Consider the following 245,615-nt stretch of genomic DNA (forward strand, 5'->3'; position numbering starts at 1 on the left):
TCTTCTAATCTCTTCACACAGAACATTTTCAATTTGGGCTTTTTAGAAAAGATGTTGTAAGTAGAGGAGCTCCAGGTCTGATCTCACATTTCTCAAAGAAAAGAGCGCTTCAGAATTTCTGATGTATGTAGATTAGGGCTAGAGCTAATGATGGCTCGTTTAATTGTTATTTCTACAAATTTAGCCTTATGTGACAACTTCAAATAGCTTCTTTTTTTTTTTGTCCAACCAACAGGAAGCTTTTATATATTTTTACATATATATATATATATATATATATATATATAAAACAAATAAATATATATATAAAACAGAAAAAAAAACAGCAAATCTTCACCTCTGACAGGCTGAAAAAGGCAGAAGTTGAATATTTGTGTTTGTTGACACACCCCATCAGTCCCTGCAGCTTTAGAACTCAGAGGTGAGTTCCCTAAAAGGTCATCTCATAGATTTAATGTTCAACAAGTTAAATTAAGAGCTGTTTTCGGTGTTGCAGTGCTAAATGAATGGGTGACAAGAGTTAGTTGTTTGATAAACAAACTGATAAGTCAGGCATGAGTGATTCATTTTTCCCCAGACAACTCGGCACCATTATGGTTACTGCTCATTTGGTAGTGTCTGTTCAGTTGTATTGCAATGCATTCTGTTGTTATTCTTTTTAAAACGTGTTATCTCCTTATTCCAGAACTGGTGCTACGTTGTGGAAGTAAACAGTTATCCTACAGCCTATTAAAATAGTCATGAGTGAAATACACTGCCAGTCATTGTCAAGGTGTATTTACTCCTCATTTGTTAGGGGATATGAAGCAAAATTGTAATATCTGAACTTTCAAATACTTTTATTCAGAAAGTCCCGGTTCACTAAATTGTAATGAGAAAAAGCATGCATGTTTCATTCCAGTTTCAGAGTACCTTGTGCAAGTGATTGTTGAACGTGCACTAGCCTACTAGCCTATGTTCAGCCATGGCATTGTTCATTAAAATCCCGAGAAACAATTAGAATTTTGGAAAACACTGCAGATGGATTTGGGGTTACTTTCCCGCTCATATTAAGGCAAATTTTGTGAACGCAAACATGCATTTATTGGACCATGTGAGTTCAGTTCAAAAGCAGTGAGGAGTCAAACTGCAAAGATGTCACATAGAGAAGTCTTATAAGGACTTATTTTGTGTCAGCTGCTGCCAGCGGTACTTTCTTTTCCCAAGCTCTTTTTAAAAGTACTCCACCTTACCTCCTTCTAAGGCCAATTTTTCCACCTTTAAGCTGACACATTTTGTGATTCAATGCAATCAATCGGAAAAGGCAATAAGATGTATTCCAGCAATGGGACAAAGGTCTGCATCATCCCTATGCAGTCAGTCCGACCAAAACAATTATACAAATGACCTTTGAACGCATTACCTTATTTACTTCATTAGGTTAAGTGGTTCCTGTGAGGTCCACGGCCAGATAATCTCCACTTGCCGCTGACTTGGCGACTTTTGCCATGAGCATTATTTAAAGGAAATGCAGAGAATGGAAAGGTCAAATGTCATCCCACAACGTATATCAGTCAGCCTACATCCTCCACAAATTGCCTTGCATTCATATATTCTCATTGAAATTGTACCTCGATGTCAGCAGAGGCTTTTAGTCACCTTTTTATTGGAAGGCTCTACAGATGGAAGGAGGAGGAGTGCAGCATTTTGGGGGAAAGTGGTTAGTCGTGAATATGGACTGTCACTGCTGGGAGAGCAAGAGGGAACGAAATGAGAGAAAACAGGTACATCTCCCCCAGGTCTATAATCCTGAGATTACTGTTTGCTCTGGGGCCTGTCTGACTGCACTCCCGGCCGCCTGTGCTTCACTTCTAATCTCCTCGGCCCCAGCTGTCCAAGAATTGATTTGAAGATTCTCTGAATCAATTACTCTCCTGTCCAAGGTCTCATTGCCTGAGAGATATACTCACACATGCACATGCACATATGTACACATGCACACATGAAAAACAAATGCAGAGAAAAATACACACACAGGCACACACACACACCAGCCATCATCCCTCTGCAGTAAACACTCATTCAGAGAGGTTAATTGCACAACCTCTGACAGACTAGTCTTGAACCGGACCTTGTACCTCTTTGTGATACATTATACAGTAGGGTAGGTGGCCAATAACTGGCCTCAAATGAATTTTGATCTTTTAGTTAGTCCATATTTTCCACTAATGATTGTCTCTCTTCACCTTCATTTTTCATTGCTTGAACATTCTACAATTTTCTGGTTTTCTCTTGCCACAGTGTGAGAGTGTGCAGAACTGAACATTTTGGAATATTTATACTGAAAAAAACAGCAATGCTACTACACTATATGCTGTCATGCACCATATTGCAATTAGTACTTAAAACTTCCCCTTTCGACTCTGGATTTTGCACAGATTGTTACGATAAGATTACACCAAAATGCTGGTGTTTCAGTGTACCTACTGTAATCTATGTATTATTTGTGTACAATTCCCTTTCATCATTGTCTCCAATCACACACTTGGATTCCTAAATGTATGAATAATGTATGTGAGCAGGGAGGTTTGTGAGTAAGGGAGAAGAAGCTGGAGCATGAATGTTGACCAAGTGCCTTCAGTTGAGCTTATTATTTCTTCATCTATTTTTTTATTGAGTCATGGAAGCCACCGACAAGCCTACAAATGTATTATTATTATTTAAGAAGGGAAGAGTAAATTGACTCCTTTTAGATCAACTTACCTACCCCCTGAGCAGTAATTATTATCACTCCGTACAGGACAGAGAGGGAGGAATGTTGGGAAGCTGGTGCAGGCATTCTTTTCATTTGCTAGTCCAACAGTGTATGTAGCAGCTTAGAAATGCAGTTTGCAGCTGCAAAAATAATTGCAGTTTATTGCCAATTAAACTAATGAGTTCTAAAATAGCCTCAAGTGTGTTGTCTGACAAAGCAGCGTAAAACTACACGGTGAAAATGGACAGTAATTTAAGAAATTAGTGGGAAAATTGGGCAAAGAATGAAGCTTAAGTAAAGTGAAGGTCAACTGAGAACACACACACACACACACACACACACACACACACACACACACACACACACACACACACACACACACACACACACACAGACTTCTCCTTCCTGCACGTCAGTCTGGACTGAAGTACCCGAACGTAGAAAGAGATGTGGTGCTCTTTGACAGCATCTTTGTCATCCTCAGGCTTAGCCTCCAAGTGGCGTGTTATTAATAATGCAGCATACTTTTGCTCAAACCTGCCTAACAGATGTGCATAGTTTGAGCCTGAGGTTCCCCGCTGCTCATCAACAGACTGCTGTTACTTTTGCAGGCAGGTTGTACTACAGCTGTACACTATGTTTTTAGATGGAGATGACTCAGTCTAAACAATAGAGCTAACAAATTTGTCATTTCCCCTGCTGTGCTGGAGATTCAGACAGCAGTGGGCAAGCAGAAGCTACAAGAAAAATACCAAAGAAGGAATAAAAAATCAATTTAAAAAAAAAAACAGACAATGAATTGATCAGGTTAAGTCTCTCCTGTTTGTATTTTTCTTCCTACAGCGAATTCAAACAGCAGGTTTGTCCATTTTGTAAAACTGTTAAGACAGTTTGAGTTTCAGCGTCATTTGACAGAGATGTTGATATGGGTCATGTATATGTAACACCAGTTAATCTGCATGTGTCAGATCTCAAACTTGCTCACATCAGCAGGATTCTGCTGACTGGTGAGTCTCCCTAAAACAATCTGACTTAATGCCATTGGGGGGGAATGCTTTATTGTGTAATACAGTAAATTTTGTCTTATTCATTGTATATATCTTACAGTGACACATTATATATAGAACAATATCTGACAGCTGTAAACGCTTCTGTGTTTTTTTTTAATAAAAGATAAGATTCTGAGAAATTACAACTGTACCAATGCTGCTGTATTTACTCATGAATGAGAATGGGAGCATGTTACTACACAAACAGCATCGTAGACCTGTTATAAATGCCTTAGGCTTAATTCAACACGCTACAAACTACAGTATGCATGCTTTTATCATCTTACACAGTTGGTTTGTCTCTTGAATAAATGTAGAATTCAGCAGCTGAAAATGACGAACAAACTCACTGCATATAGCTGCACTCCACCAACACTTTATACAGTGTTCCCATTAAACATCAAGAACCTTAGAGCACAGCCATTCTGCAATTCTCATCAAATTGCACTGTAGAGTAATACATTATTTATCAATGGCCAGTCAATAGTCAGTCTTTTCTCTACGGAGCTCTGCATTTCACTCCTTAACTGCAACATGATGTGTAATGGAGCTCAAGTGTCTCGGTATGCTGGAGGTATTGTTTCAAATATAATCTCTGGTGATTTAAAATTATAATTTTTTTTTGCTGAATTTTAATCCAGACAGGTTTGTCCCAGCACTAGAAGCTTCCAGGAGTTGTTGAGGGAATGATTGGTTATGTTACGGCAAAACTACACAGCAGTGAGTCATTGGAGCAGCACAAGGATGAGCCGAGGCAGTGATTCATAATGCTAATGAAAAACGAGCATGACTGTTTACATTAGAATTCAATGTGCTGCTCAAAGACAAGATCAGTTCACATTAACGGTCTGCGGTCAGTCTTGGCTCTTACTGTAACTGTCAGTGAGTCTGTTAAAGCAGCTTTGCCGAAGCTTGTGAGATGTCAGTCCAGCTGTGGGGCTGAGCTTTGCTGCTTAAGATAAGTAGCTTTGATCTGACATCAACTGTGTTTACTTTAAGGCTCCATATTAAACAGTAATGAATGAATTACAAAAAATGAATACAAATAAATTGTATTGCATTCTCTTCAGGACTGGTGGATTAACAGTGTTCAAATTAGGTAACCTCAAAGGAATGCAAACTTGTGACCAGACATCTGGCTCTTACATTTAAATCTGACCATATGTAAAGGAGATATTTACATTTCAAAGCAAACAGAAAGAGCAAATTCCCGACCACAAGTGCCCCTTCTACCATATTGCCATTTTTGTAATGCTAAAAAAGATGTTATCACCTTTGCTGCCTTACAGATGTGACAGCCAAGAAGGCACAACAGTGCGTTGTCCCTCACTGGCACCCCTGTGTCTGGCATCACTGCTGGGCTGTGGTGGCACTGAGGTTATTAAAAACACAGTCTCTCCATCTGTCAGAGCATGGTGTGTTTCTGGCCTTTTGTCACTTTGAAGATGCAGGCTGTCAGGCTTTCCACCCTATGAAGTGATTGGAGATAAAAAACAAAATCCTTTATCAGCATGTCTGTCAACTATCGACAATCCCATCTGTCTTCCCCGATAAGACTCGTCTCGCATCATGTCTTCAGAATTTTCGCAGGGCGTGTACGATTCTGACTGATGCTTCGAAAAAGGGAAATGTGATAAAATTAGAACCAGTCTCATTAAAGATTAAATGCGGTAAATGTTGAGTCTAATAGAATTTCTACTCACATAGCATTGTGAGGGCAGAAAACACAAGTTGGAACTCTGAGTTCTGTGCAGTATTTTGCTTGTGAGAGGTTGTAATGTTTTTGTTATTTTGTACAAAATCACTGCTGCCTCGGAGCCTACAAACTCAATATACTGAGAGTAGGGGAAGATGACGAAAAAAACATCTTTTACTAACAAAATAAAATACCCTTGATTAATTCATTGCTGTTTGTGTTTTCTTCTTCTGAACAGTCTCTCCTCAAGATCAGTTGGACCCTTTCCTTGCTACATGATGGCTATATTTGTTAGCCATGATTACAGCATCACTTATGACATGAACATTTATTACTTTTAGTGACATCAGTTGCCTCTAAAAGTGTCATAATAACTACACAAGGATCTAGACAGTGTATAAGATTGTGGACTCGGATTGCAACAAAGATCACTGTGACATAACGCCACACGTGTCAAAGTATCCGTGTCTGAACACCAGTACAAATTCTAAATTCAAATAGAGTCAAATGAGTGCTGCCATATCGGATAATCAAATGAGAAAGTGTGGAAATAAAAGCGGGATTAATAATAAATGAATTTGTCCCAGATTTTCCGGCTTGCAAACTGTCTGCAGCCAAAACTAAATATCTTCTGTCGGAAAGAAATTAAGTTTTAATTTCATCATCGTGTGTTACAAGTAGTTTAGAATTCTTGCATTCATTCTGGTGTTGACATCAATAATGAAAAAAGTTCATTTCCAAAGTGTTGTATGCATTTTTTAAGTGCAGTTTCTACATTCATAAGTGTCCTACTCACTGGTATAAAAAAAAAAAAAAAAAAAAAAAAAAAAAAAAAATTAGAACAGAGTTTGTTCTTTTTTATTTATTTTAAGTGTTTTTTTTCTTCAAATGTTGAATATTTTGCTAAATCGCAATTGATGCTGGCGGAGTCAACAGTGAGATATCTGCACACTGCCATGCATTTCCATTTCACTCTGGAAATTTACAAAATCATCAAAAAGCTAATGTTTTATACTGAGCTACATCTTGGATGAGGAGAACAGGGAATCATTCAGAGATGAATATCATGCTGTAAGTCTTCAGTTAGTCCCTCGGGATGAATAGTCTATAAAGCATCATCTAGGATTCACAGTGACACAGCTTCTGTTCAGAGTCACCTTTATGCAATCACAGCTCAAGATTTTAGCTGAAAATATTATAGAAATGTTTGATTTGTTAGTGCGTGTTCCAGTTCACATTCAGTTTTGGTGTTGGAGGAATCTGGTGGTCTTACTGTTGGTGCCCACGTTACCTGGACGGGTATTCAGACTGAACGTGAGATGAGTTTTTGTATTTTTTTTGTGCATCTTTGTTTCAAACAGTCAAAATAGTGACTGTACAGATGTTAAGCTAACTAGCAACATACATGGAGAGTCGGTCATCAAGCATGTTTACGATCTGTTTGTATGTCAACTCTTGATCTCATAACTCACCACCTACTCAATTTCTTTCTGTTACTTCCTTCCAGCTGTTCTGTTTTTCTCCTGGCTATGTATCTAAAGTAGTTTTGTTAAAAATCTACTTCACCTTTTTGGTGAAGTTGAACAGTTTCTGTTTGTCTCAATCTGTGGTAACCTAAAAACTAATTTGATCTTTTTTGTGTGCTTATAGATACCACTATGGTTTAATAAGCCACCTACTGAACATAAACAGCTAGTTTTTTTTTATTTTTATTATTGTAAGCACTGCAGGCAGCACTCCAGAAGCCAAAGTCCATTACCTCTTTTTTTACCAAGCCAGTTCAAGTGCTGGTTCGGGGTTGGGATCTAATCAAGAAACAGTTATTTGTGTTTTGACATCAGAAAACTCTTGAACTACTTGCAATCTTGTAAAGACAAACAACAGTGGTTGGTGGAAGAGAAACAGTGGTCCACGAGGGAAAGCGTCTCTCTTGCTCGTGGACAAGCAAGCCGGTTCTTAGAAGGTTCGCAAGTTAAAACAACCGTGCACTTAGCATCAGAACTTGGTATGCTTTGTTGGAAAAGGGGTAAACACAATTTTAAGTGCAAGATTCACACCCCCTCCAGCTTTAAATAAAACCAGCTCATTCCACAAGTCAGTTAACCCATAGCTAATCATAGCAAGCCAGCTATGAACATACAACATGTACAGTGAATAACTTTGTTACCAGGAATCTAATTTTGCCTGCTTTCATTGATACTAAGCACGTGCACAACTTCACCCCTTGTGCCAAGCCAACACTTATTTCCACCCTGATCTAACTTCTGGAAAGACACCTAGAAAAGAAAATCAGACTCCTAAAATGTTGAATTAACAAGCATTACTTGGATGTGTGGCCATAATTTAATTTCACATGATGTTCGATTTCTTTGCACTACCTGTTACCGTAAAAATAAATTACATTAGGATGCCAATAAGTAATGCACTACTCCCAATATTGGTTTTGCACACACTTATGTTTTAGCATTAAATTAATTGCAGCTGCTTCACATCTCAAATCTGTTTTATGCTCTTCGCAATATCTCACATTGAACTGCAAAGAAACCTTCCAACGATGTTTAAATAATGACTAATGACATATTGCTATGTGCTAAAATGAAAATAGCTGTTAATTGATCTGTTAATTGCTGGTATGTTGAGTCCTTACTGTTTGTTACACACATTTTTACACACACGATTCAAGACATGAAGGAACTGACCTCCAGTTGCATCTGCAAATCATCTGGATTTGAGATTAAAAGTCCCACATGATGAAAATCTCTAATTTGTGATATTCTATACATATTCACCAACACTGATGGAATACATTTGAATTAGAATCAGATTTACTACTTCTTTTTTTTTTTTTAAGTATCACTGCAGATTATCCAGAGTTCAGTGCCTCCAGTAATTGGTGTTTGACTTCAACATACCCTCTTCCACCCCCACATCTCATGAGGTGGGGCACGTTTTCAATCATGCTCTCCCACTAGTATAACATCAGGGGCCTCCAGTGTTCCTTTGAAACAGAAGTAGTAATGACCCATTATTTTGATGCACACCAACTTTAGCATTTACCACAGGCTGTTAAAGCTAAGACTGCAATGGAAAAAATGGTTGAGAGGGTAGCTCCTGTCTGTCGCAAAGGATCCACAGTAAAAATCTACATTTCCAAGAATGGTGCAGCTGACCAGACCATTGTTAGCTCTGCTTTCAGTGTTTCAATGTTTTTTGTTTTTTTCGTTAATGGCTGGTTGTAAACCTCAAGTGCCCTCAAATAAGTACAGTTAATAGCCAGAAAAACGAATAACAACTAGTCAAATTAGCTGTTTAATATGAACTTTAGATATTATGTGAAAGCAACTTCAGATTCAGAAGAGGGAGAATAACCATGCAGTCAAGAGAAAGTCACAATAAACTCAGAATGAGAGGAAGGATGGGATGAGGGTGGAGAGAGTGAGGGTGCTCAGTAAATTAAAAGCGAGAGAGAGTGAGGGTGCTCAGTAAATGAAAAGCAAGAGAGAGTGAGAGAGGACAGTCACCAACTGACTAAAAAGTGGGCTTTTATCATTTATTCATTTGAAATGCAAAAGCAGGGAGGCAGATACTGAACATCCCCAGCTAAGCCCTCCTCTCTCTTTCTCTCTCATTTGCATTGAAAGGACTGCAGGGTTTGTGTGAAAGCTGAGGCTCATGAGTTTCACGGCACTGTGTGGGCCCCCTTGAGCCAGTTCACACTCCCACATGTTGGCACATGTAAGAGCTCTAAGCAAAGGCAATGGGTAACAGCACTCACTGCCCCCAGTCACTTGTTTGGCAGCTGTGCATAAGATAGACACGGAAACTCAGGTAAATATCCAAGTGTAGAGTACACTGTCATGTTACATGGTGTTGTACATGCTACATATTTTACTGCCACCCTGAACATAGTTAGATTTCACTCTTGCAATTTAATCATTTGAGTAGTTATGTAATCATTGTTATTATTAATACATATTAAAATTATAATATTTAATTTATAGTAAAGCTATCATTAAAAAAATTACACATTATTTTGCTAAGAAATCATGTACAGTACATACCTCAGGTGTTTGACTTAAGTGCTTATTTTATAAAGACATTACACACAACAAAGAGAAGACATTTAAGTTTCAATTATTTTTCTACAGTCTAAGAGCCACAAGTGTTCCCGAGAGGCAGTAAATTTTTGAAACAACAATGCCAATACTGGCAATTCCATTGGTCCACTATCTCTGTAATTGGGTGGGCTATAAAACTGGCTGGTAATATAATTTCAATTCCAGCAGCCACACATGCAGTTAGCCAGCTGGGGCACTGAAATTATTAGCCGTTGTAATGTCAGTGAATTTGGCTCTTTGATTCTTTATGTTACTCTATGCCAAAATTCCAATCGCATAGAGTACACAGTTATAGGATGTTGCTTTATGTGACACGCACTCCCAAGTGTTGCTTGTTGCCTCTTTCTGAGTGGACGCTAAATAACTTGCAAGCTTTTTTGATTTGAAACCAAACATAGGAAAAGTGATGAAAGTGAAAGACAGTTGTCTTAAATTGAAAATAACCAACACTGCTGTGGGAACGCTCAACCAGTCAAAAATATGAACAAATATCCACAACTAATTTGCTTTCATGTATAATTGTTTACAAGTCACATTGAATGTTAAAGCTCATTGCCACAAAAAGTGGCATTGCTATATAGAAATGATTTGCCAAAATGTGTTTCTCTTCTGCATAACATGGAATCAACTTTAGAAATATTATTAAAACAGTAAGTCAAAGAAATGATTGTAAACCTGCAAACCCCAGACTAGAATGTAAATTATGTCATACCTTCATGATCTAAATTAAACCTAGGAGCCATTTAAGCCTGACTCACTAATACAATAAAGATCCAATCCACTCTCAGCAGGAAATTAAATCAGAAAACTCACTAAGAAATTAGAGCTCTGCAATACTGATGGATAACTGTTCTCACAAGAGCATATCTCGTTTTTCTGGAGGATTTAAATATGTAAACAGAGTGGTTACAAAATGAGTAGGCACTCCAAAACCTTCACAAACATCAATAAATGTATTTTATAATCTTGTAGTTTAGGTTTTAAATTTGTTTCATGTACTTCATATTTTTGGGGTGTTCCACTTAAACATTTAGTTTTAAATCCCACTGTTCTGACTGAGACTGCTACAAAAAATATTGAAAGAAGAGAAAATGGAACAGATTTAGCTACAACCCTGCATAGTAACTACAAAAGGATGCATTTGAGCATAACTGCAGCCACTGTGTTGTGATCACTTGTATCCAGCCCCAGCCAGACTTTCATTTGGCTCCAGACACGCTACTAACTACAAAGAACTTTGTGTCCCACAGTGAGAATTGTGTGTACTTATGTGTGTGTGTGTGTGTGTGTGTGTGTGTGTGTGTGTGTGTGTGTGTGTGTGTGTGTGTGTGTGTGTGTGTGTGTGTGTGTGTGTGTGTGTGTGTGTGTGTGTGTGTGTGTGTGTGTTTGTTGCTGTGTGTGTACGTGCAAGTGTGCAGACATACAGTTGAGGCTGCACTGGAGGGAGGGGGCAACATGCTGACCATCGCTTTCCCTTGCTGTCAGGACCAATCAGTGTCTGGCAAGTTAATGGAGAACACAAAACCTATTTAAAAGCTACATTTACCACTTGGCTGATTCCATTACATTGTGTAATTTCCAGGTGTCACATTTCCCCTCCACACGTCTGTCTTAATGCTCTCCCAAGCACCCTCTGATTAGTCAGCCTCGGCTGGCTCCCCCAAATCCACTCTGACAGAGCACCCCATCCGTTTACATCCTCCTTGAAGGGAAAAACTCCTTACTGCACATTTTATTTGGGTGTTCAGCAAGACCAGATAATACTGGACAGTGGCCGCGGTGTAAAATGCTAAATGGTGCTGTTCTTTGGAGGTTCAATCTGTGCATGTTTCACCCAGAGTTGCAAAAGGCAATAGCCTTAAAATGGCACCATATCAATTAATAAAGTTTTTGCCTCACCATCCCCATCTTTGTTGTTTTAAATGTCCAGAGTTTGAGTCAAATTCTGGGATTAGAAGCACCTGTCATGGGCAGTTAATGCAGATAGGTACAAATATTGTTATCTACTGAACCAGAGTTCAAATATTTCATAATACTTTCAACTGCTGTTTAATTTTACTTCAAACGACAGAATGGCTCTTTTATTTAGGGCAGAAAGGGCCAAAAGCACAGATGATGTGAATATTTCAAAGCCGTAGACAAGAATCACGTATTACAGATATCACTTAAGCTGGAAAAAAAATATTTAGTGCAAATCATACCCTTCATGAAGTTATACTTGCCCAGGAACTTTTTTTAAAATTGTTTTAAAGTCCTGTTTTTACCTCTTATTTGGTCATAAAAGGCTGCGTCTTGTCTTGATTCCTGATTCATTGTGCTGGAGTTATCCGATATACTTTCTATATCAGGGGCAGTAGTTTAAACTTTATAAATGTGAATCTGCAACATTAAAATTCAACCTTTTACATCATTAATCAGTAGATTCATAGATCCATGTTTTGCTTCTGATTGCAATTGTATCAAGATGAGTGAAAGTCTCCCTCAAGTCAGAGGTGGCTTGGTTAATAAGAAAACCGCTCAGTGAGCTAACCACTTAAAAATCATCACTGTATTCCCAGTGATACCGATGTCGGGCAGGAGATAACCTCCAGTACTTTGTCAAACATGTCGTTGGTGTTTAATCAGGGGCCAGGCTTTGAATTGTGGTCATCCACAGACCCAGAAAATCAATGTTGGTTGAAGATGCAATCGAGAGCTTTCATTTGATTTGTGACCTGAAGTCTCCCTGTTCTTAAGAGTTTGGGGGCCACAAGGGAGCTGCCATCACTAAACGTTTGGGCCCATAGAGACATCACTTCAAGAATAGACAACCTATCGATTCATCACTTATTTTTATTTTTTTTAATTTTTTTTATGTCAAAAATAGTGCTTTCAGAAAGCATGTCATATTCTCCATCATTCTGAGTTCATAGTCAACGAAGTGTAAGCACTTCCTTCTCGTAAAGGTCACCAGCCTTTTAGAGAGTGTGTGTGGACACCCACTTTAATGTGACGTCTTACTGCCCAAGCGGAGGTCAGTGCTGCTTTACACGTTTTCCTTTCTCTTTTCTCTTTTTGCACCACTAAAATCGAGGTCATTTGAAATGCAAAGCCTTGCCACCATAAGGATCCCTGTCACTCCTTTTAATTACATGCAATCCCCTGAAGTTAGAAGATCTATCAAACTGCCAATACTACAAGTGGGGAAATAAGGACATAATTGATTTTCGGATTGTTGATCATTGCTATTGAGCCATGGCACTCAGTGCGACTCCCCAGTTCATAACGGATCAACACAACTTACAGTACTGATGAAAGGCAGGCAGACCATGAGAAACACAGACAAATGTAAATGCATGGTAATGATGACTGGGCTTGTTTTATTTCATTTAAAAAAAAAAAAAATTGGAAACATAAATGCCTCTTCAATGTAGCATTGGGGGTTGGGAACAGTGCCCATGGACCGGTTCCCATTTTCAAAAAAGGGGACCTGAAGAGTGTGCTCCAACTATCGGGTTATCATACTATTCAATCTCCCAGGCAAAACCTATGCCAGGGTGCTGGAAAGGAGGTTCCAACCGATTGTCAAACCTTGGATTCAAGAGGAGCAGTGCAGATTCCGTCCTGGTCGTGGAACAGTGGACCAGCTCTTTACCCTCACAAGACTACTGGAGGGGTCCTGGGAGTTTGCCCCTCCAGTCTAGATGTGCTTTGTGGACATGGAGAAGGCTTTCGACCAGGTCCCTTTGGGGTTTTTGTGGGGGATGCTGCGAGAGTACGGGGTGCCGGAGTCATTGCAACGGGCCAACCGGTCTCTATACAACTGCAGTAGGAGCTGTGTTCGCATTCTCGCCAATAAGTCAGACACGTTTCCGGTGGGTGTTGGCCTCCACCAGGGCTGTCCTTTATCTCCGATACTGTTTGTGACCTTCATGGACAGGATATCTAGGCACAGCTGGGGGGAGGAGAACCTCAGGTTTGGGGGTCCCAGGATGAGAGTTAGCACCTCCAAATCTGAGGCCATGGTGCTCTGACTATATCGCGTCTACAAGCAACTGAAATGAGTTTCCTCTGTAGGGTGGCCGGGCTCAGCCTTACAGACAGGGTACGGAGCTCGGACATCAGGAGGGAACTCGGAATAGAGCCGCTACTCCTTCGCTTCGAAAGGAGCCAGCTGAGGTGGTTCGGGAATCTGATCAGGATGCCTCCTGGGTGCCTCCAACTGGAGGTTTTCCGGGCACGCCCAACTGACAGGAGACCCCGGGGAAGACCCGGAACACGCTGGAGGGATTATATGTCCCAACTGGCCTGGGAACGCCTTGGGATCCCCCAGGATGAGCTGGAAAATGTTGCAGGGGAGAGGGACTGCCATCGCGACCCACCCCGGATAAGCGGAAGAGAATGGATGGATGGATGGAAACATAAATTTACCAAAGCATAAAATCTACAGTTATTCAATTATCAGTTATTTGTGTATTGTAATTTTATTAAACATTTCTTACAACAATTCCAAATAGCTAATGTAAAAGCTATAGCTCTTCTCAAGGGAGTATCTCCTTTTTTTTTAGAGCAGCTGATATCCAGCCCACAACAAATTACAGGTCAACAAGGTTGATTTGCGGGTTGGGTCCTCCCACTCAAGTCACTGCCGATGTTGCCCACTGTCGGAAGAGTATATTAAAAGGACCCAAAGGGCCACTAATGATCTGCTTTCCATCAATGTGCAGCTTGCCAGGAAATGTCCCGTGCTTTAATTAATGATTCTGAAGCTACCAATCAATTCACACGTATGTTAAAGGAATTAAATCTGTCCCCTGCAAATGTACCCATTTGGTGGGTGGACGTGGTAATTGTTAGCATTACTGACAGTCTGGCATGTTGTTTAAAAAATATAGAGGAAAAATAACAACAGGGCAGGCTGCCCATCTTTCCTAGGGTCAAATGGAGTGTGTGGGTAGGATGACATTCTTCATGTGAGCTGTGAGCTATTTTCTGTCTGCTGACTGACTGGAGGCGATCCTTCAGGAATTTATCATTTATCAAACCGGGTGATATCCCCTCAGGCAGGACGGGAGCGGATGAAGTCTGACACCGCCGGCTCTGCCCGCAGAGAAGAGGGCCAATCGGGATGCATTAGCTTCTAACATAACTACAGAATTACTACCACTTTCATTAAACTGGACTTGCAGATGATAACAAATGAGTACTCAGGCACCCTGAAATCTACTGCTACTCTCACTTATACAAACAGGAAGATTTTACCCCCGCTTTTTTTTCTTTACTCTTCTTTTTCTCACATTTATACACGGATCAGTGCAGGCACAGAGAAATTGTGGACATTGTGATACAAATGAAACGGTTCTCTAGATTGGATATTGAATTAATATGTATTTATATAAAAGAACAAATGAGATTCAATTCCAAAGATTTGCTTTAGCTTGAAAACGTATCTTAAATTTTTGTAGCTTCTAGAATGTTTTTTGGTACTGCGTGACCTTATTTTTTACCAAAAGGAAAAAAGGCTATATCACATGTTTTATTGTACAAAAAGCACACTTGAACTTGATTTCTTACTGCTTGTAAAGTTAGGTATTCCATGCTCAGAATGAAACAATCATTGTGTTCATGTCTAACTTCTTTCAAACAAGGCTTTGGTTCATGATATTGATGTATACTGTATAATAGAGGAGGCTAACTAAATTGTAACATATTACACTAAAAGTAAATGCTTTGCCTCAACAAGGTTGAACAAAATAATTGTCAATTGACACAAAAGTCAATACCTGGTCTAGGACATTGCAAATAAAAAGCAATTGATAAAATGTTACACATTGTAATCGTAGTTCTATGAGCATTGCTCTTGAGCTCTGCAGACTTCACCACGTTCTGCTGTATAACTGTACAGTAACGATTGCATGAACTTGTGCAGCTCATCACAGTGATGTGTACCTAGTCTACCTCCTTGTACCATGTTCCTGTGTTACGATTCCCAAACCTAGCATTCTACCATAAGGAGCAGGTGGGTGAATCTGCCATGTTCACAGAATCAATAGTATAGTGGCTAATTATTGGTCTGCTTCAACAAGTGGGGTTGGGCCAACCATCACACCCCTGTTGGTAGTTGCTTATATAGGCTTGTGTGATTCCACAATTCACCGAAATTGAGGAAACTCTCACCTACAAAAAAAAAAAAAACAGAAATATCCCATAATCGTGCTGAAAAGCAAGTAAGCATTTGGAAACTACACCACTTCAAAGAGTGAAAAATATGTCTTTAGAGAAGCAAAAGCATACGGTGTACCACGTACACACCTTAAATCTCACCATGCTTTCTGATGATGTTAAAAGAAGGAAATGCCACTGCTTATTTTCTGTCAATGTGGGCAATAAATGTAACATAACAGGCACCAAAGCCTAACCTGCACCACAGCCCCCAAATTGGAAGAATTTGCCACGCCAGCACTGATCATGCAGTAGGAACCAAACTATACAACAGCTTCAGTAAAAGTGAATGAAATTAGCGTCAAATGTATTCCCTGGTGCTGATATCATATGAAAAGACACGTGTCAACGAAAGCCAGCCTATCAGAGTTGACTGCAGCAGCCCATGCTGAAAATGTCCAGTTGGACTGATCTGCTGACATCAGCAACGAGGACGGTTGCTGAAAAATGTGTTCTGATGCTGTCAAAACTGATCAGTATGGCTGCTTCTTAACTACTTGGTGTGGTATGAAAAATGAGGGAAAGTAATGGGGGATGATAACGGGGGAATAAAAAAAAAAAAACAGATGTACACATCTTCAAATCCTGACAGAATGAAACGGTCAGAGAGAAGGAAGAAACAGAGCAGAAGTTTAGTTCAGGATGGGAAACATGATTACGATGGGTCGACTCAATTCTCACTCTGTTGATACTATCATGAAACAGAAAAAGAGATTGTGCCTAAAGAGACTGACACCCCCCACTGCCCTGTCTGAGAGCGAGGAAGTGAACTATATAAGCCACATTAAATGGTCAAAAGAACAGAGAGGGTTTTTTGTTTTTTGTTTTTACTTCATAAAGTGTATTGTAAAATTATCAATATATAATTGCTTAAGTATGGGAATTAAAAATGGTGCTGTGATGCCCTTTCGGTTGCTAAACATCAGTGGATATCAACAGCCTCCATATGGACTGTATGTCAGGTAATATGGGAAAGGCAAGGCTCACTGGCCAAGCACGTACTGTACACTGCACTGGAGAATAGTCATAGCTGTATAACATGACTGGTAAATAGTTTGAGAAAGTAAAACGCGTGCAATATATTCAGACATCATTTAAACATGCTTTTGCCAGAATACAATTTAGTATTTTTAAATAATGCAAAATACCACACAGTTTTATTTTTTTTTAAATGTTAAATCCTCATTTTCATCACAATCATTTTGAAAGCAGAATCTCTGTGTTTCACTGAGTTAGACTTAACTGATTTTGAATCTTATCATTTGTACAGCACACACAACAAACACACACTCACACATAGAAAGACAAATGTACATATCTGTTTATAAGTACATGGCATGGACTAGTAATGAAGGCCCAGTGGGATGACATGAATACACATGACCTCTTGACCTCTGGATGCGTGTAGTTACCATTTTATGTGCACAGCATGTACTAGTAGGTCTTTTAAAAAAGAAATTGTGATGTCAATATTTACATTTTGTATTAGCCAATCTGCACTACTTGGGACCCAATGGACCGCTGAGAGTCCATCAGTTCTTGGGGCAGTTGGTGGTGTTGCCCCAGGCCTTGCCTGGTGATCGCCCTCTGCAGGTGATCTGCAGGGGGTGTTGCTGCTGTGGCTGCTGGGTCCATGCTGGTCAGTCCATTCTGTTATAAGGTGGTGTTGGAATGGACCCAAATGCAAAACACATAGCAGATGACTTGATCAATGGGAGCTTTATTGTCCACACAGAACAGGGGAAATAACTACCGACCCGGGATGAAGGAACTCGGGCAGAGTCCAGAGGGGGAGAAGGGCAGTGAGACCTGTGCAGGCTGGTGAGAGTGTCCCCGTCATTCTCTTTGGAGCTGAGCCACATTTAACATATAAATCATGTTTCCGCCTCTTTAAAATCTTATTTCTAAGAAACTGGTTCCTTGAGTGAAAATACACTTACAGATAGAAATGTGTAAATATATATACATTTGCAGATAGAGGTATAAAGACAGGACTGACACAGAAACTTCCACTGTAATTAGATTAGTGACATTATAGTGTAAGAACCCAATTTACATGGATACTCGTGGAATATTTCACACCAATTGTGACAAACACAGCTGTCTTGCGCTTCATTTTACCCACTGACATCTATTCTTTCTTAAAAGGCTGCCTTTGACTTTGAGTGCCTCTTGCACAGTCTTTACCCAGACAACACCTGACACCACAGCATGGTCACAAGACTTCACGCAGGGCCATGCTCAAAAAGATAAAAGCTCCACATCGTGTCATTTTGGCATGCGGACACTCACAGACGATGGAGCACATACGTGCAGTTTCTTCATGTACACTTGCTAAAATCAATAAAAAGAAGAAAGACTATTTTGTTTTCTACAATTACTTCATTGGACAGGGGTGAGGCTAAAAAAAATAAGCTGCTTTGTTTAGGGGAGCATTTATCTCCATGTGCCATGCTGGGAAAGGGGACCATGGCTGGATGATGTCAGTTTTGCTCCACTGGTTCGGTACATTAAGCTGACTATTTGCTCTATGCGAGAATCAATAATGGGGCATCTGTAGAGGACTATTAGAGCCATAATCTTACATGAGGCAGCATCCTCATGATTTACAAGAAGACTAGAAGAACACCTTCTACAAGGGTAATGTCAAGAGTGGGAAAAAAGTAGAGCTGTAAAAGAGGTATTAGAAGGGAGAAAATCTCATGACCTAAAATAGAAGGCCACTGTTGCAGCGCTGTGCAGTATTTATACTGTGTTTTCAACAGAAATAAGCAAGACCACATTACACAGCCAGTATCAAAATCCTGTGAAATTTCAGACAGAAGTGCCAAAAGGTATAAAGATGGACCAATCTGGTCGGTCAATCAGACAAATCACTAGTGATTTCAAGACATTTGGGAATTGCTGCTCCACCATCCATGTTTTTTTTTTTTTTTTTTTTTGGTTACATGGAACCTGACTCACTGAGCCATGATTGTACAGTGGCCCCTACCTCTCATCAAGCACTCTTCAGTGCAGGCAATCATGTGTGCCCTCACCTGTGTTCCTGTAGCAGTTGCTATGACAACAGCCTCCGCTTGATCAGCCTCCTATTCACAGAGTGACACTTGAATGACCACTCCATGGATCAGTGAACGCACCAATATGGATAAAGAAATACAGCCAGGTGTAATAATTGGGTCACAGAAATGTTGATCACTTTAAAGACCTTAAAGTTTCAGTTCTGCCTCATTGCTCTAAATCCGAATCAAAGAAAGTTGCCTGTCAACGGATCCAGAGAGACCCACTGGTCCACATGTGTACTTTTGGCTCAAGGCTAAACTAAATTGGTGCATAGTTAATACAACTATGAAGTGATGTCAAACCAAATAGAATCAGGATTTTGTAAGGATTTGGGGATTTTCTTTTCTTCTTTCTGTTCCATTTTCATGCGCTTGCTGAAGTTCCCGTCTATTCTGCTGAAGTCTGTACCAATGCCTTAAAGATTTGCTTAAATTCATACCCCAATTTTGATTATATCTACAGTAAGTCCTGTGTTTTTCAGCAATAGGCATAGAATGCAGTTACACTTTTCGACAGTGGTTTTCACAGTTTATTAGAGCTTTTTCAATACAAACTGAACATTTCCTACTGCTGCTATAGTTCACAATGAAGCTGTAAACAGCATGAAATCAGATCGCATTTGGAACTGCTTTTACTGCTTCCTGTAAACAGGCTCTAAAAAGATACTCTAGTTGCTCTTTAGGTCGTATTTCTTACCTCATTTACATATATTATTAACATGAGATCTGTGCCTGGATGACTTATCTAGATAAGGTAAATAGACATACCAATGCAAGGTGTAAAAGCAGGCACAAGGCATTGGGTTTAGAATGCAATCAGATTAGTTGGACCACATGTGGAAGTGGTCAGGTTCGCATTTTGATTAGATCGGAACAGGTATAAATGCAATCCATACAGCGTGAGCACAGTCTTAAGAAAAAAACATCACTCCCACAAGTTGAAAGGTCATCTGACTCTCATCTCCTCCTGCTAACTTAAACATGCCAAACAAAAGCAACAGGTAGTAGCAGTAATGTTGGTGCAACAGAAAAAAGGAAGCTGTATTGCTTCCATTGGCTCGGGGCATGCCATGTTTGTTAATAAATCAGACAGCCCAACTTGACTAATTTGCATTTTGAGATTGGATTATAATGCTGACACAAATGAAAAAAACAAGAACACATTTTAATACCTACAAAGACCCATGCAAGTGTCCACAAGTGTCCAAATACAGATCACATGTTAATAGCAGATATACTGTAAATGGGGCTTCTGACAAACCAGCTGCTCAACAAGTGTTTTCTGTAGTATTATTAACACAAGTAACCCTGGTAATAATTAATGATCAAAAATATTTCGCGAAGTTCATAGATATCCTTTTTACTGTATTCACTGGAGATGTGATTTGAATGTTTTACTTTTTCTTGTCCAAATTGAAGATATTATTGTTTTGGAAGCATACGGCCCTCCTTCACAAACATGCTATTAATATACCAGACACTGATTACACATAATAACGGATCCCATTTCTTCCCATATCTTAATGATATCAAGCAGCTATATTTTATTTATTTTTATTTATTTGCAACTTCTGGACTTCAACGAGTGTCAGTATTAATTAGTTCAGAATAATATTTGTAACAATTATAGGGTAACATTAATAGTAATCTTTGAATTCATATGATTCATTTTAGGTTTAAGCAGCATCATGTAACTTTAAATGAGTATAATATTTTCATGACCTGCTGTGCAGCACAAATGCCACAAACAGCTGATGTGAAGTGCATGCTGATGCGAGCTTTTCATTCTGCTTGACAAGATGGCAGATCAAAGATTCAAAAGACTCTCTCCAGCGTCATTTGGATAAAAAAAAATCAACCTGCTCTGACTGGTGGCCATTCAATCAGAGCATCTCTATCACAAGTGCCTTCATTTTCATAGAGAGCTACACCTGAGGGGCACCTCAGGCAGAAAACTGACTGACAAATGTATGTCTATTAGTAACAGTGAGCCACAATCTAATGATCATAGGCCATACATTTGATCTTTTAGCACCTGCTAATAAATGTTTCAACCCGAAAAGCTAATAGGCAGTGCTACACCCAAAATGTAAAAGTCTAATTATATTTCCCAAAATCTTCTCTTTGATCCCTGATAAGTACAGATCTCTTATTGTACACCACACAGAGACGGGTGACTGCAGAGGCCTATCGCATCTTCACAATGTACAGTATAACCACTTTCCACCAAAACCATTTACTGTCAAAGTAACAAGTCGTAGTGGGAGTCAAAGAGGGAGATTATGAAAAATACATACAGTACTAACACTTCCATCCTCATTCAAAGATTAAAATGTGTGTAATGCTGTCGTCGAACAAGGATTACACACGCACCTTGCAGCAAGATGAATGCTTAACTGCTGTCAGCGGGGTTGTGATGCTCCGAAGCTCCGCCGAGTGCTGCTGATGCTGCTCACAGCATCGTCGGGTGCATATTATAAAGCAAATTAACCCATATAAACAAAATCCTCAGAAAAATCCTTTTTCTATTTCAGCTGTGTGTCATCAAAATAGTTCTGGTTAATGACTGAAAATTGGTCTGACCCTCACTAAACCTGTTGTGCCCACTATTACCACACGGGCACGGTGGGTTTATTGAATGCTTCAGAGTGATAATATGGCACAGCTCACTCCAAGCGGTTTACGGACAGCTACGTATTGATTTTCATGACAAACATTTCTTAGTCTGAGCAGAGCCACACACAATACTCAGGGGAGACGAGCAAACAGTGTCTTACATGAGATTTAACTAGCTGTACAACTCATATTTTAGTTCAACAAACAAAGATACTTCAAAGTCTCTCAATACGGAAGGCCCAGATGCATTTGCTGTGTAGCTGTAATGTTGCCTCGAGAGCTGAGATACAGTAATAGATTATGACAGGGCCTTTTCTCTACCTGCCTTCGGGGCAGTTAGTCATGTGTGGTTGAAGTCAAGCTAGCCCTCTCAGTACCTCTCCAATCTGAAGCATATTCTGTCAGCAACCCCCCTCCCCCTCCCCCCATCTCCCGTACAACATTATGTTCATGTCATCTATCAATCTTTACCTACGTTTATTCACTAAGCCCAGAGTAAGGCCCAGAGATGACAGTGACTGCGGGTGCTTCTGGGGCTTCACAACTCCTCCCTCCCTCTGTTGCATGTTGGCAGAATGGGCCATCGAGCAGTAGACGGCCAATCACAAGTGACAGTATGAGGACCGCAGACCTTAGGAGGAGGCTGTTTGTGGCGTAAACAGGCTCTGACAGCAACACTGACTAACAATACACACAGCTACAGAAAGTGGCGCTATTTATAACAGCTAACCCCCCCCCCCCCACCCTGCCCCCACCTCACCCAACGACAATAACCAGGTGACAGTGCAGAGATGAAGCATGCAGGAAACCAAAGGCACTGACATGAAAAAGGAAACAAAACAAACCTCTTTCTGACAAGACAATAAGTGAATATGAGCAGTCAGCCTTCGTTTAACCAGAACACCTTTATGCTGCTAAGATGTCACTTCAGCTTTTTTTTTAATGCGAGGCCTGCCTGCTACAAGCCCCTGTCATAAAACAATGATAGAAGGTTAATTAAAGGTGAATGGACAGGCGTATACCTACATATCCAATTTAACTGATGATGCCAAGTAGCCTTTTATGAAGGGACATTGTCCCATTTTGATGGAGTGCAGTTGATGGCAATTTCTCACATCTGTCACGTAATGGCAGTTCAACAGTTTGGCAAAGCCTGATTCAAAGCTGACACAACTCCCTCTGCACACAAACCTTTTCTCACCTTAACAATGACGTCTATATCTGTGCAGGTGCACATCAAAATGTGTAAAATGCCATCTAAAAATGACAAATTCTATCTAAATATTTAAATATTAGGCCTTCTGCAGAAACATTTTCCTTCAATGTCTGTTGTTTTTTTCTTTGAGACTTCTTTGCTCAAAATCTCTTAAAATTCACAAAGTCGTCATAAATCTGATGGATGCCACCTGTTCATGAGTAAATTCACAAGATTTGAACATTTGTATAATCGGTGTCCCTAAATTGCTCCATTAGGCTGACTGCTCTGCCTTATTTTTTTGGTAAAGTTACATTCACAAAAATGCTACTCAAGATTTCACATTCATTGCGGAGTTATTACATTATCTGCTGCTTGCATAACACCCCAGAATATCTGACCAGACTGTTAACAGTTGGGTGTCAATGTGGGTTTTATAGGCATTCAAGATCAAGTTTTGACAAGGAAAAAAGAACGTGGAATAAAAATCTCTTTTACTGCAGCAATTACTCTGATCTGTTTTTAAAAATTATTCTTCTCAAGACATAAAATGTCTTGAGAAAATCCCTCAATGTCTGTCTGCATGGAGGAAAAACATTGTTTGTACATTAATGAGCCCAATTGTTTGAAATGAACAAGTTTTAAAAGTATTTTTTTAATATTCATTCTTTTTAAACTTCTGTAGTATAATGCAACAGAGCCTGGAGCCTATCCCAGCTTACTTTTGGGCAAAGGCAGGGTACACCCTGGCCAGGTCGCCAGTCTATCATAGGGCCAACAATTATAGACAGACAGAAACAAAGACCATTCACACACTCACGCACCCCTAAGGGCAATTTTGTAGAATCCGCAATTAACCTGACACGCATGTCTTTGGACGGTGAGAGGCAGCCTGGAGAGAACGCAGGCACAGGGATAACATGCAAACTCCACACAGTAAGGCCCCAGACCAGGATCAAACCCAGAACGTCCTCGCTGTGAGGCAAATGTATACACAAACAAACAAAAATAATTGAAGACAGTAAATAGCAGTTTTGTTGTTTTTTGGAAATACAAGAACAAAAAAACTTGCTAATCCTCAAGGGTAATAGGGCAATGCAAAATGGGGAATGGATTAAGAAATTAACTTGTTTTCATCTTGCTGCAGTTCACTATTTCAAAGAGAATACAACATTAATATGTTCTTTGGATAAACAAAGCCTGATTAATTTCCATGGCAAACAATGTCTAATGGTTCCTGTCTTGTTTGAGATTATTTTTTAATATCTCCACAACGTACAAAGAAGCCTTTCATGCAGCATTTCCCCCCCAATTCAACAGTTATTAAAATAAGACAACTAATGACACTGTAGTTGTCAGAAACAAACACAGAATCCCGGAAGCACAAAGAAGTACAAAGACTGTATTTGAAGTTCATGTTTTTTCTTGTTCTATCATTTTACTAAAATGTCAGCTTGAAATCCAGAATTAAAAACATCTGATTGTCATCCAAGAAAGGATGTGTTTTTGTTTTTTTGTCAGATTCCCTCTCAGCTTTGTGAGTGTTAATAATTTATCAAGTACATATTGTTTGTAAATTCAGACAGTGGTATTTAAAGGTACAACAATGGTTGAATTCAAACAGGTGGTGTTCCCATAAGGACAAAATCAGCCTCATTACTGGCTCCAAGTTGTCAGCTACATCAAAGAGGATTCACTGCCTCTTTCCTTTTCTGGAGGGAAAGACTCTGTTTATGGCCAAGCGAAGTAAACAGTACTGATAGGGGATTTCTCTCTGATCATCACCGGTCTCTACACTTATTCCTTTCTGTTTTACAGATATTTAAAGTGCATGATAAAGAGAATAAATTAAATTGTAATTCCAGGAGGAATCATCAAGGTGTTGACTTTGCATTTCACTGAGCAGATAAGACAAATAAAAACTCAGTGAGGCCCGTACCCTCCCACTAAATTGATACAAATTAGGTATTTATGTGTGATTGACCCCAAGTGGTTGAATTATTTCAAAGGTTTTTATTACTCAGCTGGAACTTTTGACTGTAATGAAACTTTTTTTTTTTTTTTTTTTATTAAATGGATAAAAGAAGGGCTGGGATTTTGTTACACTTTTATTAAAGGAGATTTTTCCGTTTTATTGTTGGTTCTTTAAAGGAGTTGTTTGACATTTTAAGAAATCTGCTTTGTTTTCTTTGAGTCATATTAGAAGATTAGTACCATTCTCATTTCTATATAGTAAATATATACACACAGGAGACAGCCAGCTTAGCTAAGCTAACCAAGCTTTGTCCATCAGTATCAAAATCTACCTACCAGGGGACAGGTGGTGACAGGTGGTTAGGCATGGGGATCTTTCTTGGCTAAGCACACTGACTTCCTGGATTGTTCTTGTCACCATGAGACTGATGCACAGAAAGAAGACATTTTAGCTTTAAAGTTGCTCTTCATGGCTGTTGTTGTGTTATGTTTCAGGAATCTTGTGTGTTAATTGCTGAAAGGGCATAAAGAGGTCAAAATGGTTGGCTGTCCATCACAGATGCAATACATACATAATGTTGTCACTTCCTGACCATCTCATACTTTTGACAGATGCCATCATTAAGATAGAACAGACGCACAATTGTTGTTGGTAGCGCTCTTTTTTTATGTAGCATTTAACTGTATAAAATCGTATTGATTGAATTAAGAGGAGCTGGTGTCTACTCCACACCGGAATCCCGAGCAAGCAACACTTACAAATTGTGATCTATGGTAAGTAAAACTCCGCACATTGGCGAGCTGCCCTTTCATTTATCATGGTGAGCGTAATCACTGTTTATCTGTTTCGCATCATGGCTCCTACCTGCACAGCAGTCACTTTTCGTGGCATTAAGTGAACACGTGGAATTCACTGTGTCTGAGAATATCACCTCCAGCACGTCCCTCGTGGACTTTAATCGTAATATATTCAGATCCACATTCATCACCGCAAGGTGATCGCAATATTTCAAACACAGAAACGGAGAGACATAAATGAAAAGAATTTAAACGCTACCGGGTTAAGGGTTCAGTAACTGCAAGGTAACTTCTCTTAAGTGCGACTAACGATCATAAATATAGGAAAGTTTATGGATTGGGATGATGAGCCAAACAAGGTGTGAGGAAAATCCTGGGGGGAGTTAATGATAGAAAGGCATCCAGAGGAGCTGCGTGTTCGTGATTAGATCTCACCACATGGCAGATGAGTAATTCATCTGCTCTTAATGTGCTGCAGCTGCAGTCTAATGAGAGAGTCCAAGAGAGGAGACCCAGGCAGTATGACTCTGCAGTTAGCAGTCAGCTCAAATGTGTAGTGGAGCAGGAAAGCAGACCAACAGAGACACTTTCTTAGGGTTATTATATCTTCAATGTGAGACTACTGGAATAAGTAGCTGTTGTTTATTTTTGTGTGTAAAAAGCTGTGCAGTTTATTGTTTTGGAAAAATGTGTCTTACTGTCAGACAATGTGGATACCTACAAGACCAACACAGAGATATATGTATTTGTATATATTGTTAATAACACAGCAAACTATGACCAAAAAAATACCATTAATATTGTATTATTTTCAATTTAAAAAAATATAAGTTTCACAGGTAATTTTTTTGTAAGGCTGGTTTCCAATGCATCAGTATTTTTGACATAAATGCTCATCGCACAGATGCTAATATTGCCTTTAAGTAGAAGGATCATGTTCACTTCAGTCACAATAATCCAAGTTCCAAGAGTTTTAGCTGTATGGTGTAATATTCACAACTTTGAAATATTATGCTAGATCCCAGTTCAAGAATTGTGAAGTATGTTGACATTTAGAAAAGAGGTCTGGCCCCATAGAAGCAACTTTTCATTCTATCACGTTTTCCTTTTTTTATTATATTTAAATGAGGGTACAGTTTTTGTTGTAAGTCATGTGGAAAAGATGTTCTCACGACTTTCCGCTTGAATACCGAGCATATTGCGCGGGGAACTTCCTGTGTCATGGTTTTGTTTTTAAAGGACAAACACAACAAACAAATGCAACAAATCCATGAAGGGACCTTCTAAAACATTCAGTGCTACAACTCTCACATCCACTTTTATGAGACTTACATCTGCAAGTTTAAAAAACAACAGTTCTCCTCCATATTTTTCTGTACGTTATAAAATATGTTTTAAAATTGCCCAATCTGGCTATTCAAACAGCTTTTTACATAACAAGTGCTCTACAATGTCCTCATTGTTATGCTAAGAGGGCTGGATTTGTATGTGAAGGGTTTGAGAACTCATGAGTAATAAAAGGATCTACAGTGAGTGAATGGGTGAGAGTGCAGGGTGGGAACGACGGAGTAGGCAGCTATAGCAACAATGTAGAGCTAGCAGTTGCGGCTTTGCCTTCCAAGAAGCTTCTCATCCGACACAGACATCGGCATAAGAACCACTAGCCCAGTCAGGAGAAGCCCTAATAAGGAACAGCCTTATGAATTATTGATTATGATGCCCCCCCCACACACACACACACACACACGCACACGCACACACACACACCCTTCCTTTGACGCCCAGCATCCCTTTAAGATACAGATTCCCTTTAAATCCAACAGGCTTTGCTGTGCTCTCAGCTGTGGCACTCTGAGCACAGCAGCTCTTCAAGAGAAAGGGAGCAATGGATGTTCCAGAAAGAGAAACCAATTAGGGGTGGCATGGTGTCCTCTACCCTCCTTGTTCCACGCACGCTGCTATCCCATGATCCTTTAACTCCTCTCCATTGGTTGGAGTCAAATCTCTCCCCAAGCAGTGCCCTCCTAATGTTCGGCTGCCAGTCTTGATCTGAGGGCCAGGCCCTTCTTCCTATTCCCTGTGGTCCACCAACCAAACCCCCGATGGTCAGTCTCTACCACCTAGATTGACAGTTTATGAGTCTATGGCGAGACCACACTGCTTGTTTTTGAAAGCAACAAGCAAACCCACAAGTCTCTGGAATCACTAACCATCCACTCAAATGCAATAAAGATGAGGAGTTGGGGGTTTTCTTTGGGATTACGCGGCCAGTGTTTTCCCCAGTCTCATTGCGCATTCTGGAAACATGTCAATCACCATTCAAGGACAGACAAGGCTATGTGCTTAAGATGCAGGGACTACATGTATGAAATTACCACTTAAATGGTAATATATATTGACAAGTAGGCAATCTTGTTTGATCGTATTTGCATTTGAGTGCAGTCTGAAGAACAATTAGTGGAGACTTTGCAGCATCTCATGAAAAGATCTGCAATTTCCAAACCATGAAAATATCAAGACACAATGTTGAGATTGTATTGTGTATCTGCTTTAGAGCTGAAACAACGAGCCAATTTACAGACATTTTATGAAATTTATTTCATACAAAATTGGAAAACTTCTGTAGATCCTCCTTAACAAATGGGAATATTTTAGGGTTTTCATTGTCTTCTTAATTTGAAAACTTTATATATTTGAATTTTAGATTGAAGGACAAACAAAGACATGTTTAAGGTGCCACAATCGGAAGCAGGCAAGGACCATTTTCTTCAATGATTTGTAGATTAAATGATAAGACTGTAAATAATGTTAGTTACAGCCCTATGACTGCTTTGTGTATATTCACAGTAGATTACTAGACGGTATTTTGTTCACAGTTTTATTCATTCCCACAATCAAATGACCTCGAGTCTCCATCTCAAGAAGCCCACTTCATGAACCAGGGGTACAATCATTTGTGCTGAAAAGAGCACCATGATTGTGACGGTCCTGGACTGTGCAATATTTTAGTCCAATTTCTTATTCCCTTAAGACTACTGTAATGAAATTCCCACACCAATAGAAAAGAAACCCAAAAACATTTACACTCATGGCTATTTGACTTGCAAAAACAGAGATTTTTGTTTTTGTTTTTTAACAGAATCCAGAAAAAAATAAAATCCCAAATGAAAGCTTGACTTTACTATTTGTTATGGAATTTGGGATCCGTCTACACAAATGAGAGTGCGGGGAGATCTGGTATTCATGTGCTTGCTCACCTCGAGGCAAGTTCTTCACTTATATATGACTGTGTATAGTATCCATTCCACAGCTCGCCATGCGAATCTCTGCCTCTCCCTCGCTCATCCAGGCAGGTCATAGGGGCCGACAGATAAGCAGAGCTATATTGAAATATTCAACACCAGTCAGAGACTAGACCAGGGTGTTAATGCTTGGTGTCTTGGTGTGCAGGAGAGAGAAATGGGGGATGATGGAAGAATGGATAGAAAGGGGGAAAAGAAGAATAGGAGGAAAACAGTAGCGAGGACGGTGAAGATGATGGCAGGCCCATAGAAATTTAAATCATTCTGGATCCTGACATTTACCACTATGAAGTACCCCTGTTAGATTCCTGACATCCAGAGCCCTCTCCTGGCCAGATGGATTCCCTGTTTGCCATTTTGCCTCCCTCTCCACTCATTCATCAGATCTGCTCCGCCAGACCCTCATACCCCTGCCCTGTCATTACAGATCAGTACAGCTGATTGTTATCGTGGGGCGCTCTCAACACTTTGAAGTTGTAGTGTGGAAGCTACAGCAATTGAGGTGGCTGAGAGCATATTATCCAGCCTTACGCGATCACTCACAGTGACTTTAAGGTTACAGAAAAACCCTCATACAGCACGATTGGAGTTTGACAGAAGTGCCCCTACTAGGAAAAGAAACGAGACAAAAAACAAAAGAAATAGGAAACTTAGAAAATAATGGTTTTTGAAATTACAGTGCTGATGTAAAATTTTCCCTTTGTGTAGACAAGAGCCCTGAACCCTGTGACCCATCTTATAATCAGCCACAGAAATAGATTCAGAAAGAACAGAGTGCAGGTCTGATGTACTCTGAAAGTAAACAAGCACATAATAACCCTGCTCTATTACTTCAGCTGGAACATGGTGTACAGTATAACTTATCGAGTGAATCGTGTTCACAACCCACTGCTGAAGTCACATAGTATATTGAAGATGAAGGGAACTTATGGTATATTTGGCTGTCATTTCTTTGCATTTTGTAGCTGACCTAATAAAGAACAACTCGGTCCCTTGCAAGGGAATGAAAACACTCAGAAATGTTGTCCATTGTAGGTTGTTTCCTGGAACTTTTGAGCTCTTTCAGCCATTTCAAAGATAAGTTTCTCAAGAAAGTATACATCTTGATATCTCTACTAATGCAAGGGTTCTCTCTTTGTGGAAAAAAAAAATTTTGACCTCTTTTTTTTTTCATTTTTGGAATCATGAAAATTCCTTCATTGAAAATATTACAGTATAATAACACAGTGATGTGGCATATGAAAAAAATACCAAGTGATTATAATTTTAAATCTGATAAATGCAAATCAGTGGTCATTAATGTACTATTTTATAATTATGACAGCCCTAACAGGGGCTAAACAATACTTCCAGCTTCTATGTATGCTATTTTGGATTGTCTTTACTTATTTTAACATTAAAGTAATAGGCAATAATCTCTCTTTCTCCCTCTCCTTTATTTCCTGTCATCTCTTTGTTATGACTAAAGCTGTGAACCCCAAAAAATACATCATAGGTCTCCATATGGGTGCAGAATCTCTGAACATATTTTCCATATCTCTTATATAGTGATTTTTAACCTCAGAGCAGAACAAAGCACTTTACAATGCCTCTCCTCTGTGTTCATATTCTCTCATATTCAATTCCTGCTGAGATAGGCTGCAGCCCCCCTGCGATCTTCAACAGGATACGCAGGTGTAGAAAATGGATGGTTATTTTCTTTTCACAGCACCCAAATTTGCCAAATGAGTAAACACAGTATCGATTTAAACAACATTTCAGTAAAAACCAGTAAATAAGATATGTAGATTTTTTTTTTTTTGGTACTTTTACTTAAATTACATCATCTGCACGTCTTTCACTCAGGCAGCACATCCCTCTTTCTAAAAGTGTGGAACATTCCGTGTTTGTTGCTTTTTTTTTTAAGTCCTTCTTTTACCATCAACATTGTCAGTGAGCCCAGCAGTGTGCATTAGACATTAAAAGCTCCCTATATCTAAAATAGGCCTCTGAGCATTAGAAGGAGCTGTGCTGCTTTTAACTTGCTCCAGAAAATGAGAGCTTGTGCACCCCCAGTCCTTTGTTTCCTGATGGTTCCAACGTTACACTGCATCAGCTCTGAGGAGCTTGGGACTTCAGAGGACCCTCTTGAAGCCATAACATCAACCATGCAGAGAGTAACACAGAAAGTGTTACAAAAGTGCCCTGGGAATTTGACTTTTTGGGGATAATAAGTAGAAAGAGCTTGTGTTAACTTAGGAAAAAGTCGATTGAGAAACCCACATGTCACCTTCCCTGCCAGTTTTATAAGACCACTGTATGAAAAAGGCAATTAATCTGGCAATATAGGTTTAATTTAGCCATCGAGCTCGGGGTGGGGGCCTGGGTGGTAGGATAATGTCGAGGCAGGCTAAAGGTGCATTGCGCAGTTCAACTGTGTGGTGCAATTTGAACATTTTTTCCCCACAGGGACTCATCTAACTGTAAAAGAAAATATGTTAAGAAAAGTAAGAGAGTGAGAAAGTCAAGTAAAGAGTTAGCCAAACAAATCTGAACTGGCTAACAAAATGAGTGCAGCATTTTCCTTGGTTGTGTTGTTTGTCCTATCAAACTAGAAGACAGCAATGCATAAATAAATGAAATTGCCTTAACATACTTTCTACATGTGCCCACCTGGAAGATGAAATATTGATGCTGTTGGAAGGGGATGCTTCCCACTTCTTCTGCTTGGGGTCCACTGAGCCCTCAACTCAAGGTCATATTGAGTTGCCAGCAGTCTCGGAGGAGGATGTGAAGGGGTCAGAGGGTTGGAAGCATGGGAGAAACCACACTGAATGTCAAACTGAGGGTAGGACTCAGTCGGCCAGCTGAGGCAGCCACAGCTTGCACTCAGTGAGCAGCCCAAGCCTGTTGACTGAAGTATTTGGCTCTTTGTCCGACTTCTGCTGCATTGCAGACAAAAGTTCAAAACAGGTCAGATCAACAGGTGAGAGGGCTACCAAAACAACACAAACAACAGTACATGTCTGTCTCGACATCTTTTGATAACCAACAATAGGAAGATTTGGTCAAGGCAGGGTTAATGATGCATACAGGAGGAGACTCAGCTGGTGTGCATACTGTGAGCATACACTTTTACATAGGTGCCCTTTTACCAGATACGGCAACAGTAGATGTCCTTCTGTGAACAATAAAAGACAGGAAGGCCAGTGGTCTCAAATGAATAACAGTGACATAAGTGCATTTGGTTGTTCCCAGATGCACTGTAGACAGCAGCATAGATGAACTACTCCTTCCCACACAGGTATCTAATCTGATGCTCATGAACATTGTTGACATTGTATTTCAAGGACAAAGGGCATAGTGGCATTTAAACACACTCACCGAAACCCCAAATAATATTAAATGTAGACCCAGAAACAATTTTACATAATGTCCAACCAATATTAGTCAGTAAAAGCGCTGCAACATATCTCTACCTTTACTGATAAAATGAATAACTTGGGGAAAGTATGTTAATTTTCTTCTTGCCCAATGTTAGATGAGAAGGTTGATACCACTCTCATGTCTTGTTTGAAGCTGCGTGGGGGAAACAGCTCTGGCTTTGTTCATAGGAAAAATATCTGTTCACTTATTAACACATTTTATCTCCTGCGAAATCTGTACCAAAAGCAAAGTGTAAGAACAACAATTTACTGTTTTATGTGGCGCTACATGCCGGATCATAATGTCTTCGTGAGCTTTGAGGTTCTCATAGAGGGATTTTGTTTCCTTTGGACTGAGCCAGGCTAGCTGTTTCCCCTAGTTTACAGTCTTTACAGCATCCACAAATAAGAGGGCTGGTTACAGCAACACAAAATACGGGCATGAGAGTGCTCTCAGCCCCTTCACTGGACTCTCACGAAGAAATTTTTATTTCCCAAAATACCAAATTGTTATTTTTACTTAAGATGATAAACTGTAAATTGATGAGGCATAAATCCTGCAATGTCCTGTGTGCTATCTCATAGTATTACCAGTTGAACTCCTTTAAGTTATATGTCATTTAATGTTTTAACATGTAGCTGGCCAGCTGGGAAAAATAGTCCAGATAACTAGTGACTGTGGGTTGGTGATGCCTTAACTAGTACTATTTAATCACTGTGTTCGTACTCTACTGTTTGTTCTCCTTCCTAGGAAATTTAAATCAACATGTAAATAAAATCATCTCACAAAATTAATGAGTAAGCAAATGCGCAAAAATAAATTCATTTTATGATTATTGTTCATGAGGTGGGCACTATAAATGACTGACGATGGACAGTACTGACTGGAAAAACTTTATTTTTAAAAAGAGCATAACTGCTGGATATTCTGACAAGTCCGTGCAATTGTAGAAGAGAATAGTATTGTTAAGAAAATACACATTTTACACTTCACTGCCTTTTCAAAGTCTCATATGTGATAATATTGAGAGAAATAAAAAAGTCTACCACTTGAAATCTCTTTTTATACTCAGTATCAGCAGGATTGAGAACTACACTTTAAAAATGCAAAATGTCAAAATATAATGAAGAATCAAAGGTATTTGTAATGACTTTTAAATAAAATCTTACATTTGCAAAACTAGTTTATGAAGTATAAACTTCTGCATCATTTCTGCCTAAAACCAAGCAGTCCCTTAAATTCAGACAGTTTACAGACTCATTTATAAGGAATTAATTGAAGGTCTCTGCCGTTTGCAAGTCATAATTCAGTTTTCAAAATTAATGGAAAACATGTGCTATTCAAAAACACACACAGCAGAAACAACCTTGATTAGATTTTTGTCAGGGGCAAGTTATATTATTTAATTTAAATAAGTGGATTATTTTGGCTCCAGAAAACCCATCTATTTAGTCAAAATACCTTTAATGAAGCAAACAGGGATGTCAGACAATTTCACCACCACCCTCCATTCTTTGAAAGCTGCCTTTGCCTTATTTTGATTTATTCAGCAAACAGATTTTGTCAGCCCATCACGTGTCTAAACACAAGTCTTTGTAATACTATTACAATTCTCTGAATGCTTTTTTGACTATGAAGATATAACCGACCCAAAGTTGTGCTGCATTGTGCACAAGTGGTGTAGTCGTGTCTTGGTAATTTTAAGTTGCTGAAGATGAAAAATCCCTCTTTTTTTGTATGAGAGGCACGGGTTGAATAATTATTGCAACTGCCCATTAACAACAGGATGATTTGCTTGCCATAAAAACCAGCGTGCACATTGTGTGCATAGCAATCTGCTCCATACATTTCATGTACAGCCCTCCACATCCCAAACGGAAATGGGAAGAAGAGGGAAAACTAATTAACTTAATTAACTCCAGGTCAGCACTGTAGCATAGAGAAATGAATGGAAGAGACACTGACAAATGAGTGTCAGGTAACCATCAAATAGAGAAACAAACTGATTGGTCCAGATCAGAAAGTGGAAGAACTATGTCTGCACACAACTTGTTGAGTCACGTTTCTACACAAAAACCCGTCAGTTAAGCCCATCGACTTGCATGTAACTTAGTGTGTCAGTAGCAGCTGTGGAGCATGCAGCAATACTTGTGGCTATTGTGACACTGAGAGGACTTGATTCCGGATTGACTCTCTTTATACTACAAACTAGCTAATAAATTGGGTTATAAGACAGTATTTCCTTTTGGAACAAATCAAATCCTCAAACGTTATATGCATAATGCTTCACACTAATAGACACCTCTGATAGGGGCCTTGGAAATCCAGGAAAATGACAACTGCAATTACTCGGTAAGCCAAGAATTTACATCATTCAAAAGATGAAAACATTTGCAGGTTTAGTCATGAAATAACGATTCATGTTCATATCCTCAAAGTGAGTACTCAAACGGAGGGAGAAATGACATAAGAGCAGCGCCTCTGCATTGATAGGGCTGCTGGAACACCTTCAGACCTGTCATTACTGTTCCTCATGAAATGAGCATCAAAAGAGTGGAAGATCCCCCACGGTGACATTTAAAAAGATGCCATACTACTGCTTTGATATTTCAAACAGCTTAAGCTTTAAACATGCCTTCTTTGAAGACTCCCAGATTCAAGAGAATGTCAAAAATAATACAGTCACTTTGCAGAAGGACGATTTGCTTAGGGTTTATCAAACAGTTTTCTCGATGAAATACGATTTTGCCAAACATACAGTACAAGAAGCCACAAGCTCGAGGAGAAGAAATCTGTTTTCTTCTTGGAGCCACATGTATGCAGCTGTCAAATTATGACTGAAAAAAACACAGTGATATAGATGTGTTGCAAGGTTTTTTCAGTTTTGCATGTTGTCGGTAAAATGTCAAACCACATGCCAAGGAACAGAAAATCTATCTACACATTTTCTGTATCTGTATTTACAGTGATAAAATCAGAACAACAATGGTTACATTCACACAAAATAATTCATGCAGGTGAATCAGTGCACATTCCTGCCATCGGATTTACACTTTCAGTCGCGTGAAACTGATTGACAGTGGGTGGCAGTGCAATGCAGAATGAATTGTAGCAATGGACCAACAAAAAGCAGGGAAGAAGATAACCGCCAGAGAGCAAACAGGGATGTAAACAATGTAGGGTTTAAAATATTCAAGAATTTGTCTTTGCAAACTATTCATGAGAAACAAAATGTGGATTTAGGGACACTGAATATGAATGGAAACTTTATTTATTCACAAGTAAATTTGACAAGCCGCCTGTAATGACCATGTAAAAAGAGACTTTTGCGTAATCATACAGAGTAAATTTTTTTTTTTTTTTTGGCAGCTTTAAAAAACCCTTTTTGAGGGGATTGCAGCAGTGTAAAAAACAAAGATTTATTCATAAGACTCCTGTAATTGCAAAAATAGATATTAATTGAGCAAATTTCAGCAATCTCTAATAAAACTGAAATAGCCTATTAACTAACCAAGCTGTATCCTTTCTAAATTTGTCAGTGAAACAAACTTGCGGTAACTTAAAATGTTCCATTATTCCTCTCTTTTCATATTTCTAATAATATTATGTCTTAGGAATTCTTTCTCAAGTTGTTTTTTGACAGATTAGGACCCAAAGGGAGTTTGCTATGCCCGCTGTCCATGACAACAGGCCCTGTTCAAATTAGTGCTCCTCCCCACCACCTACAGCAGCCCAGTAATGGTTTGTTATGGCCATGCCTTGAAAAGTGATGATACACCACTTTGGCTGGTCATACTTACTCACCGTTAAATAGGGATATCTCTTTTTTTTTCCTGAACACCTTGCTCCACTGCTCTGTCCATCATAATAAGAGCTCTTGTATCCCGGCCGTGGCTGTGAGAGAGTAATCGGTGTGAAGCAGGGAATAACATATCACTTGGTATGCCTAGAAGCCCCTGCAAAGCCACAGTCCTAATGAAATATTAATCTGCAGTTCCCCGCTAATGATAATGCACTATCAAGCATGAGTTGGTCCAACTGAGGCAGGCAGTTCCCTGTCACACTTGTGTTATGAAAGGATATCCCGGCTATTACAGCCCACAAATGAGATTTGAATCTGTAAATTACAAAATGGTTAAAAGGGTGGATCGCTGCCTGTATTAATTCTTTACAGCCCCTGATTTTCTCAGACAGTTGCACTATAGACCTCTCACCCAGTAGCCTGTAATATATAGTGTGTGCCCATTAAACTGAGAAGATACACTGATGGCCTGTGGATTTCTTTCCCCAGCTCTCTTTCTCACTTGTCCCCCATCGTCTTTACTCTTTTCATTTGAGACAAATTTACTTTTAGACACATATTTTACTGCATACATTCACGTAATGCAACACATTCTCCTACAAAGTATGACGCTATTGTGTAACACCTGTGCCCTAGAATATTAAGATCCCACTTTCAAAACTAAGAAAGAAAATGCTTTACCTTTTTTCTCACGTTATGCTGTAGGTATCGAGCTAAATTAATATGAAATTAAAATGATTTGCACATAATGAATTTCCATGCTAAAAGACAACAAAACGCATTAAAATATTCACAACTTTGAAACTAGGATTAGACCATGCTCTGTATTTCTATGGAAAACAATAAATTAATCATCAAAACTTTTCTTAGGCTGCATTTAGGCTGATTTGACAGGCTGTATGTAGCCAAACGTATGTTTAATATTACAGCTGCTGCTATGCCACAGTATTGTCAGAAGATTCACAGTGATACATAGCGCTGTTATTTTGGGTTGTTTTTTTTCCAGGAATTTCCATCAGAAAGTTTTTGGAAGAAGCCATTACATAAAACATCCACACATAATAGCTTTAAGACACACGTTGTGCTGCCCGCTTGTGCTCACACAGGTTTGTTCAAACAACAGCAGATTAGATGAGTAAACCCACAGAAAGCAGAAGAATATTTTATGTTCCACTTTCCTCAGAGCTCTCAGATTATTTCTACCCAGCTAAAGTGAGACTGTCAAGCAGTCAGTACTGTGTGTCTTCATGTTTCACACATGCCACTATAAACACAAAGGTATCACCCACACAGAAGGGGCTTTTGAAATACTAGAGATCAAATCTATAGAGAAGTTTTACTGATTGACAAGCAAGTTGAAAAGGAGTATTTTATCACTTAGCTTCAAAAGGCAGTATGTGGCTGTGTCCTACATTGAGGCAACACAAGTCTCTTTCAACTGAAAATGAATTTAATTCTGGCAAGGAGAGAAACATTTTAGTGTAAAATAATAAGCCCCCTTCTATCAATTTTGCAGGAGATGCTATCAGGGCCATCATAATGAAATTGGAGATCTAATCCAGGGAGAAACTCTGTTGTCAACAGTGATTTAAAACTCACAGCAGAGGCACCTCGCTGAGACAAATCCTCTTAGCCAGTGAAGATGAGAAACACTGTTCCCTGAGCAAGAGATGGCAAACAGAGTTTCATGTCATCTTTGAATAGTTTCAACCTTGCTTGTGTGAGTGAATTAGCACATAGCACCATATTTACCATCAAAAGCAGATGGTTGTTCCCTTTTTCTGTTGAAAGACTGAATGTTGCAGCCGGTACAGAGTCACTGCAGCACCACTGGTGCGGAGGTCAAAAGGTCAAGGACAAGAGGAGGACGGAACGGGAGAAAAATGAGTTCTTACATTCTCTGACAAGCGACATCCCGCGTGCAATTTTCAATTATAGCTGTAGAGTGTTTGTGTGTGTATATGTGTGTGTGTACTGTATATCTGTGTTCATGTTTGTTTGTGATGTGTATGGCATATGTGTGTGAGAGTGTATGTATTTCCAAGAGGAGAGGCAGCCAGCAGGAACCTGGCACTGGGATTCCTGCCCATCAGGACTTGATGAAGAGAACAGATGGAGCTCTCTGAGGTGTGCTCTCAGCTTGGAGTTTCCCTGCTTCAGCCCTACTAGCTCTCCCCCACACCCACACCCTCCCTACACACACCCACACACACACACACACACACACACACACACACACACACACACACACACACACACACACACACACACACACACACACACACACACACACACACACTCACCATTCCTATCACTCCGTCCACTTCATCCACCACAGCCAGCTGTGCACAGCCTGTGCAATTTCATCAAAGCAACTGGTCATTCTATTATGGTAAAACCACAGACCATGATTCCTTCGGTTTCCTGAAATGCAAGGCTGCATGTCCAGGCAATACAATTACAATACTCAACAATAGAAACAGAGTAGATCATCTGAGCAATATGGAATATTGGTGGTTGGCCAGCCCCACTGTCCCTATTGCTACAACTGCTATAATTGTGCTAAATTAAATGAGTGTTGTTAAATTATATGAGTCCTGCCTGGCCTTGGAACGAGCTAGTTCCACTTCTCAGCATGATTCATTTTCATTGTCCACACAGGATTACTTACTGTACCATGCTTCACATTTATGAAAACTTTATTTGAGGACTGAAAAAAAACATAATCAATATTTTTATAGCAACAATTGGTCAGATTACTACAAATAGGGAAGGGTATTTCTCCTCAATCTGCAGTTTCCCCTCAGCTCTGTGGATAATCCAGCCCACTGATGGTTGTTTAAAGGCCTGAAACTTGCTGCTGATTTGGCTCACTGTCATCAACCTCATTTCCAGTAACAGCAGGCAGCTGTTTTGAGGGAAAATAATTCTCAAAATCCACTGTACACTACCTGTTCAACACAAAATGGCAGACTGACAACATCAGCAGCTAAAGTGAAAAAAGGCCCCTTCGGAGTTAGTTGAGACCAAAACCGAACCGAATGTGGAGTGTATATTGGATTCAGTAGGTGACCATATCAGACAGAAAGCCTGAATCCTAATGTTACTCTGTGTTTGTGTTGTGGATGTACATATAGGCTGACTTTGTAGCATGATTATTTATCAGCACAGTGTTTTCAGTGTTCAGCAAAAAATTCTTCAGTTGGTACTATTTTTGTGGTGAGTTGCATTTATATGTGAGCTTTGATTAACACACTTTTCAATGTAGATTTGCATTAGTCAGTTACCCTCTGGCTAAAAAGTTGTTTCTAGTTAGATTTCTAATGATAGAATACTAAACGGATGAGTACAATTAATAAAGAAATTACAACAGTAATCACCTGTCAAAATTGACAAAGGCTTTATTCAATCAGGCATTGTGAGCCAACATGAGTTTTGGTATTGCGTAATGTGAGTAGTGGGGCTGGCAGAAGTTTTAAAATCAGCTCACAGTGTTGTCAACAGAACGATTATGATTCTAGGCACGTCCACTAAATACTGGTGTGTCCCTGTCCGCACCTCCTCTTAAGGCTGTTGCATGAAGATTAACTCTCTTTTTTAGCTATCGCCATTCTCACCTGTCTGTTAAATAACTCTGAGTTTGTTTTTGTCAAAGCGTGAGAATTTTCTTGAAAGGGAACCAGCTGTCTATTTATTTGTCCGTAGTGTTCCACAGGCATATTCTAATCAATACACTATAAGTTTTTAATTAATCTGCAGACAGCGTCTGTATGTTTTCTTAAAGATAACGAAATGCAAAGGCAGGGGAGGTGTGCTTTTTAATTTCCGAGCATTGTTTGTGCCGATGATTGCATTGCCACTAACCAGTTCTGTATGTATTCAACAAACTTTCAAATCTGGCCGGTCGCACAATAACTCGTTGTGTTTCAGCCTGTTTTGTGTCAGTGCTGCTGTTGTTTTCTTAGAATGTATTTACCTAGAAAAGGCCGAGCACTGCTATTGACACATTACAGGCTTACACCTGGGAGATGTTCCACGCTGCACCCTTGAGTAGATACACTGGAGCAGTTGGAGGTTGAAGACCTTGCTCAAGGGCACCTAATTAGTATTTGGGGGCAGGAGATTATTCGCTCTTTTCCTGCTCCCAGAGAAGTTCAATCCGGTGACCTTCTGCTTGCAATCTGGCTTCGCCAACCTTGAGGCTACAAACCATCCTCTACTGCATAAGAAAATGCAGAGAACATCCTACAATAACAGCAAAGGCCAGCATTACCACATTAAGGTGTTTTCCAGGCTTTTTTCTCCCGCCATGTGAGCTAAAAGGACAAAGCCTGTCTTTTTTCACATCCTAATAACCTCTATAATCTGCCCAGTTGTTTCTCATTTATTATTCTTTATCGATTTTCATCATCAGTCCTAAACCTCCCCCAGCCTCCTCCCAATGAATCATTTTCCCCTCTCTCTCCCCCTCCCTCTCTCGCTCTCTCGTTCTCCCTGACACATGCACAGACACACACACACACGTACACACACACATACAATCTCCAGCTGATGTTGCAACTCCCAATCGATTCAGTGCCTCAAGCGTATGAAGTATGGTGCTATTTTATTTTCAGTATAATGCATCACAATCATGCATGCTAATGGTTTATTGTTTTGCAGACTGAGCTAGTAGAGTGCATTGTGTGGTTGGGTTATTGTCAAAAGTATGAACTGCTGTTTGCTCTACTGCGATAACTCGCAGTGTTTGACAGCGAAGTAAAACTTTGACAATATGGAGAAAAAAACCACTTAATATATCAGAAGAAACATGCTACTTTCACCAAAAAGTAGAGTTAAACCTCAACTGAAAACTAAATAAAGGGCAGAAAGTCATTAAACTGAATGGATGGTTGAAATGAAGATTATTATTTTGTTCATAAAAGGCACTTCTGTTTAATAAGATTCATCTATTTTTGGTAAAAATTCTAATTCTTCATCCTTCTTTTTGGTTATCAATGGTTATTATCAGAGGCAATCTGTTTATTTTGGTTTTGATAATTTGATAATTGGTTTACTAAATGAAATGTCAGACAATCACCACTCCAATTCTCTAGAACCAAAGATGATATGCTCAAAATCTGTGTTTTGTATCCACCTGAGTGCAGTGCAAGAAGCTGTTTGTTAATATTTACACATCCAGCAGACAAAGACCAACACTAGCATTCATTTTAGGAAAGTTAAGTTTTGAACCATAAAGATGTGCAAGTAATCAGATCATGTTTGCGTTGGCACTTCTTGTACTTTTGGTCGTTACAACACTTGTTCTCCTTGTAAGAACATGGTTACTCCATGAAACGGATTGGCATTGCATGAGTAGCATGTTAGCAGAACAACAACCAAAACAAGCTGAAAGGTGCTACAATGTTCTGTAGAGCTGAGGGGAACGACAGAGTCCAGTGATGATTCTCTGAGTTTGCGTATGAGAAACCATTGACATTGACATTGCACGAAGCAATTTGACCCATTGTTAATACAGAAATATTGATCAACACAGCTTTATGAATATACAAGTCGTTATATACAACATTTCTGTCATCATCCAATTGTTGCAGCTCTATTTAGTCTTAATAGTTGCACAAAAGAAAGTTGGATAGGTTTTTAATAACAATGACACATGGGTACAGAAACCTTTACTTTAAAACCAAGTAGATATGTGCAGCAGTGATCTGGTGCCAGTGGGTCAGATCTACTCACTGAACTTTCCGTCACTGTCTTTTCTAATTTCCTTTGAACAGACTCTTGTGCCGTTGTGATCTCTATCTGTGAAAGCAATGCCTTAAGGGATTCATAACTTGGGAGATGGAGGCAGTGATAATGATGCCTTGATGGTCCTCTGTCTGAGACTGGACAAATTATCTCCAGTTCACTTGTCATCATTTCTCTCGCTTTTCTATTCTGCAGTTAGCCGCTCCATTATCGTACCGTGCCCTCCATTGTGTTTGATGTTCATCATGAAAAATACATATTTGAAAACAGCACGTATCCTGAAACTATAAGTGTTGGCGACTGACCTGCCAACAAAAAAAGAGAATTCAAGTTTCTTTATGACCGGGATTTGCCGACAGCTGAAAATACACCAATATGATCGCTATTGATGCTCTGAGGCACTCGAGAGTGAAGGGTTTTAATATGTTGATATGATAATGTGAAGGGATGATTTGGAACAAATTTAATGCTTTAAAATGCTTCTCAGAGTTGTAGTAATGTCGTCATCATCCATTCTGATCTTTGTCTCTGCCAGAAACAATATCTCGATAGCATTGAAAGACCTTTAACAATGTCATAAAAAATCCTAATGAGATTTTCTGTAATGTTGATCCTCTGGGCAATGAGAGATACCTGTACTATCTTAACTCAAAATTATTTTCTTGTCCTAATTATTTGCCAAATTGTGACAGAGCTTTAATTCTTCTACTTCATCTGCTCTTTTTTTTTTTTTTTTTTTTTTTTTTTTTTAGAGGACCTCCAATTTATTTACTGTTGAGGCTGAGCTTTCTGTCCTCAAATATAAGTGATAACACAATAACAAAGGCAGATCTAAAATATTCTTTAAACAGTGGGTCGTTGCTTTCAGACAGAAGTAGGCAGCAAGTAAGTAAGTAAGCAGGATTCTCTTATTAAACCTGCAGCTGTCAATTTTCTCCCATTGAAATGACAGCCAATGGCAGATGAAGCTGGTTAGTTTTGGTTTGTTCTTCCTTTGGTCAGTTAAGTATAGCAAGTTAAGAAGATCATTTTGGCTCCGTGTGTTGATTGTTGGTGTCTCCAATACAACAAACGTGCACTAAGCAGTTCACCCATTCTATTCACGAGGGACTTTGCAAGATGCACCTATTCATTGTCACGGTTTTGGTCTGTCTGATCACTTTTGTTCGGTTTGTTCTTGGTGTCACTCCCTCTACCCACCTGTGGTCCGATTTGTGTGTGTGTGTGTGTGTGTGTGTGTGTGTGTGTGTGTGTGTGTGTGTGTGTGTGTGTGTGTGTGTGTGTGTGTGTGTGTGTGTGTGTGTGTGTGTGTGTGTGTGTGTGTGTGTGTGTCTCTCTCTCTCTCTCTCTCTCTTTCTTTCCTTGTCAGTCCCTGCGTCACTCACATCTCTCTCATTCCACCATTTAGGAGCCAGGACAGCAAACAGTCTTCATTTTGTAGAGTGTTTAGCTCGCAGTGAGGGAGTGACAAGCCGACTGGCAGATGCAGAGCGGAGGGAACGGGCTGGGATGTAAGGTTGGACCATGTCCTGGATGTAGACTGGACCCGATCTGTTCACAGCGCGGTACGCAAGTACCAATGTCTTGAAACGGATGCGGGCGGCTACTGGTAACCAGTGAAGGGAGCGGAGGAGGAGGAGGAGTAGTGGGAGTGAATTTAGGGAGGTTAAAGATCAGTTGAGCTGCGGCATTCTGGACGAGCTGCAGAGGACGAATGGTACTAACAGGTAGACCTGCCAGGAGGGAGTTACAGTAGTCTAGACGTGAGATGACCAGAGCCTGGACCAGAACCTGCACCGCCTTCTGAGTGAGAAGAGGACGTATTATCCTGATGTTGTGCAGCATGTATCTACAGGAACGCGTTGTTGCAGTGATGTTGGCAGTAAGGGAGAGTTGACTGTCAAGTGTAACACAGAGGTTCCTAGCAGTCAGGGTCGGGGATAACACAGAGTTGTCCAAGGTAATAGTCAGGTCAGGCACTGCTGTGCTCAAATGGAACTCGTGAGCTCGTGTTTACAACATGGGAAATAGTATACACTGTATGCTTGATGTTGTTAAGCAATGGCAACATGGACAGGGTCCGGAAGCCACAGGGGCTAACACGAGCAAGCTAACGGGGGAACAACATAATGCAGGAAAAGCAAAGGCTCAGAGAGAAAAGATGTGGCCGTTGGGAAAATCAACATTTTCCTCAGACGCAGGCTATTATCTAAGTTATGAAGATAAACTCTGCATGGCTAAAATTACAATATATTAACTAAGCATCCATCACAAAATTACCTTCCATGGTTTTTACTATTTCCATAAATGGTTGACTTCCACACGGCAGAGAAATACAACAGACTTGAGTTGATAGTTGTTTGTTTGTGTAACTCCATTAACTAATGTTGTGAGTTAATTACGTATTGCTTGGTCGTGGAAGTAATGCTCAGTTACGGCTGTAAGTAATATGCTAGTTTGCCTGACATGCTGATGACTACAGCTCACCCAAAGATGAAAAAAGTTTAATTCACCACTTTAATGATGACTCCATCTGATAATTTACAAGATATCAGATCAGATTTGTCTGTCATATCAGAGGATAATATCCCATTGTTGTCCAGCACCTCAGGGTGCTGCAGCAAACCAGTAACATGGATTCTTTGTCTGGTTGAATTCATGAGGATTTAGGATTGTGAGGCAGAACTCATTTGTTAAAACAAGCATATTTGTGAAGACAACCAAACTGTCTCACTCCGTCTCCGTTTGTCATTCTGTGTGGGTTTTTTTTTTTTCATTTCTTGTATGATACAGGTTGACAAAAAAAAAAACTCAAAATACAATTTCAGTGGTCGGCTTGAATTGGACTTTAAGAGGTAATCATAGAATCAGATTTCGAGACATTTATGGTTTCATCTCTTTTGAATATGATACTCATTAAATCAATCCACAGTCCACTATGCAGCTTTTTAACATACAGCAAACTGTCAAAACTTTCAAATCTTAAACATGAGCTTGTTTTGATCATTGCAATTTTCTCTAACTTCAATCAAAAGATTCAAAGAGTATAATATCACTATAAGGTCCATTTCGTATAACACTGTGGGGATTTAAGTCATAACCATTGATATGCAGAAAATGCAGTTTTCTGAGGTGGGCAAACTGTCTTAGATTTTTCTTCTTGTTCGTGTTCAAATTTTGTTCTTGATCTTGGAAACAGCAGTTGAGCAATTGATCAAACACTCCAGAAAAGGTAAATGAGCTTTGTAATGAGAGAACATGAAAATCCCTGGCTCATTCCCCGTACACGAGTACAAGTAGAAATGGTGGAATGTGTTAAACACTTTCATTTTTACTGTCTCGTCCTTGGCATAATATATTTTTACAGTCATAATGTTTAATGCACTTATATCTGCTCTACAGTTTTTGAAAATCATCCATTAATGGACTTTAAAGCTGCTGAGTTATGGGCTCTTGAAGCCACACAGAGCTGTTCACAGCTCAGACTATAGGTTCAATGAACTATTCAGTGGACTACCACTAGAAATATTCATGATTTATCAAAGATCAAATAATGATATTTACCCAGGAGTAGTCAGCAGATTAGAGAGCCTGAGTGTGTAGGAATGACTCATGATGGGGTTGTAAAACTGCAGCAGAGTACTTACTCGCCACACAGTTTAGTGGATTAAGGAGTGCCACAGTCACACTCGCTTAAATGCTTGTGTCAACAAGGAAAGCATCTCCCAAGTCACTGGCTAAATCAATGCACTGCACGCTCTCTTGGATGCTTTAGAGGTTATGCAAATGAACAAGGCTGGGATGTGACATTTTGAAAGCCCTGGATGGATCACCCCTATTAGCGAAGGCTTTGACGGATCTTTAAAGGTACTTTCCCCTCCCATGATAGCAGTTTATTTTAGTCTCCCACTCCTCTTTCAACAGGATTTGTGGTCAGCAGGGTCAGTGGTGAGTTCATATAAAACAAACACATTCCCTGCTGTAGGGGAGCCCACCTGTGAAATGGAAACTCACAGTGAAGAAGCTGTCAGGATTCAGGAAGCAGAGAGCACATAACTGATTCTATGTTGCATCACCCTGAGCAAAAGTGGCAAAAAAAAAAAAAACAGGCTTTACTGAGACCAAAACTGCTCTACATTTTTCCATTGCTCTGTTGTTTCACAATGGTGATTCATGGAGATGAGGCCTGTTGTAAAACAAGCTGTCCTTAGCTACAGAGTCAACAGTCGGGCTTTCCCAGAACAGCAATCAGAGGCAATAATTGCTCATAAGCAAAACATTCACATGGCAAACAGACATTATAAAATGAGAACAAAATGTCACTCTCACTGTGCCCATTATACGGTAAATATAGTTTGCCCAGTGCCCAAGTGACATGCTAACCTTTATGAAAATTGGCTGCAGCACATAACTGATGAAATGACAATAGCAACCTTGCAAAAAGCACATTATGTTAGATTAGACTGCAATCATTTGGTTGAAAGTCCTTAAACAGAATGGCTGAGGGAAGAATGGAGAGGTTGATTGAATTCTGACATACACAAGCCCTCAATTAGGAGTGGGATGGAAAATCACCTGCAATTACAATACACAGTCATAGTTTGGCAGGCTTCTTCAGGAGAGAAAGAAAAATGATATGATCATTCACTCCTGCATCTGGTAGCACATTATATGCCTAATCACAGGGAAATTGGACAGTAATAACTTGAAATTTGCTTGTTTTTACTCAATGTTTCACTTACATATATTTTTTAAGTAGTGAATTAGTGAGAAAGAACATTCATGTGAGAAAGAATTTCAGTATGTGGTATAGGGGCTGTAAACGTGTTATTAGCAGCAAACATAAACAATGAAGCTAATCACACTCGATTGGAGAGAGTGACAGTAACATCCCCCAAAAGACACAACCTCTTCTATTATGACAAATGTTCTATTTGTCATCCAACCACCAGCCACCTTATGGCACCCTAAACCATTTAAAGTGCTAGAATTGTGGAAAACAAGACAAATGAGCTATGGGTTGGATTAGGGATTATTCATGCCATGAATCTTTAGTATACTTCCCCCCGACGTCCAACATACAGTAACGTCTGCAGTCAATGTTCGCATTGAAACCAGTCAAGACGGCAAGCAAAGCAGGACATACAAAGTATGCTATAGCTGGTTGGTCAGCTGTCAAAAAATCTTTACTTAGGCTTCCAGAGCACGAAAATGTATATCAGGATTTCTTGAAATTCACGTTTGGAAAAAATCCTCTCTTCGCTATTTACAAACCTGAACCAGCAAACTCTGGCTATGTTGGAACAAATTCCCTTTACTTTGTTTGATAACTCGACCATGAACTGAATTGTGAAACATCCTGTTGTAGTCTCATCTGTGCATCTATCCAGTTCCTCCCCTTCCTATTCTGACCCCACAGCTGCCGCCATTACTCGTAGTAAAGACGCACTGTAAGGAAATCTGTATTTGTGACGTACTACTCCGATTGGCTGGAAGTGAACCTGGGGGTTACATTCCCAACCACCAAGAAGTTGGTCGTGCAAATTTTATGTAAATAGTTTCTCAAACAGGACGAAGTGGAATCTGGCTTTAGGGGAAGATGATTTTAGAGAAATCTAAAAAAGTATCGATGAATAAAATGTCACAGCTGTTTAACATTGACTTCATATTTATATCTAACAGCTAGTCAAAAATGGCAATTATACAAAAGCCTCATGGGAATATGCCAGCCAATGAAACATCTTCAATTTTACAGGCAAGGACTAACCCTCAAAAAGAAAACACAGTCTATTGACAGGAACATACAAATTAATTAATTGTTTTTATGTATTTAGCTTTGGCAATTACAGCGAGGAGGAAATGGGATTTTTTTTTTTTTTTTTTTTTTTTTTATGACAACCCTGATGACAAGAGAAGATCTACTGGGGCCAGTATGGAAGAAAATTTAAAAAATTTAAGTTTTGAAACGGACTTTCAGAATAGATGGTATGACTGTCCATTACTCAAAATCACGGTAGCACCTGCTAGCAGACTAACAGCACTAATATGTACAGTAAAAATATTATTATTCCAACAGCAAAATTACCAAAGGCCAACATAATGCTCACCTATTTTTCATATTTAATTTTTTAGTCACTGAATACTGAATTAGAAGAGATTATATTTCTAATGTTTCCATCTTTGACAAATTTTGAATACATGAATAAATTAGTATGTCCTTAATAATGAAACAATGTACATGATACCATCTGTCATCAAAAAATAAACAATGCAGGGAATACACTGATCAGCCACAACATTAAAACCACCTGCCTGATATCATGTAGGTCATCCTAATGCCCCCAAAACTGTTCTGACCCATCATGGCATGGACATCCTAAATATGCTGGAGTCCAAGTCAACACCTTGAACTGTTTGTAATGTTAAAACCATTCATGACCAATTTTTGCAGTGTGACAGAGTGTAATATCCTGCTGAACGAGGACCTGCCATCATATTATTGGCATGAAGGGGTGTACAAGGTCTGCAACAATGTAGGTGGTGCATGTCAAAGTAACATCTGCCCAAGACCCAAGGTTTCCAGCAGAACATTGCCCAGAGCTTCACACTGCCTCCCCTGGTGTGTCGTTTTCCCCTAGAGCATCTTGCTGCGATCATCCAATTCTAAAACTCACACACCTATTGTTGGCACTTTACAGGGTGGCCAGGGATCAGCATTGGCAGTCGGACCAGTCTGCAGCAAACCGTGATGCACTGTGTGTTCTGACACTTTTTTATCATAGCCAGCACTTAGGTTTTCAGCAATTTGTGCTACACTCACTCTTTTATGGGATCAGACACATGGGCCAGTCTTCATTCCCTACATGCATCAATGAGCCTTGGGCGACCGTGACCCTGCTGCCAGTTCACCAGTTGTCCTTCCTTGGACCACTTTGGGAAGGTACTTATTGCTACTGAGTAGGAACACTTCACAAGACCTGCTATTGTGTGTATACTCTGAATTTGTCATCTAGCCATCACAGTTTGGCCCCTGTGAAAGTAGCTCAGATGCAAATTTTTCCTGCTTCTAAAACATCAACCTCAAAAACTGACTGTTCACTTCCTCCCCAATAATTTCCACCCTTTGACAGTTGCCATTGTAATGAGATAATCAATGTTATTAACTTCATCTGTCAGTAGTTTTAATGTTGTAGTTAAATGCCTGATCTATGTATAAATTATGTGTTGCTGCTTTCTAACATGCCATCACCATTCAACAGTGAAGGCTTTTTCAGGTGCTTAAATCTGTATTAAGCACCTGGAAGAAAGACAGGAAAAGTATGACAATAGGAGCAGAATATTCAGAGACACAAACCATGCCATTCATAAATACCAAGGGACATAGTGTAAGGAATCACGGAAGATTTTCTCATTCTTGAAACAAAGGATCACTGCTATGAATATTTAAAGTGGTATCACCAAATTAAATATATAAAGTATGGCAGGTAACATCAAAGTTTAGATGAGCAAAGTTTTTATTAATCCCAGGACACTTTTCTATATACAGTATCTGACGTAGATAACCGCATACCGTCCTTTTCATTTTGAAGACGAATCACTGAATCTACATAAGATGTTAAAATATCGCAAAATTCCCCGTGTGAGCCTTTTTTAACTTCAAGAATGTTGCCCTCTATCGTCTATTGGCTTGACTACTTGTGCTGCTCCACAGGAGACAGATCAAACCAAAGTTATTTGTGATTCAGTAACATCATTCTTTATTGAAGTATGAACTTGGCAAGTTGAATTCAGGAGTCCAAGTTCTTAAGAATAGGAGGACACTCAATTTGTAATTGAGACAATGATGTTCATGATTCAGGAACCTTGCAGGCTATGATCTCAACTTAACTGCCTAGATGGTTTGTGTGATAAAATTATGTTAACTTAAAGGTCCACAAATTATTTTCTTTTTCGAGGGGAAAAAAAATCCTGAGCTTTTGACCACAATGTCTGTGAAGTGTCATCAACAGTTACTGTACACCTTTAAGCTTTAAAAGTGCAACTTTACTGTAAAACGTAATATTTACTACAAAAATCAACACCAAAAGCAATACAACATTTTTAATATGCCAAACTGTTAATGTTTGTTTTCATTTATACAAATTGATGTTCTTTATTAAACTCAGGTAAAATTTATTTACAGGAATCTTTGATTATGGCAGATCCTCTCCAATTAATAATTGTTTTGTCGTGAAGTCTTTAGTCTGGCTCACATCATCTGCTACTGCTGTTAACTGATGTGAAATGTCAGCTTGGATCATAATTTACCTTAGGACACCATTAAGTCCACAGCACCATGGATGGCTCCATGTCTTTAGCGCCATGTCTTCAGCAACATGGATGGCATTATGTCTTTAGCACCATCGACAACATCATTTATTCAGTACCATGGATGCCACTAAGTCTTCAGCATCATGAATAGCATCGTGTTGTCGGCATATGGACAACACCATGTTTTCAGCATCATGGACAGCATTGTATTTTTTAGCACAATGGACAGTGTCATGTCGTTGGTCAATGGATAGCACCATCTCTTCAACACCATGGACATCACAAAGTCTTCAGTACCATGAACAGCACGATGTCATTGGCACATGGACAGCACCGTGACTTCAGCATAATGAACAGCATCATGTTTTTAGCACCATGGACACCACTAAGTCTTCAGCACCATGAACAGCATCGTATCATCGGCACATGGACAGCACCATCCCTTCAGCCCCATGGACACCACTAAGTTTTCAGTATCATGAACAGCATCATGTTGTCGTCACATGGACAGCACAATGTTTTCAGCACCATGGACAGCATTGTGTTTTTAGCACCATGGACAGTATCATGTCCTTCGTCAACGGATAGCACCATCTCTTCAGCACCATGGACAGTATCATGTTTTAGCAGCATGAACAATATCATGTTGTCTACACATGGACAGCACCATTGACAGCACCATCTCATTAGCAACATGGACACCACAAAGTCTTCAGCACCATGTACACCATTATATCTTCAATACCATGTCTTCAGCAACATGGACAGCACCACAGAGTGTGCAAACTCTCCTGTGTTCAGCCACAGACTAATTGTTTTACCTTAACATTGCGTTGTGTATTGTTAATTATTTACAGTACTGATCTGCAAGGAGCAGTTACAACTGCCTGGCCCGGCACAGTATTTTCTTGCTGAGTAACTTGATTGAAGCCATCAGGGGGTTCTTTGATTATCTTGTTTATCAAGGGCACCTGGGAGGCATTTGTCGAGGGAATTGAGAGCACTTCCTATTATACTTCCATATCCAGATATTTCTTCCAGCCAAAATTCAAACTAGTGACCTTGTCGAATGCTCACTTCTTTATCCACTAGGATGCCGTTGTGCCAAAAAATGTATGACTACTACAACCACTCCACTTAATGTTGTATCATTATGTACTCTTATATGAAAAAAAAATATTTTCATTTTTCACTCCATTCATGAATAGATCCTCATGTCTCCAACGCATATTTCAATAGAGGACAATGGAGTCACACAAATCGTCACACAAATCTGTATTGGCAATGTCTGACATCTCATCTAAAACTGTCCTCCCTCCATTTATTTTCACTGCTGGTTTAACAGACTGTTATGTTTTTAGCATTTGTGACTTCCAGTGCACAGACCCTTCTCTATCTTATTGAGTGACTTCTCATATAGGCAGGATACTTGGTGTGCCATGGCGATGGGCATCAGGACGCCTCATAAAGCTCAAACGAGTAATTTAGGGTGGCTATCCAGATTCTTTACTAGATCAGAGCTTTCTAAGGACTTCAACAGGCTCAAACAGTGTTACAAGGAGGAACAATTTGCTCTAAAAATGACATGAAAAAAGAAAATGTGTTAAATCATCACTGATTAGAAGCTTTATCTTGTGTCAAGACAGCCATCATGCATATAGCATGAGAGGTAGTTCTCTCTGAATGTGGATGTTTTAGGATTTAGTTTTCTGGTGGTGTATCTAGCAGTCGAACCAAAGTAAAAAATAAAATATTCTGACTTCTCTTTTTATTCCGATATTCTCCTCTCTTGCTTCAGGCAAAGACAGCAATACACCAAATGCACACCCACATGCATCATTTCAACAGCATCCCCTTTGGTGACAAGTCCATTCCCACAAGCATTATCTAACATAATATTACACTCCAAAATAGCAAGACTGTCAGAGGAGGGATAGAATAATGTAGAATGTAAGAAAGAAAGAGCAGAAATTTTAATTGCCCATCATCTGATGCAGTTAATTACATTTACAATGTATTCTTCTCTGTCTCTTGGTCCCACACAGCCTGCTTGAGAGTCTTTATTGTGAATTTTTTTTTTTCCCTAAATGCAATGATTAATATTACGCTGCATTGTTGGCTGTAATTTTAGAATTATTTATTGATTTCAGTCGGGGGTCTTTTGCTCTGGGTGACATATGAGTCTGAGCAACAATGCAATACCTGTGGTACATGGATGATGAAGTCATGCATTCAAAATCGCATTAGCATGGCTTTGACCAGTTTTACATAACGTATCCCTGGGTACTGCAGCTCCCATCGGGACGTGAATAAAGAATAAGGCCTTGTGCAGTATCTTCCTGTGTTCTAAATATCCGCTCTCAACTTTTTATAAATGTGCAGTATTTATCATTTGGAATTCTACCACAAAAAGCCTCTGTGTATCACTGGGGGTAGGAGAGGGAAATGGCAAAGGGAGTACTGGAATAAATTATTCGCAGACAAATCTTTTATTCCAACACAGAGCGCAGAAAACAACTGTGCCAGCTCCCCCAGTAATTCAAGAGGTACTTTTCTTTTGTTCTGCCCTTTGTTTTCAGTGTGACTGTGGAAATAGAAGTTGATAAATAAGGCCCCTCCCATTTCCCAATTCCCCCACGAACTTCATCTGTCTTTGTCTTTCACTTTGGCAACCTCTCTTAAGCCATAGATCATTACCTTTTGTTGGTTTTCAATAACTTGTACCTCGGCATTAGGTCCATCATTTAAATTGCAAGTGACAAAGTCCACACTCGGAGCTGGCGGGAGCATCCCCTCCAGTGTTTATTAAGTTTGCCAATTGAATAAATTACCTGCGGTAGCCAAATAATTGAGTTGACCTTATAAAATAACAAGACGGATGGCTCTGATGTGGCACAATGGGCGTCACACTTCCTCCCTCCCTGTATGACCCTCTCTTTCATTGTTTGGACTACATCCCTCTTATTAAGACTTCATTACTGCCACACTATCAATATCTCATCCTCATTCTCTCCAGCTGCTTTTGGTTGCAGGGTAGATGATAGTCAGAGAGGAGGAAAGACTTGGTCAAAGGAATGAGAAGGAGGGAAAGGGAGTAGAAGCTCTTTCATCATGCATCACCGAATGAAAACTTTAAAGCAAGCGAGGTTCTAGGATGGGATATCACATGAGGACTTGCACACCCATATTAATGCGTATGCTCAAAAGCTCATTATTAAAAGTTTTGCATGATAAGTGGAGCTCCAAAACAAGACATTCTGCTTTCAAGCCCTTCATTTTGTTAAAAACTCAAAGGGTCAAATTTACAGCTTTGAACAGTTCACACATCACTGGATAGAGACCGTCTAATAATGTAGGTAACGTCTGGTTATAAGATATACTTTCCCACAAAGTCTTGCTTTATACTATATTATTCACACCTGCATGCATCTTCGATTCGTATTTCAGGGTCCATCTTTGTAGTGTTGGAATTTATGAGCGTTCCAAACTGTGTTTCCACCATCAGTTCAGGGATTCAAACTGAAGCCTTTCCCTCACTAGCTCACCTTGTCTAACCTTTTGCTTGCTACCTCCTCTCCTGTGAATGCTGAGGCTCCAAAAGATACGGACTATTGCAGTAGCCGAGGACTGCACTCTGAGCTGTTTCTGGGTAAAACTCTACAAGTCCTAGAATAACAATTCCGTTGTTTCTTTAGTAAAGCGTGCTCACTCTGCCAGCTCAGTCTCTTGATCATGTCGAGTGTTGCGTCAATCGGAGAAGTGCTGCGGTTTCTCTAGAAGTGTTTCAAGGCCTGCCTCGTTCTTACACCTGGGGTTCAAGTGCATGCTTGAATTATTGATGCCCCACAGGTGCATACAGTATGTTAAATGATGCATAACCTGAATTCTCCAACTAAGCAGTGTATTTAGAGAGGAATATACGCTGCTGGAAGATTTTATTCACACTAAATGACTATTGAATCTTATAAATTACCACATCATCACGTTAACAGGTAAAATTATCATCTACTTGTAGTGCAAAAGGATGAAGAATTGCATCATCTCTCAGCTTCCACCAGCCAAAGTACTGCAGTGATGCAGATGTTTTGTACACCAAAATGTGTTTGCTTGGGTGTGTGTATGTGTCTGTTTTCTCCATGCTTTAGTGCATGAGCTGTGTGTTTATCTGCTGTATTCCTCGTATGATACTGAATATGTGTCTGCCTGCATGTGCGTGTGTGTGTGTGTGTGTGTGTGTGTGTGTGTGTGTGTGTGTGTGTGTGTGTGTGTGTGTGTGTGTGTGTGTGTGTGTGTGTGTGTGTGTGTGTGTGTGTGTGTGTGTGTGTGTGTGTGTGTGTGTGTGTGTGTGTGTGTGTGTGTGTGTGTGTGTGAGAGAGAGAGAGAGATCCTGAGATACCTGGCATCGTTGATGCCTCTGTTTGTTTGGCTCCAGGCTTTCAGACTGTCAGTGCGAGGGCTGTGTACTGAAACAAAACATGCTGTCATCTCCGTAACAAGTCTAGCCGCCGGGACTCAACACACACCTCAGTGAGACAAGATGCTATGGCACAGCCTCTAACTCTCCACATTCTGGCTCCAGCAGTTGACACTTAGGACCACAGCTGCTCTGGGGATATTGTAACGCTATAGAACACACTTCTGCTGCCGTGTTTCTTCTTAGTATTTCTTTTAAGCTTCGTGCAGTTCAGTTGTTTTTGTCTAAGTTACATGAGGCAAATGTGACAAGATGTTAATCATTCATCTACTTGGGAAATCAGCCTTGGTTTGAGAGATAGGGCATCACACGGACTGATATCTGGAGACAAACGTGATCATCTGAGAGGAGATGAAAATGCTCTCTCTCTCTTTGAATTGCTTTTTCTTACCCTGCAGTTCTGAGTCAACTTTCATGTTGTTTGTCTTTATCCATCTGTTGTCTAAACACCATGCTCCTTGGGGCACATCAGCCCCGGTCTGTAAGCTGTTACAGACGGGAAGTCAAGCGCCTCTTTCAATTACTCTCTTATTGGCTTAGACCTCCCTCTGGACAGGCCAGGCCCAGTGTCAATCCTGCTAGTAATGAGAGGAGATCTCTCCCCACGGAAGAAGTGTCTCTTTGGGTTTATGTTATGTGTCCTCCTGCTCTAACCCGACAAATAGGACGTGCAGTGGGTGGGGATTGTGTGTTTGACCATATGGGTGCACTGCATGTGTGGGCATGAGTGTGTTTTTGAGTTCCCTCTTCGTCTTACTCTGCATTTAACATTTCCTACAGTAAAAATCACTTCACAGACATACAATCCTTTCCCCATCTCAATCATTTATCCGAACACAATCTTTGAACAACTAAGCACCAGTATTTGGAACCAAGTTTGACATTTTGTCCAACAAAGCAAGCTGCCCTTTTGCCTACCAGTTAGTTATCTGCTGTAGCCGGCCAGTGCAATAATGCACATCAACAGAACCTCTCGCTCAACTAAAACTCAAATTACTGCTCTTCCCAAGAGATTGCATTTGTGGTGTGTGTGTGTGTGTGTGTGTGTGTGTGTGTGTGTGTGTGTGTGTGTGTGTGTGTGTGTGTGTGTGTGTGTGTGTGTGTGTGTGTGTGTGTGTGTGTGTGTGTGTGTGTGTGTGTGTGTGTGTGTGTGTGTGTGTGTGTGTGTGTGTGTGTGTGTGTGTGTCAGTGGTGTAAGTGTGTGTTTGCATTTCCCAGCCAGACAGCTGTACACCAGCCCAGTGTGAAGGTCAGGGTACAGCCCGACTAGCAGCAGGAGATGTCACACCAGGACAGGCCATGGCAGCCATGCACAAAATTGCCTCAACAGATCACAGACCTCCGCCCATCTGCTGTGACGCCAGATTGGGGGGTTGCAGAAGGTTGAATTCAGTGGTCGAGCTAATAGCTCTCAGTGAGATTCACCACGGTAGCATGGACCGATTTGTAAATTAAGTGTTTGTTCCCTCAGAGATTTGTGAATTAATGAAATACCATTGAAATGCTCTGTGATTGTTACTGAGGTTGCAGCACCGGTACAGTGATCAGGTGGTTGTGTGACCAATAATAACCTTTCAACTAGTCTTAAATATTTTATTTTTTGTTTCTTATTGAATGTCTAGCAATATTATTTGTGGCTTTTTAGCATTAGTCCTTTCTTTTAAATGTTACTGGTAACCCAACTACACACCAGGTTTTGAAACCACAAGGTGACAATATGACACCCAATGTCATGGTTTAATATACGTGTTTCCCCAGATGTGACAAGATGATGACCTATGCTGTTGATAGGTAGCTCTTTCAGAACAGCAGCCCAGTCAAGAGATAGCTGGTACACCTAGTTTACTGCCCGAAGGATCTAACAATGAAATCATGTCTTGCTAACTTTGACAATATATAAATGTGTCTACCTGACAGACTACGTCACATCAGCACCATTGACTCTGGTTGAACAACACCCAAACTGTCAAGGTAAACAAAACACAAACAAAAAAATTGCTCAGCTGTCAATAACAAGGAGCTCGTGGAAATATAAAGGCAAATAAAGAGGTGTTTATGTTTTTCTAGCCTGTCAGAGAGCAAAAACACACCTCAAAAGCATAAATATAGAAGTTAGTCACAAAGTGTTGCGACAGAAGTGGGGTGAAACTATAATCCAACAGCACATCATCCACTTTCTAGAAACTGACAAAATTAGACATGTGTAAACAGCAGCATCATCTGGGACATGCATCACAAAAATGATTTGGCTAGACTGAAAAGGAAACGAGTTAACTGACACGTGCAGAGCGGTGACAAAATTTCTGTGTCAAAGTTTAATTACATTCTCATAGTGTGGAAATTATAAAACTGCTGACCTGTGGGAGAATTTGATGGCTCGCAGTCACACTGCATAGAATATGTATTATTATTATATACAGTTTTGAGATTGGTTTGGAGGCTGAACAGAAAGTCTGTGAGCAAACGCCTTTCTGTCTGCAGTTTCTATTTCTGTTTCCGTTTCTTGTGGCTGATGTGTCCCATCTTGGAGGAGTCAATCTTCCTCACAAAGGAGGAGCCTGCCTTCCCCGGGGACATTTATTCATGTATCAGATTTATTTTTTGCTGCCATGGCCTCCCAGGATTCACACCGCATTTATTACGGGAGGGGTAATGGAAATTGAATTCATATGGTGAAGCCCCACGTGCATTGTGTGACTTGGGTGCAATGTGAAGGTCTCCTCCCTCCACTATAGCTGGATGTAACCACAGATCCAAAGTTGAGGTAGAAATTTTAACTTAAAAAAAAAGTTTTCAAGGAGAAAAATCCTGATTTGCAGTAAAAGAAGAAAAATGTATATTTAAGGATGGAAAGTTTTGTTTGTGTTTATTTTTTTCTTGTGCAGTTACAGTTTTCTGGGGAGAGAAATTGAGCTGCTGGCAGAACTGAGAAAGAAGTCTCAGCTGCACTTTGGAAAAGATTATAATATCAACTTGAGACAACTGATTGCATAGATGCACCTATCATCTTATGTTTATTTTATTTCAAACTGCAGTTATAAGATTCTTTGTTCAAAAAACATAATGGACTGCATTTTTCCAAACAGAAAAACTTTCTCACCTAAGCTGTTTGGTAGATCTATTGTATACTTGAAACAAAATTCCTAGTTGTTGTTTTTTAATGTACACCGTATTCACAGTAAGAAATGTCAGTTGAAAATTAGTTTGATTTCCGAGTGTGCTGTTGAAGGATACTATTTTCCCTCAGAACTGTGCACAAAGGAACAAGAGCTGCTCACAGTGGGAAAAAAATATAACAATTTGGTAAATATGAAGAGACATAGAGGAACATCTCTGAAAGTTGAAACTGAAATATTGCATCTGGGGGGAAAAATTCTTTGTCTTTGTTGTGTTTAATTGACAGCAGCTTTTTAAAGTAGGAGGTTTTTTTTAAAGTAGCAGTTTTATTGATGCCTCTGACGTCTGTGAATATATTGTTTTATTTATTGTCAGGAGAAACTACATTCCTGTGAATGAAATTAAATGACTGTGGACTATGAATATTATGACATATTAAACTATGTAGTGTCGTATTGGTGTGTACTTAGGGTTAACTTAATGTGTTTTCATGCTGTCACTGCTAGCCGTGTCACAACAGACAAAAATATCAGTCACTTAACAGAAAGAAACAGTGAGATTCCATAAATAGACTAAAGTAGATTATCTGAAGAAATTCATGTGTAGTAAGGAAAGTGGAAAGAATGTGTCTGAAATCAAAACCCTATTCTCTCACTCACTACCCTATATAAAAGACTTAATATTATGACACATTTGTTGTAAGAGGTGTACATGCCATGCTATCTACTTTTTTTGTTCAATCATATAAGGAACTACTTTTGGATTTCACATACTAACATAAAATGGCAGGAAGTATATGTAGCCAGGTGAACTGGGGGTAGGAGGTGTTTATGGCACTGTCCCTAAGACATTTGATTTTATTGTGCATTTATCAGAGTGATAGCTTTTTATTTGATTTTGCTCGCGCGGCCACTTTAAGAGCAGCGAAGAGTAGGACGCGCGAGTGAGATGTTAGACGTTTAGAGCGGCAGGACTGTAGCGTGTGCGTGTAGCATTCCCATTGCGCTGAAGGAGATACTTCAACGACAGGTAAGTGTAAGTAGTAAAAAAAAAAGTCACTGATTACGGCAGAATCACTACATAGTTGGGCTAGCTGTGAGAAATTGTGTTTGTCTGTATGTGTCTGCCTCATTTAGAGGGGAGACTAAAGCGGTCGTGAGTTTGAGGTGAGTGGGTCCCAGCACACAGGTTGCGCACTGGAATACAAGTCCATAATTTTCTTTGGCAACTTATGTGTTCATGTAGAAGTTACGTTTTTCCTCTTTAAAACTAACATGCTCGTCCAATGATGTTCATGAAAATGTAGTGTTCCCGAATGTTAATTAAAGTGATTTTAGCTATTTCAAAAGTAATTGCACAGTGTGATTTCAGTGAATTTATTTTCTTGTGGTGTATTCCTATTTTTATTTTTATTTTTTGTATTTAGAAGAAAGTCACTACCGTTGTTTCTTTAGAGTATTCTTTCTTTCTAGTTTTTTTCTAGTGTTGTTCCTACTGTGGTCTTCAGAGTTACCATCGCTGTTGTCTCGAAGAGCATTAGTGTATAGTAAATAAATGAATTGGCACTCTTACAATTTGGACTCTAAATAAAAAGGAGGAAAGTGCTCTCAACTCAGAAGCACTTTATTAAAACTATTTGTACAGCTGCTTATCTGTGCAATAATCCAATCAGCCGATCAGATGGCAGAAGTGCAATACATACAATCATGCCGACACAGGTCAGGAGCTTCAGTTAATATTTGTATTAAACATCAGAATAGGAAAAAAAAATTTGATCTCAGTGACTTTGACTGTGGCATCATTGTTGGTGCCAAACAGGCTGGTTTGAGTAATTCTGAATCTGTTGAAAGTGTTGATTACGTTGTGTCAACAGTCCAGGCTGATGGTGGTGTAATAGTGAGGGATGGGATTTTTTCCCAGCCTCTTAATAAATCACAGTTTGAGTATTGTTGTTGACCATGTGAATCCCTTAATAGCGTCTTCTAATTTCTCCATGTCACAAGGCAAAAGTTGTGTCAAACTAGTTTCATGATAATGAAAATGAGTTCAGTGTTTTTCAGTGTGCTGAATATGTGAATAGACACATTCAGTAAATTGCTCAACTGCTGAGCTCTAACTCCAATGCTGGACTTTAGATTAGCCTATAGAAAAAGGATTTTGTCATGTTATGTATTGCATATTTATCTGCTACTGACGGTAAAATATAATAATTAACCTGACAATATTATAAATGTTGCATTTTGTAGTCTATTAGTGGATGAATGGATGATGGATTGACTTATTAACTGAATAATCCACTTGCTTATTTATGATCTTAAGTAAAAAGGATTATTTCCACTGACATTCAAGCAGATTTAAATTCACAGAAGACTGGCACACTTAAGTTTTCTGATAGCTTTAAAGTGAATTCAGACTCGCTGATATGAATTCAGCAGCATGCAAAATAAACTGACTAAAAATAAAGCAAGACTTCACTCTAGGACAGGGAGTCAGGAAGTTTCAGTCTATTTCCTCTCAGGAGTCTTCATCTCCAGCTTCATCTTCGCGGCTTCCCGTCCAACTCGCCCCGATCGTTTGTCTCCCTTACCTTGAGTACATTTTTCCTTCATCTGTCTCTGCAGTGCCGTCTGCTATGTGCTGTCTGCCTGACGGGTTGGCCTTTTTAAATGACCGTTTGTCATTGAGGGCGGTGTCGAGTTACTTTGGAGAGCTGTTTGTCCTCAAGTATGAGGCAAAAGGGGACAAAGGGAGGGAGAAAGAAGTAGAGGAAGTGGTGGAATGAAGATGAGATGAAGGGAGGAAGGAAAGAGGTGAGGGATGGAGGGCGCACGGAGAAAAGGAAGGATGATTTGAAGAAAGAAAATAAATCGTCCCTTCGCTTTATATGACTGTGAGCGAAAGCATTTTTCGTGCCTGACATAACACCAAATTATGAAAGGTAATCTGTTGTGTGAGTGTGTGATACAGTGATAAGTTGGCCAGGTGGAGAGGAATCCTACATACTTAGACCAGAAGTAAAGCCAGCTGATCTTTTCAAATGTAGCTGATGAGGCCTTTTTCCGGAGTTTTTTTTTCTCTCTCTCTGTGCCTCCTCCTCTCTCTCTCTCTCTCTCTCTCTCTCTCTCTCTCTCTCTCTCTCTCTTTCTCTCTCCTTCTCTCATTTCTGTCTTACAAGCTCACTAGGCCGATCCTGCTGACATGCTTCAACACGACCACTAAGCACAACCCCACCGTTGGGTCTAGAGTTCACACTGCTGACAGTGCCAATTCATTAGTGTCCACTGACGCACAGCCAAACTCGAAGTCATAATGCCACAAGGCATTCAAAAAAAAAAATGTTTTCGGGGGGGGGGTTGTTCTGTTGGAATATGCGATTTAAAAACGATGTGCTGCCTTCCTTCACATCAAGAACCTGAATCAATTTGGTGGAGAAAGAATGAGATTGACAGTAAATGCACCCGAGCATCTGAAGCCACAACCAGGAAAAATAAAATACGCACACGCACACACAGGCTCATTTATGTGTGGCTGGCTTCCTCTGAGCCTTTTCAACACTTTAATTAAATTGGATCTGCCTCTTAATTATTCTAATTGATAAATTATAACTTGATTATGTCACATTACGCCTCAGTAATTCTAAAATGCTCATTTGCCTGACAAATACAGAAATGACTACAACGCATTTGAAGTGAACATGGGATGGCCTTGGTCGTACCGAGGGAATGCACAGAGCACTGAAGAGCCTGCTTTTTTTTCAGTTGCTGCTCAGGGTTGGGTGATAATTTGTCTCCTTTAATCAATAGAAGCTCAGTCAATTAGAGCCCTTTCATTTTATTTCAATAACGAATCTGAAAATTGGAGGTCTAGACCTTATAATACACATGCTGTAATTATATCCAAAATATATTACCACATTTTTTTTTGTGTGTGTGTTTACTTCTGGCAAGGAAATGATATAACCCATGGGCTGTACCACTGCTGTGCCTTCTCTCTGAACCTCATCACTGAGAACATGATGATGTTGGATTTGCTGAACTAAGAACGCAAAGGGATTTCCTTCATGTGAAAATATCAATATATGTAAATGGAAATCAGTGAAGACAGTGGTGTCACTGCTCAGCCACTACAGGGGGAAATAAACCAGGTAAAGAAGAACAGATCAATTGACGGTCCAATCAGCAGTGTAGCAAAAGACAGTAGGCGCTGTTGGGCTGTTGTCTTCTGCGAACATCAATTTACCGAATGAACAATAAGCTGGCTGTTCATCTTGCAGACACCTTTGACCCACAAACGTGACCCACTGCATGTCCTCTAAGGCCTGAAGCCATCAAAAGCACCCTCAGGAATTTAAGTGTGGTTAGCAAGTTTACGTGTGCGTATGTGTGTATTGGAGAAAAGAACACCGAGGGAGGGAATGCAGTTTGGAGGTTATGAACCCTTTGAGACCTCATTAACCAGAGAGTTTATATTTGTGTCATCTGACAGGATCTGCTTGGTGATGCTCAGCAGCCAGCAAGAACTGCAGAGCACGCTGTAGTTTTAGTCATTTCAAGTTCAGTCAGAAACATTCTTGTCATACAGGGGTCGGTTTGGTGTTGTGCCTCAGTTAAATGTACTGCAAGTCAAAAACTTTGAGAATTAATTAACTAGATCCTGAAACAATTGAAATTAAACAACATTAATATTCTGACTATGTTGCTTGGTTAGTGAATAGCAGTTAGCAGCAGCAGTATCATATGGTATGCAGTAATTCTTATACGACTGACTGTTTCACACATAGGAAGATCAGCTGATGATCAGGTCAGATCAGTGACACAAATGAGTTAATGTTCTTGTTCAAACAGACCTCCATTAGAACAGGCAATGTCACTGATGAAACATATTAGATACAGCTGAATTTAGACTTCTTTGAAACAAAAGCCCTCCCATAGATATCTGGAAATTGGTTTTGAATGATAGATAAGTGTTGGATTTCACCCAATTAGAGTATCACTGCAGCACTAGATGAATGTGATGTACGTGATCAGGCCGTATCATGCTTTGATTACATTTCTCATATTGATTGAGTTTGCATTCTTTCATTTTCTTAGAAAATATATATTTACCTTTATTTCATTGAGCGTGATAGAGAGCATTGATTGCGGTCAGCAGTTGTTACAGCAGAAATGGTTTTCTTGGAAAAGTGTTTCTGAAAGGGAGCATGTTTTTTTCACCATCACTAGCGCACACTGGCATCAGAAACTTGTTAGCGAAAACACAAACACACTTGCACAGTTGTTGCAATTTTCATGTGATATATCCATAATCGGCATAGCCCCAACTTGTAGGTACATTTTTGAGAAAAAGCTTTTCAGCATAGCTTGCATCAGATCTAAAGCTACGCCATAACCCTCAACACAGCACTAAGAATCCCCTTGAAGTCCCACAAGGATATATTGTGTCTGCTAAATAGTGAACAATCAAAGTGCATTTGCATTTTATATCTTGTACATTTTTAGGAAGCAAAATGTCTGACAAATAAAAAACATTGGGACAGTGCAAACTGGAATATTCAAATATAATGAAAAAACAATAAAAAAAATAAAGCTGGAATAGAAAACGTGGTCCTAAATATTGATATCATGAACAAAGAGCCTGGGATTCTTTTTAGATTTTTTTTTTTTGGAGGGTCCTTGACCTTTTGCTCTCTACCTGGAAAAAGCAGCTAATAAAAACACTTCTCATCAACATCTTTGAACAAATAGTGGAACATTTAACGCAGAAAGCCAAGAAAACCCTTCGCATTTGATCAGCAGCCATGGAGACAAACAAATTAATAGAGATTTCACAAGGCTGATGTTGTTACCAGGATCTGTATAAAAGAAAGCCCCATAGAAACGAATGCATTTACAACAAATTAAGCAGGGTTAATTTAAAGTTATGTAAACATGGCAGTACATACTCAAGACTGATGATGGCACTCAAAATATTCATGCCATACTGAAAGCTGAACCAAGTGAACGTGTTGTGTGAGTCATCAGCGACTTCATCTATGCTTCTGTTTCATGTTCGGTCTCCGAGGAAATTGTATTTTCCTCGTTGCCATGAGCTGTGATTTTTCTCGGAGAGGATAGTTTTCATGTTAATTATTCTTCCTGCAGATTTATTGAACTGTCTACAGTGCTGATGACAGTGAACAAAGTGATTGCGCAGGATTTAAAAATGTTTTGGTGTGACGACATGATTTGTATAAGGCTGTGTATCGAGCTCACAATTTGGAATTTCTCACGGAAGACTTCTGAAAAGAAATTGTAGAAAAGATGCCGGGATGCAGTTTCCATCAGTGAAGTGATGAATTCAAGTCAGGAAAATCAAATGCCTCCGCAGTACTTTGGGTTTTGATTTCCAAGCTTTCCCGTGCTCACGCTGACAGCATAAATCTCACTTGGTGGAGTTTGAGGCCAAGGACAATATTGAATAACCAACCGCAGCAGAGTGGCAGATTGCTCTACCGTGAACATGATACAGATGTAACCACACTATTCATCTTCTCATTCTCAGTGTATTAAGATGCAAGGTGTGCTTGCCATGCCCCGGTAAATAAGCTTTTATTGTGTCAAAGCCTGAGGGACTAATCTGAATATTTAAAATCTTTGGGCTAACACACTGATTTAGTAGGTTTGAACATTAGACATAAGACATAAGACAAAATGAAAAATGACAATCGATTTAGAATGAAAGAATATTAATATGTAGAGAAATGATACTTTTTTTGGTATTATTTCTGAAAGTTCTATGATCTACCCCAAAAGCCAATGAGTAAGTATAGGATATAATTTGATGGTATTCGAGCAGTTTCCAGAAATGGTTCATTTTACATGTATATTTTTTAAAGCAAAGTTGATGTCATAAACTCGATGTTCTGCTGACTGGCAAAATATCAAAAATGAATTTTCCAGGGATGGGGGGTTCAAAGTAATATCAAAACCTCAATCCATCATCAGTACCTTATATCTCTGAAAAGCCCACATGAACTCAGGTGGATATTGATCATGATACTAGCGCACACCAAAAATCGGTGTGAGGTCAAGAAAAAAGAAACCCTCCCAGGGACCTCCAATTCCCACAATCCCCTGTTAACCCGAACATCAGCACAAAGTGAAGCAGCTCTCAAGGTCAGAGGAGACGCCTATACCTACATAAATCATGAGAGGAGTCATCACAAGAGGAACACGAATGCCCATAAGCGTCACTCGGCCTCAGTGCGTAAGCATTTTTATTTATTTATTTTTGCCTCACGAAGGCATCCATTAGATCTCTCTTCTCGGTTTTTCATGATTCATCTGTTTTGTCTTCATGTTTGTTGCAAGCTGTCCAGTAAAGGTAGATCTGCAGACCTTTGTACGCAGCTGCTTTTATCTTTTCATCACCTCTTTGTATTTCTACTGTATTAAAACCCTTCAGAGTGAATATTCACCTTGCCTAAAGGAACTCCTACAGAAGTCAGTGACTGTCTTGAAAAGGAACATCAAGCAGAATAAATGTAAAACATCAGTATTTGCTGTAGAGTAATACTGATCTGAAATAGATTTAGCAACAGATGGTTGCAGCTTCTTCTAGATCATGTTTGTGTGTTTAAGTTCTTCACTGCCAGTTTGCTATATCAACATTTATTGTTATCATTAAACAACTACACCCACTCAAATCTGGACTTTAAATGTGATCTTATCTGTTGTAAAAGTCACCCTGATGGACAGATTCACATCTATTAGCAGATTGAAGAGTAAAATGAAGATTTGTGTTGATAGCACGTTACTTCTTCAAATGATGAGTAGTGGAAATGTTCTATATTTGTCTCAATGTCAACAGATCCAGCAATATTTGGTGTTAACTTTCTTACTTTGTTTCTACTACAGACAAAAAGCTTTGTTACATTCTGGATACACAGTTGTGGAACCAGGTCGTTGATGTTTTTGGGCTTTTCATGGGATTCAAAGACAAAAGGAAAATATGGAAAAGGAAATATTCTTTATCCTACCGTACTTGTCTTGAGAATACACATGAACATGAGTCATGATGAACTTCATCTCGTGCACTGAATAAGGCAGTTGGTCTAGTTTACAATGACGCTGTATTTGACTTTGATGACTCTTGCATGACTTCTCCTCTCTGTCCTGCGGCTCATCTGGACATTGTAGTCCAAGTCTTTTACAAAGCGCCTCTTCATCGCAAGTCTTTGATGCACCTTTTGAGAGAAATGGCTAATTAAATAGTCAATACCTCTTGCAATTTCTGGAAATTTGCTTATTATCGATCCACTCGCCACCTCTCCTGCTGTGAGCCAGATGCATTTCTGTATTGATCCCACATCAGACTGTGCAGTGTACCGGCACAGTATTTTTAAATCTCAGGCTATTACGTATTGATCTAAAAAAACTTTTCATTTTTGTTCCAAAATACATACGAGTTCAGTTTGAAGGGGAGTCATTTTCAGCTCAAAAGCAATATCGGGCTTGCTGGGGCATTAATTGCTACACTTATAATGAAAAATGTATTTGTTTTCATTACTCAATCCCAGGTAATATCAAAATGTTCTGTGCTTCATTATTACGAAGGGCGTTCTTGGCTTCCTTGACTCCTTTATAATAAATCCTTTCCTCTGTCATTGGCAGCATCATCATTTTTCTGAAGGTGTTTGAAATGTTCCAAGTCAACAGCCAACTCAGTGTTAATTCATGTCTGATTTACATGATTTCTATATATGGCTCCTACTTCAAGGTACACCCATTGCGGTTTTGATACAGAGGTGCTTTGTTGTTGGGAAACAGGGAGTGGGGAGACCAAAAAAAACAAAAACAAAAGTCTATTTCTGTCGAACGACAACCCTCCGCAGTCTTGTGGGTGTCAGAAGTTGAATTTACAAGACAAAGGCGGTGAGCGCACTGTCGACATGCTGCGACTCTCTCCTGACAGATGGATGAGAAATAAACAGCAGCAGCTCAAAGGGATATACATTCCCCTTAAGATGAAGACGCTTGTCCACTGTTTTCAAATGACAGTTGAGGGTCGGTTACTTTATTCTCTCAGTAGAATCCATTAGTTGTGTGTTGATTACAGATTTGCTCTCTTTTTCGTTTCTACTTTTTAACTCTGACTACCTACGGTGCACTGATCTGTGCCAACATTTGTTTCACACTTAATTTCCAGCCAAGTAAACAACAACAGCATTTGTTCAGTCTATAGTAATAATGTTAAAGGAGCTTCTACAAGATTAAGACATTAAATCCAAGCTTTTTGTGTCTCGGATACATTTAGGGAAATTATCTTGAAGTATTTGGATTGTAATTAGTCATTTATCTTTAGTTTTCAAGAATGCACTGACCCCTGAACTTCAAAGGGAATTCCAGTTTCCGTATATTCCCTCCCCTAAATCCCCATTAACTCAATATACTATAGAGTTAACAAGTAGTTTAACTTGTGTATATGAGAAAACTCTCTGTGAATATGTAATGAAGTTCTACCAGCCTCAGCCATGATTATGTCTTATGAATATGCATGATTTAAATCTGGGAGACTTTCACACTGTTTGGGAATTTTCCAGGCAAAGGGTGTCAAGCCTCGCACTGTCACTGCAGCAAACTGATGGAGAGACAGTCCTAATGTATTCAAAAGAATAACAAGGGAAGCATTGTCTGTGATGCTGCAAGTACGCTCACTGCCTTTACAGGCATCAGTATCACCAGGTGGCCACATAGACAGACACAACAATTATTAAACTGATTACAGATCTGCAGTTGTCTTTCAGCGCTCACCACTATATAACTGTAATATTAGGCTGTAGTTTTAGCTTTTGTTCAAATTGTTGTCCTCATGTTGTTGCAGAGTGGCTTTGTGCTGCTTTGGTATCAAAAATGCAGCCCATGCAAGTCAACAAGGGTAATCTTTGATGTGGAATGAGAGCATCATGTGATAAACAGCAACACCGGGTTGTGCCAGTGTCTTCATATTTCCTTGTGTTTCATAGCCCTCAGTCATTCTGTTGTGTGTTGGCCTGTATTATATTATTTTATTTTGAAGCTCATATATTTCATATCTCTAATGTTTAACCAAGATTGAATCTTTTGAAGATTTAGTTTACATATTTGTTCTTTTACAACTACTAGTATGTAGCCATGCAGATTCTGCTCTATCTGTCAAAGTTTCGGCAACATGCATCAACGATTTTTGTCTCCACCTACATACTACTGAGGTAAAGGAGAATTTGTTTGCACATTTGAAAAAAAAAGAAGAAAAAAAACCAGCATATATTTCCTGAATATCCCAGCAAAAAAAGGGTAATCTACAAGCATCAAGAGTTTTGATTGGAACTGAAATAGTCCCTGTGAACAAAGGGTTAATTGTAGCTGTGTCTGAAATTTGTTTTGCTTTGGTAACTCCCCATTCCCTGTACAACAGACACTCAATTATTATAAGTCTATAGTGAGAGGTAAATTAGGATTTCTGCCTCATTATCATTTTGCAATGTCACTGGCAGGTGCAGTGTCTCATTGCTCGTCTGTGCACTGTGGGCTTGTTATGAGAAGGTAATGTACATGTCGTGCATAATACTGTTTTATGTTGCATTATCAGGTTTTTTGAGATTACATTTCATAATAAGATTTCAAACATAAAATAAAACAGTATTTTCAGCGCATGGTAAATAGGTCCATTTTTTTGGACACAGCAAGTGAGTTCTGTGGAGTGTATGTTGCTGTAAATGTTAGGTTTTTTTTATGTTTCAACCACCATTAGACTTATTTGATTAGTGTACACTGTATTGATGTGGAGGCAGTCTCTCTAGACCACTAGAGATTAGTGATTTCATCTTTTAATAAAACAGATTATCATAAGCAGCCATTTAGTTTAAATGATTTTACTGTAATCTCAGTTTTTCTTTCAAGTAAAATAGTTTTAGGCTTTCCCTTCTTCTAAAAATATTTTTAAAGGCATTATCATTATTTTTATTTCTGTAAAAAACTGAGTGAAAAGTACCATAAGGGTCATGATTTTTGGACCAACATTGTTATATCATTGACAGAAGAAGACCTGGAGCACAAATCATCTATGAATTGTTATATATACTTTTCCTCACCTCTCAAAAATACCTGCATCTGCTTTCTCTCTCTTTCTCTGCATAAGTGAGTGAGGGACTGTGACTGATACTGTGCCCAGGTGATGAATGACCAACAGTGGATAACGTACACAGCAATAACCTCCAGGCAACCCGGAGCACACTCGGGTACAGGCCAGCAAATTTATCATTCAATTGTCAGAGGATTTTATGAAGTGTGTTCTCTCTCGTGTCTTTTGATTTTTTTTTTTACAATTTATAAAAGTCACTCTGAGTCAGCATTCGACAAGTGTCATGGCTGCCAATGCACAACACGGCGCAGGAAACATCTAGGAGCGGATCCAGAATTGGACAGTCACCCACAGCAATTGGACATGGCATTTTGAAAATGTTTACAATTTAACAAATAATTGAAAACAGAGACGAGCATGAGTAGTGCTGGGCCCATCAGTATGCTACAACTGAAACGGACGACCTCGCTCTCTCTCCTCTTTCTGTTCAGACGAGTGGAATGCGTGGGTTTGGGCAGCATGGTGTAGGAGGCGCAAACCCTGCTGAGCCCCGTGGGCTATGAACACTCATCAGCACATGGAGTGCACTTCACTATCTTCAACAGAATATACATGCTCTCCTGCTACACAAATGTGTCTACTGTAGCGGAGAAGGTGTCTCAGCAAACTTTCTTTTTTTTTCTTCTGTCCAGCAGGCTAATTGTTAATTATTTTCTTTTTAATTGTGGTGGTGGACCTGGCCTCTCAATCTACAGTGGCAGGCCTCCCAAGGCTTGCCACAGCGTTAATGTGATGTTCGGGCTCATGCGTTTTGTCTTGCAGCGGCAGTCTGTCCCCCAGCAGCCACTGAGCACAGCATGAAGGCAGCCCTTGAGGGACATTACCAGGCCAGCCTCTCAGAGGTGTAATATGTAAGCTCTGGAGGCAGGGAGCCTGGTTCTCTGTCTTGCCCGGCTCTTGCATCTCTCTCTGGGGGCCTGGCAGTGCCTATGTGGGGGTGGCAGTGATTGATGATGCCCACTCCATTTAACACACTGTGGAAACCTAGCAGCAGATGGGCATCTACAGATGTATGGTTGGCTGCGAAGCCACACAGACGCAGGTCTAAAGGAAGTTAGATTTGCCACAGTATGTCAGTGGGCTGTTTTACAAGTGCAGCAGCTCATGTTGCCAGTTTTCTGCATTAGGATCATCCCATTGAACATGTATCATCCAATATGGCACACGTCAGGAGATGTGTAACTAATGATTCAAAGTATTATAGCACTCTTAAAGGCGTAAAAATATGGAGCCTATTTAAATATTATTCCACAGTGTGAACTTTTCTCACCCATTTTAATGCAGTAAGTAGGACATTTATTGTACAAGTATTTTGTATGCATGAACATTCATATTATGCAGTTATTGGGCTGTTATCACACAGTGTTCACGTCATTCGGTGTATGTCCAGAGAAGTAGCATTTGTGCCGCACTACTTGTTCATACTGAAGAAATTGGAAACTCCCCCCTCCCCCCAGTTGCTCCACCGATTTGATTTGACGTATTAATCTCATCGACTTTACAAGAGTGCAGATGTGAATAACTTAAACATTCTGAAGTTATTTCCATGTGAAGGGGAGAAGAGGGTAGAAGGAAGTTATTTGTCGGTCTGGTGAAGTGGGAGGAAGTTCCATTTAATTGGATTTTGATGTGCCCCTGTTGTCATGGCACCCAGATCCCAATCTTACACATGTGTATGCATGGGTATGCGTGTGTGTGTGTGTGTGTGTGTGTGTGTGTGTGTGTGTGTGTGTGTGTGTGTGTGTGTGTGTGTGTGTGTGTGTGTGTGTGTGTGTGTGTGTGTGTGTGTGTGTGTGTGTGTGTGTGTGTGTGTGTGTGTGTGTGTAAGACAGAATATGAGCAAGTAAGAGACAACTTGGAAGAGAAATGAATCAAAAAGGGGAAGAATTATCCAACACTGAAAATGAGCTTCTTTAAGGAGCGTTTATTGAAGAACGTATACACAGAGATGGCGATTGAGAGAATTCAATGTATTCGGCCATTTATCACAACGGGCTCAGGCTACAGCTGGTTAAGTGGCCACGGATCCCTTTCACCAGTGGCAAGTGAAATCACAGCCAAAAGGTTTGGTGCATGTGTAATGAAGGGGCACAAAGTCCATCTGCATCCCAGTCTGCTTTGATGCTTTGATGTGGCATGTGCTCTATCTCGATTTATCTCCTCTATCAAACCTCAGATTAGCAAGACACATACATTATTTGCCTTTGCTGGATATGTAGCACAAACACAACAAGCATTAGCTGGTAGAGAAACAAATCCTTTTTAAAAGAAACGAGTTGGGGAAATATCTATTTACAAATGCTTTATTAGTGCCTAACTCTAATGGAAAGTTTTGAGAGATCAAGTGCTTTGCTTTAGGGCAAGTCATTGATACTTTGAGTTCAACCTTTGAAGCACTCCATTTGAAATCTTGGCCTCTGGCTAGCTCTATACAATACACAAAGATAATACAAAAAAAAAAAATGTAAAAATGAATTGAAGCTGATTTGGTGAACATGTTAGTGATCAGTTGCTTATTTACACATCCAACAGACCCACGGCAACATTCACATTCATTTGAAGCTATGTTTCTGAAAATGACTAATTTAATTTAAAATATTCACTCATTATTTGGCTGGATTTTAGTCTCCACCAGCTCCTGAGCAAAATATCCTGCATCTTGGTGCCAGGCAGGCGGTGTACAGTAGGATTTTTAGAGCTTTTTCACTAAAAGGGTTGTTGAGAACAGTTGAAATGTGTGTGAGTGTGTGTGTGTGTGTGTCTCTCCTTGTCAGTCCCGATGTCACTCCCTGTGCCCACCAGGGGTCCTCAGTCAGTCTCTCTCTCCATGCCTTGGTCTCCTTCATGCCACACCCACCTCACTTGCTCTCAGTTCCCCAATCAGCCACAATGTTAGCCCTTTGCTAATCACTCAAACCAGTATATATAGTCCCTGCCTGAAATTACTCATTGCTAGATTCAAATGTTTTTGCCAAGTCTTCTCAAACAAAGGACTTTCCCCTAAGAGGCAGCAGTTTGCATGCCGTGTGAAAAGTCAAATTTGACTTGAAGACAGTGGAGCAGAAACGCTGCTGGTAGTCACATACAGAGGATCTTTGATTAATTCAGGTGTGTTGAGCTTATTCTGTCTTTTTAGGGGCTCATGTATGGGTGAACTATGGTCTCAATAAGGACCCTTATGAAGACCTATGTGGGTCAGATATTTTAAATACATATTTTCATGTAAAATAAAGGTGTTTTATTTTAAAATAAACTCCACAGTGTGCCTTGAATCACATTGAGGGAGACTTGGATTTTACATTTTTGACTGAGACCATAACTCACCCATGCCATTAACCCATCATAACTTAGAATCAGCGTTTACTTATTTAACTTTCATCATGTTTTTAACTTACGTCATGTTCATAAGGTTACTTGCGTAACAAATATAGTTATTTTAACTAGAGCGATGATCTTTAATTTAACCTAACCAAGTAGTTTTTGCACATAAACCCAACCAAAAACTGCAACTGTCTCACATGGTTAATCCCGTGCCAAATATTGTTACCGTGACAACAAAGATTCGGTATGCCTGTCACCGCTACTCTTTAATAGTCCAATTACCTATTCTGTTGGTTAGGTGCAAGGAGATGTTGGTCCTATAAAGCAGGGGTCCACAACCACCGGGCCGCGAACCGGTAACGGGCCGTGGGTGATTTGGTACTGGGCCGCACAGAAAGAATAAAAAACTTGTATTTATTTATTTGTATTTCATTTACATTACTCTGCATGGTATTTTATTTTGAAAAATAACCACTTCCGTCCACGCCGCTTTCTCACAGTTGTCTCAGTCGCAGTTTTTTTCCATGCACCGATAAGCCCACAAGTTAACCCTAGCAAAAATGAGCAAAAAACAAACGTCTCTGGAGAGAAAAAAACGTGAACACGAAGGACGGAAGCAATTATTGAGAGCCACCACTTCATCAAATGTGTGCACTGAGAGCATCATTCTTATTGGCTCACCACATTGCTAAAGCTAAGAAGCCCTTTACTATTGGTGAAGAGTTGATCCTGCCCGCTGCTAAGGACATTTGCTGTAAACTTTTAAGAGAGGCCGCAGTTACAAAGATAGCACATGTCTCTCTCTCTCTCTCTCTCTCTCTCTCTCTCTCTCTCTCTCTCTCTCTCTCTCTCTCTCTCTTCCTCTTTCGGCTAGCACCATAACTAGACGAATTGATGAAATAGCAGAAGATTATTGTGTTTTGTTTTTGTTGCTGTTTGTATGGAAGAGATACAGTAACAATTGAAGAGACTTTGAAGGAGGCAAATTGAGTCTCACTGCATATAATAATGGACTGTGACACTTCATGGTGATGAATTACAGCTTACTTCGTATCAATTCATTTCCATCAAAAATAGATAAGGCAGCACCACAGTGTTGCATGCAAGCCCTCAGATCCCACGACAGTACTGACGAGAATCTGGAGCATCCAAATTTAGTCGAACAAAATCCAGGGTTAATCACCCAGGATACGGCGCAGACACTCAAACATCTGTTTGGGAAGAGGGCGCACGGTGGCTTGCACGGTGAATTAATTTTTTTCCTCAAATAAAGGAAAAAGTGAAACTACTTGTCAATCCCTGAATGGAAAAGAAATAGTAATTATTTATTTGTTTTTGTTTTTTTTACCAAGCGAGAACTCGTTTTCTAGGAGGCATAGTGGTATTGTCTACAGGGCTGCCTGCCTCCAAACAGCAATTAGTGTTTTAAATAATCATCATCTATTATTTCCTACAGGCTGGCATGTCATTAATCATTAGCTTTAGAGAAATTCATCAGTGTACTTACAAAATCCAAATTGTAATTGGTGCTAAACCCAAAATCCCATTTCAGAGGTGTAGTCGACTGAGCACACAGAGGTTTGGCTAGGCAATATTAATAAGGTAAGCTGTGCAACTGTAGTAGATATTTACCCCCATCAAATGAGCGTTTATTGCTGGCCAAGTTGGCTTAAGTGACTCATAAAAATCACAAATATTTGGACTCCAAATCTATGAAGTGTGGACATAAGATATGGTGATGGTTTATTGCAAGACCATGACTCAGTCACTAACCCTGCACTACAAAAAGCTTTTTTCTGTCTCTGGGGAGCTGGGGGTTTCCATCCCATGTGAGTCTGACACTCAGACTCTACTCATAATAACTTGATAACGGTTTCTTGAAAGTAAAATTATCGAATGGATAGTTTTACTCACTGTTAAACTATGAGGAATTTTTTTTGGCTGGATGCCTCCTAAGCGCTTGCTAATTGTTGGGTAGGAGTTACCTTGAAAACATTCTTCAACTCTCACTTTGCATTAAGGCTAACCAAAACAGAGAAGAGAAAAGAGAATGGAACAGACATCACACACCCCCAAAAAAAACTTGAGAGGATCCTATGGGAAGATCCATGCCCATTCATCTTTAATGCATCTCAACTTGTGCTCCGAGGCTCCGAGAACTGACAATGGAGAACAGACAGAACGAAAGAAGAATGGCAAAGGGAAAGAGAGAATTTGGAAGGAGAAACGGGAGGACGAGGGGGCAGCTTACTGGGGAATAGGAGTACACTGTGAATGATTGATGAGCAGGCAGGCCTGTTGGGTGCATTCGCCAAGCAATAAAAATGGACTAATCCATCCTTTTCACTCCCCGAGGATCATATCACCACAGCCGTCACTGAGGGTCTGGAAAACCTTTCACTCAATGACCAGTTTTCAAGAAACACTGGATGGGTTTGTGCCAAATGGTATCCAGCCCACTGCAGTCTCTGCATCACATCCCTTTTTTAATCTAGTTTTTTGTCATTTCCATCATCTTTCCCCTTGCTTCCTGCTCTCAGTCTGTCCATCTGTCTTTCTGTCTTTCCATATACCTTTCCATCTGACTGTTGTTTGGTTAATTTGCCTGGATCAATCTGGTCTCCCCCAAATGTCTACACTCATCTCCTGTGTCATTTCCCCCTTGACCACCCACTCTCACCAGTGTAATTTTCCCTCCAAACTCACCTTCATTCATGCTGCATCCTGATTACCCTTCTCTCCCTCTTGTTACTATTTTTCCCACCAGTGGCTGCTCGTTTTTGCTAAACACAGAGTGACCCCTGTTGGTGGAGAATATACTTACAGGCAGTAATGACACATCTTTCTCTTCTCTGGGGGACATCAACCGTGAAATCAGCCTGGCATTGGCTACACTGTGACAGACCTTCTGTCTTGGGGCCATATTTGCCCCCTGCTCTCCGTCTTCACTTGTGAAGTAGCACCAGTCAGCAGGTGGGGTTAGTTTCCTTACTTTGTGTGTCTTCCCAGCGTTTCTTTAAAAGCTACCTTACAGCTGACCAAATCATTAAAAGGCTCTAAGTCTTGTAGCTGGCAATCAGTACCTCCTCAATACCAACGCAGAGTGTATGCAGTGAAATGTGAAATGTTGCTTTTTCTTTTGTTGACTCATGCGTAAAATGATCTGTATTTGTTAGGTAGAGCAGTGTGCCGAGGTGTTATCTGCACAAAATACAACACCACTGTCAGGGTTTCTGAAGTGATCAGTAAATTAAATCTAAGTCATTTAAAGACTCTTGATAGCACATTAAATGCAATTTAGTGCATATTTTATGGTCAAAACAGGGAAAATGAAACCTTAAATTTATTAAAAGTACATGAATGTATGGACATTTACATCACATTTTTGTCAGTACTTCCCAGTTGTAACAATAAATCCAAGTTCCAAGGCATTTTAAAATATTAAAAACTAAAGTTTTTATCTCTTCACAATGGTTCCTTTGATTTATCCTCTATAGGATATTAATGGGTTATTTTTATTGATGATAGTGAAAAAGTTTTTCTATCCAAAAAAGCAAAATGAGATAAACAAAAAAATTTAAAAAAATTTAAAGTGCAATTGAAACACAAATTTGTATGTGAAGCATGTGTGTTAAAACTACCACTGAGGTTTTCCATTTCACTGAAGAGAGGAAATATGGTGGCAGACAGAAATGTCAGCATGTCAACTCGTGTTCTGATCACAGTGTGTTTCAGTACTTAAATAATTGTAGGTATTTCCCTTCCATGACAGACACTGCATGCAATAAATTCAACGTCATCATGTTGAATCACTTGAATTATGAAGTACATTGTATTTAACAATCTAAAGACTTTTAGTCTTGGAGAAAAAGTTCAAAAAGCAGATACCTTATTAATTTCTCAGGATCTGTTTTAACTTAGATAGATAGATAGATAGATAGATAGATAGATAGATAGATAGATAGATAGATAGATAGATAGATAGATAGATAGATAGATAGATAGATAGATAGATAGATAGATAGATAGATAGATAGATAGATAGATAGATAGATAGATAGATAGATAGATAGATAGATAGATAGATAGATAGATAGATAGATAGATAGATAGATAGATAGATAGATAGTTACTTTATTAATCCCACAAGGGGAAATTTTTTCACTACAGTAGCATTATAGGTAGATAGATAAAGCCTGTGTTCATATGTACAGGTACAGTAAGCATGCACTCTGTGTGCTTCATCATCTTTCCCCAAACAAAATCAAACAGATTATCGATTTTGATATTGAAATATCTAAGTCACTTATTCACTCTGTGATACAATAGCTTTCCAGGAAAGTCAATATCACTGCGAGCTATTTATCTCTGGAGTTGATCTTGGAATTCAAAACAAAGAGAAGTGAATCATCTTAAATTTGCTAAAAAGCTTACGTTATGACACAGACAGCAGAGATTTCCTTTGAAATGTGAAGTGCACTGTGCCAGACTGTCGATAGCAAGTGGAGCGTAATTGGGTTTCAGCATAGAAAAATTTTCTGAATATGACTTCAGGTTTAATTTGCTGAGGAGTGGAGAGAATGAGTAAGATGTATGCAAATGACGAATATCAATATGAATTATGCTTTCTCTTTGCGTTCATGACTAAAGGCATAATGACAACGCCGAATTTGCTTGAGGAGAATCAGCTTTAAGAAGTGAAATGGATATGTGCTTGAAACAGGTGAAGGGAGGATTTGTCGGAATCACTTGGTCTTTAGAATAAATTATGCTCAATAGTCCTTGTATTTACGAATAAATCAGAGATGCGATTAATGATTGTTTCATTAGTGATTAATCTGTCAATTATTTTCTTGATTAATGAATTAGTTGTTTGGTCATTAAACTGTCAGGTAATGGTGAAAAATGACAAACGCTGTTTCCCAAAGCCCAAAATGTAGCCTTACATGTCTTGTTTTGTCCCGAACAATAGTCCACAACCAGAAGATAAGTTTATTATCATGGAGACCTAAAGGAACCAGAAACATTTACATCCACATTTAAGAAGCTGGAATCAGAGAATTTTAGAAGTGTGAGATTTAAAAAAAAAAAAGATTACTCATTACTGTCAATCAATTAATAGACTAATTGCCACAGCTCAAGAAGGAATTACTCAAAATCCCCAAAGTTACATAAGGAAACAGACACCAAGATCTTGTGGTTTTCAGTTGTAGCTGACTTGCCAGCAGCCAATCACGTTCGACTCAGACAGCATATTTGGTCACAAGATGTGACTGGCCTCTTTAACACTCTCAATTACCTCAATCATTTATTTCAAATTTTATTTGATGAGGTCAACCTTTGGCCCCAGCCACAGAGACCGACTTATAAATGTCAACCACCAGATTCTGATTTCAAAAGATCCAAGTGATTAAAAGTTAATAGTTGAAATGTGTCATGGTGGCTTGTTTAATTATGGCAAACGAGGCATTCATTTGGGCTTGACTTAAAATGGCGCAGCAGGTAACTAACACTGCAAACTCATCTGTGTCACTGCAGCACGGTTTTATTTACTTTGCAGAAGTCACAGCGATGACCCCCGGGGAAGATAATTAAGGTGGAATCAACATTTCATTCTGTACGTGATGAGCATATCAAGACAATTATGTTCCTCAGAAAGGGGAAGGGGGGCTTTAAGCAGGAAAAAAGGCTGAGAACCAATGCTGTGCAGGTTTAAATTGTTAGGTATAACAGACAGTTTTGAGTATTCAGATGCGGCTTATCCTCAGGCTGCTGCTTACATGGGATAATTAGGTCCACTGTAGTAGCTGGAGGAGGTAGCTGGTGGAGTGGGAGTGCATGGATTCAATCAGCTTGTATATTTTACTGTATTGTTAAGCACTTGAGCTATTCCCCAGTCTTGTCACTGGGGAACTAACAGAATGCTTTACCCATCTCTTTTAGATTTGTCAGGCACATATTCATTGCCACTGATTTATGTGTCAGGTCATAGTTCTCCATTGGCATTAATGTATTCCATCATTTCCACCGTACTCGAGGAGCTCTGAAGAGATTTCTTGCCTCCCGCGAAGTTTGAACTGGGTCATGGTAAAGACCCTGCAGGCCATTTCTCTTTGCATAAGTATTCCTTTCATGTCATGCCAGTTACACAGCAGATACTCAAGCAAAGTTCATTTTCATATAAACTACTGGCCCTTTTCTCTCCGTTTGAAAAGAAAAGTGTATACTAGACCATTAGTCAACCAGTGCATGCAGTGTCATTGAAGCACAAGCTATTAATATCCAGTTGGAGAGCTACAGCACACGCTTTTTACAAATCTGCAGTTCCAAAAACAGCGCCATCTGCAGTGAGTTTGTTTTTTTTATTCCTGATGCATGTGTTTCTATGATTTTTATATTTTATATTTTTATGTTTTATATATATATATATATGGCGGATGGCAACTAACAACTTTTCTAATCAATTAATCTGTTGATTATCTGATCGGATAATTAATCGTAAATCAAATATCTCCAAGATTTCTGGCCCTGTTTCTAGCCAGATGAATTCGGCAAATTAACTTTCTATCTCCTCATTGATTAATCATCTAATTGTTGCTTTTCTAATCAATTAATCTGTTGATTATCTGATCGGATAATTAATCGTAAATCAAATATCTCCAAGATTTCTGGCCCTGTTTCTAGCCAGATGAATTCGGCAAATTAACTTTCTATCTCCTCATTGATTAATCATCTAATTGTTGCAGCTTTGTAAAATATGTTCTGCTGAATCCTGTGAAGAGGCTGTTGCCTTCTTTGTTACTTCTGTATTTGTGCTCCTGCAGCCCTTTCCACTGAATTTCCAACAGGCAACATGTGCTGTGCTACATTAAATAATTTCCCCGTTTGCTCATATTTAACTAAATCCAATACACGCTAATCACAACAAACACCAGACGTGTAACACATCCATGAGAGTGTATGATTTTTCTGCAATTTTCAAGTAACAATCATGTATGAAACCTGATGACGCCACCGTTCGCAATCTGCTCGTAAATTAGTTTTGTGAAATGAGCTAGTTAAGGAGGGATGAAGATGGTTTTCGCTAAGTTTTCAATGGAAAGTAAGTTATCGCTGTAATTCTGTGTTGAATGTGAGCATGTTGAAACGGTCCAAGAGGTGCTTACATGGGTGTTCACGTTAACAGGGGAGTGTAGAATTATTACTTATTGGTTTGTGTTCATTGTGTGTCAAAACACCCTAAAGGGGGTATCTGTGCCAAGACAGTAGGTGTATTTTGTAATGTACTGGCTCATATTTATGAATGGCTTTTTATTTTTAACGTTCCACTTGAGTGAATTGAATTGGATCATTTATGCCACACCTCACCAATGGGTGGATTTTTTTTTTTCCCCCTCCAAGACCATCGGTAGTTGTGGGCCCCTTTCTTTTTTCTCACTGTTATTGTGAGAAAATTTGCACTTAAGCTTATTTGTCTGTGCTTCAAGTCTGATGTTATGCATAGATGTTTCAAATATATAATAAATCGCATCATAAAAATAGAACCCACCATTAACGTATTATTTTTCCCGTCTCACCAGCATTAAAACCCAAATGCACACATGTACACACTCCATATAATTGCACAAATAAATAATGGCGGCCATGGGGAAATACGAATTATTTTATGTGTGCTGTACTCATTTCATGCCTGATTGACTCTCACCTTTAACCAGAAGGTGTATTTCTTTTGATGCCGTTTCAGGCCCGAGTATTCTAATAAAAGAATAATGGAAGCATTCTCCCTTTTTAATTGGACATTGTTAGAATGACATATCAATCCTGCTGCAGAGATACCCTTTCCATGTATACTGTAATTGAAACAGTCCCTATTTCCCCCTCTCAACTGCACTATACAGGAGATTGAGACCGCTTGTGGTTGTCGTATTTGGACTGCCTGGCTGCATATTGTTGACACTGCTTTACTGAGCATCATATCAATTTATATATCTTGATGTTTGTGTGATTTACTGTCTATCTTCAGGGTTATAAATTCTTCTCGTGTACAAACACATTATCATACAATCCACTTTGTATTCTCATTATTGATATTAGCAGTGCTATCACTACTGGTGATTCATCCGCCTCAATGGTATTTGTTTTCTGCAATGTTACATTGCAAAAGCCCTGATTTCCATTAGCCTTTTTGCAATTATCCAGAAATTCCATTAAAATTCTTGGCAATGAAATGACAAGAAATGATCACCCTATTAAACCCCGGAGCTAAAAACAATGTAATGTGCATAATATTGTATGGTAATAATTTTCATTGGAGAAAAAAACTGTGAATTACTACCTGTGTTTAACCACTCAAAATTCCATTTTAGGTATTCATGGCACGTGGCTGACAAGCAGACTGAAGCCGAGCAAATAAGAACTGGCAGCCGCTGGATGAATGGCTGCATGTTTGGGTCATGATAAAGAAGAATTACATTTTTACACATCACTGAGGAGAGGAAAACAAAAGCCTGGTGTGGGGTTAAAAGCTCTATAAACTGCTGGAAAATAACCCAATACAAAAAAAAATGAAGCATCGTTCTCTCTTCGTGGTCAAAGCCTTTTCCTCAGTGGAAGATGTAAGTGATTTACATGAAAATTTGTCATCAAAATCACACAGTATGGTCCCAAAAGCACTTATAGTAAAAAGCATGGTCCGCGGGGAGGGGGGTAAGGTACTGTATCGGTCTTTTGGGGGTGTTCCTAATGGAGTTATTACAGAGTCAGCTGTCATATCTGAAGCACTTCATTAATCATTACAAGAGGGACAATGCATCCTCATCTAACAGGACAACTTCCAGATTCTCTATTTGCTATGATCAAATCCAACATTTTAAGAGCTATTATGGATTCCTATCTGTCCATCCATCCATACATCCATTCAGGTCTGACTCATAACTCCCATCAACTGCTCAGCACCAACCTGTCCTTCAAACTTGAATTTGAATTTAATGTATTTCTGGGAATCAAACTGTGGATCTACCCGCATTAAGAAGCCAATAGCACTGTTTACTCAGACACTTGGACCAAATTGTACTATGGATGGTAGTAGAGTGGGTTACATTAATGTGGATAAAGTGTGAAAAGAATAAGAATAATACCTTTATTTTTATAGCACCTTTGAAAGCTAAACTGATTTACAAAACAGAATGTTAAAAGAAATAAATCATCTGGAGGGATGTTCTACATAAAGAAAGAGATATGGTAGGGAGTGAATTTTGTGTATCGTCAAAATGCCTTGCCCAATTTGGAAGTAGCTATTTGATTTAGTTGTACTTGTTGATTTTTCAATGTTTGCTGTCTGTTATCTATTTGTTTTTGTTTTTTTTAGTTTGGTTTCTTTTACAGCTGAAACAGTTGGTTGATCAGCTGATTAGTCAGTCGACACATAATTAATCACCAACTGTTTAAAAAGTCAGTTCATTGTTTCAGTTCTCTGTTGAGAAAAACTGTTTAAATTACCTTGATCCAGCACAATGCACATTTGTGTGTTCTGGGACTGAAGATATTACATTGGTCTCCAGAAATTGTTTTACTATTTTATGGTGTTTTTATGGACCAAACCACTCTGCAATTAATCAATAATATTCATAATGGAAAAATCTTTGGCTGCAGAAAGTAGAGATGCCGATTCGGTTCAGTTGGAAAGGACGAAGCAGGGGCACAAGGCCTATAGTACGTTATAGTACGTTGCCAGCCAGTTGGCAGCTTCGCCCCTGAGAACTCCCACTGGGTGCGAATCAGAAATCTAACAGCTAATGGCAACAGTCGCCCCATGGTAGTGCTACTGACAACAAACTATTGCCCACACATACAGAGTGGAGCTCAAGAGCTGTCAACACCCCACTATGACCCTGTGGGTATAAACCGGCCAAAAAGAAAGGAGAAAGAAAAATCACCCCCAGTTGAAACTGATGACTATTATTTCTTTTTTTAACGGCTCCTAAGCACATTTTAGCCATTTACCACCAAGGCTGGATTTCCGTCTTCAGTATTTTCCATTTATCAAAATGTTGAATTACATTCATCTCTTTATTGTAACATTACTAAATGGGTCGGGGAAGAAATATGTAATCTGTATGTGGATATGCAAAAGAGTTTCAACCACATAGAGATCAGATGACAAATCAAAAGAAATCTGAACATTACACCTGGTTTGACTGTTGTCAGCACCATTAAATAAGTGTTTATCATCACACATCTGTCCCTAAAATATGGACGAGTAGGGGCCTAGCATAGGTCAGTACAGGAGGCAGTTATATGATGGTCAGACAGTATCAATGGCAAAAGTAAAATATTACATTGTTTTTGTTTTAACATGGATGCAGTTTGGTTCAGTTTAGGCACCAAAATTACTTGGTTAAGATTGGTAAAAATGTTATGGTACTTCAAAATGTTACATACATTAACGTACAGTAGTTGTGTGACTTTCCAAAAAAGTAAACATTGACTTTTGTTTTCACACAAGACACAAGTAGGATGCCAACACTGGTCTCTTGGGTGACAGGCCTGTGTTTGATTCATCCAACCTGCCTCTATGACTTTGTTGACTTTCTTTCGAATCTTTAATCTTTCTGTGGTCACTAAACCTCTAACTGAATGGAAATTTTAAGTTGCTCAGCTACTTAAGTTGTCTGCCTGATTAAATGTTTGAGGCCACAAGACATCAATACACCCTCATTTTGTTTGACCTAAGAAAGAGTAGGGCAATTTTTTTATTACATTGACCCGAATTAGTGATTTATTTTTGTAACATATTGAATGCTGTTGTTTCCACTTGTATTTTTTAAAGAGTATTTTCTTTGATTTTTGAGTACTATTCAGCCTATGAATACAGTTGTATGGGCTTTTGTGGCTCTGCAGACAGCTTCCTAAAGTCTGAGAAAATAACTCTGATGGTGTCCTTTAAAATACAAAATTAGCAACAGATAACCTGCCTACAAACTATTAGAATAGAGTTTGTAAGAGATGAGCATTAAGCAGGCAGTGGTGGATCGCATTCAATTATGCTGTTGTATTATGGGTGCTTTTGAAAGATGACACATTCTCAGCCTCTGCTTCTTGGATTTTGATCATTCTTTTGAAAATATTCTTTTGTCAGCCCCCCAACTGGAGCTCTTTAATTATTATCTATCAATTTTATGTTACATAAAGAATCACCTAAAAAATCCCCATTTCCCTGTGTATCATGAGGGTACACGGAATTAAAACTCTTGAATCTATTAATGCATTATTCTGATTAATAACAAAAAGCCTCCATCAACAACCCCTGCAGGCTGTTATAAGTCAAGAAGGAATCGCTGCAGAGCTGCACTCCCTGAGATGAGCACTATCTCCAGCGTTCAGCACCTCCACTAAGTCAAATCAAGTTTGTGTTATCAGTATACAGCTTATACCACAATTTGGAGCATCGTCAGCAAGAACAGGAGCCCTGAGGGGAACAGACTCAAAGTAATCAACCAGTGAATGCATGAACTGAGAGTAGCTGTCACACCATGAAACTATGTTACCTTATTTTTTTCAGCACAAAGGAAAAATTCGCCCAAATAAAATCCCTACAAAGCAAATCATTTTGCCGCTACCACCATGATAAACCAAAGGGAATGATGCACAGTGATTTTTTTTTTTTTTTTTCTGCTTTGCTCCTACGGGCCATAACCTGCTTGATTGATAAAGACTGGTTCAAGTACAAAAAGATGAAGCTGAAAAATAGCAGCACACTCCAGACAATATTCTAAGTAAACAGGCATCAGCTTAATTCGTCTTGAGCTGCATGGTAGTGCAGACATGGCAGAATGTGAGACCGTTACGATTTTCAATTTTGATGCAGTTGTTTTTCAGCATTGCTCCACACTGAAGATTTTGTGTGACTGAATCACGGCAATATGAGCAAAGCACTTCAGCAGGACTCCAGGTTCTTTCCCCGAGATCCCAGCAGAGAGTGCATTAATCATCACAGTCTCCCCTCCTAAGTGAAGACAGAGAGCAACAGCTGGGGGAGAGGAGCTCGACTTTAAACAGTACAGACTGCAGGAGGTTCAGCCATCACTTCTTGTTGTAGATTCTGACATCAGTAGTAATGAATACCTTGGAGCTTTGCCTGACTGCCTGAGCATGAATTGCTGTAACACATGAGCCTGGGCACTGGAATTTTTGTTGTTGTTGTTGTTGTTGTTGTTGTTTGTGTGCCTCTGTGTGTGCCGGTGTCCATGTCTGCGGGTCTGCGTGTGACCATGTGTACAATGAGCACCTCTGTGTACAATGTGCACCTCTGTGTACATGTGCATCCCCATGCATTGCTGTGCGTGTGTGCCTTTTGTTGAGGCAGATATGAGTAATATGCAGAATAACAGGTAGGACAAAATGACCTGGGCTGACAGGAACAATTAATCAGAACATTATTGGTGCTCTTGGATGAGGCTTCATGCTGAGGTTACACCTGCAAGGGCTTGAGCTGCACTGGGATCACGTTCACCTACACACAATGATCTTTAAATGATCTATGGCCGCCTGGACCACATTAATTTCAAGTATAGAGAAGCTTGTGTTTGCATGGTTTTTGGACAGTTAAAGGCTTAGTTGTAAAAGCTACTCTTTCTCCTTTGTTTCATTTATGCAAATAGAACAAAGCTATCTGCATGGCCAGATACATGCCATACTAGATAGTGCTTGTAATTCCACACAGTCGATCCGTATTGCACAGGTTTTGGTTATTTTTGGCTTCATAGTGTGTCAGACTTTATGCTTTTTTCTGACTCACATGTCTAGAAGGAATTCAAGAACCCTGTAGTGAGCTATGTTTGGTGTTCTCCAACTTCTGAGGGAAATATCTGTCTCTCTTGCTGTAAAAAGTAGGGATGACATTTCAAGCTAAAATACTGGTTGTGATAATTGTGTGTGCCCCCTCCCGCCAGCATACGAACAAAAAGAGAGAAAAAAGTACTCACTTACGATGTAAACTCAGGCTCAACAAATGCTATCCAACTTCTAAAACCATTGCCTTGGACAGAGCTGGTGAGAAGCTTGTCTTTAGTGTCATCTAGCTGCATGTCCAACATCAAACTCACTTTATTTGTCCAGTAATTATTGATCAGTGAATGGACCATTGCTCTTTAGTGACTGCGCATAGCTGTGGTAGACTGATGATCTGCTAGTTTTATTTTGTAGAGTTTGTGCCGTATCTCATGTTCGCACAGTGGCATGTAATCTCACATCACCACACAGTTTTACCTGGCAAAGCTCTAGAGCCTGGTAGCAATGTTTTCTAAGTCATATATAGTCTGAATGTGAGGCATTGAGGAGACCTAAGGAACTTGTAACTAAATATTTGTGCTGTAGGGTTTAATTTAATTTATATTTCGTTAAGATGGATTTGAAAGAATTGGTACAGAACAAAAAATAATGCCAGAACCGGGTATTGCAGTAACTACCTTTCTTTAGTTTCCTAATTGGGTAGCATGACCCCAAAGGAAGGTTCAATTTGTACGATAGAATGAACATTTTAAAGAGTCAAGAAATTCACTCTTTAATGGATTACTGGCAAGTAAGGTTGACAAACTCGTCCTATTAAGAGAAACCATTACAAATTCATGATATCTAGACACAATACAGATGCTTCCAGCGCTTGGCAAGTAGGTGTCCATGAACAGCCGGCTGAGGTACTGTAGTCGCTAAACTGCAATTGTCTGCTCAAATCCTGTTGAGGGAATTCAGTTGTCACTAATCAAACCAAATCTAATTAAACACAGACTTAAAACCTGGGCCTTCTCCATTCTACTTCTCTTTTGTCTAATTTTCTATCAATACTGTAGCCTCCTAGACAGTGTTAATGCCTAACCTCCTCTAGACTCACACACAATGCCAGGAGGTCTTTGCTTGCTGATCTATGTAGGACAAGTAGTATGGTGTCTGAGGTAATAAATGAACAAGATGAATGTGGGGGATATGTTCATTTGAAAGCTCTTGTCACTGAGGGTTTGCCGTCCGGCTGCACAAAGGGTAGAGCCGTCCTGCCTGATTTACTTTAGATTCAAACCATGGCTAAATTGGAAATCGTGAATCACTCTGACACCATTGGCGCAAGATGGATTACTTCAGTTAAAGGCTGCCTTTTCTTTACTTTGGATCTTTTAAAAGAAATCATACAAAAATTAATTTTTCTGACAGACGGCTGACCCGGGCAGTCAGTGAAAGGAATAGCAAAAGGAGGCCAGCACTGAGGCAGTTCAAAGCTGGTTTTATCAGCACGGCACAATCCCAACCACATTCAAAAGCTCTCAGCAGCACAATGAGCCTGACTGAATATTTGATCAACTGTCTCAGGTTTAACAAGCCTTGCCAAACTACACCTGCCTGGAGGAAAAAGATATGCCTTTGAGCAGGGCAATGCCTCCCTCAAGATGTTAAGGAAATAAGCGTTTGATGTTCACAACACCCAATCTGCACTAAGCTTATCCAATCTTGGGCACTTGGATTCTCAGCAAGGTTCAAGATTTGCATTACTGAACAATAGGTTTCTGGATGCCAACAATGCCTTCCAATGTAACCTAGCCATAAATTACAAAACAATACACTCAACCAGAGACTTCTATATTCTAAATAGGGCTTTTACAGATTGGATTCAATAACATACCATACAACTCTCCTGCCTGCCAAGTGTCATACAGCAGATGTTCCTTCAAAATGCACTTGGAAACACTCCCACATAAAAAGTCATAAATAATCCACTTGTGCAAAAGTGTAAATTTATGTGTGCATGTGCTTTCTAAATATTTATGTGCGTGCGTGCATGTGCGTGCGTGTGTTTGTACTTGTTGGAGAGGCAAAAGTCTGTTTACAGAATCATGTTGTGGGGCAATAAGCAAGTCAACACAACTTAAATCACAAAACATTAGGTTTAAAACTTGGTTTAAGTTAGTGTAAGGTAATGGTTAGGATTAGGGAAGAAGTGGTCAGGGTAGGTCTTCAGAAAAGAAATGTAAGTCAATGTAATGTCCTCTGATGTGATGGAAACATATCTCTGTGTCTATATATATATGTGTGTGTGTGTGTGTGTGTGTGTGTGTGTGTGTGTGTGTGTGTGTGTGTGTGTGTGTGTGTGTGTGTGTGTGTGTGTGTGTGTGTGTGTGTGTGTGTGTGTGTGTGTGTGTGTGTGTGTGTTCGTTTATGCCCCAACTCTATGGTTGCTGGCTGCAGCTCATTGCCTTGCAGTAATATCAGGCCTTGCAGACACCTGGGACCAGTGGTGTGGGCCCTCAGAGGAGGCAACCGCCTGGCAACTGGCCCTGATTACTTTCTCCACTCTCCGGAACTCAACTCTGTATATGCCATTAACCAGCGCCACGCAGTATGATCCCAACTCGACCATGCCATTAACCCTGTACACAAAGGCTTGTTTACAAACACACACACACACACACACACACACACACACACACACACACACACACACACACACACACACACACACACACACACACACACACAGTGCTCAAAACTTCACAACTTAACCAGCAGTCTACCAAAGCAACAACCAACTGCAGCCTAACATCTTCCATAATCTCCCCGGTGAGAGCAGAGGCTGTACAAAGGGCTAACGTGAAGCAAGGGGGACCTCTAGTGGCCAAATTGAAAAACACAAAGACATGCAAACAGCAATTGCAATTGGGGAAGGCGGTACAACAGAAATATACAGTAACATACAGGTGGAGATGGCAGAAGAGGTGCTTATAAAATCAGATTTATAAACAAGTTTTAACAAGTAATAAAAATGGTAAAAGTGATCAAGTATTAATCTGACAAAACAATGTCCTATGCAGGGGCCACATTAGTTTTAAATGTAGGTGTTACAGAAAAAAAATATGCATTCAATCCCTTGCACCCTTCATTTAGGGGACTAGTTTTGATTTTATGTATTTAGAGACTTCATTACTCAATAAAGACTATTATCTTACCAAAGCTATTTGATTCGATCCATTTATTATGTACACTAGGCTATGTAAATACAAATAAACATACCCAACAAACCAAGTTCATTTAAATAGGCTAATTCAATGAGGATTAGCTTCAAAGTTTAGTTGACCTATGGTGGAAGAAGTATAATTTTATGAAATCACAATGAAAGAAATCTTTATTATTTCAATGGAATATTGCAATGCTTTGGTTTGGCAAAAAAAAAAACATTATTTTAAATATTGTATATATTGTTGAGTATAGTGATCAATAGAAGTAGATCAAATAATTGCAGCAGAGTGAAAGGTGTAGTATAAAGTATAAAAAGTATAAAAAAGTATGGTGATGGCTTGGTGGATTTTTGTTACTTGCCACCCAAACCACTGGGGGGCGCCCCGACACATACAATATATATATATTTAATAGCAGGATATCCACGGATATTTAACAAATCCAAAATAACTTTTCATTGGATCATCAAATGTATTTATGTTCCAATTAAAACGAAACATAAAAATGAGGACAAACAATGCTGGAAAATAACAAATAGTTCCAAATAGGGCCTACATCTAATACATTCTAGACAGAAAGTACTTATTCTGTAAATGAATGAAGGGAAATGCTCGACAAATAAAATTACATTTTGATCTTTTGTGTAAAGTCCACAAAACAGAGAAAAGTGGGGTAATTTGCCAATAACAACCATTACAGCAAGTAGACAATATACCCAAATATAATCCTAATGCAATTTTATCAAGTTGAAATTGGGTTGATATTGTCTTGTACATACATGTGCTGTATAAAGAAATTCGCTTGAATTTTAGATGGAGTAAAAATGCTGCAATTTTTGCAATTGTAATTTGCCTAGAAGGAAGGAAATGTGAAAAGGGAGAGAGAGAGAGAGAGAGGGGGGGGGGAGAGAGAGAGAAAACAACCTGAAATACCTCTGTGAGTGAGCAGCTGACAGGCAAAGGAAAAGGAACAACTTATCTTATCTCTCTTATGCAAATATTTCATGGCTCGGCATGCCTCCTGTCTGGAGGAACAGAAGAGGGGAAGAAATATTTTTTTTTTTCCAAGGGGCGGTGCTACGAAGTGGGAACTGTGTCAAACTTACAGAACTGCGAAACATTAACGGGAGTTAAAAGTGACTTCTGTCCATAAATGGAACGCGAAGGCGAAGAGGCGAACAGGAAAGGTCAGTTCTACCTCTGCGGTGAGATATCTGTTGACGACGAGTGGTCTTGTAACGTTGATCTGCTCACCGGTTAAGCAAGGGAAGTGGGCCAGCTGGTGTTACCTGTGTCAGGTAGAGGAATACGTTCTCTGTGTCGCGTTTCCAGCAGGCACGCTTTGTTACTCGTTTCTCTGTTCGTGTTTGGCAACACGTCGCGTAGATAACTTTCCTCTCTTGTTACGTTGAGCCGTCATTATTCGCCTACTTTAACTCGTGAAGCTGAGTCGGAAGTTTACAGTACGTCAGGAGCGCAGGCCTCTCTCTACCTGATGCTGATTGCTGGGTGAATCATTTATTTGATGCATATTCCTCAAAACGTGACACAGCTGACAATGATTACTACATGCGGTAAAAAATTAAAAAAAATAAAATAAAAAACCGCTGGTGTACTTTGGATCTCCGGATGTCTTTTTAATAGCTTTATCAAGTTTAGCCAACGTTATATAATAACGTATAAATAACAAACAGGCAGCTCTGTCAAATGTGAAAGCGATTGGTGAATGTTACGAATGAAAAGATCATAACCTTAAGGCAATTAAAGCTGCTCTTATTTCTGTTATCTTTTACTGCGCCAGTTATTTCCTTGATCAGTTGTTTAGTTGATAAAACGTGATAAGTACCCATTTGAATATCGTAGAGCCAATGCTGACATCTCATAATGTCTTGTTCAGTTCATGTCATAGTCCAAAACCTCAAATTATTCCATTTTCTGTAACGTAAGACCAGGAAAAGAATCAAATTCTCAAGCATGAGGAAGTGCTTAAATGTGGCCATTTTTCCTCAAGGATTGACATAAACAATTAACCACTTACAAAAGTTGTTTAAGTAGCTATAAGGTCAGTCCAAGTCTAGTATATACCATAGAAAAATCAGTTGACCTCTGACTATATTACAAAGTCGTGGTTTCAAACAAAAATTCTGTTGGAGAATTCAGAGTTTCCAACACACCAATTTTGTATCTTTGAATTAAAAAAAGAACATGAGAACATAACACAAGGTCAGTATACAGATTATATATTGCACAGCAAGAGAAGAGCCAGTGAGTTGTTCACATTAGACAAACCAAAGACACCATATGTCAGGCTGAATTGTGTTAAAACGTGTGTAAAATGATACACACAATACCCACAAATATTTCCATTTGATGGATAATTATTGGGGTTTTGTATTTGACTCACTGTAAACATTGTACAATTTCCTTGAATTATGGAACAAATTAGTTCAGAGTACGTCTATGTCTGTGAGAGAGTGTATGTGAATAGTTAAATTATGGATGGATGCCTGATTAAGTACATTTTCTTTCAGGATTCTCACCCTGAGGTAGATGTAAAACGTCTCCTATGCTGCTGAAAAGAAGTTCAGATGTGTTCAGGATGGAACGGGCACCTCCCAGCCAGAGCTCAGCTTCAGACCAGCTGGAAGCAGACAGTGAGGAGCTTCAGCTCCAAGTGGACTTCTTCAGGAAACTGGGTTACTCCTCGGCAGAGGTGAAGGCGGCTTTGAGCAAGCTGGGCCTAAGCACAGACACCAACTCGGTGCTAGGAGAGCTGGTTGGTAGCAGAAACAGCACTGCACCCTGCATTTCCAGTTCTGACGGTGATGAGAGAACCACGAGCCAAAAAGACCCACTGCTGCCTCCCAGCTGGAGTCCCGGGCCCTGCAGAAACCCACAACAACTGGGGGACCGAAAGAATGCCGACACAGAATTAAGGCCTGTGGTTATTGACGGCAGCAATGTTGCCATGAGGTAATTTTTCTCGGATCGTGGATCATAGCTGTTATGTTTTGCTGCTTTGGACTGTTTAACCGTGTTGGATGGTAAAATAACTGTAAAATAATATGTTTCAAACTGACATTACTCATCATCATTGTGTCATTCAACTCTGACCCTGAAACATACAGTACATGTTCCTCCACTGTCATGCCACTTCGATTTTTAAAAGGGCGTTCACCACATTGCCCGTGCATGTTTTTGCAAAGGCCACTTACACAATATGCAAATTTGAGAGAAAAACTACTCCAAAATCTCCACTCCTCAACAGATAGGAAGTGTATGACTTCACAGTGACTAATAGGGAAGGTTGCCTCAGTCAGACCATTTAAAGACACGTGGTGTTTACCCAGATCAACTGAATTTATGGTGTTCCCTTTCAAATTATTTATAGTCAAATCATTTGAAGTCATGTTCTCTCTCCTGCTTCTTTTTACAGTCACGGCAACAAGGAAGTGTTCTCATGCCGAGGCATACAGCTGGCAGTAAACTTCTTCCTGAACAGAGGTCATAGTACCATTACTGTCTTTGTTCCCACTTGGCGGAAAGAGCAGCCCAGAGCTGATGCCCCCCTGACAGGTGAGAACACAAGAAACATAAAACAAAGCAGAAACTTGAATAAGAGGTTGGGTAGTTTAAAACTTAATGGAGCCAAAAATCATACTTTTCTAAGAAGGTGTGAATTGCAGTCACAATCTTGAATGGCTTAATAACAATTAGAAAATGAACTAACAACTCTGCACTTACGTTACACAACACTTGACAAGCATATTGTAATATTTTCATGTGCCTGTAAGGTACACTCATTGATTCCCAGCCAATAAAAAAAAAGCGGTCTTGCCTGTGGATTTTTCATATTGAGTATTTTGAAGAGTGGTTGTAACATCTGCTAACTGTTGCATTTTCCCATTGTTACTAAGTTTTTATGTCATGTTAAGGCTCATTCCAGCCAAGAAATAACCAGCACATAGCTACTTTGTAAAACAGAGATATAATGTGTTGGAATAATCCGTTTTAGAGAAGCTTTCCACCTACAAATGTGAATATACAATAGTAGATATTTCATAATCCTGAATCTGTGACTCATTCTTGCAGCAGCCATAAGATAATGGTGCAATGTTGTCCGTGGCAAAACTGCTGCATGTAGGCCAAAGGCATGGTGCAACACAGTTAAAATTGTGAAATATAGGTTAACTCACTTGTTGGCTAACAAATAATATTTTACTATGAAGCCATGACAAAAGCAAAAACGGGCATACATTGAAAATGAATTGAGTGGGTGCATTATCATAATCTCAGGTAATAGCACACAATAAAGGCTCTACATTTCTGACAGCTGAGTCACTAAAGTTTTAGGGTGTATCTACAGTACATAATCCAGATAAATATCTGGTGTCATTGAGTGGAGAAGCTGCCTTTTATTCAGTCTCAAGGCATCATGTTTTCAAACTAAATAACTCCCAACGCAACAACTATATAATAAAGGGTGGACTATTCTTTTGTAGCTGGTGCATCAATACCTTGTGGCTGTGATGATTTAGTAACTGTGCAGCCTGGGTGGAGCAATCCAAAAGTTCTACTTTCAATCTGTGAACAAGGAAGTATAAATCAGCCCAGAGGCGCCTCTTGGGAAAGCCCCACCAGGAAGTACACGTGTTTTTTTTTAATTTATTTCACACCAAGTGTAGTTCACTTGCAGAGTGTAGTTAAAGGCTGACAACCATGTAGTTAGAGGTTAAGTGAAGGCAGTCACCTTGATCAAAACCACAAGAACCTAGTTAAAAGAAAATGACCTTTAAGTAAACATCACATACCCTGGTCCCTTGTTCATTCATACAGAGGTCATGGCTCATTTCATTTCACTCCTAACTTGTTTAATAAGGACTAACAGTGACAGTGTATATTATGTTACTTTGCTCAACTTGAAAGTAGTTTAATATGACATAATGTGCATACAGTTAGTTAAAAGCATTGTACACATGTTTTAATACCCTCTTGATGACTGATTACTGGGGCTTTGTATAATGCTTATGGCATTGTTCATATTTCTTTTGGTGAATGTTCAGGTCTCTATGAGGATAAATGTATGTTGCATAACAAAGCTATGCACTTTATATACAATTATCAATAAACAATGTGACATACAGCAGTGAAATACATTATAAAAGGCTTTAATACAATTTAAAAGTGTCCCTCTTTTACAACACTGTATCTCTCCATAATTATCTGAGTGTTGATTGATTTTACTTTCAGATCAACACATTCTGATGGAGCTTGAAAAACAGAAAATAGTTGTCTTCACACCATCTCGCCGCGTTGGAGGCAAGCGAGTAGTTTGCTACGATGACCGCTTTATTGTCAAGTTGGCATATGAGTCAGAGGGAGTGATTGTCTCCAATGACACCTACCGTGATCTCCAAGGAGAAAGGCCCGAGTGGAAGAAATGCATTGAGGAGAGGCTGCTCATGTACTCTTTTGTGAATGACAAGTAAGCAATTAGCCTGTTCTGTCTGCCCGAGTGTGCAAGTCGTCAGATTTTCCTTCCAATGCTATTTAATGTGGTTCCAGAAGGCATATTGCAGTTTAAAGGAAGCATAATTATCTAACACACAGCTGAGCTGTCACGAATCAATGAGTAAATTTCTGTTTTTCTCCAGGTTCATGCCCCCAGATGACCCTCTGGGTCGCCATGGCCCAAGCCTAGACAACTTCCTCAGGAAAAAGCCTCTGCCCTCGGAGCAAAAGAGACAACTCTGTCCATATGGTAAGATATGATCAGGAAATTTAACTCTCCATTTCAACCCGTTTCTATTGTCTCCGCCAAGGAGTTTATGTTTCCAGTGTAGTTTGTTTGTTTGTTTGTCTGTGTTTCAGCGGGATTACGGAAAAACTATCGGCCCGATTTGTAGAAGGATGTAGCATCGGCCAAAGAGCAGCCCATTTAATTTTGAAGCAGAACAGAACAGTCATTATTGAGTACCAGAGGTGTAGTAGGAAATAAATTTAGCCTTGGACTAATCCACCAGGACCGGACCACCCATGACACGCTTTCATGCACACCCTGAAAAACAGGCAGACAAAGAAATCCCTGTAACGACACACACAGGGATGGCAAAAACATAATGTAGTTGTTGACGCTCCACCGGCCCACTGAGGCCACCAAGATTTGTCCAGGTATTCCCAATGGACAGTCCACTGCTGTGGAGCACTTGGGGACATTTGTTTCATAGGCGAGAACTGGAGCCGGGCAATTGTATGTCACTACAATTGTATACCCACGCATATAAAGTAGTTGTTGTTGCAGATCTGCACTTCATTGAAGAGTGGACTATTGACCTCGTTGGAGGTCTGCACAGTGTCCTTCTAGTATTACAGACGCATTGTTAGGCTTTTCGCAGTGTCATAGCTGTTGGACAATACACAGGAATGTAGTTCCCAAATGAGATGACTTTTGAATGACTTTTTTTGTTCGTGTGTCCCTTTTTATTTCCCTCAGACAAAAAGTGCACTTACGGCATCAAATGTAAGTTCTACCATCCTGAGCGGGTAAACCAGTCTTATCTGTCCTTGGCTGATGAATTGAGGGAGAAAGCCCAGATTTATTCTGGTAAGGAAGAGAGAAATGCCAGATTATCACCCAGACAGTTTCAATCTGATCCTGGACTTGCTCATAATGCCTGTTCCCATCCTCGAGACTCAAGCACAGAACCCATAAAAGACAAGCAGAGTTCCTCACCTTCTGGTCAGGTTAGTGAAAATAAACTGCTGTTCTGGGAAGACCCTCGAAACACTCCCAATCATATGCCGTGTTCTGCAACAGGAAACCACTGTCAAAAAGAGTGGCCTGGGCTGCACCTGATGCCAAATAATTACTATGCCAACATGTCTCATGAGTACCTGGATTCTGGCCTTGGCTCATTTGAGAGCCAGTACTCTGACATTTCACATTGCCACAGTGGCTCCCACAGGCACAGGCCCCAGCATCAGAGTGCCCTCGCTGGACATGCCTCAGTGCATTTAGAGAAAAACAACACCACGCAGTCCTGCAGATGTTATTCCCATGCAGCGCCCTCAAGAACTCATCAGCAACATCATGGAAACATGGATGCCATGGGTCAACGTAACTATGACACCTATCCTCCTCAAATGTTCCCACCGGGTATACCCCACCAACACAGTCTCCCCAGCCATTTTCATTACGGTGGAGCCCCCCATCTTCAGCAAAATTACTGGTCAGATCCCTTTCAGGCCCTGCCCCAAGCCAGGACATCAAGCAGTCTCCCCTCCTCGGTTCATTCCTCACACTCCCACGACTCTTGCTGCTCCTATGAAGGTCATCAGTACCATTCCTGGGGCCAACAACAACCATTTTCTGCTGCATTTGACACACAAAGGTTAGAACTCCGCAAGAAACTGCAAGCCATCTTCAACCCACAAGAGGTGGATGCAGCCATGGAAAAGCTGCCACATCTGATGGATGCTGAGAAACTGGCTGCGGAGATACTCAACCTGAAGGCTCAGAGAGGGATATTCTGACTCTATTATTCAGTCAGAGCTAACATGATACTTGTGTTGACCACAATTACATTCAGTGTATTTTGTCACAGGAAACAGAGAATCTGTTGATATGCTTGTATAGTGTCAACATGGTGGAGTGATCTGAAAGCTAAATGTAAAGATGCTTCATTCTGCACAAAGTGCCATTATGGAAGCGAAATTTGCCTTCCTATTTATGAACAGTTTATCTAACCTGTTCTGTGTTATATACACTTGTATGACATTGTAGTCAAATGTGAACTTGTCATCCATGTTTTGGATGAAAAGTCCCTCCAGACCAAAAATAGTTCTGTTTCTACAGTTTTGACTGTTGATGCATATTGTATCAAATAGGATCTATTTTAAGTTCTCATGCAATCAGGAATTGTACAAATAATACTGTATAAAGTGTATATAAATGTATAAAATGTTACTTTCAGTCTAGTTCTCCAGAACAGCCTGCTGTTCAGTATTGCATCTTTCTGGGAAAAGGAAACTGAGGAAACTATTAAAATGACTTTGACCTCAGCCAAAGGAATTTGCTGTTGTGTCATCATCCTTTTCCTGTAAATGAGCAACAGTTTCATGAAACATTCTATGAACAGTTGTTCCTGTAATGATATTTGTATAGTACTTACTATGGGATTAATATGGAATTTGGTTCTCTTAAAAATGAAAATTTGTATTATCTTAGTAAATTACTCACTGTAAATGTTTACTGTAAGATAAAAAAATTAAAAAAAATTAAAAAAAATATTGTAAGCATGTATAGGACAAACTATGTCATTAAAGATTGATTCACAATTTGATGTGTAACATTTGGAATTATTTATGTAGCCCACCTTCTCAAATTATAGTTGAGGGTCTTCATGCCATACCCCTTTGCATTGGAGGTGAATTGGAGTAGCTCTACGAAACTATATATTTTAGGATGTGTCTACAAAAGCCCAATTTAACCGTATGACTCTGACTAAAGTGCAGAATGGCCTGGTTATCTTAAGATACAGCTATACGGTTACCGTGAGTTTAAACTTCCATGCATTCATATGTAGCCCAATTTGAGCCCTTACTTTGTAAGTTGAAATAACATTACTTTAACACACGAATCTTTAAACTACGCGCATTGAATGAAATAACAGTCAACATTTATTACCAAACAAAGACGTGAATCACACCGTTAAAGTGTCGTTGTGACTCGCAGAAAATACAGGGGGGAAAAAAAGGTAATAATACCCGGGATTTGATTAGTCAGTGTGGTGGTACCATAACGTTGGCGCGCTCGTTGGAGCTCATTGAAATCCTCAAGGAAAGGTGTGGTCGGTACTCACTGTTCCTTGGTTACTCAGAAAGCTGTATGTAACGGTCTTTGCAAACCCTGTGCCCAGCGGTCGGTTGTGTGATAGGCGATTGAATGAGAGCCTATTTAAAAAAAATATGTTAAGGTTGCACAGAACTGACCTGTGAATTTAAAGTGTTTTGACGCCATGTCGGTCTGTCCACTTCTTTGGTCCAGATTGAACAACTTGACAACTATTGTATGGACTGACATTAAATTTGGTACAAATTTCATGGTCCTTAGAATAGGAATTGTAATCTCTTACTCTAACACAGCCACTAAGTAAAAATTAAATTTTTATCCAATACGTTTCTATCTGCCTGTCATTAAAGTGAATCAAATGTGGTTGAGGATGTTAAGTTGCCTGTCACAGTTTAAAGTGTTGTGTAATTACTTCACACCATCATGGAGTTAAATTGTCAGTGTCAAGACAAGACAGGCCTATCATAATTTGAAAACGCTATGTTTGACGGATGTGAAATATGGCAATGACTTTAAGTCATATTGGTATTGATTGCAAATCCCTTTGGGCTAATATTTGAAGGGAACAAGTTTTTTTTTTCGCAGTGCTAAAATTGTTTGTAGACCTACAGTTATCATACTTGAAGTTGTTTACTCAAACTTGACCTTTTGCTGGATATTCAGCATTTCTCTGTGGGTTTAAAAGACATTTTGCTTGTTTTGTGTGCAGAATGGTTCAACAACTCCAACATTATTAACCCCCAAAGCTTCACACAATGCCTTGAACTATGTTTATGAAAATGTTTTTTTTTTTTTTATTATGAATGACAATTAAATTTAATTAAAAATCTTTTCACAGACAAGACACACATGTCAAACATGTTTTTATGCTTGTGCTTTGACACATACATTTTAAATTTAAAATAAGATATCAGATCCGTGGGAAGAACTACTGGTCTGCATTCACTTGGTCCTCTAGTCCATGGGCAGCTCAACCTAACACAGGTCATTTTGTTATTCCCAGGCCATTAGTAGTTTGTGGAATGGTACGAAGGCACCATATCCTGGCTTGCTGCAAAGAACAGAAATCAGATTAAAATTTGAAAAAGGAATAAATGGAGTAGACGTGAGAAAAAGTCACAGAAAACACACACATGACATTTATAATTACGCATGTTCACCATTTCTTGTGTAGGGTAATTTACCTGTTTATTTTATTTCCCAATCATGAGGAAAAGATCAAATTTAAGCCCCATTTCTAATTAAATTAAGACAAATTTGTGATTGCTGTAGAAAAGGGAATTCAACTTCGCATGTCAAGTTCACACCTCCCTGTAATTTGAGCCTTCGACTTTTGCCTCCAATTTGTATATTCAACTCAGCCACTGCTTGCAGAGAACTTGATGAAGTATGTCTGAAGGCCCCGTTTCAGTTTGTTTATCAAGTATGATGTTGTATAAGTGTTCCTCCTATGAAGTTTACAGATTTGTTACTGCCAGAACACCAAAAGTTAATGTACTGATGTCATGGGTAAATCTGATGTGATTTATAATGAAAGAATGGCACCTTAAATAAGCACCAAAAGACATTATACAGTTTGGAAGAATAGGAATGACCTTTTTTTTTTTTTTTAAAGGAGTGAAATAATAGCAGTAACAGTGAACTGTAATGAGCACCAAAGAATCACAGTGCAGCACTAAATGTGAGGCCACACAGCCTGAACCTACATGTTGCTTGTGTTCACACTGTAGGAAAATGAGATCAGTTACCACTCAAAGTAGCTGTATCCCATGTGGCTGCCGTTCCCAAGGCCTGGATCACCAGAGTGCAGCTCCACCCCAAGGTGGAGATCTGCCTCCCCCTGCAGGTGGCCAAGAAAGCGAACCGTTCCTGTGCTGATCCTTCCAGATGGCAGCATGATCCTAACCCGGTGACCTAGCTGCAGGTCCATGGGGGAGTGGGGAACAAAAACTCGATGTGGCCCTCGGGACGACCTCCATGATTTCACACCAGAGGAAGAGAGGGTTCAGTTAAACTGCCTTTGCTTTAACTGACAGGTTTAGAACAGTCTTTGACATTATATGACATGTTTGGGGGATTACAGAATGTGCCCATTATGAGTTATGACTATTTCTTCGGGCACGTACTCAGAATAAACAAACAAATTTTGAACTGGACGTCTTTAGAGGTGCTGGTAGACTGACAGTCATGGTAGCTTTTTCCCCCTGTTTCCACTGTTTTTGCTAAGCTAAGGTTGTACCTTCATATGTGTTGTATTCAGACGTGAGACTGGGATCAATCGTTACATCTAACTCTCTGCTGAACTACTTCTTCAACGCTTGTACCTGGAGGCAGACGATAAGGAGGAGGCAAGTCTTGAGCTCAGTGCAGATGACGAGGATAACTGACTGCCAGACCAACTGCATGCAAAGCTGTCACTTCTTGATGACACTGCCGACTTTCTGTTCTGTTGGAGACCACCTAAAGATTAGAGGATAGCAGTAAACATCAACATTCAATTCAAAGGAGCGTAGGCATGATCTCAGTGTGTTTTTGTCATCTACACTAGGCTTCTGTGCTTTATCACTGTCATTTACTTGAGTCCTCATCGAAGACTTCTTCGTTGTCCACTCCTGACTCTCCCAGGTCATCATAGCAGGCCACTTTCACCAACAATCCAGCCTCAGAGATCAGCTGAGCAAAAGGAGGCAAGTTATAATTCATGAAGTCATATACACAACCTCAACCAAACCCACACACATATTTACAAGCATACCTGATTATGAAGCACTTCCTGTTTCCTTTGCATCTCTGAAAACCTCCTTTCCCATGATGCTCTCTCACAGGCGATCCTAGTCTTGAGAGACAGGATGTCTCTCTCAGTTTTGGTCAGTCTTTTATGAAGGGAAGTTGTATGGTCAGGGCTGCCGGGTATGGCCACAATCCCTTTACTCTCAGAACCTGACAAAAAACATTATCATATATCAATTTATACTTACACATCAAATTACATACATTTTCAACAAAAGGACCGGTGAAATTTGAGGTAAAATGCACCAGTCAATCTGAATATAATAAAACAAGCTTAGTAAAGTCTTTCCAGTTAAAAGTAAATATTTTGATGGAAATTCTTCGATTTTATAGGATCCTTACCCACAAGTTGTTTCAACTGGCGGCTGTGTTTGTCCTCGACAATGTGCTTTTCCCTTGGTAAGAATTGTATTGCATTGTATGGGCAGATCTGCAATGCAAATGAACCTGGCTTAGTCACCATTAAAAAAAAAAAAACCTTATCAAAATGTTTCATTGAAATTATACTAAAATGTCAAAGCAATGGCATTTTTTTACAGAGCAGGCACTCACCCAAAGAAACCGGCAGGTGCAGAGTATTCCCTTGAAAGTCCATGTAAACACAGTCCACAGGATATACTGTCATGTTGAAGCATGGTCCTCTCACACTGATATTCTGACTGGAGAATGAATAGATGTTACTATGGTTAGCTACGACTAAAGGCAGGAAGTAGTGCAACTAAAATGATATTGAATGTTTAGATATGATGATGTGTTTTTTTCTGAACTGTGTTCAAATGAGTTCAAATAATTGGGTGTAGGCTCAAGATAGGTTTTCTGCAGGTTGATGTTAACATGCTATATCATACACAAAACAAACAGACATTAAAACTAAAACAGGGATGAAGGCTTACTATTGGAAAACGTATTGACAGCGCTGGACACTGACCTTTTGTAGAGGCTCAACTGTAGGATGGGAGGAAACTCCCATGTGAGGTCATAAGGAAACAGTAGCTCCCATTCTTCTCCGCAGGCCTCTGTTCTGGTCTGGGGTAAATGTAAATGTGGTGCACAGGGCTCACTAACCTGTTGCTACGCACCAACACTGCATGAGCAGCGCTGCTGACGACTGCTGTGTCGGTAAATCTTGTCTAATCTTCTTAGTCATGCAGTTAGCAGACCAGTCGCATGCGGGCTGCTTAAATTGGTCGAGTTGAGCTTTATATAGCAACAATGTGAACAAGCCTGCACGAGCAGTGCAACTGTTACCCATGTTCCTGTCTGTCTGTTGGCTCATTGGAGAAATAATACAGAATTTTGAGACTTTACTGATTTTATTCTTCGACAATAGAACTCTGTGATCTTCTCACATTACCTCCTTCTTTGACCTTGATCCCACGTGGATGTACTTTTCACGCCTCACCGGTGTTAAATGTGACACGGTCTCCTCTAGTGGACTAATGGGTGTATTACACACTTTGGTGTGATACCTGGCTGGCCAGGCTGTAGCCTCACTTCTCAGCTGTTGTACTGCTTCTGGTTCTCCCCTGAACCGCTGTCGCAGAGTGCTCCATTATGTCTGCTTATTGCATTAAATTTGAGCAAGTATAAAGAGGATTACTGCTACCTGTGAATGCAGATTGTCATTTGGAATAATTTTTTTCTGGTGTGGCCTGTGTTTTCAGTCACTATTGAACTTTACTACCACCCACTGGATTTTAAGATGTAAGGCATTTAGTTGGCTCAATGCAATATATCACTGTATTCATGAAAGTGAAAAATAATTAATGGATCTGCCTCATTATTCAGAAGAGATCCAAAATGCTATGGGTTCTTCCTTGGCCCATGCTTACACTCTCCCTCAAGGTTTCATAAGAAAATGGGCCTGTACCTTTTCTGTAAATCTGCTGCCAAACAGACAAACAAGCAGGCAAACAAACAAAAAACATAACCTCTTTGGTAGAAGTAACAACATTGGATCTGAAACAAAAAATTAAATTGATTGGGAAATGGTTTTGAATCATTCGTGGATCATGCCTTGGTGCAATTTCCTCCATTTTCCCAATCAAGTCTTGATTCAAGGAGATTTTTGCAGTTAAACAACTGAAAGTGAAAAAGGAGGCACATTTCTGTCCACAAACAGTCTGTACCATAGTTACATCAAATGGCTTCTATTACCTATGTTGGTTAGTTTTGTTGTTTGGATATTTTTCCTTCGTTCAAGATTTCTAAGAGAAACTATTCAGGCAAAGAATATTTTTCAGTCATATTCGTCAGGATGTGGACATCATCAGTTTAATGAGGAGCATAACAATAACATTGGGTTAAAAATGTAACACAGCTAAGATTAATCCACACTAACATTATTGTTCTAGACACACTGTGCAGTATAAAAAAAATTACACTGTAAGCCAGGCTTTTATTACACATAACAAAAATACCTTTAAACCTCTAGACCACTGTATTGTGCAAATAATAGATAGCAAATAAAGTTAACTTCTGCAATTATACAATGTTTTGAGAGTTCAATAAACTTTAATTTACTGTAAATAAGGCTACATTACCTTGTGTATATTTGCTGGTGGTCAGAGAGAGGATAATTCCAAAGATGTTTGTCCAGCTTTAATCATTGCATTATACATTTCTTTCTCTGGAAATCAAGTGGGAAAGGGGACAGCATTTTTTCACTGGTTATTCTGATGATTATATAGTACAAGTGTCTTATGTTTCAAAGTAAAGCCTGGCATTCAAGTGAAATGCGAGCCCTCGGGCTATCTCTACATGGTTCATTGTTGTGCTTGAATAGATTATACATCAGTTCAGCCGATAGACTATTTAGGCCTGCATTCAGAGACATAGAAATACCTTCATCTCACATTTGCAAGCAAACAAACGGTTCACAGCTTTGGACAATGACAATGATATGCAATTATTGAACTGTAAGCTCTACACAGTCACTCCTTTATCTGAGCTTTCAGCATGCTGGCTATCAGTCAAATTTAGTTTTTGAGGACATTTTGGAATGCAAATGACATGATGATATGGGATACTTACATAATGATACTTAGCAAAATGATTTGTATATTTGGGCAAATATAAAGATATGGAGCAGCTCCTAATTAGTGTGTGTGTATATTAGTCATGGAAAAGGGTCCAACAACTGTCAGAGCAGCCTTTACTAAAATGACTTGTTGATCACTCTAAGTGTGCAACCGTATGTAAATGTTTTTGTAAGCCAGGAAATAATGTCTAGTATGTATGAATATGTGCATACAGTATAATGGGTCTGTCTGTGTAATTTTAATGTGCATGTGCAGGCTGTAAAAACAAATGAATAGCTAAACATTCAGAATCATTTTCACTGACCACCATGTAGACAGGATATCCTTACTTTTCTTTCCAATTGTTGGAGAAGTTATTGATCAAATAAATAGTTTGGTACCTAACGGTTGTAAATTGCATTGGCACAGAGGCACTAAATATTAATAGTTAATTTCTATGTCCTCTTAGTGTGAAAACTGTGTTGTTACTGTAACATCGCATACACAATAATTTGGCACTATTTTGATAAACAAAATTATAAATTTAATCTCCTGATCTGCTGCATTAGTTTTTAGCTTTTTTTTATTTAAACTGTCCATTATGAGTTTGACAGTGTTATAGGAGTGCAGTGTTACATTTTTAAGGGAACTTTTTATGAAGGGATGTCATCACAGCCAGTACAGACAAGAGGACAAATTACAGCCACTGACTGCTCTTTCAGTGTATGGACATGTCACTATTGAAAAAAAATGTACTTGTCATTGAATTAAATCTTACAGTAGGCAGTTTTAAAACTGTTGTTTTGCCTCACTTAAAAACAATAATAATTATCCATGCAGTGTTTATCAAAATAATTTAGAATTCATTAAATAACCATCAAACTCCTGCACATCTGAGAGAGTACTTTGAATTATTCATACCCAGTAGACAGAATTTTATGTGTTTTTAATGCGGCTGCTATGAAAAAGGGAAGGACTTCTGTCACCTGAATTGCGCAAGTCCCTTTTGTGTCGTGCCCAAGAATTCTACGTTCTTTTGGCCACAAAGAGGTAATTGTAGTGTGTGGGGGCTTTATGGCTGGCAGAGAGAGGGGCTCTGATTTCACATTGTGTTGAACAGAAACCAGGAGGCTCCCTATACAATCACCCCACAGGGCCCTGAAACCTCACCTGTACTCTTATAGACTAGCAAAGGCTTAATCCAGTTATTTCAGTAAATCTTTAAATGCTGGTTGCACAGTTTTAATTAACCTTCATCAGAGCCACCCAACACTGTACAGTACTGTAATGTAATATCTTCTTTTGTAGTGGACTGACACAGCAAAATGGTATTCAAAGATGTTTTGACAGGGCAATGTAGAAAAGGTAAAATATTTACCAGTTATGTCAAGTTGTTTTGATAAATGTCTGACTTTTTAAAAATGTTTTGATGCAATTACACTGAATAAGAGTTTGAATAACACACATAACGTGATCTCTCAAGTGGACCACATTCAGGTCTTCATCAAAACTTGTAACCAGTCATGAAGGGGTATGAAACAACAATTGTAACATATCTTGTTTTACCTTAACAGGCTCACTGTGAAAATACCCTAATTAGCTTTAACCTGAAGTCATTATCAATTCTTGGGCATTTTTAGACCCTCCCAGCAACAGCAGGCTTTTAGTCTCCTCCTCTCACCTCAATGTAGCTGTACAGATGAGAGTTTCCACTTATTAGGTTGCCAACAGTGCTGTCAGCAGGAAGCGAAGGGGGGAGGTGACAGAGAGCAATAGAGAATACAGAGAGTGAGCTCATTCACTTCAACTACAGCTGACAAAAAACATGCACACTGCACAACAGGTGAGAGGACCTTTTTGATTTTAAATGAGCATTATTTAATATCAGCTAAATAGAGCTTTGATGTGTAATACGGGGCAGGTTGCAGGTGAACAATAGCGGTGCTAATATAGCCAGCGAAAAATACAGCAGGATGATGTCGTGTAGATGTTATGTTTTAAATTTTTCCGCAACAAAACGTATTTTTCATATGCATTATAAATGCCAAATATTTTGAATACATCATTAACTAAAATGTATTTAGATAAATATGAGTAAATCTTGACAAGTCACTTCAATTCTATTTTATTTTTTCCATTTCCATATTTTGATAGTATTTACATTTTTGTACACAAACAGTTGTGATAAATTGTCATATTGTTTTTCTATCTCAAAAACAGTTTGTTGTGTTGTATTTTGATTAGAACAATATTCACAAGCCACTGTCAAATGTTCTGTCTGTAGAATGTCCTTGTTTCTAGAAACATGCAGGCTCTTTTTTATTTACATTACATTCAGAAAAATAGTCTATTATAAAGATAATGCCTCTTCTGAAATTTCGAACTATTTGCAGCAGGTGATACTGTTTTTGGTTCCTTTTGTTATTATTTGAACTAGTACAGTAATAAAATCTGATCTGATTTACCAATACAACATGAAGATGTAAATTGGAAGTTTATGAAAGGAGAACCCCAGGAGGGGGTTATTTGTAACACTGCATCAACAGGTATGTACCTGTTGATGCAGTGTACATCAAACTAAGAAATCTAAACTTCACTTTTTCCAAATTAAACCCTGCATTTTGACTTGAAAACCAAAATGGCCACTGTTGTTATTCAGTTTCCAGGGTGGAGAGCCCATAGGAGGTCACATTAGGATCCAAGGGAGAAGGGAAAAAAACAAGCCATGACTCAGAGCGGCTCTCCCGATGGGATTGATCAAGGAACAAACACTTTTTAATTGTGTTCACTGATAAATGACTGCAAACTGAGTAACTCAAGACATAACTGTGCGTCACTATGCAGAGATAATCTTAGTAGGAATGACCTCATGGGTAAGGGTGACTTGCACTACTAAAACTTGCTAAAAAAAAAAAAAAAAAAAAAAACTTTTGTTCTATGCCACTAATGTGAGTCACTGTGAGTAAAAATATGAAAAAAGGTAAATCCCAAATTATTAAACTGCTTGTATTGCGACTCAACAAAACAATTATGAGATCAGTTTCACCAGAACAATTAGAGGATTGTAAAAAGGGGAGACCATAGATGACTTCACTCCCACAGATCAAAAGAACTACCCAGGTGGGTTACAAAGGCTGAAAAGGGCTGTAACTCAGAGACCTATGGGTAAATAGTCTGAATCCACATTGCCATCTATCATAAAGACCTTTTGTCAAGAGACTTGTCGTCTTTTCTTAGTTTATTCTACTAGCAGAGATTTGTTGTTATGTCTGTGTAAAATATTGTTACATTAAAAGCAGAACATCCGGTTGCTATTCATTCATGTTAATTGTACGTTTACCTAGAATTTGACACGTATTATGTAATTACAGGCCGGACAAAGATCTCTCCCCCTTCCGGGCAGTGGAATGATGGTCTCTACCACTTTTATAAAAGACACAGGTATGAGTGTGTTTTGTTTTTTTCTTAAATTTCATGTTATCAGTCTCAAAAGTACAATGCAGAATCAGTAAGTTCCACCAACCTTGTCTGTCAAGTAAATTTTAATCCTATCCCCAAATCCTAATGACACAGTTGTCTTTACAGCCTAAATCACCCTCTTTCCTTAGACTATTATTTTGTATAAGGAAAAATACCCAACAAATTATAATGATTAAAAAAAATGTTATGTGGAAAACAGACAAAATAGACCCACAGAGGAGGGGCCCCTATGCCAGTACAAATAGGCATCAAGTAATAAATCAGAATGACAATATTAACGCTGTCAAAGCACTGGAATATTTTCTTGGTAGGGATTTTGTTGTTTTTAAATGCAGTACATGTACTAAAATGCATCCAGACAAAAGACATAGAGTTACAAGTGTTAGTCAAGAAGTCAAGCAGGTAGAACCACTGAGACTCCACTGACACTGTCCCTGAATCAAAGATGTCATACTGCTCTGTAATGAATAAAAAGATGATACGTGCGTGTTCATCTTGTAGCTCAGCGTTGAGTATAATTCCATATTATTTAAGCACATCCAGTAGTTCATTCTTAGTTTAGCATGTTAGCATGTTGCTGATGTCTGATAATTAGCACTGAAACTGATAGCAATATTGTTACAAATTAAATCTTAAGTTCATCTAGACGGTGGACATGTACTGTATGTGTGTACCAAACTTTAAGGCAATACAATTGATGCAATATTGTCCAAAACCACAAACGACAATAACCTTGTACTGGTAGAGCAAAAGTCAGGGGATCACCAAACCGAACATGCACCTTGAAAGTCTGCACTTTGTGGCAATTCATCTAATAGTTGTTGTGTAGACTACTTAAGTCTGGACCAAAGTGAATGACACACTGGTAAACATATCTAATAGCCTTTCATTACAAACAAAAGCAATAAAATAATAATATCTTAAATAGATGTTCAAAAATCCGTGAAAACTTTGGCAGCTGATCACCAAAGTATAAGAGTCATTCTGTTACCACCATGTTTAATAATGGTTATATGAAAAGTGCCCAGATTAACTAAAAAAAAAAGCCCACAATTTAAACACGTTTTCCTGTTGTTTCCCAAAATCCCTCCCTTTACAGGTATTTTGCGCCTCCTCATATTAGGACTACTTTTGCCATCAGTATTAGTGTCGGGTCTTAAATCCAGCACCACGGCGCCGCTCCCTAATTCTTCCAATACTACTGCCTCCACTTCGAACACAACAGACCGCACCAACACATCCACAACTATACCAGCGACCAACACCACCATGCAGACCCCCACAGCATTCAGTACCCAAGAAGCCTCAAACACACAGCCCCTCAACACCATCTCTGTAAGCATAGCAAGTACTACGCAGACCTCCACCTCCGGGGCTACAACAACCTCAGCTTTCACCCAACCCTCCATGATGACCACAGACAGTGCAACGACCACCTCCATCACCCAGTCCACCATATCCACCCCTTCTGGAGGTACTTTAATCACCACCACCTATTCTCCCACAACCAGAGGGTCACCAACCAAAACACAGTCTGGCATCAGCCCAACAGACATAGCCAATTCTGCATCTTCAATTCCTATGATATCTTTGAATTCAGTCAGTGCTACTAATACAGGAACTTTGCCCCCTCTGCAGTAGGTTCAGCAACCAAGTCCAAGTCCAGCACCACAATGACAGCCTCAAGTTCGTCTTCCTCCATGTCTCCAGGCTCTGGTTCCTTAACTTCGATGATGTACACCAGTCAGTCATCCAGCTCCATTGGTATGGTTTGTTTTATCACGGAATAAAATGCTTCAGTTAACTACTCAGGCTTAATTTTACCTTGCAAATCAAAGTTCAATTATTAATACATGTTATATTTTGTCTTTGCACATCCAATAATGACCACTTCAAGGAACCACTATGCCAAACCCAACTTCAATGAGCATGGTAAGTCCACCTTAGTGGAGAGAAGTATATTTTTGTGTTGGCTTTTAGCCTTATCTCTCCTTCCTCTTTATCCCTTTAGCCTCTCATCTTTATCATGTGGTTCTCACCTCTCTCAAACACAGATATACTGCCCTTCATTCACCTGTAACTACTCTGAGTGCTACTCCATGTACACCAGTCAGAATACCACGTTATGCACTGCTGGTGACAGTTGTCAGGTAAGGAGGCAAATGACACCCACAATCCCTTATAAACCATCTAATGAAACCATTCAATGAATTGTCTTAAATTATAATAACATGTCTAAATGTATTATAACCTCTTGCATGTGTTGACATGTAGATACAGCAAAATATGAGTCAAATGCTATACTGTGTTAGTAATTGATAGAAGCAACTGTGATGTTAGATATTATTTTCAAAATTAGGGAAGGAAAAAAAGGCAATTAAACCTTTCTTCTCATATCATCTCTTCAATGTATCAGCTATTCAGGCAGACAGATATGTGCTACAATGCCAGCTGCAGCACCTATTGCACTGATAAATGCCTCAACACCACTCAGACCAACTGCTCAGTGAAGTGTTGTAACTCTACTGGCTGCCTCAATGACACTTTTGCATCAATGATGATGACGACCACAGGTAAAGAGATCCATCTTACCCATTCTTAACCTCTTCATTTAATGACTGTCATAAATGTTCGATTTATTTTACCATCCTCATATTGGCCTTACAAATTATTGCATTTCATGACATCTTATGAGCCACGACTGCATGTTCACAGGTGTGCACTTTTACTCTTATAAGCTTGCAATTTAAAAAAAAAAAGGTTTTACTTTTACTCACATAATTTTAGTTAATGCAACAACAACAACAACAACAACAACCACACCAGTCCCAACAACTACCGCCAGTCAACCAACAACAGCAGACAATGTAAGGATAAAAGGCTGCATGTGTGTGTGTCCTGGCATGCTTTAGGCTAGAAGGCTATTGTGTGTATCAAAAATTCAACTCACTCTCTTTTTTTCCCCCAATCATGTTGTCTTAGATGACATTTTGTCTTTGTTTCTGAACAATTATTTGTACACTTTATTGACTACTCACCAATTTAGAGTGATTATATTAACTGCCTGCCAACGATTTACCATTTTATTGGAGTATAGAGCAAGCTAACAGTCTGTCCAGCAGTGTAAAGTGGGCTTGGTGTGAGATCAGTATCATCCTTTCTTCTGTGGTGTTTTTTCAGGGATACAAATGCCATTATGGGATGTGTACTGGCAACGATTGCTACACAAGTTTTAAAAATGCAGCGCTCCAAACGTGCTTGCCCTCACAGCCACACTGTCAGGTGAGAACTGCCAAAAAAATGATGCTTCAAATGCAACAACTTCAACACAAATGTCACCACTTCAATAATGTTCATGCAGTTCTTGCAACAATTAATATTATAGTAATACATTTTAGATTCACTAAAATGGTTGATCTTGTTGAGTTTTGGCTCAGTTTGTGTCTTTTGAAGATTTTCTACTGTTTTGACTCCAAATGCATGTTATCATTATTTCGGCACAAACTCAGCTCTCAGTTTGTTGTCATTTTTAAAATTTAACAAAATGTATACAAGAAAAATTATCCGGGGTTGTAATAATGTAAGTAAGAATCATTCAAAATGGTATTATGGAACAGTTTAAAGTTGTAAAAGATGTGGTTTCACTATTTATACAAATAAGTATATCTGTAATACAGTGTATTTACTAGTATTGTGGGTTGTTTTTTTTTACCAATTTTGTGGCATTTCCATTGAAATTGTCTCAATGACAACGTAAATGCCTGAAAATATTTATGATACATAATGTATAATAGGCCTAGTATTCTCTCGGAAAAAGAGCAAGGCTCCACATAATACATTAAAAAAGTTATGTTACATAAACAAAAATGCTCAGAGTATTGAAAGATGAATTAACAGACTTTAAACAAGATTTAAATATGTCAGTCTCCTATTTAGACCGTGGTGAACTTTGCTCACTTGCTAATGTCTTTGCAGCTGAAAAAGGAGACCCAAGATTCCACCTTCAAGTGGACATCAGGTTGCACCAACTGCACTGGTTATACTGCATGTAAGGCTACCACAAACCCTCCATGTAATCTGGAGTGCTGCAACGCCACCATGACCTCATCTTGCCTATGGTTGAATGGCACAATGAATGTTCCCTCTTTTGCCACAAGAGGTCCTTGTTTTCACACAGAATTAATTGCTTCCTTGCTTTGCCTGCTTGCCATCACTTTGCTGCTGTGAGTGACTGACTGTGCTCAGCTGCTGTGTGGGTCTTTAGGTAACCAGAGCTTTCTGCAACTCCCAGTCCCTCCAAATACAAACTTAGCAGTGGAGAGCTTAACACTACTTCATTTTCAGCCATGTATCTTGCTGACGGAAATATAAGAAGCATCAGTGACAATGTTGATTTTGTTTCTTGTTTTCTTAAACTTCTCAAACACACTTAATGTCTGTTTCAAGACCAATAGACAATGGCTTTGAACAGTATTTCTAAATGGAAAAAAATAATATCCATTTCAGGAACCAAGAAAACTCAGTCCTCGTATCAGTTCACATTTCGGGTCCAAATCACCTTTATCACATTGATATACTGAAACAAACTCAAATAATTTTAATTCGCTAAATTCTTTGTAATTTGTGTAAGGAATGATCTTGCCCATTTATTGTCGTTGATTTCAGGTTCTGTTTTTGTAAAGGGAAAAAAAGGTTTTTTTTTATGCTTGCGGTCCCACTTTTAACTGTTTCTAGACTCATTTTCATTTTGAATGGGTGAGTGAACCTAAGCGCAACCTTTCTGCTGACATAAATGTTTTATAATGAAAACCTTCTAGATTATGACCCGTTCAAGTCGTTGTGAGAGTAATGCAGTTGTAACTCCATATGCACTTTATGAAACATAAATGTTGAGCTGATACAGGGAGTTGTGAGGGTTTGTTAAAGCATTTCTGTAGATGTAACCTTAAAATACTGTGCGTTGGATGTCTATACTGTGTGGTTTACAAAGTATATTTTATGGTACAATGGTGTCATGTAAATGTTAAATGAAATCAGAAATATTTCAATTTTATTCTAGTTTTGTGATGTACAAATAGGATGATTGTGTTGAAATTAAATAAATAAATCTATCTGAAGAAGTGATTTGATTCAGTTTTTATCTTTAGCGCGGGGTAAAAGGAATATATTTCTTGGGGTTTCGTTTTCACAACATCTCCAGTAGAATGTTTTATCATATACAGTGTATATAGTCCTGTAAATTTATTTTTGTATCGCCTAAAAAATAGGGTCATTTTTCTGTAGAAAGACCACTTTTACTGTTGATCATTTCTGTACATTTGCTGGTGACACTTTTGTGCTTTTATTCAGTAGAGATGTGAGTTGGGGTATTTATTGGAACAGAGTATCCTTAGTGGTATTGGTACTTTTATTTAGGTAAAGGGCCCGAATCCTTCCACATGCAGCACTATCTTAAATACAAAGGTAATTTAAAAACAGAGCACTGTTTTAATACTGTACAAAGTGTTCTGCTTAGTGTGTATGGTAATCACACTTCTTTAAAAACGAATTTAAGAGAATTGTGTGAAGATTGTTCAGGCTGCCATGTGTTGTTTTTAATTAGAATATATTTTGTTATCACTTTTTCAACCACCCAAATATTAATGTCAGATTCTGCCCAAGAAATCCAGTAACAGTCAGGCCAATGGTCGATGCCAAAATTAAGTCAAAAAGATCTAGGCTAAAATACTTCAGTTTGATGTCTGTCCCCAGGTTTTTGGTCAGTTGCAAATCAAAAAAAAAGTTCACTACAACAACACAGACCCAGAAATGTATTACAGATAGCTTTCCCCTCACGCAAAAGGACACTTAAGGCTGATTGATCAGGTAACTTCCTCGAAAGCTTTGATACAACTTTGTAGGAGCAGGGATATGGGTCTATTGCAGGACATAATCCTCTTTGGGTCTCTCGCCTGAGGCTTAATCCAAACCAGGCTGAGTTGATGACAGCCCAGGAGTTACGTCACTCCGGGTGCACAGAACGATCCTGAATCAGTGCGTGGCAGACTGGATCGGGCTGGGCCAGCAGCGGAGGAAGAAGAAAACATCTGGATCGAAAAGGAATAATGTCGGATTACCCGGAGCCCCTGCATTGTCTCTCGTCCTGCTGTATTCTTTGCTTCCCCGTCAGAGAGAAATAACTGGGCTAGTCGAAAGTCCTCCGTGTGTTTTCGTCTGGGAATAGTGGAGCAGAAGTTGTCACCCTAAAAACGTCTTTACCATGGATCAGTCTATCGCAATTCAAGAAACTTTGGAAAGGGAAGAAAACTGCATCATGGTATCCTTTACGACTCGCGTGCGCTGGTTTATGGATGATCAGAAAGTCAAACTAAGGATTACCTGATTTAAACTAAGTTTAACTGGCACGACATTTTTCTGTTCATGCCGCGTTATCAGAGCCGGAGGGAGGCCTGTAAGATTCTGCCACGTGTTTGACATCTATCAGAATAAAGTACCACTTAGCTTAGGCTGTCATTTCGATCCAGGCAGTGCTGTGAACTCAGTTTTTAGGATAAGAGCAGGTTTGTTCAGCAGTAACTTCTGAAGGATATACTTAGTGCTGTAGTAAAACCTTTCATCCACAAGGTGGCAACTTTGTGTCATCATCAGCTTCTCGTTATCGGCAGTGCTTGGAAGAGGTATTGATCCTTCACTGAAGTTAAGCTGCCAAAATCCTTTAAAAAATTTAAAAAAAAAATAGTCATACAAATAGCATGATTTCAATCAAAGTAAAATGTACATATAATTCAAACAAAGTTTTAAAAAAGTGCATACATTTTCAAAAGTAAAAGTATGTTTGATGGGCAACACATAAAACGTTACATCTGATTGTGTTGCATTACATAATATAATAACATTATATTTTGATTACATTTGAATGTTGCATGAGGACAACTTGGTTTATATGTAAATTGTTACTTCGTAAAGTGAAAGCAACCCTCAGAAAAATGCAGTGGAATTAGTAAAGAATGGAAATTGTATTTCACTAAATGTACTCACTTATTTGCCCCAACTTGTGACAAGAACAGAAATTTCAATGTCACTATTGTAGAAAACGTTTCCTGACAAATGACTCTTCTCTGATAGATGCCACTCAAAGAACATATAAACATATTTCCACGATGTCCTTAACTGAATGGTAAACATGCTGTCCAGTGTGAAGTCGTCTTCAATGACATCGCAGAGAGCAGACTGCTGGGTCTGGTGGAGTCTGCAAAAGAACATGCGTAAGTTGTAACAGCATATACAAATTAGCTATAACAGTGCTTCCGTTTATTATTGTGCAATATGCTTGTATTCAAAGTCTAAGAATGTAGTTTTGTGATGAGAGGGGGTGGCAGCATTATGCAGTCCACAACAACAACACAAAAAGTCCTTGAAATTGACTATAGGGTTGCAGGCAGTTTGCCTGACACAGAAACCAAAAGTGTATATAACTTGTTAAAATTACAAAGGCAGCATTTATTACAGGTGTATTGAATTGTTTTGAACTGTATACAGGTTTTCTTTCACTGTGTTCACCCACTGCGAGCACCCTCTGATGTAAAGACTATTAATTAAAATGAATTACAACTTCATTTGAAAAATCTTGTAATTAGCTTGCAATGGTTTGCAGAATCTTCATTTATGCCCATCGAAGAATGGCCATTACCGCTGATGACGTATCACTGGAGGACATTGTGCCCATCGCCCTCGACTTTTCTGTTGTCGAAGGTGAACAGCATTCATATATTTCAGCTCGTTTCAAATAGATCTCCAGTATGTAATTTTAACAATGTAACTATTGTTTGTACTTAAAGAAAATGACGTGACAGTTATTTTTCTGAAGCACTCTTAACACATTTATGATGGTGCACTCTTTTTAGTTTCTTCCCCAGAGGAACTTGTGGTTGTGGGTGAGTTGCCTTCATTTACATGACGCATTTTATGCTATATAACTGTTCCACCACAAACAGGAACATCACATTCACATCGTGTTCTTTATTCAATTGAAGGTGCTGATACCAGAGTCAGAATAAGCTACAAGGATAAAGAGCTCGAGTTCAGACTTCCTTTTGGGTCCCACTCGCGCCTCTTCCTTGGTGAAGTCAACAAGGCGTGGATTGGTAGGTCAACCTGAATATAATCTGTTTTCAAGGCATTCAATTTTTGAAAAATCCTGGAAAATCTGCAGAAATGTTAAGGAATAAACCCTGCAAAAGTTGTGGGTTTGTTAGAATCAAATATCAATTCAAACAACACTACAATGGGCCCTCACGTTTATAGGTATACAAGTTCATATCTTTTTTTGATAAAGTAGGAGGCACCCAAGTGTGTAAAAGTGCAAATAATATGCTTGAACCATCTGTTTGGAGAAAACCTGTTCAGCCTATCTTTAATTAATTTGACATTATATTATGTGGGAAACTTTAAAATATCTTTATTTATTTAAGTTTTACAATAGTTTACTGGTAAACAAATTTTTTTTTTTTAAAAAAAACAACAACACATGTATTTGTGAGACTGCTCATGGCTGTGGTTCACAGTTTGGTTTCAGAACTACAAACTGGTGTTACTTCATCTGTCACTCAGTGTGTGCACTTGTTGCATGGTTAAGAATAAAAGGTAGCACTACAGACAGACAGAGAGATAAAGGTGGAGTTTGGATGGTGTACTCTGTGTTTGTTTCTTTCACAGCCGGGGTTTGCAAAACGACAAAATGGAAACAGGACGTGTTACTTCCTCTTCAATTCTTATCTTGAACTACTTTTTTTTTTTTAAAGTCTGCTTTCTGCTAATCTGAATAGAATTGGCCTGGAAAAGCTTCAAAGACAGTCTGCTTTGTTAGGGATGTGTCACTTTTGTCACCAGCTCACCATTTTCGCAGTGGAGGCCCCATGTGAACATGGACAAAGAGGTGTGGGTTGTGCCACATTTTTATTGTGGTGCTCTAAGTTGAGCCCCAAATGCTTTTTACCTGCTCAAGGAGGCCAGTGAGGGAAAGAATAAATGAGCTGCCATCTGATGTTGTTAAAAGGAAGAGTCTGAGAAATGGTAAAGGTAAGCAGATAAAAGGGATTCTCAGTGTGGAGGTGATCTAAAAATTAGGAGTACAGTGCTTTACAAAAAAAAGACACATGTGCATGAGGAAGAAATAGAAAATTGTTGTTTATCCCACAACTTCAGCTGTTGTTGTTCCAGCAGCTCAACTTTTGCCTGAAAACTATTTTAGCAGGAACTGCAAAGCCCTTTTCGTAAAGTATTCTCCACGCAGACAATATTGCCTTATCTTCACTTATTCCATTTCTTTTGCTCTCCGTTTGTCGTTCTCCAGATGTTTGCAGGTCCCCTACGCAAGCGCCCAATTTTGAGTGGACCAACAAGTATCACAGAGACACCAGAGGCCAGGGAGTTGTCAAACAAGCCCTTGCACCCATGAGCACAACCTTCACGAATCTCAACCAGCCCCGGAAAACAGGTTTGTCATGTCAGGTCATTTCTATTCGTAGAGGCTCACAACCAGCATCTGCATTTCTAATAAAATTCACTGAAGAGGTCGACCAACATCTGTGAAATGGAGGACAGGACGTACCCTTATTTATGCCAATAGTGTGTTCTGTTTCTCGGCATCAAAGGGTTGCATCATAAATGGCCACTTCCTTTGAATGAAACTGGTTCAACCTGTCAATGAGTTATGGAAAACATTTTGACATGTCATAGCAGAAACTACACAGGTGTAATGACCATTAATTTGTCTCCATTCCAGTCATATCCATGACATTACCCTAGTATATAGTACATGAAATGGAAGAACTAGATGGAATGCAGTAATGGTTAATTTTGCAAATAAAACCTGTGTTTTTCCTGCTTTGACATGGAACCAAAAGCAACTGAGCAAATACGTAAACTTCATTAACCTTTTTGAAATTTGTATTAGATTACAACGGGAGTTTATTTCACACTTTTGGAAGCGTAAACACCGAAAGCACGATCATGCTTTGTTTTGAGCCAGGAATCTTGAAACTTTGAGAAATATTCAGCAACAAAAGAAGAAGTTAACAATTCGAAATACATCACGAATCCAAAACGGGAGGATTTGTAAAGTAAAGTAGGCTACTGCCTATAAACAATTAAACAATATACAACGTACTCGGTCTTGATGGCCCATTTCATGCCTGTCCGATACACCCTTGTGTTTGTGCATGCTGTATTACAGCCACGTTGTTGTTCACAAATCAGCCCGCTTCAGTGTGGAGAAGACTCTAATGGGACTCTATCCTGAAGTGACAGTGTTATATAAACAATAACAGACCTATTTTTTTTTTTTTTTTTCCTTCTTCTTGAAGCGCACGAGCTCACCTTCCCAGATGGAATATGAAATGTCACGTAACATTTCCGGTTTCATTATCTGGCCGGCTGTTCCTGCAGCAGGCAACATAGTGAACTCCTCCTCCTACTACAACGCTTTGAACGGGGCTGTCTGAAACAGGCTGCACATTTGATCTTCTGCACAGAATGCGTGGGAGCGTTTCAGAGAGATGATGAGAGACTCTGGTATGAAAAAAGAAAAAGAAAAAAGAAATAGCTTTATTTGTTGATTCTGTGCACCCGAAGGTAAAACGCCGACGTTCAAACTCGGGGAAGCTGAGATTGGCTGGCTTCCGAGCTAACGCTCGCTAATGCGGTGGTAGTTTATACATTTCAAAAGAGGCCGACTTCGGCCAGATTAGCCAGAGAGCTCGTCGGGTGGAGTAGTGGTTCATTTTTTTTTTTTTTTAAATCCTCGTAGAAGTAGCGATGTTTATTACTGCCTTTGATGCCGGGCGCCGCGAATAGTAGGTGAAATAAGGCTAATGCTAACGTGGGCCAAAAAAAAAAAAATGACCGTGAAGTGAGTGGTCGCTATGCGACGGAAAGTGACACACCTGTTGTTGTGGTTGATGTTGCATTATTGTGGTTTAGTGACACAGTTGTGCCATTTATTGAGACACGGTTATTGCCTCAATTCTTGGGCAATTTGCTGGGTTTTTTTTGTTTGTTTTGGTTTTTAACGGTATTTCTTTGTCTCCAATAGAAGAACCTGTCGTCCACTTACTTAGCTCCGAAAAGACCCAAGCGTTTTAGTGAGGAAATCTGAAACTACAACTGTAAATGCACAGTTGAGATTAATTATTACCTGTACTTAGATTGATGAAGGGAAAGTTGTGCAATGTTGAACTTTGTGCAGTTGTAGTTTGAAAAAAAAAAAGGCCTTTACTGTTTGATACGGAAGAGTATGTGACCTGACGTTTCCATTGTGATAAACCGCAGATAGAGGCAAAAAGGCATGTGAAATTTCAGTTTGTCAAGGCTTCATGCAGCTCTCTTCTGGTTGACAGTTTAGTTTCAGGTCTTTTTAACTGATGAGAACAGAAATACGAAAAGCATGTGCAGGAATAGAAAATTCGCCACGTGATAAATGAAGTCCTCACGCACAGGTCGTGTTTGCAGGGCTTCATTTTGCTACCGGTTGCAAACAACATTTGTATTATTAATTAAGTTCCGTTAGTTAAGTGCCGAATGAGTCATTAAGAACATTACTGCACATTTTGTGACATTATGAGGCAGCTCTGCAGTAAGAAAGCAGTACCAAAAAGCTGGCTGCCATACTTTTCCACACAACATATATTGGCTCTTTAGCATGATGGAAACGCCAGTAAACAGTCATAAGTGTAGAAATTGTGCCCCAAGATTTAAAATGTATTTATCTAAAAAAAAAAAAATTAGCATTTTAAAGAAAGCCTCAAGAGTTGTTTTAATTTTTGTTTTGCACGTTTGCATTGTTTTTGCAACAAGATCTGTTGCACCTCAGTTGCAGCATTCCTGAAGTCGGCTTTTCAAATGTAATTTCACAGTTTGCTGGAAGTTTTCTCAGTCAAGGGCTTTGTTTGAAACATAAACAACAATGTCACTGTTTTTTTTTTTTTTATTAAAATGTCAGTCGATCCCTATGGGAATTTTGAACCTTTAAGGTTAAATTTAACCTTCCCTATGTTAATCTAGCGACTTTTTTTGGGTGGGGGGGAAAGTGAAACAAACTGAGTAAGCTTTTGTGACATGTTGACCTTTTCTTTGGGTTTCGTACACAAGTCTCTACCGGTTTTCTTACTAAAATTAGGTTGATGAGAACAGTTCCATTTTAACACGGTAAAACAAAGATGCAGTAATCTTCCATGTGGTAATAAAAACAGTGCTAGACTTCTTATAATTCACACAGACTTTAATGCCAGTATAGACACAGCTGGGCCAAAAATGATCCTTTCATTATAGAAATTGCGCTATGGGGATTGAAGGTTTTTTAGTTTGGTACACTTATCTTCACTTTAATTTGGTTTGATTGACTTGTTTGTTTTTGAAATGTGTCTGTTATTTATTTTTTTTTATAATCGTTGTTTTATTTCCTTACTTGTGTTACCTTGTTTTTTGAAAAACATATAATTTGATCATTTGTTGGACTGGTGATATCCAGGTATGGTTAGGTAATGTCATTGTAGCTGTATATGTTGAATGCTGCAGACATGCAGATCAGACATCAAATGTATTCCAGATTGTGAACCTATTTGGTTTTTAGATTGCAAATTATAAATCATGTTCGAAAAAAAAAATCTACAATTGCAGGCCGTTATGTTTATGTAGAACATATTTCATCATTTGGGTCACTCTGCAGTGCTGTCGGTCAGGTGCAGTGTTAATATAGCCTGTTATAACTTTGCAGAGTTTAATTTCCTGCTCAAAAAAACAGGCTTTCCCTTTCAGTGGAGCCAGCTGTGCTCTCTGCCAAGCTGCAGGAGACAGGGGCCATGCTGTCTCATACTTCACACTCAGCCATTAAACCCAGCTACTTAGAATTCAATAACTGTAACCAACTGCATAAGACGGCCTCAGTCGATTGACCACAACAACTAAGCTCTGACTTGGCATTTCAATGACTGACTTATTTTTTATTCTTGGTCATTATTGGCTTCAATGTATTGTCAATTTTAGTTACAAAGGGCTGAATTATTACTTCGCTAAGGGATGGGGTTGTCTGTTGTCCTAGGCCCTCAATACATGGAGCATATTGTGAGATAATGCAGTTTTAACTGGCAGTCTTAATTTGTGATTCACTGCAGGAAATTCTGATGGGCATCATTCTGAACTGTGCTACAATCCTGCCATTAACCTCGATGCTGTGTTTTATCTCTCCTGCTCTTCCCGAACAGAGAAATCATCGGACAAGAAGGGATCGTTAGAGAAGGCGAAAGGTTCCAACAGTGGCACACAAAAGTCCAAAGTGTATTCGAGCTCAGAGAGGTAAGGCTGTTTTATGAACTGAGTCACGGGAGCTCTCAAAACCAAAACATTTTACACAGATATGTCAAATGTGATAGTAGCAATCTGAGAATATTTTACTACTTAAACCGTCAATGTCAACGGTTCCCTGTGAAGTTGTCATGTAAACAACATTACTGTTTGCATTTGGTGTTACTTGCGTTCAAACATATTGTTTTATCCTTGAGGGTTAACAAACATATTGATTGCATTCACTTCATACAAAATGTGCAAAGCTGATTCTTTTTATTTTGGGGAAAATTTGAAACCTGCATTGTTTATATCTAATTTTACTTGCCAGTTGTATTGATTTTTTTCCGCCTTTTATTGGTGCATGACTGCTACATGTACGAGTCAGTTTTCATTTTAAAATGCCTGACTTTTTTTTATAACTAACGTCCACGCTGTTCCGGCATTCTTCAACGCCTAAAAAAAACAAAAAACTTTTGAAAACCCGACTGACGTTAGTTAAAAAAATGTAAGGATTTTTTTTTTTAAGTTTTGACATGCGGTAATGGAGCCTTTTGAAAACAATGACAGAAACCCGCGTTCACTTCCTGATTGGGTCTTCTCCGTTACGACGTATCCATCACCGATTCATCCCGCCTCTATTACCTGACCGACAATTCCTGTGTCCGCAAGTGTCCTCAGCCCTGTGTGGTGAGCCGGTTTTGGGTGGCATGTCCAGTGTATGAGAATGGTCAGGTGTTATACGTCTTCAGGTCTGTTAGTATGGACAGAGGGGATTTCTGAAACGGTTCTAAGACACTTGTGTGGACAGTTGTTGTCATTGTTTAAAAAAACAAATTTGGAATCAATACGTATTAGTGTGGATGTAGCCTGAATCAGCAGAGCAAGACTTGACACTAATTAGAAATTTCACGGAACAAAATTTCAATACAAGTTTGAAAAACACCTTTGCTTTGCTTGAAGGACCTTTATACGTGTGTTGTAACTTTACAATAACTTGGCATCCTGGCTATAACCATTTTAGTATAAATGTCTTCTCTCAACGCTTCCTTATTGGAAATGTTTCACCTAAAAAGATTATGTTTAATCTCGCATAAAAATTGCTTTTTTGGGGGAAAAAAAAAAAAAAAAGTTGAATCTACTAAATTGTTTAGTTCATTTGTTTAACCTGAAATCCATAGTGCTGCTACACTTGGACTGCATTCCTATAAGATGGAGTTTAGTTACAGTATATTCCTGGAAGGTTACAGGGTCCAGCCATATTACATTTCTTCTTCTCCCCTCAAACTCATTCCATATTGACAACATGGAAATAGAGCTTCGCTGCATAGCCAGGGTTCCTGTTGTCAGTGTGGTGGTCTGCTGTAAATCAGGCTGTTAGACTAGAGCACTGTGTAATATCTCTGCTACGCCATAATTGCATTTCTAGCTTTTAGGAGAAGTACGTCTTGACGCACTGTGGAAGCATGCATTTTTTTGATCACCATTACACTTGCTCCTTATTAAATCACACCAGTTTGACAATATCTTTCTATATTTGTCCGTCTCCGTTCATGCCTAACTGTGACTTCTTCTCCCATGGTGTGCAGTCGAGAGGACCGGGATGACCTGGTGCGGTCCTCCAGCCACACCCCGTCAAACAAAGCTCAGATACTGGCCATGCCGCAGTTTGGCCTGCGCGACAACCTTATCAGGTGTGAGCTGCTGAAAAATGAGGACGTTTATACTTATCTGGAGCACTTCAGGTATGTCACTCTTAATTGCTGGTTGGTTGAGTGGTAATAAGTGTTTGGCAGATTGGTACAGGCACATACATACAGGCGATCTTGACACGGTCGAATATCACACGAATATCAGCATAAATATGTTAAAATATTTTACTTCCTTGATGTCAGTAACATCTTGGTACTTTGGGTGTGGCTACGGGTACTTTATCTCCCTGCTTGATGTCATCGAGAGGAGTGTGCTGCTCATTTTGCTAAGTGTAAAACAGTTGAAAAGTTTCGTATGCAGTTTATTGGACTTTTTAGAACCCAAAAAACTGTAAAGAAAAACAGTTTCAAATCAGGAGGTGAGTCAGGATATTTTCACACAACAGCTGCTGGTCAGTTAAGAATCAAAAATAGATTCTACATTTATTTTTCAAAAAAGGGGTTTGTGCAGGAACAGTGTGTGCCCACAGTGTAACTGTGAGCACAGTTTAGATGCTTGAAGTGTTATGTAAAATGAATGAGTCAACATCTGTGGGTTTGTATTTATGTGAACTAAATTAGACACCACTGTCTCAGACGCCATCTAGAAATGCACCAACCTAGTGTGCTAACATGCTGCAGAGCAGGTTGTAGCGCTTTCATCTCATTTTTTATTTATTGTAGAAAAGAATTTTCCTGAAAGGCAATTACATTTCATCAAGATTTTTTTCTTATCAGATTAAAAAAAAAACATTTGCCAAACTCTGCATAATTTTGGAATCACTTACCACGCTGCCTCCTGTTGGTAAATCTGTGCACCCATAAAATGAATAAAGCAAAGATTAAAAAGAAACAGACAGTAGATAGAATCAGAACAAAGGAAGGAATTTTAATTTGAGAAAAATATCATCATAGAAATGAATAGGGAAAAACTCTGCATTCTTTGTTAAAACACGCAAAAATATGAATGGTAATCTGTGTAAAGCGACCCATAAATTAAATCATTTTTAATACTATTATCATTATATATATTTCCTGCCACAATGTTATCGTCTAATCACTGTGTTTTTCTGTGTGGATTATGTGCTGGTACAGGTTTCTCTTGGGAATTATTATTTTCCTCCCTCAAATCAGACGCAGGGTCAGGTTAATTGGGAACTCTATAAATTGTCCTTAGGTGTGAGTCATAAAGTGTTTGTGTTATTCATGTGACTGATTCGAAACCTCCCCTCTGTGTTTCCCTACCTTTTGTTCAAAGCCTGTTGGGAAGGATCCTGTCCCTGCACGACCCTGAATATAATTTTTTTTTTTTAAGTTTTAAAAATACGTACACAGGAGTGGATGCAACACTTGTGTAGAAATATCTCAAACATTCATAATGAAATCGCTGATTGGGTTGTTAACTCAAATAGCTGCCTGTATCAGAAACAGCAGATATACAGAAAAAGTTGTATTGTGCCAGGACGCATGTGCATTGTCTGCTTTTTTATCTCGTAGTACGGCACGTACAGAGAATGCACTGAATATCAATGCTGATGTGCAGATTAGGAATACAAACTGAGGAAAGCAGCCATATAAGATTTTTTTGTATAAATATAGATTCAGCATCTTTCTGTTTTGCTGAGGCTGGGGCCATTAAGATGGAAAGTGCTGTACGGTGTGATGGTTGGTCAGCACAAAATAAAGAGCTCCACGCCGCCCTGCGACAGCATGTGCAAAACAGCAGCTGCCTGAAGGTCAGAGATGAGGGCTATTGAATGGGAGGAAGATGGTTTTCATTCTGGACCCAGCAGAATAAATCTCAGGATGTAAATGGCTAAAGCTTGGCCCTCTCACAATTTCTCACAGTTGAGGTGCCTTTCAGCAACGTAGTTAAATTCCAGTGGGACTGCTCAGTGGTCAGCAGATAAGGTGATTTTATTCTTTACTGTGTCTTTGTACTGTATACAGTTCCTAGATATAGCTCTATGTTATTTATTCTAGAATTACAATATTCTCTACTTTTTTTCCCCACTAATTGGGATTTCTCTTTTGATGCCACTTATGTCAGTTTTACCATAATTTCTTTCAGTTTCAGTGCTGAATTTTTAGTTTTGAAATAAAGCTTCAGTGTGGGTGGGTGCTTAAAGGTTGTGTCCTCCTTGGTCAGCAGCTTTTCGAGTGGCAGCCAATGGCCACAATGGCCACTCCGCTTACATTTATATTCTTTATCAAGAACTAGTGTCATTTATCAGGGAGTGCCTCCTGGCAGAGGTGTCCTTGCTAAAGCCACAGACACCCACCCATTGTCTGCTGCTATCAGCCTGTGGCTACAAAACAAAGCTGACATTAGCATGCATTTCACTACAAAAGTGCCTGTTGTAGTGAAACCAAAGGAAGTAGGGCGCCACAAATGTCACAACTGTCATGACACTGTTCACACAAACTCCAGTGAAGTGGGCAGACAGAAGCCCACAGCAACCTATTGTAGCTGCCATCAACTGCATGACTGTTGAAGCTTACTGGATATCCATCTATGTACGTAGAGATTGTTTAAATGTATGTTTTCAGCCGCACATCTTCTAGTATTGGTGTCTAATGATACAAATGTAACATTTCCTGGCCTTTAGCTGCCACTCAAAAAGCTGCTGACTAATGGAGGCACAATACTGTTAATATCTGCCCACACAAGAGATTTGTGTCAGAACTGTCACCTGAAAAATTTAACAGCAAAACGGAGAAAGGTTTCAGCTTTTCAGAGAAATCCTGATTAGTGACAGAAAAATGGAAAAATTGTTATTTTATAATTTAGCAATCTTCCATAGTTTTGTAGTTTTTAAGTGTCTCTTTTTTTTTTTAACATTCAGTTTCTGTTTGATTCTTGAGAGGGTTTTTTTTTTACTTTGAAATGAATCTAATCCCTCATCCCACAATAAATGTGAATAAATTCATAGTAAATCAAATTTTCAAAAAAAAGGCCGGTGTGCTCATTCAGCATACATCAAGTAAAATGTCTTGAAATGAGCCACTGCGTGAAGCAAAGTAACAAGGCCTCAGCTTAATATAGATTGAGGTTCTTGTTTCACCATTTCAGTCTCTTGAACTAGAAATCACAAAAAAGACTGTGTCTTAATTTAGCCAGGTCAACATTTTTTTTTTTAGCTCTTTTTTTTTAAAATACACTGTATTTCCTCTCCTTTGCACCCTCTTCTTATCCTTTCTTGTTCTGTTTCAGCTTTTTTCTTGGCACATACAATGTGAATGGACAGACACCAAAAGAAAGCCTCCATCCTTGGCTGAGCTGCCCTCTCAACCCTCCTGACATGTACTGCGTGGGGTAAGTCACATTCACCCTGCTGAAGAATAGCTGTGTTAATCCCTTTACAAAGACAGACATTTACTCCTCAAACCTCTGACAGATGCACGCAGCCATTGAACCAGTACAGAACATGCCAACTCAGATTTCAGCTCTGTGTGTCCGCTAATCCGGCCTACGTTTCAGTTTACTGCTTTGGTATTACGAAGTGGAAAAGTTTAGTGAATACCACAGCAGTTCTGGATAAAGTGGGAGTCAAACTGCCAAGAAGTTTTTACTCTTTGTTTGTCTTTTCTTACAGTTTTCAGGAGCTTGACCTCAGCAAAGAGGCTTTCTTCTTCAATGACACCCCCAAAGAGCTGGAGTGGACGAAGGCCGTGTCCGAGGCCTTGCATCCAGAAGCCAAGTATGCCTTAGTAAGGAAGTATTTTTATTAATATTGTTCTAAAGTAGTAAATGCTTTCAGAAGTGTCTTCAGAGGGCACGTTTACCTCCTTTTAACATCAAATGCTGCTTTTGCCAGTTATTTTTTCTCGTAGTCTCAAGAAATCTTTCTTCTTCTTATTCACTTTCATCTGCTTCCCTTTTCTCGGAGTGCTGACACCATCTTATTAGCTTCCTCCTTCGTCGGCCGAGCTGGTTTGTTAGAGTCTTCTTATTTTGGACTCGCAAGATGTGTGTTAGTCACAGAGCCAATGTAATGACACGTCATGTCTTCATCCACTGTTGGTGCTCTGACTAAAGCACCCTCGGCGGAACTGTTCCTGACACCATGTAGCTCAACAAGCTGATGAATGAATGTTTTCACATTAATATCCGAATGCTGATTAGTGTAGGACTGATGGGGGGGGGGTGTTATCAGACTGTTTTTCTTCCTCTCATGCAGAACTGTCTGGCATTCTGGGATGTACTGTTCTACTTCTGTTTTCTTAAAAATAAGACAAGTTGTGACTAAATGTGTTCAGCTGTAAATGCTGCTATTGTTTCTAGTTGTTGTGGTTGAAAAACAAATATGATGCTGATACAAGCAGTAAAAACTGCATTAAAGCACATTTGAGCCTGTTTCATGGCAACAGGGTTTTCTTGAACTCCGCTGTGACCACGCATATAATGAAAATGCTCTGCAAATTTCATTTCAATTTACTCTGAAATGCTGTATATCTTTCCCTTTAACTGCCTGAGCTGATATTTGTAAACTACTCTTATGCTTCTGCAGGTGAAGTTGGTGCGACTGGTGGGAATCATGTTGATCTTCTATGTGAAGAAGGAGCATGCAGAGTTCATCTCTGATGTGGAGGCTGAGACTGTGGGCACTGGCATCATGGGAAGGATGGTGAGGAGGACTGCTTCTACAGAACTTTCTCTTTCATGCACAGGTTATCATTTAGGTTTTTGGTGTAATGTAAATATGTTATGTTGCAAACAGCGCTGAACTGATGAGAGCAACTTTTTTTTGTAGGTTTGTACAGAATGACCATTGACCACTAGACGAAAACAAAAGGGAAAGGGTGTCTTTCTTCTCCATCTGTTTCTTTGCACTTTTATGTTGTTAGAGACGTGATGAAATAAAATCTTGTCCTTGAAACACTTCCACCGATAATATCTGATTATATTTTTTAGAAAGAAACCTTATTGATTCAGCTTTTGGTAGCCTTAGATAATTTCACGAGCATTGCTCTCAGTTTCACTTTTAAAACCTTCCCATTGCCGTCATAGGATTATGTAGAGTTACTATCAACACTGGTATTACACATGCAAATTGAATTATTGCAACAGATGACAGAAAATCCTTTGTGCTTTTTGTGTGTTGTTTTATTGTGATGATGAAGATGAAAGATTCCCTACTTCCTCCTTTGGACTGCTCACTTCAATGCTTATTCATCCAGGAAGCATCGCACTCAGCAGCTCCAACTTTACTCCTGATGCACTGTTTCACGATATGTTATTCTCGTCTCGTATGCGACCATGCTTACTTAGCAGTTCCTGCAGTGGAGAGCAGATGGCTGGCTGGTAACCAGTGGGGGGGCTTTGTAAGGTTGCTCCATCCTTTTCTGTAGTAATTAAAGACTGGTTTATTATTTGCACCATCATCCACCTGACACATGCTAAGTATCGAGTGTTTGCATAATATTTCATTCCTGTAGGATTAAAATCATACTATACAAAACATTTGCCTTCTTTCATTCTTGTAATTTTTCTGCAGGAGTTGATTTAAACCATTCTGACTGGACTTGTCTCTCTCTATTTCAATCTCGTACTGATTTACAGGGAAACAAGGGGGCTGTGGCAATCCGTTTTCGCTTCCACAACTCTGATATCTGCGTGGTCAACTCTCACCTGGCAGCCCATATTGAAGAATACGAGAGACGTAATCAAGACTATAAGGATATTTGCAGCCGTCTCCAGTTTCGCCAGCTTGACCTGACCCAGCCTCCACTCACTATCATGAAGCACGAGTACGTAACAATCAGTGTATTATAGAGTTACACTGTGATTCAAATGGATTAAAAGATTTCTCTTGGAACTGTTTGCATATGTATTATGTCACTACATCAAAGGCGCCAAGTAGTAAATTCTCCTGACTCATGTAATCCTTTAATCCTAAAAAGTATTGGCTGCCATTGTCCATACAAATCCAGTCATATTTAGATGCTTTCGTGTGGCGTGGCTGAGCATGACATTGCAAATTCTCATCCAACATCCAATTATGTTATAATATTTAATCCATATTCAAACTGTCTCCATGTTTCTGCCTCTTTTAACCAGTGTGGTTTTATGGATCGGGGACCTCAACTACAGAATCAGCGACCTTGACGTCGACAACGTAAAAGAGCTAATCAGCCAGAAGGACTTTGAAAAGCTGCACAGTTATGATCAGGTAATACAAATAATTGTCTCTTCTCCGTGCTATTTTTATTTTATTTTTTACGAGCGGTGATTTTTACAAGCTGGTAAATGGTCCTCAGCTCAAGAGGCAGATCGATGAGGAGGCTGTGTTTGTTGGCTTTGAGGAGGGAGAGATCGATTTCCAGCCCACCTACAAATATGACACCGGCTCTGACAAGTGGGATACAAGGTAATCTGAGATGAGGGCCTGACTCCAAATAGAAGAATGCAACATTTTTAGCAAGAAGAGCAGTTTTCAATGATTCACTGATCCCAGTTGAAGTTAGAATAATTTCTGAAAGAAGTAGTCGCAGGTTGTTTCGTGCAGTTCCAACAATATAACTGCTTGTGTTTGTATCACATTTTTTGCGACACAGACAGCAGTTCCACACATCCCAGAACACACTTCATTCTGTCTCATCAATTGTTAAAAATGTGGAAGCTCCCTAGGCTGCAAACAAACATCTTTCCATTTGTTGAATATTCACCAGAGCAGAGCCACGGGAGTATTCCACAGTAGGATTATTATAGAAATATCAGGCTTAGAGGGAAGGAATGTAATTATCCAAATAAAATGCAGAGGGATTTTTGTCATGCCATTGAAAAGACTCGGCTTATGTTTTACCTTGTGAACTTATGCAGAGCTACGTACATCGCACCACAGGTATTTAATCAGAAAACTACATCAAGCTTTAATTTGCAACGGTGACCTTAATAAATTAGTTCAGCCACCCAGTAGCATTGTTAATTAATATTACCATCAATGAACAAGCCCACAGTCTATGTATTGTTAGTGCGCTCACACTACCTAACAAAAGGATTCATTCCCCTGCAAGGATCACAACATTAATTCTGATCAAATATTTACAAATGCACAATGAGACCAATATCACTTTTTGCCTCGTGAAATTTAATACTTTATATAGTAAAAGTACAAACGTGTTATTTCTTTTATGTTTAGTGAGAAATGTCGCGTCCCTGCCTGGTGTGACCGTATCCTGTGGAGAGGGAAGAACATCAAGCAGCAACATTACCAGAGTCATATGGCTCTGAAGACCAGTGACCATAAACCCGTCAGTTCTCTCCTCGTCGCTGGGGTAAACGATTCACTTCCAACTTGTTTCATCTGTGATTTCCTTCATTTGGTTTCTTGTAGTTTGTTGACTTCCTCCCGTCTGTTCCAACAGATCAAGAGAGTAAATGGTGAGGCATATAAGAAGACCTTTGAAGAGATTGTACGCAACATAGACAAAATGGAGAATGAATGTATTCCATCTGTGACCTTGTCCATGCGAGAGGTAAAGTTTCCTATCAATTTCCATCCCGTTATAATGTAATGGAAGCTGTGATACTTTTCTGATGCACCTTGTACAATAACTTGCCTTCTCATCGTTTCCTGAAGACGTACTTAGTGTGTAAAAAAAAAAAAAAAAAACGACTGAAAGCACATATTGATCTTTGAGCCTAAAGCAGATATTTTAAGGATACAATAGCATCACAAAAAGCAACTTTTTTTCATCTTCATGAATCTGTATTCTTTCAGTTCCACTTTAAGGACGTGAAGTTCATGCAGCACCAGGCAGAGACACTGAGCCTCTACAATGACGGGCAGGTCCCATGTCAGTTTGAGTTTATCCCGAAGCCGAACGAGCACACATACTGCAAGCCCTGGCTCACAGCCAACCCTCCCAAAGGCTTCATTGCTCAGGGTGAGAAAACATGTACAGTCACAGTTTGATCTGGGAATCACATTTCAATTTAATCAAACATCAATGTTGTGCATTTGGCCTGGTCATTTAGAATGAGAGATATTGATTCTGATTTACTTTTATTGTCTTGAAAGATGGAATTTCAACACAGATCATGTATTTTATTAATCCTGAGACAATCAGTTATTGCTTGTATCGACCTTAGTACGATACAACAACTGACTGGAACAACCTCCCCTTAATCGATCTATCTTTCTCTAAATGTCTAGGTGGCTCTGTGGACATTGAGCTGGAGGTTTTTGTAAACCGCTCGACAGCACCTGAACTTAACTCTGGCAGTCAGCAGATCGAAGACATCCTGGTGCTCCACCTAGAGCGGGGCAAGGACTACTTCATCTCTGTGGCAGGAAACTACCTGCCGAGCTGCTACGGCACATCTCTCCATTTATTGTGTCAGCTGAGAGAGCCCATCCGAGACATACCGCAAGAGACCCTCCGAGAACCGGTTCGTAAAATAAATACAATTTCTCCATTTGTTGTTTTCTCTCAGGCCTCAGTATTGTTCGAGACTGTTGAGTCTATTATAACTGAACTGCTCCTCTTTGCTGTTTAATCTCAACAGCAGGCTGTGATGTCTGGAGGTGAGAATGCATCAAACAGTGAAAAGCCTCTTGACATTCCTAAAGAACTTTGGATGATGGTGGATCACTTATTCCGCAATGCAATCAAACAGGTCAGAAACAATGATGCATATACTTGTGTTGGTGCTGTAATACTACACCCGTATACTTAGTTTGTAGGGAGCAGTTTTTACGGGAATTGCACTATCCTTGGCTGCCTCCCAGCTTTTTACTGGTAAGGAAAAATATGTGAAGTGTTTTGCCACAGGAATTAACAAAGTAGAAGTTTCAGTGTTTTTAAGGTTTTTCTGCAAAAACACAGTTGTTCCTGTTATCCATTGAAATTTGTAGAGCCTCTGCGTTAATTTGGTAAAGGGATTTCATATTGATTTGTTTTGTTTTTAAAGCCTTGACTCAGCTCATATAAACAAAGAATTGTGCTTTTAAGATAAATTCAATCTAAATCCGTGTCTCAAACCATAAAACCACTTTCTTTGCCAAAGGGAACCTGTTTGTTTTTTTAGCTGTTTGGCTTTATAAATGTCTAAATGTATCGTCCTCTATTTACAGGAAGACATATTTCAGCAACCTGGGCTTCGGAGTGAATTTGCAGAAATAAGGGATTGCCTTGACACAGGGATGCCAGACTCCCTCCGTATCCTTCAAAACTATTTCTAAGATGTTATTGAATATCATTGACCTTTGCTTCTATATTGGAACACTTTAGGAAGACTCAACCCCTTAATAATTAAATGACAAAAACAGTTAATTTTTTTTTTTTTTTAAAGCTAATAGTTGCTCTTTTCGGACACAATATATTTCAATAGTCAATGCAGCAAAAAAATTATCACTTTCCAAATCCTTCTCTGTATATTTGTCTGATGGTTAACTTGTCCTTGTGAGTGAATCCTGGGATTTAACAGTTTATTTGATACTTATTTGGTACCTCTACATTTCCTTGACTCTGTAATGACCTGCAGTGGGCAGTAACCACTCAGTGGCAGAGGCCTTGCTTCTCTTCCTAGATGCCCTCCCAGAGCCTGTGGTTCCCTTCTCTTTTTACCAGCAGTGCCTAGACTGCTGTTCCAATGCCAGCCAGTGTGAGAAAGTAAGTGACACAGCTGCAGTTAATCACTGATTTCGATTAATCTATCCCAAAATGTATTAAATTATAAAAGTTAGTCTTTGGTGTAATGTTCATTTCTTTTGTCTTTAGGTTATTTCCATGCTACCTCAGTGCCATAAAAATGTGTTCAACTATTTAGCTGCCTTTCTCCGTGAGCTAATGAAGAATTCTGCAAGCAATCGACTAGATGTCAGCATCTTGGGTAAGAAAAGGAAGCAGGTTGCACATCTTCATTTGTGAATATGTTATTATGAGCTGTTGCTTTGTGCTTTAGTCAGCATAATGAGTAAGTGAAGACAAATTTACAAAGCATTGGAAAGTGAAAATGAATGAACATCTTTTGTATTCTGGTCTTCTAATGACTATCTTTTCAGTGCTCAATGTAAAGCAGGCTGTTTATATTGTCACCACACCTAGCGTGTATTAGTAAATCATGAATATGAACCAAATTATAGTAACAAAATAAACCGTAGTAACATCTAAATATGATGAGCATTGAAATCATGTTTTTAATCACATCAAATTCCATCTTCACTTTCAGAATAAAAGTCTGCCAATGAAGTTAGCACAACATTTAAGACCCTAAGAAAAGGCACCTTTGTTATACTATGCAACAAGAATTATAATATACTATGCCATAACAATGATTTATGTTCTTTATGCACAGCCACCATTTTTGCCTCCTTACTCCTGAGGTCACCTACAAAGCAGGATCTTGCAGAGAAGCGGAAGACTCAGGATTTCTTCCAACACTTCCTGACCCCAGGCTCTTCCTAGACGGAGGACTCGTCTCTCTTGCTGAAACCGAACACTAAAAAAAAACAAAAAACCTGTAAAGTCCAGTATTTGAAATGAACTGTAATGATTTAAGATATTCCCAGATGGCTCTTTGTATAGCAAAATAGTATAATTACTGCATTGGTTCGTATCTGATATCAATTTATTTCAAAACAATGTTTGTGATCTATCGATGCACAGATGTTATTGTATATCATCGAGCATCTGTAGAAGTCTAACAATTTTTTTTTATGTATGTATATTTTATTTAAAAGGATAATTTGTATTTTAATGTTTCTGATCTCCACAACATTGTTTTTTATATATAAAAACTGTTGGAAACAAGGTGTGTGTCGTGATTTATTATTTTTTTTTTTTAAGTCAAAAGATATCATTCAGAGTCTGTGTTGCAAGTCACAAAGAAAATGACACTAAATGAAACCACGAGAGAAAACACCTTTTCCCTACATACGGCAGATTAAACCATTTCTGCACAGACCAAAAAAAAAGTTGACGTCTTTAAAAAAAAAAAAGAATACTATTTTATTTTGCATTTTATTATGTTTAATTTCCCATAATTCATCACGGATGGCTGCGAGTCTGTGACGTTGTGTGGTATCTAGGGAGGGGATAGATAGAAAGTGCTTAACATCCAGAGCATAGGGATAAAGGCGTAAACTCATCCAAGGTAAATCTATTTTCAATGTCATTTCCTTTCTAGTCGATACACTTAAGCGGTCAGCATGCCGGCTTGTCATCTGGGATCGTGAAACGCGTTTTCCTTTTCTCGGGGGGGGAAGACTGGTAATGTCAACCTGTCGACAGTAAACGTTTGCTGGATAGCTTCTTAGCTTAGCCGTGAGCTAAATGGTTGCTAAAGCTAACTAGCGTTCATTTCGCTATCAGAGGGGGGAGGAGGGCTCACGAGTTAAGGACACAAATTCATCTGTGATGTTTGACTCCCGAGACCGAGTTATGTGACGTTAGGTAGTGCAAAAAAAAAAACAAAAAAAAAACGATAGGTGTAAATTAAATTTAAAAAAAAAAAAAAATTAGCAGCTAGCTAGCGACATACCTTTTGGGGGCTAGTACGCTGTGATCAGGATGTAACTCTTAAAATATCTGCAGGAATCGGAACAGCGTGACATTAACTTCAGATAACGTTTCTGCGGTGTTGACAGTCGGTGGGGGTGTTGTTGTTGTTGTTTTGTTTTTATTAATGTGGCCGCTCTTGTTTGTAAAGCGGCGCAGCGTTTGTGTACGTTAGCTGGCTGCGTCGAGCGTGAGAAAGTTAGCTGACGTTGTCGTGTGAGAGTTTGACATCTTTGCAGAGGTTACTCATAACGGATTTTGTTTTGTTTTGTTGTTGTTTTATATCAAAGATAAAGGAGATTTTAGTGGATTTGGAAATCATCATCAAGCGGGTCCGTTATATTTATCCGCTTCCGTCTCGTGACTTCTGTCAGAAAGTTCCAGATCTCCGCGTGCGGCGTTACACCTCCCGAACCGGGCTCGCGCGTCCCGTCAAGTGATGACTTATTAATTAAGGAGCCTTTATTTATTTACGCGTTGGGGATATTTATGTCTTCCGATTGGCACGCTTAGTTCTGCTGTGAAGGGTTAAGAAATATTCAGATCCTTTAAAAAAAAAAAAAAAAAAAAAAAGTTCCAATACAGTCATGTAAGTTTACTCTCCAGAATTCAATTTTATTTTTTTTTTTTTTTTTAAATCCTACTTAAGTAAGGAGCTAAATGTAGTTCAATTATTAAAGTTAAAGCACTGGTTTTGGCCAATTTGAGTGGTATAATAAATGACGTTGTATTATTAATACTGAAGCATCAGTGTTGTAAGCAGCGTGTTACTGTTGTAGCTGCTGCAGGTGGTGGGGGGGGGGGGGGGGGCTAGTTTGATCTAATCAATGATCTATCTGAAGTAGCATCAAATGCACTCAAGTAAAGTACAAGTACCCCTAATGTTCTTGGTTACCTTCCACCACTGTGTTTATGTTGTATTTACGTTGGCCATCATGTAAACGCCTTTCTAGACACGGCTCGCTTATTTTGAGGCTGTGTCCAGTCAGTTGACGGTTGTTTCTGGCTGTCAGAGCAGACCCTCACGATGACAGCAGTGCTTTCTAGGTAGTTCTGTCTTTTAATACACCTAATTTTCAAGCTGACGTGTGTCAACTCGGCAACGTGGCTGTTATTTTGAATGGACGGCATTTATCTGGTCTGCTGCCTTACAAACTTCTCGGATCATTCGGGACAGGTTTACTTGCCAAACACTGATGAAGGTGTTCTTTCTTCTTTTTTTTTTATTAACTCAAAATGCAAAGTCTGCCCCAACTATTTTTTTTTTTTTTTAAATGTATTTTAATTTATTTCATTTTTGTACTTATTGCCTTGTCATTGAAATGGGCTATACAAATATACTCCCTTCTCCTTGATTGACCTAACTCCATTGCTCAGCAAAAATAAGGACAAAAATAATCGAGCTCATTTATTTTACAGGGTACAAAGAAGGAGAGGCACCAGGGACCATGAGCGAGAATGGCCCTCATACGGAGGCGCCTATGTACTTTGAGGTGGAGGTGGATGCCTTGGGGCGAGACGAAGAAGAAGAAGAAGACAAGATCCACTTTGACAAAGATGATGACCTGATCGCTGGACCTTCATCATCCTCCGGTCGGGTGTACGACCGTACCACAGTGCTCATTGAGCGGGACCCCATTCGGCTAGATGAGGAGGGTGAAGAGGAGGGTCACTGCGGAGGGGATGAAGATGGAGTCACCTTCCTAACTGAAGGGGAGGGCGATGGAGATGAGGAAGAGGGGTCTCTGGCCTTTATGGCCGACCCTGATGGGATGTCGCAGGGTTACGTGCACCACACAATTTCTGCAGACCAGATCCAGTTCACAATAAATCCAGGCTCCACGCCTATGCCACGCAACATAGAGGGGGCTACGCTCACCCTGCACTCTGAGTGCCCGGAGACCAGACAGAGAGAGGTAAGCCTCAATAAGTGCATCTTCTCTCAATTTGAAGGATGAACGGCTGCTACACACTGATGACATTTGTGCAGTATGGGCTTCTTTGATTAGTCCTTGCATAGTGCATGGCTATGGTTGGTTACTGCAAGAGTATTTGAGTGCTTTTGTTTGTGGAAACTCTTCCAGTCATTCCAGGTCATTTCTCAACAGAACAGTAGATGGTTTAAAGATTTTTTTTTTTTTTTTTTTGACACACAGAATTTTCAGGATGTGACACGCATAATGTTACGAAATGCTTTCCTTGTTGAAATAGTAAGCACAGCTGCAGATATGGTAATGTGCTTCAAGGATTTTCCAAATGAGATTTCCCAGCAGCTTGACCCTGACGGCTCATTGGGCTGAAGTAGAAGTTACTACTCGGTGTTCCAAGGGGCATGCCAGCCTAATTAGTGGAAGGGAATTATGCAGCAATACCAAATGGTAGAAAGTGTGTGCTGGCTTAGCAGATGGTCTTCAACAAATAAGAAGGAAGGTGCTGAAGCACTGCGGGGAGGAAGTCAGTTCTTAGTCCTGTGTTTAGTCAGTTGCTTCAAATTTGATGTTCCCATCAAGAAATATGTAAAATATACAGTAGTACTTGTGTCAATAATCAGGTTATTCGTGAGGTACAAAATGCAATCTGTCTGTTAGAAAAATTACTCAGAGCCTTGGTTCAAAATCAAACGTATCGGACATTTATTCTTGCAAGAAGGAGCAAATACATGCACCCTCAAAAAGAGGTGTTCAGCAGTGCTAGATCTCCTCCGTAGGGCAGCTTTTATACAGTGTGACAAACAATTGACAGTCACCCCCAATTCCTTTGTATCTGCTTTCGTATGGTAATGCTGATTAGATTTGCAGGTCACAAGATAAGGACACAGGAGAGTCGTCAATTAGATGTGGAATGTAAAACAGAAAGGAATCACTTGCAAATAAGAGAAAACAAAAGAAACTTTTCGGAGCCTACTTGACAAGAGACTTTCCAGAGCCACAATGCAAACAAGAGGAAGAGACAAGTCTTTTTTTTTTTCCCATCACTGTCCCATAACAGTTTGCATATGGGGCAAAAATATAGAGGAAAGTCTTTTTTGTCCTGCCCAAAAATGTATCTTTAAAGATTCAACCAAAAAGCCCCTGTTTTGGGGATTAACATTTCAAAATTGTAGCTAAATGTGAACAGAGGCATCATTGGATGAGTGAACTGCTGGAGTCAATGCAGTGTTAGCAGTGTTATTCCTGAATATTATCAATGTAAATAATGTTCTGATTATACAGCCAATTTTGGTTTGATCAGTGAAAATGAAACAAGGTGTTGTGGGTGGACAAATCTGTTGGTTAGGTGAGGTCAAACCAATTTTTAAACACTTTTTTTTTTTTTAAATAAAACTGTTTTATAAAACAATGGTATTTTATTTTGATTGATGACCCCCAAGGCCACCACCAACAGGAACAACAAGAAATATCTCAGAAAAGGAAGGAGGAATTTATTGAAATTCTGGACAGATACAAATGTCTCGAGACAGTAATAGAAACACACTGGCTCTTTTTTTTTTTTTATTCTGAATTTGTGGATAGTTTGTTGCGTTTTCTGGCTTCTTTTCTGAAAGTAATAAGAAAATGTGCAGTTGATATTTACAAGAAGACATGCTGTTCACATGATTTGATGGTATACAGTAGTCTTTGTGAAGTCATTTGTATTTAGGTCTTTGTAATCTGTTAGAATAGTATCACTAAACAAACTAAATATGAAATATGTATAGTGTGTGTGTATTTGTGTTAGATATCCATTACAAATTCAATGCGATCCATTTCTCACCATGAGTAATTATTACTCGCTTGAAATAATCTATTACTCATTTAAAGTAATCTATTACACTTTTAGAGAAATCTATTACTTTTTTCAAGTACAGATTTAGTCATATATTATTCACTTATTTAATAGGTGTGCACGATGGAAAGCATGCACTGGGTGTTTTGCCCGGTATTATGTTGGCGGTTACAGCTGGACGCTGAGCACTGTTGTGCTAAATTTAGATGTGTTGTTGGATTGTATCGGTCACTTTTATAGTGCTTACACGAGTATGTGTTCAATTACTGTGTTAGCGTCTCGTCATTATTACAGCGTTCTGACTCAGTTCATGGTGGCTTTGTTTTGATTATTTGTGTCGGCATAAAATCGATTTCCTCAAGGGCAAAAAACTAAACTCAATAATGTTACTTCACTATCACTAAACAGAAGAGCACATGCTGTAAATTGGAAGAAACAAGCTCCATCTCACTCCTTTTTTTCAAATATTTGTGTTTTTGCCTATAAAACTACCGATGTTCACCGTCCTGTGAACAGCAAGTAGCAAATTCCAGCCTCCTTTTTCAAGAGGCGCAAAAACAAAATCTAACGCTGATTAATGTCAAGCACTTTGTCATCTTGTCACAAATACTCTCGCGTAACTATTTAATGTGTAATGTAGTGGTATTTTCCACTCCGTATGTGGGTGGCCGAAGGCATACAGGGCTCTCTCACAGATGCCGAATTGATGGTGTTGAAGAGTCGCGATGAGTGTGGGAGATTATTACAGTTCTGAGCTCCCAGTTTAAGCAGCCTTTCACACTGGCTTTACATCCATATTTGCTTAACAAAAGATCTCTCCCGCAAACTAATCACTCAGATTAGTGTTTGTCAGTAAGACTCAAAGCTCATTCAGCTGGATCCCGCATTGTAGTAACAGCGAAGGGGGTTGTGTTTCTCGGTACGTTTTTCTGAAGTGAGGCACTGAGACTGCGAACATTTTAGGCTTGTCACTCACAAATATTTCAGTAATCGCAGTTGTTTTGATTTCATGTAAACACCGCTGCAATCATTGTTCACAAGAGCTCAAAGAGGATCGTGACAGTAAATTACAGGAGTAACACCAGCCGACAAAAAGGATTCTCTTGTCGGGGAAGCCAATCACAAGCTTCTTCGTCCCGGCTTTGTGTTCAATACTTGATAGCATTTTTCTAAGTAGAGAATGGGCTGCTTTTATTCACATTGCTCCAGGGTGTTTGTACGAAAGAGGAGCGGGAGACTGCCATACTGCATTGGACATTGTTGCTGTGAAACAGAATTGGATGGGATGTAGTGCACGGGGGGTTAGTCATCATTGCTGTCCTTTATGCTCACCCGCTTCATGTGCTGATGGCTGGCTGAGTCATTGAGTTCAAGTCCGTTCTGAAAGGTCGCACTGACTCAGACTGTCATTCACGGCTAGTTATTTCTGAGCTGAATTAACAAATTAGTTTCTTCTACTTCTTTTTTTTAATTTTTTTTTTTTAATTAAGGTTAGAGACAGTTTAATGGATTTTTAAGGGAAGTGACCTGATCCTTTCACTCAGGTTTTTTTTCTTTTTCTTTTTTTTTCTGTAGAGTTGAATTCAACATACCAGATTTTTTTTCCTCCATCAGGTGAAGCGCTACCAGTGCACGTTCGAAGGCTGCACGAGGACGTACAGCACGGCAGGAAACCTGCGGACACACCAGAAGACACACAGGGGCGAGTACACGTTCGTGTGTAATCAGCAGGGCTGCGGAAAGGCCTTCCTCACCTCTTACAGCCTCAAGATCCATGTCCGTGTTCACACCAAGGAGAAGCCATTTGAGTGTGACGTGCAAGGCTGTGAAAAGGCCTTCAACACGCTGTACAGGTGAGTCCTCACATGCTTCGCTGTTTGTTTTTGGTTTTTTTTTCTCTCTTCATGTTGCTGTTTTTGCAGCGCTACGGAGATTAGGCCTGTCACGAGTATTACATAATCGCCTGATCGCAATTGTTTGAGCTGACTTCAACCGTTTTTTTCATAATCATTTCAAATCGCTTCCATTCAGAAACAACTGGATAGAACTAAAATCAATGTCATATTTGCACGGTCGTTTGAGGTTTCACTGGCACTCTTTTAATGGCGCCCACTTCTTCTATGATTTAGTGTCACATGAGTGGATAGTTAGTTGCACCATGGTACATTGTTTATTTTGATTAGTGGTGGCTGTCACTGTCAGTAACTTCTTTTTATGTTTCGGTAATAGGCTTTTCATATTTAGATTGTTATTTATGTCATGGAGTTTTCTTTTACACGGTCCGAAGGGCAAACAGAAATTGAATTTTTACTTAAAATGTTGCATCTTCAATGCCAATAAATGGCGACTTATTAAACTATGATTAGGCTTATACTATAATAGTTGCATCAAATAATCAAAGACAGACAATTCAATAATTATTCGCGATTATTCAGATGAAAGTGTCTTTGTCGTAACAGCCCTAACTGGGATTATTTTACATGGAGCGGTGTTACGAGTGATTTTTTTTCTTGACTACAGTTAATATTTTCAAGTATATTTATTGTAACCTAGAATTCTAAAGATTTAACTTGTGGCCCTTCAAATTGTGAAATGTATTTGCTCAAGAGTTGCAAGATTAAAATACACAAAGTGAAACAAAAAGGAAAAGCAGAACATTGTTTTCTCAGGGCGCTGCGTCTTGTATGTTCTCCCTCTTTAACTGCCAGCTTCTCCCTAATTACCAATTCTCCCTAAATGGAAATAACCCCCATTAATCCGCACACTCACACAATTTGAGAATTTAATGCCAGTAAGAAAAGATTTAGCTTTCATGATACATTTCGGTACTCTGCCCATTGGATTTTTTTTTTTTTTCGGGGGCTAAAACTGAAGTGTAGTTCAACAGGAAGTTTTCTGAATTTAATGTATATTTATTAACAAAAACACAAACATATTTTTGACAAAATTAGGTCCCGCTGCATTTTGAGGTTGGATTGTATAATACACGGTGAAACATGACAAAGCAGATGTCTTGACATTTTAATAGAGTGTGTCAGCTTTGACACTCTGACTGGTTTAATTCGGATTAAAAAAAAAAAAAAAAAACATTCACAATCCTTCCGTTATTTTTCCGTTTTGACCAAAGCCAGACGTGTTAATCTTTCTTAGCATTTTAACCCTTTAGCTTCCACTGTGATCCCAAACATATCACATCTGAGCCCTCGGGTTTGTATTGGTTCAGTTGCTACGACTACATGTCTGGAGGCCCGGTGGAGCCATGCCATCACCTGAACTTTCTTGTCAGAGGCTGATACTCGGGGCCGCCGGCCGGGGCCGCACATGGATGGATTCTCTTTTTTATTAACATTACGGTCCTCTCTCGTCCTCAGTGGCGCCCTGACTCCCTCACACTATCACCACAGAGGGGGTGTGTGTACACGGTGTAGTTCTTTCCCCCCGTCTGACTCGATTCAGTTGTTAAAAGTGGACTCAACTGTCTGTTTCACGTGCTTTTTAGACATTCTAAATTTAAGTGCAAGAGGAATGAGCCCCTGCTGTTTACTGCCACCATGTTTACTTTTGTTTTCTCTCTCAGATTGTCCTATTGTGCTTTAATGAAACACACTTGATTGTCTCGGCAGACTAAAAGCACACCAGAGACTTCACACAGGCAAGACGTTCAACTGTGAATCAGAGGGATGCACAAAGTACTTTACCACACTCAGCGACCTGAGGAAGCACATTCGCACACACACTGGGGAGAAGCCATTCCGGTGAGCATTTCCATAATCACAACAGGCTTAATCCACTCCTAGTTGAAGATAAAGCAACTGGGATACAAATAGCTACTCCTGGGGAACTCTTCCAGTCTGTTGAAATGTTAACTCGTCTATGCAAGCATTTTAGAATTTATTTCACATCAGAACATTGGGGCAGCAGGGCCATACCTTTACTGTAGAAAAATGCATCACTTTCGATCTTCGACGGATTTCAAACAATTCTGACCTGCTTTTTGTTTTTCCTGTCTTCGCCTTCAGGTGTGATCACGATGGCTGTGGCAAAGCCTTTGCTGCAAGTCATCACCTAAAAACACACGTACGGACACACACAGGTGCATATTGTTGGTTTGTTTTATGTAACCCTCGTTTTTTTTTTCAGGGAAGCTTCAACATGGACAAGTTTATTTTTCCTCTGCCTGATTTGCGCTTCCTTTATGGCCAGTGCTTATTTGAATGGCCGAACCTGCATGCAAAAACATTTTCATTATTTTGTAATTAATATCTTCTTTTCTATAGTTGGTGCAGAAAAGTGGTTAAAGGAAAAGTGTATATGAAAGGTTTTGTTCATATGCACTTGTATAGAGGGAACAGATTACCAAACTGGAAGTTCCCAGTTGGGAAGCTGAGCCTAAGCCCTCTGCTCAGATGCTTGTTCATGGTGGGCAGATGGTCTTCGTAAAGTGCCAGCTACTGAACACAGAGCCAGCCACTCACTCTCATTCAGGTGGTCTCTAATATGTGGTTCTTTTTATTTCGATTTTTTTTTTTTAATATATATATATTTATAGGGATGCAGTCAATTTATTCGTCTCCTAAACTTAGTCCTGTTCCTGTGAAGGAGAGTTGACCTTTTGTTTTGAATGTTTTGTGCAGTAAAAATAGAACACCCTGTTGGGTGAAAACAAAAACATTAGTTTCTGATCCGTCATTCAGTACGTCGTATTTCAGTCAAGCTTCATTTTATTAGCCTGATGCGAACCAGAACACAGTTTCACTCTGTGAATATATGCGTCTCGGGATGCTCCGTAGAGAACCGTTTGCAGACATTCCTTTCTACTAGGCGTATAACTGGGGTCAATTTTAACCAATCAGCTCGCGCCGAAACCGGCTAACACCGGCTGCAACTACCTACCGTGTCCACCAAAGGTTTTTTTTTCCTGAGCGCAGCGTGTTTTTAAAGGTGATTTTAATGACCGCCAGCCGCGTGACGGTGTGCTGAGTGTTTATTCAGGCGCTCAGCGTTTTTTTTTTTTCGGTCAGAGAGAGTTGCCCTCGTCACTGTCGTCAGCCGTCCAATCACAGTGATGAAGGGGCGGGACAAAACAAACAGCGATATTGGTCGCTCATTGGTCCGCCCTTCAGAGTGGCTGTGCAAATGCTAATACGGGTCGAGGACCCAGCGAGTTATTCACGGCGAAGAAAACTGAAGCTGTGAGCCACAGTCGGCGCAGCTATCATTTAATATGCTTTGTCTGACTGACTTGTGGTTCTTTCCCTGTTTTTTGAAATATTAGTGAAAGCGACATTTCAAAAACAGGGTGAGGCTTCTGTTACACTACTCTAGGTTACCTCATTGTTTTAGCCTATCAATCGAAGGTTCTGTGTTTAGGGTGTTGGGGGGGATCTATGGGCAGAAATACAATGTAATGTCCAATATTGTGTTTTCATTTGTGTAAAATCACCTGAATCTCTGAATCATTGTGTTTTTGTTACTTTAAAATGAGGCCTCAATGTCTACTGAGGGAGCGGGTCCACTTCTGCAGGGCCCACCATGTTTCTACAGTAGCCCAGAAGGGACAAACCAAACAGTGGCTCTATAGAGGGCTTTTTGAGTGTTTTTGCTCATTTCATGGCCACCGCAGACTCTCTTGCACACTTAATAGATAAATAAGGGTGAGACTATTCAGTTGGTTTCAATCTGCAACCTCACCACTAGATGTCACTAAATAAATCCCACACACTGCTCTTCAAAGGCCGTGCAGTCACGTTGTTGGTGTTTGCAGTAGCTCAGTGTTACGTTTCTTTGTTATATTTTCTTCGAAGTTAAAAAGAAAGTTGCAGGTTTGAGCTTGGCTGACCTTCTCTCTTGCTGAACAAGTCAGAACTAGTAAAGATTAGCATCTGCCTTCCTGTCTCATTCTGTATTTTCATGTCTGGATTCGCTCCGTAGGGGAGAAGCCATTCAACTGTCCGAGTGACGGCTGTGAGAAGACTTTTAGCAGCCAGTACAGTCTGAAGAGTCACATCCGGGGCCACGACAAAGGACAGGCCTTCAGCGTCACGCTCACACATCCGCTGTCTGAAGTGAGTCACAGTGCAGAACCTTCTCAGAGGACAATTTGTCTTTCTCTCTCGGTACAGTCGTCCCGTTCTCCACGTAACGCCCGAGAGCGACATGACTCCTCATCTTATTCGATTAATAAAGATGTAGGCGCTGCGTGTTCAGGAATCCAATTTGCCTTTTGGTGTTGGATGCACGCTTCGAGTTAATTCACTTGCAGGTTTTCATACACTTGTGTTATTCTCTCGCACACATAACAGGGCAGGTTTTTATTAGAAGTGGGAGGCGTGGCAGAGAGCATGTCACCCCAAATAACAAGCTGGGAACCTGCATGATGTTACATGCTGCGCTACATAAACCATTTTGAAGAAAAGTTGGTTCGGGATTGAACTCCTCGAATCAAGTTTGATTAATCCTGTTATTGCTTTTCTTATTTAAAGCAATATTTAATAATGATGTCATTAATAGTGGCTTACCTTTAATGATAGAACTGTTTTAACTATGATCTGGCATTAACCTGGAGTGTACGTCGCACTCTCTTCCAGTTTCACGCACCTATTTTGTTTGCATGACTCAACACTTGATCCCATAGCAGAGGCAAGTTTAATTAAGACCTATTCATCTGTTAATTACAGGATGCAAATCACTCGCTGTGCCTCAGTGACTTGAGCCTCATCTCCACAGACTCCGAGCTACGAGAGAACATCCATAATGTAAGCCTGGCATTTGTGTCATCTTTGTCAAACAGACATTGGATTGAAAGTGTGGACGAGCTGTCAAAACGAATCAATAAAGATGTCATAGAAGAGGCAGATATTTTGACACGTCAGTGTAATCGTAGTTTTATATCCATTGTTATAAAACAGTAAACATAAATATGAACAGTGAACTGTTAAAAATAACAGTAAACAAGAATTTCTGTGTGTTTGAATACTTAGAAATCTTATGTTAATATTATTTTCATTACAGGCTCAAAATTTGGACCTCAACAATGTGACCCCTGTAAAAATCTTTGAGCTCATGTTCCAGAGTCCCGAAAACAGCGTGAGCCAGGATGACACCCATCCGCACGGTAAGAGCGTGTCATTTCGAAAATGTCCCCTCGAGTTGCGTCGAATGTTCTTCTTATGATAAAGTTTTTTTTGTTGTTGTTGTTTTTTTAATCTTCCTCCTCAGAGAGCCTCGTTGAACACTTCAGCTTCAAGACCTCGGGCCATCCGGCTGATGGCTCCGCTTTCATCTCGTTCTCGATCAGCCCTACCTCCCCGTCTCCCTGTCCCCACACTGCCGCAGTGATGGAGGCTTCTTCCCAGCTCAGTCCGAGCTCTTCCTCTCAGGCCTCCACCGCTGCCTCCGCCACCGCTGCTGTCAGCTCCACGCAGCCTCCCCCTTTCATACAACTAAGCGGGCCTCAGCAGATCTCAGATGTGCCTCAGGCTTCTGTCCAAGCACCGAGCCACGTCACCCCTCAGCACTACGTGGCGCTGCCGCCGACATTCCTACAGCCAGATAGTGCTACTCAGACCACCCCTCCACCACCGCCACCCATCTCTGCTCCTCCTTCTGTGGCTCCTTCACTGACCACCACAGCACCAGGCCCTGCTGCCGCCGCCGTCGTCGTCGCAGCCACCGCAACAGATGCTCGAGCAGCTGTGGCTCAACCCGTGCCTTTGGCCAACAACCCCGCCCCCAACTCTGGCCCCAGTCTGGCTACCGCCCCGGCTACCATCACCATAGCACCCACCCAGAACTTGCCCAGCCTGGTCATGTCGGACCAGAACCTCCAGTGGATCCTCAGCAGTGCTGCCAACAGCCAGCAGAATCCAGAACAAGCGGTGAGTAAACCTCCCGCACAGAGTTTGCACAAAGAAATGGTGACTTGATTCATTTTAAGCGTAACAACACAAACCTGCATGAAGGTAGGGATTGGTTGGTTTTTTTTGCATATTTCTGTTGTTTGTAAGAAAAACCAAAATTTTAAATTAAACAAATTTAAGTAAAATAATGGCAACAAAAACTATGGCGTGTTTTTATTTTTGTCATTACTTTCATTATGGCACACAACAATCCTTTTGATACAGCAGGAGATTCTGGCGTAAATCAAATCTACTCCGGTGTGTCCCCGGCTTTCCATTTAACCTGTTTGATGTTTGTTCGCAGCAACATCAAGGAGGTCCAAAAGTAGAAAAGGTTTTCTTCACTACAGCCATACCAGTGGGAGGAAATGCCGGTAAGTGAATTATTGTATTTCTCCGTGCTATGGACATAAGCCAAAAGACTAATGAAATAATAGATTTGTTTTGTCATTCGGAGGAGGACTTCGATTCAGCAATCTAATTAATCAAGATAAAACTAAGGTGCTGTCACTGTGCTTTTATTATACAAATGCAATTCCGAGTTGCTCAGTTAGTTCAGTGCTGGAACAGTATTTCATTACCATATTTTAATAAACTGACAACAGCACGGGAGACAATCAAAAGTATTCAAGGAGCTACGAGAAGAAATGTTGTTGGGCAGATATCCCAAAGCGGAGGATTCTGACCGGTCCAAACACATCAAGCGCTGCATGGCCTCTTATAAAAATCGGCAATAATGGCAAAATTGTTGCCGGTTTATTTTCTGCAGAATGACTAATCCATTATGTTATCTGATTTTTTTTGTTTGTTTTTTGTTTGTTTGTTTGTTTCGGCTTTAGGCTCGTATTTATTATCTTCTTCAAAAGAGACGTGCCCAAGTGCCTCTTGACGGCAGATGTTCTAATAGTTCAAGAGAGTCGCTGCTGGGACCTCGCTGTCCGCAGCTTTAACGTTGCTCAGTTAATGTTAAATAACCCCTCCCCATCTCACTCTGTACAAAAGTATCGTGTGCAACCGCGAGGTGGGTGTGTCCGCGCGGCCGTCAACAGCGCGGGGACGCCACTTTCTCCCGAGTGGCGACGTCTCGCCTCTAAAGACCGGGCTTAAAGATGTGTTTCTGTTTCAGGCAACTCGGTCCAACAGATCGGCCTCAGCCTGCCGGTCATCATCATCAAACAGGAGGAATCCTGCCAGTGCCAGTGCGCCTGCAGGGACGCTGCTAAAGACAAGAGTGCAAAGAGTGCCTCCTCCATCATTTCAGCCCCGGCACCGCCGCAGGTGTCGGAGCCCCCTCCCCTGCCACTGTCAGAGCCTCCACCCCCTCCAGCCCCTTCATCTTCCTCATGCTGCCTCCCTAAGTCTTCCTCCAAGGTGGGTGAGGTGAGGCTAGAGGCCCCTTCTTCTTCTTCTTCTTCTTCGGCTGCTTCTTCTGCTGCTGCTGCTGCTGCTGCTGCTGCTCCTTCTTCTTCTTCATCCTCCTCCTCCTCCCCCCCCTCCTCCGCCGCTGCCGCCACCACAGCCCAGACTCTCCCCACAATAGTAAGCAGCAGTGCCACCAACCCGCCCCCACCTGACGGGTTATCCAGTATGGACGTCTCCGACTTCCTCTCCCTGCAGAGCCCCGAGACGGCCGCCAACATCGAGGCTCTGCTGCTGGTTGCGGACGACTTCAACATGGCCACCGACGGCAATCCTTAGAAGAGCCGCCTTCCGAGGTCCGGCGCCGCGTGTTTGTTTTGTTTGCACCCAACCTCGTCCACAAGCGTCGATTCCACCCACGCCTCAAGTGACTCGCCAAAGCGATGCCTCTTCTGTCGCCCTACATAGTGCGCGCATCGAACCCACCCCCCCACCCCCCCCCCCCCCCCCCTGTACCTGCAGTGCATTCTGTTCCGTGTGGCTCTGTGCAGCATATATGTACAAACTCTGAATACGTTTTCTGTCGAGTCTCATTGCAGTAGTTGAGTTTTCAGACAACGGGAGTAGTTCGCTTCTTGAGATTTAGAAACTTTAACGGTAATTATTGCAGGGAAAAGTAGATCCTTTATCAAAACAATGAACTGTACATAGAAAGCTCGAGAATATCCATTCTGAATTCATTTGAATGAAACGAGCCGAGTGTCAAAGCACTGATAACTTAAGAGTTCCTTTGTCCCGGCTCGAAGGCCAGACGCCCGAGCAGGGAAACAAAAACTCGTCTGTATATCCTTGTACTGTACCGCAGGTCCTGACAAATGCTCAAAGCTGGTATGCAAACTGACCAGAATGCACTGTATACGAGAGGAACCGCTCCAATTTGAATCGAGCGTTCGCTCCCAGCAGGAATCGAAAGGGGTTTAATGGCTGCCATGCAACATGAAGCGATTTCCCCCCTGTTTTTGTTTTCCGAGAGAAGACCGGGGTAGTCCAGAAAATGTGATGATTCTTTTCTACTTCTTTTGAACGGTTATTTACTAATTCAGAAAAGAACCTGTGATCAGATCTGCCTTTTTTTTTTTTTTTTTTTTTTTTCCTTAACTGACATCAAGTCAACACATCAATAAGTTGCCTATAACTTAAACTAACTTAAAAAATTGTATATGTTAATTTATTTAAATGCTCGATTCTTTCACGATACCGATAATACTACTATCTTTCGCGATAGCAGAAAAAGATCTATTAATTTATTCCAATCGCTTGTTGTGTTTTAAGTTTCTTTTGTTACTGAATTGCTTTCCTTTTAACGTGATGGGTATTGCTAAAAGCAAGTTTGAGAAAAGAGGCACCCGCAGTCGACTGCACAGCGAAGCAAATGATCCTCGAGGATCGGCTTGTTTGCAAAAACTCCACAATTAAGCAGTAAAGAACTACTGTCAACATCCCACGTTTTTTGTTGTTGTTGTTGTTGTTTTTGTTTTTGTTTTTGTTTTTTTTTAGGGTTGTGACCCTCTCAGGGATGCATCAAGTCATAACGGATTCCGCTTCCCTTAATTTGTTACTCAAGACATTGCGTTGTCCTTCCCAGAAAGCCCACACCTGCATTAGCCCTACGTTTCGCTGCACTCGTCCCCGTTTCTTGCACACTAACTTGCAACGCGAGCGATCCGACAGCTTGTTAGCCGAGGCGCGGCACCACTACAGACCTTTTTTTTTTTTTTTTTTTGTACACAACTGCTGTAAAAGTAGCATTTCAAAGATGGTGTCCTGGCGACAGTGTAAATAGAGTACATTTTTAGTGTAAACATCTTTGAGAAACTTGTAGATTATTCTAGAATTTGTATTTTTGTATAGACTTTTGAATTACTAACGCTCAAGAGTTTGGAGCTAATGTATAACCCCCCCCCCCACCACCACCACCACCACCACCACCACCCCCCCACATCGTTCCTTGCATCCTTCCCGCTGTCACATTTAATGCAGGAGAGTTGTTTTTTTTAGTTGTTTTTTCCCCCCCCCCCCCCCGTGTGTTTAGTTGAATCGTTCTCCAAGCAGCTGGGCTTCTGTACAGTCCCCCCCTCCTCCTCCTCTTCCTCCTCTTCCTCCTCCTCCTCCCCCGTAGTAACTAAATATATGTAACACACAGCCTCCTGCTCAGAGTACAATTTAACAGTATTGTTTCACAATGGGACGCAATGCAATGATGACGATCGCGCAAAAGGCATCCTGCCCTGTAAGTTAAGAGCGTAGAGCTGCTCGGCCTCACGACCCGTCCCGTCCCGTCCCGTCCCGTCACCGCGAACCTCCTTTTCGCCTTCGGCGATCTCCGCTTCAGACACGTCGACGCGCTCACCTTCACCGACCGTCGAGGCGATCGCTCGCAGCAGCAGCAGGTCACGCGGAGGCTAAAGCGCGGAGACGGAAAGAGGCTCACGGTCCCTTTTGGTTTTCCTGCCGTGATGTTCGGAAAGTCTTTAAAGGAGATGCAGCGCTGCCGAGAATAGAATCCGCTACATTGACAGCCGCAGATGATGCGATTCTGCATTTTTATTCCAGGTTGTAGGAAACCAAATTGACAAGTATGTCGCAACTCAAATCGAACCAGTTTTGCTTTGCTTTTTTTTTTCTTTTTTTTTTTTTTTTATATTCTCTTTGCCATAATTTAGGAGAGGAGCTTTCCCTCGATTCTCTGGTGCCAACGAAGCTGTTCGATATATTGCGCGAGGGTCCAGTCACACATGCTGTGCTCTAAACCATTCCACGTATGCAGTATTTAATATCTGGAGTGTTTAAATCTGGAGAAATCGGCTCCACCCACACCCGAAAATGTTTGTAATAATTTGCCAATTTTCCCCGTTAAGGCGCTTCAACAACGTTACTGCCGGGAGTCAAGCACATCCATCTTTAATCATTCTCGTACATGCATACCGTCAATTAACAACTATGCAATTTGAAGTGTGGCATTCCTGAGTTTAAATACCGACTCCCGAGACACACACACAAAAAAAAAAAGAGGATTTTATGCCTCTTTCCATGAAATGATTCTCTGCTACCAACTTGTATGCAGAACTCCGCTGGCAAAAGTTTTCACTGCATCCATTTGAAATTATGCTTCTTGGACTCCAGTAAAGTGGATTTCATATTTTACATTGGCACGACGTGAATCTGGACTCTGTTGTGCATCCATCCGGTACCCATGAATGTTGCTCCACAGCTATCCTTCTACATGCAGTTTTGCCTCCGAGGTAACTGGTTGAAAACCGACTGGATTTGTCTGAGGGTGTACTTGGCGAATGAATGGTTCTGTTTTAAGAATTGTTGTTGTTTTTTTTTGTCAAATGTGCTTTTCCTCTTTCTTTTTTTTTTTTTTTCCTCTTTAAAGACTTTATGGACAAATGTGTCATTAGGGCTCACTCCATCCATGTAATCATCTCAGCCTTTTCACACACTTAAAATGTGACGTGGATAATTTGTCGGCCTTCATCTCTCACCGATGCAAGTCAAAACTTACAGCTGCCAATATTTGTTTTTAATCTTTTTTTTTTAAAGCAGAGAAATGGGTTTTTGACCCGTCTGCCCGACGTTTACCTGAAGCGGTGTCGTCGGCCAATCGCTGATGGTGACATTTGTTTGGAAGCAGATTGTTTATCACAAATGAGCCGGGGTGTTTTCGGAAACTGATTCAGAATTTCCACCATCTCCCAACAGTTTACCACGTGGGCAATATTTCCCTCTCTCTCTCAGTCAGACACACACACACACACACACACACACACACACACGGAAAACTATATGCTTTCAAAGGAATGTCTTGACACCCAAAGAGTGAGGAATTGTTAAGGATTTGTATTTTTAAAAGAATGTATAATGTGAAAATGTTTGCTTATGCTTGTTTTGTATAAAGTAATATTATGATAAATAACTTTCTGAATTGAGAGCAATATAATACTAATAAAAACCTTATCCTTGTCACTGAAATGCGTCTGCCGGCTCAGTGAAGTATGAAGCAATGGAATTTATTTCAATCACAGGAAACGGAAGAGAGAGAGAGAGAGAGAGAGAGAGAGGGGAAGAGACCGTTCACTTCTGCGGTGGTGAGGACGCGTCCTGAAGATTTTTCCTCTGCAAGACAGAACCACGAGCGTCTTTAAGAAGCTCCCACAGGTTGCCGTGGAGAATGCTGGGAGAGAAACGTAACGCGCTCACCTGGAGGGCATCACCCAGGTCCTTCAAGTCGCTCAGGACCGTGTTGCACAGAGCGATGCTCCGGGACAGAGACGCCAGCCTGTCACCGATGCCCTCCGCCTTCTGCCGGGGGAGGGAGGGAGGGACAAACGTATCGGCCGCGTGTTAGTACGGACGGACGGACGTTGCAACGGGCTGAATTTCAAGACAGCGGCTCACCGGTTCGACCGGCGAGACGGCCCCATCGCTCCGAGGCGTTACTGCGTCCTCCGTTAAATCTGAAACTGTCCCACGGGCACACTCAAGAGAAACGTCGGATCACGTGACAGAAGGAAGAGATGGATCTTTCCGTTACCTGCGTCCGAGGCCATGGCCGTGGATTCACTTGTCCTGCGAAGTCCCGTCCTTCGTGGAGTGTGGTCCCTCCGTGTGTGTGTGTGTGTGTGCTCAGGAGGTGCTCACAGCTGATTTCAATTTTCCTAATTACTGGCTAATGAGGAGCACGAGCAGGTGACGTTGGAGAGACCACTAATGTGCATCTGTGTCTGAACTTTAGGTGCAAAAAAAAAGAAAATCAAGGAAAAAGTTCAAAGTTTAGTGAATTAGTTTTTAGCTTTGGTGTCTTGTAACGTATTTATTTTTGATCTACTTAAAACATGTCTTAAGATACATTATTTATTTATTATTTACAAGGTAAAAAAAATATATATAACTAATTTGTCTACAGACACTGACAACGATAACAGCTTATCTCTGAAAAGTATTTAAAAAATCTTGGAAATGTTACAGAAAAATATCTGAAGAAATCTTTCCAAAAACATATCAATTTTGGGCTTTTTCGTTGTTTTTTTTTTTTTTAAATAGCTTTTTGCTAAAAAGAAGAAAAGAAAAGGATTACATTAATTAATTAGTTTACTATCTGTAGATTTGGGTGTCTCCGGTTTGCTTAATGTCAAGTTTATTCCGCTGGATATCTAATATTTTGATATATTATTAACTTTTTTATTGACAAAAAGTTGGGTATAATTTTATTGTGCCACAAAAGGACCAAAACAATATGTGAAAGTGTGGAAACAAATACTCTCCGCTAGGGATGTTTACAATTCAAATAATGATTTTGAACAAAGATTAACAGTTTTAAAAAAAGTCATACTATAGCATGTCGTCCGAAATATATAAAAAAAGGCGAATAATAATTCATCTGCCCACCTCCATGTTAAAACTGTGTTATTTTTTTTAATCCTCAGTGCCAGATATAAGCTTGTTTAATGGTTTGTATAACCCTTGTATTGCCACAATTAAAGGTTTTTTTTTTTTTTCAGTACCACCATCTCTTTGCGTAAGAGGCTATCTGAGACATATTGTCTGTCTTTGGTGTCTTGGATTTACTCGTAATTGATTCTGAATGCAGTGTGAAGAGTCTGATAAGTGTTCTAGAAAGCAGCAGCAACAGGAACCACTTACAGGTAGCTTTCAAATGCAAATCAAAGAGAACACTTTAAAATGTAGAGCCTTTTACGTTTGAATGACTGCAGAATCTTAATCCAATCCATATTCTGTAGAGTTCATCACAGTCAATAGCAGCTTTTTATTCCTGAAGGTGCGCCATAACATTGAGCTGTCGGTTTAAAAACCTTCAACCTCTGACTCTGTTGTTGGTGGACAACATTTTTTTTTTTTTTTTTTTTCAAAATTCCAAGTAGTAAAATAAACGTGAATCTCGGAGCTGCAACAAAATACACGACGCGTGTTAATATATTCTCAGAAATATTAAAGCATCAGCTGGGTCAAATTTGTGAAACTTCAAAAGGACTCTGTCGTGCCGCGTCCCACGTCAACAAAGGTGACGTCATCAATTGTGGGCGTAACCCGGAAAAACGGGCGTTATATTGTCCCGCGATAACATAAGCTCCTCGTTTGAGAACTGGGTGAATCGGCGGCTGTGGACTTGGGATTTATGAAGTCGGTTCGTAACATCGCTGCTGAATTGATCAAGTCGAGACGAGACCGGAGTTCAGCCGCAGCTCGTCGACTCGGAGCGGACATGTATAAAGATCTCACGACCAAAGTGTTGCGGCTGCCGCCGCCGCCGACCTCCAGCGGGCCGACAAGATGTCAAGAGGACCAAACAGGTAACACGTGTCCGCCGATCACAAACTTAAAGGGCTGTGTTGTCCCGACGCTTTTAAAATACGGATGCATGGTTATTGATGGCTTATAGGAAGCAGTTTACGGTCTTCCGTTTGAAAGGAAGCGACGTAACCATCGCATGCCTGATTTTCCGGTCATGCAGCTGCCTCGCCGGGATTTTTTTTTTATTTATTTTTTTTTTAAAGGCGAAATAAACCGATCAGAAGAGAGGCAGTAGTAGACTAATTTTGGGACAGTAAAAGAGAAAAGGTATACCTCATCAGAGCATTTAAAAACTTGACTGACGATGTGTTTAGGTGACACTTTCTGAAGACATCAGGGGTATAACTTCTCTGAAAGAACTGTCCTGAAGGCTGTATTTACTTTTTGTTTTTTAAAAAGGGATGTAAATGTGAGATTTTTTAATTTTTTTTATTTTTTATAATGATATACGTAAAAAAAAAAAGAAAAGAAAAGAAACTAATATAAACAATTTCCAGACCACTTTGAGGGGTATAATTTCCCGTACTCGTGTTACATCAAATGCATCAACAGCTCAGCCTTTTAATATTGAAAGATTACGTCGCACGTGTTTTTGGACTGGGACGAGGGAATATTGAGCGTCACTGCCATGTAAACATTCAGGACGATGAACTTTGATTTAGGGCAATAAAGTTGGGATAACGCGGTTTGAGCAAGTGAGCCTAAACACGAGTTTTTGCACCCAGTTTTTTTTTTTCTTTTTTCTTCAACCCTCTGTTGTTGTTGTTGTTGTTGTTGTTGTTGTTGTTGTTGTTGCGTGTCCCGCTGCGGAGGATGTCCGGCTGACTTTCGTCGTTTTCCGACCGCAGGTGCTGCTGAAATCCTGACCTGCACGATGAAGGCTCTGAAGGAGGGTCACGTTGTCGCCGTGCCCACCGACACCATCTACGGCCTGACGTGCTTCGCCCAAAACTGCGAAGCCGTCCGGAAAATCTACGACATCAAAGGACGGAACGAAGAGAAACCGCTGGCGATTTGCGTTGGAGAAATTCAGGACATCTACAGGTACGTGTGCGGGTTTCTGCTTTGATTTGACTTCTCCCAATTTAGAAGCATTTTGCTAGAAAATAACTAATTCATCCTTTGATTGATTGATTGATTGAATCCAATAATGGACTCATCATTTAATGTTTTTTTTATTTATTTTTTTTTATCTTGAGAGTAAACACAGAGCACGCCAGCCTGGTAATGATCAATGGTGTAGGACTACGGGTGGTGCTGGGAAGTCTGTGAACCCTTAAGAAGTTTCTGTATTTCGACATAAATATGACCTAAAACCTCATCGGGTTTTCACGTCAATCCTAAGATTAGATAAAGAGAAACCGATTTAAAAAGAACCAGACGGAAATATCCCCGTCATTTATTTGGGAATATGATCGAATATTACATATCTTGCGTGGGGTAAATGTACGTGACAAGCCAAAAGGGTTGTTGGAGGGATGTTTTCCCGGACGGATGAGGGAAGGGGAAAAAAAAAAGTCGATTATTTTTGTTTAAATGAGAAAGTGTTATGTTTGGAAAAAAGGGAAACGCTGTAAACCGGTATAAGAACCTCATCCTATCTGTGAAACATGAAGGTGGTGGCATCGTGGCTTGGGCCTGTTTTGCTGGACGGCTTGCTGTCGTTGATGGAAGAATGAAGTCTGAATTACAGCAGCAATTTCTAAAAGAAAAATGTCAGGATATCTGTCCGTGAAAGGAATCCGAAGAGATAGTGGGTTTATGCAGCAAGACGATAACCTAAATACTGAATAAAGCCAATATTTTTGGACTAGCAGAGTCCAAAGTCCTGACGATAACTCAATACAAATGTTTTGGAAGGACCCACAGAGCAAGAGCAAGGAAATTATTATGGGTTCACAAACTTTCAGCTTTGATTTCTCCCGATAATGACGCATATCACCACTCTCCCATTTCTCAAGAAGCACTTCTTAACCTGTTGTTGTTGTTGTTTACATGGCCAGGTACTGCAAGGTTACAGTGAAGGAGGAGCTGTTGGGTGACCTCCTGCCGGGCCCCGTCACTCTGGTGTTCGAAAGGTCTGAAGTTCTAAACAAAGATCTCAACCCTTTTACTTCAGTGAGTCTGCTCGTTTTTCTGAAACTGAAAATAAAACAATGATTTACAAATAAAAGTCAAAGTCGGCTGCAGCTAACAACGTCCGTGCGGCTCCCCAGCTTGTGGGCGTACGGATCCCGGATCACGCCCTCATGAGGCGGCTTTGCCAGATGTGTGGGGAACCACTCGCTCTTACCAGCGCCAACATCAGCTCGCACAAGAGCACCGTGGAAGTACATGTGAGTAGAAAATAACAAATACATTTATCCCAGGTTTCAGTAGTAACTCAGGAAAAAGGTGTATAAATATGTACAATGTAAGGATATGACCTTGAATTCTGCTGTTTTTTGTTTGTTTGTTTGTTTTTTTTTTCCTCTGAAGGAGTTTCGGGAGCTCTGGCCCAAACTATCTGTGGTGGTGGACGACGGACCAATAGGAGACCACAACCGCCTCGGCTCAACGGTGGTCGACCTATCGGTGCTCGGCAAATACCACATCATCAGACCTGGCTGGTAAGTTCAAGCCTTTTCTGACACCCAGTTACATGTGTTGTTGTTGTTGTTTTTTTTTCCTCCAAATGTAAACAACTGACGATACCCAAAAATGACTGTTGGAAAAGATTTCTAAAACAAATTTCCAAATGATTACTAAAATACTTCTTTCGATTGCTCAAGCAGTGCACATTTTTCCAGTGATAAATGCCTGTTCTCTCAGTCGATTCGTTCGCATGGAATAAAAGTGAAAGTGACAGGGTCGCATTTTTACTTCCTTTCAACAATGTCCCCCCCAAAAGGGTGCGATGAGACGATTCAGATTGTCAGAAAATGATGTCTGCATTTCCAAACGCGTCCATCCTTTCTGTTGGCTGACCTGGGAATATTTGCTCACGAAGGTTAGAGCTTCTCTCCGCTCCATGCAAGTCATTGTACTGCACTCTTGTTTGCAACTGGAGCGGTCTCGAAACCTTTGGTGAAGGAAGGTGAACTCTGACCCATGACTCCGCCATCAGATAATAAACCAGAATTGAATTTAGCAATCACACAAAGTGCAATCAAAACGGTTTTTTTTTTTTTTTTTTGAGACCGCTCCTGTTGCGAACAGAGTGTCGCAATGACCTGCGAGCAGAGAGGGAAGCTACAACCTTCACGACTTAAGTATGCCAGGTTACGTCGCGCTTTTGTTTTGCATCGGGAACATCCTCAGAACTCTCTGATCTCACCACGTACTAAACAGGCTTGAAATGAAGTGAACTGGAGGCAGCAGATATTTGCAGGACTGCAGTGTAATGTGACTGTGCCTTCAGGTGTCCAGTTTATTCTGTGACTCGGCAAAGAAGGGAATACACGCATCAAAATTGAGCACGGGCCAATTCATTAGAAATATCCACCTGCCTCAAGCACCTGCCAGTGTTATTGCTCTGCTGCTTTCCGCTGAAGCGAGAGAGCCATCACAGGAATCGCTTGAACAGAACACGGGCAAGCTCGTGCAGATAGAATATGCAAATGCTACAGAAAGCACTCCGGTGTTTTGCACGAATTAGTCGACCAAAACATGATTACTCCACTTACTCGGCACAAATGGGGTGACAGAGATGAGATGCTCTACCGCCCGTTTGTCGCATTGGGTTCATAATGGCCTTTCGGATACCCGCAGCCCCGGACCTCCCCCGTTCACTCTGAAGTAAGACTTGCTACGTCCAACCAGTGATGCCTGTGATTCTGTTTTCAGCGCCTTCTCTTCTACGGTTGACGTGCTGGAGCGCAAATACGGACTGTCGGAGGACTTGGTGGAAGAATGACCTTTTGAACTCTCCACACAAACACAACCTGTGTTCAATCAATCAATCGATCGATCGATCAATCAAGCTGGTTGTGCGCCTCAGCGCTCACCGGGTCGGTGCTGCTCGGGAAAAGATGGATCTGTGATTTTGTCTCTCCCGGGAAAGACTAGAATTCAGGAAGTCGAGTCTTTAAACGGCTGATGGACGACTTGTCCTCGGGCCTGCTTTAAGGTCTGGGGCTGGTTTTTCTTTGGATGACCGTATTTTTGGGGCTTCACTGTGGATCTATGGTGGGATTATGTGGCAATTTTAAGATGTCAGGGGTTTCTAACAATTATTCAGAAAAGGGAACAAGGTCAGCTATATGGTATTTTTACAGTAAGCTGCCCTAACTAAGAAATAAGGTTTGAGTTTTTAATATTTCTTTACTGGTTAGAGGTGAAGTGGGTACTTGTTTTATGGGCTGAATGAATCTTTGTGATACCATAAAGGGGCGGGAGTACTGTAAACTAACGACTATCGATCAGTTTTATTCCAGTCCAGACTGTTGTTTTATTAAATCATTCATATTTATTTTATGTCGGACAGACAGAAAGGGAGGCTTGCAGCACAGTTGTGAGAAGCTTAATTAACAATACCTGTTTTATGTTGCAGCCGAAGCTACATTACAAGCTAAAAAAATACTCTTAATATTTCAAAGTTCAGGTTAGGACATGTGGACATTCAGTGTAAAATTCATCTGCCCACCTCCATGTTAAAACTCAAGTGTTTGTTTGTTTTTTAATCCTCAGTGCCAGATATAAGCTTGTTTAATGGTTTGTATAACCCTTGTATTGCCACAATTAAAGTTTTTTTTTTTTTTCCAGTACCACCATCTCTTTGCGTAAGAGGCTATCTGAGACATATTGTCTGTCTTTGGTGTCTTGGATTTACTCGTAATTGATTCTGAATGCAGTGTGAAGAGTCTGATAAGTGTTCTAGAAAGCAGCAGCAACAGGAACCACTTACAGGTAGCTTTCAAATGGAAATCAAAGAGAACACTTTAAAATTTCAAAAAGCCAGACAGGAAGAGCCTTTTACGTTTGAATGACTGCAGAATCTTAATCCAATCCATATTCTGTAGTTCGTCAATAGCAGCTTTTTATTCCTGAAGGTGCGCCATAACATTGAGCTGTCGGTTTAAAAACCTTCAACCTCTGGTTCTGTTGTTTTTTTACTTGGTGAAAGACGGTGCTGTGTGCTAACGGTGAACATGACCTCTTTCAATAAAGAAATTACTTAAAAATTAAGATCAGGTAGATTTATGAGTATTTGGGAAAACTTTAATGGCCTGTCTAACTTGCTCTATTTGAACAGGCACACTGACACCTTTATTAGCACAGTAAAGAGGATTAATGTAAATGTACATGCTGTAATTATATTAAAAACTAGAAAGGCAATTTTGTTTCACTTACCAGGTCATTTACTTTTCTTGAATGTTACTTGGAGGGATTTCACTGGTGCAGCAATTTTGACAAAATTACTCAAATCTGAAATGATGTGAAACTCAATTTTAAATAAAACTCAAAGCAGAAGTTTGGCTTGTTGGGGGGGGGGGGGAGGAATTGCTTTCTTGGTGCTTTCAAGTGAGGAGAGCGAGATAATCACAAGGTTTCCAAGCAACCAGCCGGGACTAGTCCAGCATTTCCTATAAATGGGATATAATGTGGTACTTAATTAGTTTGTAGGTGGATTTTGTTCTTATGTTGGAAAGAACGAGGGAAACCGTTTCCTGTTTTTATGCTAAGCTAAGCTAACTTGGTTGTAGCTTTACATTGAACAGACCAATATGAGATTCATATTGTCACTGATCCTCTCACATAACTGCCTACCGGAAAGCAAATTTGAAGTATTTCCCAATTTTTTTTTTTTTTTTCTGGCACGACAATACCATGTCACCACAATTTCAACACACTCTCCGAACCTGGTTAAAGAAACGAACTATAATAAGGTCAAAATTTGGGACGGGGGAATGGAAACAAAGTGCCTCGACGTAATCAGTTCTATTATCTTACTACAAAGAAAAGGGACACAAGGCCCTTATATGGTGACATATTGTATTTATGAATATGTTAGGCAGGAGTTTCTCACATTATCCAACCTGTTTCTGATATCTCGCATATCAGAAACAGGCCTACAGAACGTTTTCGAAGTCTGGGCTTTTCAATACGGTTTTTGAGAGAAAGTTACCCAGACTCGATCTTTCACGCTGCTCTATACAAAAAACTTCCATCGACACAAGAGTCCTATTCTTGCAGAGGAACCGCGTATACATCCAAGTACACACACTTGCGGAACTCTCGCATCCGGCCACGGATGTGTCCTTCCACACTCGTGTGTATCGATCGGTCTCTACATTCGTTCTCTTTCACGTGTGCACACGCTTCAACTAGAGCATGCTGTTTCAAGTCACTTCGATGGCGCTCACATGAGCCACTGTTCCTTCTCCTTATTGAACTGCTCGGCCCAGCGGCGGGTCAGCTCCAAGTAGTGATCGGGACCATGCGGCAGATAGTCCAAGTACACACGGGTCACTGTTTTTTTAGGCGTCGCCCTCTCGATCTGCGTCCCCTCGTGCCATTCGTTGAAAGACGTTATGGTGACCATCTCCGGGCGCACGTTGAGTGCGGCCTGCAGGGCGGTCTCGTAGTAGCGGCCGTTCACCCTGTTGCGCGTGTTGTGGTTGTTCCACGGTCGAATGCTGGTGTCAATGTAGCCAGGTCCCACACTGGGGATGAAGAGGAGATTGTTCCCATCACAGAAAGCTTTGATGGCCTTCCAGTTCTGGTGAGAGGAGCCGAAGGAGAAGCCGTTGGAGGCGAAGTAAGTGTACATGCCGTCAAAGCCGCCCGCGAGGATGTCGTGCTTATGACGCTCCTCCACAATCAGGGCAATAAAGATGGCGTCGTATGCCGAGCCGCGGACGCTGTGGGTTCCCGTGGGAGTCAAAAATTCAGACCAGGACTCTGGTGGAGTTAGGTAGGAGTCGTAGATGTAAAACAGAGGAAGACTCTTCCCGGTGCTGGAAGTAAACTTGTAGAAGGCTCCATGGTCGCCATACCTTTAAAGATAATAATACAGTAAGTTAAGAACCAAGTAGATCATTGATGATTAGTGCATTAAGTAAAGAGGCTGAAATGTTGTTTGGAGGAACACACAGCAAACTGATCATTTTGCATGGCTAAAAAAAACAAAAACGTTACAAAAAAAAGTAAAGATAATTCAGAACAGTTCGTCCCCTGAGGAGCAGTAATGTGATCCAGCATCACTGCCATCTTCCTTTTAGATTATTAGACATATTGTGTTTAAAAATAACAGCAGAACATGATAATTCCTAGAAGAATGCTAAATTTGAAACGGGCAGGTTTTTTATCCTCTGAGGAGCCTGAACAAGCCTCGGAAGTGTCTCGACCATCTTTTTCATATTTCTTCGGAACACGACCGCTTGGTCAAACGGCAAACCAATAAGAGACTCCCTTCAGTGAAAATCGTGTTTTTATTCTCACCAACATATGCTGGATGGCATATCATGGGCAAAATAAGCACTTAACGTCACGGCTGAGCATTTCAACTTTGAATCTGTTATTGAAACGGTCACTGCAGTTCCAGACAGCCAGGGTTTCATATGTCACAGACCCAACAGACCAATCCCGTCAATTCGCAGGGTGGACCTTTCCACATTATCGAACTGCTCGCTTGAACTGCAGGCGAGTGGGGGAGGGATGGATAGCGGCGGGAAACTATTTGTATTTTCACAGATCTGCGCATACTGAATGAAGGCAAAGGTGTTGAATTATATCTACGCTACTTTGAGGCATAAAGTAGGTATTGAAGGCATTTAAGGCAAAACTGTTAAATATGTCATTCTGATAAACAGAGGTGAAATCTTTGCGGTTTAGTCAAAACCAGGAGGAAGCCGTTAACTCATGCTCTGCAGACAAATATTGTTCACACCTACAGAACTTGAAGTTCTTGCGGTGAGCTAAAAGTTTCTAATGACGCCAAATATGTCGGGCTGTGTTTAAATTGATGGACAACTTATGTAGAATATTTATATTTTATGGAGGGTTGCAAGCATTCCAAAATATGGGTTTGCATATTCAATATTTTACATACACGTTAAAGATACAGTTAATATGATCAGTGATAGTAAAATGGTTGTAAAAACCATAAACAGCACGTAAGGGGGAAAAAAAAAATAGAAACTATATATTAAGTTGTTCAACATGGAATATAGGGTCACCAAAACTATATTTTTCCTCTGGGTACAATGAATGTCCACAGCGAGTTTAATGGTAATTTAATGGAAGTACGTGGCAGCCAGATGGTTGGGTGCAGATCATCACAGTATAACCTTTACGATGAAGACAAAATATGGAGATTTTGCAAACCATTTCTTTTCTTTTTTAATTTGTTGAAACTAAAAATCTATAAAGGCTTTGGGCTTTTAAGTTTATGTACTTGACAGGTGCTCCTTTTCCAACTAACCTTGCTACAAAAAAAAAAAGGCTTTTACTTCGAAAACTCATTCATAAGTCATGATCTTATATCATCAGAAATGCATCCAAAAAGTACTTCAATGTTGTAACTCTTGTTTTTTCAGCCATGCATGCAATCTTAATGGTTTTCTATTTGAGTTGACTCGGTGATGAAGCGCAGCCAGACAAGCGCCTACCTGTCAATGATGTACTTGATGTTGTCGTGCACACTCTGGTCGTTCCGTCCTCTGTATGGCTGGATGTGAAATGCGACCTAGGAAAACACAGAACGAGATGCGTGGCTTGTTAGTTTCCATTCATCACTCTGCTAAGATGCCACAGTCCGCACTTACTGTACAGATGACCTTAACACGTATCGACTCAAAATCAGCCGTCTCCCCAGGGAGCCTCCTCATAAAGGCCTGATAAGTGCGACAATAAGTTCTTGTGGTTTGTAATCAAAGTTTGAGAAGTTGCCAGGAACAAACTGGCTCAATAAGAAGCATGTTAAAGTGTAATGTCGTAGCAGCTGATCAGGCTGTCGATTCCTCCTCCAGAAAACAAGAGTACAACAAGTTAGTCATTCACTATTTTGACCTGATGTAGCCCTAAAGCATGGCATGGCTTCAGGAGTTTGGCTTCTCTTCCCTGCTGTGCCATGTTACAGATTATTTGTTTACAATCCACGCAAGAAAATGATTCAGACTTGGGTCAGCGGCACAACAGTCACCACTTAAGACCGACAGTAAAGAACCATGTTTTCACTCGTTTTTCAAATTCTGTTACACTGTCGGATGTGTTTGTTCACCGAGTGGTCAATGAAGTGGTAATAAACAAAGCGAGCCGAGGAACAAGGGACCCGAAATGACACGTACACAATAAAGTGCTTAAGGTGAATATTTTAAAAGGCGCGGTCGGAGAATTCAGCCCCTTTGAATTATGCATGATCAAAGTGAAAAAAAAAAATCCTTTAGCAGTGGACACCCAAGGGGAACAATGTGAAGGGAAATAGCTTTTAAAATGAGGGCAGCATCTAAATGGATGCAAGATGTCATTAAGTGATCCCTGATCTTTTTTTTTCTTTTCTTTAAAAAAAAAAAAAAAAAAAAAATGCATTTAGTCCATTGCCATGTCAGCAACTCCGTGATGCTGTACTAACATATCATACCAGTCTATCTCATACTGGTTAAGATATTTTAGCCTGGATCAAAGTGGTCGACAAGCAGATTGACATTAGCAGTCTTACAGACACACCAGTAGCACGGCTAACTGTGATGATCTCCTCATGTAATTATATGCCATTGCCAATCAGTCAAGTTGCAGTTTATATCCATGTTTGTCCCGTCCCATATAATGTATTTATAGAATATAATGAAGGAATTTGGCCAATAAATTTGATTCTGATACACACACACACACACACACACACACACACACACACACACACACACACACACACACACACACACACACACACACACACACACACACACACACACTAAAATAACCAGAGTTTTAACATGAGCACCCAAGATTAGCGTCACCACTTCAATATCCAACCAAATGTGAAATACGGTCTCAATATCCTATTCTGTTCCTGGGTAATGGCATCTTAATCACGATAATGGGACAGAAGTGAGTTCACAGTGACTTTTGACCATCAAAATCGAATCAGTTCATTCTTGAGTGCCAGTGAATGTTTGTGCCAAATCTGAAGAAATTCACTTAAGGCGTTCCTGAGATATCGCGTTCACAAAAATGGAATGTGAAGTCACAGTGACCTTGATCTTTGGCCACCAAAATCTAATTAGTTCATTCTTGGGACCAAGTGAACATTTGTGCTATATTTGAAGGAAATTCCTTCCTGATTTTCTTGAGATAATGTGTTTACAAGCTGGAACAGGGGCATAAAAAGCAGTATCAGTTTCATAATGACAATGTCTCCCACAATAAATCTTTGTTCGATGTCTTTTGTAATAATGAGCCTGTTTAAAGGTTTACTGAAAGGAATCTTTGTTGTTGGCGTGCAGTATGATGCACACTGGAGCCTTTTGGTGGCAGTATCACTATAACACTGAACAGTATACTAATGGTTTAAAAAGCTGTTTGGAATAGGCTTAAACTCAACCTGCAGATGTGTATAGATAAACTCAGGATGGTGGCAAGACAAACACAATCATATCTGCCAATAATGGAGCTGCTGAGTGCTTTTATGTGCAACAAAATGTACATTTTGATGGTGTAAGATGCACTTTGCTTGCATAATAGCAGTTTGAAAAAAGAAAAAAAAAAGATAGCGGAAGAAAGATGTTGGCCATGTGATTAATGTTTATGAAGCCATAACTCTCTGGACTTCTTGTAAAGTAACAGCCCAGGAAGCTAAATTCAAATATGAGCCTATTTTGAAAAACGGAGGTATTAGAGGATGTGAAGCCACATGATTATGATCAACAGAGGGGAAACAAAGCTGTTTAACTCTCATATTCACTGCAGCAGAGCGCAGGCCCGTAGAAAACTCAGCTCATTATCCCAACACAGTGGCCCATTACTTTGTGGTAATTTAGAAGTAAATGAGACAGAGGCAACGCATTTTAATACCTCATAAACATGACAGCATCAGCCTGGAACAACCATGGCATGATTCATGCTGAGCAGAGGGGAATTTAGTGCCATGTCATGCAGAAAGCACCAAGGGAGGGATGGGAGCCAACACAAAGAATAAAGGTCTAGACCTGTATAACAATTAAATAAATTTGAGCAGAGTTTTGCACATTTCTTCATGCAAAACTGTCACTTTCATTCTGCGGTCAAAGCCAGTGGACATACACGATGATAGAGGTTCATATAAGGTTAAATGTAGCTACTCAGTACGTCTGTAAACAAGAAAGTGTGGGCGATTCCATCGTAGGGCACCCATGGGCCATATTCCCCTGTGTACATGTAGCTACATGGCCTACTTACGACACAGAACTTCTGTAGCCTCCCCCCCAGGGTACAGATTGTTCAGAGGCACAAACTGAGTCATGGGCCCCATGATGCACATTTCCCCTCTACTTCTCCCACATCCAGCTTCCAATACCCCTTCACCCTGTCACCACTAAACCGCCCCCACCCTCCCCTGGGCAGAAGGACTATTTCAGCTCCACTTCAAACCGAGGTCAGGCAGCAGCCCTGCTGTGGAGGCTCCATGTGATGTGCTCTCCAACTCTGCTGTGCACAATACACGATACACGAGAAGTGTGTGGGAGCTGCTCAACTTATATAATAATAAAAATAAAAAAAAGTACATTGGTTTCTTTTGCAGCGTTACCCAGAGTGGGGTCAGTGTGTTTTTAGCTGTGTGGTGTAGGATTGCTATAATGATGGAAGCTGGATGTGTTTTAAGCGATCTCTACTCCCATTTCCATTCATCTCCTTTTTAACTTGTGAATATGCAATTATGCCAAATATGTAATTCAGTATAAGCCTCTTAAAGCTCCATCAAACACTTTGGGTGAATACAACTTCTCCTGGCAAGGCTGTATTATCATCCAGGCAAAATTAGAGACTGCATTTCTAGCAAGTATCTATATGAATATATTGCACGTAATATATGTAAATGCACTCAGTCAAAATATACATGCAACACTTTTGTTTTGCTCCGATTCTTCTAACTTGAAGTAAAAGATCTAAGATCTTTTTTATGAACACAAAAGGTTTATTTCTATCAAATATTGTTCAATAATTTGTTCAGACATTTACGCAAGTGAACACTTCAGCTTTGCCAAGATAATCCATCCACCTAACAGGTGTAGCATATTAAGATGCTGATGAAGCACTATGATTATGACACCGGTGTGCTTTGGACTGGTCACGATAAAAGACAACGCAAAAATATGTAGTTTTATCAAGCAACACAATGTCACAGATGTCACAAATTGATGTTTCAAGACAAAACTGCACATTTTAGAGCAGCCCCTTTATTGTTCCCAGACAAAGAAACATCTGGGCATAGAGATTTTAATAAGCTGCAACAATTGGTTAATTAATCAATTATCTGATCGATATGAAGTTATTTTCCTAAAAAATGTCAAACATTTTATGGTTCCAGCTTCTCGGAATTGATGTGTTTGTAAACAGAATATTTCTGGAACATGCGGGAGGTTATATGTTAACCAATCTGCACCAAAGCGCGCACAGACACGGAATAAAAGATGAAATTGTGTTGCAGACAAAAATTCTGAGAGCACATTGTGTTTTCGGTCTTTGTGTTATCTTTAAATCATTTGTTCATCTATTTATAGGAATATGTTTTTGCAAAATTATGCAGTAGACTCTCCAGGGTTCTGCTGTTACGAAACAAAACTGCTCATTTATTCTCTCAGATAAACGGATGGCGACTTTGCCATTGTATGCAGACGGCAGATACGCGTGTTTCTTGAATCCTGATCTGATACATTTTTGGTTGTTGCCTCTGCTCCTGTGGGACCATCTGTCCTCTTCACTCTCCCCCCCTCCACCCCCCGCCCCACCCCTCCTTCCTATCAGCCTGCCCTTCAGTCGGAAAGAGCAAAGAAATTATTTAAGACTGTTTTTCATCAGAGTTCCAAATGATCAGAGCCAAAGTTCTTTACTTTGTCAGTATTTTGCTGAAATTATACAAGAAGAAGCAATCTAAAGATAAATTTCATTCTGCTCACTACAGAATGGGAGGAGTTCCTAAAAGACAATCCGAACTGGTAAGAGGTAATAACGCATTTGACTCGCTGCTGTATACAGAATTATTTTATTGTAAAGCTCTCAGGGCTGTTTTGACTGTGACCTTCTGAGTGCTTTCATTAAGGTCAAAGATAAGCAGCTCCTTCTTATTTCAATGAGATACTGAAATGTGCAGTTGATTTGCAGAAAGCATGTCACAGTCTGTTTCTCCGCACACGCTTTTTATGAAAATGTCATGCTTGCTGGGTCACTGATGACAATAAAGCATGGCATTAAATTCAGTCTATTAGCTTCTCTCCTGACAGCATTATGTGTAAAACCTCATCAGCCCAGTGTTGCATGTCTTATCCGTGCGTTCTTGTCTTGCCCTTGCAGAGATACATTATTTCTTTGCCTCCAGCCAAACAGCAGAACAAACAAACGTGATATTGAATCTGACAGGCTGCCCTGACAAACCTACTGCCTCTCATCTGTTTATACAGACGATGAGGCCAATATGTGTCACATTGCTGCTGGAAATTAAATTATCTTCACATCAGGATACAAACACTGGCTAATGGATTGTGTTACAATTATGCTTTGTAATTAACCTTGGTGGCAACTTTAGCAAGTTGTAAATACAACTTGTTTCTTTATCGGTCAGTGACTGATTAGTTTTGGTCCTATGCATTAAACGAGGAGCGTACGTCAATAGGAATTTTGCAAATACAATTACATGCTTAACCTGCTTGTTTACCTGGTTATCATTAAATATCCATAAAGTATTAAAAAAAAAAAAAAACAGTAAAAGCATCTTAAAATATCTTCTGCTGGTAATCCAAATATTTGCTGCTTAAAATGATATATGACAAAGAAAAGCAGCCAATCTTCCAATTTTTCCGATTTTTATAAAAACAGTTAATTAACAAATCAATCGATAAAATTATAAAAACTTCAAACTTTACAGTAATGCTGATGCTTGTATGTGGTTGCTGCCCCTCTTCGCATGTCATCTGGCTCATCTTCCTTTATATACAGTGGGTACGGAAAGTATTCAGACCCCTTTAAATTTTTCACTCTTTGTTTCATTGCAGCCATTTGCTAAAATCAAAAAAGTTCATTTTATTTCTCATGAATGTAAACTCAGCACCCCATCTTGACAGAAAAAAACAGAAATGTAGAAATTTGTGCAAATTTATTAAAAAAGAAAAACTGAAATATCACATGGTCATAAGTATTCAGACCCTTTGCTCAGTATTGAGTAGAAGCACCCTTTTGAGCTCGTACAGCCATGAGTCTTCTTGGGAATGATGCAACAAGCTTTTCACACCTGGATTTGGGGATCCTCTGCCATTCTTCCTTGCAGATCCTCTCCAGTTCCGTCAGGTTGGATGGTAAACGTTGGTGGACAGCCATTTTCAGGTCTCCAGAGATGCTCAATTGGGTTTAGGTCAGGGCTGTGGCTGGGCCAGTCAAGAATGGTCACAGAGTTGTTCCGAAGCCACTCCTTTGTTATTTTAGCTGTGTGCTTAGGGTCATTGTCTTGTTGGAAGGTGAACCTTCGCCCCAGTCTGAGGTCCAGAGCACTCTGGAAGAGGTTTTCTTCCAGGATATCTCTGTACTTGGCCGCATTCATCTTTCCTTCAATTGCAACCAGTCGTCCTGTCCCTGCAGCTGAAAAACACCCCCATAGCATGATGCTGCCACCACCATGTTTCACTGTTGGGATTGTATTGGGCAGGTGATGAGCAGTGCCTGGTTTTCTCCACACATACCGCTTAGAATTAACGCCAAAAAGTTCAATCTTGGTCTCATCAGACCAGAGAATCTTATTTCTCATAGTCTGGGAGTCCTTCATGTGTTTTTTGGCAAACTCTATGCGGGCTTTCATATGTCTTGCACTGAGGAGAGGCTTCCGTCGGGCCACTCTGCCATAAAGCCCCGACTGGTGGAGGGCTGCAGTGATAGTTGACTTTGTGGAACTTTCTCCCATCTCCCTACTGCATCTCTGGAGCTCAGCCACAGTGATCTTTGGGTTCTTCTTTACCTCTCTCACCAAGGCTCTTCTCCCACGATTGCTCAGTTTGGCTGGACGGCCAGGTCTAGGAAGAGTTCTGGTCATCCCAAACTTCTTCCATTTAAGGATTATGGAGGCCACTGTGCTCTTAGGAACCTTGAGTGCTGCAGAAATTATTTTGTAACCTTGGCCAGATCTGTGCCTTGCCACAATTCTGTCTCTGAGCTCCTTGGACAGTTCCTTCGACCTCATGACTCTCATTTGCTCTGACATGCACTGTGAGCTGTAAGGTCTTATATAGACAGGTGTGTGCCTTTCCTAATCAAGTCCAATCAGTTTAATTAAACACAGTTGGACTCCAATGAAGGAGTAGAACCATCTCAAGGAGGATCAGAAGAAATGGACAGCATGTGAGTTAAATATGAGTGTCACAGCAAAGGGTCTGAATACTTATGACCATGTGATATTTCAGTTTTTCTTTTTTAATAAATTTGCACAAATTTCTACATTTCTGTTTTTTTCTGTCAAGATGGGGTGCTGAGTGTACATTAATGAGAAATAAAATGAACTTTTTTGATTTTAGCAAATGGCTGCAATGAAACAAAGAGTGAAAAATGTAAATGGGTCTGAATACTTTCCGTACCCACTGTATATCGATGTACAAAGGCAGTTGGTGCATTATTGATGACACCTGCTTTGACACAAGAGGATTGTTACAAGCTTGTGCCCCTTACATGCCATATGCAATTCAGTTATAATGGCCCTTGAGTAGCTTTTACTCCTCGCAAGAGCATGCAGACATGACTTGTCTTCCTTACTCAGAAAACGTCAGGAAAATTAAATACGCAAATTCACTTCAAATCACCGATATGATCAAAGATGCAGTCCATAATTTAATCTTAGTATTTATCTCTCTATCTATCTATCTTCCACTGTCTCTACCCTCCCTCTCAATCTGTATTTGGAGAGCATCTGACGTGAATTATATTGCGTTACAAGCAGTGCCTTGTAAAACTTTAATAAGCATTCAATACGGCGACAGGACGCAGAGGGACCAACATGGACGGCAGCTATTTCCTCCGTCCTGACATTTTCCAACCTAATTGGCAATTGGTCATGTGGTTGTGCGCCCAACCTTTCCCACACTGCTGATGTGGTCCAGAGTTCATTCCACAACTGGTTCAGCAGCAGTAGCAGCACCTCTGACCCGTTTTATGCCCTAATGTTGGAGACGTAGTTGCAGCCGCAAACATCCGGAGTCAAACCCCAGAGTAGCAGAGGCAGCTTTATAGGAGGCAGTAGCATAAGTTGAGGAGCTCTTTCGTATTACTCTCCTGTGACAAAAGGATACAGCAGATCCAATATATAACACAGCGCAAATGTCGGTTGGAGATTACGATCCTGAGCTGTGTTAAGCTTCCTGCCCACCTCTGTGAAGCATCAATAATCCTTTTCTAGCTCCTGTGTCACTGTAGTCTCAGTGAGATGAATGGACGGAGAGATAGTTGACAGACAATCATATTTACAGACTGAGCCTCAACCTCATTCATATTCCGACAACCATTCAAAATAATATAATTGCATTCTCTACACAGTTTGGCATTTGAGTTCAACCACCTGGAAAATTCACACAACTGGGCCACTTTAATACCAATATAGAGCATGCTGTTGGTGCCACTTACAGCATTTTGTGTAGTTTAGCCTATGTTGTACTGTGAAAGATATTGACCTCAGTTCATAGTTTTCTGTCTCTGTCCATATTTGTGTGTGTAAGTGTTAGATTTTTATGGATAAAGACATTGAGGGAAAATTGCATTTGTATTTCTGAAAATTCATCTCACTGATGTCATATTGCAATCACTGTTTCAGAACAAAAGACATAAAGTATATCTGCTGTCTGACAGAGATGATGAAGTCTTTATGTTTTGTGCTCCCGGCACAGGGAACAGTCTTAAAAATGTAATGGAATTGATGAATCTAATATATGTCAGAATTCAAAATGACTACTAAAATGCTTCTATTCTAAATTAAGTCGGTGTTCTTATCTTACTTTTACTCTTATTTGTAATATTATTATGTGTTTGTATTGTTCTGTCTGTTGTTTAACTTTGTGTTGTTTTGTCTGTCAGGGATTTACTTGCTTACATAAAGACAAATCAGCATTAATCGTGAAAAACCAACTCTTCCATCAACAGAATTGAAATTAAAAAAAGTCATCGAAAAATCCTTTCTTGCAACAGCAAGCTTGATGTACGCAGTTTAGAATGGAGCTGAATATGTCTCAGACTAGATTTGATTCATTGCTTTTCTTTGAGCCCTGGGCTCTTTCATCGCTAGATTTCATCTCTCTTTCTCACACACGCGTAGACACACAATGTGCTGATGCCTTTTACCTTGAGACTGTGTCTATATGCAGCATCGAGTACAGCAGGTACCAAATCCTCAGCGGGTTCCCCGTTGTCGTCAGCCAGGCCGGGAGGATACCAGGACAGGACCAGAACCCCTGAAGCCACATAGACACTCATGAGCCGGATTGTCCATCCTGGACCAAAGACACTTAATAGCACAGAGAGCGTCTGCTGCTTTGAGGACAACTAACATCGACAAACGTTATCATGTGCACTGAAACAATGAAACAATGCGTGGATCTTATCCCGATTGTATTTTGTTCCTCTTTGCGGTCATTTCGTTAACTCCCGTCTTTCTCTTTGTGGTCATGTTTTCCTCTCTTTGTGATCATTTAGCATCTCTTAGGTGTAAGTTCTGTTTCTATTTATTTCCTTCAGTAATCCATCCATGGCTCTCTGGAGAAGGGTTGATTGTTTTTGATGAATTTGCACTTGTCATCTTAAGACAATTTATTATGCCTTGTTTTAGTGGCAATCTCTTTGCGCAGTTTGAATGTGTGACAGCTCATAAATTCCCGCAGAGAATTGCTTGTTCCTACCCTGATGCTGGCTGAAAGATGGCTTCATATCAGCCACGGCATTGCCTGGCACCACAGAGGAACTGGCGCATCAGATATGCACTCAGAGCTAATTCATTAAACTTATGTCTGCTCGCCATGAAGCTGTGGGGACTATTAGATTACAATACCCAACTATGTCTGGGTGTATTAAATATATGGCCCCCGCTATTCATTCGATTTATTGGTCTCTGAGAAGTGGCAGGAAATCAGTCATCAAGTCAAGTGGAACTATTTAGACTTTGGCTGGCCTTGGTATCTAATTAAATGGATTGTTTTAACTAAGCTTTGTGAGCCGGCTCTCCCGTGATCCATCTGTTAGGGCGATAAGGTTTCAGAGGGTTGGATGGTCTGCTCATCATTCCAGATGGTGTACAATAACCTACTGAGCCGCAGGACGTAAACATCAGAGCCTATCGTGTGTAGGCTGCTGATGGCTGACACTACCGGGCTGTTACTTGAAACCCGGCAACAGACTTTGGTTGTCTTATAAGGAAGCAGTACAGGTTTTTCAAAAGACTGAGAACACACCTAATAATTCATGAAACTCTCAAAAGATCAATTATCTAAGCCTGATGTCCTCCCAAAGAAACATTAGGGCTGATGAGAATTTTAATTTACATCTAACTGCAGTACATGATTCACCTTAGATTTTAACACAAATTTTGTGAAGGTCAGAAGAGTAGTCTACTTTTAATGTGCGTTTGTTGTTTGAGAGATTTTTAAGGTCCTGCAGGAAAGGAAGCACAGACTTGTATCTGAGCGTTTAGGGAGCTGTCCAGCGGATGTGTGGTGCTGAAAATGTTTAGTGCCCCTAAAGCGAAAAGAGGGCAGTTGTGTGCTTAGAGAAGCCAGATTTCTGTCCTGCTGCTGAGCACGAAAAACAAAACTCAGCTCTTTTTTGTGTGCGTGTCTCGCTCTCCAAGAAATCCTGGGTGCCCCGCTGCATCTCTGAACTGTACCTGCTGCGGATGCTCCGATCTGCTCCATGTGGGACTCCAGCACGTCCGGATCCCTCGAGCTGTACGGATTGAGTTCGGGGTAGAAACTGGAGCCGATGTCCTCGGGTGGCATGTGTCTCCCTCTCGGGTAGCTGGATGCGATCTTGGGGTCCCAGTGTGGGACCAGGATGTGGTCCCAGTGAATGTTTTTGCCGTCCAAGTGCGGGCTGCCGTACCAAGTGTAGTAAAAAATATGAACATCATAAAATATGGTCCCCTCGGGGCCGGAGTTGGCCAAAACTGGTTTGGTGTTGCTGCCAGGCGGACGGGCGTGACCCGGGGACGCAGTGGCATCGCGGGACACGGAGCGCCTGTCCATTTTCCCTCCTATCATCGGCAGGAGCTCCAAACCCGGAGCCAGATCCGAGAAGCCGTCACTGGGCTTCAGGGTCCTCAGTCCCATCATGGCCCCGAAGATGAACAGCGTAAAAAGAAACAGAGCAACGCAAGCCTTCCTCCGGAGCCTTGCCATGGTTGGCTGCTGGAGTGGCAGAAGCTGCAAACGGCGTGGAAAGGACCAAGGGCGCAAATAAGCCTCTCTCCTGCCCCTGCGCCGAGACGGAGTTCACCTCACAGCCTTTACGAGCAACTCTCCAAAGTGTCCCGCGTGTCATCTAAAAACTAGACATCCATCTGAAGGGACACGTCTACATGATTGCAGTCCGGTCGCAGACTACCCGACGCAGTTGGCTGTGGGCTTTATAACTTTCTTCTGCAGCCTCATGTTTCGTATTCTGCTGAGCTGCGAATTGTATCACCGCAACAGAAACCCACTTCTCCTTGTTCTGTTCCATAAAATGGGAGTAATCTAGAGACGACCCAGCAGCGTGAGCAGCTATCTCGTTTTTTAAATGCTGTCACAGGGCAGATGTTCCCGATTCAAGACGTTTCATTCACTGATCTCCAAACTATCACTATCTGAGCTCCCTCAGCTGACAGCCTTGTCCTTCCCAGAAGCTGCTCCATTCAGCTGACGCCCGACAGATGAACGTTGTCTAAATGCAGGAATGATGTTCTCCGGACAGTGACGCTGGTCATGAGGGTTTGTTACAGCCTCAGCGGTTGATTGGTTTCTCCTTCGCACTGTCCCGTTTTGGATGCCAAAGAGGCGGGACCCGGTTCGTCACCGTTTAGCCCGTGCTCACACATATCAAATAGGCTATAGCTAAGGTTTAAGATTTTAAAATATATATATATATAACTATAAGCTATAAGCATAGTTATATAATTTCCTTGACAATAGGTCAGACGCCACATCTCTTCTTGCTGGCATTACATTAAATGTCGTAACGTTGATTTTTAAAGTGAAAACTCATTTGTGACTTCAGACTTATGCTGACATCTAGTGGTCAATTCATAGAATGCATGCAACTTCTCCGTGCCGCCTTCAGGTACTCGCGGAAATTACGAAACCTTATGTGTTTAGATGTTGGGATGGCACTTTAAAAAAAGTGGAGAGAACAGAAAAGTTAGGAAACAAGTACTATTATAAGGCTATGGTTGTCATTATTAAAAGTATTAGTATATACTTATCGTCATTTATGCATTAGCCCACTTCTGACTTTGAAGAAATATAGGAGTTTGGGGAGGTTTCTTGGAAGATAAGATGAGATCAGAAAGAGCATCTAGTGTTTGCTTTCGTTGATACAAAGAGCTTATGGGAGTTTAAAACAGTAGAAAGACGTGTAGGCTAATAAAGCGCCTCTTGTCGTCAGGACATAAAATCGTTGTAATCTGTCTTTCATCCAGCCAAGAAACTCTGGCTTCCGGCCAGGATATTAAACAGCAGTTGGGAGCTGTTGACCCCTCCATTGGAGATGATCTGACTTGCTGACACTTCATTAGATTGTTTTCTTTGTCCACAAAGCGGTTCAATCTGAAAGCAACAATTGCTTGTTTTTCTGAAATCACCTCTAGAATAACTGACTTCTCAGACGTTTGTCAAACAAACTTCACCATTCAATTAGCGTAAAGGCGGTTGGCAGCTACAGGCAATTTGACACGTTAAGTAATATTACTTAAGAAGTTGTCAATTCAATAGTGTGAAATACTGACACTTAAAGCAAAAACAATTGGAGAAGAAAAAATGTCTCTACGTGGCATTAAGAAAAGCTCACGGACATTAACTGCACCTATCCGATTTATAGTAGGGTACAATTCATGAATTGAAATTAATTCAAATATAGTATATCAGGTTATCTCGTCCAAAGTGGCTAAATTAGGTAAACACTCATGCTCTTGCCATTTTCCATGTCAATTTGTCATAATGAAATCTTTCCAAGCAAATTCGAAAATATATATATTAATTAAATTGTCAGAATGATTCATATTGTTAAGGAACACCAGGGAAATAAATATAAGTGGTTTCAATCAACACATAAATGGTTTTCCTCGTAAGTTTTCCCTTTTCATATTTTACAGAGCCAAAGACCTTTAGTTTTACATGAATGATCATTCTACTTGGCCCAAATGCCTATTTAAAAGAAGTTTATAAACTTTTTTGTAACCCTCAAATGGGGCATAACTTTTTCTTATATTTGCTGTTAACATTTATATCATTTAAGATATCAAATTTGCTGTGAGTTATGTCATATTTAGGGCCATACACGCGCGTTTTGCGGGTCCACAAGGGGTCGTTGTGGTAGTCGTGATAAACTCAGCACCACCTATGAAACATCCATCAGAGAAAATAACAAATATTTTAGGTCATATAAATCATTATACTTGGAAAAAAAAAAGAAGCAACTAATAAGTCTTCCTCCCAGGTTGACCATCTTGATTGACCTTTTATCAATTTATCATACATGGAAATATACATTTTCTAAGATAAATTGTATCTTGCTGATATTTGTTAGTATTGAAAAGTTAAAATAGGGTATATTACAATTACAAATATACTGTATTCAATTTTGGTTTATATAAACAAATAAAATAAATAAAGTAAAATTAATTATCAATTAAAAAAATATTTTCAATTAAATGAATAAAAAATACATGGAGGCTATTACAACAACATGTAGCTCGTTTTCTATTCGTTGTGTTTTAGACAAATAACATTAACAATAATGATTTCGATAAATTCAGATTTGAAATAATCCGTCATGTGTTTGGTTATTTCAGATTTCAACTCTGTCACGTTGGGCTCGGTTAAAAGAGCACTACCCTCAGTCTTTAACGCATCCATCACTCCACAAGGACGCGAGTCAACATCTTAACATGACGTGATCAATCACTATTGATCCGTGAATTCGTTTGAGCAGGTCGGCTTGTTTTCTCGCAGCCACCTTGAATCGTGGGATAGTTTTTTTTAAAACTGTTTTCTTATCATTTTGTTTCATGCGGTCCTCTGTTGTATAAGCTAAAGTTTTCCTTCTTTATCTCTTCAGCTCGGCTGGTGGACTCTAGTTGAGATCTTCGTCCTCTGCTGCATGTGGGGGAAGGAGAAAACAAACCTCCCCCCTCAACATTTCATCTGGATTACCATTCCAAACCGTTCTCTGGCATGTTGGGACAGCAGCTATACAAATCACTGATTACAAAGAAGCAAACACGCACTGCGAGAAAACATACAGTAGGCTACGATAAAGCTAAATCTATACAGTCTTGTTTATTCCTAATGTTAAAAAATTTTAAAAAAAAATTAAAAAATTAAAAAATACCCCTATTAAACTAAGAGTTAGCCTACATAAAATTCCGCCCAGTTAAATGTTATAAAACTGACATTTCAGGCTCCACCAGTTTTCAGCTTTTCCATTCTGCAAAGTCTCTCCACTTTTCTGTTCAAAATTCACCAGAAAATATTCTTTTATGCGCATTTAGTGTAATTATTCAAAGCCATTTTTTTTTTTTTTTTTTTAACAAGGCATTGCTCCTTTGGAAAATATCTGCTTAAAAGAGAAATATGGCGAATCACGCCAATAAAATACTTTCCAAATTGGGATATTCATGTTTTACATTAGATTGGAATATCTCAATATTATATTCGTTAGTAGTGATTGGTCGTTTGCCACATGTGGGCCCTTCCATCACACAATATGCAGCGTAATCCTTGGGGACTGTAATTGTGAATCACGTGGACATGACCGCGAGTGTGTGGGGGGTTTGTTAGATGAGAAATTGTCATTTGTATTGACCAACAGAGCTGATCGCTGCAGGAGAGCCGAAGCACGTTTGGAGCGAGAAGCAGCTGTGAACATGGCAGAAGGTATGTTGGGAGCTTTTGGTCAGTTATTTCTTAAGTGCTTTCTGGAGGGGCAGGCTTTCGTTTGCATTGTCTTAGATGTTGTGGGGGGGGATTCTTCAGCCAAAAAAAAAAAAAAAAAAAAAATCTCCCCGTTGACCCCCCACCCCTCATTGTTTAGGGGGAAGAGGTTGCCAGCCCCCTTTTGTTTACCTCCCTCTCCCGCTTTCCCTCTCGCTGCGCAGCTTCTGCTTTTCACAGCATTTTGCATGAAAGTGGCAATCTGTGAGGATTTACCCAGTTTGAGGGCTAAACATTTTTTTTTTTAAAAAAGGATACTGTAGCGTGGGTGCTGATTTTGACTCAAGGCAGAACTGAAGACATGGGTTCTGTTTTTAACCAAAAACTCCCAGGTTGAGTAACTTCATAAACTGTGTTTTGATGTTTTGCAAGTTAATTAAGTTGCTTTCTAATGGACTGTCTCTGCGATTGTACTGGCGCATTTTAAGGCATTGTTCACACGTGATGTGTAATCCGTGCGTCGCTCATTGCATTAAACGCTCTTTAGAAATTCTGACAAGATCACTTACTTACATACTCCAACTTTTTATATTTTTACTGGAACAGAAGGTTGTATGTTTTCAGTTGCAAAAAAAAAAAAAAAAAAAAAGAAGTAATTTTTAATCCAAATTCTGCCAAAAGACAGCCAAAGCCTGAGTTCATTGATCCGCATTGATTATTAATGCGTTATCGCGAGAGAAATACGTTTGTTTGTTTCGGTTTTTAGACTTTATTTAAATGCTGCCCCTGATGGATACATTTTTAAACACATTTGCAATACTAACAGTAGTTTTAAGTTGTTATTATTTGTATAATATGCATTTTTCGTTGTAGGAGTGTGTAAGCCCGAGGAGGATGAAGAGCCGAGTAACGAGGAGGATTCACAGTCCTTCCATGGGGAAGGCGTGTGTAAATGGTTCAACGTCCGGATGGGCTTCGGGTTCCTGTCCATGACCAACCGGGAGGGAGTGCCACTGGACGAACCGGTTGATGTGTTCGTCCATCAGGTAGGATGATCTGCTCGGTCGCTCGAGGCGTATTTTATAGTGCGTAACGCAGCACTGGTGTTGCATCCCAACAAAAGATATATCAGTTTCTACGTCTGAGAATGTATTGTTTTTTTTTTTTTTTTTACCCAACGTCTTACCGGCAGCAGTGAGACACGTATGTTTTCAATGCTGCTTAATTAATTTAGGGTGTTTCCTTTTTCCGACATCTTCCGGCCATTAAATGATTATTATCATGTAAAAATAGCCGAACAAAAATACTCAACATATAAAGTCCATTGAAGTCAACAAATTGAATAGTTTTTGATTTTTGATTTTTTTTTTTTTTTTTTTTTTTTAATCAGGTGTTTTGATATGTTTGATTAAAGTTAGGATAATATGGTTTAGATGGGCTTTCTGCAGTGTGGTGGGTGTTTCTCCTGTAGGGGAACACGTGTTGCAGCCAGAGGAGATCAGCGGGCCTCCCTGGTTGTTTTCTGGACACTGATACTAAAAGTGATGGAGAAATTAGTGTGGGCTTTTTGTTATTGTTCAATGAAGCTTAAGCACTTTCACATCACTGTCCCTGAGCTACATGAAAACTAGTCCCTTACACAGAATGAACCCTATTATTGATCCTCCTCTGGAGATGTGAACAGTGATATTTGTTTATGGTGAAGTTTGTTGAGAATGAGATTAATGGAAGTAATTTTTTTGTGTGCTGGATATCACTGCATCTGTTGACAAAGTGGAAGCTTTTATTATTTTGATTAATATATTTAGTTCAGTGAATCTGAATCAAGGTTATTGATCACTATTTTTCATTTTAAGTGTATTTTGCTCAGAGATATCAGGCAATATCCCTGTTTATCTTTTATGGGTCTTTTTCTATTACTACATAACACAAAACCGCCACTTTATATATGTAAAGTTGATGATGCAGTTTTGAGCTTTAGTTTCACATACCAAACATGTTTTTCATTCTTTAATTGAATTTTAAGATTCCTTGCTTAGATTAAAGAAAGAACCAAACCTTCATTCACCTTTTTGAAAAGGTTGAAAAGTGTTGATGCTAATGAAGTGGGAGGTGTGAGGAAGTAGGTAGGGGGTAGTTTTCCCTCCTCCTTCTCATCTGAGTGAGTGCCTCCATTTCTGTCTGATAAGATAAAGGTTTAGCATGTGAATGAGAGGCATCCCCATGAGCTGCTCATTCACCTCGAAGTTCCTGTCATAAAGTGATTAAAGGCTCTTTGCTGTCTGCTCAACCCCCTCTGTGTGTGTGTGGCAGTTTTGTTACACTGCCTTTAAAGAGCAAATCTCCTTTTACAGGAGTCCTCAGGTTTTATTTTAGGTAAATTTCCTGGTTCACCCACCATTATGTCAAGGCCTCCAGCTGATGTGGAGACATTGTCTCGCAAAGTCTAATCTTTTTTTTTTTTAAAGATTTAACTTAATTTGCAAAAAAAAATACATCCACATACAATAGCTCTATCATCCATTTCATTGTGATGTTCTCTAAAGCAGCTGTCACTGGTTTCTGTCTTCCTGCTGTCTCTGTGATGATGCATAAAGAGAGATTAAATTGTTCTGTGGAATAGTAGTAACTGAAATATTGTTTGACTATACACAGGAAGCTGGTATGTGATTACTCATATTGCAACCCAAACATGAGTTCAGTTGAAGACAGAAACTTACAGTTTAGTGCTCCAGTAGTCACAGAGATTTAAAATAAATTAGAAAATGGCTGTAGGTTTAATTCCAACTGTCATTAAATGCTGCTATAAAAAAAAATTAAAAAAAAATCCTAAATGTTATCATAAAAACAAGTTAAGATATTAATTCCCAGATGTGGAAATAAGTATTATAATTGCTCCAGATGCTTAAAGGGAAGCTCAAATTCAGAGGAAAAGTTGTAATGCTCGCTGCTTTACTTGGGGTCTCACTGTGATTGGTCTCATTTCATCAGAATAAATGCGTAACCAATGGCTTAGTTCCCTTTCTGTCACGAGAAAAGGTAGACACACAAGTGATGAATGTATAGGGGTTCTGGCAACGTAAAGGGCCTCGGCCCTAAAATTAGTGGCCGCGTGTCAAGGAAAATTAACTCCCAGGGTCCGCTGGCCTTTGTGCAGGTGGACAATAGATCCATGCATCCGAATGAAGCAGCCCTGGGCCCTGACTGAGCCCCTCTTTGTCTCAGCAGTAGTCCTGCTATTGTCCCTCCGTGCTCTGATGTCTTTCTCTGCCTCACTTGGCCCCCCAGACACATTCTAGATATAGTTTATAGTCAGCCCACTTACACCATCTCATCACCAGGTCCTTTAGGTTGAAAAGCCACCCCTCAGGTCCTGTACCTGTGTGTGAGAGGAACCTGATGTGGCCATGTGGTTGCTGTGGGTACGTTATGGGGGTGGGGAAGGTCACACATGGGAGAGGAAGTGGGTTAACAGTCACCAGGGCAGAGCGGCCTGGTGGGACTGGGGCTTTGCGGATGTCTATGTTGCCATTCAAATGTCATGGCTCACCAATGATGTTTCTTCGCTGCCCTGGACTCTGCAGCAGATGCTCAGCAGTGACTCAATGTTTGCAGGATTAGAGAAGATAGCCCTTTTGTTGTTTAAATTGGAGACGGCATTGTTTACAACTCACTCTGTAACGATCCCAATGTAAATTTCGAGGAGTGAGGTGCTCTAATTGTTTGTTTAATCTGCGTTTTAGATACTTACTACTCGTATCCTTTTAAATTATAACCTGTCCTGAAGGACTCTCCTTACAATAAATGATGCTCTTTGGGAAGGCCAGTTTAATTCCTGGTGGTCTTGGGAAACAAAGAATGTAGATGGTTCGTCACACAAGATTGATGGATGTTACTTTACTAAAAAAATGAATCAAAGAAAAGGGGATTATTGTCTATGAAAACAAGCCTGCTACATTATTGGCTCATTCTTCCTATTTCAACAGTATGCCTGACAGTTTAATCTTAGTCCCACTGAGGGGATTTCACAGAGGGGTTTCCCATGTTGATTTAGCCAGTCAAATAGTTTTATCCTCAAAACCACACCACACCTTTCTTTATCTCTCTTCCTTTCCTTTGGGAATCCGAAATGTTGCCACCAACACTCGGATCAAAAAGAAGAACCTCTTCACAGGTTACATCTAAGCAGGAGGCTAGGTTATAGTTTACTCTCAGCATATCGCACCATTGTTGATTAATTAAGCAAACAACCTCTCCAATGTTGCTGTTCATAAATCTTCTAATACAATAAAATCATCAGGGTGTGTTTTGTTTTTTTCATTAAAAAAAAAAAAAAAAAAAAAATTCCTTTTTAAGCACTGATATCAAAGAGAGATATCCATTTGTGCTTTTCCTCAACTTTTATGTCTTTCTGCCAAACAAATATCCAAAGAATGTCACCTCACAGCAAAGCCCTGCTGCCCTCTCACCCCACCCCCAACCTGAGCACAAACCCCTGCATCCTGTAGTTTAGGTCTAGTGGTGGTGGTCAGTGTGTTAGTAGAGCTTTGTGATGTGGGTGGGAAGAGGGATGGGATGGGGGTGGAGGCAGCAGTGTGGAATGCCGTTCCTCTGGAGGAGGGGGTTGGGGGTGGTGGTGGGGGGGGGGGTTGAAGGTTATCCTCATCAGGTTTACCACTCAAACACCGCAAAAAGACAATGGAGCATTAAGAGGCGGCAATGCTTTGTAATGCAGGGCGGTGTGTCTTCAGAAGGCTCCAGAGAGTGGGAACAGCAAGCTTTGTAGTGCTTGTTTATTTATCAGGTGAGACATCGTGATCGCCTTAAAATACCAGATACCTGATAAGAGCTGTCGGCCGCTGATGGTATCACACTGAGGAATGGGAGGGGGTTGTTCTCAAGGGTCAAAGTCTCCACAGACTTAATGCAGAAGTGATTCGGTCACTGGTGTGATATAGGAAGTTTTAAAACACGAAATCATAAATCAGTGTATCTTTGAGGGGGAAGACATTGAAACATTCATTCATCCTTTTCTGATTTGAATCAGAACATGTGTATCAGGATCGGAATGATTTGTACACTTGAATCATCACATATCTGCAGTTCCCCCCAAACAATATTGTTGATGCTGGAAAAAAAAAAAAATCTCTCTTTCAGAGCAAGTTGCACATGGAAGGCTTCCGCAGCCTGAAGGAGGGCGAGGCGGTCGAGTTTACCTTCAAGAACTCATCCAAGGGCCTGGAGTCGCAGCAAGTTACCGGTCCAGGTGGCATCCACTGTGTGGGCAGCGAGCGAAGACCCAAAGGCAAGAAGGTCCAAAAGCGGCGTTCAAAGGGAGACAGGTGAGCCGGGATGAACTGGGAAAACACAGAAAAGACTTATTTCATTATGTGTTCCTGTGCAGCATCAAAACGGAGGACAGTTATTTGGAATATATCAGTGCTAAATAAAAAGAAAAAAGAGAGTAAAGTATATATTCCGATTCCCTCTGTGCTACACTGGATGCAGTGTCATGAATACCAGAGGCTATTTTGTAAAAAAAATGAAAAATCTAATGGTTTTCAGGGCGCATTTCATTAATGCTTGCAGCAACAGCACTTAAACCCTAACACATTTCACGATACTAAAATGTGCTGTGTGGATCCCATGCAAAGTTCCTTTTAAAGACATCATTTTAGATAGTTTTAAATAATTGTAAACCATCTAACGGCTCATAAACTGTCACTGTCCTTTAAAAGCTAACCAGACCACAAAAAACTTGTCTTTTTTTCCAGCTTGGAGACAATCCATTTTTCAGATAATCCAATGCAGTTTTCAAATGGTATCCTTGGTTCAAGAAGTTTGTCAAGTTTCTCTTACTTTTAAAGAAATCTGGATATGCAAGGTTTTCATTGGACAGCAAAAAAAAAAACTATGCAACCTTACACTATCAGCAATCCACAAACAGTCACTGTTGTATTTAGTTTGGATCTAACATACAATGGCGTTGTAGTTTCTCCCCATTTTCCTTCCTCTCCCTTGACCCCAACCCCCACCTCTAGCCCTAGCTAGGGTCACATCAGGAGGCTTGACGTGTGACCTGGATCAATAACTGTTTAAATCTGCTGGTCCCTGGGGAATTCAAACCAACCCACTCTCCATCTCCTGCTAAACCTCTTCCACCAACAGAATTTGTAACTCCAAAACCAAACTTAATAACTCCAACAATCATAATTTGAATAACTTGAATCTGAATGTATTGAGATGAGTGAGTTTCGGGATAATTTTAATCACTGTGTCCTTTTTTGAAGAATGAGGAATTTCACTTAGGATAGTTAGAAAGTTAGACAATAGAATTACTGCTGTGAAAATAGCTTTAAGCATAACTTTTTTTGCTACATGTCTAAATACTGCAAAAGCAGTGATTTTTACATTTTAGTTTGATCCGAACCTCTACGTAATACTTGAAAATACAAGCGCTCCCTTGAGGAGTACAGGTCTTACAAAATCTACAAATCAAAGGTTTAAAGCAAAAACAACAATGCCCCCCCCCAGCAGAAAAAAAAGAGAGGTAAAGGAGCCTTGATTTTTGAGTCATACTCTGAATATCAATATAATGTAGGGTTAGAGGTGTATCAACTTTACCCCCCTGTCAGTTGTGATTACAGCCAGAGAGTAGTAAGTGTGAGAACAGAGATCATTACTGCTTCAAAGAGTCCTGGGAGGCTCGCTGTGGTTCAATACCTCTCCCTAGACCACACTGATCCGTGGATAAGACATCGGTCCCCTTTAGCATATTTCATTATGCAATACTGGATTGTGGTTCATTGATTTATGTGTGATTAAATGATCATATTTACAACCAATAATCAAATCATTTTGGTATAAGAGTAAAAAGTACACACTTTAATTATAGTTCTGGGTTCAGATTCTGCCTCCAGAGTGAGCCTCTGTTTTGCAGTCCACATTTCATTGACCAGCTTTGTGAGTGCATGTGTGTGTACATATGACTAAAGGAGGGGAAAAAGCTCCTATCCATTTAATTGATAACAGATGCAAGAGCCCAGGCAACGGGGTGAAAGGTCACTGTTGTCATGACAACCATGTATGAGTAAAAGCAAGAGAGCTGGGGGCTGGGATGGGATGATGAGGGTGTGTGTGTGTGTGGGGGGGGGGGTGTCAAGGTTCAGAGGTCATTACTGCAGCTTTTTTTTTTTAGACAAAGGGACCACTTCCCTTTCCCTCCACTTGCCTTCTGATGGATGCTGATGTCGGGAGCTTCTGTAGTGTGACGGTATAGACCTTGACTCCACCCCAATGGCCACCGCCACAAAAGCCACGCTGACCCCTCGGCAGCCGCCCTGTCCAAACCCTCATCTGCTGCCACAAAAGGTGGGGGTCCGCAGAAGCACTGCCTGCCCTATACGCCCACCATCCATCTGCCTTCCACCCCTGTACACGTGGCCATTCTATAGATAGTGTTCGAACAGTGGTGGACGATGGCACCCGTTGTGGCTCCCTCTGACCCCCACATAGTGTTCACTTCTAAAGTTCAATGCCGATCAAACGAGTGTCTTACTTTGACACAAAGGAGTCCAACCAAAAGGTTTTTGGGAGTCACAAGCTGACAAATAGGACAAGCTGTTCACAATCTTTGAGGTAAGGTGATCCACGGTACCTATACTGGGCCGATGGGAAGTATTGGCCCAGCATCTTTTCAAAACTCCAGCTTGTAAAAAAGGTTGCAAGTGAGAGTTGATGGCAATTGTTGATTATCTGAGAAACATGAACAGTTTTGAAAAGTCCCAATCTACTGTTCTCCCAGAGTAGTATGGGGTGACCTGGAATGCCCTCAGAGGGTTTGTATCCAAATGCAAACTCAAGTCATTCCAGGTGAAATATCGCCATCGAGTGGTAAACAGGTGCAACTCACACTCTTTACTGTACTGTACTGCATTGTTGGACCCCTGGCATAGATTTTTTTTTGATTTTTTTTGTTGATTTTATACACTTTATTAATCCCCGAGGGGAAATTTCTTCACTACAGCAGGGGGGCTCTCAGGGGGGAGCTGCTGCAGCAGGCTGCCACTAGCACGGCGCCAGGTAACCTGACCTGAGGTGCATGTTTTTGGATGATGGGAGGAAGCCGGAGAACCCGGAGAGAACCCACGCAAGCACAGGGAGAACATGCAAACTCCGCACAGAAAGGCCCAGGACCGGATTCGAACCCGGAACCTTTTTTGCTGTGAGGTGACAGTGCTAACCACTGCACCACTGTGCCGCAGTTTGCACAGCAGGAAGCGGTTTTCAGTGGAAAAACACTACTTGCCTAATTGTGACCAAAAATCTGTCATTGGAGGTTTAATCGAACATAATATCTGTTTTGTTTCTTGAAGGTGCTACAACTGCGGAGCCCCGGACCACCATGCCAAAGAGTGCAAGTTGCCACCCCAGCCCAAGAAGTGCCACTTCTGCCAGAGCATCGATCACATGGTTGCCAGCTGCCCAATCAAAGCACAACAGTCCTCGCCGGGTTCTCAGGGAAAACCGTCTTCCCTGAAAGGAGACGAGGAGGAGCACAGCCACTCGGCGCCACCTCCCGAGACCTCTGAGTAAATGAGGGATATGACGCCAGGGAAGCACAGAGGCCAATTCAAAGTGCTTCGATGGAGAGGAAGGATCCCCTTCCAGCTGTTGAAGCTGCTTTTGGAACTACCTCAGGTTGAAAAAAAAATACTCACGAAGAATGTTGCTGAAGTTTTTGTTTTTATTTGGTGTAACACTCGGGAATACTGCTGAATTATTGCACTCAGGGCGTTTGCTAAATGTATAAATCACTGCTGTTGTTGGAGGGGGTTTGAGATTGTAGCTAGCAATGCCATTTAACGGATGGTCTTCATGAGTTTATTTTTATTTTTATGTGACACTGTGTCCGTCCGGTGGGCATTATACCTCTTCTCTTTTTTGCATAATTCTCTTGTGTTTTTAGTATAGAGCTACACTTTCGCTGCCTTACCATTTAGTCTACTTCTTGACTGTTACACCTCGCTATCCGACAAGGCAGAGACGTAACAGTTAGTAACTCTGTAATGAATGTTAGTTTGCATATCGCATGGGGACCGGGAGGGTTCGTGAAAACACATGGGATGGGTTTAAGCATATAGCTATTGGCGATGTATTGGCAATCTGCCAATATTGCAGTTGACCATCCTGTTTTCCTGGGGCCAAATGAATGTCAGTGGTTTCCAGTTTTTGGTCAGGGTTATTTTTTTTTGTCTTTTCATTTTTTCCATCCAGCATTTTGCCGGCTGTCTAAAAGGTGCATTGTCTACCTCATTGGTCCATGTTTGGTCTGCTACTAGAGCCATCATCCTAAGCACAGATGGTAAAGCAAATATTCTCAGAATACCGTTTTGGAGAGTTTGATTTGAATTGTGATGAAATCAAATCCTTTTTGCACTACAGTATTTACGCAGGATGCCATTAATTGGAATATACTGAACATTCTTAGAGAGTAACTTAACATCCCATGAAAACCTTGGTTTTACTGACCTGCCGTGGTTCAACTTCTCACCTTGCTGCAGTAATGCCCAGGTGTACTTGAAGACCTTGTGAAGTCCATTTTACGTGAGGTTACTGGTGCAACAAAGCACACATCAGACCACACCCAGAACACACCTTTCTAACAGTCTGGAAGGCATTTATAGTGTCACCTTTGGATGGGCAAAGAGGGTCCTTCAATTGAGGGACACACATCATATCAGAGTATGGTCAAGGCGTGGACTGTTGTGTGAAATAGCTTGAAACTATCGTTCCACAGCTACTCTGGGTGTAGAAAAAAATACGTTGTCTGTTTGGCAAGGCAAGGCAATCAAGATACCGTTTATTGTCTCACCATCAGAGGGCAGCAAACCACTGCTGTTAAGTTACTCAACTTTCCATCTGCAGTACAGTATATTCTCATTTTATTGGCTTCTGTGTGAAAGACTGCTGCTTTCCAATTACCCCCAATATGGATTTGATAGAATTCCAACCAATTAGATACCAACCCCAATACATATACAACTCTTTAACAAGATATTTGACCTAGACTAAGTTACTCAGGGGTCCAGCTAGCTCTCCTCTTGATACTTGAATAAGAATGAGGCAGAATCAGACACGATGTTGCCAGTGGGAAGGCTGGTGTTTTTGTTTATATCCAGTATGATCCATTTCTAGGGTAGTTATTTAAAACATTACCTCCCTATTACACTTAGTAGGGTAATAGCTCAGGAACACCAAGCCTGCACAGAGGAGCATATACGACTAGCTATAGCCAATCAGCCTTTTACTCCCGTTTTACAGGAGAAGCTGACTGAGACTTTTACGCCCAATTAATATATATGTAAAATTATTCTAAACCTTTTTAAAAAAAAGATCATACTAATTTATTTTCATCCAAGAGTGCTGCGGCTTCTCCTTCTGCTTCTGTTGAAGCCTCTTAGCAATGAATGGTCTAGTAGACATAAGAATAAACTGCCAAATGTCATTTAAAGCTACATGTGACTTGAGAATATATCTGGGTAACGCATTTTTAACATCACGGTACTTGTATTACTTTGTACATATGTGCTTGATAAATCACTGTCATTGTCCTTAATAATTTAAATTTAGTATGAATACAATGTAACAGTAATATATTGCAACAATAAGTGTAACAATATACAGTACATACTGTACAGGTACAAAGTATCACGAGGACTGCCGTAAACTGAGGGTTTTTCTTAAATATTCTTTTTCTTTTCCATTTATTATTCTTTTTTTTTTAAATGTTAGTACACAATGAGCCATTCCGAAAAGAAGCCCATTGTCATAGCTATCTATGCCAAAACCAATTGAATGTTACTGTGCACTAATTTGTGTAAGATGCATGGTTTTTTTTTATATATTGAGTTTAATCACTTTTGAATATGTTTAATTTTTTGCATTATCCTATTTTTTTTATTTTTTATATTTTCATAAACTACAGTCAGTTGCTGGTTGGAAAAAAGAATACCTTGACGCTTAGGGACGCTCATCTCAGGAATTTACCAATCTGAAAACTCAGGGAATAATTCAGATTGATTGAAAGGAGTCCAGGTGTGTTTGGTCAAGACAAAGCAGGGATTAAATGCACATGATGTGAAGCGTATGACAAGGAAGACAAAGTAAAATGGGTTTGGGGAAGGTCTTGTTACAACAGTTTCTATTTTTACTCTTGAGAAAAATACTTTTGTCAAAAAAAGAAATGACGACAAAAGATGTGAAACTGTTTATGTTGAGATCTACAAGCTTCCCAAGCACCCAGTGTGATGATGTTCTTCATATTTTGTTCTCTTTGACCAACTCGCCGTGATATGATATGAAGAAAATGTTCCACTATTATTGTATTTTGTTTTCCTTTATAATCGTTGTAGATGGGGATTTAGTAGAATATTGTAAAGGGATTGGGGCTAGTAGTATGTAATCCGGGGTTGTCTCATCTCAACACATCGATACTTGGTGTTTCAGACTATCAATGCTTATGACAAAAAGAATGTTTCATGGATGACTTAACACTCAAATATGACCTCATACTCTGCTGTTAGGTGCCGTTTGTAAACATTTTCAGAATATAAAGGTTTTGATAATTCCACTACACAAAATTAGTAAATTAAGTGCTTTGATTAGGTGAAATATTTGACTTTTCTTTGGATGGGTTTATAATTGCAGTGCCAGTATATCTTCAAACTTGAACACCCATCTCTACATTTAAAAGGGACACATACGGATAACTTTTGTTCATCAGCGTTTTTTTACTTAGCGTTTTTATTAGTTTTTCCTTTTTTAATTTTAATTCTAATACCTGAAACCACAAAATACCTCAACTGTCAAACAAGTCGTTTACAGTAAATCAGACGCCCACTATATAGATAAAGGGTGCATGCAATATTCTACTTTGCTCAACTGTTTTCAAAATATCATTTGGAAACTAAGGGAGATCATGCCAGACATTCTGATTGTACCAAACCTGTTTGACCCCTCAATGGTGTGTTATTGTGATTTTATTGTTGGGTGCTAGATGGGTTAGATATTCCTTAAAACTCTAAAGACTTGTAAGACTGTGTGCTCAGGGTAACATTTGAAGCTCATCAATGGTACATCTTGTTTGTGACCATCAGCCATTTAATGTGTGGTGTTGTATTTTATCAGGTAAATACCTCAAGCTACTTGCAAAAAAGATTTGCATTTATTACTGATGAATGTATCGATTTTTACTGCCATAAAATTACAATTAACTTGATCTCAGGCGATTTAATGGCTAGTTTGTCGAGCGATGAGCAGCATGTCGTATTTTCAAAGTATTATTGTGATTATGTTTCTATATATAAAGGTCTGCTCCATTTCCTAATAAACATGTCAATATTCCGTTTTTTTAATGTCTTTTTTTCTTATAACAATCCAGTCACAAGCTGTGTCACATGCTTTTAGTCTTGTCAGTAATTAACACACGGCCTGTACTTCCAGCTACAGTCCTTCCTGCTGACATGTAATAAACCGAAAATATGCGAGAGCGCGTATACTTGAGAGATTTACAAAGAAAATTGCGCAGAACCTGTGAATCATCTTTTTTTTTTTGTTCAGTAAATGACTAAAAAGTATTTCACCACGCAGCATTAAATGAAGCGAAATGCAGAAGAAAGCAGTCAATTCCTCTTTTATTTTGCCTTGCAGGCCGAACACAAACTCAAGCTAATTACAGCACATGCGGCGGTTCTCCACCAGGGGCGCCGTTCTCTGTTTACGTTTTCAATGACACAACCTCATGGGTAAAAATCCAACATGGCCGTAGGTTGAAGACTGCTAGCTTAAACTCACGCCACAAATTACAGATATTTAAAAAAAAAAAAAAAAAAAAAAAGTGGTGTTGTTTTCATTACCTTAAAGTTAAGTCCTGGGTCGCGATGTGGTTGCCACTTCACAGACTGTGTTTAAGAAGCCGGGCAGTCGGCAGAAGAAGCGTCGGCGCTGCTCTTTTGGAGTGCTCCGGGAACAGAGATGCTGTCGTGTCACACTTCAGTGGTCCAGCTGGACGCTCCGCACAAACGTGCAAAGCACTTGTGTTCAGGGACCACGGAGACCCTGCTCGAGTCGTTCAGTAAGACCGTCCGTCTAAAGAAACACGAAACACGTGGATACTTCACTGTTTCTGTGCTCGTGAGAAAACAATAGCTGTATAGAGTAATGTGTGTCATGCCTCGTTCAGGACAAGCTCAATCTTTTGTCTTGCAAAATAAACACATGGTTGTCTAAAACGTGTAATCTAAAGTATATATATATATATATATCACACTTGTGTTGCTTGTCCGTAACATTTGGAAGGCGGTGTCTTCTTCGCCTTGTCCTGGTGCACCTGGACCTAATAGGCACATTGATGTCCCCAGAGGCTGGAGGGCGGGAAAACCAACAACTTCTCCTTCTTCTCTTTCTCTTTGTCCTTCTCCTTGTCCTTCTCCTTGTCCCCTCCTTTGCTTGGCGTGTTGTTGCCTTTCGCATTGACCAATGGACGATTTAATATAAATAACACCAGGCTGTTAGGTCTGACAATCCTCTTTTATTAAGTTTTTCTTTCTGTTTTATTCTCACTACATTCCACATTAATTTCAAATTTATTTATTTATTTTTTTAAATCTAAGGATACTAAATCAAATCTTTTTTTTTTGTTGGTTGTTTTTTTGTGTGTTTGTTGTCAGGTTGGAGGACCTACATCTACCCCCCACTGGTGAAAAGGATGTCTTGGTTAAATTCCTGGCAGCTCCAATCAACCCATCTGACATTAATATGATTGAAGGTTTGCAGATTTTCCTCCACACCTGCAGCAGCCTAATTTCAAACCGTGGCAACCTACTGTGGCAAAGAAACAGAACATAGTACTTCTTTTTTCATATTGTATAATAATCAGTTATTAATGTTTTTTTTTTTTTTTTTAGGTACTTATGCAGTCCTACCTGATCTCCCAGCTGTTGGTGGCAATGAGGGCGTGGCCCAAGTCATAGAGGTGGGCAGCCGGGTGAAGTCCCTTAAAGCAGGAGACTGGGTCATCCCGAGAGATGCTGGTTTAGGTAAATTACAGCTTCATTGAGACGAATGCGTCCCCAGGTTTCAGCGCAAACTCGGAACGAGTTTCATACCTTTGTGTGAGCAGGAACATGGAGGACAGAGGCGGTGCTGGCTGAGGATGACGTCGTCTCACTGCCAAATGACATTCCCCTGCTGTCTGCTGCCACACTGGGGGTGAATCCCTGCACTGCCTTCAGGATGCTCGCTGACTTTGAAGATCTCAAGCCAGGTGGCGTGTGTGTGTTTGAAAAGACAGGTTTATGGGCTGGTATTTGCAACATGAGTAGCGCGTTCAAAGCTCCATTAATGTTGATTAATCAAGCACCATGATGAGTACAACATGCCAAATATAAGTGCTGAAAAAAATACAAATCTGGAAGAGGATTTGAAAATGCATTACTCCTGCCTAAGTTATCACTAAAACTACGATGTGCTGCGCAGTCGTCTTGGTCATCATATAACAGTTTCAATCTGTCTGCTGTCCTTTTAGGTGATTCTGTGATCCAGAATGCAGCCAACAGTGGAGTTGGACAGGCTGTCATACAGATCGCTGCTGCAAGAGGAATAAACACTATTAACGTTATCCGAGACAGGTGAACTCAGTCTTATTAGGTTGACTCGGTGCTTTAGATATTGTGGGTAAAAAAACTGACCAAGTAACATTTTAGCTCTCTTTGCTTTTTTCTTTTAATCATAGGATGTTTTTTTTTTTAGGAGATTTTCTGTCTCTGAAATTTACAAGCGTACATATTTAACCACACTGAACTTCTTCATTGTGTCTTTCCTTTCAAAGGCCAGAGTTCACACAGCTCAGTGACAGGCTAAAGGCCATCGGAGCGAGTCATGTGATCAAAGAAGAGGCCCTGAGGCGGCCTGAGATGAAGGAACTGTTCAAGGCGTGTTGCTCTGACGACAGCTGTAGGAATATGATCATGTGTTTTTTTCCTCTCGGTAAATTAACTAACTTCCAATATATTAATATCTTTTTTTTAAAGACTTGTCCAAAACCTAAACTGGCATTAAATGGAGTTGGAGGCAAGAGTGCGACAGAACTTCTCCGTCGTTTACAGTGAGGAAGATGAATAATCTTTAAAACACATGACAGAACATCCTTACGCTGCAGAGGAAAGCCAATCATGTGTCTTGGCCATTTGTATTCCATTCAATCCAGGGTTGGAGGATCTATGGTGACATATGGAGGGATGTCCAAACAGCCCGTTACTGTTCCTGTGGTGAGATGAAACCTGTGACGGCTTTTCAGTTTTAAAGAAATGCTTTCAAATCTTTAGGAATGTGCCTGCTTGTTTGCTTTCTTGGTGACAGTTGGATGAGAAGATTGATACCAAACTCCCACTGGAGTGGTAGAGACCCTCCCATGTGACTGTCAGCCATTAAGTAAACAAGCTTATTTCTGAAAAGACTTTCAGAAATAAGCTGAAACAATATTGCGTTACATTTCACAAGTCTTTTTTCTTTTTCAACGTGAGTAACCTCGCTCTCTCCACAGAGTGCTCTTATTTTCAAGGATGTGAAGGTTCGGGGATTTTGGGTCACGCAGTGGAAGAGAGATAACTCTCATGGTAAGATGGCATGGTATTACTTGATTTATAAAATAAATCTGAAATGATAAAAATGGGTTGTTTTAAACAAAATGTATTGTGAAATTCTTTTCATTAGATGGAAACGCGTTCAGAGCCATGCTGGATGAACTGTGCTCCCTCATCCGGAAAGGAAAGCTGACGGCTCCTGCCTGCACTGAGGTGCGTCTCCAGGACTATCACAAAGCTCTGGATGCAGCTATGCAGCCTTTAATTTCAACCAAGCAGGTCCTGATCATGTGAACTGGCTGGTGTTGTGAACTAACCGCTACAATGTCATGACCGTAGTGCGAGAACTGAATAAGTCCGACACATTATTGTTAATGTGTTAACCAAACACAATGCTCACGCACATACGCAATAAAAGTTACTGCACGTCAGGCTCGAAGTCCAGAATCTGTCATGTTCTGTAATGAGTGTTTAGCTTTACTGTAAGTCATCAAAAGCTCATCGTATCTTTATATAGTGACATGAGATAGCAGGAGTGATCATAGACCCCAGATAATACAACTTTATCTGTTACGTTCCGCAATAATACATGTTACTTATTAAGCTACACGAAAACAATTAAGGGAAATTATTAATCAACACATTTATTGTCTATTGTTATAGAATCACTGATATCAATTATGCATTGATTCTTTTAATTAAAATAATATTTATAAAATTAAGACATTACTTGATTTAAATAGTTAGATTTGGTAAATAATATAATAATAGAAATAGTAAAACATTTGAATAAACTCTGGATTTGATCCAGAACCTCATAATTTATGTTACTTTAACCTATTAAGGCACAAGAATAGTATGTAGTTCTTCAATTGATTTGAAATGAAGAATTCAGCCAGTACCAATAAATAGATTGCTCAAGCCAAAGATTGTTTTTTTTTTCCACACTGTTTAATTACATCCAGTATATGACTCAGTTCATTTATAGATGTCATATCCTTTTAAACACAAAAACACAAACATTGACATTTAAAAGAAACATTTACATTGCCTTATTACTGTTGATTTTGAATTGTGAGGGTTTGATCAATATCACCTGATAAAAATGGGCAGTTTAACTTGTTAATATGCAAGCATGAATCCTGACATCACAAGTAGTGTGGAAGCCAATCCTGATCCAATAGACACTTTTGCACAAGTACAATGTGGAAGCCTGTGTTGCAGAACTTGTCATTCAATGATGTAGAACACACATCACATATCCGTCAGTTCAGGTTTTAATAGGACAAATCATTCCATGTTCATAGATTCTGTAGTTAAGCGAAATAGAAGGTATATCTGTGTCCCATTAACAATTTCTTGCCTAGCAATTTAAAATTTGTATGGAACAAAACATATCAGAGTAATTATAATTTAAAGCAGAATATTTGTATATATCTTCAAACATGTGTAAACAATGTCTCTAAACATTACCTGTGATGCTGATGGTCATTACCAACTGGCCAACGCCAGACTTACAGCCACGGAGAGGACTGGCAGAAGGCCTCTATAAAGGGAAGCCGCTCCTTCTTTTTCCAGACAGTGTTCATACCTGTTGAAGTCTACCTCTCTTGCTGCACACACATGGTCAGCACGGCAGTCTCTGTCACACTCTGTCAGGTCGTAGCTGACAGAGTTGAAATCATAGTACTTCTGTAGGTAGCAGCCCTCGTTAGCTATACGCTCCAGAACGTGGTGCATGGAGGCTGGAGAAGCATCTGGTACTCTGAAACTCTCTGTGAGCCGATACTCTTTCTCCCAGCGTCCTGTTGTGGCTGCATTAGCGCGAGTGAGGTTCAGAAAATAGGTCACCACATCCTGAATGTGTTCAAACATGTGGTTTAAAAACAGAAACCAGAATAATGAAAGCGTTCAAATTCTTTTCTTATGGTTGCACTTTTTTTTTTTTTAAATACTGTAGGCTGTTTGCTGCAACTTAGACAAACACATTTGAAAGGAAATGATATGAAGTGGCTTGACTTACTTTAACCAGGAGTGTTTGTGTGTCATATTCAAAGACACGGATTCCAGGATTGTTGGCTCCATCTACAACCCCAGGAAGTGTTGTTTTCCACGGTGTGACACCGGGGCTGAGAAACATTGTACTGATAGGAGAGCCTGTAGAAACAGAACAGACATAACCTATGATTACCACAGTTACCTCTTTATGTGGAGCAAGTTCATGTCAACAACAGGACACCTGATGTGAGAGACATAGTACAATTAGGCGATTAGCAAGTAACAACTAAATTAACTGAATCCCAATCAGCCACGGGTACAAACCAGGTAAAACAAGTAGTTGCAGTGTAAGCGTGTGACCTACCCTCTGTGTTGTAGAACATGCGGAAGCTGTCAGTATGATGATGGCCAAAGAACTGCCCGATGATGACAGAATGATGCTTCTCAATTAAATCCAAATATCGCTGGTTGAACTTTGGTGTGAACCACTGCTTACTTCTTTTCTTCTCAAAAAAACCTGGGGGAACGTGGCCAATGATGTACACCTGGTAGACAAACAAATATTATCCCAAATCATATATTTTCATCCACAGTAGTCAACTTCTAGTGTACTAAATGTTCACTTAACATAAATAAGAATATAAATGGAAAAAATAGTTTTGCTCCAATTTTTCATGACATCTGTGGCATCGTGTTGCGTGATAAAACTACACATTTTAGAGTGGTCCTTTACTGTGAACAGTCCAACGCACACCTGTGCAATAATCCCACTGTTTCATCAGCATCTTGATCAGGTGGATGGATTATTATTTAAAGATGAAGTATTCACCAACTTGGAAAAACAACAAACTTGTGAACAAAATTTAAAAGAAATTTAGAGATTTAGGGGCAGAGCAACCTGACATCTTTGGGTTTTTTCCTAGCTAATGACTCATTCAGAGAACATAACCTAAAATTATTCTTCCTTTCCCCTCTGGTCACAAGTATCAAATGGAGGTTTTCATTATGAACTGCATCTTTAACTGTTTTCTCAGGCATAACACAGACATGAAAGCAAATTAAAAGAAGGTAGGATAGGGGTCAGGGAAAGTCCCTTTCATTCAAGTATAAGGATGCCCTTGCTGTTAAAATCAGTTTAACCCATGTTGCAAAGCACAAATAGACAAGATGCCTTCTCTTTGTCGTTGGCCGCCTTTGTAAGAACACGATCCGCCCATTTAAACTGGTCCGCTGGGTCGTCCGTGTCCTGCGTCAGCTTGTTCTGGTCATAGTAGAGATTAGTGTTGAGGACCAGCATCCTGAAACCCGTTAGATTCAGCAGTTTTTCTGTGTAATATCCACCTGGGCAAGAGGAACATAACAAAATGTAGCTGATGATTCTTTGGAAAGCTGTTGTGCATCATATTTGTAAGTATCAGAGGAAGCTTTGCTGACCTCTTTTAAATGTTTCTCGGGACTTTGGATCCAACCAGCCTTGCCACATTTCTGCTATTTGGTCATAGATGTAGTTTGGGGCTGCAGGAAGTTGATTCTTAGGGTGGTAGTCATGATTTCCCAGGGCAGAGTAAACTTTAGTGTCTAAAGAAGGCAATAATGAAAAACTTTCATCATTACTAATGCTAAAACACTGTGGTATATCTCTGATATGTCCTTCTTTAAATACAAAATGACGTAACTTGATTTCTAACTTACGAGGAAACACCTCATTTATGATGTGAGTAAGGTTGCTGATAATGTGGGCCACTGCCTCTTCCCCCAGATCCTCATTTGGTACATGTGGTGTGTCATCTCTGAGAAGTAAACCAGTTGATTGTTTTAGTTCTAAGTATTGAAAGGGGAAAGTTATCATTCCTTAGCAACCACAGTTGGAAAACGGTGCATGTTTCTCCAATAAACTTAAGTTACCTTGGCTTCCGGCACGGTAGCTATTATTGTAGCGGACAAATACGCCGGGCCCTCTGATCACTAGCACATGATATTTCTTAAAATACATAGACATGACTGAATGACTGAAGCATTTGTTTCCCCGGATATGGACTTGGACGTAGAGTCGTAAAACATGTTGCAGTGAGCTTATACATACCCAGTCCATACGATGAAGTCCGGGTCTGGTAGAATTTTCCTCATTGCATACACAGAGGAGTTGATCAGGTGCCATGGCGAGTCACAGACATAGTCTCCAAATTTACCCGCACTGGCTGCAGGTCGTTTCCCGCTAGATGCACACACCAGCTCAGGAGTATCACTCCGTTCGTATGTGGGGTCCCAGTGCAGATCCGTGATGTGCCAAAAGTTCCCTGGGTAAAAACGATGCGTAATTGCGCACAGTAAATTGTTCCAGCATTGTGACAAGAAAAAAATTGTAATGTGGCAACATTATGACATATTTGCTGCTTACCTGACAGTGCAAGAGCCTCTTTGAAAAGCAGACAAGATAAGAGCAACCTTACTGCGGACATGTTGAGCTCTTTAAAGAAAGCAAATCGCCGACAAAAGTCAAGTGCAGGTTTGAAAGGTAAGTCAATAAAGGGTGAAGCGAGATAAGATAGCCCTCAGCTATTGACGCCTCTTAAAGGTGGTCCACTAGCAGAAACTTCAAATATTAAACGGACAGTAGCCTGATATAGGCGACACCTCAGAAATGAACTTCAGACTTCAATGTGCATCTTTCTCAATTACAAGGACAAAACATTTGGCAGGTTCACTACACACCTACGCTACTGCAGTGTAAACCATATGATGCAAAAGTTCAGTATATCAATCATGTGGAATTATTCTATTGATTATAATGATTCGACAATCGATGTGTATTTATAGGCTTAGCTGAGAGTGCCATAAAAAGGCATAATCCGGGTAGTTACTTGTGAATCCCTCCAAACAAACTATTTTTAGGCTTAAGATCAAATAAGTCTTACAGTTGCCTTCGTTGGCATGGCATCACAATAAAAAAAATAGTAAGTCTAGATTCACAGCACATATAGGTGCATAACTACATTTACTTTAAGCTATATTAATCCATGTGGTCATGGTTTCAATTCTGTTACTTTGTAGCCTAATATGACAGTCGTCTATGTTGCCTTCAAGGGATAATAGTATTTATCAGATCTGAGGTTGGAATCTCTATAGAGCAGGGGTGTCAAACATACGGCCCGCGGCCCGCCAGGGGGTCCAGCTCGGCCCGCCGGATGACTTTGCTAAGTGTGAAAATTACAGAAAGACATAAATTGCATTTCTATGAGAATATGGAGGTTTACGAGTACAAACGTTTTGATTTTTTTTAATCGATCCAGTAATTGCTTCAAAAACAGCGTAAATGCGACGTCTGCTCCGGAGGAAGAAGCGCTCGGTGCCAGCCCCTTAACTAACTATGTGGCCCCTTAACTAAAATGAGTTTGACACCCCTGCTATAGAGCTTTAAAGAGCACCTTTCATTAAAATTAAAAGTTTAAGAAAAGAAATAGTTTCTCTGATAATTATTTTTGACGATAATTTACAGAACGTTTCTAAAGTAGATATTAAAGAAACATTTGAGGCTTCCATAATTGTTCTAACTTGATGGTATTGTTTTATACATACATTATGTATGAATAATAACCATGAATGTAGCATGGATCATTTTAATTCAATTGAATTTTATTTAACCGATATGGTTGACTTCCAAACTTTGCGTGTGATCGTACTATTTCCGACAGTTCATGAATGCAGCTCACCCTTCGATCACGTAAACGTTAAAAAAAAAAACAACGTGAGAGGCCCCGTGCTTTGTCTTTCAGGTACACGTTTTAACCAGGCTGTGTGCCTCTCCATTGGGCAACATCAACCAAAATAACGGCTAAATACACGTTAAACGTTAGGTTGGGACTATAGCGGATGTTTCTGCAATGGCCAATCTTAACGTCTTAAGCGAAAAATGACGGCCTGACAAGCAAAACTCAGGCGTAATATATCCTCTGAACTATCCACGCGACAGGATGTTTCGCGGGACTTTTTCTGTGCGCATGCGCCTTACGTTAAGATTTGCGCGCGGAGTTTACAAGGAAGGAGACTGAAAAAGCGCTGTGCGGTTGTCGACCCTGTTTCACAGTGTAAATACCACTTCAGATTTGGTTTTTATTAAGTTGAATACAAGGCGCCAACATGTGGAATCAGGGTAGGTTTAATATCCGCATTGTTGTGTTTATAAAGCGGTATGGTGAGCTTGTTGACGTCTCTGGTTGCGGTTAACGTTAGCTTCGTGACTGCTTCTTTGTTGTTGTTGTTGTTGTTGTTGTTGTTTGTTGAATGTTAGTAAAGAAAGTCGTGTGTGGTTTAAATGAAAAAGCGTGAAGAGTACGCAGTTCGTCGTTTCAGCTGACACTGCCTCCTGGTTTTTTTTTTCCCAGGTGGGTACAGTGAGTCGGGTATGGCCGGGGGTTACACTCAATCTCCAGGAGGCTTTGCATCACCTTCTGCATCCCAAGGAGGAGAGAAGAAAGGGGTCTGTACACCGCAGCGTTTTCATAATTCACTGGAAACTGTAGATTAATGTAGACAATGATGAAAACCTACCATAACCCTATCTCCTCTTTACACATTTGTGCACATGATATTTGTTGTAGTAGAAACACTGATTGATTGATTGATTGATTGACTGACTGACAGTTGGATGTTGAAGCACAGCAGTCAACCTGTATGTATGTATGTATGTATGTATGTATTTCATTTTACAGAGAACCCGTGCCAATCAAATAATCCCCTGCACGGTGTCTCAGCTGATGTCCGCTTCACAGACGGACGAGGCCTTCAGAGTGGGAGATGTGGAAGTTGCCCAGGTAAAGTGAATCAGGAGGGATTATGTGGTGGCACAACATGCAGTTGGAAATAATAATCAAATGAGTGTCTTAACGGTACAGGTGCACAGGGCTGAAACAAATATCGGGTAATCTCTTGTCATTTTGTTGTTGTTGTTGTCAAACATGTTTGACTTCTAAAAACAAATGTCAACACAGTAACAATTTAAAACCCAGGGATATTTATTTTTCAGTGGTACACGAACAGGAAAGGCTACGAATCCCGATATGAAAGCCCGAACTAGGAACTGTTTGTGACAATCGTCAAAACTATTTTCTGTAGAGCTTAAAGGATCGATCAAAAAGTTAAGTAAGAGAAAAGCAGCTATTTTGATGATGCATCATTGTTTTATTCAGTTGGTGAACTTCCAGGCTCTCGCACGGGAGAGTTTGGTTCCTTTATTTTATGGTATAGTAACAAACCAAATTTTGTTACATGCCTCTAATAAGCGTTTAGTCGTTAATATTTCCTAATTGTATTGTTTGATAACAGTTTATGGTCTGCGTCACAAGGTCACCATTGTGGGCATCATCAGAAGCACAGACAAATCCATGACCAACATCCAGTACAAAGTGGACGACATGACGGGTGCCCCCATGGACGTGAAGCAGTGGGTCGACACCGAGGTAAGTGGGGGTCATTAATCCGTTCACAGTATTCTGCTGTTGTACATAAACTCAAGTCTTTTGTGGAAGACAAACCACTTATCTGGAGACTATAAACATATGATGAATACATGTTCCACTGAGGTTCATCACCCATTTGAAAAATTGTAATTTTAGATGGGAGATATTTTCATCGTATGACGTGATCGTTCCGAGAATGATTACTGGTCATAAGTTTCACTTTTAACTTCCAATTTTGTTATGATCCTAAATAAATTAGCTTAATTCGCAAGCAGGCATTAAACACATCACCTCGCACCAATAGACACAACAGATTATACACATTAATAAACATAAAATGAATAGAATAAATAATTGTACCAAGTCTTGAATTTTAAATAGGAGATCAAGACCAGACCAAATGTACTGTGGAGTACAAAGTTAGCCGTTTATGCTCTAATTGATAAATGCCTCCGGTGGTCCAGGCTAAAATCTGAAAATTGCTTGAGTAATCTCTTTTTAGAATCTGTATCATATATATGATATTACAGTGATCAAGCAGCCTGGCAATTATTTTTTTTTTTTTTTTACTTTCACAGGACCCCAGTGTGGACAGCACTGTCCTGCCCCCAGCAACATATGTCAAAGTCTCAGGAAATCTGCGCTCTTTCCAGGTGAGCTTACAGTCCTGAAACAGTCTCTCCATAGAACCCAGAATCTAATAGGATGGTAGCTTTAAGAGCCCAAGCAGACACGTACGATCATTCCTGAAGTTTAAAAATGTATACATTAGTGTGTCTTTAATAATAATTTTACTTGACTGGCCAACATAGTTTTTGTTTAGTTACTTGAAAAATGCATATAGTGCTTTTTGTGTGTGTGTGTGTGTGTGTGTGTGTGTGTGTGTGTGTGTGTGTGTGTGTGTGTGTGTGTGTGTGTGTGTGTGTGTGTGTGTGTCCCAGAGCCTTTGACTCCCAGTAGTTCCTCTGCAAATGGATCCTTATTTATATTGTGTGTGTTTTCTGTATCAGAACCACCGATCTGTTGTGGCGTTCAGCATCCGTCCCCTTGAAGACATGAATGAAATCACCTCACACATGCTGGAGGTTGTCCAGGCACACATGGTGCTCAGCAAGCCTCAGACCATGGTAAACACACACATCAGCAGCTTTTATTCTCAGATGACACACGTGAATGTTTCCTCACATCGTAGGGTTACAGTCTCAGTTAAAATAACTTCCATTTTTCAAGTAGACAGTCTGCTGTCACATTTTGAAGTATTTATGTTTCGACACTTCCTATTTGCTGTTGCCCAAGAAACATTTTCAACGCTTTCTTGATTCTTGTTGTTCTGGGTTTTGTACCCTCATGGTTGAAATGCACTTATTGTAAGTCGCTTTGGATAAAAGCGTCAGCTAAATGTAATGTAATGTAACACAATTGATGGTTTGTTTCTCTTTCAGTCAGGCAGTGGAGGAGGAATGAGCAGCAACACCACACCCATGTCACGGCCAACCACAGGAAGCATGGGAGGGAGTTACACGGGTGCTAACGACATGACTAATAATGGGTTAAGCCCAAATCAGAATCAGGTGAGCCTAAAGGAGAGAGAAATCCTCTGAGGTTCTAACTGCCAACGCTTCTCTATGAAGAGCGGTGTGCTGCAGACACGACTAAAGCCAGCTGTTTGATCATTTCACATCAATGTGGACAAGAACATAAATGAGATATGAAAATGTAAAAAAATTTGTCAAACCGGCATCTGTATTTTGCTTTAAGTTGCCCCCCCCCCCCATCCCCCACCGCGATAATCCCCGGCTCAGAGTTACTGTCTCTTCATCCTGTTAATATCAACTACAGAAACAGCTTAATGAGTAAAGCAAGTAACAGTTTCACAAAGAGACCCTGTGTGTGTTTAATATGACCATGTTTGTCTCACACAGGTGCTGAGTTTGATAAGAGGCTGCCCAGATGCTCAGGGTATCAGCATTCAGGACCTGAAGCAGAGACTCGGCAACATCAGTCTGTCTATCATCAAGTAAGAAAAGTTCTGCTTTAAGTTTTAAGAGATACATTTTCATTAAATAAAAACTACATTGTGGTGTTCCAGTCCATTAGACAGTAAAGTCAGTCACTGTACAGTGAACCCTCGTTTATCGCGGGTACGTTCCAAATAGAGACCGTGATAGGTGAAATCCGTGAAGTAGTAACCTTTTTTTTTTTTACAATTATTATACAATGAAATACTCCATAATACATTGAAACCAAAGAACAAAACCTTTTTACAGGCCCAAGCATTTGTTTAACAAATAAAAGTACTGTATAAATGTTTTTTTTACAAATAACTACTGTACTGTAAAATAATAATTTGAATCATCAATACGAACTGAAGGCTTCAAATTGCTGAGATCGGCACCGCCCCACTGCGACCCAAGTCATTGGATTAGAACGGGAGAAAATGAAAACTGATTATGAAAACAAATACAAAGTACAGTCGGACAAATAGTGACTCGTGTATTTCACTGCTCTTCTGACTGAGCCGCTGCATCCTGACTCCGCTCTGCAGCGGTTCTTTCTTCTAAAGCCGGCGGTGCAGGTGTGGTTTTTCGAGAGAAGAACATATTTATCGGTAGTTGTTGTTGCTCTTTTTTCTTCTGGGCAAAAAGATTCTTATAAACCGACATGCCACCATCGATTATTTTTAATTTGGCAAGCTGTTTTACGTACATATTAAACCGCAACGTTATTGACAAACAGGTAGAGAAGAAGCGGAGAGACTGTTTAGCCAATCAGAATGCAGAACACAATGCACGATGCAAATCCGTGAAGCAGCGAGACCATGAAAGGTGAACCACGTTATAGCGAGGGTTCACTGTATTACAAACATAGAAAACTCTGTCTCTCTCTCTCTCTCTCTCTGCGTCTCACTCTCTCTCTGTCTCTCTCTCTGTGTGTCTCTTTCTCTGTCTCTCTCTCTCTCTCTGTGCCTCTCTCTCTCTGTCTCCCTCTCTCTGTGCCTCTCTCTCTCTGTCTCTCTCGCTGTCTCCCTCTCTCTGTCTCCCTCTCTCTGTGCCTCTCTCTCTGTGTCTCCCTCTCTCTGTGTCTCTTTCTCTCTCTCTCTCTCTGCCTCTCTCTCTCTGTCTCTGTCTCCCTCTCTCTGTCTCCCTTTCTCTGTGTCTCTCTCGCTCTCTCTGGCTGTTTAGCAGTGATTTAGGCCTAGGTATAAGTAGGGATGTGTCATTTCCTCACATTAATTTTATTATCATGACAACTTAAATTCATATTTTGATAATGGCAATATTGCGATTCTTTGAGCATAATGAAGTCATACCATGATGCCGTGTGATACTGATGTATGTTTCATGTGGGACTTTGCACACATTCACATTCACATTGGCTACAAGCGGAGGTGTTACTTTCAAAAAGGGGAACAAGCAGTATGAAAGCGGTTTGGTTGTAGAGAATCACTTTTCTAAGTAACGGTGCCAGTGTGTTAGTTTTTACCTAGTATTTAAACAATAACCTCTATTTTGTTTAAATTTTGTTCATTAAAGTAAAATGGTCAAGTATTTTTGTCACGTCATCAGGAACATAGTTCTTCCATCTGCCCATGTTATGCCTCTTGTTCTTTTATAATCTGACATTTGTTCCTCAATTATTTAGAACAATTCTTTGTTTGGAACATTTGAATTTTATAGGATTTCTTTTTCTTTCTTTCTTTTATTCTTTTTTTTTACAATTATTTTACATAAAGTGCTCCTAAAATACTACTCGTATTTCTCTTTGTGATCTAACAGGCAAGCAGTGGAATTTTTAAGCAACGAAGGTCACATCTTTTCCACCATCGACGAGGACCACTACAAATCAACAGACAATGATGATTAACCAGCTTCACCTTCTGAGCACCTGTAGGGTTACTTATTTTAGTTTAACCTGACAAAAGTCTTTAGTATAGCGCTTTATCAGCTATGTCACACGCTATCGTACCTCTTTAATACCACAGAACGAGATGAAACCTTGTTACGGTATGGTGGGTGAGGTCAGTTGAAGACCACATTGTTTAATTTGGGTGAGTTTTGGTTTACACATGATATATTCTGCTGCATGTGTTCCTGTTGAAGAAGTGGTTGTTTGTAGTTAATACAATCTTTCTGTGTACACCCCACTGTAAAGCGTTTTGTAATTTTAAAGATTCATAAGTACTTTGTTAATGTAACCTTTGCCCAATTGAAAAGATTGTATAACATAAAGCTTGTTCTCTACCTTGAACTCTGGTTTCACAGTATATCAAATACTTACTGACACTATGTAACATTTTCTGTACAACATGGTTTGGATACAAAAAACTCACTAATGGCTTTTTTTTTTCACTAAAAACTATTTAGGACAAACTTTGATTTCGCATTTCTTATGCTAATTTCTCAACAATTCATTATTAATTTACATATGTGTTGACACTGTAACACCACAAACTGAATTTCACATCTTCTTTTTTTCAGTCACACACACTGCAGGATATACAAAGATAAGTAAACATGTCCTATGGGACCTCTTTTAGGTCACAAAAGTTCGCTATAAATAAGTTTGAAACAAAATTTGAATACAGCAAATTGATCTGGTGCATTCAGGAGTCATTTTATGATCAGGGATATCAAAGTGAGTACAAACTTGAGTACAAAGTTCAAGTCAAATGAATACATAGAATTAAAATACTGCTTTCAACCTTAAAAGAAAGATGGTTAGACAACAAAATGTACTTCTATTTAATATGACGTTATATTGCTGAACATAAAAAAAAAAAAAAAAAAAATTGCATTTTACATAATGTCTAGCACCTTTTATACTCGGATATAATTAGTTTGATGTGGTTGAAGGGGGGAATCGTCTGCTATTGCAGAAATGCATTTTGAGGTTTAGACTGCTGCTGTCTGTCAAGACTGGATTGGACTTTTTCTGGGTAGAGTTTGCAAACAGTATACAATTAAGGAATAGTTTACACATTAAAGCCTTTACAATAAAAAGCAACCCATAGCTACCTCTGAAGATTATAAATGTGTATCTTTGAGAAAAGGAAGTATTGATTAATCCATGGTCATACTGAAAGCTGTTTGTGGTGTTTCATTAGACTAGAATTAATTACAGTGTTGCTGTTGTTTTGTTCCATTACTGACTGTGTTTAGTATTGCACAATACGAATACGGATCTATGTACAAGGCTACTACAGTTACAGCCCCACAAGTTGCTATATCGTTAAATCACGTTACTGAAAGGTCTGTACAAAAAGTGTTGGAACGGCAAGGGTAGTTTGTTCAATCAAAGTTTCTGTGCGGTGATCTATAGGTGGCACAGCTACAGCAACTTTCAACCTTAAAGAAGGTGGAGAAGTTTGAGTGGAGGAATAAAGTGATGAGTAAGAAGAAATTGTGCTGACCACATGAAGAAAAAGGGGGAGTTGAAAATACTGGAGGATTTTTGTCACATCACATATTTGTGTGGCAAGACATTTGCTATTACCTAAATAAATCCATATCTTTAAATCTATTATCATCACAGATACTGTATGAGTATATATAGTTAAATAATTTAATATTAAGATGAAGTTTCTAACCTTACAAGTGTGAAATCAATTACTGTACAAACTGAAATGTTCCTTTAGGAATAAGTAAAGTAATATTTTTTTCTGTGAAAGCACATGAGTTTGAACACAACATTTCCATTTTAAGGACAGTCCAAATGTAAACTTATACTTTGGTGCACTGCCATAAACCGTTTCCTAATGGCAGCACAACAAAGCTGTGATAACTTAATCATTATAAAACTCAATTCTCACTGTTTCAGAAGAACATCTCTTCTTAGTAGAACAAGGCACTCTCCTGTGCTGTCTTCACCATAACCCCCAGAAAGTCATCCACACTTTCATAGTCGTGGTCACTGTCCTCACCTGACTGGACTTCACATCTGGGCACTGGGGGGAAATACCATACGGTTCACTGATTAGTTTATATTTGCAATATTCTTATATCATACTCTTCTTTTACTATTTGTTACACATATCATGAATGTCTACTTGGGAGGAAGCTGTGTGAAAATATACAACTGTATTACGTTTCTCAAATCTCTATTGGGAATTTTCATTTCACTTTCCAGTGTGGCAGCTCGGATTGACAGTGAACACATTTCATTTCTGACTTCCGACTTTTTCCTGTGTCATATGTAGAGTTCCATTTTTGTCCAAAATTATTAATAACTCTCAGCCCTCATACAGTAGACTGCCCTGGTCCCACAAACAGAAAATGTGTATTAATCCATGTCTGTAAAGTCCTAAACAGAAGCACTAATTGATCATGCTTCAGTGCCTTTCATTAGTTGATAAAGTTCAATTCCATTTTAGGAAGTGACTTGAAAGAAATAAACTCTATTTTTAATCAACTTCTACATACATATAAGAGGGAAGTATTGTTGATTGTGTTCATAGAAGACATGAGAATATACATAAGAATAACATCAGATCAATTCTGTAAGTAATACAGTCTGTAAAAAAGAGCTTCACCTTTATTATTGGACTCCTCCAGTTTTACATAAGTGTTTGGCAGCGCTTTGCTGGTTGTCATTTCAGCCTCTGAGTACTTCCGGGGTGTGATTGGTGGAGGTTTACTGTCTGAGCTCTGCACAATAAGAGGAAGTGAAAATATTATTTTTTCATTTCATGTTCACCACGGTAACAAAAAGTGGAAGCATCAGGCTGATATTTTCACCTAAGATTTCCTAAAAGTCACATTGTGAAAAAAAGTGTGATCATGCAGTGTGGCTTACAGAGAAGCCTGAGAAACATCACAAAGAGACATCAGAGCGGAACCACAACAGATTTAAGCTCTTCAGACAAACAAATGCATTAAAAGTGATACTTACTGGAGGCGGCGGCGCTGGGGGCCTTCTTTTATTGTTTAATGTCAAATCACTGAACTGTTTGGTTGGGATGCTTTTTTCTGCTCGATGCTTGGATTTATCTGCTTTGGTTGATTTCCTTGAGGGTTTTGATGGCATCTTTTTGGAGGCTTTCGTACATGAGAGATTTTGCTTTGGTGGGCGAGGCGGAGGAGCTGCGTCTGAGTTACCCTGTTTACGAAATTCATAAAAGAATGTGTCTGTCACCTCAGTAACCTTCTCCGTGTGGCACTTGAGGGGTTCATCATTGGGCCATGGCAGGGGGTCCTTGGTGAAAGAGACAGACATAGAGAGCCACTGGGCTGGGATCTCAAAACAGTAGTCTGGGCGTTGTAGGAAGCTTGCTTGGATGGTGGGCTCCGACAGGGCCCCCTCTATTCTGAGACACCCAAACCCAGCCAGTGGATCAGTCTCGAGTTCTGTATCACGGCTCACCACCTTAACATCCAGTGGCAAACTAAACTCCTTCCCCAAGTCCCTGAGTCTGTACTTCTTGGTGTCACCGAGTACTTCTACAAAGTGACCCTGCATGTAAAGAGGCAGAAAGATCTCCTCTTTCTCATCCCCCTTTTTGACCTCTTCATGATCATGATCATCATCATCGTCATCATCATCATCATCATCATCCGGCTCTTGAAGACGCTGACACAGAAGAGCCTCCACGGACTCCTTCTGTCCCTTGCTGCCTTCACAAGGCAAATCTAGTCTACCGCAGCGCACAACCATCAGCTGTTCCCCCACACTGAGGGCAGGAAGGCCCTCCTCCTCAACTTCCTCAAAGTTTCTTATTACGTTGACCTTCAGACCTAATGTCTGGGTTGAAGCAACATACAGCTCGTACACTGAATTAAACTCTCTTGGCCGTCTTCGAAATCGTCCACCATACTGCTGAGATACCAGGAAGTACTGCTGTGCCTTCCGGCTCTTCAAGCTGGACAGCAAAATCAAAGCTGATGTTCCTTTTTTGTGAAAAACCAGCTTGTTAGTTTTGCTAAGTTCTGGCAGCCAACTGCACTTGAACAAAGAGCGGGTCTCTGGGCCTTCTAATATCTTTGCCACAACAGGGAAAGATTCATCTGGCTGAGAAAAAACCTCTGTCAGACTGAGAGGCATAATGAAATTCACATCTTCACACAAATCAGTGATATCCACCACATCCACCTCTAAGCTGGACGGGAACCTCAGCACATTCTTCCTCACTGCAGAAAAATGAGAGAAACGGTCCATGTAGTCAAGTCATTCAGAAAAAGTACATGAAGATAGTATGATATGTTTCATATGTAATGGAAGGTGCATTCAGAACATTTACTCGAAGTAGGCTATAACAATGCAGTTTGAATACTCATTAGTCTCATTAGCGTTCAAATACTGATTCTAGGTACAGAATCAGCAAATTGTACTTAAAGTTTCACAAGTAGGCTACTAATTATGCAGAAGAAAATTCCTCCTGTAAATTTTCAGTTATAAAATAGTATACAATTTGTATAGGCTACCGTTAGTATGCAGGTATCATATTATTTAAAAAGATCATTGTTGGTTTTAAGGGTAAAATCTTAATCTGTATATGACTAAAAATCCTAAATGCACTGAAGTATATGTACGTCATGAAAAGGAAACAAGTTATTCAAAATCTTATTCAAGTGCAGTATTCGAGTGAACGTAAAAGTCATATTCCACTGTAATTTATTATAAATTACTGTATAATTTAAACATAAAATACAGTCTGTTTTTTGTTTTTTTCAAATAGTTAAAAAGTAGGTTATTCTCACAGCTCATGATGGCATGGACTTCGTATACTGGACTGAGGACAAAGGGCCGTTCACACTTGGTGCTATTGATGAAGCGAAACCTTCGACTCCGCAGGCAGGGCGAAGAAATGATCTCCTGGACTGTGAAGCACTCTTCGCTCTCACACTCGTAAAACTCCCCTTGGGAAGACAGAGGGACGTACACTTCAGCTGAGGTGTCTTGTTGTCCTTGAACATGGCAGCGCACTTGGTCCTCCGCACCCTCCTTCTTCTCAATGGAGAGCACAGTCAAAGCTCTGTCAGCTCCCAGGGTGAAACTGCCAAAGGTCATCTTGGAGTGGCTGGTGAAAGCGAAGGGAAGGCATGATTCTAGCCCTACAGGCCTCAAGCTCAACATCTCCTCCACTGTACTGTACGGCATCCCGTCTGGAACAACCTTGAACAACGCTGAGAAACAAACCGGTGTCAATGAGCAGCTACAAATCCAACGTTAGCCATTCTCACGAAAACGTTTTCTACTTCTCACACCGACCTTTATGGGTGACAGGCAGCTCGAATTTGTCATTGTTGCTGACGTCTTCACAGCAAACGGAAAGGGGCTCAATCCTCATGACCTTTATTAGATCACCAGTAGAAAAGCACACTTCACTCCCAGAAATTTCATATATAGAACCTAAAGCAGAAAGTGGACCAAAAAAGAAACCAAAAATATCAATATTCATCAGAGTTCTTTTTTAACTGTACATACTCTAATATGAAATATTTATAATTATAAGTCAGGAACAATACAATCGTTTCCACTACAACAAATGTTCACTGTCTTACTTGGCTACAACAACAACTGATTTAGGGTTACGAAAGGAAGGAAACATTTATCATTTAGATATAAATGTATGCAAAAGATACAGACAGACACAATACAAAAATCTAGACACATTTCAGATCATAGTTATCTAATCTCTTCAAAATATCTACCATCTCTTCAGCTTCGGGCAGGCCTCATCTAGACACACAATCTAATTTCTCATAGAATAAAACAATAATAGTACGTACCTTGGAAATACACTCCGGAGCAAACTTGTAGAATTCTTGGCAAACAGGTACTGTCCAATGATGCAATTAATTCTTGAAGCGGCAAAGCAGTCATGCCTGCCATCACTGTCGCCTCGATGTGCTGCACTCAATGATGAAGGCTGGCGGCAAATGACAGGGGAAGCGCACAGACGGGGAAGCTTTTTCAGCAAAAACCACAAAAAAGAATGAGGAAGTTACAGGAGTTGTTTGCACAACGTTTGCATTCACAGATGGAGGCCAGGAGATATATACAATGTGTTATTATTTGAATGTGAAGATGAGTGAATTATGTTATTATTGGTTGCAGCAAAAAGCAAGTTATCAGCAAAATAGAACAGATGAAGATACTGTAAAATAGTCTAACGTGGTGTTTGTGTGTGTGCGTGCATGTGTGTGTGTGTGAGTGTGTGAGTGGGTTAAGATAGAGAGACATAAAAAGAGAGAGATCACAATCATTACATTTCTACACAGTAAATTTCTGGAGGGGAATATCCTGGAGTTAAACATAAAGTTGGATTTTGGGAGTTTATTTTCTAAGTTAGACTCCAGCTTGTGTTCAGGGATTATCTTTGGTGGGGTAATATTTTGGTGTTCATTCGCTGAGTGTTGAGGAGCATTTTAAACATTTAGTTTAAAATAAAAAAAATAAAAAAAATCTGTTTATTAATATTTCAATGAAGACATAATAATAAATAAAATGGGGCCATCATTCAAAACCATAAGTGTACAAGGTAGGAATGTAAGATATATACCAATCAGAGTTAAAGTATAGGTTTGGTTCGTTTTTAACTGTTTACATAGTTTTCATGCACCATGAACTGTTGCACACTGAAAATAATCACAATGTGTATATTTGTTAAATGTGAATTTGTGACAAATATGTTGTTACATATATACATTATATAGTGTGATGAAATATTAACTCCATGAATGTCAAACAATACACATTTTAAAGTGTTGACTGTTAACAATGTGAAAGTTCACATTCAAACAACTCCAGGTGAAAGTGAAAATTTACTCTTCATGGGAGTCCAGTTATAACACCCAAAGTGTTCAGGTTCAATTCCTGAAATGTTTTTTAAAATCAACTCCAAGAAAATAGTTACTTTCACTTTTGCTTCAGTGTTTTAGATGGTCTCACGTGTACAAGCAAAAAGAGTTTGAACTCAGAGTTTATTCCAAAGATGTGAATTTACTGTGTCGGGGATAACGTGCTCCATTGCTGATCAAAAAAATATTTTAAAAAATAAATTATTGTTTCTCCATGTCAAGCAGATCAACTTGGTCTCGTCAAACTCAAAAGGTTTTGTGTCATGTAACAGCTGTGAGGCCAGGGCCAGGGTCAAAACACACAGTTAGTAGTTGCTACTCACCGGCAGCAGGACTAATGTTTCACATGCGTCATACAGGAAACTATTAAACTACCTCATAGTCATAGTGGGAAAAGTAGCACCTTCACTTCTTTCTGCTACAATGGAAAGATTAAGCCAAGCATCCTCCCACCTCAATGACATAACAAGGCAGCAGCCTATAGCATCTGACAAAACCCACATTTTTTTTTTTTTTTTTAACCTTAGACAGCCTCAAAGATCAGCCTTGTCTTCAGATGTTTTCCACCACAACACCATATTAGGAGAAAAGCCCAAGCAACAAATATGCCCTGCACTGATCGGAAGAACTGGTGGTTTGACCCTAACCCTGACCCACGAGTGGGATACCTTTCAAAAACCCCCCCCCCCCGCATAGCTTTTTGAGTTAAATATTTAGGGTCTAGAGACTCCTTGTGGTTCTTGTGGGAATTCAAAGTTGTTCTTGGTCACTGTAGTTTTTAATTTTTATGCACAGTTAGAGAACGCTGTCTCTCATTTTAAATTAAGGACAAAATAAAAAAAATAAAAATAAAAAAAATGAATCACTGAATAAGGTCTAATATCAATTGAACGTAAACTATATGCTCGGATCGCAGGACTTCAACTCCCAAGTACCCGAAGTGACGTTTACCCATCATGCAGCTCGGCTTTGAGAGGCTGAAAGCAAGATGGCGACTAAAATAAGCAAAGAGAGTCCCCCTCCTTTTGATTGTCCATCATGGTGAGAAAATGCACACGCTGAAGTTGAAACAGTCTGTCCGTAACGCAATATCAGATGCAAACGAGCGGAGTGACGTCCGCTCGTTTGTACGTCTGACTTTCACGCAAGAGAGAAGCTCGTAATTTACCGAAGCTAACGTTAGCATCTGAGCGGGGCAGCGGGCTAACCCGCTAACGTTGGCATCGATTTACAAATGGCGTTGAGTGTTTTCGTTTTCTTGGATAAAACTTGGAACTAATACCAAAAAAAAAACAAAAAAAACAAAGCTACAGTAAAAAAAAAAAAAAGTCATCTCTTTGCTTATGTTCGTTATGTTATGCAGACTGTATACGTGTTTAAAAACCTTCACCGACTGTTTGCTTTCAGGGCAGGCAAACCGCCCCCGGGGCTCCATCTGGACGTGATGAAGGGAGACAAGCTTATAGAGGTAACCGAGGATCTTGGAAATGTACCGTTGTGTGCTGGCGATAAAGCGTGTCATGGCTAATAATGTGGCAGGAGAGTTGAACGCACCAGATACACGCCTCGACAGCCTGCTCCGTCCCAGATGTGCTCGCACATCTGGGCTTTTCTGTGGCTGCGAGGCTTCAAACGGTGCGAGAGCAGCAACAGCCCTGCTGATTTAAGCTTTTCAGTGGACAGCAACACTGTTGAGTTATGACTCAGAGGCACAGAGAGCCGTTTAAAGAGATGTTCAGCAGTTCTAATGTCCTGATTCGTTGAATTTTTTTTGTTTTGTCTGTCCTTCTAGAAACTGATCATAGATGAAAAGAAGTACTACCTGTTTGGGAGGAACCCCGACTGGTGCGACTTCACCATCGACCATCAGTCGTGCTCACGCGTTCACGCGGCCCTCATCTACCACAAACACCTGAAAAGGGTCTTCCTTATAGACCTCAACAGCAGTAAGAAATCACTCGCACTGACACACTTTTATGCTCATTCTTCAAGGTCGGCAGGTTTACGTAGTGCGTGGAGCGAAAGAAAAAGGTTTTACTGGGCAAAATGAAGGCACAAGGTGATGCACATCAGAGCTGAAAGGACTCTTTGATTTATCAACAGCGAACAGTGTTAGTATTATTCTCATTTTGATAATCTGTTCATAATTTCTCAAGCTGAAATATTTAACATCCTGAGGTTACAGCCTGTAGATGGTAAGCTTCCCTGTATTTTCACTTTACATCACAAATGTAATATATTTGAGATATTATCCAGAAAAAAATGGATCAATTCACAAAGTAATGGAAATAATCATTAGATTTCAGGTTAATTAAAAAAAAAAAAAAAAAAAAAAAAAGCTTTGTCTGGGCCTTCTCTCTTTTAGTTGCCTCACATCTTTCTGTTTGTTATCCTGTGAAAACAATAGGTTTACTAACTTCAAACTATCAAAGTTAACTTGTATTGAAGCTGCATAATCTCTCTTGTAGTCTCTCTCTCTCTCTCTCTCTCTCTCTCTCTCTCAGCCTTAAAAAAGCAATTTATTCTGGTAACAGTAGAATGACATTTGGTTTCCCACAGCCAACTTTGTAGTAACAAGCTCCAGAAAATACACATTGACCGGATATACATGACTAGTAACTTAGTTGGGGCAGAAAGTGCTTATGTTATGCACAACACATGAGTCTTGTGGGAAAGGGATATAAATATTAACATATTATAAATCATTTTAATGAATGTGATTTAGTAAATAGTATATAAATTAAAGGACTGACGAATAATAAGTTATATTTACAGCAATAATGGCAAATATTGACATGGTTACCCTTGTTTGATACAAAGCTTTATTCTATGCTTTGATTTGTTCACAGGAGCATCTGTGAGTATTTTGTTTTCATTGTTATATTATCACGGGCTTATGCAAACCTTATGTAATTGCATCATTTCAGCGCACGGTACTTTCCTCGGACACATCCGCCTGGAGGCACACAAGCCTCAGCAGGTTCCCATAGACTCTACAATATCTTTTGGGGCCTCGACACGGACCTACACCATCAGAGAGAAGCCTCAAACCCAAGGCAGTGCTGGCACAGGAGACAGTAAGACAGGGGAGGACGAGGAGCTGAAAGGACTGCTTGGCCTTCCTGAGGAGGAGACAGAGCTGGAGGTACGTTACAATATTCTCATGTTATTAAACGTGAACTGCGTTGAGAAGGAGGAAGAAAATAGCTGCATGTGAAGGGCCAAGGTGCTGTTTGCTAAACTTCAGGCATGTTGTTGTTTTTTGACAAATACAAATGTTCACTTTTTCCAGGGGTTTATGATGCCACTTGTTACTATCCAGCTCAGTCTGATTTATTGTGTTGTGATATCAATGCAACCACTTCACACCTTTTTCTCGTGATGTCTGTATCCTGCCAGAACCTAACGGAGTTTAACACGGCTCACAATAAGCGCATCTCGCTCCTGACCATCGAGGAAGGCAACCTGGAAATCCAGAGGCCGAAAAGGAAACGGAGGAACTCCAGAGTCACCTTCAATGAAGAGGACTCCATCATTAACCCAGGTACAGATCAGAGTGAAGGAGGCATTAGTGTAACTCAAGAAACTCACAGTATGAAACAACCGTGCTTAAACGCAGCTATTTTTTTTACTGATAATACCAAACAGAAAAAAAAAAAAAATGGTGGTAGATTTGTCACTTTTAGTTTAATTGAAAATTCCTTGTGAATGTTTTAAAGCATGTAACTGAGGAGGATTTTTAGTTTTGACTAATTTGTAGGTTTACTTTGAAACCAAACTTACGCTTGTCTGAATATATCTCCCTAATTTGTGTTCTTGCACAAGGCTTCCGTAGATTGTACATATATTAATTAAGGCAGTTAATTATTTAGATTGAGAAGATTTTGCAGTGAGGGTCTTTGTGTATTGTGTAAATATATAATAAACCCACATCAATGATCAGATCTGTCCAAATCTAAGTTTCATGAGAAGAAATGCAACCCAGCAATAAATTCTTAACAATTGTTTTTTTTTTAAACCCTCACAGAGGACATAGACCCCTCGGTCGGACGGTTTAGAAATATGGTGCAGACTGCTGTCATCCCCATTAAGGTAAGTTTTGTGTGTTGATCTATTACGTTAACAGTTTTAGCAAAAATGATAACCGGTCCTCTGCAGCTCACTTGTTGAACATGGCACCGGTTTTCCCAGTGTGAAACACTTTGAAAATTTGCAGTGGGTTAGCTGCAAGTTTGTGACTCGTGAAGTTAATACTCTTCCATCCCTGCTGTAGAAACGGAGATCAGAGAGCCAAAACACTCTGGGTCTGGATGACCTCACTTCAAAACGAATCCACAGCTACAGCTTGGGCGGTGGCCTCTACGGGGACTTGCCTCCCACCAGTCACGAGAACCAGCCAACGGGAGCTCCAGGAGGTGCTGCTATGCAGGGAGGGCTTCCTCTGCCCTTCCCTAATCCAGCACCAGAGGTTGACCTGGCCCCAGAGGCTCCCCAGCCCCCCGTCACCCTCAACCCCACACCTGTAACGGCCCCCTACCTACCAGAGACCCACAACGAGCCACGCAAAAAGAAGTATGCCAAAGAAGCTTGGCCGGGCAAGAAACCCACCCCTTCACTACTCATCTAACCCGTTTCTTAAAGCTGATGACTCTCAGGTTACCAGCAGATACACCAGGGACTGTGACCTGGCCGAGGTGGAGCCGTTCACCTCTACTTTTTTTTAATTTTATTTGTTGTGTTACTCACTGTCATTGCAAAAAGGCACCACACATGTTCCCTGTAGTCTGTCACAAGAGAGTCTGACTCAAAGGATGGAGAATGTTGATATAAACCTGCCATTGGTCAACACTTTTAGTCTTCCATTTTTTTGCTATCTGTGGGTTAATGGTTTCAAGATTGCACACACAACAGGAAACAACAACAACAACCTCTGAGCTTTGCTAGTTTTTATGAAGATTTGGATCCTGCAATAAGGCAGGCCTGCTTGGTCCTTTAAGGGATGAAGCCATTTTAATCCCAGGGATCGCATCCCTACGTGTAAATGTTCCACCAAAACAAGTCCCCCCCCCCAGACTTGAGCGAGGCAGCAGTTCTGCATCCTCGGCTTAGCGCCACCCAACACGGTTGTGATTGGTTCAAGGAAAAGATATCATCCTCTTTGTCAACAGTTCGTAATTTGGCCCTAAAATAGCACAATCTTGTTGATGGCAACAAAATTCGCCTGAATTAACAGGATTTGGCTGTGAGCATTTGAGTCCGAGTGGCAGGCTACATGGATATAATGCATCACTACGTTATGTTTATGATGGATTTGATTTGACGGATGTGAAGTTGTATTCTTTTCTACATGTTTAATATTTTTATTTTTATTTTTCCCCACTCCTGAAGAACGTTGGAAGTGCCATTAAATCAAATGGCATAAAGTACTTTTATACAAGATATTTTACTGAGAAGTCAGGAAAGTCAGACTCCAGATGTGAACTGAATTCATGTCGAAACCTAGGGCTGCTTTTTATTTTGAACACCTATTGATATAATGTGATCGAATATTTTACTCGTTGCAAGATTTTCATTCCATGTATTCGACCAATATCACATAAACTGAAGTGTCTTGCCTTTTTCCTACTGGCCACTAGATGGTGACCTGTGCACACAGGTCAGAATTTCAATGAGGTTTAGCTGCAGGCTTGCAGGCACCTTTGTTCAAGGCCTGTTGAACCAACCTTAACCAAAATCTGTATGTGCATCCCATGACTTCATTTGTCATGCAGGTAAAAGCCATTTGCCCTGTCCAAACAATAGACTGATCGTATTTGGCCTTCGACTGTTTCTGGTATATTGAGTTTTAAATGGTTTGTTGCCCATTTTCCCTGCACAGCTCTACTGTAAGTACAAGAATTTGACAGTTTTGTATGTTTGGGATTTAATTGGAATATTGACAAGTAGCAACAGAATATAGGAGAATGGATTCTAGCACAATAACAAATACCAGCTTTGCTGCAAAACATTGTTAGTAAAAACGGGGGTTTGGATTTGGACTGCTTTATTGATCATGTAGCACGTCAACATCTCTCATGTAACAGAGTACAGTGCAGTTTATACAGTACACTGTTATTTTGTTTTCCTGAACCAACTTGAGTCATAGGAACTGTGTCTTTGCACACAGCAGCAAAAAAAAAAAAAAAAAAAAAAAGTTAGTTAATTACATGTCAAACATGTAATCGACTTGTACTGGGTTTATACAGAGCGTACTTTAAAGGTCCCACGAAATGTTTTGAGTTTTTCTCTCTCAAATGTGGACAGTACAAAGGAACAATACCTACAACACTGGTCACAGGGCATGGTATGCATCCTGACCAACAACATTTCTTTGTAATTTCCTTTGGAAAGAGCTGCTTGTCAATACGGTATCGAGACTTAGAGTAAACCTACGGGGTAGTGTTTAAAAAAAGAAAAGAAAAAAAAAAGGGCTGGTTGAGTTGATAGAGCTGACTGAATGATCTTAGGTTAGACTTCCATAGAGTTCTATCCTCTGGTAGAGCATGAGACGACCACAAGTACACTGCTGTCCAGGAAAAGCAGTTTCCCAAGAAGTTCAAGTGGCCATTCTATGGGATCTTTAAATAGGTGGAAGATTGGATTTCTGAGATCAAAAGAGAGGAATCATTTCATTTTTACAAACTGTGCTGGTGACTTTTTGTCCTTGTGGGTGTGTGGATTTTGTACTGATATGACTGTAAATAAAAAATAAATTACTTTTGACTCATAAGCCTTTGGGGCCTTTCCTGATACTTTCACCCAGCTTGTGCATGAACCTGCTCATTGTAGTGGTAACACCCTTGGCCTGATTGTATCCTGAGTGATTCTAGCCTGTCCTTGTAACATTGATGCATCAACTTGAACTTCTCTTAGGTTAGGTTAGGTAGTTACTTTATTAATCCCCGAGGGGAATTATTATTATTATTTTTATTTTATTTTATTTAAAAAAAAAAAAAAAAATTAGGTTTAGGTTGTTTTTTTTTTTAGGTTGGTGTGTGATTTACTGTGTTCAAACTGCAACTGAAGAAACCTCGATCAGGGGTCTCTTAACAATGATCAACCTTTCCCTTCTCCCACCAAAAGTGGTGCACTAGTTCTTTCTCAGCCCTCATATGGAACAATAATCTTTCTGAACGATTTCAGTCTGCTTTAAAGGCCTGCCACTCCACAAACTACTGACTCCAATTCCACCTTTGTGCTTATTTACTGGATCTCAGTGTCGTTTTAAATGTCAATATTTTCTGATGTGAAATATGGTGAGGTACTTCTGTATATATAGTACACCTCTCTGATATAGCTGCCTCGATTGACACGCATCTACTTGTGCCTGTAAATGCAGATGACCATCAATTTCAAATGAGTAAATTACTATATCAGCTCAGCTAAACCTTTTGTTTGTTTGACGTGGTTGTGACTCATTCATCAACCACAACCAAAACACCCTGAAAGACGCAGCACAACACAGTGAAGTAAGATGTTCTTTTTTTTAGGTTTTGGTGTAAGCCATGTCCTCCCTTAGTACCAACTAAGCACCTGTAATAGTATGCATCCATTTGACCTTTTCTTGTAATGACCTACATAAATTACCTTAGGTGTTTTATATATAATGAGAACAATGAAATAATGAACGTTATATAATTTGTGTTTTGCAGACCTTAGGAGGGAAAACTGAAAGCTTCAGAAGGTGAAGTTATAATTTCTTTCATAACATCTAAATTATACATTTATATTATATAATAACAAAAATGATGAAAGGACAATGTTCCTTTTCAAATATTTTATATTCATTACAAAATGATTAGGAGCAAATCTCCCAAAGCAATACAAGTGCTATTCATTTTTCACATAGAAAGTGCAAAAATGTCTCATTAAAAACAGTGTTTCAGTGTAACGAGCTGATTTCAACTTTTCCTATTGTAGTTTTTCAACAAGTAATTCATTCCAAAACATAGAAAATACAACACAATTCACAATTATCTAAAACTCTATGTCAGTGCAAAAGCTTAGTTAAATGTTAGAAGTGCATCAAGTCAAGTAAAATGATTCACTTACTAAATAATGCATTTTCCAGGAGTTCGTGCAGTTGCATCCCTTTACACCTCTGGGTCTCCAGGTTTGATCTTAATGTGGATACCATTCAGGGAGCGGAGAACCAGTTTTGGAATTATTTTCAGTTTGAAAGCAGGGTCTTCGATCAGATGGTGACGCTTCAGTGTCTGGGCTATCACCACTTTCATCTCATTCATAGCAAAGATCTGACCAATGCAGTTTCTGAGGGAGGACAACATATTATATATAAGAAATGGAAAACGGAAAAGAAATGATTTGAGTAATAACACGAGAGGAAAGCAGCATGTTCTCATGAGAGTAAGACATGTAGCAGACGGACCAGAATGAAAAATAAACTTTTTTATCAAATCAAAATTCATGACAAAGGTTGTGTATTGTTTCAAATTGAATTAATATTAGGTTACCCAATGTTCACCTTTACTCTAAATTTCTCTAGCAACTCCAAAAAAAACAACTTGTATTTAGTAGAAAAAAGCACGGGTGCTAATTTACACATTCACATACGCATCAGACTGTCAGATAGGATAGACAATGAGTAGCTGTAAACTGATGACATCATTCACACGGTTATGAAGTGTCAGGTGACCACAAACCTCAGCCCGTGCTGGGCCCTTCTGTGCTCGAAGGGCACAGACGCATGAGGTGACCTTGTAGAAATGTTCTCCGGAAGGAACCGCAGCAGAACAAAGACCTATCAAAAGACAAGATGGAAAAAAAACATCAGTGTTGTGCCGTAGTAAAATGAAGTACTGAAATAAACAACTTTAAATATTTCACTATGTAATAAAAGCTGAATCAAAGAATTGAAACTATCTGATGGAGAATGAGCCATAAGACAGTGTGATGGTGAAATGAAATGGTTTTAAGAACATTCTAGTATAACAGCTTAACATGAGTTGTATATTGTTCAAGGCTGACTTGGTTAAACAAACACTCAAAAGTCACGGACCTCAGAGAGGTCAATGTTATTCATCAAGAATCAGTAAAGTCAAGGCACTGACTTGCTTCCATTTTACAATGTTTTCATTGTGTAAGCCTACCACTCCATGGTGTCCTTGCCATCAATGATTTCATCCCTGCAAATCTTCTGGTGTTCCGGGTGGCAGGCCAGGCAGTAGAGGAGGAAAGAGGCTCTACTCTACTGTGTCGTGGCCCTCAAACATGAAGGTGTCCACTTCTGATCGTATACCTGCATCTGACAGACCCTGCTGATTCTCATCCTGGCAGTGAAATTAAAGATCAAAATATAAAAATGAATCAAACTATTTGTTAAAGTACAACTACTGTGGCTAGTACTCCTACAACTAATACAAATTGTCACCATTTTACTTGTGAAGCACTTAAAAAAAATACTGTACTTTACAAAGAAACCATAAGAGTTGAGCATAAGATGTACAGTCAAGATTTTGTTAATCAGGTCGGTGATGAGTATTGGAATCTCCTTCACAAATCTCGTTTCATTCGATGGATTTCAGCCTTGCTTACTCCGAACTCGTTTTTGTTTTTCTCATTAGCCTGTAGATTCACAAACGTTTTCTTCGGGTGTATTCAGGGTATGAGAACAATACATGACGATGAGGATTGGTGTGTTATTAGTTAAATAGGTTGGGTTGGTTGGTTCATAATTGTAACTTCAATGAAGACCATTTTCTTATTGATTTTAAGACACATTTAAATGCAGATGATTTTAAGTTCAAGTCTTTCTTGCCACTGTATTTAAAGGTAAGAAAAACAAGCTGGTGGAGCACGACACTTTTCTCAGCAACAAAAAATTGAACTCAAACAAAAAACATCAACTTCTTTTCTTCTTGGCTAAAAGGTTATTTCGTATTTGTCTTGCTATGTTGACTTTGTGTAATAGACACATTAAAACTGCCTTATATTTATGTCCATAAGAGAATATTAACATAGACATGCATAGACATGACAAGCCGAGAAAGCTGAGGTGAGCCAGACCCTGGTTTATCAGGAATGTTTGCAGGAACCAACAAGTTTGGACAGCAAACATTTACTCATTCCATAGCACCTGTCACTTTATATTCATCATCCAAGCTGTATTTATTTATTTTAATTTTATAGTTAGTCTTTGAGTGTGTATTTATTCATTGCTTTTATTTTTATGAAAATAATAATTTTTTTATCTATCTTATTTCCTAAATCCCATACGTATTTGTAAATTTGTTCATATCGTGTGCACCTTTTTTGTCTTTTTTATGCTGCTGTGACGAGCAAATTTCCCCACTGCGGGATGAATAAAGTCAAATCTAATCTAATCTAATTTTAGGGGTGTTTTGTTTTAAATGTCTCGACTTAATTCTCACAAATCATTTTAACATTATTTTTCCTTCGGCGTTATTTTGACAACAGGTATGTATGAGCATTTTAAGGTTTGTGGCGTGTGATCACACTAAGCAACTGAAGGAATGTGTCATATTTGAAATAAGAGCTAAAACTGATATTACGTAACATACTCTTGCAGAGAGAAGGATGTCCAGAAAGTCCAAGTATCTCTTGCCCTGTATGAGGCTCAGCTCGGTCTCTTCCTTTAGTTCTTCTTTCCTCTTTCTCATAACCGCCTCTTCAAAAAAGAAGACGGTAGATGAGTATTTGCAGTCACTCTAGAAATGAACATACATGCATGGCAAAGTGATTGAATCCGGATCAAGTGATAATTGGAGCATTGCTAATCACATTATAGTTTATCTGTATGACTATGAGCCACCCTGCTTGCTTTCCTATATCTAAAACCATGTGGGCTGACGTAGAAAATAAGGTCATTGTGGTATGGGAACGTACTGAATCACAAATTTGTCAGATTTCTGAGTTCATACACTGCCTGCATGTATGCATTTATTCCGCTGAAATAAGAATGTGGGCAAACATTAACAGCCACATTTTCTCCAATTAAGATGAACCCTTCTGTATTGTTTTTGATTTACAACAAGGGAGAACATAGAACGGAACCTGTGAATGGTTCGAAAACCCACACTTCATGACGCCATCCTGTGTCATAAGGCTCACGTGTTCAAACAATTCAAAGGCCTCACTGGTGTTTGTGTAACTTTCCCACGTGTCCTGGTAATAATGAGAACAGCTGTGACTTCTCTGCAGGATATGGAAAATACCCTGACACTCATTAACTTGAAAAGACTTCGTGCAAAATATGTCATCCAGATAACTGAGGCCTACGTGTTCATCAACACATTGCACTTTTTTTTTTTTTTTTTTTTACACAATAGGAGTTATGATTTTTACATTTACATACCGTTTTTGCAGATTGGGACATGAGCTTTACGTATGGTTTCAAAACATCGTAACTGAAACCTGGGGTCAAGAGCCTTCTATGGCGAAACCACTTCGGACCTTTCGACACCAATAACCCGTCTCCTGAAGACAGAAACAAACAGTGAGTGTGAGTAAAAGTAGCTAAATAAACAACTTTGTGCCAAGTACAGGTGTATTGTTAAATATTTTGGTGAAGTTTAAAAAAAAATGTTGGGGGGAAATCGAAACTGTTGTGCATTTCAATAAAGACTTGTGGAGTTATAGATGTAAATTGATTTGGCGTGTTTTGAAAAATATAGAGTGATGGACTTTTGAATTGACCATAAGTTCCAGTGAGCCAAAGTTTTGTCCCAATGCAGAGGATGTCCTGAAAAAATGTCTGCTCTGTAAGATGTACAGAGGATTTATTTATTTATTTTTTAAGTTTGGAATGTGAAATGGCTAAAAATTTGGATTTCTTATGACAAAGGTTCGGGGCGATCGGCCCAATGGTCTTGGACAAATTCGCAAAAATAGGTGCAAGACAAAACTGAAAAAAAGTCACAAATGTTGACATTTTTACAGCAGAAGGGTACTGGAGCAGAGATGCAGAGACATACATTTGAATAGTTAAAGAATTTAGATTCTAGCCCAAGCAGTTTTCGAGATAATTGCATAAACGTATAGTTGATTGCTAAAGCACCACCATTAGGTCAATTAGTGTCATTTTCTGTGCCTGAGCAGTTGGAGCAATTTGCAACCTACATGCCACATTTGGTGAGTTTTCACCCTATGGATTTTGCTGCCTAATCACTTTTAGCAGAGAAAAATAATAATAATAATAAGAAGAAGAAGAATCAGAACAAAGACAAGAGGGTAATGAAGTTACAGTTACTGACTGATATGTAAGTATATATGACATCATTAGATTATTGATAGTGAAGCATCAGTGTGTAAACAGCATTTCACTGTTGTTGCTTCTGCAGCTCCAACAGTAGGTGGGGAGGAAAGATGACAAAACAACGCTGTGATTCACAAGTATGTTTTCAGTTTCTGGACTTTTTCTGTGATCTTTGATTTTTGGTGAAATGAAACTGTACTTAAGTAAATGTACTAAGTTACTTTCCACCACTGCTTCTGCTTAGTTTGAAGTAGCATTACTACACAAGTAAAATGATGAAAAGTCTTTAAGTATTAATAGTCAAATGTATGTAAGTATCAAATGTAAAAGTACTCATAATATAAAATGTCTCTTTACAAAGAAGCAATTATTGACTTTACAACTGAATAGTCGATTAGTGGCGTGTGGTTAATCTGGGATGCCTTAATAATCATAAATAAAGACTTTCATTTAAAGTTATAAACTCTCTACAGTGAAACGAGGTATTTAGCATTTGAACTATTTCATAAGTGTCGTTAGGCTTCAGTTTTCCCGACGACAAAGTTGCAGATGCTGCAAGCTTTATGAGCTCTCTCTCATACCTCGAGCACATGTCCAAACAGCCAGTGTCCAGGGGGTCGTGGAAAAGAATCATAGGTTCGCAGCACAGCCTTTCTTCCGACGAGAAAAACGCTCGACGTAAACACAACGAAAATCAGACAGAGCGCAGCAAACAAGTGATGCATTTGAGGCCAGCCGAGCTGAAATTTCACAAAAGCGTCTGTTAACTCCATACTGACGATGCGTCACTGGAGGATGAGCTCTTTTCTGCACATCACTAAAGGAGACCTAGGCCTATTTGTTGTGATGCATACTGGGGTACAGTGTAAAGTCTCCGGTTGCTGCCTGGTGGGCGGAGAATCTGCCGTCTGATAACCAAACGGTGCCTTTGCGTGCTGACGGAAGTTTCTTTCTTTTGAACGCACGAACGTCCAACGGTATGAAATTCCCGTTAACGACAGATTATTAAAAAATATTTAATTATAGCTTAATGATATTCAAAATCTATTAATCCATTATTTTTGTGTTTACAATGTAAAACAATTTCAATTCATAAACTGCGAATATTATACATAGCCTATGTTTTCCTTTAATTCAGCCCACATATTTCACGTTTCTAAGAAGTGCACAGTAGTTTTTGAATTATGTATTGTCTGTTTTTAACTCCATACTGAAGATGCTGTTCAGGGATGTAGAGATTTTGAGGGCTCTGTGGGTACCACCTGCTGCTGGACTCCGTAGATAGTTTTTGTTTTTAGTAGTCTGGCTCTATATTGAAGGTAATTGTTGTCGTGCTGCAGATGTCTTCACTGATGGTTTTGTGTGATTGCAAAGAATCAAAACATCCAAAGTGCTTTTGCGCAGTATAAAGTTTAAGTTTTTTTTTTAAGACACGTCATCATTGTGTAATGATCATGTGGATGATTAGAATTGTTCAGACCCAACCATTCGTAAGCCTGCTTTGCTTATGAGTCATCTCTAATTCATATTGTTCATGTCATGCACATTTTTCCATCGTTGTACTTTCCAGACTCTAACCCTTGATATCAGTTTCTGTTGTCTGTTAACCGAAATCTTCTTTAAACTTTTAGCGTGCTGGTATAAACCTGCAGCACAGTAACAGTGGAGCTTATCAGACTATACTTTATGAAGTCCAAAGTTAAGTTTAAGCCTGGCAGATGAATGAACTGCACAAACAGCTCGCAGTTTCTGTTTTTCTCAAATAATTTAATAAATTACAAATGATCTCATTAGCATAAATTACAATGCGAGTACAAATCTCACACCTCCATATGAGAAAAGTAACATTATCGATGCACACACTGTATTTCAACACTTTTGCTACGATGCAACAAGTCAAATAAACACCACACAGTCAGAAAAAAAACTGTGTGGGTGGGTGCCCCGCTAACTTTCCTCTACACTTGGCTGTTGGACCACTTCCGATATGTCAACTTAAACTCAGATGTTAAACTCAATCTCAAGCCTTGACTCGTGTCAAGAGTCTCTGATCTGTGTTTTGATGAGCGGTGACAGTGGAACCACAGACGGAGTGCTTCTGTTCTCTTCAATTTATTATTTATTTCTTCATAGACATGAGCTGCTCAGCCACGAACCAAAAAGGCTTTGATTTCCTTCTTTTACTAATTATTTGGAACTCATCCACTTTCCCAGGAAACAGTAAGTAAATGACTATCCCATTAATATTACAATGTATTTAAAATACATAAAACTTCCTGTTTTACTATTAGTGTGTAACAGAAAACTGATATTTTAGCAGCTGAAAATCACCTTCACTTCTTGCTGGGATGTCGAGCTGTGATACCATGTCAACATTACAGCGGTGACTCGGACTCTTTCCAATGGTTGTACAAGAAGGATGAACATCATGTCACAATCAAGCTCATCTTTCAAGCTAAGAATGGATTACCATACCACAGCACCATTCGTCCCAAAAGGAATGTTACGCTCAGTCGTTCATTGGTCATCGATCATTTTACTGAGGACGATCAAGGCCTGTACTGGTGTGAAAACTGCCATCGAGGCAAGTGCCCGGTTGATCAGCCCACAGTCGTCGTAGTGAAAAAAGGTTCAAGCCGTTTCGGAATGTCATATATTTCTTTCAACAAAGACAAAATCTACCGAAAATGTCAACTCTCATTTTGTTCTGTTCTGTGTATTTGCAGAAATTCTGAAGGAAATTCATAATCAATTTTACATAACTGCAGGCAGCAGTTTTGAGCAGGCATGTCCGGGTGGATCTATGAACTACAAATGGACATATGAAGCAAGTACTCCTCTCGGGAAATCCGTACCAGGACCAGAAACAAACATTGTGACTTCCAACAAGCCTATATATATTATGAATGTCAACAGAACAGATGCTGGGACATATACCTGCTGGACAAGCTGCGACGGACGCAGTTATAAGCTGCTGACTATCAATTTGTGTGTAGTTACAGGTGAGAAACTAACACACATACATGATCTTCCCTTAACGAAAAATGATTCAACTTACAATCTATTTGCTGCTTTACAGTACACCGCAATGAGGATTCATCTGTTTCTTGTGCTGTCTTCTGTGACGTGGGACTCAATAATCCCAGCACAACAAATGTGGAGAACATTTCAGTGTCTGTAGATTCACATGGGTACTTAAATTGTAGTGTGGGGCAGATCTTCAATGGACATACAGTCACTAGCAGTGTTGTACCAACAACTGTGTTTAGCAAAACAACAGGTGAGTGTTTCGCTGAGCGTTTTTGTTTATGAAGTTTGTGACCTGAATCAAAGAAATATGAATACTTTTTTTTTTTTTTTTTTTTTTTTTTTTTTACAGGTGTACCTACAGAGTCAAGATATCTGGTGCCAGTTTTTTGTGGAGTAACAGTACCCTTTGCATGTCTAATTTTAATGGCACTTTTATTTCTTTACTTCAGACAAAGAATTCTGGCAGGTAGGCTATGCAGCTATTTGTCTGATTGAAATTTTCGTTTCTTTTTTTTCCAGTTGTTGTTCAGTGGTCGGCTGTCTTGATGTTTATGTGTCAGTGACCATATTCTTCTTCTTTTTTTTTTTTTTAATCTCTTCAAAGCATTTCCATGTCACCTTTGTTGCTGTGGCTTAAAGGGCAGGGTAAGTTTCCGATGATAACTATGATGTTGTTACCTAAAGCTATCTACCATGAAGAAATGAACTACCGTGTGTTGTGTTGTTCAGGTAATGAGATTACTTACGTCTTGCTGCAGGTGGAGAACGACAGATCAGTGGTTTATTCATCGATTGCCATCAGGACACCTTCAGAAACGACAGGCATTCATATGACTTACAGTGATTGTGTTTATAGTGAACTAAAATTATAGAGACAATGTTCCAGGTTAAGTTGGTGAGTAACTAGCAGTGTCAGTGATTATATTTTCCACCCTGGTTGTAATATGATTTAGTAATACATTCCTAAAAAACAATTATGTATCATGAGACAAAGTGTGACTTGGCCCACGTTGTTCTGAAGGGGAATTTTGAAACATGAAGTCCTTTTTCCAGTTTCCAAACTGTTGAATGATCTCTGATGGAATTCTCTACATCATAACTTAACCTCATCTCAATAGGAGCCTCTCGGAAAAAGATGAGGCAGGTGTTTTAAACCACCATATATTAGTGCAGAGAATGTTAATGAAAAGTCTTGGGTTTGATACTAATGTTATATGTAAAGATATTATCTTTTGATACTATAAAATACAGAGTACATTTAGTGAGTAGCTTATTTATTCCTTTACTCCACTATATTTATTATTTACTCAACTAAATTGTTTGTAAAAAAGTTAGTTAGTTACACCTAAAAAAATTACAACGTTAAAATGTTGCTGAAATACAGTGGTGAAAATTCATTATTTACTCACGTACTGCAATTAAATAAAATGGCATGAGTATTTCTATCTTATGTTACTTTACTCTTGCACTTCACCAGTTTATAGGAACACATTGTCATATTTACTCCATTACATGTCTTTGAAATGTGAAGTTTTACTCACAAAACACCAAATCGGCTTGCAGTTATGGATTCACATGTAAGAATAGGTTATTTTGAAGTAGGCTGGTCAAAATCACATTGACCAGCTACAAGTTAGTTTTAATTTAATTGTTCTATTTTATTTTATTCTATTTTATTGTATATACTGTGCATTTTTATATTTAATTATTATTATTATTTTTTACTGTTGTTTTATTGCTTTCCTGTATCTATAATGTTTGCTGTAGCGAAAAAAAAAATTCCCCTTGTGGGATTAATAAAGTAACTATCTATCTATCTTACAATAATTGTGGTTTGCATGTTTATAAATAATTACCTTCACTTATAATAAAACAATACTATACTGCACATGATAAAATGGCGCTTTTTAAAAAAAATAAAAAATAAAATTGTTATTACTTACCGAGCTCTCGGACCTTAAAGATCTCAGCATATCATCCTAATGGAGCGCTTTGTTTTCAGGCTGGAGGTTTACTTGCAGGTATCACTGGCGTTTCTTTTCTCTCTCTCTCTCTCCTCTCTCAGCTCTCCCCTCGCCAAAAACGGCATTTAATTTGACTTATACTTTAATAACATTTTCCTGATAACAGCTACTTCAACTTAAGGCAAGATTTTGGGATATAGCACTTTTAGATGTAAATATATATATATATTTTTTTACAGTGTGCCACTTAAAGAAATGTGACGTAGTGGCTACGTCATAAGCGTTACCGATAAGCATTGAAAGGAGCCCTAGACATTTTTTTTTTTTAGCAAACTGGGAGAAATATTTTCTATGGGCTTTGAATAGGTCATTTGTAAGTAGCGTAACGCCGGTAGAGGAGAACAAGCGTGCTCCGGTAGGTGGCTGTAATGAGCCTCAAAGTTGGATGCGAGCCGCTGCAAAACCATCCAAAGTAAGACGCTTTTTGCGTGTCCTGCTCGGGCGGCTGCGTTCATTCATTCATTCTCCGATAAGTGACCAAGCTGTTGAGCTGGTTTTTATTTAGTTTATTTTTGATTTTGATCGACTCGTTTACTTTCGCGGGGTGCCACGTCCGACAATCCTGTTTCTTGTAACGACGCTGAAGAAACGCTTCCAGCTGATATCTGAACTCCGGCGGACTCAGCTGCTCAGCTGACTAGCCGCGTGCTAAATTAGCGAACCGTGCGAAGCCGACCGGGTCTCCGGTTTGCACGGTGTGCGGGCTCCGCCGAGGACGAACACGGCGTCGTCCGCTCGGTTTTTCCTCAGCAGGTGTACGGCTGCATTTAAAAAAAAAATTTTTTTGCCCTTCGAGGTTTCTCAGGTAAGCGTTTCAAACGGAAATGCGTGACGTAGCTTAGCTCGCTACATGTGGTGAGCGAAGCTCTCGTTGTTGTGCTAAAAGTTAACGACGCGCTCAATGGGGAGATATTAAAAGTACCTGCAAGGCATTTTGCAGGTACTTTTGCATTTAGGGTTTTGAATGCAATATTTTAACATGTATTAAGAGTATTTTTTTTTAATTTTTTTATTACACACTGTCTTATTGCTACTTTAAGGATCACAATATTTGTTCCACCACTGCTCTGAACCCCTGAATACAATAACAATCATTAATGTCTACCTTACAAAATGTCCCTACGCCACGCAGTTACCTGACTTTTTTTCTTTTTTCTTTCCCCCTCTCAGGCCCAAAACAGCAAAGTACCCAAGAACAGATGGAGGCTCCTCCCGTCTCTGTGATGCCCGTCACTGGGGGCACCATCAATATGATGGAGTATCTGCTACAAGGTAAGAGAAATCATATTTAAGTTTTAATCGCTATTTTATTTTTTATCCCTGGTTGTTGGTTTCTATTCTGTGGAAGTTTATGATTTATTTATTTTTTTTTAATGTTTTTTGGTACACTTTATTGTTTTATTGATTCAATTTTTAGTCCTGTATTTTGATTTATTTGTGTGGGGGTGTTCTTTTTTTTTTTTTGCTTTAATTTTGTGTGTTTTAATGTGAAGCAATTTGGGCAGCATGTTTGTATTAAAGGAGGAGGAGGATATAAATAAAGTTGAGCTGAGACACGTCTACAGCTCAGGGCAGAAGAAGAAGCAAGTCAACTGGCAAATAACTAACTAGCCTGAACGTTTATACGCAGCTTTCTAGGACTGAATTATAGGGAGATAAAGTTAACATGTAATTTATGTTAATGGTACTCGTTTGTAAGTCATTGATTCACTAAATTGTGTTTTTGACGTTGCGCTAACGTTACCGAGTCATGGATAGGTTTAAAGTTATTTGCAAATCGTTTTAAGTTATAATGCATCAAAAATGAAAGTGGCTCATTCTGGGGTTTTTACTACCATTTTTCCTTCTCTGTTTCTCAAGGAATCTCAGCTGTTGTAAAGTGTTGACACTACATGTCATTTCTATATTTATGCATATGTTTTCTCTTGCCTTTTATTAATTCAGGCAGTGTGCTAGACCAAGCCCTGGAAAGCCTCTTGCATCGCCTTCGAGGTCTGTGCGACAACATGGAGCCCGAGACCTTTACCGATCACGAACTGGTTTACCTTCTGAAAGGCCAGCAGGGAAACCCTTTCATTCTGCGTGCCCGGCGCTCCCTCTCCAGCCCCACAGCTCCATGGCACGTACGCTACTTAGGCCAACCTGAAGTGGGAGACAAGAGCCGGCATGCCCTGGTACGTAACTGTGTTGATGTGGCTGCCTCTCACAGCCTCCCGGAGTTCCTTAATGAGATGGGCTTCCGCATGGACCATGAGTTTGTGGCCAACGGACACATATTTCGTAAAGGCGCGATGAAAATTGTTGTGAGCAAGTTGTCACGCATCCTGGTTCCGGGGAACACGGAGAACATCGAGCGCTTGTCACTTTCATACCTGGTGGAACTGAGTGTGCTCGCCCCCGCTGGCCAGGACACTATGTCAGAGGACATGCGTAGCTTCGCTGAGCAGCTCAAACCACTGGTTCACCTGGAGAAGATTGATCCAAGTAAGCAGAGACATTAACGGATTCATACAAAGGGTCAAGTCCTCTCTGACTCACATGGACAAATGCAATCTCTTGTTGTTGTTTTTTTTGTACGTTTATACGTTAACGAAAATGAAATACACTGCAAATTTCAAGCAACAGTCATAGATCTGGTGAATTTCCTATGTGGACTAAATGTTTTAACTACCACTGTTGGATATTAGAGCCCGTCTAATACTGCTTTTTTTGGGGGGGTCGATACTGAAGTAAAAAAAATTCCGAGATCGATATTTTGGCTGAAATGTAGTTATCAAACGATTGTGACAAAATGGAGGCAGGATATTTTGCAGTTTTACGATCAACTTTATTGTTCAAAATTACATCAGTGCATTGAGACATAAATTTCGCTGGGGATGTAATAATTACAATTAAGTGTAAATAATAAAAAAATTAAAAAACACACAAATTGAACAGTTTGTAAATTACCCCAAAGATGGTTTTCTGCATTTAATTTTGTAAAAAAGAGTTTTCACTTTGGACAATATATACAAGGCCAGTACCCAACATTAAAATCAGCTTACTGATAAATTGTTTTGGTTTCTATTGAATATCCTGGTCACAGAACTAATGATGTAGTCATCTTATTATTTATTTACCAATTAATGCCCTGTCCCTGTGGCTGTAAAGTAATGAAACTTAATAATACACTAGCAAAAACAAAACTAACTACAGTGTCAGTTATGTGCTATATTAGTGGAAATTCCAGCATAAACAGTTTTTTTGGGTGGTGCATAAAAGATTAACACTTCAACTTTAAGGTGAGACAACATTGTCATCTGTTGCCAGAGTGTAATGCTGCACTAAATCCTGTTCATGTTCAATTGTTGTAGTTTCTGATGCGTTTATTTATTTCCCTGAGTTTAATTGAATCCTTGTTCTGTTTCAAAGTCCTCTCAGCCGACATGTTCATTTCATCCCACTAGGGGTCTCTCTTTCTCTTCTTGTAATTGTCTTGATTGGAGCACCCTGGATGCTACCTCACATCATCTAGAGGAGCTGTGGTTGCCATGGAAATAATTAGCTGTGAGATCTGCACATCTTTTCCCCCACTCTAATTAGCTTTCTCAATTGCTTAATGATACATAGACCTGTGAAAGCCTTTCTTTCTTCCCCTCAACAAAAGCATTGATTTTCCCTCTCTTCCCCTCTCATTTCTACTGTTAACCCATTAGTGCCTCTTTCATGGGAACTTGAGCTGGAATGAAAAGCCCTACAGCTTTCTCAGGTTCTTTACTGTTCATGTTGAAATCCAAAAAGGCCTGTATACTAGTGTGTCAACATTATGGCCGATCTACCGCAGAGACCGAAGTAACTAATGCACATCCTGTCAGTTATGATAATACTGCTTGCAATAAGACATGAGTGCTTCTAATAATACCCCTACAGGAAGATGCATTTGCAGAGGTTGGGATGTAAAGTGTCCATGTGCATGTCTGAGGGGAGAGCTCGAGGGCAGATGGCTGTCTCTACATGTTGACCTACCTGCACGTCAAGGCTGATGAGGACAAGCTCGCTCAGGTGGAAAGGTGAGATGACACTGTGTCCACATACATTTGGTGCGCTTTGAAAACCACCCTTTGAACATTTTGTAATATATGAATGACAGTTCTAAGGGACTCCTCCTTTTTTCTTTTTTTTTTTGAAAACAAAGCTGATATGTGCTCAAATTGAACCTAATTTTATATTTGGTTACTTTGTACACAAAGTTGGCTGTCAGTGAGCCTGGATTATCCGATGGAGACAGTTTTATGTTCCAACAACCAGAAGCAGACTACCGGCCCTTAGGACCGAAGCATGATGTTTCAGCTCTGACTGAATTATGTATTAAAGAGGCAGATGCCTCCTTGCCCAAGGCTTTATATGTCCAGCATGGATACACTACAGTCTACTGGCTTTCTTCCACTTAAACTTGTGTTTAGCACAGTGCTCTTTGGTGATGAGCTGGACTCCCACTGCACCTCCACTCCACATTGCCTGGAGAACAGAAGCATAGCTGGGCTAATCAGTACCTTGGCATCGGGCCTACTTGTCTATTGTGGATGTAGGAACCCACTGACTTGCACAAGTGAGGGATTTAACTCGATGCTGGAGGCAATATGATATGCTGCATGGTTTATTTGAAGAAATTGAGACCAGAGTGACACCTTCAACACATTAGCTTGCAGTACAGTGGTTATCAAGCTCATTAGTTTTTATTATGGGATTGTTACTGTTGGAAAACATTTTGTAATGCTTGTAGCCTGCAGTACCGTCATTATCAATTCATTTTTACATTTTATGTATGTAATTTTATGACACAGAAAAGGGTCCATTCCTTTACCTATTCAACAAAAATCCTCTTAATAATCAATTAATGTGCCAGTATTTTTTTTTTAAATGGATTAATAATCTACTCTTTAAAATGTCAGAAAATAATTTTTTTTATTAACTTCATTCAAATTATCCAAAGCACAATATGCGCAAGCAGTATGATGTAATGTTTTTTTTTTGTATGATCAATAGACAAAAAACAATGACAGAAAAACAGCAAATCCAAACATTTGAGAAACAGAAACCAGAAAATGTGTCACAATTTCAGTGATAATTGACCCAAATACATGATGTATTATGCCTTAAACACCCACTTCAATGTAATTCTGCTTGTTGTACTGCTGTACTATGTCTCATACCTTCATGTGGAGTGCACTATTTTTAGTACAACATAGCCTTTAAACATGTTTGCCACCATCAGTTTATTATGATACAATTAAGCTTGCTTCAGTTTTGGGTTTGAGAGCAGCTCACGCTTGATTTTCCTCTCTGGGCCGTTTGGTCGTTCTGCGTTTTTAATGGTTAAATATAATTAATTGGCCGAGGCAGATAGTGTTAGTTAATTATATTTTGTTAGACCTCTGAAATGGGGATGGAAGCCATTACCTGCACATGCCTTTACTTTCCATTTCACAACGCAGTCTTAATTAAAACTCTTGGCACCAATTGTCTTTGCTGCCTCTGAACATTATGTTCATAGTTGGTGGTTCAGATGCCAAGATGCCACAGAAAGCTGGCACTTGCTCAGGGCAGGAAGTCTTTAAGTCAGCCTACTTTGGGCCAATGCCACAAAGGGGTGAAATCCAGCATCGCCTACACCAAAACATTCCCAATAGTTGGACTTGAGCCCTCTCCTTCCTGTGTCATTGGGAACCCATATGCTTGTTAGAGAGTGTGGGTTGTTTACCGAGAGGGGAGGAGGACCAGGGGAGGAGGTGCTTTCCCAGACAGACATCGATCTCCCAAGGGTGTTCTTGCGGCTTCTCCAGATTCCTCTAGTCCTAACCCCACGGGGCAGAGTTGGTTACAGGGATAAATTGCACAATATCATGTGGTTGCGAGGTACAGCGGAAGTGGCAGGGCCAAAGAAATAAGGATGGGTGTCCCTTTCCTTATCCAAATTACATTCCTGAGCACTCTTTAAGAGTGCGACTTGACAAGCAAAAAGCTCTGCCTTGTTGTTCATGTGGTGCTCTTCCTTGCTTGTGGTTTGCTGAGGTGATTACTGCTGTGCAGAACACGCTGTTCCAGGATCAGCCACTCAGAGCTTTAAGCCAGCCATGCTGCCTCTGGAATGTCTGGTATGGGGACAACGTAGCAGTCAGCCTGGAAGGGACCAAACAGGCATAGTTTTTCAAACTTGTGGGCCTCCCTCCTCTCCCCTCTGTATTGCCGAGTAGTCTCCTTTTCCTACAACAATCTTTTGTTCGTGTCTCTCTGAAGATTCAGCCCCTCTGTGAGCCTCCGGATCCTTCTTAATATTCATTTACTTTTCTGTCACTTCACGTGTAATCAAAACACGTTGTGTAATCTTGAGAGTCACCAAAATTATGGCCTTCATAAGCGTAAGTTGTTAGGCATCTTAAAGAACCTTGTGTTACAGACTAAAGGTTGTAAAAGGCTTGTCTGTCTCCAACATTGGGTTGATTGATATTCTTGGCACATAAATTTACAAACACAAGATTTCCCATTAATCATAGGTGAAATATAGTTTGTAGGCTTTCCACACAAAATACACTAGTAGCAACATGGCATTTTAACCATGTGATCCCACTGAAGCACAACATTAAGTCATTCCTTGACGCACTATGACACATCCACCCGCATTTAAAAGGGTACTATTTTTGACACAAATTTCTCAACATCACTCGCGTCTGAGTGCACTGTGTGGCCGTGTTGTGCAACTTTTAAGTACAGCTTCCCTCCATGCTCCTTGAATTTGTGAAAAGGGTGGGGTCCTCAGACAGCTTCAGCCACTTGGCTGCACAGGAGGTTGTTTTTAAGTGTGTGTGAGGACTGTGGATGATGTCACTGAAAAAAATGTGAGGATTAGAAAAGACACCTTTCTGAATTTAGCGTCCCGGACTCTGAAGATAATATACATGCTGAGGGACTAAAGCTGTTGAATATTCTAACGGAAATTTAGATCAACATGCCCCTATAGGTCACACTGATTACCCCGTTGGCTACAGTGCTTGCATGCATTGCTGTCTAACTTCCAGATATTACCCGAAAATGTAGCTGCGTATGAGTGTCTACAAATGCATAAAAGTGGGAAAGTTAAAGTCCATGAATAATATTCTCCCCACAGCAACCGTCCACATAACAAGTGTTAATGTGCATAAAGATGTAAAGCAGACTGTTGCTGTAATATATAGCTTGTGAGCTCAGAATTTATTTATTTTTGATTGAGAAAGGTGAAAGGGAGAGGACATGTGGTTATATATATTTACCCAGATAGTTAAAAAAAAAAAAAAAGTATTGTTTATAAGGGAAATGAACAGCCAATAAGATTAGAGCACCTGTGACTGCCGCCCAGCTGTCAGATTTTAAAAAGAGGCAGAGGGATGGAGGGTCGGAATCCCCCCCCCCTCCTCCACCTCACCCCCTTTATCCTCGGTCAGTGCAGTAGTAGAATTACACACAAGGGTCTGACCAGGACTCAGTCTGCCAGAGCAGAGGGGCTTTGGCGTTGAGGCAAATGCGATTTGAGATGATAACATGCAAGTCTTCTATTTCTCTTCATTTGGTTGGAGTCTGGTGCAGAAATCATTTTTTCATTCTGGCTTCTGAAAATTTAACCTCACTCCTCCAGGATTAAAATCTAGGGTTACCTAATCTCTGTTAATCTGGACTAAATCTGTCTAATCGGCATTGGAAATTACACTCACTGAGGTATTGGCCGCAAATAATCAGCAGAGGTGAAATCGCCTGCCGTAAATTCTCCCTGGAGGGCATTTGGACGCTGCACACGGTGCACGGGACAATCTGTTACGCACAAAGACCCGTTTTTTTTGTTTTTTTAAAGACAAAAGCCCGTGTCGAGATTGTGCAGGAATTTCTCCTCCTGTGGGTTTCACATTGTCTTGTTTTATCACGGCTGGACGTGGAGGCTGGCACACAAAGCGCCATGTGACGCTCCGCCACAAAGATCGTTATGCAGAGTTTTGATGAAGAATTTGGGGTTTGCTCCCTTCGTTCGTTACTGAGATGGTGGAGGGAGAGAGAGGGAGTTGAGGATTTCGCTGTAATCATGCTCTGAGAGTATTGATTTCGTGAGCGCACTCCAATTGGCAGCATCTCTACTATACAGCACCGACGCGTCATCCTCGGTTCACATCGACGGAGCGAGTTGTAAGCAAATGAGAACATGTGTGGGATCGGAGAGAGTGAGGAAAGGCAGAGGGGCGATAGAGGGGAGCATGAGGAGGTGTGATAAAAGACAATTTTATCATCCTAACAAGTGGATTGCCGGACTATTTTTTCTTGCTTTATGTTTTTCAGACAGGGAATTTATCGATTCGTCACATGCGCACGCCTCTTCATTATAATTGCAGACAGTTGGGTGCTGTTCAGGCTGAATGGACTTGAATGTGCCGCTGCCAGCTTAATCCGTGCAGACTGGAAGATTTAATAATTCACGGTAATCACGCATTATCGCCTCAGTGGATGCTCTCTACACAGCCCCGATGATTTTTTTTTTCTCTCTCTTTCCCGATTCTTCCTGTTGTCTTCTGGAGGATTTATCAACGGCTGCTTTGCTCCTTATCTGAAATATCATCTGTTGCTGCAACTGGATTGAAAAGCCCCCATGACTGACACGCGTTTGAGATCGAGTCTTATAAGGTGATGTGGACTGTTAAACGAGAAGCCTTTTAACCACCTTTTGATAATTGACTGCAGGTAAAATGGACACAAAATTATTGCTACTTTTATTACTTCTCTTATCTCTTCACGCGAGGCTGTGATTTTGTTTGCATTCATCATGATTCTTCTACTCCGTTGAATTGCCTCTTATTTATTCAGACTGAGCTTAAAATTACAAGGCAAATTCCAACGTGAAGTGGCATTGAAGACAGTGGATACGTGAATCGTGGAGGTATTTCCCTCCCTTGCTTTTGCTTTGATTTATTCCATTTTCAACTGAGGGTAAATGTTGATGATGGAGGACGACGAATTAGACGCTCATCAGGTTGATTCGGATTTCGAGCCGCAAAGCCGGCCTCGCTCATGCACCTGGCCGCTGCCTTGCCCACAGGATTTCCCCGATGGACACGAGGTGAACGGGGGTCTTCCACTGGCCAGCATCAAGGTGGAACCGGAGGACGTCCCGGCTTGCAGAGCGGGGCTCGTGGGCGGAACGCCCGGAGAGCTGAAACATCCAGCCGGCGCCCCGGCACCCACAGGCGCGACGCACCCATGCTTGGCTGGCGCGGCGCTCGATGTGACCGGACCCCTGCGCAAAGCCAAATCCTCGCGGCGAAATGCGTGGGGGAACCAGTCCTACGCGGATCTCATTACCCGCGCCATTGAGAGCACCCCAGAAAAGAGACTCACGCTGTCACAAATCTACGACTGGATGGTCCGTTATGTGCCCTATTTCAAGGATAAGGGCGACAGTAATAGCTCAGCTGGCTGGAAGGTAAGGTATAAAACACACCGGCCAACATGATGGGGTTTTGACGTTTTAATCACTGTGATAATATTGAGTATTCTTCCTATTCACTAAGCCATTATGAGTCTTTCACCCCTCGTGCCTTACACATGTCACCGTGGGATTCCGTGTCGGTTACGCATGAATGGTGTCATGCGTTATCTTGTCTTAGTTCATTACTGCCGTCAGTCATCCTAATATATGACTGATGGCAGAATGTAATGGACTGGAGTGGAGTCATGGAGTATGTGGGAAAGGATTTTCTCTTCTCAGCAGCAGATAACCTGGTCATGATGGTCAGCAGCTATAGTTGCGCATTAAATACCTTCACCAGGGGCAGAACCACAGGGGTTTGTATTCCATCTCCACATCTGCTGCCAATAAATGTCTCAGATAAAGTGTTTTGCATACTTTCCCACAATCAGGAAATCCACCGTTTCTTCTTTTGAGAACATATCGAAGAATCAACAGAGAGCCACTTGTAGGAGATCACAGGTCAGCTGTCCACAGTGTAAATATTCAGAGGGGTGTTCTCAGCTGACCACAGTCCACCACTATTGCTGCCTGTCTGGCTGAGAGCCTAGAGTAACCTCCTGGACATCTGCCCGTGTTATCAGCCTCTTCTCCCAGCCTCATCTTGTTTCTATTCATTATAGCCATCTGAGGACAGTGAGAAGGGGCAGTGGGATCAGCAGAGCATGCAGTGCTTGTTCTGAGGCTGTAACTTTGCTGAGCCGAGCCTTGAGACCAGATGTTAAGTTTGCATCTGAAGTGGCTGTCATTTCCATGTCAATGAGTGTATGCAAAGACGGTAGATGCCGTACAGTATGATGGTTCTTCATGAATGCATTGGCAGTCATTAGAATCTTCCCCTTGATTGTTTATCATATATTTTCCTTTCTTCCAGCGTATGCCAGTTAATGCTTGTTGCTAGAATTATAGTATTAAATAGGGCACACAAGAGGAATGATTGAGCTGGCAGCATCTCATGATTCCTGCTCATCCAGAACTATCTAGGTGTGTCATTCATATCATCAAATACAATCAAGGCGGTATTGGCATGCCTTCAACATGCGTTCATTTTTGTCTTTTGGAGGAATCCGCCTTTTGTCAAAACTTGTTGTGCTGCTGTTGCATAACATATGTCATCAGTCAGAGTTGAGTCTCTTGCTTTAATTACTTGCACCTGACTGACACTTTAAGCCTTCCCCTTTTAACTGAACTCACTGCTAAGGTGTGTCTCCAGGTAAACTCTTTCATTAGCTGTGGGCTTGCACCTAGAGTCTTCGAGCACAGGGCCTCTTTATCTTTAGTGCCCAAAGTCCCAGTCTGCTATTTATGAAATTCCAAATTAGGGGGGTTGACAGTAGCAGTCTGAGGTCCGGGGCTATTTCAGGCCAAAGGCGAGACATGAGGCCCATTCCAGGTAATGACGGGGGATTAGGTAAGTCATTTAAAGCAGGCAGCCGTAATGTCAGCAACAGACCTGACCTGGTTTCGTTCAGAGACGGTGGTAATGTAAACATACATTTAGAAGTCACATGTGCAGCTTACTTGGAGGAACCAATCAAACAGCTGATGGAAATACGGTCTCTATATACAGTACAACGTTTATTTATAAAGCAGCTACCCACTCTTGAAATAAACCTGCTAAAGTTTGAAGTGAACTCGGCTCATTAATTAAGGCTCAATTTAATATGCGGGAGTTTGAAGTCTTACCTAAACCCTGTATGAATTTCTGTATTCTGTGGTTTTTGCATGATATGACAAGCTATTTGCATGCAAATTATTTCATTAAGATAGTTAAGGAATAAAAAGGATGTGGAGCCGTTAAGCACTATCTTTTTTTTTTTTATCAGCAATTAACAGCAATAGTGCATGTAAAGTCAGCTCGTGAGATCAAGTCTGACAAAGTTTATATGAAGCCATGTTCAGATTCAGTCCATAAACCATGGACCCCAAAACAGGTGCACTCTCATACATATAATTTTACAATTATTTCAGGCAATTATATTTGACAGCAGTATTCACGAGTCGGAAAACACTACTTGTGTCATCCACTGCATTTTCATCTCTCAATCAACAATATAATGCACGAGCAAAGCATTTGATGCAAAACTGTCTCTTTTTTCTGTTGTGGCAGAGAAAAGGAAAAAAAAAAAAAAAGAGAGAAAGCATTAAGATGCTGATGAAATAAAATGAAATTACAGTATGTGTTATGGCTATGCTGTTTGAGTGGGAGGCTCGGAGGGAGGGAGTTGAGTTTAGGTTGAGGGTGGTGGTGGTTGGGGGATGACCAACGAGAGGGACAGAAACCTCTTGAGACGGTTTATCCAGCGCAGACCATACATAGTGCTTCTAGAAAAATCTTAAAAAGCAGGATGCGTTGCCCTAATTCCTATTGGAGAGGATGTAATGCTGGCTTGATGATGGGTACTAGACATGCAGTACACCTACCATTAAGCTTCTATAAATACCTAATGGCTTCTGACTTCTAGGAAGGCGGCAGTATTCTAAGGTCACCGCTTCTTAAGCAGCTCCTTACTGCGGGGATGATACGCAGCCTCGTGTTTTTGTGAACCCTGCACTTTCCACTGGGATAGCAGTCACTAGTGCACTGTAGATTAGTGGCAACATCATTGGCATTCGTTCTCCAACTAAGCTGATCCAGTCCAGAAATTTGCAGGATCCTGAACTAAAGTTTCAGACTGACAGAGTGCCCTGTATGTACAGTTGCATTTTATGTGCGAGCGTCGAAGAGTGCATGTGGTTGCATTCTGCATTTGTGCGTGGGAGAAGCACATGTCAATTGCAACAAAGCGTCAGGGATGGTAGTGTTGTGTGTGTCTTTGTGGGGGCTAGAGCAAGGGGGAGGGGCTGTCTACTTCTATAGGGGTGTGCGTTTGGGCCCGCTGATTGGTCTGACAGCATGTCACTGCAGTGAATGGTATGTAGTCTCACTCTTGACTTCATAATGCCTCTAATGGTGGGGTACTACTTGGTGTAGGGATTGCCCTGTAGGCGGCCAGAAGTTCATTAACTTCAAGGAGGTTAGATGATGCCATTGTTACACTGAGGGGGTAGCTTTACTGTGTAAGCCAGCGTGGGTGGTTATGGGATACACAAATCCATAATACACCAATGCTTTTGGTGTATTAAGTATTTAAAAATAGAAATGTGTGATGCATACTTCAAAGATATCATTCAATTATATTAGGTGGAATTGGAAATATCGAGCACTGTAGCAACATGCCGGGCTCCATGGAAGAAGACCCGCTTCCTATGTAGATATGAAGAGCTCATTCTAAAGTAATAAAAAGCACAATTCTTCATTTTAGGGGATTATGCACTAATGAAAAAACTATTATGAATATTGTATTCCTTGCTTGTCAATAGATCCCTTTCAATTTTCGACATACTGGTCCTATAAACACATAGTTTTCCCTTTGTGTGTTCACTGTGCCAGGGTTTTTCCAGCACTTGGGCCAGTCAGATGCCAGCGGATTGTGCAGCAGGTCGGCAAGGGTGCCAAGCAGTCACTCAGACACTTTAATCCAAAGCGACTAGACTGTTATTTATAAAGAGTCTTTAGGCAGAGGTGTGTGCAGGGCCAGCAGGGTAAAAGGTCATGGGGCTTTCTTTGGTCGACAGAAATTAGACCACCCCTAAAAAAAAAAAAAAAAAAGAAGATATATAGAAAAAGAAATGTGACAGCGGCTTTGCAGTAAAAAGGAAAGACAAAAACTGCATATGGGGAAATGAAGAGGGCAGAAGGAACAATGTCTCACGGCACATGTGTAGTCTAATCTTATGTACACGCACATAACCCCTGTCTCCATAGGCAGTAGTATTTAGAACCGGGCTGGATCATATCACTTTATCTAATTGATTTATAGGTAAAGAGACAGTCAGACTCTCGTAATCCTGTCGGTATGCACGGGCTCCGGCAGCTGCAACAGAGAGACACTTGGCAAATATGACGGATGTGAATGTCAAATGTACAGCAGAGAGAGTGTTTGACAGAAGCTTAGCATGACGTGGAGAGACTTGAAACTTTCAGTGTGTGTGTAGAGTCATATGCTTGTGTCTGTTGTGTGTGTGTGTGTGTGTGTGTGTGTGTGTGTGCAAATCTGAATATATGCTTGTGTTGCCGGATGATGGTCGGGGAGTCTGGGGAGACTGGAAACTATCCTAGACTTCAGCTGATTCATATTTTATTCTCTGTCTTGGCTGAGGGGAGCAGAGTAATTTGAGAGTGCGAAAAGACACACTCGCACACACACATACACAAAAGCTTACACGCTCATGAAATGAGAGCATATGATGCATGCTGGACAGATTTATGGTGTTAGGATTATGAACACCTTACATCTCCCCTTGGCTCCTTCACCCAGAGCCAATTTGGGTTCAGGCAGTGTATTCCAGCTTGAATTGGGTGTCTGATGCCAAGAAACCCATTCTCGCTGCTTTTCCCCCTGCAGCCTTCAGGCAGCCGTGGCAGTTCATTTCTCACTGAAAATGATTAATGCACATGCAAATTACCAAAGCATGGGCACGCATTCAAATATGGGAGACAGCAATCAGGAGACGGTAATATGAAAAACAATATAATTTTGCCTTTGATATTACTTCATTCTCTCTCATCGCTACATCTACCAGACACCCATGTTATCTCCTCTTCTATCTCTGCCTCTTTCTCTTTTGCTGCGTCTATCTATCCATTAATTACACATTCTATACATTCCTTCTGTCTTAGTGGTTTTAGGTACAAGGGCCAATTGAGGTGAGGAGTCTTTCTCAAGGGGGCTATGGCGTCAGGATTTTGAGCTTTAGCAGTCTCCTGCCAGTGATCTAGACTGCCTTAAGCACCGAGCCTCCTCTTATCGAGGAGAAATCTCATATCTCACATTATCTCGGAGATAATAGGATAACAATGCTGGATTTTACACAGCTCGACTCCTCTCAGCTACTGGGTCTTTAGGAGGATGAGGCCGTCAAGTTCCCAATTCGACAGGGTTGAACTAATTTGGATGTTCTCAGTTGAACTGAACTTCAGCTGTTGAAGCATTTCTTACCAAGTCTATTACCCATGGCTCTGTATTTTCTCCTGCATTTCTCGTTTGGTAACATTTCTCAGACTATTAAATACTTGGTTCATTTTTTTTTTTTTTCCCCCCCCGAAGCATAGTGAAGCAGAGAGAAATTGTCGTTGTTTTCCCATTGCACTATTTAGGGTGATGGTTGCCACTATTCCCTCTGGCTCAGACTCGCACATTTGCACGAAAACTCACAGCGCACTTGTTCCTCCTCAAACCACCCACGGAGGAACACTCTGTTCTTGGGTGGGGTGAGGCATTTTTTTTTTTTTGGGGGGGGGGTGAGTAACTCGAGAGTGGAAGTGACTTTCTGTGGTGCCGTTTTGCTGTCTGATTTTGTTTTGAAACCTGTCTCTCGGCGATTGGCTCATACGGAAGGCGTGGCTCTGTTTGGTAAACTCTTTGGCAAAGCCACTCACAGCTGCAGGGACAGAATGTGGTGTGTGTTTCTCTCCGAGGCCGTGCGAGTTTGATGCCATGGAGATTTGATTGGTTGGAGGGGGGGGGGCGGCGGCGGCCTTGAGTGTTACACCAGCGGTGGGTGATTAGAACACATCTCTTTTTATTTCCATGGAGCCAGCTATGAAACTGGGGGAGAAGGGAAGGGAACAGAGACGAGCTATGTCATGGCAGCGTCGCTGGACATACAGTACGTTCGAGGCATACGCCCACAATGCCCACGTTTCAATACAATGCGAGTAGCAGTCACTGCGTTCCTGCTCCGTTACTCTTCGGCCGGGTTCTACTGACACAGGCATCCCTGTGACTTGTAGTCCTATTAATAAAATCTCCCTGTAGTCACTAGTTTAGAGGATCTGCTGACCAAAAATGACGGTAGGACTCGCAGATCATTGTCGGTGGAGTTAATATTGCTCCCAGAACCCTTAAAACATTTTTCATTCATGACCATAAAATGACAAATACACAAAGCATGACTCACCATATAATAACAGGTCTTGAAATGAAATACCTCCGTATGTTTTTCTCCAGTGTACCATGGTTAGGGAAATGCCTGTTGTAGTTACATATGCTCGGTTCAGCAGTGCACACTGAATGAAGAGGATTCACACGATGGAGGGTTCTTCTAGTATGCGAGATATTTGCCATTTTCTAGACTCAGTCCGTCGCTATGGTGAAGCATCTCATTGTAGCACAGAGTCAAGTCTGTCACGTCTAATCTGATGGCTGGCGGCTGAAGTTATTTTGTCCCAGAGAAACGTTTGTATTACAAATGTTTTTAAATGGGTTTGAATGTTCACTTCAGCATGTGAATAAAATGCCCTCGCGGTGCGAGAAATTTCGCTCTCCATGTGTAGTGGCATGTTTGTTGCTCATCTGTGTCAATGTGCATAATGTGTGATTGTGGCTCTCTCTGTGCGCGCCTGTGTGTGTGTGTGTGTGTGTGTGTGTGTGTGTGTGTGTGTGTGTGTGTGTGTGTGTGTGTGTGTGTGTGTGTGTGTGTGTGTTTCTGAACGTATTTCTCTCTTCTGCCTGTATGAGTTTATGTTTGTGAGTCTGTGTGTGTGTGTGTGGGTGTGTTGGGGGGGGTTGATGGGCTCAGTGGGAGCCCGGGTCCCGGGGGAACAGCTCTCGTTAATAATTCAGACGAGGCTCATTATCAAGGCAGTGCAGATTTCTCCCTGATTCCACCTTAATTGCAGGCAGGCTGCTCCACTCAGGCAGTCGGTAGTCACGCTGGGTTGACTCTCTCTGTCTTTTTCTCCACCACTACAGGGCCTGCTCTGCTCTGCTCTGCTCCGTCTCCAACACTCTCCCCTATCACAGCAAGACGGCCCCTTGGCTAGCCTGCTGCATATTAGCGTACACCTAAAATAGTGTGACGTGCTGTTTTTTTTTTTATTTGTACTTTAAGATACAGACCTTACACTGTCTGAGCAATACCACGAAATGCTTTGTTTTGTTGGCCAATCTGAAGATGATGCATTTTTGTGGAGCTGAAACAATAAATTGATTAAATGATTAGTTGACCAGCAGAAAAATGATTCTCAATATTTTGTATTTACAAAAGAAAATATATATATATATTTTTTTTTAGCTTCTCAAATGTTTAGCTGCTTCTGTTGGTTTTGCATTGCTATGAATTAAATAAAATCTGGACTGTTGGTCAGACAAAACAAGATTTCTGCTTGGGCTATAGTTTTGAAGGCAAAATATTTAATTGATTTACAATAACAATAACCTCGATCCGAAAGAAAAATAATCCTCCGTTGCGATCCTTATAGGTTATATGATTTATGGTTCATTATGGTTGAAGTACCATTTGTATACTTGCATATCAATCTAAAACATGAGCAATATAATGCCTTATGATGCACACTGCACAAAGCCTAATGTTATCATTTCGTTATAGGCTTTGTGAAATATTATAATGGCGGGTTTATCCTTGAAATAGCCTGTAGCATATTATCATACTGATGATGCTATAGAACGCGTGTTGCCGTGATTGATATCGAGCTACAATAATGCTCCTCTTCATGCCCGTCTATAGGTTTTATGTAATGTATCTTGTCTTCATAATTTACGCTGACTGATGGGTTTCCATTCAGCCCATTCAGTGAAGCCGTGCATAGAGTGCGACATAATGGGCCTGATCTTGTCATACATGTACTCGATATGAATATTTCAAATCAAGCCATTGTTACTAGATGGGAGCTTTAAATAAACAACACAGACGCTTCTTCTTCTTCTGCTTCTTCTTCTTCTGCTTCTTCTTCTTCTGCTTCTTCTTCTGCTTCTTCGTCTTCTGCTTCTTCTTCTTCTCCTCCTCTCGGGCCGTAAGAAGAAGTGCGCTCCAAGCTGTATTTCTCTCCCAGCCGCAAAACTGGCTTCCCACAAATCACGCTGCCCATATTTCTTAATTCAATTTTTCTCTCCGTCTGATATCTCTTCCTGTATGCAAGGGATTGATGGCCGTGCGCATGTGCATGTGTGTAAATGTGTGTGTTTTTATGTGCGCATATTGCCATGTCTGTCCCTGAGAAAGAGATGATGTACGCCGAAGTGAACGGTGTATTTCACAACGCTCCATCTCCGGACCCCTTCTGGCAGCCATGTGCCGGGTCCCCTCGCTTTCCTGTGCCTGTCCATCAAGCCCCCTGTCACGAGCCAAAAAGGATTGTGGGAGGGGAAAGTGGAGCGTGCAAAGGGCCGTCGATCAGTTTACCTGAGCTCGGCGGTCCTGGCGAGTGATGGAGGGAGTCGCCTCAGAAAGGGAAATGTAGTTAACGCTGACTGATTGGAGCAGGTGGGTAGAAAATAAAAAAAAAGAGGGCAGCGGAGAGGAGGAGTAGCAAGAGTTATGTTCAGAAAAGATGCTTGTTATGCTAATGGATGGTGGATATGCTTCGGCTGAACCGCGCGCCCGCGGCTGATGGATGGAGCCGCGGAGGTCACCTCGGGTAGCGGCTGGTCAGCACCCTGCTGAGCTGTAATGTCTGCTCACCTGAGCTGGAAAGCTGAAACTAACCTTGGAAAGAAATCACTTCACTCGTGTGGGCCTGTGCATTTTATATGTGTAAAACAGCTCATGTGTGAGCTGATCTGTGTGAGAGCCAGCATATGTGTGGCGAGGTTACAGGATTGGAGTGAGGTTGTTGGGTTATGAGGTGACTGTGAGACCAGCTGGGAATGAGGGGGGAGGGGGAGGGGGGGGAGGCATGCGTGTGTGTGTGTGTGTGTGTGTGTGTGTGTGTGTGTGTGTGTGTGTGTGTGTGTGTGTGTGTGTGTGTGTGTGTGTGTGCTTTTGTGTGTTTGAGGGAAGGTATTGCCACGAGGGGGGAGAGGAGGGTGGTGGTGTGTGTGTGTGTGTGTGTGTGTGTGTGTGTGTGTGTGTGTGTGTGTGTGTGTGTGTGTGTGTGTGTGTGTGTGTGGAGGGGGGGGGGGGGGTTGACATTGACATTCTTCCCTCCCAATTTGGATCTGTATGTCAGTGGCATGAATCTGGGTCAGGACACTGGGTCCGGTGTTTAGTATGCTGACCGTGTGAGGTCTGAACTCAGAGTCTGCTCATAGCCCTGAATGAACTCGGCACGTCTGCCTCGCTCTGTCTCCAGACTGTCTCCTCTACCCCTCTGTCTTTCTCTTGGACCCCTTTTTTCTTTCGTGTCCGTCTCTTCCCCTTCTTTCTCCTTCGTTTTTCTCTATGCGCCAAGAGCCTTTTTCTCTCCTATGTCTCTGCCTTTTTTTCTTTCTGTACTCCAGGCCCCCCCCTCCACCCGCCGCCCTCCTATCCTTCTTTTTTCCTGCTTTCTTTTTCACTGTCAGTCACTCACGGCCTTCTCTTCTCTCCTCCCTTGTTCTATTTCACACTCTCAGTCCTCCCCACAAAGTAGCCTTTTTATCACTCATTTCCCTCTTCCCTCGCTCATTTCTCCTGCTCCTTT

The 245,615-nt window shown here is 40.1% G+C and overlaps 15 protein-coding genes, 1 long non-coding RNA gene and 1 other non-coding gene across 21 annotated transcripts in view; 13 read left to right on the forward strand and 4 right to left on the reverse strand.

Annotated features, from left to right (window-relative positions):
• Positions 1-89,193: 89,193 nt before the first annotated feature.
• Positions 89,194-96,290, forward strand: LOC138623928 (ribonuclease ZC3H12A). Its single transcript, XM_069703731.1, has 6 exons — positions 89,194-89,267; positions 90,612-91,053; positions 91,517-91,656; positions 93,331-93,565; positions 93,735-93,841; positions 94,574-96,290. The coding sequence occupies exons 2-6, from the start codon at positions 90,647-90,649 to the stop codon at positions 95,611-95,613; spliced, it is 1,929 nt and encodes a 642-aa protein (XP_069559832.1). The 5' UTR covers positions 89,194-89,267; positions 90,612-90,646; the 3' UTR covers positions 95,614-96,290.
• An 8,212-nt stretch (positions 96,291-104,502) lies between these two features.
• LOC138623938 (uncharacterized) lies at positions 104,503-108,823 on the forward strand. The gene is made up of 7 exons (XM_069703741.1): positions 104,503-104,584; positions 106,113-106,182; positions 107,321-107,695; positions 107,860-107,985; positions 108,119-108,153; positions 108,276-108,371; positions 108,638-108,823. Exons 1-7 carry the CDS (start codon positions 104,567-104,569, stop codon positions 108,821-108,823), a joined length of 906 nt encoding a protein of 301 aa, XP_069559842.1. The 5' UTR covers positions 104,503-104,566.
• Positions 108,824-108,978: 155 nt separating this feature from the next.
• Positions 108,979-111,313, forward strand: LOC138623929 (uncharacterized). The gene is made up of 3 exons (XR_011311116.1): positions 108,979-109,088; positions 109,402-109,503; positions 110,197-111,313. It is a non-coding gene; the product is annotated as an uncharacterized lncRNA (long non-coding RNA).
• Positions 111,314-112,269: 956 nt separating this feature from the next.
• inpp5b (inositol polyphosphate-5-phosphatase B) lies at positions 112,270-132,008 on the forward strand. The gene is made up of 23 exons (XM_069703837.1): positions 112,270-112,537; positions 113,407-113,486; positions 113,876-113,973; positions 114,126-114,155; positions 114,255-114,365; positions 115,574-115,717; positions 119,481-119,571; positions 121,149-121,304; positions 124,465-124,566; positions 124,847-124,961; positions 125,762-125,878; positions 126,814-127,001; positions 127,312-127,423; positions 127,512-127,621; positions 128,393-128,528; positions 128,619-128,729; positions 128,975-129,140; positions 129,410-129,645; positions 129,763-129,873; positions 130,331-130,415; positions 130,741-130,868; positions 130,977-131,088; positions 131,554-132,008. The coding sequence occupies exons 1-23, from the start codon at positions 112,481-112,483 to the stop codon at positions 131,661-131,663; spliced, it is 2,706 nt and encodes a 901-aa protein (XP_069559938.1). The 5' UTR covers positions 112,270-112,480; the 3' UTR covers positions 131,664-132,008.
• Positions 132,009-132,279: 271 nt separating this feature from the next.
• mtf1 (metal-regulatory transcription factor 1) lies at positions 132,280-147,752 on the forward strand. Of its 2 annotated transcripts, none has more exons than XM_069703839.1 (11): positions 132,280-132,351; positions 134,175-134,671; positions 138,135-138,373; positions 140,144-140,275; positions 140,540-140,613; positions 142,452-142,585; positions 143,198-143,275; positions 143,532-143,634; positions 143,739-144,397; positions 144,723-144,792; positions 145,545-147,752. In XM_069703839.1, the coding sequence occupies exons 2-11, from the start codon at positions 134,204-134,206 to the stop codon at positions 146,114-146,116; spliced, it is 2,529 nt and encodes an 842-aa protein (XP_069559940.1). In that variant the 5' UTR covers positions 132,280-132,351; positions 134,175-134,203; the 3' UTR covers positions 146,117-147,752. The 2 variants fall into 2 exon arrangements, with proteins under 2 accessions (XP_069559940.1, XP_069559939.1); XM_069703838.1 differs by lacking the exon at positions 132,280-132,351 and adding an exon at positions 133,737-133,957.
• Positions 147,753-151,912: 4,160 nt separating this feature from the next.
• On the forward strand, positions 151,913-156,895 carry yrdc (yrdC N(6)-threonylcarbamoyltransferase domain containing). Its single transcript, XM_069703841.1, has 6 exons — positions 151,913-152,151; positions 153,001-153,196; positions 154,156-154,270; positions 154,369-154,488; positions 154,631-154,761; positions 155,978-156,895. The coding sequence occupies exons 1-6, from the start codon at positions 151,977-151,979 to the stop codon at positions 156,045-156,047; spliced, it is 807 nt and encodes a 268-aa protein (XP_069559942.1). The 5' UTR covers positions 151,913-151,976; the 3' UTR covers positions 156,048-156,895.
• Positions 156,896-156,911: 16 nt separating this feature from the next.
• On the reverse strand, positions 156,912-172,228 carry LOC138623998 (glycoprotein endo-alpha-1,2-mannosidase-like protein). Its single transcript, XM_069703840.1, has 4 exons — positions 171,168-172,228; positions 169,634-169,743; positions 160,744-160,820; positions 156,912-159,129 (listed from the first exon to the last, which is right to left on the reverse strand). Exons 1-4 carry the CDS (start codon positions 171,676-171,678, stop codon positions 158,493-158,495), a joined length of 1,335 nt encoding a protein of 444 aa, XP_069559941.1. The 5' UTR covers positions 171,679-172,228; the 3' UTR covers positions 156,912-158,492.
• Positions 172,229-175,400: 3,172 nt separating this feature from the next.
• lin28aa (lin-28 homolog Aa) lies at positions 175,401-184,002 on the forward strand. The gene is made up of 4 exons (XM_069703842.1): positions 175,401-175,410; positions 176,281-176,453; positions 180,565-180,749; positions 183,783-184,002. Exons 1-4 carry the CDS (start codon positions 175,401-175,403, stop codon positions 184,000-184,002), a joined length of 588 nt encoding a protein of 195 aa, XP_069559943.1.
• A 4,217-nt stretch (positions 184,003-188,219) lies between these two features.
• Positions 188,220-191,482, forward strand: mecr (mitochondrial trans-2-enoyl-CoA reductase). 2 transcript variants are annotated; one of them, XM_069703848.1, is made up of 10 exons: positions 188,220-188,542; positions 189,138-189,235; positions 189,375-189,506; positions 189,590-189,733; positions 189,995-190,097; positions 190,298-190,400; positions 190,500-190,573; positions 190,676-190,736; positions 191,012-191,084; positions 191,182-191,482. In XM_069703848.1, the coding sequence occupies exons 1-10, from the start codon at positions 188,349-188,351 to the stop codon at positions 191,343-191,345; spliced, it is 1,146 nt and encodes a 381-aa protein (XP_069559949.1). In that variant the 5' UTR covers positions 188,220-188,348; the 3' UTR covers positions 191,346-191,482. The 2 variants fall into 2 exon arrangements, with proteins under 2 accessions (XP_069559949.1, XP_069559948.1); XM_069703847.1 differs by having other exon boundaries at positions 190,298-190,573.
• A 510-nt stretch (positions 191,483-191,992) lies between these two features.
• smpdl3b (sphingomyelin phosphodiesterase acid like 3B) lies at positions 191,993-196,313 on the reverse strand. Of its 2 annotated transcripts, XM_069703845.1 has the most exons (9): positions 195,965-196,313; positions 195,448-195,516; positions 195,133-195,346; positions 194,742-194,839; positions 194,484-194,627; positions 194,221-194,390; positions 193,414-193,594; positions 193,075-193,208; positions 191,993-192,908 (listed from the first exon to the last, which is right to left on the reverse strand). In XM_069703845.1, the coding sequence occupies exons 2-9, from the start codon at positions 195,506-195,508 to the stop codon at positions 192,543-192,545; spliced, it is 1,368 nt and encodes a 455-aa protein (XP_069559946.1). In that variant the 5' UTR covers positions 195,509-195,516; positions 195,965-196,313; the 3' UTR covers positions 191,993-192,542. The 2 variants fall into 2 exon arrangements, with proteins under 2 accessions (XP_069559946.1, XP_069559947.1); XM_069703846.1 differs by lacking the exon at positions 195,965-196,313 and having other exon boundaries at positions 192,672-192,865; positions 195,448-195,530.
• On the forward strand, positions 195,485-202,753 carry rpa2 (replication protein A2). 2 transcript variants are annotated; one of them, XM_069703849.1, is made up of 9 exons: positions 195,485-195,564; positions 197,432-197,526; positions 197,759-197,860; positions 198,392-198,505; positions 199,084-199,158; positions 199,516-199,632; positions 199,948-200,076; positions 200,428-200,522; positions 202,282-202,753. In XM_069703849.1, exons 1-9 carry the CDS (start codon positions 195,507-195,509, stop codon positions 202,367-202,369), a joined length of 873 nt encoding a protein of 290 aa, XP_069559950.1. In that variant the 5' UTR covers positions 195,485-195,506; the 3' UTR covers positions 202,370-202,753. The 2 variants fall into 2 exon arrangements, with proteins under 2 accessions (XP_069559950.1, XP_069559951.1); XM_069703850.1 differs by lacking the exon at positions 195,485-195,564 and adding an exon at positions 197,059-197,199.
• A 345-nt stretch (positions 202,754-203,098) lies between these two features.
• themis2 (thymocyte selection associated family member 2) lies at positions 203,099-208,361 on the reverse strand. Its single transcript, XM_069703844.1, has 6 exons — positions 208,231-208,361; positions 207,710-207,850; positions 207,199-207,624; positions 205,394-206,628; positions 205,035-205,149; positions 203,099-204,449 (listed from the first exon to the last, which is right to left on the reverse strand). Exons 1-6 carry the CDS (start codon positions 208,331-208,333, stop codon positions 204,337-204,339), a joined length of 2,133 nt encoding a protein of 710 aa, XP_069559945.1. The 5' UTR covers positions 208,334-208,361; the 3' UTR covers positions 203,099-204,336.
• A 1,919-nt stretch (positions 208,362-210,280) lies between these two features.
• On the forward strand, positions 210,281-215,606 carry ppp1r8b (protein phosphatase 1, regulatory subunit 8b). Its single transcript, XM_069703852.1, has 7 exons — positions 210,281-210,342; positions 210,709-210,769; positions 211,094-211,247; positions 212,229-212,446; positions 212,701-212,845; positions 213,329-213,393; positions 213,575-215,606. Exons 1-7 carry the CDS (start codon positions 210,290-210,292, stop codon positions 213,926-213,928), a joined length of 1,050 nt encoding a protein of 349 aa, XP_069559953.1. The 5' UTR covers positions 210,281-210,289; the 3' UTR covers positions 213,929-215,606.
• Positions 210,850-211,018, forward strand: LOC138624050 (small Cajal body-specific RNA 1). Its single transcript, XR_011311126.1, has one exon. It is a non-coding gene; the product is annotated as a small Cajal body-specific RNA 1 (non-coding RNA).
• A 1,930-nt stretch (positions 215,607-217,536) lies between the features above and the next one.
• Positions 217,537-220,854, reverse strand: cyp4t8 (cytochrome P450, family 4, subfamily T, polypeptide 8). The gene is given in 6 exon segments (XM_069703732.1): positions 217,537-217,611; positions 218,004-218,101; positions 218,451-218,549; positions 218,551-218,630; positions 219,882-219,988; positions 220,676-220,854. Coding segments are annotated over 4 exon segments (375 nt in total). The 5' UTR covers positions 219,981-219,988; positions 220,676-220,854; the 3' UTR covers positions 217,537-217,611; position 218,004.
• Positions 220,855-226,999: 6,145 nt separating this feature from the next.
• Positions 227,000-229,973, forward strand: med18 (mediator of RNA polymerase II transcription, subunit 18 homolog (yeast)). Its single transcript, XM_069703734.1, has 3 exons — positions 227,000-227,434; positions 227,800-227,901; positions 228,574-229,973. The coding sequence occupies exons 2-3, from the start codon at positions 227,829-227,831 to the stop codon at positions 229,128-229,130; spliced, it is 630 nt and encodes a 209-aa protein (XP_069559835.1). The 5' UTR covers positions 227,000-227,434; positions 227,800-227,828; the 3' UTR covers positions 229,131-229,973.
• A 4,580-nt stretch (positions 229,974-234,553) lies between these two features.
• LOC138624006 (forkhead box protein O6-like) overlaps positions 234,554-245,615 on the forward strand; it is a 31,050-nt gene continuing 19,988 nt past the window's right edge. The window contains exon 1 of the mRNA XM_069703853.1: positions 234,554-236,104. Coding sequence (XP_069559954.1) covers positions 235,616-236,104 — 489 coding nt within the window. The 5' untranslated portion in view covers positions 234,554-235,615. The remainder of the gene's footprint in view (positions 236,105-245,615) is intronic.

Source organism: Brachyistius frenatus, unplaced genomic scaffold (assembly GCF_029030835.1).
Source record: "Brachyistius frenatus isolate BFR_SWC_R1_liver_20210118 unplaced genomic scaffold, ASM2903083v1 Contig_48, whole genome shotgun sequence".
In the NCBI taxonomy this organism is placed as follows: Eukaryota; Metazoa; Chordata; class Actinopteri; family Embiotocidae; genus Brachyistius; species Brachyistius frenatus.

What these genes read in the sequence shown, in the direction of transcription:
- mecr (XM_069703847.1), top strand. Translation starts at nt 188,349, where the DNA reads ATGTGGTTGCCACTTCACAGACTGTGTTTAAGAAGCCGGGCAGTCGGC. An exon ending in GACCCTGCTCGAGTCGTTCA is followed by an intron (nt 188,543 to 189,137) that starts GTAAGACCGTCC and finishes GTTTGTTGTCAG; the next exon opens with GTTGGAGGACCTACATCTAC. An exon ending in ATTAACGTTATCCGAGACAG is followed by an intron (nt 190,098 to 190,297) that starts GTGAACTCAGTC and finishes TTCCTTTCAAAG; the next exon opens with GCCAGAGTTCACACAGCTCA.
- yrdc (XM_069703841.1), top strand. Translation starts at nt 151,977, where the DNA reads ATGAAGTCGGTTCGTAACATCGCTGCTGAATTGATCAAGTCGAGACGA. An exon ending in ATGTCAAGAGGACCAAACAG is followed by an intron (nt 152,152 to 153,000) that starts GTAACACGTGTC and finishes TTCCGACCGCAG; the next exon opens with GTGCTGCTGAAATCCTGACC. An exon ending in CACATCATCAGACCTGGCTG is followed by an intron (nt 154,762 to 155,977) that starts GTAAGTTCAAGC and finishes TTCTGTTTTCAG; the next exon opens with CGCCTTCTCTTCTACGGTTG.
- rpa2 (XM_069703849.1), top strand. Translation starts at nt 195,507, where the DNA reads ATGTTGAGCTCTTTAAAGAAAGCAAATCGCCGACAAAAGTCAAGTGCA. An exon ending in AGCAGTGGGTCGACACCGAG is followed by an intron (nt 198,506 to 199,083) that starts GTAAGTGGGGGT and finishes TTACTTTCACAG; the next exon opens with GACCCCAGTGTGGACAGCAC. An exon ending in TCAGCAAGCCTCAGACCATG is followed by an intron (nt 199,633 to 199,947) that starts GTAAACACACAC and finishes TTTCTCTTTCAG; the next exon opens with TCAGGCAGTGGAGGAGGAAT.
- mtf1 (XM_069703838.1), top strand. Translation starts at nt 133,876, where the DNA reads ATGGACGGCATTTATCTGGTCTGCTGCCTTACAAACTTCTCGGATCAT. An exon ending in ACACGTACGGACACACACAG is followed by an intron (nt 140,614 to 142,451) that starts GTGCATATTGTT and finishes TTCGCTCCGTAG; the next exon opens with GGGAGAAGCCATTCAACTGT. An exon ending in TACGAGAGAACATCCATAAT is followed by an intron (nt 143,276 to 143,531) that starts GTAAGCCTGGCA and finishes TTTTCATTACAG; the next exon opens with GCTCAAAATTTGGACCTCAA.
- med18 (XM_069703734.1), top strand. Translation starts at nt 227,829, where the DNA reads ATGGAGGCTCCTCCCGTCTCTGTGATGCCCGTCACTGGGGGCACCATC. An exon ending in GATGGAGTATCTGCTACAAG is followed by an intron (nt 227,902 to 228,573) that starts GTAAGAGAAATC and finishes TTATTAATTCAG; the next exon opens with GCAGTGTGCTAGACCAAGCC.
- lin28aa (XM_069703842.1), top strand. An exon ending in TTGATGTGTTCGTCCATCAG is followed by an intron (nt 176,454 to 180,564) that starts GTAGGATGATCT and finishes TCTCTCTTTCAG; the next exon opens with AGCAAGTTGCACATGGAAGG. An exon ending in CGGCGTTCAAAGGGAGACAG is followed by an intron (nt 180,750 to 183,782) that starts GTGAGCCGGGAT and finishes TGTTTCTTGAAG; the next exon opens with GTGCTACAACTGCGGAGCCC.
- smpdl3b (XM_069703845.1), bottom strand. Translation starts at nt 195,508, where the DNA reads ATGTCCGCAGTAAGGTTGCTCTTATCTTGTCTGCTTTTCAAAGAGGCT. An exon ending in GACTTCATCGTATGGACTGG is followed by an intron (nt 194,840 to 195,132) that starts GTATGTATAAGC and finishes TTTACTTCTCAG; the next exon opens with AGATGACACACCACATGTAC. An exon ending in CATGTTCTACAACACAGAGG is followed by an intron (nt 193,209 to 193,413) that starts GTAGGTCACACG and finishes CTGTTTCTACAG; the next exon opens with GCTCTCCTATCAGTACAATG.
- LOC138623928 (XM_069703731.1), top strand. Translation starts at nt 90,647, where the DNA reads ATGCTGCTGAAAAGAAGTTCAGATGTGTTCAGGATGGAACGGGCACCT. An exon ending in AGCTGATGCCCCCCTGACAG is followed by an intron (nt 91,657 to 93,330) that starts GTGAGAACACAA and finishes TTTTACTTTCAG; the next exon opens with ATCAACACATTCTGATGGAG. An exon ending in TACTCTTTTGTGAATGACAA is followed by an intron (nt 93,566 to 93,734) that starts GTAAGCAATTAG and finishes GTTTTTCTCCAG; the next exon opens with GTTCATGCCCCCAGATGACC.
- LOC138623938 (XM_069703741.1), top strand. An exon ending in CACTTTTATAAAAGACACAG is followed by an intron (nt 106,183 to 107,320) that starts GTATGAGTGTGT and finishes CTCCCTTTACAG; the next exon opens with GTATTTTGCGCCTCCTCATA. An exon ending in ACCCAACTTCAATGAGCATG is followed by an intron (nt 108,154 to 108,275) that starts GTAAGTCCACCT and finishes TCTCAAACACAG; the next exon opens with ATATACTGCCCTTCATTCAC.
- LOC138623998 (XM_069703840.1), bottom strand. Translation starts at nt 171,678, where the DNA reads ATGGCAAGGCTCCGGAGGAAGGCTTGCGTTGCTCTGTTTCTTTTTACG. An exon ending in GATCGGAGCATCCGCAGCAG is followed by an intron (nt 169,744 to 171,167) that starts GTACAGTTCAGA and finishes ATGTGGCTTCAG; the next exon opens with GGGTTCTGGTCCTGTCCTGG. An exon ending in ATCAAGTACATCATTGACAG is followed by an intron (nt 159,130 to 160,743) that starts GTAGGCGCTTGT and finishes TTATCTTTAAAG; the next exon opens with GTATGGCGACCATGGAGCCT.
- inpp5b (XM_069703837.1), top strand. Translation starts at nt 112,481, where the DNA reads ATGGATCAGTCTATCGCAATTCAAGAAACTTTGGAAAGGGAAGAAAAC. An exon ending in TCTGACAAGTGGGATACAAG is followed by an intron (nt 127,622 to 128,392) that starts GTAATCTGAGAT and finishes TTTTATGTTTAG; the next exon opens with TGAGAAATGTCGCGTCCCTG. An exon ending in TGACCTTGTCCATGCGAGAG is followed by an intron (nt 128,730 to 128,974) that starts GTAAAGTTTCCT and finishes GTATTCTTTCAG; the next exon opens with TTCCACTTTAAGGACGTGAA.
- ppp1r8b (XM_069703852.1), top strand. Translation starts at nt 210,290, where the DNA reads ATGGCGACTAAAATAAGCAAAGAGAGTCCCCCTCCTTTTGATTGTCCA. An exon ending in AGGGAGACAAGCTTATAGAG is followed by an intron (nt 210,770 to 211,093) that starts GTAACCGAGGAT and finishes CTGTCCTTCTAG; the next exon opens with AAACTGATCATAGATGAAAA. An exon ending in GGACTCCATCATTAACCCAG is followed by an intron (nt 212,846 to 213,328) that starts GTACAGATCAGA and finishes AAACCCTCACAG; the next exon opens with AGGACATAGACCCCTCGGTC.
- themis2 (XM_069703844.1), bottom strand. Translation starts at nt 208,333, where the DNA reads ATGGCAGGCATGACTGCTTTGCCGCTTCAAGAATTAATTGCATCATTG. An exon ending in CTCCGGAGTGTATTTCCAAG is followed by an intron (nt 207,851 to 208,230) that starts GTACGTACTATT and finishes TTTCTGCTTTAG; the next exon opens with GTTCTATATATGAAATTTCT. An exon ending in CCCCAGCGCCGCCGCCTCCA is followed by an intron (nt 205,150 to 205,393) that starts GTAAGTATCACT and finishes CTTATTGTGCAG; the next exon opens with AGCTCAGACAGTAAACCTCC.